At 35.0% G+C, this 288358-nt stretch overlaps 11 protein-coding genes, 3 long non-coding RNA genes and 4 pseudogenes across 17 annotated transcripts in view; 12 read left to right on the top strand and 6 right to left on the bottom strand.

Moving 5' to 3' along the window:
- LOC126698863 (G-type lectin S-receptor-like serine/threonine-protein kinase RKS1) overlaps positions 1-770 on the top strand; it is a 14231-nt gene extending 13461 nt beyond the window's left edge. The window contains exons 6-7 of the mRNA XM_050396372.1: positions 139-289; positions 367-770. Of these exons, the coding sequence (XP_050252329.1) occupies positions 139-289; positions 367-669 (454 nt within the window). The 3' untranslated portion in view covers positions 670-770. The remainder of the gene's footprint in view (positions 1-138; positions 290-366) is intronic.
- A 37770-nt stretch (positions 771-38540) lies between these two features.
- Positions 38541-43892, bottom strand: LOC126698852 (uncharacterized). The gene is made up of 2 exons (XM_050396357.1): positions 42439-43892; positions 38541-39138 (listed from the first exon to the last, which is right to left on the bottom strand). Exons 1-2 carry the CDS (start codon positions 43802-43804, stop codon positions 39119-39121), a joined length of 1386 nt encoding a protein of 461 aa, XP_050252314.1. The 5' UTR covers positions 43805-43892; the 3' UTR covers positions 38541-39118.
- A 14715-nt stretch (positions 43893-58607) lies between these two features.
- LOC126698854 (vacuolar protein sorting-associated protein 45 homolog) lies at positions 58608-63102 on the top strand (annotated as a pseudogene).
- An 8484-nt stretch (positions 63103-71586) lies between these two features.
- LOC126701146 (G-type lectin S-receptor-like serine/threonine-protein kinase RKS1) lies at positions 71587-77427 on the top strand (annotated as a pseudogene).
- A 13671-nt stretch (positions 77428-91098) lies between these two features.
- On the top strand, positions 91099-93512 carry LOC126698872 (uncharacterized). Its single transcript, XR_007646623.1, has 3 exons — positions 91099-91349; positions 91769-91832; positions 92835-93512. It is a non-coding gene; the product is annotated as an uncharacterized LOC126698872 (long non-coding RNA).
- A 431-nt stretch (positions 93513-93943) lies between these two features.
- On the bottom strand, positions 93944-94780 carry LOC126698866 (uncharacterized). Its single transcript, XR_007646616.1, has 2 exons — positions 94328-94780; positions 93944-94213 (listed from the first exon to the last, which is right to left on the bottom strand). It is a non-coding gene; the product is annotated as an uncharacterized LOC126698866 (long non-coding RNA).
- Positions 94781-98846: 4066 nt separating this feature from the next.
- LOC126698869 (uncharacterized) lies at positions 98847-99208 on the top strand. The gene is made up of 2 exons (XR_007646620.1): positions 98847-98959; positions 99083-99208. It is a non-coding gene; the product is annotated as an uncharacterized LOC126698869 (long non-coding RNA).
- Positions 99209-99289: 81 nt separating this feature from the next.
- Positions 99290-101858, top strand: LOC126701147 (serine/threonine-protein phosphatase 7 long form homolog). Its single transcript, XM_050399272.1, has 5 exons — positions 99290-99846; positions 99943-100033; positions 100205-100603; positions 100853-101656; positions 101766-101858. Exons 1-5 carry the CDS (start codon positions 99290-99292, stop codon positions 101856-101858), a joined length of 1944 nt encoding a protein of 647 aa, XP_050255229.1.
- Positions 101859-103376: 1518 nt separating this feature from the next.
- Positions 103377-104482, top strand: LOC126701148 (GPN-loop GTPase QQT2-like; annotated as a pseudogene).
- Positions 104483-105270: 788 nt separating this feature from the next.
- Positions 105271-107642, bottom strand: LOC126698850 (uncharacterized). Its single transcript, XM_050396355.1, has 2 exons — positions 105558-107642; positions 105271-105448 (listed from the first exon to the last, which is right to left on the bottom strand). Exon 1 carries the CDS (start codon positions 107538-107540, stop codon positions 105558-105560), a length of 1983 nt encoding a protein of 660 aa, XP_050252312.1. The 5' UTR covers positions 107541-107642; the 3' UTR covers positions 105271-105448.
- LOC126701149 (phosphopantothenoylcysteine decarboxylase subunit VHS3-like) lies at positions 107617-108338 on the bottom strand. The gene is made up of 2 exons (XM_050399273.1): positions 107719-108338; positions 107617-107629 (listed from the first exon to the last, which is right to left on the bottom strand). The coding sequence occupies exons 1-2, from the start codon at positions 108336-108338 to the stop codon at positions 107617-107619; spliced, it is 633 nt and encodes a 210-aa protein (XP_050255230.1).
- Positions 108339-133113: 24775 nt separating this feature from the next.
- Positions 133114-233330, top strand: LOC126698847 (G-type lectin S-receptor-like serine/threonine-protein kinase RKS1). 3 transcript variants are annotated; one of them, XM_050396346.1, is made up of 7 exons: positions 227271-228598; positions 229805-229933; positions 231309-231508; positions 231714-231924; positions 232079-232316; positions 232557-232707; positions 232785-233297. In XM_050396346.1, exons 1-7 carry the CDS (start codon positions 227323-227325, stop codon positions 233085-233087), a joined length of 2508 nt encoding a protein of 835 aa, XP_050252303.1. In that variant the 5' UTR covers positions 227271-227322; the 3' UTR covers positions 233088-233297. The 3 variants fall into 3 exon arrangements, with proteins under 3 accessions (XP_050252305.1, XP_050252303.1, XP_050252304.1); XM_050396348.1 differs by lacking the exons at positions 227271-228598; positions 229805-229933 and adding an exon at positions 133114-133139 and having other exon boundaries at positions 232785-233330; XM_050396347.1 differs by lacking the exons at positions 232557-232707; positions 232785-233297 and having other exon boundaries at positions 232079-232317.
- LOC126698857 (receptor-like serine/threonine-protein kinase SD1-7) lies at positions 135722-136273 on the top strand. Its single transcript, XM_050396366.1, has 2 exons — positions 135722-135865; positions 135943-136273. The coding sequence occupies exons 1-2, from the start codon at positions 135722-135724 to the stop codon at positions 136243-136245; spliced, it is 447 nt and encodes a 148-aa protein (XP_050252323.1). The 3' UTR covers positions 136246-136273.
- On the top strand, positions 155431-161539 carry LOC126698849 (G-type lectin S-receptor-like serine/threonine-protein kinase RKS1). Its single transcript, XM_050396354.1, has 7 exons — positions 155431-156721; positions 158030-158158; positions 159616-159815; positions 159981-160191; positions 160346-160583; positions 160821-160971; positions 161049-161539. The coding sequence occupies exons 1-7, from the start codon at positions 155458-155460 to the stop codon at positions 161349-161351; spliced, it is 2496 nt and encodes an 831-aa protein (XP_050252311.1). The 5' UTR covers positions 155431-155457; the 3' UTR covers positions 161352-161539.
- LOC126698861 (vacuolar protein sorting-associated protein 45 homolog) lies at positions 190373-190907 on the bottom strand. The gene is made up of 3 exons (XM_050396370.1): positions 190842-190907; positions 190594-190701; positions 190373-190518 (listed from the first exon to the last, which is right to left on the bottom strand). The coding sequence occupies exons 1-3, from the start codon at positions 190890-190892 to the stop codon at positions 190384-190386; spliced, it is 294 nt and encodes a 97-aa protein (XP_050252327.1). The 5' UTR covers positions 190893-190907; the 3' UTR covers positions 190373-190383.
- LOC126698864 (vacuolar protein sorting-associated protein 45 homolog) lies at positions 213231-225094 on the top strand (annotated as a pseudogene).
- A 6958-nt stretch (positions 233331-240288) lies between the features above and the next one.
- Positions 240289-243272, bottom strand: LOC126698874 (uncharacterized). Of its 2 annotated transcripts, XR_007646625.1 has the most exons (3): positions 242523-243272; positions 241108-241470; positions 240289-240683 (listed from the first exon to the last, which is right to left on the bottom strand). XR_007646625.1 is itself a non-coding variant. In XM_050396374.1 (2 exons), the coding sequence occupies exons 1-2, from the start codon at positions 243024-243026 to the stop codon at positions 241408-241410; spliced, it is 567 nt and encodes a 188-aa protein (XP_050252331.1). In that variant the 5' UTR covers positions 243027-243272; the 3' UTR covers positions 240934-241407. The 2 variants fall into 2 exon arrangements, 1 of the variants encoding a protein (XP_050252331.1); XM_050396374.1 differs by lacking the exon at positions 240289-240683 and having other exon boundaries at positions 240934-241470.
- Positions 243273-245680: 2408 nt separating this feature from the next.
- Positions 245681-247698, top strand: LOC126701150 (uncharacterized). Its single transcript, XM_050399274.1, has 2 exons — positions 245681-245784; positions 246780-247698. The coding sequence occupies exons 1-2, from the start codon at positions 245681-245683 to the stop codon at positions 247696-247698; spliced, it is 1023 nt and encodes a 340-aa protein (XP_050255231.1).
- The last annotated feature ends 40660 nt before the right edge of the window (positions 247699-288358 follow it).

The raw sequence follows: 288358 nt of genomic DNA on the forward strand, positions 1-288358 counted from the left end.
AAAAAATACTAAGGATATCTTTGTAATTTGCTTTCATATTGTGATACTTCAAATTTTACGTATGTTAGTGCCCAAAGAGCTATCTTTGATCATTTTATGTTGAGGTTCAATATCTTCCTTTTCATTGTGCTATGGCAGTGGTTATATGTCACCTGAGTATGCAATGCAAGGACTTTTTTCAATAAAGTCTGATGTATATAGCTTTGGGGTATTGCTACTGGAGATCATTACTGGGAAAAGGAATGGTACTTACCATCATGATGGCCCTTCCTCAAATTTGATTGGACATGTAAGTACATGTGCAAACAATGACTGCAAAATTAAGCCTATATTGTTGAGCCTAATATGATTAATATCTTGTCTCAGGTTTGGGACCTATGGAGAGAAGACAATTCCATGAAAATAGTCGACCCGTTACTAGATGAGACATACCTTGCTAATGAAGTTTCAAGATGCATTCAAATTGGACTTTTATGTGTGCAAGAACATGCAACAGACCGCCCAACCGTGTCAACTGTTGTTTTCATGTTGGGTAATGACACTCCTCTTCCTTCTCCAAAACAACCTGCATTTATTTTGAAGGGTACTTGCAATAGTACAGACAGATCAACTAGTGCCGCATCTAATTCTATAAATGAAATAACACTTTCTAAAATCGATGGTCGTTAAAACCCCAAACTATTTGAAGCAAGTGTATAAATATTCCATTACAACATAGGATCGAGTCACTCTAAGTCTACTCTACATTACTATTTTTTTTTTTTTTTTTTTTGGGTATGAACAATTGAACTTAATGTATACATTGTCAAATTGTTACAAAAAAGAAGATAATATATAATATTACACAAACTGCTATTGTCCAGAACTTGTGATGAAATCACTACCATCTCCTTTAGCTTTTTCTTTCAAGTGATTTCTAAAATTAATATACAAAAAGTTAACTGTGTATATATGTTCCGTGGAGATAACTTCATTGGACCTGATGTTAATGCTTTTACAATTTATTGATTTGTTCGATTGTGAGTGATCAACTAAAAATAGTGGATTCTTGTAAACAATAGTGGGCTGAAAGTGTCCACCACTTACAATTGTACATATCTACTATTATGAAATCAAGTATGTGATTGAGTGTATTCTTAGAATTATTGTTGACACAACTCTTGTACCATGACCTTTTTCATTACCCTGGTATGGTTGATTCTCTAAATAAAGGATAAAAAGTGAGCAGCTCATATAAAAGTGACAAACAAACAACCAGTCATAATTAGGCACGTCTGAATTATAATAACAGTTTGGGTTCTAGAAGAACTCTTGTGAAATATATCTTCATTAGAAAATAAAATTAACAAATACACAAATAAAATGTACATAATTTTCCTCTTCTTTTATAATTTGAAGTTATCCATATTATTCTCACAATTATTTTTTATTTTGAAAATCAACGTAATGAAAGTGCTCTTAAAGACACTAACTTGGATAGGATTCTTCTTTAAAAATCAAGGAAATGAAAGTGCCAAAATTTGTCATTTTCAATACAAAATGCATACTTTTAATTTACGTTCTTAAATTTTTAGTTCCGACTGCCAACCACTCAGGATAGTATTTTAATTTACATTTAATTTGTAGGTGACCTGTGACCATCACTTAATTTACTTGTACCTCCTCTCAAAAAAATGTTGTACCCAATAGTCATAAATCATATTCATAGCCATTAATATTTAGTTCGGTTAAGATGAACCCTTACATATTTGTAAAATAAAGGTGGAAGTTTCCCTGATTATTACTTGTATACAAAATTCAAGGATCATTAAATTGGAATAGGTCCCTTACTAACCTAACCAATTGGAATAGGATGAAATTTCTTCCCATTCACACTAAACGTTGTGTACACTCCAAATTTTTTCTACATCTCATAATTATACATTGTTGATAGGTGTCATCCAAGTCCAACATGATTAAGAGTTGTAATTGAGACTATGGCCCAGAAGCTTTACTAATCAATACTTTGCAAGAAAAATTAAACACTCATTTGATGTAATAGGAGACTATGGAATTTGACAATGTATACACCGGGGGTTTTTTTTTGATGTTGTCAAATTGCTATAGGTACTAAAAACTCTAGTTTGATTAGTTGGCAAGTCATGTTCTTTAATCGTGAAAAGTATACAATGGAAGACTTTTATATTCCGACAATAAATGTTTTGGAGACAAAATTGTTAGCCCCTTCATCCCATTGGGACCCCCCCTATTTATACAAAGGAAAAAGGGTCCAATACTCCTAAGTGTGACTTAGTTACATGGAATTTTTGTGTAATTCTGCCTTGATTTCTTTTAAAAATTTAATTATAATTTTAAACTCTAATTTGGTGATTTTTATATAAATTTTGTGGTTTGATTTTGATTGAGTAAAGACATATTAGCCAAAAGCAATGAAGGTAGAGCAATTAAAGAAATTTGTACTTTCAAATTAGCAATTACAGATGACTAATGCCGCATTGTTATTTGTGGTTGTGGTATGAATAAGCGATATATTGTTTGGGCGACTGATTGAGGCAAAGCAATTAACCATATTAAAAGGGATTAGCAACTTTTTATTTCTCCTTTACCATTTGTGGTATGTATCTGCCATTTTCACATATGCTCAAGTGAAGTACCCATTAGGATTTCCCTTAATTATGATAAACATATTTTTTTTTTAAAGTAAGTTCTATATTTATTAAATGATATATATATATATATATATATATATATATCAAGGGCCATGTAACTGAATTAGCACCTCCCCATACATAAAGTGCCTGGGGTTTAAGAGAGAAAAGGTTCAAATTGCAAGAGTCAGGGAAAAAATGTTCAAATTGTGGAATTAGCAGCATATTGTAATTATTTCTAAATAATAATAAAAAAGATATAGATATAGATATATATATTGTTTTCCTTGAGCTAAAGCAATTGCGATGGAAGTGTGGAGTGGATGGTTTTTTTTTTTTTTAGTCCTTGAGTATTTTGGTTTGTTTCAAATGAATAATGGCTCCTCTTAGGCTCTTAAAATTTTTGGTATATTGATTTTGCTATCTATAACTTTGATTCTTCTTTACCTAATAAAGTTTGGAATTTTCTGTAAGTACATTTTTTCTAAAGAAAATGAATAGAAATCTCTTTTCATGTTCATGCTCATGTCAAAGTTCATATTTGTATCTTTTTCAATACTCAATAAGTTTACTCATTTTGTGAATTATCAATTGTAGTTAAGGAAAAAAGTATAAACACAATACTATTCAATTAAACTAACATGAAAAAATAAATCTATTGATTAAAAAAATGGACATGAAAATAAAAATTGCACAAAAAATTTCTTAAATAGAATTAAAATCATTTTTAGTAAATATTTTTTATCAAGCAATCATGTCCTAACTAACAACATTCCAAACATTATGTGCAGAAAGGGGTGAAGAAATGGTTGTTCAATTTATTTAAGAAATGTGATCTAGCTAATAGAAATTAAAAAAAAAAAAAATACAATAACTTTCATGCATAGTCATGAATTACACCTTTACATATATCTTATGCATTTTATGAGTTTTATTTTATATAAATGCATTTCATAAAATTAACAAAATTTATCATAAAACCCTTCATTGTATTTTTTAAAATCACTACATAAAAATGAATGAAGTTTTTTTTTCCCAAAAAAATGTTCTCCAGTCATAATATTTACCAAAAAAGATCATACCAAAAAAAAATCGTGCAATGCATAGGCCAATAACCAATCTATATATATAATTAAAGCCAAAACTGAGAGAAAATCCAATTAGATTCTAAATTAGATTCCAATTGTTGTCTAATTTTGTGCCACGTGTCCAATTTAAGGTTTTTTTTTTTTTAAACATTGATTTCCAAATACCAATAGACTTTCCATTCCAAATATATTGCAATATACCAACTTTTTTTTTATGAGATAGTTTTTGTGATGAGATATTGGCTCCTAAAAAAGGGCCATATATGGGACTGTGATTTCATGAACAACATGTAATTTTAAATAGAGTGATGGCAGGTAGCTATACATACATACATACATATATATATAGCCAAAACTAAGAGAAAATTTAATTAAATTCTAAATTTGAGTCTAATTTTGCGCCATGTGTCTCATCTAATTTCTAAATTTTTGTGTCAAGTGAATTATTAGATGCAAAATTCAAAGAGTCTAAAATCAATTAGATTCTAAATTGAATTTTAATTGGAGTACAATTTTGCACCATGTATCTCATCTAATATTTTAATTTTTGTAGTTGGTGAATTATGTGGTACAAAAACCGAAGAGTCTAGATCCAATTAGATTCTAAATCATATATACAAACACACATACATAATTGTGATTGTTTTTAAATGTATAGTGTGCATATGCTCGGGGTTATACACTACTTTTATTAAATGAATGTATCAATTTTTAAACACAAAATAGAAAAATAATTAGGAAATTGATTTATTACCTTGTTGACATGACACTAATTATATTCATTACCATGTTAGTTTACAAGATTTTTATGATATAATTGGTAATAACTTTAACTTATTGAAAAAATGATAATGTAAAAAATTGACATTTGGCTTTATTTTTTAAAAAACAAAAAATCATTTTAAAATTAGGTAAATGGTATGTTTTTTAGATGATGTTCATGAGCACTTTAACTAAAAAGTCACTTAAACCCCATTTGGTTGCCAAGAAAGCAGAGGAAAAGAAAAGAAAAGAAATTTTCAATTTCTGCTAATAAAATGACATCTCATTTACTTATGGAGATACAATTAATATATTTTCAAGTATTTTATTTTATTTTATTTTCTAATTAAAGACACATGATAATTCAAGGGATAGCTTAAATGGCATAAAAATATTATTTTGATATTAATGTTAGATACATCAATTCTTTTCATGTACCACTTAATAATAATGATTATTTTGACACAATAACAAAAGTTTAGAAACAAAATTGACACATTTAAGATGTTAAAAACCATTTTGACACATAGTACAACTGTACTAGTGTTAAAGACTAAAACGGTAATTAAACAAGTTTTTTACATATTTTTATTAAAGATTAAATTCTATAAGGACGTGGTTTAAAACCCAAGTTTCACACCCTCCAAGCCTAACATGTCACATTATCTTATCACGTATTAAAGAATAAGAACAATCATACTCAACCAATTATAATACTCATCTAAAAATTCAACCAAATTGGGAGTTTATTAAGATGTTATTAATTGTGGTATGATGTACTGAGTTTTAAATAAAAAGCTAATGATATAAAATATAAATTTTACACCTATTCTTACCAAATTCAAACTCTTTTTATTAATATCCTCAAAACGCTTTTTTTATTAGCTGAATTTGGAAACTAATATCCTGTTTGGTTGTAAGGGAGATGAAAAGGAAAGAAGGGAGGAAAAAGTAAGGGAAGGGAAAGAGAAGAAGAGAGAGTTGTACATAGACAGATTGTATTAAAATATTTCTTCAAAAGAAAGGTCTTCTTTGAAAAAATAATAGGACCGTCTGAAGGATTGTGCTAAGAAAATTTCTAGAACACAAACTTTTCTCAAAATTATGGGTTGTGAGAAAAGTATGAAACTTCATCAAAAAAGAAAAGAAAAAAGTATGAAATATTGGCGAATCAGTCAAATTGTGTATTCTCACTTTTTAATATGAAACTAAAAAGTGAAAATGCTTGGGACCATCACAGCACATATTAATATAGAAAAACTTAATGAAAGAGGTAAAAATGGCTAAATGCAAACTTAGAGCGCCACTTGGCAAGACCTCATATACTCCCATATGAGGTCTCTGCTTTTATATATACTAGTGTTTAACCCACGCAATGCACAAGATCGTTTTACATATTAATGAACTTTGCATCCAATATAAACTTAGTTATCATACTTCTACTACATATATTCAAACTTAAATAACGTAGAAATACAACTTCACATTTTGAGATACACTTTCAAAACTACATTAGAGATTCCCGGTTGAATGGAAACTATCTACATCAATAGCTTTTTTTTTTGCTAAGATAGTTCTATAGAATTAGAATTTAGCATTAAATTAAATTAAAAACTTGATCACCCAAGCTTTTCTCCAACTCCCATCGACGCCACTTTTCATCTAGCTTATACACTTTGAAATCAACCACTTTGGGACCATCATAGTCTCTGACATACTAGTTGTTTTGTTGTTGTTGTTGTTGATTTTTTTTTTTTTTTTTTTTTTTGGGCGTTCTTTCATGGAAGCTTCACAGGTTTTAAAGTATATTTTTGGGTTTTCCAAAAAAAAAAAAAATCTATTTTTAACAAAATAAAAAATAATGATAATGATCATTTTGTAAGAATTCACAGAAAATGTCTACACGTTAAAAATAATTAGTATTTGAGAAAGTAAATATTTTCAAATAATTTAAGGTAAATATTTGAAGTGAATATCTTATATTAAAAGTATTAGTGAAATAAATTTAATTAAATATTTTATCTTTTTTTTTTTTTTGGAAGAAGGTAGTAATATGTACGTAAACAAATAAGTTAAAAAGCTTAAAGTTGAAAGTTAAAAGCTAATCCAAATGGTTATCATGGCAGTTAAAAATTTGGCTTGCCAACTGATATAATTCTTATTAAAAACTTGAACTTTTTTTATATTTTGACAGCATTATTTGCCCGTTTGACATATTGTAGGAGTCAGAAAAACTGAAAAACGTTAGTAATAGCGCTACTGTAATATTCAGCTTTAATGTTTTTTGTGTTTTTGTCAAATTACCGTCAATAGTGCGTTGGGGTTCATTTGGTTTCAATTGGTGTGACATTTATGTTCCTTATCAGTCAGATTTTATTTAAGGCTTAATCATTCAAGTGCCACATGAAGACTATAAATTCCAGAATTTTGTTGCTAATATGCCAAATTCATGACACATTAGTGTCTAGATTGGCATGGCAATCAAATTGGTTCATTTTGCAAACTTTAAAAATTACTATTACTTATGAAGCACTACTAATTAATACCATGTTTATGTCCCTTCTTTAGCCTGGATTTTTGCCCAAAATATGGAGTTTGTACCATCCATTCAACACACTATTATTTTAATTTTTTGAACCTGTGTGAGAAACTACAAAGTTGAAGTGCAGGTAGAGGCATGAATACAGTTTTCCACAAGCCATATATACACACACACACACAAAATATCATATTCTCTTTACCAATACCCACATTTACTATTCCACACCATCCAATTGATTGCTTTCACATGTTAAAAATATGGAGAAAATAGCACTAAGTTGAAAATTCCATATGATCATTGACAGATTGATTTTAAAATGGTCTTTAACCATGATTAGATGTCCATATTTAATTGGTGCAGCAAAATTTTTAGCAAATTCTTAAGCATTATTTCATTTTCATAATGACTAATAAAGTATCTATATATAAATCACTTTCTCAATAAAAAGAAGTATTTGTAAACCAATCAAATCTTTGATACCCCTTTTCAGCTTCAGCTTTGTGGTCATGCTACATTAGCTACTACACACACAATCACATTCATTGTTTTATAAATGAAAATTCACCCACTAGCAACCATAAAGTTACAACAACAAAATTTATTTTCTACAATTATCTACCATTAAAATTGAAGTTTAAAGTAGCTAACCCTGGTAATTATGCAGATAGAGTGGAATATTAACTAAAATCTAAGAGATAATCAACTTTGTATATGTTAGGTTCTAAGTACTTAGGAATTAATGTATTAGAACTCTAATTTGCATTGTTGGCAAACCATGATCAAAACAGGTTTTCAGTCTTGTTTTAGTCTTGCTCAAAGTATGTGTTTTATGTAACGTTGGAATCGAGCTGCTGCAGAATTCATTGTGCAATTCGATCTGGCTCGATCAATCAAGAATTAGACTCGACCGATCGAAAGTCAGGTAGAATGTTTTTTCTACAGAATTTCCAACTCAGCCCTAAGCCCATATGATGTGTAGGGTTTTATGTTTTTTCCCTAGGTATAAAAGGGAAACCCTAACCACATTTTTGAGGTTGCTCTTTTTGCTGTGTGTGTGAATCTCTTATGAGATGTGTGAGGTGGTTGCCTTCACACATGTTTAGGATTATCAAGAAGGAGATTTCGTTGAGGGCTTGATGATACACAAGCAGGATTGCTTGTACTTGCTGGAGAATCCAAGAAAGAAGGAGTCCGTGGTCTCAGAGCTGTCACATGGTCGTGTCAGTAAGTTTTCTATTGATAGGTAGCAATAGGATGTTAGTGGTCTAAGTCGCTATTATAAAACTTTGATTCTTTCATTGTAGATTCAAGTTTACCTTGAGGATAGTTAGGATAAATCCTCCCTAGGTTTTTACCGGTGTGGTTTCCTGGATCATCATATCTTTGTGTTCTTTATATTCCGCATTTTACATTGATATGATTATATGATTGTGTTACCTAGATCTGAAATTTGAACTAAGTAATCACTTGGCTAATTAAGTAGGTTAATCTAATTGTGTTTTAAGGGGTCTAAAAACGTACAAGTGGTATCAGAGCAGGTAGCTCTCTTGTTGTAGATCTTTAGATCTTTGAGCTGATCCTTGACCTCTGTTGTCATCGAACACGAGCACTCTCTGATTATTCCTCCTCACTTTGATACGAATAATTATGCTTATTGGAAAGTAAGGATGAAAGCATTCTTGAAATCTATTGATGAGAGAGTTTGGAACTCCGTTGAATACGGATGGGAGAAGCCCACTACTCCTGTTAGTGAATGGCAAACTTCTCAAAAAAAAGCAACTGCGTTCAATAGTAAAGCTATGAATGCTATCTTTAATGCTATTTCTATGGAGGAATTTAAGAGAATCTCTAACGTTGAGTTTGCTCATACTGCTTGGAATATCCTCTAAACTATGAATGAAGGCACAAAGGCTGTTAAAATCAATAAGTTATAGCAATTAACAACTAGATTTGAAAGCATTAGGATGTCTGATGATGAATCTTTTGATGAATTCTATGCTAGGCTTAATGATATTATTAATTCTGCATATAATCTGGGTGAAATCTATGATCAACCTAAAATTGTTAAGAAGATTCTTAGATCTTTAACTGAAAATTTTAGACCCAAAGTGACTATCATCACTGAGAGCAAGGATGTGGACTCCATCCCTATTGATAAAATTGTAGGATCTCTTCAGTCTTATGAGTTGGACCTACCCAAAACTAGCAAATCCAAATCAATGGCTCTTAAGTCAACTGATGATGTTAATATTGGTGGATTTGATGATGAGCTCTCTACTACAGAGATTGCTTACCTTGCCAAGAACTTTAAGAATTTCCTTAGAAACAACAACAAAAGGGCAAGAGGTACAAACACTGCTAAACCTAAATACTTTAGTAAGAATGATCCCACTAAGGTTAACAACACTAAAAAATCTAGAGAAAAAGTAGGTCAATCTTCTAATAATTCTTTGAGTCCTCAATGTTTTGGATGTCAAGGGTATGGTCATATGAAATCTGAATGTCCTACATAAGTATCATACACACCTTGTGGACAAAGTTGGGGATAAAAACACCTTCAAGGTGTCAATTATCATGCCACATGGATAATTTTTTCACCCTTTCAACTAAAAGCATGATGAATAGCCCAACCAATTCCTTGACATTTTAAGATTTTCTCCAGCCCCATCAGTGGGCCTGAGGAACTTTCATATTCCATAAGTACTTACCTCTAAGAAAAAAGCATTTTAACCAAGTGGGATTTCCTGTCAATGATAAATAGAAAATTGTAAACTTCAATTTTTCCTCTTATTTTCCACTGTTTCATTCTTTTATTTTAGTGTGTTTCTCAATTTTATTAAACTAGGCTTTTGCGTGAGAAGTCCTAATTGGACAAATATGGTTACTAGCATTATTAATTACTTTATTTTATGACAGAGAATAGGCATAGTACATATTCATATAGTGCTGACTCCACTTTACCATACTTCGAAGACTCTCCAAGTAGAAGGGACCTCGATGGAACTAGAAGAAATTCAAATTTGCCATTGTTTGATCTAAGAACCATTATTGCAGCTACAGATAACTTCTCTATTGCTAATAAGCTTGGCCAAGGTGGTTTTGGCCCAGTTTATAAGGTAGTCTCATTGAACGTGTCCCATAATTTGCATAATATCATCTCAAGTGTGTTTATGCATTAGAAATTCCATCATAAATGTTTACGGGTACTCGTTGAGTATGAATTTGTGGTGTGCAATTGGGCTTCCCCAAATAATTCACCAAGTTGAGTTTCTTTTAACAATTGTGCACTATGACAAAATGATATTTGGATTTTAATTGCAAGGTTTGCTACAAAATGAAATGGAAATAGCAGTGAAAAGACTATCAAAATGCTCTGGACAAGGAATAGAACAATTCAAAACAGAAGTTGCACTAATTGCTAAACTCCAACATAGAAACCTTGTGAGAATTTTAGGTTGTTGCATTCACAAAGAAGAGAAGATGTTGATCTATGAGTACTTGCCAAATAAAAGCTTGGACTCTTTCATTTTTGGTATGTCTTCTTTTTCACATTAACTTCACTCATCATCACTAGAAAATGATCTTCCCATTACAAACATATTAGTTCCAAGTAGCAAGATTTTATACCTAAGTAAAAAAGCAAGAATGCAATGCAATCTAATCCAAGTTCTCATTTCTTCATTTAGATGAAACAAAAAGGTCATGTTTAGATTAGGGAAAGCGATTTGAGATTATTTGCAAAATTGCTCGAGGGATCTTATATCTTCATCAAGATTCAAGATTAAGAATTATCCATAGAGATTTAAAGGCCAACAATGTTCTACTTGACAATGCATTGAATCCAAAAATTTCGGATTTTGGTATGGCTAGAATTGTTGGAGGGGATCAAATTGAAGCTAATACAAATTGCATTGTTGGAACATAGTAAGTATGGTAGAAAACAAAGATATACTTTTTTAACCGATTACTTGACTTCCTTTTTTACATCTAAGGAGAGTACAAACTACAGGCCTTTGTAAGAAAAAAATATTAAGGATATCTTTGCAATTCGTTTTGTTATTGTGTTACTTCATATTTCACATGTATGTTAGTGCCCAAATGCCTTTTTTTTATCATTTTATGTTAGGGCTCAATATCTTTATTTTCATTATGCTATCACAATGGTTATATGTCACCTGAGTATGCAATGCAAGGACTATTTTCAATAAAGTCTGATATATATAGCTTTGGGGTATTGCTACTAGAAATCGTTACCGGTAAAAAGAACAGTACTTACCGTCATGATGGCCCTTCCTCAAATTTGATTGGACATGTAAGTACATGTGCAAACAATGACTACAAAATTAAGCCTATATTGTTGAGCCTAATATGATTAATATCTTGTCTCAGGTTTGGGACCTATGGAAAGAAGACAATTCCAGGAAAATAGTCGACCCGTTACTAGATGAGACATACCTTGCTAATGAAGTTTCAAGATGCATTCAAATAGGACTTTTGTGTGTGCAAGAACATGCAACTGGCCGGCCAACCATGTCAACTGTTGTTTTCATGTTGGGTAATGACACTCATCTTCCTTCTCCAAAATACTTGCATTTATTTTGATGGGTACTAACAATAGTACAAACAGATAAATTAGTGTAGCATCTAATTCTATAAATGAGATAACACATTCTAAAATTGACAGTCGTTAAAACCCCAAACTATTTGTAGCAAGTGTACTAATATTCCATTACAACATAGGATTGAGTTACTCTAAGTCTACTCTACATTATATATATATATATATATTGTATGAACAATTGAATATAATGTATGCACTGTAAAATTATTACAAAAAAGAAGATAATATGTAATATTACACAAACTGTCATTGTCCAGAACTTGTGATAAAATCACAACCATCTCCTTTAGCTTTTTCTTTCAAGCGGTTTCTGAAATCAATATACAAAAAGTTAACTGCGTATATATGTTCTGTGGGGATAACTTCATTGGTTTTCAGAACAAGATGTCCAAAGTTACAAAGATCTTTTCTTTTGGTGTGAAATTTACTAAGTTTAACCATGACGATTTAATAGAGGAATGCTGAATGCATGATACTGGAATTTGATTTGGATTTCAAGGTGTTTTACTCAAAATAGAACCATTGTATTTATGAATTGTATAAAGCCTATTGATATGCTTGGGTATGGCTAATATTTTTAACTTAAAAGAAGACTTCAACCAAGACAATATGACAAAATAAGTTAGAACAACAGTTTATAACTTTGATGGCAAATCGTCTTGTATAGCAAGGAGAAGTGTGAAAAAATGGGTGACAAAAAGTTGTAATCATTTCCTCATTTTTGCTTAAATTTGGCCCAATTCTACTTTTGTGGTCACTTATATTTGTGAAGGTGCCTTATTGAGAGTGTGTGATTCTCTCCTTGAAGTTCACTTGAAAAAAAAAAGGCTCAAACTAGTTTTGACAACATCAGCATCATATGGAACAAATTAATGTTATATAGCAGGACACAAGTGATGAATATAATTTCAAAAAATCTTATTATGTTAGACATCTACAAATTTTAAATAGTTTCAATTTGTCAACCTGTTGCTCATAGGTTTGCAATTTTATTTTATTTTTTTGGTGAAATGGGGATAGGTTTGTAAAAATTTTTAAGAAAAAGAGAAGATATCCATTGAGAGAATTTTAATATTTTTTGGGATGGTTTAACAGAACTATATATAATTTCTTTGCAACATGCATAAAATCTAGATGTTCTAGATGTGCTAAACATCCTATTCAAAGCTTCATTTAGTTAAAAGGTAGAACTAAATATTATACAATGTTTTGTTTAAGACATTGTTTTAAATGATATTATTTTTAACATCTCGATAAAAATACAAGTGTATTCACAACCTTTCTTAAGACCTTGCTATGATGATTTTACTGTCTTCAAAGTTCAAACAAGAAGTGATTCAGTGATGCCAAATTTTTTTTTTTTTTAATCAATGTGAGTTACACTACGTCAGGTAATCAAAAAGAATGCAAGTAACCCAAATACATTTTTTTTTTTTTTTGTGAAGAACCCAAATACAAATGTAGCCTACTTTCCAAGCCCTTCACGGAGAATGGGCTAATATACTAAAAATGGGATCTTAAAAGATGCTACCGTACCATACACGTAATCATGTACATCACTATTTCACAGTATGCAACTAGATGTTTGGATTTTACATTTTAAAGTGCAAAATGTATCTTTAGGGATGTTTGGATTTTATAGCTTGAAGTTTAAGAATTTGGATTTTATCCCCAAAGTTATATGCCATTTTGTTTAGCAACCCCTATGTTAAGTTTATACTAATGTGTTTGTTAAGTGACACATAAGATCATGATGTGTATCTATTGATTCAATCAAATCATGACACATGGATTTCACAATTTTATGTCATATGAATAGCCAAAATAAAAATAAACTTTAATTATTAAAATAAACTAGCATTTAACCCGTGCAATGCGTGGGGTCATTTTATGAGTTAGAAAAAAATCAACTTAATATATTATACTTAATGTGATGGTAAAATATGGAAAGAGGTGGATGGTTAGTTGTTTAGATAATGACGCTAATGTGCAGGTGTTCTTGGCATTAACACATGATCTAGAGAAAATGTTAATTGAAATCTTATAAGTTATAACTAATTGGTTCAAGGTTTTTTTAAAGGTTGTGGGTACGAGAGAATATAGTTATTGAAGTATGAAATAAGTAGAAGAGAAATTTGGCTAATAAAATCAATCTGTAAAGAAAAAATTTGTTGCAAGTGTAAAAGATATGATAGTTATCAATTTGTTTGCTTATTATTTTAAAATGCAGTAATTAACCCCAAAAATTCCATAATTCCATTTACAAAAAAATTATTATTACTATACATTCTAAAGTATGCATGTTGAAATTTGGTTACGAACACAAAGATTTGCAAGATCAATAAAGATTTTTCTCTTGTATTAAAAGTTTTCCTAACAACATTTATTTGAAACTTATCACTTCCCTTGGTATCTCTATCACATAGGATTAAAAATTCTTAAGTTAGCTAGTGTTCATTATTCCTAGAACTGCTCCAATATTTTCCAATAGCTTAACTCTCAATCATCACAACCCAAACTTTGGTGGTATTTACAGAGGAGCCTAACAAATTACATTGAAATAAAATAGACATGGCTTTTCACAATTACTTGGAGCCAAACAAATTAACCTTTAATGCAATATAATCGCAATCATGTTGAAATGGTCTTTGAAGGCAAGAGTTATGACATAAAACTTGAACATAATTAAATCAATGAGTTTAGCATACATCAAGAGCGTCACATTTTTAATTTTTTATGCCATGCTAAACTCATATTCACCACCAACACCACTGCAGTTTTTTTTTGCATAGGTGCAGCATAAAATCTTGTACCTTGAAAAATTACAAAACCCAGTACTAAATCTCCATATCATATCATGTCCCTTTTTTTTTTCCTTTTTTTTTTTTTTTTTTTTTTGCATTCTATTAGAAGTAGAGAGAGACTCAGCATATCTTGTCATAATCAGAAGAATTGCTCAATAAAAAATAAGAATAATTTTTACCTTTAAGCTTACAAATAATAATAAAAAATGTGATTAATCAAATGTATTATACTATCTACAAAGGAAAAAAAAAAAAAAAAAAAAAAAAAAAAAAAAAAAAAAAAAAAAAAAGAAGAAGAAAGATGACTCATTTCACATCTCTTGTAAATTCCAAATGCCTATTAAGCCTGGATGGTTTCAATATAGAAATCCAAATGTTCAAAGGTTCTACACATTCATTTTGTCACATTTTTAACCCATGGTACTAACAAAAACAGAAAATACCAGAAATAGAATTTCATAAATTTAAAAGATCACAAAAATAATACATATAGAATTGCATAGACTTGATAGTGTGTTATCCTTCGGATTAATACATATAGGTTGAAACAAAGACACATTTTTAACCCCAACCAACATTTCTTGTGATTTGTGACAATTGTATAACTACCACCTGCCATTTGTCAATATTTATCTATAAGTTGATTTGGCTGAAAATACAAAACCATAATATTAGTTAGAATGCCACAAAGATGTAATATTAGCCCAACAAAGATGTAATGGTTTATAGGATATTAGCCCTATGATTTAAGTAATTGGTGTTTCAGATACAATCTGAAAGTAAAAACATAAAGTAAACTTAGAACAAACAATTATCAATAGAAATCTACCAAGAAAGCCACTAAATATGTATTTCTTTTTTAGTGAGTAACTAAAATATAATATAGATTCTGCTAATGATAAAATTCCTTGTAATCCTTAAAATATCATTTGCTTGAGTAATATCAAGACACATAAAATACTTCCAGGACTTATAAATGTGATTCAAACTCAAGATGATTTTTGCAATTTCTATGAAAGACATGAAATTTGTGACCTAGGAATAAAATTATATAACCAATTGCTGCACAAAAATAAATCTGGCAACGTCATCTTCATCTAACACATATATTAGGTAACTTTAATACAATGCTTTATTATGTTAATAATGAAAATCTATACAATGCTAACAAAAGAATTATAAAAAAGATAACGATAAAGATAAAGATAGAGATAATTTAGTAGAAAACAAACCCGAAAGAGAAAGAACTTAAAGCAATATCATAGTTAGAGTAAATCTTTTCCTTTCACTTGTGGCTTAATTGACCTGAAATTTCATGCAATCAAATAGCTAAACATAGTGATAAGTTACTGAATTACAAGCTCTTTCTAAGGATAATGCCATCATTTCCCAATGTTTTCATTAATCTTTGACCTATATCATAGTCAGAGTTAGTCTCTCTCTCCCACCCCCTCTAATTTCATAGTGATTATCAAGTTAAGAAAACAATTATAATATATGAAGTACATTACTAATTATATAAAAACAAAAGGAAAATATAAAACAAACTGATACAAACCCGGAGGAGAAAGAAGGCAATGATTTGAAATATTATTGACCATGGCCAATGTAGATAGTGAACTCTTTAGGTGGTCAGGTAATGTAAGTACTATTGGGAGAATTATACACATCATTTATTAAACTTAAAACTATGAACAATACAAAATGAATTTAAGAATAACATTTGAATTTTATCAAACAATTTGCATGCGTGTTTTTGTTTTAAACCATGTGGACAGCACAGTAAATGGATAAAATATAAAGCTCTCAACCCAAATACCTAAATAAAAATCAATCCAACCAAATTTCTCAAAACTAATTCATAGTTCATACCTAGATATATATATATATATATATATATATATAAAAAGAGGAAAATTTTTTTTTACTGGTGGTAGTTCTCTCCCTATCTCCGTATCTCAATTCCTGCATAGTATCTAGCCACCATCTCTGGCCAACATCCACTTTAGTACTGTAACAATCAATTTCACTATCTCTCACACTTATTAATCTCTGGCAACCATCTCAGGTAGAAATCAATATATCTCTTACCCTTTTCTCTCTAATAGTTATTGGAACCCAATCCATCACTCTTATTGATCTACATAACAAAAAAAGTAAATCGCAAGCACCTTGTGCTGTTAGCACTTCCTAAGTCCAACATCTTTTTCTTTTTTTTTTCTTTTTTTTTTTTCCAAATAGGTAGAGATGACAGCAAATCAAGTGTCAAAGGAAAAATATAATAAAATTGTACAATAGAAATACAACTTTACATATTGAGATACACTTTCAAAACTACATTAGAGATTCCCGGTTGACTGGAAACTATCGATATCAATAGTGTTTTTCTTTTTTTTCTAAGATAGTTCAATAGAATTAGAATTGACCGTTAAATTAAAATTTATTCTAGATTTTCCACCTAATCAATTTCATAATGTCTTCCTTTATTTTAACTCAATAAGAAACGTTGGAAGTGTACGGTCTTACATAATAATGTCTCCTCAACTTATTGAAATTTCACGGTATTTAAATATCAGAAGTAATCTACAATTTATGTGCAAATATGGTAATCTACACTTTCAATAACAAATTTATAAATTACACAATTTATGATAAGAAATTTTTTTGATTCATCAAACATTTTCCTTCATATTTACCCTAGAAGACCATATCAAAAGGTAATATCATAAATGTTTCTACAAAAAAAAGCAATAATCGAAGAAAATGTTCCTTCCACAGCACTTCAAAACCTTTTTGCACATAAATAATCATAAGCTAGAGGAGCTTGTAGCTGCCAATTCAGAAGAAAGGTGGAAGAGTTTCAAAATCAGACTCAACAATTTCTTTAGATCCAAAAAAATAAAAAACATATAGCTTCACTCCTAACTCCTAAGCAAGTTCACAAATAATATCACAATAAGCATGCTGCTGACAACAATAAATCTTTGATGTCTATTTTCTAATAATGAAGACTTTACAGTCATCAATCAAATACAATTAGATCATGGTGATTATGGTAAGAAGTGTTTTCGTAATAGTACTATTTGGTGTTTGGGCTAAAAGACACTACAGTTGTTTAGGCAGTGTCTATTGGTGGTTGTTTCCAACAGTTTCTTTCATACTTGAAATACGTTGATTGGAGTTTCTATTAATAACTTAATACGTTAGATATGCCATAGAAACAATGTCTTAACATCCTTGAAACATAGTGACTTTTCTCGTCTTCTGTTAAATATAATGCTTTTCTAACATAAATCATGTATGCCAATAATACCAACCTATAGATACTATTTTAGCTAAAAGAACTTGAGTTTCATTATAATACATTATGACAGAAATTTTCTACCAAGAATTTAGGAACATACCTATTCTGCAATGAATTGTCTAGGTCTTCATTTCCTTTGCCTTTGAATTCAAAAAATACCTGATAGACATCAATGTAAATGAGGCTCTAGAAACTGAGTTCCTATACACCATGACACCACAGGGGAAAAAAAATAGAAGTTTTGGGTTTCATTTACCGTATGCTAGCTAATCAAGTATAATTATCTAAAATCCATAAAACATGGCAAGTTTAAATAAATGAACTGTAAAAAATAAAAACATTAGAAAGATGAGTAAACCGAACTCAAGTATAACAATTTAATATTTCTACTTCATCTAGAATATAAGTGGACAATAAAATGGAACATGGTGGTTATAATGAAGGCCATTCACATTATTGTAGCTGATAGTTTTTAGACCCCTTAAAACAATTGATTTAACCTAGGTAATTAGCCAAGTTGTTACTTAGTCCAATTAAACAAGTCTAGGTTATCAGAATAACGAAGATCAAATCATGCAAAGCCGCAAAAAATAAATAACACAAGATATGATCACCCAGGAAACCAAACCGGTAAAAACCTGGGGAGGATTTGACCTAGCTATCCTCAAGGTAAACTTGAATCCACTATCTTGAAAGAATCGAAGTTCATACAATAAGACTTACAAGCCCCCACGCTCGACTTCTTATTGCTACCAACTAGTAGAACTTACTGACACGACCACGAGCAAGCTCCGTGTAAGGTTGAATTTATTCAACCATCTAATTGGCTTTATTCCGTGCCAAATTTGCTTGTAATTCAGCATTTAGTAACCCTGTATTTAGGTGGGTTTGTTGTAAGGGTAGTGAGTGAGATAGAGTGAAGATTGCTCAAGAGTGTGCAAGAAAACAGAGACTCGTGGGTGACTCGCGGCTGCAAGCCGCCAGAAGCAGCACACGTGCCAACCATGCTGGAAGATGAACAGTCATGCTAGCTGGAGCACTACAGGACAAAACAGGACAACTGGCCATACGGTTAACTCGCGACTGGATCTCGCGACTTAGTCAAGCCGCGAGGTCAAGCCGCGAGCCACCCCTGTTTTGTAAAACCTGACGTTTCACATTCCTCTCCCACTCCAGTATAAATACCCCTTTTACCCACGATTGAAAGAGAGGTTCCAGAGAGAATTTTGAGAGAGAAACCCTAAAGAAAAACAAGATTGTTTCACCCACAATCTATACCTTAGAGTCTCTTCAAATTCCTCTACTCTCTTCCTCTCCATTGTCAAATCCTTGAGAGGCATTATACCAAACCTGGTTCTCACCATCATCATCACTGTGAGACAGTTGTTTGGATTTCTGGGAAGCAGTTAGGAAGGAACCAATCTTCATTGGTTGATGCTACGGTCTAGTAGCGGAATCCGGGATGCTAGAAAAGAAAAAGGTTCGGCGCAACCTCGTTGGAGCAAGAAGCTTGGAGGGCTTAGGTACATCGGGTAGATTAGGCTTGGAGGGTCTATTGCTGTTCATGTATCCCAACTACATTTTCTAGTGGATTATTGACCGCTTGGAGGGCGGCGGAGAGGTTTTACGCCGAGGGCTTCGGTTTCCTCTTCGATAACACATCGTGTGTTGTCCTTGTGTTTGCATCTTTCTTCCCTTTATCTTTGCCTTTTATTTTCTGCTGTGGATGTGATTTATAATTGGCTTAGATTGTTTTCCAATTCTGTTTATAGCTCATGTTCATTTTCCGCACACTAGTTGTTTGACATAAAGCTTGAATTGGTTAATTTGTAAATTGGGGGTCTAAACGTTCAAAGGTGTTTTGTACACGTTTTTGAACTTTCACTCCGAATCCACGGACTCATTCTTTCTTGGATTCACCACCAGATACAAGCACACCCGTTTGTGTTTTCTTTAAGCTTCAATGGCAACAACTGAATTGATCATCAAGGTGTAGATAAATCTTCTCCTTAAAAACCCTAAGTTTGTGTAAAGGAAAACTCCTCTAGACCTCACAAGAGATTTACACAAACCGCAATATGAGCAACACTAAAACGTGGCTAGGGTTTGCCTTTTATACTTAGGACAAATAAGAAACCCTAAAAACGTTTTAAAACACCTAGGGCCGAGTTAGAAAATTCTGTAGAAAAAAAACATTCTACCCGAGCTTCAATCGATCGAGCCAGGCCGAAAGGTATAATGCTTTCCTGCATTAACTCGATTCCAATTTTACATAAATGCACAACTTTGAGCTAGACTAAAACACTTCTAAACACATTGTTTTGATCATAGTTTGTAAAAAATACAAATTAGAGTTCTAAATACATAAAAAAAAAAGTCTTTAGAACCTAACAGTAGTATACTGAATTCACAAAATTGAGCATATATATACTTGGACAATAAAATTGAAATTAAGCATTATATTAATGAACTAATTTATGGGTAAAAAAACATAAAACTTCATATCCAATCATTTTGATAAGGAACCAACTTATTTAGAATTAGTACCTTAAAAATCAAAACACCAAAAGTCACAAACACGGATAGGGGAAAATAATAGAGACCATAAACCATATATAAAAACTCAAAAATCAACAGTTCCAATGCATGAAATGTTTTATGAATCATAAGCTTAACCACAAACATTGAAAAACTAAAATGCTAGAGACCACAAATCTAATACACAATAATGGCTTGAAATTGAAATTAGCAATTACAGAACCCTCACTATTACAAACGAAAATCTCTCAAAACCCAACACAATGTTGTCACTAAGCTAGACTAAATTGTAAGACCACACAAACACAAATAAGCCAAATTTATTACAAAGCATAGCCTAAAATTTTTTTAAAAAAAAATAGAATAAAATAAAATAAAAAGAACTCTAACAATCTATTTGGTTACTGGGAAAAGGTGAGTAAAAGTTAATGAAATCATAATAATTTTACAGGTCAATTGAACTTAGAATAAAAAACTAATTGAATCCAACCATTTTTTTTAGAAGAAAAAAAATTGACTAAAGTATACAAAACATTCATACAACCAAAATCGGCATATGTATCTGCAAAATTAACCAAGCACGTTAATCAATACTAATCCAACTACCAATCAACCAAATTTAATTCATATTATGCAAGATATGTATTTGTTAGTGATTTCAATCATCTTTCTTATTTAATTCCAAACCAAACAAAATTAGAGTGTGAGAGTTGTTCTCCCATTAAAGCAAACGATATATATTGGAGTGAAACAATCTATTTGTTAAATTTGAGAGAAATTTCATTTAGACTCTGTTTCTTTACAATGTAAAACCAAGACTAAAATCAATCTTTTTTTTTTGTAATTTCTATAATCTATAAAAAATATAACAAAAGCAGATGTATAAAATTGAGAAGGTTTATTATTGTAGAAAGACAAACATTTTGAGAGAGAAAAAAAAACCCACAACAAAAACAAATCTAACTCAAACATGTAAATCAAAACTAATACAACTAAAATAACCAAAGAAAAGTCATATCTCATCCTCAAATTCAAGAAAAAAAAATGTCATATTCAAAAATTTGCTATTCAAATTTTAACTGTGAAGATGAAATTCTTCCAAGTAGAAGTATATTTTCTCTATTTCTTGTCCTCTTTGATTCTTAAATTTATGATATATTTTCAAATCTTTTCCTTTCACTTGTGACTCATTTAACTTGAAATTTCATGGAATCAGATAACTAAATATACAGATAAACTGCTGATTTACATCCTCTTTCTAAGAATAACTCCATTGCCTAACCTTTTCATTAATCTTCTTAGTCAAAGTTAATATAAAGAACATTAAAAATAATAATAAAAAAAGGCAAAAATCCAAAACTGTCCCCCTAACTTTCAGCTTTTGTCATTTCAGTCCTCTAACTTTCAGTTTTGTCATTTCAGTCTTTTAAGTTTCAATTTTTGTCAATATAGTCTTCCGTTAGAATTCAGTTACCTTTTTCTATTATGTGGCTCTTTCTTTTACTTTTTCTTTTTTTAATAATTTTCGTAATTAAAAAAGTTGTAAAAAAAAACAAACAAACAAAAAAAAACAAATTAAGAAATCAAAACCAAACCGATGAATGATGATGGAAATCAGAAATCAGTTAAAATGCTAATTGCAAGGTGGCAAGAACAGAATCCCATTTCAGTTCCAAACCAATATGATAATCGTCACGGGAGGTGGAGCCAGTCATGAAGTCAATAAGGCCTTCCACTTCTCCTAATAGTGTCATAAGCAAAGCCACCATTGATGGGGCCATTAGTGAGTTAAGACATGTAATTAGCAAACTTTGTATGTCAGAAGTCCTGGAGGAGTCTGAAATGGCTGTCATCCAAATTGAGCAGTTCTAGCATGAAGCATATATGGATGTGGATATCAAAACTATGCTTTCAGGAAATACAGTTATCAATGGGTTTATGGAGATCCTTTTCATTTCAGTTGATCCCTAAATGTTGAAAGCTACAATTTTTCTACTATCTGAGATGGGGTCCAAAGCCAAAGATGTGATTCAAACCGATTTCTGATTTGCAGAGACCAATTTCTAATTTCCATCATCATTCATATATTTTGGTTTTGATTTCTTTTTTTTAACAGCTTTTTAAAATTTTCTTTTAATTACGAAAATTATTTAAAAAAAAAAAAAAAAAGAGCCACTTAACGGAAAAAGGTAACTGAATTCTAATGGAAGACTACATTGACAAAAATTGAAACTTAAAATACTAAAATAACAAAACTAAAAGTTAGAGGACTGAAATGACAAAAGCTAAAAGTTAGAGGGACAGTTTTGAATTTTTGCCTAAAAAATATTATTTCTATATAGTATTTTTATAGAATTCAAAATAGGGTTTATATTATATAGTTATTGATGCTCAAGAAGCTTACATGATGGTAATGATTACATTGTCCTCATTAGCTTGAATTTAAATATCAAGATCAAAAACTCTGGTAAATAATTCCTTAATATGTAGTAACAAAGAGTTTAACAAAATCTTCACTCTAAACTTCAGATTTGGCTAATAAAATCAATTTGCAAAGAAAAAAGCTTGCCAAAACATGCAAATCAAAGCCAATTCAAACACAAATACACTAAATGGACAAAATCTAATACAAAGTATGAGATTAGTAGAAGGGAAATCAGACCATCCTAACCTATCAGTTTGTTCCAGCAACTCTTCTTGGAAATTACCCAAGTGTTGTAATTGACAAAGATCTCAACAAATCTATAATTTCAATAGAATTATAGGTGATGAGGTGGAAACTCGTCAGTCACAGTAGGCAGATGGAACTCTTTGTCAGCGCCTGGTTATCTTCAAGAAAGGGATCACCGGTGTGTTGCCTGCCACAACGCCTCCGATGCCAAAGTTAGAACAATAAAGCAATTCACAGAACTAGAAGGTAATAGGTATCTTTTGAGAGTCTTAGTATATGTGTACCTTCTACTGCCCATGTGAGGGCTTTATATATGTGAGCTTGACTGCTAGCCGTTGGGGTGTTAATGCCTCTTTCTTGTAACGCCTTCAGCCCAATTATGGGGCTTTTATTAGGCTCCAACGGTCTGCTTTGCTGGTTTCGTAACTGTCCAGGTTATCTGCTGGCGCCATTGAATGATTTTCATTTCCTCGTCGGTGATGACTCGTTTGTCATCAAGGTTTACCTCGTCACTAGTGTTGATCTCGTCAGGGTAATGTGATCTCGTCATTCCCATCAGTTGCCCCCCAGGTTCTGTGGTCGTCAGCGACGTGTCATGAAGGCCATAGAAGGTGAAGAGTTTCTTTTCCTGAATTGTTTATGACGCTTGGGGTTTCATTCCGAATTTAATGTGTGATGGCGGCGCAGTATGGGAAGTGGCCATGTGGCATAGGTTGATTGGGAGTATTGATGACATGACCCCTTGGGTTTCCCGCTACTTTTCAGTTTCCTTGGGTTATTGGTTTTAAAGACCTTTCATTTTTCTTCACTCTAGTTTTTCTTTCTTTTTCTGCTCTGAGTGTTTGTCCTTTTTTCTTTGCTTGTTTCTGCCACCATCCCAATCCTGCTCCGGCGACTCTGACCTTACTCCGGCGACGAATTTCTCCGGCCTCGACCGTTCCGTTCTCCAAGGTACGCTACTTCTTTGATTTCTCAAATTCCTTCTTCAAGGTCCCTTTATAAATCTCTGATTTTTTCTCCTTTTGTCTTTTACTTTCGTGTTTGGTATGTTGGGCATTTAGGATTAGGTATCCCTTTTCATGGTTAATTCCTCTGAGGTTTGGGTAGCTTGCCCCTCAGTTTCTTTCTTTTTTGCTCGCTTAGGGGCGACTTTGGGTGTTTCCTGGGACTTTTTTCCTTTCATTGGGGACTATCTCTTTGAAGGTAGTGGTTTGAGTGTGGTTTTAGGGGAGCTATCTCCGATTTTGGGTTGGTCATTGGCTTGGTTTGAGAGAGAGACGAAGAGGATGTCTGAGGTGAGATCCAGTGAGTTAGACACTGGGTTGTCGTCTAGCGGCGGCCCGGTCGAGGGTGATACAGCCATCTCTACCCCTCGTCAGGTTAGGGCTTTTTATGCTCTCAACGAAGAGTGTGGGCTGGACGCTGATACAGTGGTTAGGTTTAAGGACAGGTTCCAGTTCCCTGCGCGGGTCCGGGTTCGTCGGCTTGGTCCTGAGGATCGGGCCTACCATTTCTTCCCAGGTGAAGTGTGCTTCTACGAGGCTGCTTTCACCTCTGGACTTAGGCTACCTGTCCATCCTTTGGTGATCGAGCTATTGGATCATTTTGGCATTGCCCCCAAGCAACTCATGCCAAACTCCTGGAGGATAGTCATTAATTGTATGGAGATTTGGCTGGCTGCCAACGAGGATATGATCAAAGTGAATGAGCTCGTCCATATCTATCGTTTGAAAGAGTCAAAAGAGTATGGGTACTACGAATTAGTCCCTTGGACGAGGAGGACTAGAATCATTAAGGGTCTAGCCTCGTCATTCAGGTACTGGAAGTCCCGTTTCATTTTCGTGTCTGGGGAACCCCAAATTTAGGTGCTTCTATGTTCCTTCTCGTCTGTTTATTTTTTGTCTTGCATGTTTGGTCGTCATTAACCACTTATTCACTTCCTTTTGCAGTTAAAAAGCGTCCCAAGTTGAAGAGCAAATACCAGGAACGTCTTAAAAAGGCAATCAAATATTCTAAGTCGATTGAGAGTTGGGACGATCTCCTTGACCCACGGACACTTGCTTTCTACTGCTTGGGCCCAGATCCGTCTCCCTACGTTTTGCGCAGCATCAGCACCGAGGAGAAGAAGAGTAAGTGTTTACTTCGTCCATACTGACCTTTAATTGCGTACTTTGGATTTCTTAGTTTTTTTTTTTTTTTTTTTTTTTTTTTTTTTTTTTTTTTTTTTTTTTTTTAGAGATGACGACCAAGTTCAATAAGGATATGTACGCCAAGATGAGGGCCAAAAAAGACGAACCCTTGGCTAGCATCGGCAAGAAAGTGGTTCGTGTGACGGGGAAGGGTCCTTCCGTAGTCCCTTCCGTGGCTGCTACTCCAATCGTCTCGGGAGTAGAGGGTACCCGGGTGGCTTCGCCGGCTACCTCCGTTGAGGAGATCCCTACCCCGTCATCAAAGAGGCCGAGGTTGTCAGCCAAAGATAAAGAGAAGGACAGAGCCGGCTCGTCCGTCTTTGATGACGAAGGTGTGGCCGTGGAGCGGGCACACAATGTTGTGAAAGCCGAGGACCTTAAGGTCTTTTCTGGGGTGCCTGTCAACGTGGTTGCGAGTCAGCACGTCCACAAGATTGTGCAAGTAAGGCTGTTTCACACACTTTACCTTGATCTCTTCTTCAAATTTTTTTTTTTTTTTTACTGACGCTCTTATCTTGCTTCGTCAGGTGTTGGGGGAGAGCCTTCACTTGGCTTCTGAGTGTCTCACTCAAGAGGCTAAGTTGGCTTCTTTGACTTCTAGGATGGAGGCTCTGGAAAAGGAGAATTCAACTCTGAAAAAGGACCTCATACAGTCGATGGACGAGTCTGCCACCTTGAAGGAGAAAGTTAAGGCTCTAAATTCTGTCTTAAGGGTTGAGCGTCAGCTGAATCTGGAGAAGGACGACCAGCTTCAGGCGGCCAAAGAGAAGTTGAAGACAATCGCTGCCAGGTCCGTCAAGGCCTTTCAGCAGACTGAGGAGTATTCCACAGTACTCTTCAGTTGGTACTTCAAGGGATTTGAACTCCTCCGTCGGTACCTCGTCAAGTACCCTACGGGGGTTGATCTGCCAAATCTGGATTTAGAAGTGGTAGATCAAGTGATGGCTGCTGACGAGGCTGCCCAGTCTTCTGTTCCTAACGGTGATACCTCTGCTGCTGACGCTGCTTCTATTGCTGAGAACGTTCCTTCTGCTGACGATCCTGTTACTAACGCTCCAGACCCCCGAACCTGATACTTAGAAGATTTTGTCATTTATATTTGCCCGTTGTGTTTTGGGCCCTTTTTTGGAGATGTATATATATATATATATATATATAATTTTTTTTTTTTGTTTTTATTTCCATTTTCAGAACAATATCTTTTGGCCCTTCGTTTTATGGGTCCATAGGGATGACAAGGATAATTGCCCTATGTTTTTGGGCTTTTCTATGATTTAATGCTTACTTGCTTTTGTGGTTATGCTACTGTCTATGACTATGCACATATCTGTGATTTATCACAAAACTTATTAACGTACCTTATACTTAGCTGGTAATTGGAGCAAATTTTTCTACCTGAGATTTGCTCGTCACTCTTTGTCCTTCTTCTTTTTCTCCTTGCTCCTTTGCGGGTTCGTCAGTATACTTAGTTCGTTGTGTGGGACTCCGCCATTCGCGTAGACTTTAGGATTACGTCTATATTTTCAGCACGTTTTGTGTGCCTCCGTCAGTGATTTGTATGTCTTTGCGGAATTTTATCACTTAGCTATTTTTGTGTTGGTGACTTACATCCGATTGAGGAACCTTGTCACTTAAGGATTCGTCAATGATTTACATCCGTCTCAGCGGAATCTTATCACTTAGCTCTTTTTATTTTGGTGACTTACATCCAATTATGGAATATCGTCACTTAGGGCTTCGTCAGTGATTTACATCCGTCAAGGCGGAATCTTATCACTTAGCCATTTTTATTTTGGTGACTTACATCCAATTATGGAATATCGTCACTTAGGGCTTCGTCAGTGATTTACATCCGTCAAGGCGGAATCTTATCACTTAGCCATTTTTACTCGGTACCCGTTATGAGGGTCGCTAGTAACTTACATCCGTCAAGGCGAAATCTTGTTACGTTAGTTTGACATACAATTGACTGGACCCATCTGCATAAAGGCATCAAAGGATACAATTTTTATTGAATTCAAGAGTAACTGTATTTGTCTATTACATCTACTGGTGGTACTTTTTCAAATGCTCAATGTTCCATGGTCGAGGGAGCCTTTGTCCGTCCATAGTTTCCAAGTGATAACTTCCCTGTCTTGAGTAGTGAATGACTCGGTAGGGACCTTCCCACGTAGGACCCAGCTTTCCCTAGGTAGGGTCTTTAGTTGCCATGGTGGTTCTGCGTAGGACGAGGTCACCTATGTCCAGGCGTCTCAGTTTGACCCTTTTGTCATAGTATTCGGCCATCTTTCTTTGATACTTCGTCATCTTGCTGGATGCGTTGTCTCTTACTTCGTCCAGACAATCCAGGTTGAGTCGCAGTTCGTCGTCATTGATCTCTTCATTGAAAGTTCCACGCCTGATGCTCGTGACCCCTACTTCGACTGGGATTACTGCTTCTGTGCCATAGGTAAGCCTGAAGGGGGTTTCTCCTGTTGGGGTTTTGGCGGTGGTTCTGTAAGCCCACAGGACATTTGGTAGTTCTTCTGGCCAGGCACCTTTCGCATCGTCCAGTCTGGTCTTGATAATCTTGAGCAGCGTCCGGTTCGTCACTTCCGTCTGCCCGTTTGCCTGAGGATGCCCTGGGGATGAGAACTGATTCTTGATCCCAAGGTTTGAGCAAAATTCCCTGAAGCCTTGACTGTCGAACTGCCTTCCATTGTCTGATATGATCGTCGAGGGAATCCTGAACCTGCAGATTATATTCTTCCACACAAAGCTCTGGATCCGAGCCTCAGTGATCGTTGCTAGGGCCTCTGCTTCAACCCATTTTGTGAAATAGTCAATAGCAACAAGAAGGAATTTCACCTGACCTTTACCTTAGGGCAGAGGACCGACGATATCGATTCCCCATTGTGCAAATGGCCATGGGGAAGCTATAGTCGTCATTTTCTCTGCTGGAAGCCATTGCACATTCCCGTATCGCTGGCATTTATCGCACCTCCTGACGATCTCAACAGCGTCCACCTGCATGGTTGGCCAAAAATACCCTGCTCTTACCACCTTGTTTACCAGCGATCTGGAGCCGGCATGGTCGCCACAAATTCCTCCGTGTACTTCCTCCAAGATGTATTTGGCCTCTTCCTCGTCGACGCACTTCAAGTAAGGCATAGAGAAGCCTCTCTTGTACAAGACGTTATTCAGGATTGTGAACCTGGCTGCTCTCTTCTTGATCTTTCTAGCTTCTTCAATGTTTTGAGGTAGGTGCCCGTCTTGGAGGAAGGACATTATGGGCGTCATCCAGGTATTAGTGCTCTGGATGGCGAACGTTGCAACTTCCTCGATGCTAGGGTGTTTCTGGACCTCCATCGCCAGGTCCATGCTAGTCCCCCCTTCTTCTGATGACGCTAGCTTTGACACTTCGTCAGCCCCCATATTCTGACTTCTTAGGATTTGTATGAACTCCACTGTGTCGAATTCCTGAGTTAGCTGTCTCGCCAGCTTGAGGTACTTCTGCATCCTTTCTTCCTTTGCCTCGTGTTCTCCCTTGATCTGTCCGATCACTAGCTTTGAATCACTCTGGATCAACAAATTTTTGGCACCAAGAGCCTTCCCAAGCCTCAGCCCCGTCAGTATTCCTTCGTATTCAGCTTGGTTGTTGGTGGCTGGGAACTTTAGTTGGACTCCATATTTCAGCACTTCTCCGTCAGGGGTGGTTATGATGACCCCTACTCCCCCTTTCTTTTGGGCTGACGAACCATCAGTCTGTATTATTAATTTATCTACTTCGTCAGTAATCCTATCTTCGTCAGGGAGAGTGAATTCTGCTATGAAGTCCGCCAGAGCTTGTGCCTTGATCGCTGTTCTTGGATGGTACTCGATGTCAAATTGACTAAGTTCAATTGCCCACTGGACCATTCTCCCTGCTGCTTCTGGCTTGTTCATTGATTTCTTAATTGGTTGGTCCGTCATTACAAGGATGGGATTTGACTGGAAATATTGCCTGAGCTTGCGCGAGGCTACTATTAGTGCAAACGCAATCTTCTCGATCCTTGGGTATCTGGACTCAGCTCCTTGGAAGGCTTGGCTGACGTAGTAAACGGGGAGCTGCTTCTTGTCTTCTTCTCTAATCAAAGCTGCACTTACTGCCGAGACTGACACTGCCAGGTATAAGTATAGGTTTTCTCCTTCTTTGGACGGGCTTAGGAGAGGTGGACTGCTCAGGTAATGCTTTAGTTCTCGGAACGCCGCTTCGCACTCGTCGGTCCAGGCAAAAGCCTGCTTCAAGGTCTTGAAGAAGGGCAGGCATTTGTCTGTAGCCCTAGAGACGAACTTGTTTAATGCCGCTATTCTTCCTGTGAGTTTTTGGACATCCTTGACGGTCTTGGGTGAGGCCATGTCGATGATAGCTTGTACTTTCTCTGGGTTTGCTTCTATTCCTCTCTGGGACACCATGAATCCTAGGAACTTCCCCGAGGCTACCCCAAAAACACACTTACTTGGATTCAGCCGCATCTGGTGTTTTTTGAGGGTTGCAAAAGTTTCCTTCAAGTCGTCCAGATGTGTGAGCTCTTCCTTGCTCTTGACGAGCATATCGTCCACGTATACCTCCATGTTCCTGCCAATCTGTTGACTGAACATCTTGTTCACCAGCCTCTGATACGTAGCTCCAGCATTTTTCAACTCGAAGGGCATTACCTTGTAACAGTAGAGTCCTTGGCTTGTGATGAAGGCGGTCTTCTCCTGGTCTTCTTCAGCCATCTTTATCTGGTTGTACCCTGAGAAGGCGTCCATGAACGTCAGTAGCTTATGTCCGGCTGTGGAGTCCACGAGCTGGTTTATCCTTGGTAGAGGGAAGCAATCCTTTAGGCATGCCTTGTTCAGGTCGGTGAAGTCTACGCACATCCTCCATTTCCCGTTTGCTTTCTTTACCAGGATGACGTTGGCGAGCCATTCAGGATAATACACTTCCCGGATGAATCCAGCCGTCAAGAGTTTGGTAACTTCCTCTGCAACTGCCTGATCTCGTCCTGGGGCGAAGGTTCTTCGTCGTTGCTGAACAGGCTTCCGTTCTGGATCCACATTCAGCCTGTGCTGGATGACTTCTGGAGATATGCCCGGCATGTCCTCGTGACTCCATGCAAAGACATCTAGGTTCTCTTTAAGGAATCTTAGGAGTCTTGTTCTCATCTCGGGGCTCAACGTCGTCCCTATCTTGGTCGTCTTGTTTGCATTTCCTTCTACCAATTCCACTGTTTCCAGGGCCTCCATTCCGTCTTCCTCTTTTTCTTCAATCACCCATGTGTGGTTTTCTTTTCCAGTTAGGACAGCTTGATAGCATTCCCTTGCCAGGACTTGATCACCTTTGACTTCACCAACGCCATTATCTGTTGGGAATTTCACCTTCAAACAGTAGGTTGACGTCGCCGCCTTCCACTTGTTGAGGGTGGGTCTCCCAATGATGACATTGTAGGATGAGGGATAATCTACCACCAGGAAGTCTACTTGTTTGGTTAACTGTACTGGGTAGGTTCCTGCCGTGACCGTCAACGTCACTATGCCTTTGGGGTAGACCCTGTCTCCATTGAAACTGACGAGTGGAGAGTCAAAAGGACGGAGTCTTTTTGGATCTAATCTCAGCTGCTGGAAGGCCGGGAAGTAGATGATGTCCACGGAGCTTCCGTTATCAACGAGGATCCTTTTGGTATTGAACCCTTCTATGTTCAGCATTATGACCAGGGGATCGTTGTAGGGCTGCTTCACTCCCATGGCGTCCCCTTCACTGAAAGACATGTCCTGGTATGTTCGTCGGTGCATGGATGGAGGTACGGCATGGACGCTGTTCACCTGTCTCTGGTATGCCTTTTTAAGTGATCTAAACGATCCTCCTGAGAATGGTCTTCCTGTGATCGTGTTTATCTCCCCGATCACCTTGTGTGGAGGCTGGGACTGACGGTCGTCACCCCGAGAGAAGGATTCATGCTGGGTTTTATTGTCGTCCTTGAACTGGCTATATCCTCCTTTCTTTACATACTTCTGTAACTTCCCTTTCTGTATCAACTCCTCTATTTTCTCCTTTAGGTCTCTGCAATCCTCTGTGTGGTGGTCGTGGTCTCTGTGGAACCGGCAGTACTTGTTCTTGTTGCGGACATTAGGGGATGAGTGCAATGGTCTGGGCCATTTGAGATAATGCTCGTCTTTGATCTGCGTGAAAACTTTGTCAACGGGCATAACCAAAGGAGTAAACCTTACCGTCCGAGGGTTTTTATCATCTGTCCTCCTGTTCCCGTCATTGTTTCGACGGTCTGGTCGATCTCTCTTCTGTCCCCTACGTTCATCTTCCCTTTTAGCCTTGTCGCCTGGCTTCTCGGCATCCTTTATGGCAGCTAAAGCATCCTCAGCATTCATGTACTTTTGTGCCTTTAGGAGCATCTCCGCCATCGTCCTTGGTGGGTTCTTCGCGAGGGAGGCCACGAGGTCTCTAGACCTCAATCCTGCTTTGAAGGTCGTTAGCTGCACCTTGTCATCAGCTTCGTCCACCTCTAGAGTCTCCCAGGTGAATCGCTTGACATATGACCTCAGAGTTTCCTTCTCTCCCTGTCTTATGGTGAGTAAGTAGTCCACCGGCCTCTTTGGGCGTTGCCCCCCTATGAAGTGGCGCAAGAAGGCACTACTTAACTGATCGAAGTTGTCTATGGACGAGTTTGGCAGCTTAGTAAACCATTCTCTTGCAGCTCCTTTGAGAGTCATTGGGAAAGAACGACACAATATCTCGTCAGGTGGCTGTTGAAGCCCTAGAGTCGTCTTGAAGGTATTAAGGTGATCCTGTGGGTCTTTTAGTCCGTCGAATGGCTCAAGTTGAGGCAAGCGAAACTTTGACGGCACAGGGCATTCGAGTACCGCGGCGGTGAAAGGTGAATCCGTCGCCCGTACCATTTTGTCTACGCTTCGGTCCGTCTTCTCCTTAATGGCGCTCCTCAGTTCGTCCATTTCCTTCCTCATCTCTCGAAGGAGATTTGAGTTATGCTCGTCTAGAGTAGTTGGCCTTTGAGGGGTACCTCTCTGGAGGCTATCCCCCTCCCCTTCCAGGTTACCCCTGGACCGGTTCTCTTCCTGTTGAACCTGTTGAATCTGCTGGAGTCGTAACTTCATTTCCTGGTTTTGCTTGGTGAGGTCTTCAATGGTGGCTGCAAGGGCTTGGACTTACTGGGCCAAGGTTGCTGAATCTAGGTTGGATTCCATCTGAATGTAGAGGGTTGATGGAAATTACGTTTTCAAATAGGAATCTGAAAATGTCGTTCCCACAAACGGCGCCAAACTGATGAGGTGCAAACTCGTCAGTCACAGTAGGCAGATGGAACTCTTTGTCAGCGCCTGGTTATCTTCAAGAAAGGGGTCACCGGTGTGGTGCCTGCCACAACACCTCCAATGCCAAAGTTAGAACAATAAAGCAATTCACAAAACTAGAAGGTAATAAGTATCTTTTGAGAGTCTTAGTATATGTGTACCTTCTGCTGCCCATGTGAGGGCTTTATATATGTGAGCTTGACTACTAGCCGTTGGGGTGTTAATGCCTCTTTCTTGTAACGCCTTCAGCCCAATTATGGGGCTTTTATTAGGCTCCAACGGTCTGCTTTGCTAGTTTCGTAACTGTCCAAGTTATCTGCTGGCGCCATTGAATGATTATCATTTCCTCGTCGGTGATGACTCGTTTGTCGTCAAGGTTTACCTCGTCACTAGTGTTGATCTCGTCAGGGTAATGTAATCTCGTCATTCCCATCAATAGGGTCAAAATTAAGCTTTCAGATTTGACTATTAAAATCAAGGGTGACACTCCCAATATCTTCAAAACAAAAGGCAAATATGATAAATTAGGTTTACAAATTAGGTATGAAATATTAAATTATATGAAATAAAATTCTTGGTAAATTAACTTAATAACTAAATAGAATAGACTGAAAATAACATAAGAAAGGCAGAATTTTTTTAATAATAAACAGATTTTGCAAATTAACAAAACAAAACTCACAAACATATTAATAAATGATGCTAAAATACATTCATAACTGATTGTGCATGATGTGTGGAGAGCAAAACTTCATCTTTCTCTGAATTAGAAGGTGAAATCCAAAATCAAAACAACCCAAATATGCAAATTCAATTCCCATCCAAAATTCCCAAAACAAAACTATTCCTAACCAAAAAACCTAAATCACAACCAACTGAACCATAATACCCACATGTAAATCATAATTAATGCCTAAATTTCAAAAATAAAAAACATAACATAACTCTGTCTCTACCTTTCAACAGCAACCATCATATAAGGATTGAAAATAAAAGAAAGAAGGAAGAAAAGAAAAAAAAAATATGAAAAAAAATTCAGAGAATGAAATTGAAATGCTTGATGTTTTAAAGTCACAACCTTTCCGATTTTTTATTTTGTTAAGATTAGAAACAGAAGTACAAAATTACGATGAATATTTTTAGTGATTTCTGTAATCCAAAATAGGAAAAAAAAAAAAAAAAAACAAAAACAAAACAAAACAAAATATCAAAAAATTGAGAAAACAAAGAGGACCCAAAATCCCGAAACAAAAAGGAATCAAAACCAAAATCAAATCTAAACCTATCCAACAAAAAAAATACAATATGAAGTAATATTTCATATTGAAATCTAAAAAAATTGAGAAAAATGTACCGGAGCCAATTCGACGATCTGATGGTAGCAGATAGATAGCCTAACAGTGTCGATGCCCATAGATTTTTCTTTCTCTATGCATGTGCTTGCAGTTACAATGCTTTAGTCTGGCAATTGATGGCTTATGAACATAGTTTCCTCTTTGTATCTTGCATTTTTTTTTGGGGGGGGTGCATTGTTCGATTATTTTTCCTTTTATACTGAGATGTTATCAAATGGTGTGTTAACCTAACGAAACAATATAATTTATCCTTTTTTAATTGCAAGTGTGGCAAAGTTTTAAATAGCCAAACAATGCAACATGCGGCTAGTTTAACTAAAAAGCTATATACGCGGCAGGATTTTAAGGGGTCAGTTATCCTACATGGCAGCACCTCCTTGAATGTAGGTATCAACTTTCTCTCAGCTTTTGCTATTATATATACTAATCGCCAACCCGTGCTATGCATGGGAACCTACCTATTTATGTGGTAAACTAAATTGATTTTATAAAATTTTAAATTGATTAAGAAACTATATTATTGCATGAATTGCTCTTGTATAACTTCAATTTGTGTTACAATTTGATAAAGAAGTCATTGTTTGAACGTGCAATGACTTACGAAAAATATTAAAGAACAGTTCATGACTATAAACTTATAACTATTGAAAAGAATCAAAAGATTAAGAGCTTAAAAATTATAAAAATATATGTGTGTGTGACTACACAACAGAGAAATATAAGAGAAAAATTTGTTACACTCAAAATAATAATTCATGGTTATAATTATTGAAATTTTCCAGATAGTTTTGGATATTACAAAAATATAACTCAAAAAGTCAGATGTTAAAACTTCCAAAAGGCCAAAAAATATTAAGGAATCATAAGATTTACATCCTATAAATTATTGAAACAAAACTATATATATATATGATTTTATAATAGAGAAAGATAAAAGAAAAATTGATTACCTTCAAAAGAATAATACATGGTATAGTTGTTGAAATCTGCTAAACATGTTCAAATATTGCAAAAACTAAGACAAAATATATGACTATTCAAAAGAGAAAAATAAGAAGAAGAAAAGAGTACATGAACCTATAAAGTAATTAGTTTTAAATTTTAATGGGTCTAAACTTTAAACAATGAAAAAAAATCACATGTTAGGTTGTGTTCCTAGCAACCTTGAAAGTAAAAGTAAAGGGAAAAAAAAAAACCATGAAATACCATCAGCCAATAAGTTTTAATGGGTTTAAACTACAAACAATGAACAAAAATAATCATAAACAATCATAGGTGCAGGGTTTGGTTACCAAGATCAGATGGTTGTAAAACACAACATTTCAACATTGATTTAGGGTTATGCAGAAGGCAACATAAATGACAGAAAATTGTTTTTACGTTGTCTGCTATGCCAACCATCTAAATATATTAATTCCAAAAAAAAAGTAAATAAAATAATTCCTAGAATTATATGAGATAATTAAGAAGAACATCAAGCCCTTGCGTGGATGTTATTTGTGGACGGCTGTCCATCACTGCAATTCATAGACTTTGTTGTTAATAAGACAATCGAGTTCAAAACTAAAAGCAATTAGGTGGCCTTTGTACTACAGGATTTGTTCTCGTTGAAGAATCAACTTGCTTCCTGCTATGGCTTCAATTTGATATGTGTGTTTTCTTTGTGAAAATTTGAGTGAGTATGAAGGGTTTCGACCTTGGCAGAAGTTTATATTTGTGAAAAATTTTGTTATAGAATTTTAGTTGAAATAGAATTTTCAAGCTTTTGAAACATATATCTAATAGAATTTTATTTAAACTAAACTATTGTAATACTTGATAAGATATAAAACCAAAAATAAAAAGAATCTAAAATAAAAAGAAAAAGAAAATAGTGATGACGTGGAAAATTGTGGGAGCTCCAAAGGCTATTTTCAAGCTTTTGAAACATATATCTAATAGAATTTTATTTAAACTAAACTATTGTAATACTTGATAAGATATAAAACCAAAAATAAAAAGAATCCAAAATAAAAAGAAAATAGTGATGACGTGGAAAATTGAACCAAAAATAAAAAGAATCTAAAATAAAAAGAAAAAGAAAATAGTGATGACGTGGAAAATTGTGGGAGCTCCAAAGGTTTCGGTTTTATATATATATATATATATATATTAGCCACAAACATGCGCGTTGCGCATGATAATTATTTTTATGGTAGTTTTATTAAATTTTTTTTATACAATTTAAACTAATTTAATAAAGAGTAATGTATTTTGTAATTATATTTTTATTCATTATAAGAATAATCATAAATGTAATATAGAAATAATCATAAATCATAAATTTAATAATTTTTGTCGTACTAAAATGAAAAAAAATACAATTTTTCTCAAAAATTCAAAAGGCAATTTAACGAAAATATTTATTTTTTAATAAAAGTTATTTATAACATTTTGTGAATCATTAAAAAGAAAATAAAATTTAGAAATTATTCTTTTAGTTTTAAACAAACTTTCTCAAACTTATTTTTTCTGCCTACAATCCAAAAACACTGAAAAAAGTAACTAAAAAAATTAATAAAACTTAACTATGATTAATTGAACCAATTAGGAAAAAAAATTGTTATTTATAATCTACTAAGGTTATTTTCTTTGCGGAAATTGTAATCTCGTCCACCCAAAACATATTATCAAATAATAAATTATTAGCAAAATCTAAGAATTAAATTTTTATATATGCATTGTTATAAAATAATAATAATAATAATAATTAAAGTAAAATTGCGAAAGATAAAATTTGTCTCTCATCCAATAACTTTTGTTTAGCCAACCTTTGCTTTTCTCTAAATAAATTGCATTATAAAGTACTTTGTCTACCACAAAGGATTAAAAAATAAACAAAAATGATTAAAGTCTCATAGTTTAACATCTAAATTGAGCACTATAAAAATCATGCTATCAAATTACAGTAGCTACCAAATTAAATTATCCAAATCATGCTATGTATTAGAATAATATTATATTTTTATATTTAATCCTTTATAATGCAATAGGATAACATTTAACAATCAAAGAGAGAGAGAGAGAGAGAGAGAGAGAGAGAGAGAGAGAGAACTGAATTGCATTAACCTAAAGTAGATTAAAGAATATAAAAAATTATCAACCTAAAGCGAAGATGCAAGAAAAATAAAAAATAAAAATCCACTCAAAAATTGTGTGTGTGTATGTGTGAGAGAGAGAGAGAGAGAGAAAACCTTTTTTTTGTAAGGAAAAACTATGCATGGAATGAATGAGATAGTGACAAATTTATAGTAAGAAAGTGTGAATAAGAAGAGACAAAAATAGAGGAAGTTGAAGGGAAAGATGAAGAATGATATTAATGTAGAGAGTAGTGGGGAGATGAGAAGGTGAGAGAATGAGATAAGGAGAAAGGTTAGAGAAGTAGTGGGGAGATGAAAAGGTAAGGGAGGAAGAAAGGTTGGAGAAGTGTAAATATGAAATAAAAAAAAATTATAAATAATTATAAGAAAATGGAAAAAAAAAAAAAAAAAAAAAAGATGATGACGTGGACGTTGACGTGGCTCAACGTGAGCGCAGCAGCATTAAACGCTACGCTTCAGCTTTTAGTAATATATTGATATTGACTAGCCTAATACCCGTGCTATGCATTGGTTACCCTTCTATTCAAAGAAACCATCTCTAGATAGATGCTAAGATTTGAAAATATTTGACCCAATACACTAACATATTCCATAAAGTTTCAATTCCTATGAAAATCAAATGCCTTTTTTTAAAATATGAAATTCCCAAGAAGAGAGAGAGAGAGAGAGAGAGGCTAGATACAGCCGGTTTATGGTATATTAATAAAAGTCCAATTCCATACAAACCAAGAAAAGAAGACATACTGGACTTCAACCAAAAGGTTCTCTCCATTCAGCATTGCAGTTGGCGGGGCTGCTATAATATAGAAAATAAAAGTTAAAAGGTCAAAGATGAACTTCAAGTAAACTTTAGGAATGAAAATAATATCTTTGCCTTTTTCCCAAAATTTTTTGAAAATTCAATATAAACAAACAATTAGATCAAAAAGATTTCTTGAAATTTATTTCTTTTCTCTTATTAAAACCAAAAAAAAAAAAAAAAAAAAAAAAAAAAGTCGCAAACAAAAAGAATTAATAAATCATTCAGAGGGGGGGGAAAATCCAAAAATGACATATAAAGACTGAAAGTATGACATATAAAAACCCAGGATTTCATGAAACTTCATCCAACTTTCGGCATGTAACAATAAAAAATATGACTCATTAGAAGTAGGACATATAAAAACCCATGATTTCATGAAACTTCATCCAACTTTCGGCATGTAACAATAAAAAAATCTATTTTAAATTTTCATGAAATCATAAAGACTAAAAGAATCTTCAATTCTAATAATTGCAGTTAAATATTCGATTAGAATTGATTACTATACCAGTGACATTAGCTAATTAAACATTATATAAGAGGTTCACTTGGTCTTGGTGACGTAGAGATATAGAACCAAAAGAGAGTGAGTTAGACTCATTAGAATGCATGGTCTCAAATTTCCTTATTTTCCCAGTATCAATACGTAAAAGAAAAAAGGAGTTTATATTGTGTGCCAAAACATAAGTATTTTACTGATCTAGTCAATTCTTTTTTTTTTTTTTTTTTTTTTTTGATGCAAACCTTTGAATCTGTATTCAACCAAACAAAATGAAAGTGACTTACAACAGAGAGAACAGAAATACAAACATTAAACTACCCTGTACAGTCAGCTTGAATCAACTCTAACAGCGCAGGAGGAGGAACTCCCACCCACATGTGATTAGATTCACTATCTCTAGCTATATGGGCTAACTCATGGGCCACTCTGTTGTACTCCCTTTTCACATGTTTGATTCTCCAGCTTGAGAAAGAACTCAGCAAAGCAGAAATTCCTTGGAACAAATGGCCAAGATAACCATCCACGACCTTGTCATTAATATCACTAACAATGGATGCTGCATCAGATTCAATGATAACTTGAGGTATCTTCATATCACGGGCTAGTAAGATTCCACACTCCACAGCAAGATCTTCTGCTTCAGCAACTGAAAAATGGCCTTGGAAATACTTGCAGCAAGCAGCAATGACCGTACCACAAGAGTCCCGGATGACAGCCCCGGCACTAGAGTTTCTCCCATCCACTGAAGTCGCCCCATCAACATTCACCTTGAACACTCCAGGCGGCGGAGGAGACCACCCACCATTTTCAGCACCCTGTCTTTTGTTCACTGCCATCCTTGCCGCCCTGTATTCATGAAGATAGTTACTAGCAAATCTCCAAATATGGCTTGGCAATCTACATGTTGACTCAAAAACAACTAGGTTTCTATTAAACCAAATAGACCAAGCAACAGTAAAAAACATTTCTAGATCACGGACTGATTTCTTATCAAGGATTTGTAAAGCAATGTCCGGCACATCATATAACTCATGTCCATCCTCAACTAAACAGACATCCCAACAGTCCCACACCCTCTTCGCCACTTCACAGCGGATAATAGAGTGAGAAATAGCTTCCAACTCACTTCCACAGCAAGGGCAAAACCCATTCTCTCCAATACCTCTTTCTTCACATTCACCATAGTAGGAAGGGCGTCTAAACAAGCTCTCTGTAAGGTTGAATTTATTCAACCATCTAATTGGCTTTATTCCGTACCAAATTTGCTTGTAATTCAGCATTTAGTAACCCTGTATTTAGGTGGGATTATTGTAAGGGTAGTGAGTGAGATAGAGTGAAGATTGCTCAAGAGTGTGCAAGAAAACAGAGTGTCGCGGCTGGGACTCGCGGGTGGACTCGCGGCTTCAACCCGCCAGAAGATGCACACGTGCCAAGCATGCTGGAAGATGAACAGACATGCTAGCTGGAGCACTACAGGACAAAACAGGACAACTGGCCATACGGTTAACTCGCGACTGGAACTCGCGACTTGGTCAAGCCGCGAGCCACCCCTGTTTTGGAAAAACCTGACATTTCGCATTCCTCTTCACTCCAGTATAAATACCCTTTTAACCCACGATTGAAAGAGAGCTTCCAGAGAGAATTTTGAGAGAGAAACCCTAAAGAAAAACCAGATTGTTTCACCCACAATCTCTACCTTAGAGTCTCATCAAAATCCCTCACTCTCTTCCTCTCCATTGTCAAATCCTTGAGAGGCATTATACCAAACCTGGTTCTCACCATCATCATCTCTGTGAGACAGTCGTTTGGAGTTCTGGGAAGCAGTTAGGAAGGAGCCAATCTTCATTGGTTGATGCTACGGTGTAGTAGCAGAATCCGGAAAGCTAGAAAAGAAATAGGTTCGGCGCAACCTCGTTGGAGCAAGAAGCTTGGAGGGCTTAGGTGCATTGGGTAGATTAGGCTTGGAGGGTCTATTGCTGTCCTTGTATCCCAACTGTATTTTCTAGTGGATTGATTACCGCTTGGAGGGCGGCGGAGAGGTTTTTCGCCGAGGTCTTCGGTTTCCTCTTCGATAACACATCTGGTGTTATCTCTGTGTTTGCATCTTCCTTCCTCTCTATCTCTGCCTTTACATTATCTGCTGTGGTTTATTTTGTTATGGCTTAGATAGTTGTTTAACCAATTCCATATTATAGCATATGTTAAGTTTCCGCACACTACTTGTTTGACATATTGCTTGTGTTGGTTAAGTTGGTTTTTGGGGGTCTAAACGTTCAAAAGTGTTTTCGTACACGTTTTTGAACTTTCACTCTCCATGCAAATATTTTGATCTTTGATGGAATGTTGAGATGCCAAATCTTCTTCCACAGCCGCTCCAAAGGGTCCCCAAAGGAGCTTTCTCCCTCATTTGAACAATCCATCAAATTAAGAGCAACATAGTAGGCACTCTTGACTGAAAAAACACCCTTCCTATTTCCAACCCAAATGAGTTTGTCCTCCGGAAGATTGTAACTGATTGGGATATTGAGAATCGTATCAGCTTCAAAGGGCAGGAAAATGGACTTCACAATATCAGCCCTCCATCTTCTAAGGTCATGGTCAATAAGAGCCGAGACCATGGGGTAATCATCAAAACCACAGGGCGGAGAGACCACCTTGAATGTTGTGGGAGTAGGCAGCCATTTATCATTCCATATATGAATCAATCTCCCATTACCCACCCTCCATCGAGTACCTTTTCTAACAACCTCAAGACCTTGCATTATGCTCCTCCAAGCATAGGATGGTTTGCAACCTAGGCTTGCATTAAGAACATCTCCATGGGCATAGTATTTAGCTCTATAAACCCGTGCTACCAACGAGTCCGGATTCATAAGAAGCCTCCAACCTTGCTTTGCTAACATGGCAAGGTTGAAGGCCTAAAGGTTTCTAAAGCCCATCCCACCCTGAAGCTTTGATTTGCACAAGCGTTTCCAACTCACCCAAGAAATTCTTGACTCTTGACCACGTTGCCCCCACCAAAATCTCCTCATCATACCTTCTATATCATCACACAAACCTTTTGGTAATAGAAAACAACTCATAGCATACGTAGGGATAGCTTGGGCCACCGCCTTAATTAAGGTCTCTCTACCCCCTATGGACAAAAGATTCTCTTTCCACCCAGCTAACTTCCTTCCCACCCTTTCTTTAATTTCCGCAAAAACTTCATTCTTTGATTTACCAATAATAGATGGCAGGCCCAGATACTTCCCATGCCGAGAATCTTGCATAGGCCCAAGAATCATCAAAATTTCATTTCTTTTTTCCTCCGCCGTGTTAGCACTAAAGAAAATCGAGGACTTATCGGCATTAATTTTTTGGCCAGAGGCAGCCTCATACAAACAAAGAATTTCAGTTAACTGCTGACATTCATGGCTATTTGCCTTACAAAAGAGTAAGCTGTCGTCCGCAAAAAAGAGATGTGAAATTTTTGGGCCACCTCTACAAATGGACAAGCCACTCAACATCTGATTTCTAACAGCTTTGCTAATAAGGGAGGAAAAGCCATCTGCACATAGTAAAAATAAGTATGGTGATAGGGGATCTCCTTGACGAAGACCCCTCGATGGAATAATATTGCCAAAAGCTACACCATTAATAAGCACAGAATAGGACACAGAAGTTATACAACGCATAATTAGACAAATCCAGCTATCATGAAAGCCTAATTTTACCATCACCTGCTCAATGAAGCCCCATTCCACCCTATCATAAGCCTTGCTCATGTCCAATTTGATTGCCATGTAGCAATCCTTCCCATCTTTTTGTGATCCAAATAATGCATGAGCTCAAAGGCTATAAGAACATTATCCATTATAAGCCTTTCAGAAAGAAAGGCACTTTGATTTTCATATATTATTTGAGGGAGGACTAATTTGAGACGGTTAGCTAGGACTTTCGAAATAAGTTTATAAATCACATTGCACAAACTAATCGGTCTAAAGTCTGTCATTTTAGCTGGATTGTTAATTTTTGGGATAAGAGTAATGAAAGTTTTATATAAATCTGCCATAGACATATTGGAATTCAAAACATTTAAAACCATACACACTACATCACTACCCACAATATCCCAATAATTTTGATAAAATAGAGCAAGCATACCATCTGGGCCGGGAGATTTGGACGGATGCATCTGCTTCAGGGCTGCCTCAACCTCCTCTCTTGTGAATTGCTTGATCAAACTTTGGTTCATTTCGGCTGAAACTTTAGGATCAATAGCTTCAACAACTTCCGCAATCTTATCGGGATTGGAAGTCCTATATAACTTCTCAAAATAAGACACAGCCACCTCCGCTATCTCCAAGGCAGACTCTCTCCACATCCCCCTTTCATCCAAAATCTTAGAGATGGTATTTTTCTTTTTCCTCTCAGAGGCCTTTGTGTGAAAGTATCTAGTATTACGATCCCTCAGCCCCATCCATTGAACCTTAGACCTTTGTTGCCACATTATCTCCTCACAGTCCAGCAAGTCATTAATCTCTTTTCTAATCTTATTAATTTCAAAACCATTGCTGCCATCATGATCTCTCAACACTAATTCATTAAGGACTCTCCTCTTATTCTGAATCTGCCTAGGAACCCGACCAAGGACCTCCCCGTTCCACCTTGATAAATCATCAGCACACTGCTTAAGCCCTGCCACCATGCCATTCGGACTATAGAGATTTACACTATCATTCCACACTGCCCTGATGATATCCCTGCACTCATCTCTTCTCGTCCACATTGCTTCAAACTGAAATCTTCTTTTCCGGGGACTTTGCAAAACAATGGAGTCGGTGATCAAAAGCGCACAATGGTCACTCACCGATTCCACAAGATGATGAACTCTCACATCCTTATAGTGGTCAGCCCAATCCTGCGTAACTAGAGCCCGATCCAGCCGAAGATACATCCTGTGTCGACCTTCTTGCATATTGCACCAAGTGAACTCCGGACCACAAAATCCAAGATCCATAAACCTACAGCAGTCAATAGCTTCCCTAGAATCATCCATCTGCCTCTGAGATCTTCGAGCTCCTCCCATTTTCTCCGAAGTCGACACAATTTCATTAAAATACCCGAAACATAGCCAGGGGAGCTGAAACTTTCTGCTAAGAACTTTTAACAATTCCCAAGATTCCTTCCTTCTATGGACCTCAGGGTTGCCATAAAAACCAGTCATTCGCCATTTAAACCCCTTGTCTTCAGTAACTATGGCATCAATATGTCTATCTGAGAAGCTTTGAACATCAACGTTAATTTCCTTTCTCCACAACAAAGCCAGACCTCCACTTCTTCCATGGCTTGGAATAACTAAACCGTTAGTAAAACCAATACTCCTTTTCTTCCTTTCCATACTCCGCATTCTCAGCTTTGTTTCTGAAAGAAACACAAAATCGGGATCCCATTGTTGCACAATATTGCGCAACACACGAACTGACCGAGGGTTCCCAAGCCTTCGGCAGTTCCATCCTAAGGCCCTCATTTTTCTCGGTGGTGCTGCCTAGCAGTCACCGCCGTTTCATTCAGAGAGTTGGAGTCATTGTTGTTTCTTTCCCCTCCACGGACCTTTTTCTGACTTCTACATTCAGCTATTAGTAAATCCTCAATACATCCCACTCTTTTATTTCCTACTTCCGGACCATTAAGCTTTATATCTACTTCCTAGGCCTTACCCTTTTCTCTAGCAATTTTTTTCCACTTGCCTTTACTAATGGGTTCTTTTTCAGCTTCTAAATTAGGGCCCAAACCATTTAGACTAGGGTCTTTAGTGGCCTCCTTATTGACTTTTACTGGACTGGCCATTTCGGGTTCAATATTACAAGGCCCATCCTTTTTAAAATAATCTGACCTGGCCTCATCACCCGGTTTAAGTTGCTCTCCAACTAGACTCCAACAAGTTCCATTATCTTCTAACCGAGTCTTCTGCCCAACCTGCAACTCATGTATTGCCCCATCACCCTTGTCCCATCCATTCAGACCGTCACCCACACTCAAGATCGGATTCAAATCTTTTGACAGGTTCTTTGAGTTCACAGCTTTCCTCTCCGTAAGCCCACCGTTACTATCCCGGCCACAAGCCCCAAAATCCTTAGACAAAGCTGAAGGACCAGGATTTGCCACCGAACTTCCTGGGCGGAAGCAATTCCGATCAACAGCCACCCTTTCCGAGCTTCCTTCATTCACCCCTTTTCCTTTCTCATTACCGTTTCTAACCACTCCTCCAGCTCTTAACCAATCTCCATACTGCCTCTCTATCACTCCCTCTATGGAACTCACATGGCAATGTTTCTCATCATGCCCTAGAATACCACACATATAACAAAAAGTACGGAGACGTTCATACCTGAAAATGATTGAGCATCTTTCTCCCTCCGTGTTGGTGATGTTGCCTCCTCTTCTAAGAGGCTTGTCAATGGGTATCTCCACCCGGATCCTCATAAACTTCGCTTGCTCCGCTTGTAATGACCTTTTATCCACTTCAAGGACCTTACCCAGTCTGCCTCCTATGTCTTTCCCAGCATCTTCAGACATGTACTCAAAGGGTAATCCCCAAACTTGAACCCAAAACGGAGCATGGGAAAACGAGATGTTTGATGCCGTTAAACCCTTCCTCCATCGACACAGAAGAAGAAGGTTATTATCAAAATTCCATGGGCCACTTCTCTCAACCCATTCCAGCTGACACACTGAACCAAATTTAAACTGGAATACATTGTTCCCCACCTCCACAATCCTCAAATCCGAACCCATTTTCCATGCAACCTTCAAAGTATTCTTGAAAGCCCTCTAGTTTTGTTGCCGGTCAGTGAGGAGGCGCCCAAAGAGACTCAACGAACATTCTTCAAGAAGCTTTGCTCTAGTAACATTTGTTATGACTATATCATCTGCCTCCTCTTTTGTTAGCTGTAGCTTTTGAAAGTTATACAGAACCTCTTGCTCCATAGATTTGCGATACACTGGTCACAACCCAAACCGGTGAAGATGAGTGGACCAAGAAAGACCCTTACGGAGAAACCAAGGGAGAAACTGACTCTATCTAGAGAGAGAAAACACTCCTACCAAGGGAGAGAAACTTTTGTAATTGATCTAGTCAATTCTTCCACCAAAGGGAAGATGGAACAAAATTCACCTAGGTTTATGATTTGCAAAATATGAGGCCCGAGCTACATTGAAGCATAAATGCATTGCTCATTTTTCTTGCAACCAAACCATTAAAATTAGGAGAAAAAAATTTTCAATTATCTTTTGGTCACAACTTGAATTAAAACACATAAAACAACACCCAGCCTATTAAAATTAGAACCTTGAAACTCATTCAGCCACAAGGTCTCCATAAAATTTTGGACTAACAATGGGAATCAGGCAAACTGACCCCATGCTATGCAATGTTGAAATAACACAAAACTTAAAAGAGATTATGAATTTCAATTTCCATGGCATATTTGAAAATAAGAATTCAAATATTTAAAGGTTTCTCATTTTTTGTTTAGTTTACAACATTTAAACAATACATTCTGTCACATTTTAAACCACAATATTTGCAGAAACATATATACAATTTCATAAAGGCAATAGATCACAAAAGTAATAATACATACAAAATTTCATAAACTTAAAAGAGTGGAAGTCACCCTTTGCATCAACGTAGGTTGAACATTTCTTTTATGAACACTTCGTGGCAAATTTATTATTGCATCAGCCACCCTCTAGGATATAGACTTCCATCCATTTGCTCTATATGGTTTATTGTTTTGCCATTGTGCCATCCAGCATTAGCACCCCTGAATAGGTTCTGCAACTGTGAAAGTGAAACTCATCATGAACAAAAGATGACAATGGTGCTTCATTATGCAAATCACTTTTATATTAGTATCTATATTTTTGCTTAAAGGATCAGACAATGATGTTTTCTCCAAAAATTTGTTATATATGAGAGAATGACAATAAGAGATCTTGCAAAGAAAAGATGAACAACTACACTAAACTAAATTAACTACAGAGTCAGTTCCAAAATTCAAAGAGAACAACTTCAAGAAACATACAATAAAAAATGACCTTTCTAGTAATACAAATCTAATCATGAAAGAACATCACAAACATCAAATTTAATATTCAGTATTCAGTGTCTGCAAGAAAAACAAAAGTTTCATGAGGCAAAATGCTCATTAAAAGTTAAAACTATGTTTGCTAGAAAACATTAAAATATATATATATATATATATATATATATATATTCATTTCCATGTGTGCACATTTATCCTCTCAAAGTGAAAGGTTCACACGATTGTTTGAAAGAATTTATTCTTCATCAAAATATACTACCAATAATGATGCAGAAAGAGACAATAGAGAATAAAGGAGAAAAAAAGGTAAATATTTGGCATTAGTATTACTACTCAAACTAATGAGCATGGACATCTACCTATTTTAAAGCCACAATTTTCTGTTCTCTACAGAATGAAATATATAAATAAATTAGTAAACATCTTTCCTATTAGTAAAGTATTTCCTTTTACCCATAAACAAAATATAAATCAAGGACAAAATGGGCTTCTGCCCTTTTCGGGCAAATTAATTAGCCTTTTGCCCTTATTCCCAAACTAAATAGGGATATACTCCTCTTTTGAAAATCGAGTTTTTCAAAATCGATTTAAGTCCTATAGTAACGTTTTCAAGGACCTATAATGACGTTTATAAAATTGCCTATAACTCAATTTCATGGATATCAAGTCACAAAATGTCACTATAGGTTCTTAAAATGTCACTATAAGTCCTTAAAAACATCACTATAGGGCTCCGGAATTTTTTTTTTAACTCGATTTTGAGAAACTCGATTTTCAAAAGAGGGGTATTTCCCTATTTAGTTTGGGAAGAAAGGCAAAAGGCTAATTAATTTGCCCAAAAAGGGCAGAAGCCCATTTTGTCCTATAAATCAATGAGCAAACTTTTCCCTAAATTAACTACATAGATTACAAATACTTGAGTCACAATGCTCTAAGCATAGCTTCTGAAATAGACAAAACCTCAACCACAAAATTTGGGTTGTTCCCATCTTGCAGTTTCTAAATTGTTCAAAATGATCTTTCAAATATCTCATTCTATCACCAACAAAGCCCATCAACAGAATTCCTCTACCAACCCAACTAAATAAATAAAGCAGTACAAATTCTGTTTGCATGAATGTTTTGGTCGAAATTAAATATTTTTTAAAAATGGAAAACTCATTGCTTGTCTTCAAAACTTAAATCTTTCAAAACTTATAAATCGTAGAAAGAAGTTTAAGGAAAAAAAAGGAATTGAAATTTCCCAAGAAAGAAAGACTTACACAGAACATAACCCACATAGAAATCCAATCCACGCAATCATATGTAGAAAAATCTCTCAAAAATAATTAGAAAATACCCAAAAAATCAAAGAAAAACTGACCTCCTTACATGGATAAGCAGTGTTCACAACATTGTAATTGGGTCATAGCAGAACAAATACTTGAGATTATATTATAATCTCACAGATTAGAGAGGCTTTTGACTAAATAGTTACAATGTTGGAGAGGTTTGTAATCTTCAAGAATCATAAGGAATATAAGGAACAGAGGGGTTGCAAATTCAGGAATAGAAGGGAGAAAGGGTGTGATGTGGTGGTCGTGAAACCAAGAGATGAAGGTTTATTGTAAAAGAAGAGTCTGACAAAAGGGCAGCAGATTTAGGGAAGGAAAACAATTAGGCTATTTGACCTTCGAAGTTGTCGTGGACTTTTCCTGTCAAAATAAGTGAAGAGATTGCTTGCCTCCTGAGTAATTAGGTAGGAGACATCCAAATGCAATCTCCTCAAGTTTCTTGGGCATCACCAAATTGACAAAGTGAATCAAATTACAATATGAACAATTCAATGTTATAGGGAAATAAACGTTAAAGTGAATCAAATTACAATATGAACAATTCAATGTTACAGGGAAATAAACTTTACTTTGAACTTTAAAATTGAATCCAGTTTTTTCTCCTTAGCTAAACAAATATTGTATGACAATAAGATCCAAATCCAAATTTGTCTATATATTGTGGTGACAAAATTCTGCAATTCATGTTTCAAATGCTTCTTCAACCAAAAAAAAAACCATTCATGGACAATTAAATACAATGTGAGTTCCTGCATACAAATTCAGGCATAACTTCAATGTTATTTTTTGCTAATAAGTAATAACCAACAACCTCCTAATCTTCATTCTCAAAAAAAAAAAAAAAAAAAAAAAAAAAAAACCTCCTATTCTTCTTTTCTCTCTCTCTCTCTCTCGTTTAAGGTTTATGTGGTTTTGGCTCCAGGAAAAAAAGCTGAAAACAGTCCGGCTTGTTTCATTAGTTTTCTCATTAGGTTTAAAAAAAAATGTAAAATTGTGAACTAAAACTCAAAATTCCCTGGTTTGATATATATATATATATACACATACAATTGAAGAATAGGAAAGCACAATAAAAAGGGGAAGAAAACACAAAGCATTTTTAATATTTATTTTAAAATACCTAGGAAGCCAACGTTTTGCAACCTCATTGACACTTCTTTGAAGTTTCCCCAAAAACTACCCTAAAAGCTGTGGAAACTCATTTTCCACAAACCACTATCCAAATAAAACCAATCCAATGCAAGCCTAGCAAATAAAAAAATTTGGAAATCCTAGAGCACATCTGTTTATAATCTGATTTTTATCTTGTCTTCAAAAATTATCTATCAATCTTGACTAATTTTGTAACTTCAAGTTCAAACCTCAAATATGCAATTCAATCTGATTTCCAAGTGAAGATCCTCATAGGGAAAATCTAATGGTTCTAAATCAAAGCTTACCATTCTAAAAAGTATAAGACCAATTGCACAAAAAAAACTTTGCATAAAGGTGTAATGTATGCCTTTTGATTTCTCAAGAATAATGCTATAAGAAATTGTAAATGCATCCATATATCAGTAATCCACTTTCTCATATGCTTGGACACCAAATGGTCTTATTTAACTTAATTTCACATCACTAACCCAATGCAAGTTCACCAAAGACCACAAAATATGTAAATGAAAATCAGTAGTTTTAATACTTTAGACTAGTTCATCCAATCACTTGAATCTTCATTACTTATAACCACTAAAACCCTGTCAGAGTTCTTTTCTTTTAATGTGAGCTAAAAAAACCACAGGAGAAAGATTTTAGAGAAGAGGAAATTTCAAACAATAAAATAAAAAAATAAAAAATAAAAAAATAAAAAAAATTAACTACATAATTGTTAGTTGTCAGTCAGAGTTGTTGGCCTTGGGTTTTAATTTATTTATAGGTAAGTCTTACTTAGGTTATGGACTTTTATGTGTCTTTGGTCCAATTCATTCAGGATTTTGTTTGTTGGTCAAAGTAGGAGTTCTAGTTCTATTGGGCAAAACTAAGATCTAGAGTCTATAGAACTATCATTGCACTTAAAGAAAGATGGAGTTGCTTAATAGAAAAATTTAGTGTTTTGAGTATTGAGGGCACTTTGGCCTTAATGTTCTATTCTCACCTTCAATTCCCTCTTTCTTTTCTCTTTAACTTTTTTTTTTTTTTTTGATAAGTACCAAGTTTAATTGAAAATGAGAAATACCTTCTGTTCACTTTCAATTTCCTCTTTCTTCTCACAAAAAGAATGACATCCTCTTAGGAACTCTGACACTCCAAATACTCTTCGAAGGAAAGGAATGAGCAGTAATGCCACAAATAACCTGGTAGTGGGACCGCACATCAAAAGTACCACTCCCATTCAAGCTCCTGCTAACATTTATAGGAAAGGAATGAGCAGTAATGCCACAGATAACCAGGTAGTAGGACTGCTCGTCAAAAGTACCACTCCCATTCAAGTGCCATCACAAGTACCGCGCATCTGTTACCATCCGCATTACTATCCACGTTACTATTCAGGTGCACTGTTCACAACTGTAGGTAGATTTGATCTTTGTATCTTCTCATCTCTTTTGCAAACCTAAATCAAATATCTTCTCATCCTTTCCCTAGTTATTAATTGACCCTAAATCCAAAATCCTCCTAACCCTAATCCTACCAAAAGCGCATGTAGACAAATTCCCCAATATGTCCTACGTCACAGTGGTGTCGTCATGAAGGAGGGAGAGAGAGATTGTGAGGGTCATGCCTTGTTTGGAGAGAAGAGAAAGGTGGAGGGGATGTGGGTAGACCGTAGATGGCATAAATTATTTCCCACCTTTTTGCTGTAATTTCCACTCATCCATTGACTAGCAATTTTCAGTTGCACTAAACATATTATGCACTGAAACAAATGGAGCCTAAACTTTTGGGGAGTTGAATGGATGATTGATCAATCAAATAATTCTTATATGCAAGAATATAAATTGACAAGCTGTTAGGAAGTCAAACAGTTGAGGTCCTGGCATAATTTGAGAACTAATTTTAAAGAGATAGTTCATGGGATATGCTCTTTGCATTATGTTAGTGCCAGCTGATAAAGACTAGTAATGTAAATGCTTGAATTATGCATTGAATGATCAAATGTTATCTAAGCTTTTCAAACAAGTTTCATTTGATATATCACAGCATGCAATTGAAAACCCGTTATTTCTGGTGGTGATGAACATCTATGAAGCACGGGTGCGTTTCGGGACTCGGGTGCGGGTGCGGGTGCGGGTGCGAGACTCGGCAATTTTTGAAAAAGTAGGGTGCGGGTGCAGCGGGACTCGGCGATTAAAAAATTATTAAAAATATTTTTATTTATATTTTCTATATATTTTTACTATTAAAATATTCTTAAAAAACACATTAATATACTTGATTCACAAAACAAAGAAGGAATAAGGCAAGAAACGCATCTGACGTCAGAATTTCGGCCTCTCCGGCGATTTTCACGGTCGATTTCGGCCTGTTTCGACAGATTCCGGCCTGTTTCGGTTGTATCGGCCGTATCGGTCGCCGGCCGATATTGACCGATATGGCCGATACGGACCGAGTCGGCCCGATTTGGGCCGCGTCGGCGCCGATTTCAGCCACGTCGGCCCGCGTCGGCCCGATTCGGGAGCTGCCACGTGGCGGGACACGGCACGACGCGGCACGGACGCGCGGTCTGCGGCGTCCCTCCCGCGTCGCCGCGTCCCGCCGCGACGGACGCGGGTGCGCTGGGCTGGATGCCGCGTCCATGCATCCCAAATGAACATTGAGTGCTGGAATTATTATGAACATAAAGCACAGTCATGATATTAGTGAACTGAGCTTCAACCTTTTCAAGTGTTGGTTTAGCTTAATGAGTATGAGACGAAATGAATTGGGCTGTCCAGTTGGTGTTTAGCTTTATGTTACGTGAGTTGGAAGATATATCTTCATGAATGATTCTTCAATTGAGATTTAGTCTTTTTATTTTGAGTTGAGGGAATTGTCCTTTGTTATCTTTCCTTGGAAAGCAATTTGGGGGGTTCAGTCTCCCTGAAGAGTTTCCTTTTTTGCTTGGACAGTGGCATGGGGAAAGATTATCACAGCTGATAATTTAAGGAGGAGAGGATTTTATTTAGTGGATTGGTGTAGCATGTGCAGATGTGATGGGGAATCAGTGGACCATCTTTTGCTTCATTGTGGGGAGTCTCACTAGTTATGGAATATTGTTTTAAGATATTTTGGGGTTGCATGGGTGATTCCTAAGAGAGTGAAGGATCTTTTGCTCAGGTGGAGGAACAGGTGTACCTTTGAGGATATGGAATGCTTGAGGGAGTAACTTCTTTAGTCTTTTATGCGACTTTGTTTGATTGGTCACAGGTTTGGGGACTCACATTTACTGAGTCCCTCCCAATGTTTCTAGATTCCCTTTCTTCTTGTACATAGCTTTATGTCTCTTTTTTTTTTTTTTGGTGGCTACTTCATGTTTTCTTCCATGTCGTAGTCTTTTTTATCAATATCTTATCTTACCTATCAAAAAAAAAAAAATTTAGGAGGAGAAGACAATTGGCTAGTGACCACGCTTCATGAAGCAGAGGTCACTAGTTCAAATCTCCTCTTGGCTGACAGTATTGCCAAGTGCTTAACTTTGTAGGGGTTCAGAAGCACTATTGACACAATAGGACAAAAAATAGTTAGGGTGTCACAGATGTGGGATTGAAAGTCCAATTGGCAAGATCTGGGGTATGCGGAGAAGTATGACTGGCAATTTCTCCTCACTAGATAGGGCAGGGTAATTATTGTGATTGTTTTTTTTTTTTTTTTTGGATAGTGTAGGGAACCATTCTAAGGAAGATCTCTTTGGATTCTCCTCTAGCCATTAAAACCTACAAGCAACTTCTCCCGCCTGTCAAAACCAGTTGCCAGGTAATCTAGGTGCTTTCACCCCTAATGGGCTATTATAGAGTTTGTCCCCCCATTCTCTTATTTGTCTATTTTTATTTTAGGCTTGGTAATATTTGAAGCTGTGACCTACCTAACCACACTTGACCAAAGCTGAAGTAGGATGGTACATTAGTGACAGGTGCAATATTGAGGATTCTGATACCAATCAAAGCATTGGCATTAATTTTTACTTTACTAGTAATATATGACATTGAGTGTGGTTAGGCTGCAAAGAAGATTTTTGTGTAATGGATTTTAATAAATTTCAGTTGGATCAGACCCATACATTTATAGGAAGGTTCAATTGGATTGGAGTTTGGACTTCTTAAGTGGGGCAGGATTGGGCAAAATTTTTAAGTAATCCTGAGCACGTTGGGGCAAAGGATATATCCAAATGGGTGTTCTTGGGCCAAATGGATAACAAGCAAAAAGGTTTTATCCTGTATGTGTTTACTAAGTTTTTAATTTGGATGGTCAGGATTGTTTTCAAAAGAAGGTGAGAATTGATTATTTGTGGTGCATGAAGTTGGGGTGAGCAATGCATTTTTTTTTTTTTTGATGGCAGCAATGCATTTTTTGTTCTAATCATTAAAAAAATTTGATTCTTAGTATTAACATCCAAAATTTACAAATCACATGCAAGAATGTGATACATCCCTTGCTTTGGCATTTCTTTATCCTCTCAGTGGACTCTCATAAAATAATCTTTGCACACACATTAAAAGAAATTTCCTTTAGTTTCCCTTTGAGTTTAGATCAATGGATAATCCAAGGAACTAAGGTTTGGTAAGCTGCACCTTTGGTTCATTTTGCGAAAATTAAGCAGAAGATTTAAACAGCAAGTGTTATGCATTATGGGTTTCCAAAAAATACAAACAACGTTACTAGAACAATATTACCGAACGGGCCCTCAATTTGAAGTGTTTTTGGGTGTTATTGTGTCTGTGTTTCCATGTCAATTGGGAGAAAAGTCACATCCTAGTTTTAAGCTCTCCACAAGTTTTTGATCTGCCCAATGTTTGAATTTAGGGTTTAAACTTCTTTCCTTGATGAAACCAACAAAGCCTAGGTTTAGTCTCATTATTATAAATAATAAAGCCTTAGTCCTTTGGGGTTGGCTATGGATCTGTTTTTTATTTTGGGGAGGGGGTGGGGGGATAAATAGGTTCTCTAGAGGTGTTATGTAAGTTATTTGAAGTTTCATAGGCGATTAGCAGTTAATGACATCATCCAATAGGATTAACTCAAAATTTATGCCTTCTCATAAAAATGAAAGGCCTATGCAATAAATATTGCTTATGTTTGATTACCTAATTTTCCTTTCTATGTTACAAGATTATAATGCTATTTGGTCTCCTGAATTATTGTTTTATTTGCACATCATTTTTTTTTTTTATAAGTAAGAAGATAATATTATTAAAAAGGGAAAAACAGGAGAATACAAAAGTGTTCACGGTAGTGAACAAAAAAAAAAAAAAAACACAAGTAGCCACACACAGCCACTAAGAAAGACTAATAGATGAAAGGAATTCCATAAGGGTAAAACAATCAGAGAGACCCCAACACTAAGACCAATCAAAGAGGGTCCAATGGCATAAATCTAATAATTGAACCACAAATTTCCCCTTATCCTCGAAAGAACGCCGGTTCCATTCAGTCCAAATAGTCCACATTAAACAGCTTGGAACCAAATTCCAAATATCGGAGCTATGCTTCCCAAGCCAATGGTACCAACAAAATAATAATTCTGCTACTGAATTTGGCATGACCCACTCGATCCCAAATAGTCGAAGCATATACGTCCACAAAGAATGAGCTATCCCAATTCACATGATCATATGCTTTCTCAATGTCCAACTTACACACCACCCCTAGAGCACGACACTTCAGTCTACTGTCTAGACATTCGTTAGTAATAAGCACTGAGTCCAAAATCTGCCTGCCACCAACAAAAGAATTCTGTGACTCCGAAATGAGTTTATCCAACACCAGCCTCAATCTGTTAGCCAAAACTTTGGACAATAGCTTATACACACTGCCCACTAAGCTGATAGGCCGAAAGTCTTTGATATTCAAAGCATTATTCTTCTTGGGAATCAAAGAAAGGAAAGAAGCATTCAGAGATTGTTCAAACTCTAAACTTCTATGGAAATGCTCAAAAAAAGCCATAACATCTGTTTCGACTACACTCCAACATTTTTGAAAAAATGCCATAGTGAAACCATCAGGACCTGGGGCTTTATCGCCCTCCATCTCTTGGAGAACCTTAGCTACTTCCTCCTTAGAAAAATCCCTCTCTAGAGCAAGCCACTCATCCTCCTCAATTCTAGCAAACTCTAAACCATCCATAGAAGGGCTCCAAGTATCAGACTCAGTGTACAAACTCTGATAAAACTGAATCAACTTAGACCGCACCTCTTCCTCATTCTCATAGAGAACACTATCCACCTCAATACCCCGAATATGTTTAGTTCTTCTATGGGAGTTAGCAACCCGATATGGAACCTCCAATAAAATCCGGGACTTTTGTCTCCAAGAGATTTCCTCCAAAGAGGCAAGATGTGGAACCTCACTTTTAATGTAACTTCTCCTGGTTTGTTCCCCCTGAGAAAGGCCCGACAAGTCCTCCCTAGCATCCAACCCCAACAATTCAGATAAGAGACATTTCTTCCGAAAGGCTAGATCCCCAAATTCCTCCTTATTCCACTTTTTCAAATCTTCTTTAAGAGCTTTTAATTTATGAGCCAAAATAAAGCTTGGAGATCCCACAAAGCAATACCCATTCCACCATTGCCGAACCCTCTCTACAAAACCCTCTTCTTTCAACCATATATTCTCAAACTTAAAGGCACTATGACCTTTATTAACACTTCCGGCCACCACCAAGAGAGGGCAATGGTTAGAAACAACACGAGGGAGTACCCTTTGAGACATGTTGCCAAAATGATCTACCCAATCCATCGATACCAAGGTTCTATCAATTCTTGACATACAATCAATCACACCCAAGTCTCTCACTCGGATATCGAATGATATTAAAATCCCCAAACACACACCATGCCGTATTCCACCTAGAGTGCATCCTTGTAAGCTCCTCCCACAGAGCATCCCTCTGACTATCATCATTAGGACCAGACACTCCAGAACATGCCCATACAAAATCATCTACAACCCCCTTCAGTAAAACATTAACAAAAAACTGACCAATAGCATAGTCAACTTTTTCATAAACTCTCGTCCTAAACCAGTAACACCCCCCCTGTAGTGTTGATTGCATCTAGAGCAACCTAGTCTAGGAACGGACTACCCCAAAGGCTTCGAACAACAGAAGAGTTTATAGAAGCCAGCTTAGTTTCTTGATAGCAAACAATATCACACTTCCACTCCTTGAGAAGATTTTTACATACTTTCCGCTTCTGAGGATTGTTTAATCCCCTAACATTCCAAGATATAAGTCGTAAACTCATCTAACACAGGTAATCACCCTCGTGCCTACTGAGGAAACTCTATTCCTCTCCTTAGACGCTACCCCATCATAATTGATTGAAGAAATCAAGCCTTTAAGTTCCCTAAACCCCTTCTGCCTTGAGCTCACCATATCTTTAGAAGTCCCAACATTTACAACATCAATGCATTCTTGTTCAAGGAAACGAAACAAAGCCAGACATTGATCTTCATGATTAACAATAGGAAAACCCACTATTCTACAAAAACTTTTCATCAGGCTACATACCCATTTCGAGTTTTTTACCTCTGACCCTCGAACCTCTCCCTCATCAACTTCCTGGATCACTTCCAACTCCTTAAGTTCCTTAGGATCCCATTTAGATAAAGGTGAACACTCCAATAAGCCACTCTCTTCCTCCCCTTGAGAAAAAGCACTAGGATTAACTTCACTATGCTTCCACTAAAGCAAAAAGTGCTCAAACCCATCCTGTGCCAGCTCATTCCCATCCTGTGCTAGTTCAACCCTATCCAAATCTCTCGACGAATTGCTCCATTGTTCTCCCTTCTCCCCTGACACCACTGTACAATTTTCTAGCTCCCCAAAACAGAGGTTCATCTTGCTACCCAGACCCAACAGAGGAGAAAAGTGATTATGGGTTGCTCCCTGATGCTGTTGAGGCGAAGAAACACCCTTCCCAGGCCACCTCAGCTTTGTCAACCTCCCTCCACTGAACACCCCAACCATCAGAGGCTGGATCTCCGCTTCGATGAACCCAGGCATGGCAGTCTCCATCGCACCCACTGCTGTGATTGACAGTGAGGCCATTGAGGCAACATGCACAGGGCCGGTGGTGAGGCCGGAGGCACTGCGATCTAGTTTCAGCACCGTGACTAACACCGGTGACTCGGGATCTCCATCCCATCTTCCTCTTGAGCTCTCGCCTACTACCCACGATGGCTAAGCATCAGACTTCACGTGATATAACTTGGGCTTGACCAAACTGCCCTTCTTTTTAAAAAACACTTGCACCTCGGGTTGGGCTTTGCCCAGCCCACCTGTTTGTTTTGTGACTTCTAGCCCATCACTTAAAACCTTGGGCTAGCTGAGCTCCTTATCACCCAGCCAAGTCATAGAACGCCTCCCATTCTCAAACTTGCACACTCCCAGAGCCAAAGTAGTAGGAATCAACTTAAATTGAAAAGCCCGCGTGGGTCTGCCATTAAAAGCTGAAACATTGCCTTTTATAACTAAAACATTTTCTGTAGGTTTTCCATGAATCACGTTCTACCCCAAAAAAGTTCCAATTTTTTCAAAATTCCTGAACTTTTGCTAATTACCATAAACAGATAAAAACTTCCCACTCCGGCCACCATCAGCAATCTGCCCACCACCACCACCACCACCACCACTATTATTGGTGTGATACTTTGACCATAGATACTGGTTTTGCACCAGAGCCAAAAAACCTTAGCTCTTTCTGAAACGAAGACCAACTAGCACGATTAGAGCTTGCTGGTATCATTTTACAACCTCTCCTAGACCCTCCAAAATATACTGCAATAACAACAAAAAGACCAACTTTATTTGATCTCCCATAGAACTCTATCAACTTCCCATTATCCCTAAATCTCTTATGGGGCACAACATGACCAAGCACCCAATCTCATATATCTGCTAGACAAGTAAGTATCCACTCTTTGCCCCTACGTCCAACCCAAATAGAGCTCTTAATATTCCGACTTGTCTCATGAATAGCATACGAATCAGACTGCCCCCCATCAAAAGAAAAAGAAAAAAGTTTAGCATCAATGTTAATGACCTCTTGCTGCCCCCAAGGTTAGAGGATTGAGGCTTAGGAGGGATGTTTTGTGAGGTTTCAAAGGAGGGAGAATTTGGTTTGGTTAAAGGTGTAGGTACAGGCTGTTTAGGCAAAGCATGGTTAGACCTCTAAGGTGTAGGGGAGGGAGAAGGCAGTGGTGGAGGAGGGGGATAAGGATGTGGGAAAAACCTGAATTGTGGAGGGAAGCATAGGGGAGAGGGAGGAAAATGTGGGGGCGCCAAAAGAGGAAAAAAAGATGGTGATGGATGAGGGTGAGGGAGAGGGAGAGGGAGAGGGAGAGGGTGAGGGAGAGGGAGAGGGTGGGGTGGAGGAAGGTGGTGGAGAGGATGAGGATGGGGTGGGGGGGAGGAGGGAGGTCAAGCTTCATGCTGATGTATACAGAATCTTAATCATAAAACCCAAAAAACCACAAAACCAGATAAAGAGGGCAGAAATCAAGACATGTAAACTGAGATTGAAGTTGCAAAGAGTCTATCCTGAGCTGAGTTGGAGACAAGTTCATTATATTTGCACATCATGTTCATTCCCTTCAAGTTATTGTCTGAAACAAAGTGTTCGTCTACTGATATTGAGTGGTGCTACATAACACCGTTTAGAGACTTTTTCAACACACCCCACACCCCCCCCCCCCCCACCCCCCCGGCGGCGGCGGCATGTACACTTACATGGGCACACCACTAAACACTGGGGAGGGAGAGATGTGATAGTTGGTTCTTTTTTGGTGTCAATAGACTTCCCTACTGATATATGATTTGAGATTCCTGAATTTGACAGCTTGAAATTAGAGCTGGAAATATCTAATATACTGTTCAAATGTTGAGCAATGACATTCTTCCCTTTTCAAACATCAATGCAGGCAGTGACAAATCTTTTAAACAATGAAAGTGTATCTGATATTGACCGTTTACGCTTAGTGATGCTTTATGCTTTGTGCTACGAGAAGGAAAGCCCTGTTCAATTGATGCAACTTTTCAACAAACTGGCTTCTCGGTCTGCCAAGTACAAACCAGGGGTAAAATAAGCAAACCAGCATTTCTGTAATGCATGCTTTGATGCTTTAGTAGAGCAGCAAATATGTTGAAATTGTTGTGTTCCTTGCTAGTTGCTAGATGATTCACTGGTTTCAAAAAATTGGCCATCATGGTATGACAGCTTGTCCAGTTCGTCTTGAAGCAAGCAGGGGTTGATAAGCGAATTGGAGATCTTTTGAATATTGCTCGTAACATGGCTTGTGGACTGAAGGTTAGTTAGAAACACTTCACTTTCTGCTTGCGGATGTGGTTAGATGCTTATAAATCATTTTCCCACATGCTGTAGGAGGTTGAGAATGTTTACACCCAGCACCAGCCCCTTTTGTTCCAAACCATGGAAAGCATTTCCAAGGGACGGTTGAGGGATGTGGACTACCATATGTTGGCAATCACTTTCAGCAGGGCAGGTTCGTTTTCTAAAATAACTGTTTCTTCCCAGGAATGTTGCAGTTTATCTCTTGCAAATTTTGGAATGTAGCGTGGTTTCTTTCCACTGTTTTAAAAACCTGAGCAGACCAGCTAATTCAACTGGTTCAATCAAGAACTCTATACCAATCCAAATATAGCCTAAAACGGTAAAACAAGATTTTCTGAAAAAACCGGGCTTAACTGAATAACCAGTGGTCAGACTGCAAAAACTGGTAACTGGAACTTGTTGTGCATGTGTGTGTGGTACATGTTTATGTATGTGGGTAGGTTTGTATGTACATTTATGTGTGCATATTATCAGGAAGTAGTGCCAAGATAATTCTAGTTATGTTACTGATTTTACTCTTTAATAATGAGAGGAGTTTATGAGGAAAAACCCACTTCATACAAATTTCTTAGTCTAAGGTTGTGCTTGTTTCAGTGTAAAATATTTTCCGGGTGTAAAATATTTTCAGGTGAAAATATTTTCGGGAAAGGAAAATATTTTCTTGTGTTTGGTTGTATTTTAAAAATTATATTAGAAAACAATATTCAGTGTTTGGTAATATTTTGAAAATGCTATTTTCCTACAAATTTTTCACACTTTCTCAACCATTTTCTTAGCTTCCAAATAAATTTTATATCAGAAAATCCACCAGCACCCACACACTAGCACCCACAGAAAATCCACCACTATCCACACAAAACCCACCACCACACAACACAGAAACCACCAAAACGCCACCACCTACACCACCACAACAACAAAAAAATCAGAGATCAAAGAGATCAAGCAGATCGGCGAGAGTGTTCGGCGAGAGAGTGATCAGCGATGATCAGACCCGGTTCAAAAGGGAGAGGGAGATTGAGAAAGAGAGAGATCGGCGGCGCAAACTGAGAACTTAGCAGCTTGAACTCGATGGCGCGATCTCGCCGCTATGTTTGGGGTTGGGGCGCGATCTAGCTCTCTCTCCCTACTTTCTCTTCTTTCTCTCTCTCTCTCTGCCGTTTTGCGCGTCTGTGAGTCCTTCTTTCTCTCTCTCTTTCTCTCTTTGCGTGTCTGTATTTTCCAGAAGGGATTTGAAGGTAAAATAAAAACAGAAATGCTTTTACGCCCGTGAGCCCTTATTTTATGGTCAACGCAGAAAACAATTTCAGTTTGACCCAAATTTCAGTAACTACCAAACACACACGTTTACGGAAAAGCATTTCCGGAAGTGTTTTGAATCTCTCATCAGATATTTGATGCTAATGTCTAACTTTCAGCACTTGTTAAAGAACGAATGCTGGTCCGTAACAACCCCCCCCCCCCCCCCCCCCTTATCCCCAAAAAAAAAAAAGACAAACAAACAAAGAAATCAAGGTATGCTGGTCTGCTTATGGCTCATTTGAAGCAAACCACATTATATCAACATAGTTTATGGCAGGTCACACACCAAAGGTATCAATTAGGGATTTCTTATCTTTGGGAGTTTGGCCCTGTGCATATTTTGGGCAATGATGCTTCACCCTGACACTATGCTATATTTAGTCATAGGGATTGATATGAGTAAACTGAGGTGGGTGTGTCCCCTCAATTTGTTGAAGACAGTTTTTAAGCCATCTAGCCTACCCCCAGAGCTTAGATTATTGTTCATTTAATGGAAACTATTACTGTTTCTGCGTAGCTTCTTGATTACCATGCATCCAAATTAGATATATAATTTTGATAAGTAATAAATTGTATTTAGATTAAAAAAAATAAAAAGAAAAAAAGAGAAATCCTAGTGCATGGGAGGTATGCAAGGAAAACACTAAAAAAAAAAATTTATATAATAGTTTTTTTTTTTTTTTTTTTTTTTTTTTTAATTAAAAAATTGCAAAAAGGGGCACAATCCTAGTTCATGGGATGACAAAAAGAAGACCCAAAAGAAATAAAATTAACATGTACAAAAGAAAAACTAAAACCAATGAGGTCCAGCTTAAAGGGAATCTCCTCCCCTTGTAAGAAAATACTAAAAAGAGGGGGGAAAAGGACTAAGATATGAAATTAAAAATGTCTATAAATTCCAGAAACAAAAGTAATGGTAAGCTAGAAGTAGATGTTAACGTCAAAATCAGATATATATGCCCCTGATCACCTATCCTCACAAGTTTTTCTACCATTTTACTCAAGTCTCCTATCTTTCCCCTTCATTTTGCTGTTACATCCTATAGTAAAGGCTTTTCAAGCATGGACAGACTATTGTAGGATTGAACGTTAATTTATATTTGAGATAGCCATAGCCTTTGAAGTGAAAGTTATAGCCTTCAAATAAAGATTTTTAAAAGGCTTTGGATAATATAGCTTGAATGATAAACACTTCATTTTTGAGCAGGCCACAGGAAGTAGTCATATTCATTGTTGGAGGGACGACATATGAAGAGTCACGTTCTGTTGCTTTACAAAATGCCAGCAATTCTGGAATTCATTTTATACTTGGTGGTTCTGTGGTTCTGAATTCTAAGAGGTATGTATGCTTTTGAATCATCGTTGTGATTTTTGAAGCACGGTATTGCTGTGCTAGCTGTGGTTCATGCTTGGCACACACTAGCTTTAAATGCTAAATTCTATGGCCTTCATCTTTCTTGCATCAGCTGCAAATTTGAGAATGTAGTTGTGGGTTGGATTGCATCATGTTAATTTGACACTTGGTGAAACTATGTTGGGCTTGTGGATTTTGGTTTGGCATTATTCATCCCTTGTAGGTTGCAAGCATGCAATGATTTGTGGCTACTTAAAATCTACAAATCAAAATTCTTTTGAAGTTCCATTTTTAACCCAATCTCAACCCAAGCCTAGAGAATGGAAGGTTGTTATAAGCCAGACTTCTATAACTTCAGTCACACTTTACTGAACTTATATCTCAACTAATACAAATATCCATAAATTGTATTTATTTTATACTTTTGTCATATTTATAGGATACGTTTAGTTATATAGTGATAATTTGAGGCTAGTTTAGTTATTTGATGGAATGTAGTTAAAGTGGAAACTATACTTGCTTTACACGATTTCCTCTGATCCAATAATCATTTTGGCAAAAAAAAAGTAGGTTTCTGAAAGACTTGGAAGAAGCTCAAAGGATAGCTCGTTCTAGCACAGCAGTGATTTGAAGGGCCCATCATATGGGTCTTGAGAGCCAATAGATAACTTTTATGGCTTTATACGGAGCTTTTTGACTTGGTGACTGGCAGTGGTAAGATTGTTAATGAATATTGGGAAGAGGAACTTGATGTTCATCAGAATCAACCCACCTTTCTTGCATAAGACATCCAATATTCACCAATTTGCAAAGGAATAAAAACTAAATAGGTTTTTTGGAGACTAAACGCATTACATATTAGAATATGAGAGACATGACTTATTCGCAAGAAACAATTTGCAGATAGCCTTATTGCTTATTTAACAACACTACCTTGCCTTGTGAACGAAAATGTAAAATCACACTCAATTTTTTTTCTCTTTTTTGGATTGTATAGATACTTGATTTATCCTAGGTAGTTTTGTACTTGGACCATATTGTGAAAAGTTACAGCTGAGCATATGGTTGGGCCAGGGCCAGGGGTTTTGTTTATACTTTAGCAATCAATGTTCTGGTGACATGGGAAGTTTATGAATATTTGTGTGTGCATAACTGGTATTGAAAATTTTGCTATTACATATATTTTGATCATGTTTTCTGGTGAATTATATTATCAGGGAGAATCTTTTGCTTTTATTAATTGGTGTTGTGTCCAATTATGCTCCTGTGGACCTTGATCTTCTCGATTCAGTCGAGTCATCTTCCAAATTACACTATCTTTGCTTGCTTTGCCTGAACACAAACACAGACAATCTTTCATATAACCAAGCTGTTAGTAGATTGGCATCAAAATGTACTTGCTGATGCTTTATACTTGCTAATGAAGGATGGGTGTGATCAGTTTAAAATTTTAAATAGTGAGCTACAAGTTCTTAAACCCTTAAACTCTTTTGTGATATCAAACTCTCAGCATGCTCTCTCTATCTCATGAAAGCATACACACAAGAAAAAAAAAAAAAAAAAAAAAAAAAAAAAAAAAAAAAAAACCTTGATCGGGTCACTTCATTTTTTTTTTTTTTTTAATGTATAAAAATCATATCATGTATGGATTTAAACCGCCCAAAAAATTATAAAATTTAAGAAATTTTTTAAATTTTTACTTAAATTAGAGAAGTAAAGTAATTTATATCTTTTTCTTATCTGTTGGTAAAGAGTGTTACATACGTAATGACACACCTTAACAAATACTATCAATAGATTCAATACTATCAATAAAAGTAATGAAGTTGAAATATTTGCACATTAGTTGAAATATTTGTGAACAAGTATAGTATGAAAAATGTTTGATATACGTTATATACGTTTAATTATAGTTCATTGTATTTTTGTCTGATATGATAAATTGGATATTTTTTTTTAAAGGTAATTTAATAGAACACTACAAAGGATATATTATTATTTATTTATCATCGTTGGGCTATCATTTGAACCTTAATTGTTGACTGTTTGGCTAAACAATCACTTTTAGACAAACCCAATAACAATTATTTTACCACCACAACTTTTGCAATAACCAGTGAAGTAGACCACAATTTTTGTAATCTTATTATTGAGATAGATGGATGATGGGAGAGGAGGTGATATAAAAGACAACAAACGTTATATAATTATTTATTTATTATCATTGGGTTATTACTTAAATCTTGAGTGGGTGACTGTTCCATGATAAACAGTCCCTGTGGGGCCTAATAATTTATGGGCCGGGCCCACTTACTCATGGGGAGTCCAAAGGGCCAAACCAAAAAAGGCTACGGCCCAAGCTCAATAACATAAAGCCCAAAATGGCCCAGAGATGTTGCCGAGAACAGTTCAGTCCTCGGCAGACCCAAAATTCCACCGAGAAGAAGGGCAAAAACGGTATAGGAACAAGCCTGAAAGAAAATCCAAAATATCTAGGAAAAGCTGCCCTTCCCATGCAAGGCTCTGACCTAACAGAGCCGTATTCTTCAGCTTTATCAACCATCCCCAACGACTTTGGGTTTGGATTGACGGGACAAGTATCAGTCTTGGAAAGGTCGACCCTACACGTGGACGAAGGAAAGCGAACGCAGGCTAGTATACAAGAAAAGTAAATAATCTGGATAAAGGAGGGGAAAAAATGGCCAAGAAAGACGAAGGCCTCCCATCCCACCTCCAAGAAAAGACTCCAAGGGCGAAAACACCCTAACCATGCATGAACACCATAAAGAACCCACCGCCGGGTATCCAAGGCCTAGCCTTTCAAACCCACTCTCTACAAATGATATTGTCTGGGCCCTTTCACGTGCGAGCTCAACACTGTTGTGGTTCGTTGCGTATTGTGTCCTTACAATTGGCGCCGTCTGTGGGGAAGGGCTTGTGCGTTGGCTCAGGTGACAGTGGAGTTAGGCGTTTGTCGAGCAAGAGTCTATGAGTATGCCTGTATGACTGGCGACACATTGTTGTTGTTCCAACATAAGTTCCCACTAGGGGCTACGCCCCGCAGTGCCAATGGCGTGGGCAAGTCTAGGGGCTTCAAACGTCAAGCTGACTCCCTCCACCCTATTCGAGGAGCTAACCCTAAGAAAATACAAGTTTTGGACAGAACCAAGGCCTTGCATGGTCCTCGGACCCAAGCCTCTGGGGAAACCAACTACTTACAAAGAAAATACAAGTTTTGGACAGAACCAAGGCCTTGCATGGTCCTCGGACCCAAGCCTCTGGGGAAACCAACTACTTACAAAGAAAATACAAGTTTTAGACAGAACCAAGGCCTTGCATGGTCCTCGGACCCAAGCCTCTGGGGAAACCAACTACTTACAAAGAAAATACAAGTTTGGACAGAACCAAGGCCTTGCATGGTCCTCGGACCCAAGCCTTTGGGAAAACCAACTACTTACAAAGAAAATACAAGTTTTGGACAGAACCAAGGCCTTGCATGGTCCTCGGACCCAAGCCTCTGGGGAAACCAACTACTTACAAAGAAAATACAAGTTTTGGACAGAACCAAGGCCTTGCATGATCCTCGGACCCAAGCCTTTGGGGAAACCAACTACTTACAAAGAAAATACAAGTTTTGGACAGAACCAAGGCCTTGCATGGTCCTCGGACTCAAGCCTCTGGGGAAACCAACTACTTACAAAGAAAATGCAAGTTTTTGACAGAACCAAGGCCTTGCATGGTCCTCGGACTCAAGCCTCTGGGGAAACCAACTACTTACAAAAAAAATATAAGTTTTGGACAGAACCAAGGCCTTGCATGGTCCTTGGACCCAAGCCTCTGGGGAAACCAACTACTTACAAGGAAAAACTACATTACATGGACCTTAGGATCTATCCGAGGAAAACTCTCCACTAACAATTGGGTTAATTCCTAAATTGCGAGGATTCTCAAGTCTGCTTTCGGATCTTCAGCACCAAAGGGATCGATGCAATATAGAGCAATATGTTGCCTGAAACACAATCGAAGTTCCCTACTGCTCAGTCAACTCCTCGGATGGATTATTTAGAGATTATCATTCTCGGACGGTATTCTCGCACTTATCACAGAATATTCAACTGTTACCTCAGTTAGTTTCCTAAGTTTAACTTACTATGAATTATCGTCATAATGCCTGGTAGTGTTGGTAAATCAGAATTGGTTGGATTATGTTTCAAGGTTTCTTGCTCTAAGTATCATTGAAGAAACACACACATGGAGCACACGCCTTCACAAAGTAGTGTTGCAAAAAGAATAGTATTCAAACAAGTAAATAAATTTCCATTTTTACTAAAACAAAGAAATAGTACAGCGTACAATGAAAAGCTGGAATCAGCTCATGTCAAAGCTCACTACATAATCGAAAAGAAAGATACAGGAGAATAAGATAAAGCCGAGGAGGCAGTACAGACGAGAGGTTGGCTTCTAAAGCTAACCACATAATCAAAAAGAAAGATACAAGAGAATAAGATAAAGCCGAGGAGGTGGCACAGAGGAGAGGTTAGCTACTGCTTCAAGACCTTGTTCTTCCTCAATGCTTTTACATGCCCATAACTCAGGCAGCAAAAGAACCCAGCTTGGGGCCTGCATCATCGAAGAAAAGGTGCAGAGAGAGCCCAGCTTCAGGCTAGCGTAGCTGAAGAAAAGGTACATGAAACCCAACTTGAGCCTCACACCGCTGAAGGAAAGGTGCAGGGAGCCGGAAGTTGAGGAGCCTTCACCAAAAATTTGCCTGCAACAAGGCAGAGGCGTTGATGGCGGAGAATCTTTCTTCTGACACACCAAAATTCTGGCATGAACAGAACCTACTTTGGATTTTGACTAAAAGAGGGAGAAACATCCTTTCCCCTCTGTCGAAACGGAATATTCTCTTGAATTTATGCCTCCCTTGCCCGTACCTCACTACTTTGAGTCTCAGGAGGACACAGTACCTCTGTGGCGGAGAGAGTTCCTTCACCCCAACCTTCGCCTCAAACATGTTATACTAAGGGAGGATAGCACCGAATATGGGAGTTGTGATTTGGGAAGAAACTGAAGGATTTGTGCGTAGGTAAAGCAATTTTCTCTCCTATTTATTTAAAAAGATAAGGAGGTGGCATTTAATTCACGCAGCGTCCCAAGGAACACTACAGACAAAATGGCTCCGGCTCAATTTCCAACGCCACCTGCAACCATGAGATTAAAGGAGTCTCGTGAAGGCGCACCTCTAACACTGGGACGCCAAAGAGTACCACGTGACCAAAGACTACAGAAATACCTCTTAATTTGTGGGCCTAATGAATTCGCGGCCCAGGCCCGTTCTGCATGGGGGCCCAGGGACTACGGCCCACGCCGAGGAATAGCCGTGGCCGAGGACAACCTCCTGCTCGGCACCTCATGAAATACCTGAGGAAGGGGAGAAACTGAACTATGGTCCTCGGACTCAAGCCTCTGGGGAAACCAACTACTTACAAAGAAAATACAAGTTTTGGACAGAACCAAGGCCTTGCATGGTCCTCGGACCCAAACCTCTGGGGAAACCAACTACTTACAAAGAAAATACAAGTTTTGGACAGAACCAAGGCCTTGCATGGTCCTCGGACCCAAGCCTCTGGGGAAACCAACTACTTACAAAGAAAATACAAGTTTTGGACAGAACCAAGGCGTTGCGAAGTCCTCGGACTCAAGCCTATGGGGAAGCCGACTACTCGGATGGGGAAAGTCCTCGGCTCAAATACTGTAAAAGGTTAAGGCCAATAAGAGTGTTAGGATGATGGCAGGACGCCCCACTATTCAGTAGCCTAAGGGGGCTGTTCATTTTTACGGGTGATATGTCTTCGGATGATTACTTCCTACACCGCATAGAGCATCCAGTTCTCATCTCGGCATTGTTTTGAGTAAGTATCGTTCTTCACAGGTAGGCATTGTTGTGTCAAACAATTCTATTAAAGTTATGGTGACATCTTTTTATTAGCAAGTATTTTGGCCTTAGTTGTCATTGATTCAAATGCTATATTATTGTGCCGAGCAGCGCTTGCAAATTTGTAAAAACATAGAGATAGAACATGCGAAGTAAAATAACAACAATTTTTATTAATATGAAGATGTATTACGACGTACAAAGAGGGGCTTAAACAAGCCTATACAAAAGGTGAATTGCCGAAACAATACAACAAAAAAAAAAAAAAACAACAACAACAACATCAGCAATACAAATAAGTAAACGGTCAGGTGTCTTTTAAACTCGTCTCCGAAGTCCCTCCTAACTCTGCCTCAGTATTGCCCATATTGAGAGAAGGACCTTCTTTAGAAAAAGATGGAGGAGATGAATGAGGAAGATGGAGGACATGAGTAAAAAGAAGGAGGAGAAGAAGAGGGAAGAGATGAAAAGAAAGAGAAAGGAGAAAAAGAAGGAGAAGGAAAAGCACCAGGATAGATCTGGTGGTGGAAAGAAGAAGAAAGAGAGGCAAAAGGAGGCGCCAGTGAACAAAGAGAGGAAGAAGCAGGGGCACTTAGTCCCTGCCTCGTCCTGACTCCTAACACACTGGTGCCATATTAGATATGCTCATGAGAGAGCGGATGGTACTGATAATGGGTGTCCTCGGCTCAATCATGCCGAGAGTGTGGCATGACGAGTCCCTGCTTCGGATTTTGGTTGAAAGGAAATTGAGACAAATCTTGAGTCTCCGCCATCCTTGCCCTGACCGAGCCATTTCGAGCTTTATTAAAATATGGTATTTTTGGTAGGGGAATGGCTCCTTCATGGCTTATGACTATGGTGAACGTATTACAGGATGAGGTATAATCAGAGGGCAAAAATAAACTCTGGGAGGAATCTAAGGGTTTCAGACTTCCTGGGGATTAAAGGGATTCATGTATGGGAGAAACAACTCCTGTCTTCTCTCTTTATATAGGGGACGAAGAGGAGGGTACTTAATGTGTTCAAATCTCCAAGGAAATCTGCAAACAAGAATATGCCCGTTCCGCTTCCCCACACCATCAGTAACCGTTGAATCTGAGATGTCTCGTGAAGAGAAACTATTAAAGACACGCTTCGGATAACCAAACGGCATGAACGTATCGTGAACAAATCAAGAAGAACATCTCGTAGACCGGTACATCTCTTGGGCAGGTGGAGAATTGCCAACGTCAGTGAGAATATGAATTAAATGAGCCATAATAAAGGTTCGGTGTTATCAAAACCCCCCTCTCCAACCAGAAGGTCGGACAGCAGGGTTTTGAGGGGCTATTGTGGGGCCTAATAATTTATGGGCCGGGCCCACTTACTCATGGGGAGTCCAAAGGGCCAAACCAAAAAAGGCTACGGCCCAAGCTCAATAACATAAAGCCCAAAATGGCCCAGAGATGTTGCCGAGGACAGTTCAGTCCTCGGCAGACCCAAAATTCCACCGAGAAGAAGGGCAAAAATGGTATAGGAACAAGCCTAAAAGAAAATCCAAAATATCTAGGAAAAGCTGCCCTTCCCATGCAAGGCTGTGACCTAACAGAGCCGTATTCTTCAGCTTTATCAACCATCCCCAACGACTTTGGGTTTGGATTAACGGGACAAGTATCAGTCTTGGAAAGGTCGACCCTACACGTGGACGAAGGAAAGCGAACGCAGGCTAGTATAAAAGAAAAGTAAGTAATCTGGATAAAGGGGGGGGGGAAATGGCCAAGAAAGGAGAAGGCCTCCCATCCCACCTCCAAGAAAAGACTCCAGGGGCGAAAACACCCTAACCATGCATGAACACCATAAAGAACCCACCGCCGGGTATCCAAGGCCTAGCCTTTCAAACCCACTCTCTACAAATGATATTGTCTGGGCCCTTTCACGTGCGAGCTCAACACTGTTGTGGTTCGTTGCGTATTGTGTCCTTACAGTCCCTATTAAAAGAACCACCCAATAATTTTTCTTGAACTGTCACTCTGTCATTGTACATCTAAGTTCTAGGGTCAAAATTTGTTACCTAAGACTTAGGGTCCATTTGGATTGAACTTATTGTTGCTTAAACTGAAAACTGAAAACTGAAAACTGAAAACACTATAGTAAAATAATTTTTAAATGTGTGAATAGTGTCGTGGGACCCATGAACAGTACATAAACAGTGCGTGAACAATGCATGAACAGTATTTTTTGTTCCCTGCACAGTGATTTTACTGTTCACGTGCAGGAAAAAAAAAAAAAAAAAAAGCATGAAAACGCAGTTTTGGTTTCAGCAACTTTCAGCCCAAAACGCCTAAAACAAACGCTCACTTAAAGTTGCCTGAGAAGACCGGAGTTTTCGTTAAGTATCTCTCAAGGTACACGTGATTGAGTAGGTCCTTGACAAATGGACGATAGCTTGCATATGTCAAATAACTCGTTTAATTTTTTTTTTAAAAGAAGAACAATTGACTTTTTTTATATGGCTATCAAGCTCTCTATACCAACCAGTCAGCCACAAGTCCTATTACTATACTCTTCATTAGAAAAAATGATGAATCCTTCTACAGGGAATACATCATTGCTTCTTCTCTCCCTTCTTGTTTGCCCAATTTGCACTTCCCTTGATACCATAACACCAGACCAACAAATTGTTTCTATTTAGATATTTTGTATATGAAGATCTTGAACGTAACAAACTGTGATTGAGTTAAACAATTCCATGCATTTATCTCCATTCAATTTAAGAAATACTATTGAACAAATTTATTCTTTTATTTTGTGTTGTATTTAGTAGAATTTCACGGACAAAGATAGTGAATTGATATAGTATATGTAGTGTCTAATATAGTGTCTAGTAGTGATTTTCAAAATTATATATATAACAACAGTTTAATGAGAAATTTGGCATAACCAATATCATTAAAATTACAAGGAAAAATCATTTTAGTACCTTTAAATTTCCTGGTCGAACTAATGTTCTATATATTTAGTAACCCAAATTAACATCAATAATACAACAACAATTTATCATTTTTGTGCCTAAGCACAGGTTACATACTAGTGAAAGTTATGGACGCAACAGTATCACAAAAATCACAATAAAGTCTATGTACAAGTTGTTAAAAGTAATGCTATAGTCACAAAATATTTTATAATATTTTTACAAATTATTGATGTGACTAATTTCTTATTGATTTTCACCGGCCCACCCTTAATATCACTTTTTAATTTATCCTATTTTGACAGCCATGACTTAAGGGATATTTTGCTTGTTACGTAAAACAAGACGGTCAAAACAGGGTATCAAGTATCAACGTATGAATTAGGTAAAAAGCTAAATGACAAACAGAGCGGAAAAATAGAAAAATCTTTTGAGTGTTAAACACGATGGAAATTTATCATGCACCAGAACAAGTTCATCCAAATATGGAAAACCAGGAAAGTGGAAAACTGGGTAGGAAAATGTTAATATCCAGTGAAGTGTCAAACACGGTGCAAAAAAATCCCCTTCCAAACATCCAATGTGGAAGTGGAAGTGCCATCAATCACAGTCCAAGCATCCAAGTTGGAATGTGAAATTACTGATAACATTAACCAAGAGTGGACACGTGCCTGCAATTTCTGGTTTTCAAGGTAAACGTGTGGATCCTTCTCCGTGACAAGTGGACGACAGCTTGCATACATTGAATAACTCATTTAACTTTATTTATAAAAGAAGAAGAACTGATTTTTCTTTTATATGGCTATCAAGCTCTCTAAAGTCTATGCTAGCTGGTCCACCATAAGTCCTATTACTGTTCTCTTCATTCGAAAAAATGATGAATCCTGCTAAAGGGAATACATCATTGCTTCTTCTCTCCCTTCTTCTTATTTGCCCAATCTGCACTTCCCTTGACACCATAACACCAGACCAACCCCTCAAGGATGGTCAACTTCTACTCTCAAACCAGAAAACCTTTGCACTTGGGTTTTTCAGCCCCGGTAGTACCAGTCGTCGCTATGATGGAATTTGGTATAACCAAGTCACCGAACGAACCGTTGTGTGGGTTGCAAATAGAGACGCTCCTCTCAATGATTACTCCGGAGTCCTCTCCATCAACGGTAAGGGAAACCTTGTACTCCACACCCAAAACCAAACCACTCCTATTTGGTCCACCAATGTTTCTTTTTCTGTCTCATCCACAAATAATTCTATGGCTAAGCTCTTAGATATAGGAAATCGTGTTTTGGATCAACAAGACAGCCAACGTGTTACACATACATGGCAAAGTTTTGATTATCCCACCAATACTCTGCTTCCGCTTATGAAACTTGGGCTGGACCGGCGGACTGGGTTGAATCGGTTCCTAACATCTTGGAAGTCCAAAGATGACCCGAGAACTGGCAACCATTCATTTCGAATGGTTCCAACTGGGTACCCTCAGGTGATGTTATACATAGGTCAGACTTTATTATGGCGTATGGGATTTTGGAATGGCGTAACATGGAGCGGTGTACCCAAAATCGCATCACCGTACTTCAGAGTTAGCTTTGTGAATGATCAAGATGAAAGCACCTTTATTTACAATATTATTCCAAATTTACCCACCAAAGTTATTGTTAAAATGGTGGTGGATGAATCAGGAATTGTGAAACAATCCTTATGGCAGGAGACTACATGGGTCGACTATTGGTCCGCCCCACAAGGGTCGTGCGATAAGTATTTGAATTGCGGTCCAAATAGTTATTGTGACCCACACAATAATATGGTCATTTTTGAGTGCAAGTGCTTTCTTGGATTTGAACCCAAGTCATCTCGTGATTGCATGAGGGAAAAGTAAGGAGTGTCCATGTGCAACGACGGAGAAGGGTTCGTGAATTTGGCACATATGCAGGTGCCGGATACTTCAATAGCACATGTGGACATGAGTTTGAGTATGAAAGAGTGTGAGCAAAAGTGTTTGAGGAATTGTTCTTGTATGGCTTATGCAAGTGCAAATGTGAGTGAGGGAGGGATTGGTTGCTTGACATGGCATGGGGACTTGGTGGACACAAGAACATCTCTTGAAGGAGGACAAGATTTATACATACGTGTGGATGCGGTTGTATTAGGTACCCTTAATTAATTTTTTCTTTAAAAATTTGGTAAAAATTTTTATGAAAATACACAGTGACTTTTCTCCCTACATTTGATGGTTAGGCCACCGGTTCGATGAGCTAGGCAAATGACGTTGGTAGTCTGGTGGTTAGAGCCACTACTTCGATGATCAGCACCAACATTTTGGTAGCTAGAGCCATCACTCTAGCAACCGATGCTGGCAATCCGATAACTGAAGCTATTTGCTAGAGGTTTGATATCCCAAGCCACCATTCTGGTGGCTGGAGACATCGCTCTGGTAGCAGTTGTCCTCTGTCTGGTTGTAGAAGACATCGTTCAAGCTACAATTACGACAGTCTGGTCACTAGACCTCCTACACCAGCAATTCTGGTGACTCAGCTACTGATTTTGTTTGTTTGCTTGAAAATATTTATTTGTCATACTAAATAGCTGAAATTTTTATTTATTTTACTTCAAAACAAATAGAGAATTAGTCAAAGTTCATGTCTATTGTATTATATTAGTTTGAAATTAACTTAGTTCAACATCTAATTTGCCCTATGGTACTAACCTTAAAGTTGATTTAGGTCATACTATTGAAAAATGATTTTCTCTATTTAAAATAGATCTATTTCATATTACAAATCTAAGTATTACATTCCATATGGGAAAGAAATTATATATGGTTTTTTTTAAATTATCTAAAAATTATCAAATTTTTCACAATGCTGCCTTATTTATTTCATATAATTCAAAACTCAAATGATGTGTGGAGAAGTCGAAATTATTTAAGAGTTGTATACCCCTAACAACACAAGATTTCTACAATTATATTCATCACTCGTAGTAGGTCCTACTATGTAATACTTGTTTTATTTTATTTTTATATAGTTACAATAATAGGAGAGAGAGAGAATTTGAACTGTGATTCTGCTTATATTAATAAGAAATACTCTCTTGGCTGTTGACATTGTTGTTACAAAAATAGGTTTGCAATTTTTGTTTTTCGTTTCTTCTTTTAACATGTTTTCGGCCTAAAAAAAGAGAATCACATATGGACATGACATTTTTGTGAGAACATGTTTGTCTTTTTGTTTTGTTCTTTTGATATGTTGGACCTCAGAATGAGAAACACATTTTCTCCTTTTTAAAAAAAATTATAAAATCACATATTTTCCTTAAATCCATTGTTTCATCCCTACTCAACTGCATCAATAAATATTTATGTTCAATTAACTTCTGAAATTTATGATGTCATTTGAATATTTTATTTATTTTTTTTTTACTCAGCTCAATATGCGAAGAAAAATGGTCTTACTCAAAAAAAGAGAATGCTGGCAATTCTAGGAGTTTCTGTTGCTGTAATGTTCCTTTTTATAGTCCCAATTGTGTATTGTTTTGTAATGAAGAAGAAGAAAGGTAAGGAAGTTTAGAGCAATTTTTTTAAACCTATTTTTATACTTCTAAGGCTAGTGAACAAATGCTCCCAAGATTACTCCAACACTATGTTTCAAAGTTTATAAAAGAATATACAAAATGTGTAAATCATGAAATAAAATTGAATAAAATGGAATGGAACTTGATATATTTTTCAATTGTAGAAGTTGATAAAAGAAAAAATGAAAAAGAACTGGATATATTTTGTTATTATCCTCATAATCATTTCTTTGGATCCAAAGATGGTATACTGAAGTAGCCAAGGAAATTTTTCAAATGCTATTCTTAAACTTCTTGCCTTTCAGCCTACGAATAAATGCATTAGCTCATTCCACTTGCACATTCTTATGTCTACCATACCCAAATGTCAAATTCAAAAGAAAGAACACTCGATCTCGAAGACGACATGATCAAAAATCCCTTTTGACTTCTACAAAAAACATACATGAGCACCATTGTACCCCATTTTACAAGCCTTTCTTGGAAGGGAAACCTGCCCTTCACTGCCAGCCAGGATATGAAGGACTTGTTGGGAAAAGTTGTTTTAGACCATACCAGTTTCTACCATTCATTGAGACATACATGTTTTTTATTTAATTCTACTCTGAATTGCAATTTGTCCTTCACTGCTAGACAAAGACAAAGCATTAAATGCTTAGAAGCAGCTGCTTTAGACCATACCACTTTCCACCATTCAGTTGTATCCATCTTGTTTCTTATTTCACTCCAGGTTGAAATTCATGTGACTTTTCCATATTTAGATGAAGTTCGGTACATTAAGTTGTCTTAGCTATTTTAATTGATGAAAATAAGCTTGTAGGGTAGTATCTTTTGATTTGATAGGTTTCCAAGGCTACTGCATTTCTTTTAGAATACTGGATACTTTTGCAAACTCAGAAATTGCAGTATCATACTCCCCCTTTTGGACAAAGTTGGGGATCAAAACACCTTCAGGGTGTCAATTCTCATGCCACATGGATAATTTTTTCACCCTTTCAACTAAAAGCTTGATGAATGGCCCAACCAATTCCCTGACATCTTAAGATTTTCTCTTGCCCCAGTAGGCCTGAAGAACTTTCATCACCCATAAGCACTTACCTCTTAGAAAAGTGCATTTTAACCAAATGGGATTTCCTGTCAATGATAAATAGAAAATTGTAAACTTCAATTTTTCCTCATATTTTCCTCTGTTTCATTCTTTTATTTTAGTGTGTTTCTCAGTTTTATTAAATTAGGCTTTTGTGTGAGAATTCCTAATTGGACAAATATGGTTACCAGCATTATTAATAACTTGTTTTATTACAGAGAAGAGGCATAGCACATATTCATATAGTGCTGACTCCACTTTACAATACTTCGAAGACTCTCCAAGTAGAAGGGACCTCGATGGAACTAGAAGAAATTCAAATTTGCCCTTATTTGATCTAAGAACCATTATTGCAGCTACAAATAACTTCTCTATTGCTAACAAGCTTGGCCAAGGTGATTTTGGCCCAGTTTATAAGGTAGTCTCATTGAACGAGTCCCAGAATTTGCATTATCTCATTCCAAGTGTGTTTATGCATCATAAATTCCATCATTGATGTTTATAGGTACTCATTGAGTATGAATTACAATTCACCAAGTTGAGTTTCTTTCAACAATTGTGCACAATGACAAAATGATATTTGGACTTTAATTGCAGGGTTTGCTACAAAATGGAATGGAAATAGCAGTAAAAAGACTATCAAAATGCTCTAGACAAGGAATAGAACAATTCAAAATGGAATCTACACTAATTGCTAAACTCCAACATAGGAACCTTGTGAGAATTTTAGGTTGTTGCATTCACAAAGAAGAGAAGATGTTGATCTATGAGTACTTGCCAAATAAAAGTTTGGACTTTTTCATTTTTGGTATGTCTTCTTTTTCACATTAACCTCACCCATCATCATTAGAAAACAATCCTCCCATTACAAACATATCAGTTCCAAATAGCAGGATTTATACATAAGTAAGAAAGCACAAATGCAATATAATCTAATCCAAGTTCTCATGTCTTCATTTAGATGAAACAAAAAGGTCATGTTTAGATTGGGAAAAGCGATTTGAGATTATTTGCGGAATTGGTCGAGGGATCTTATATCTTCATCAAGACTCAAGATTAAGAATTATCCATAGAGATTTAAAGGCCAGCAATGTTCTACTTGACAATGCATTCAATCCAAAAATTTCAGATTTTGGCCTGGCTAGAATTGTTGGAGGGGACCAAATTGAAGCTAGTACAAATTGCATCGTTGCAACATAGTAAGTATGCTAGAAAACAAAGATATACTTTTTTAACCGATTACTTGACTACCATTTTTACATCTAAGGAGAGTACAAACTACATGCCTATGTAAGAAAAAAAAAATACTAAGGATATCTTTGTAATTTGCTTTCATATTGTGATACTTCAAATTTTACATGTATGTTCGTGCCCAGAGGGCTATCTTTGATCATTTTATGTTGAGGTTCAATATCTTCCTTTTCATTGTGCTATGACAGTGGTTATATGTCACCTGAGTATGCAATGCAAAGACTTTTTTCAATAAAGTCTGATGTATATAGCTTTGGGGTATTGCTATTGGAGATCATTACTGGGAAAAGCAATGGTACTTACCATCATGATGGCCCTTCCTCAAATTTGATTGGACATGTAAGTACATGTGAAAACAATGATTGCAAAATTAAGCATATATTGTTGAGCCTAATATGATTAATATCTGGTCTCAGGTTTGGGACCTATGGAGAGAAGAAAATTCCATGGAAATTTTCGACCCGTTACTAGATGAGACATACCCTACTAATGAAATTTCAAGATGCATTCAAATTGGACTTTTGTGTGTGCAAGAACATGCAAGAGACCGGCCAACCATGTCAACTGTTATTTTCATGTTGGGTAATGACACTCCTCTTCCTTCTCCAAAACAACCTGCATTTATTTTGAAGGGTACTTACAATAGTACAGATAGATCAACTGGTGCAGCATCTAATTCTATAAATGAAATAACACTAAATATTCCATTACAACATAGGATCGAGTTACTCTAAGTCTACTCTACATTACTATTTTTCTTTTTCTTTTTTTGTATGAACAATTGAACATAATGTATGCACTGCAAAATTATTACAAAAAAGAAGATAATATATAATATTACACAAACAGTTATTGTCCAAAACTTGTGATGAAATCACTACTATCTCCTTTAGCTTTTTTTTCAAGTGGTTTCTGAAATTAATAAATAAAAGTTAACTGTGTATATATGTTCTGTAGAGATAACTTCATTGGTTTTCAGAACAAGATGTCCAAAGTTACAAAGATCTTTTCTTTTGGTGTGAAATTTACTAAGTTTAACCGTGAAGATTTAAAAGAGGAACGCTGAATGCATAATACTGGAATTTAATTTGGATTTCAGGGTGTTTTACTCAAAATGGAACCATTGTATTTATGAATTGTGCCAAGCCTATTGATATGCTTGGGTATGGCTAATATTTTTAAGTTAAAGAACACTTCAACCAAGACAATGTTACAAAATAAGTTAGAGCAACAGTTTATAACTTTGATGGCAGATCCTCTTGTACAACAAGGAGAAGTTTGAAAAAATGGGTGACAAAATGTTGTAATCATTTCCTCATTTTTGCTTACTAGTGTGGGTTGCACGTGCATGGCACGTGCTGACCCTTTAGTGAGAAAATTAATATAGATTTTTTTTGTTGAATAATAAGTATGAAGTCATGTATTTAAATTTAAAATGGCTATTTGAATATCTATGCACTATGACAATTTCTTAGAACTTATTTACTAAATGTAATATCTACTCACCAAAAAATGATAATAAATGTTATCATCTTTCTACAATATTTAAATTTTCGCAATGAATGATAATATATGCTATAATTTTTTGAAGATCTTCATTAAATTAAATATTTGCAATCATCTACAATGAAGATTTTGTTATTCATATTTCATTCTTTATTATCTTATTTTATGAGTACAATGTTTAGCTTACTTATTTTTAATGAATACCCTTTTAAGCAGGAAAATAAATTAAAAAAAGAACAAAATAACAAAAGGCATATGTTATCAAAGTTGTTATTAGATAAAATTATAAGTGTAGAAGATTTAAACATAATAAATTAGCGTTCTCTAGGTAACAAATAGAACACCATATATCATCATTCTAACTTTCCAAGTATGACTACCAGTCTACCACATAAAATTCAAAATACACAAAGAAATTTTTTGGGACATTAAAATTTAGTAGGAGTATATTAGACATTGCACAATGGAATATTTTAGGAATTATAAGATTTTGTTAGGGTTTAACTAAGAGAGAAACAATAGGGGTATATGCTCATTTACAAAATATAAATGATGAAATTATTCAACTTTAGTTTAAGGGGGGAATGTAACTGCCTCGAACATAAAGGAGGAAAGTGTTACTTCGTCAATTTGTGTGTGTTATGTGTGTGTAAAACAATATGTGTGTGTGTTTTTGTTTTTACTTTTTAAAAAAACTTGAAACAATGTGTAAAAAAAATCAACCTAAAAAAATTATGCATTAAACAATGAATTTTAGTTCAACAATTTGAATAAACCAAAAAAGAAGTCTAGAAACACAACAAAAGTCACGATATTTTTACAATACCTTTATTTTTAGCTATGGTGGGTCATAGTCTAATATTTTATTTTTTTTATTTTAGAGTAATGTTATGTCCACAATATTTTTATAATAAATCTTAGGTGGTAAATTGCTACTAGTTTTAAATTGGGTTAACCACTTTTAACCTTGCATTTAAAAATAAAATAAAAAGCCAGCTGAAGAAAATTGTGCCTAAAACAATGAGTTTTGGCTTACTAAATTTGACTAAACAAAAAAAGAAGCCTAGGAACACAACAAAATGTCACACAAAAAAGAAGTTTAGGAATATAACAAAATGTCACAACATTTTCGTAATATTTTTTATTTCCAGTTGTGGTAGGTCCCAGTTTGATATTTTATTATTTAATTTTTACGTCCACAGCATTTTCACAAAAAATCTTAGGCAAAAATTATTACTGTTTTTAAAATTATGCATTAAAAAAAAGCAAAGAAACAAAAAAACAATACAAGAAAATTGTGCATGAAACGTATGGTGAATTTTGGCTCATCCAATTTGACTATATATACTAAAAAAGAAGTCTAAGAATACAAACAAAATATTAAAACATTTTCACAATACTTTTATTTTTAGGATCCGAATAGATATAGTTTTATTTTATTTGAGAGAAATGCTACATCCATAATATTTTTAGAATCACCTCAAAAAAATAACATTTTTAGAACAAATTATAAATGATAAGTTGTTATTAGTTTTAAATGGAACCCACTACTGATATCACTTTTTTATCCTTCAAAAATACCTTACTACATAAAATTTGTTACAAAATTATTGTGAAAACGTTGTGGATATAGCATTTCTTTTTTATTTTATTTTATTTTGATTTATAAGGAACTGAGATCTCGTGATTGTGAAAATATTGTGACGAGAAGAAGATGTTATAACATTTTCATAATATATTTATTTTTAGTTGTGATTAGTCTCAGTCTCTTATTTTATTATTTTATTTTGACCTTTAAAAAATTGACACCTCAATAATGATGAAAATATTGTAAAAATTTTTTGCGTCAGTGTAATTGTGTATGCACATATAATATTTAAAAGCACAAGAAAAACCAACGTATTGTGAAAAAAAAAAGGGCCAATGAACAGTGCAAATTGTCAATAATTGTGAAAATATTGTAAGAATTTGTTAAGTCAGTGCAACTGTACATACACATATAAATATTTAAAAGAATAGACAAAAACAGCACAACCAAAACTGGGCGAACTGTGGTTTGTGGGGGGAGGAGGGGGGGGGGGGGGGGGGAAAGCCTAATGAACAATGTTGTGAAAGTGTTGCGAAAAAATATTGTGGATGTAGCATTTTTTTTTCATAATACCTTTAGTTTTAGTCGTGGATGATTCTAGTATGATATTTTATTTTAACTTATAAGGAATTAACATATCAACAATTGCAAAAATATTGTGACAATTTATTGTGTTAACTAACAACTTTATATATATATATATATATATATATATATATAAGAGTGGACATGATGATATTGTGCCGAAAAAAAAAATAGAGTAAAAATAAAAGAAAAGAAAAGAAAGCAGCAACAATGGAGAGTTTGAAACCAAAGCACTGTAGATACAGTGCCAATTGAACAAACTAAATTGGGATTGTAGCAACTGTTCAAAACTCGAAAAAAATAAAATAAAATAAAAAGATAAAAAAAGATAAAGGGACTCAATAAACCAAATGTGTACTGTAGGGACATTGGTGCTTTTTATATAGTTAATAAATAATAGAAATAGATATAGCTAATAGAAATCTATGTACACAACAATAATATTATGGACATCCATTTTTTTACATCTAATTTTAGAGCATTAGCGTCGAGTGTTTTAAAACTCTCAAAATGCTATTTTAGCACACCAAATGCTGATGACCTCCATCTTGTGTGCTAGCTACATTTTTTAATTGAAAGCTGTAAAAGAAGTGTGTTGACTGTATTGTTAAGTAGTTTGTTAAAATAATAAAAATAATTATTTTGAGTGCTAAAATGTATATTTTTTAACACATAATAAGCTAATGGGTTTACTCTTGCCAAATTTTTTCATTTTCATTGAAAAAAAAAATGCACACTGAGCATTACCCCCATTGTTTCAATTGTCAGTTGTCAAAATTGCATAGTTTGGGGCCTTTGGAAAATCACAAAATTTGAATATTATGTTTTGTGTGCACACATACACCCAGCTTCTAAAGCATCCACAGCAGTAGTGGAGCTAATTAATTATTTGGCACTACAAAAAGTTACTTTATCTATTTTACCTATTCACATGCTGCAGCAGTGGATCTATTTTAGCTTTTAACACAATAAAATAATATAAATATCAATAAAATAATATAAATATTAATAAAATAATATATCCACTACAATAAACAACAATCACAACCACTCGCAACCGCTACCGCAGCCACTACCGCCACCACCACCGACTCCGCTAACTCTTCCACTGCCACTGCAATCGCTACCTCTGCCACTATTGCCGCCGCCACCACCGCTGCCACATGTAGCAAATAATCGTCAAGTATTAACAAGTGATTTTTTTAACCCCAAATTATACTTATACATTTTTTTTTTTTTTACTAAAACAATTTCACAATCATCATGATAGCAAATAATCATCTAGTGTAACAATAATATTTTTTTTTAACCCCAAATTATATATATACAAATTTATCTTTTGATTAAAAAAAAATTTCAATCATCATGATAGCCTATTATCGTCTAGTATAACAACATTATTTTTTTAAAAACCAAATTATATATATACAAATTATTGGTTTATTTTTCTTCTCTCTCTCGTTATTCATTTTAGTCTCTCTCTCTTCCTTCTCTCTTTTGTTATGCTCTCTCCCCTTCAAACCCAAAACCCATGGTGAAACACCATCACCAAGCCACCACGACCGAACCATTGTCACAGGCCACTGCAACCTACCACCATCACAAGCTATTGCAACCCACCACCATCACAGGCCAAACCTTCGTCTTCTCTCCGTGGGTTGATTTGTCGTTGGTCTCTCAAGTCCGGCTCTTTCCTTTAGCTCATGGGTCTCTCAAGTCCACTTAGTCCGGTTATGGTTCATGGGTTATGACTCTCTCAGTGATGGATTTTGGTCGTGGGTTTTGGTGATGTTTTGGCTGTGGGTTTTACCGATGTTTGCTTTTTTTTTTCTTTTTTTTTCCTTGGTAGTGGTGGGTTTGATGAGTGTGGGTGTGGTTGGGTTTGTGACTAATATGGGGGTTGCCGTGGTGGTGGGGGTTGCTGTGGTGGTGGAGGTGGTGGGTTTGATGAGTGTGGGTATGGTTGGATTTGTGACTGATGTGGTGGTGGTGGTGGTGGTGGTTGCCATGGTCGGAGCTGGGTCTGTGGCGATATGTGTCGGCGGCGTGGGTCAAGGGGGTGGCAGCGTGAGAGGTCTGAAAGTTAAGAGAGAGAGTTGAGAGATTGTGAGAGTTCTGAGAAGAAAAGAAAAAGAAAAAATAATATTTTAATCTGGCTGGAGGAATATTTTTTTTTTTAGCTCTCAGCTACAATGCACATCCATAGATAGATGTGCACTATAGCAATGAAGGTAAAAAAAAAACCTTTAGTTCTACTGCTGTATGGTTGATTTTTGTGTTTTGGTGGAGCTAAAATAGCTATATAGCTATTTAGCTCCATTGCTACAAGTGCTCCAACAATACATAGAACCCACAAACTTGGGAGATCAACTTTCTTCTCATTCTCATCCAGTTGTAGAATCTGAACTTTCCCATATTAATAACTTGATGCTTATTGTGGGAGGACTTTCGTCTCGGCCCCCAATCAGGCATTGTTCCCTTTGGGATGGGCAAGGATCAACCAACGTCCCACCCGCACGAATTTGCTCAGTCCCACATCGGGGAGAGACGCCTCTCATTCATACCTTATAAGCCTTTGGCCTAAGGATGAGTGTACCACTACTACACATGTGTATTGTTCAATCAAATGTTATGAATTGTAATGAAGCCAAATGAAAAGCTTCAAAAACTTATGTAATCATTTTTGTGGGAGGTCATAAATGCTCATTTCTATAATTGAGATAGACCACTTGACTTAGTACTAGTTGTGTATGACTTGATTAAATTGATCATTAAAACTTCACTTTAGACTACTGACTATTCCACATTTGATACTCACACACAACACACAAGACTTTGTTCAATGAATACTTATTTCATTTGTGTGATTGTATGTGTTCAAATGTGATGTGTATGCTCAATTACTTGTCGATCAAACCCAAAAAGATTTTTGAGTATTTTATATGTTTTTGAAAGTGTTTTTATACTTTCGTGTTTTAAGTTTTTGTGCAAATTGCATTTTCAATGTTTTCTTCAAAAACTTCTTCAGAGGCATTTTCATGAGAAGCTCACGACTAAGCTTTTCCCGCAAAAATGGGTTTAGGCAAAATTGTGAAAACACAAAATTCAAATAGAAACTTTCACGACTGTCTCGTGTCTAAAGACTTCCCGCGAAAAGTTTTGTGCTTCAGAGGTGTTTTTCGCGAGTAATTTCGAAAGATGGTTACCCGCAAAAAACGCATGTTTTCAGTTTTAAAGGGCAAATGTAGACAGTTTTTCAAACATTCACTATTCCCTTCATTTTGCCTCCCTTAAGCCTAAACAACCCAAAACTGATTTTCACTCAAAACCCCAACAAGTTTCAAGTGCAATCACTTCAAAATCATTTCTAAGGTATGTTTTTAACATCTTTTCTCTTTATTTCCTTAGATTATGCAAAAAGGTTTTAGGGTTTTACTTGAAGTGGGGGTTTTTTTGAAAAAGGGTTGGGAACACTAAATTTTGTAAAATATTTTTTTCAAATTTTTGATTGGGCTATGTCCCATTTGATCTATTTGTGTCTGTGTTGGCCCAATGTGGCATTTTTTAACATGTATTTAGGTATATTTTCACATGTTCATGCATTGCCCACATGTTAAGTATAGTGTTGCATATCAAGTGTTTGATAAAATGCTCAAGTGGCATTTTTGAGTTGTTTTGGACTCCAATGAGTTCCAAATTTTGGGACTTCCCTTGATTGAATTTGTTTCTCATGTTTTGATCATTGGGTGTGTGATTTACACACTTTGACCCAGCTGTGCCTATTCATGCCTTGCCATGCATCACCTCATGCACTCTTGATGCACACACTTGCACTTGTCATGCTTTTGCATTGCACTCATGCTAGATATATGTTGTTACATGTTTAGCATCTTTGACATGATCTTGTGTCTTTAATTATGTTCTTTTTAGGACTATGTGCTTGTTTAATGAACTAACTTGGGTTCTAATCAAGTTTGTGTTCGTGTTTTTGTGTTTTTTTTTTTTGGCACTTGTTTCTTTGTCTTGTGTCTATTTTTGCAGATGTCTCCAACTAAACACTCTACCTCCAAAAAGAAATCATCAAAGTGTCAATGCACGGATTTAGAAAATTTCTGTAGCATTGAGGTAGACATAGCCTACAATGATTTCTACAAAAGGGCAACAATCATCATGAAGAGGGTTGTGAAAATGGAGACCCTTGAAAACACTTGCATTCCATAAGTGTTCAAGGAGATGACTTGGAAAAAGTTGCTGAATCCAAGTAGAACTGTCTTTGACGAAATTATAAGGGAATTCTTTTCAAACGCCATTGTGGAAGGAGATCGCATTAACTGTTGGGTGCAGCAAAAGGAATTCTTTATCACAAGGGATTCCATTCAAGAGTTCTTGGAAATTCGTCCACCATCTCAACAAATCTCCATCCAATATAATGACAGATTGGATTCTATTGAACCAATGGTTAGTCTCCTCGGTGGTACTCTCAAGAAGAAAAATTCAATGAACACCATCCCTTTCAATCCGGAGATGAGGACATTGGCCTATATCATGATTCACAAACTCTACCCGGTGATAAATTTGACCACACTGGCAGCACCAAGAACTACATTTCTTTATGATATCTTCACACATAAGGAGATTGACATCTGCGGTCACATCTTCTACCTCTTTAGAAAAGCCATCTCCAAGAGGACTTTGAGAACTGTAATGCCATTCCCTAGTTTCATCATGGTTCTCATTGCAAAGACGAAACTAAAATTTCTGAGTGGTCTCACTGTGGTACGAAGAGACTCTCCTATTGGTGCTCCAACAATGTCCCAAAGCAAAGCTCATATCACCGAACCAAAAACCGACATGTCTCAAATCCCAAGGGACAATATTGAGGAAGAAGGTGGGGATACTGAAGAAGAAATTGACAGAGTCACCTCAGCACCAGAGAATTCTGCTCAACCATCCTCCCAAGCACAAGCACGAGGATCCGATCGTCTTGATCGCCACCTTGCAAGGGTAGAGCAAATGTATGGCATGCTTGAATCCCATGTACAGCACACCGTGGATCAGTTTGCTTACATCCAAGGCCAAAACATTGCATTATCATCGCAGATTGAAGATATGACGATGGCACAAGGATCTGATTCAGAGTCTGACTAGTTCCAGCATTTAGCTATTCGTGCCAAAAAGGGGGAGAGCAAACTCATTGTATAGTTTGGACGATAGCATATAGTAAGGGGGAGAGCATCACAAGAAGGGAAGTGTGCATAGTGAAAAGGGGGAGTTTTGTGAGCTCAAAAGGATAAGCTGACACACACACCACTTTTGGTCACATACTTTTGGATAGTCTAATCATTGTTTGGCTAGTCTAGTTAATTTATAGCTTTTATTTACTTTTTACCTTGTGGTTGTTTACATTGCTTTCTTTTAAAGCTTTAAGTACTTCAGTTTAATATTCAGTACTTTATATCACTGCTTTGTAGCATTTTTTTTTTTGGGTACTTTTAGATGTGTTGAATTATCTTGAGTACTACACACTTGTACCCTTGTTGGATCTTGTATCCTTGATGCAAATACTTCTTGTATTTTGCATTGGTTGTGTGTTGGACATGCAATTGATCTTTGTATTGATCTTAATTGCATTGCATGTCTGGATGATCATTTACTAGCTAAATGATCATTGTAGTCATTCTGTAATGACTGTTCTTGTATGATTAAGATATGCTTAATAGTTTATATTACGTTTGTTACCTTGATCGCACTTTACTTTCTTATATACGTACTATGTATTCAACTTGTCATAAGCTTAATGAAAGTTTTGTTTGTGTGCGAGTGTTTCAGGTTACAAGTATATACATGCAAGTGCTTCACAGCTTCTAGATTAGGTGTGAGTGAGTTTTTCCACTGTTCCCAAACTCACATTTAAGTCTAGAGTCTGTTTTAGGGGTTTTGTCACAGAATAGCCAAAGGGGAAGATTGAAAAGTTGTAATTTATAACTATTTTGTGTTGGCTTTAATTCCGTGCTAAATTTGATTGTAATTATATTCAATTTTATGTACCCCGTATTATGTGAGATTTCATTGTAAGGGTAATGTGTGGATATGGATAGGGTGTATTAGATATGACAAATTAGCAAAACAGACTATTTTGCTAATTAGCAAAACAGGCTTTACTCGCAAGACAGTAGCAAAAACCAGTTGTCTCCATCCTGTCATGACTCTTTGCATTCTAGTTATTTGCTGAGCACATGCTTCACTTCGCGGGAAGTATACTCGCGAACTACCAGTGAAACAGCTTTGATCTTCAATAGCCTTGAGTCGTATCAGATATGACAAATTAGCAAAACAGTCTGTTTTGCTAATTTGTCATATCTGATACACCTTGTCCATATCCACACTATATTTACCCTCATTACCCACAGATATTGAGGAGTGCTTTTTAGAGAGAAAACCCTAGCCATAAACCCTTGAGAGTGAGAGATTGTTACACCCACAATTCTCTACACAATCCATTGTGATTTTCCTGAACTCCTACCTCTCCATTTCCAAATCCATGAGAGGTTGATAGCCCAAACACTTACCACACCCATCCTGAGTGTCAAGTGAGGTTTTGGTGCTGCTAGGAAGCATTGGAAGAAGCCAAGCTTTGGTAGATGCAATCGGGCGCATTGCTGGATTCGGAAAGCTAGACAAGACACGGTTCCGAGAAGCCTTGTTGGAGTAGAAGTTTGAAGGGCTTAGATGCATTGGGTAGATTACACTTGGAGAGTCTCTTGCTATTCGTGTATCCCAACTTATTGTCTAATAGATCGATTTACCGCTTGGAGGGCGGCAGAGAGGTTTTACACTGAGTATTTCGGTTTCCTCTTCGATAACATATCAGCGTGTTATCTTGTTTTTGCATTCTTCTTCCCTACTCTTTTAGCTTTCATTTTACTGCCGTGTTTTAATGAATATGGCTTAGAGTAGTTTTATTGTTTATCCGCTCACATTTACTCTATTTCGCATTTAGATTAAGTTAGAGTAAAATCAACCAAGCCGTAATTTTGAATTTTGGGTCTAAACAGCTCTTGTGTTTTAATACATAATCGAGCTTTCATAGTTCATACTATGAAATAAAAGTATACTCAACTCTCTAACTGTCTTCCACTCATCGATAGTGCGACATTAAGACATGGTGTGAGCAAGTGTATATGCATGTGTCTTATAGATGATTTAAAATTAAACCATAGTAGAATATGACTTTACATTGCACACCAAATATTCTCTCTACTTATATACCCAAAACAAAAACTAACTAACCAAATTACCTAAACCTAAATTATATTTAAGCCCTTAATTTAAAAAGAAAAAAAGATTACCCTAGGGGTTTCGGCGTCTTGATGGTGGTGGGAGGCTAGTATAACAGAGGTGATGACCCCTCAGATTCCTCCTTCTCTCTCTTTCAAATGTTTTGTTAGTTTTAGGTCTTTTATTTTGGTAATATATAATGAAATAGTATCTTTTATTTAACAATCCACAACATTTTCTATCTCTCTCTAGAGTCTTGTTAGTTATTACTTTTTACTATTAATCCTTACTTTTTTTTTTTTGTTTTTTTTTTAAATACTAAACCAATGGGTATGCTAAAAGACATGAAGAATATTGAAAAGTGTGGTGTAAGTTTAGGGAATTAATGAGATATTAATGAGATAATAGTAAAATAAGATAATGTGAAATTTTGGGTAACAATAAAAAAAGCTTAATAAAAGAGGTAAAAAAAGGCTAAATGCAAAATTAGAGTGGCACTTGGCAGGACCTCATGCACTCTCGCATGAGGTCTTTGAGAAAGAGACATTTTGTAACAACTTTTATTCTACAATATTCCTTAATTTTTTTTTTTTTTTACTCATTCCTTGAACTGAATAATTATAATGGTTATGTGTGTACAATTTATAATTGTTGTTTTGCTGCATATTTAAAGTCTTCTCAAGGTAAGTTTTTTTTTTTTTTTTTTTTTTTTTTTTTTTTTTTTTAAATCATGAAACCAAAAATAAATGCAAAAGAGTAATGGGACCATGAAAATTAAATAATTTGCGTTGTGTTCACATATTAAATACTATGAAATAAAAGTATATCCAACTCTCTCACTGTCATCCACCCATTGATAGTGTGATATTAAAACATGGTGTGGGCAAGTGTCTTATAGATGATTTAAAACCAGGGTAGAATATGGTTTTACATTGTGTACCAAATATTCTTTCTACTTATATACCCTAAAAAAAAAATTAGCCAACCAAATTACCCAAACCTAAATCATATTTAATCCCCTAATTTAAAAAGAAAAGAAAATACCCGTAGGGGTTTCGGCATCTTGATAGTGGTGGGAGGCCAATGACGGAGGCAACGACCCCTCAGATTTCTCTTTCTCTCTCTTTCAAATATTTTGTCAGCCTCAAGACTTTTATAGTGAAACAATGCGTTTTGATTTTGTAGTGAAATAATGCGTTATATTTAATAATCCACAACATTTTTGTGTCTCTCTATCTCCCTCCATACCTTATCTGATTAGTTATTATTATTAGTTCTTAATTATTATTATTTTGTTTTTTTTTTTAAATATTAAAATAGTGGATATGCTAAAAGACATGAAAAAGAGAGAAATGTGTGATGTAAGCTTAGACAATTAATGAGAGACTAATGAGATAATAGTAAAATAAGTTAATGTAAACTTTTGAGTAATTGTAAACAAATCTTAATGAAAGAGGTAAAAAAAATGCTAAATGCAAAATTAGAGCATCACTTGGCAAGACCTCATGCACTCCCGCATGAGATCTCTGCTTATATATAATACATACATACATACATACATACATATATATATGTATATATTGATGATTATTCCTTTATAACTCCTAATCACTAATCAACATGAGTCTCAAAAAACTTTGTGATATGACTTTATCATACGTACAAAATAAGCATAGATTTTTTTTTTTTTTAAAGGATATTGCTATTGTATTCATCCCAAGGGAGTCAATCTCGTACCGAGAGTTGTACCAATTTGGCCAGCGGAATGATATATTTCGATATCGATCAATACCGGTGTATCGTTTCGAGTTTACCGCTATTTTATATATTTAATATATATATATATATATTATAAATGTGCTACGTCCACAATATTTTCTCGACACTTTTATAAAAAATCATATGTGGCTATTTTTTATTGGTTCTAATTTGAATCTACCACAAAAATAACTTTTTTGCCCCACCAATAAAAACCCAGAAGAGTATCCACATCATTGGATGCAAAAATTTTGCAAATTTACACATTTAAAACCTACTTTTTTCTATTTTACACATCCATTTATCCAAAACACTCACTTCAGTTTATCTATTATACACACTATTTTCTTTAAATAATCATTTTATATTCTTTTTTTTTTTTTTTTTCAACAACCTTACTAGTCAAACCCACTTTCTCACTTTCCTTTTCTAAACACTATTCTCTCTCTCTCTCTCTCTCTCTCTCTCTCTCTCACTGTGAGTTTTCTTTCTTTTTCTTCTTTCTCTCATCTTTCTTCACCGATCAAGTTTTCTTCTTTCGCTCATTTCTTCACTGGAAAACTCCATTAACAAACCAAAAAACTCCATAAACAAACCAAAAATCTTCACTTCAACACAAACCCATGTTAATCTAAGTCCATTTGGGTTGGATTTGGCGATGGCAGCAAGGTAGATGCAGTGGGTTTAGACTGGGTTTTTTGGTGGGTTTGTATTGTTTTTGGGTTGGGTTTCCCGGTGAGTTTTGATTGATTTTGAGTTGGGTTTTCCAATAGGTTTGTCTTGATTTTGAATTGGAATTTCTAATTGCTTTTTCGTTGATTTTGGGTTAATTTTCTGTGCTAGGTTGCAGTGTTTGGTGGTGGCGCTAGGTTTGGTGGTTATTTTCTTCTTCCTTCTTCTTATTCTGCCGTGCTGGGTTGTTGTAGAAGTTGGGGAAGAGAAGTAGGTCAATAGAGGAGAGAGAGAAAAAGAATAAAAAAAGCATTTACAAATGAACAGTAACCGTGTATATATACACGGTTGCTGTTCATTTACAAGGCCGGTGTGTATATTTAGACATTTTTACAAAGACTGATATGGATGTTTTTTGGGTTAAGATGTGCAAAATAGCACTTTTTGCATTTTACACATTCTTGCAACCACTGATGTGGTCGCTCTAACAACTTAAAACTTGTTGTGAAAGTGTTGTAAAAATATTGTGAAGATTTTTTTTTTTTTTTGGGTTTTGGTACACGTGTCTCAATTTTCGACTACCATCTGCCAATAAATTGCTTTTAATAACTCACTTTTTTTCAACTCCACTCATTCTCTTTTACTTTTACAATTTATCTTTCTTTATTTTTATCTTGATTTTATCTCCTCCACATGTTTACCTCCACTGTGTCTTATCTCATTTCAAATTTCAAAAAGCTAGTCTTATCTCCTTACCTTTGGTCAGTCATCACGTGGACACCCAAAGCAAAACTATTTGAGAAACAATAAAGGGATCCATATCTCATGCAATACCTAGGGTATTGCACGGTGTGCAATTCCTAAATTCTCAGCCATAGATTTAATCTAATGGCTTAAATCATTGACACCTCACCAAATAAGTAAAATACTACTTTAGCCTTAAAAAGCCTCACAGCCCGCCCACTGTTTCAGTTTCAGGCTGCCCACTGTTTCATAAAACATAAACTCAATTTTTTTTCTCTCTCTCTCTCCCCTGCGCAGCTGCCTCTCCTTCAATCCATTGTCACAGTAGCCCGGTACCAATCCACACAAGGCCAAGCCTCTCTCTGTGCCATCACTGTTGCTTCGATGAACCAATTCTCTAAACCTCCATAGCTTCGAGAACCCAGTAGAGTTACTATTCTTCCAAAGCTCCAGTGAAGCTTCAAGCTCGTCCGATTCCAACGCTGTCAACAAATCCCCAAAATCCCCTTTGTCCTCCTCTTTCTGGTACCTTTTTTCCCTCTTTCACTTCCTATATGTTTGTGTGTGTTTGTTATGTATAAGATTTTTTTTTTCTTTGAGAATCATTATGTATAAGATAATTTAATGGTAGTGAAGAAGAATTTCAAATAGGCAATGAAGTTTTTGGAGTCTAATTAAGTGGAATCTTTAATTTTTGAAGTGTCCCATGTGATAAAAATTACTCTATTTTCATTTTTTTTGTCCTACCTAACAAAACAGAGTATCAGTAGTGGTTGGCCATTTGGGTTTTATGCTAAAAATTCAATTTTTGCTTTAAGAAAACTAAACATAGAAAATATAGGCTTTTGCTGTAAATTTGATAAATTTTCGTAAAATGAAGCTTAATTGCTTTAAACTTGAAGGTTAATTTCTTTAATCTTAATTGCTTAATTGTTGTGATGTAGGAATGGAGGATGTTTTGGCGAGCTATGTGTTTGGGAAGAAGAAGACAACAGAAGTTGCTCACTTGTAAGTACTTAAAGATTGGAATCCTTGAAATATTGATTTTTTATAGTTGTATATTTGGTTTGCTATTTTGATTCTTTACAAAGATTTTAAACCTTGCTAATTCGGATTAAGATGTAGTTGATTAGAATGAAATAGAAAAAATCGCTTCACCACCTCTTTTGGCTGAGTGCAAAACGGCTAAATTGATAACTATATTATTAGCATTATAGTGGGAACTACAGAAGTAAACAAAGTGAAGTATATAAGTGCACTCTAAATACAACAGAGAATAAGTTCTTACAAAAATAGATTGCAATTTTGCATGAGAATCTCTTTTCTGTATGAAATTGAAGCACTTGATGCGAGTTTTAGTTTTTGGGGTTGTGTGTTCTTACATGTGCATGTGTGGATAAGTTTTTTATGAATCTTTGTTTGATATAAGCATAATTTGGAACATTAGGCAGGTTGGATCACTCTCTACAATTTTCTTATCTTTTTTATCAACCTAATAATTAACGGAAGCCACTTTTAAGGTCCTAGGATATCTTTTATTGACACTTCAATGGCATACTCAATGATGAGATGTTTGCCATACATATTCCATGCTTACTTTACTTCCTATCTTGCAAGTGATCTGCTCATCCTTAAAATGAAAATGAATTGCACTAGATCATGCTGCCGTTTATTATTAATTGCTCCTTCCTAGGTTCTAGGTGGTGAACTATAAAATGCCATTTTATACACTGGTGTAGATGATTGCAGAACTCTTTTGCGATTAACCATAAACACACACACGCCCTTTTTGATACTTAAGTTTATGAGCTGTTTGCTACTTGTACTTGGTGGGCCAACGAAATGAGCTTGTTTTATGGACCTTGTATGATGCTTTATAGGAATGCGCTTCTTATATATGATAAGCACAATATTGGTACACAAATTTTCAGCTTTTATTTTTAACGAAAAACATTCATTCTTCTATATTTATAATAGTTGATATTTTGTACATTTGTTTGTTAATTACAGGAGTATTCATTAATTCATTGCATAGTATGGCCAGAGAATACTCTCAAAACATGGATGCCAATGAAGATTTGAGTCCTAGATTTGGTATGGAATTCGATACATTAGTAGATGCATGAGAATTTTGGCTAAAATATGGAAGGCAAATGGGCTTTGATATTAGAAAACATTACATAAATATAAGTAAGAAGGATGGAAAGAAAACATCAAGGGAATTTGTATGTGCAAAGTAGGGCATTCAAGGTTCAGAAAAAGAAGATATGATTCGCACTCGTAACCAAGATGATACAAGGACTAATTGTCCTGTAAAGCTATATTTTTCATTAGTGCAAGAAACTAGAAAGTATAAAGTGACTGATTTTATTGAAGAACATAATCACACTCTTCATCTATCAGAAACAGTTTATATGATAAGATCTCAACGAAAAATCTCAGAAGTTCATGCAGGATTGATTGAGTTAGCATCCTCTTCTGGAATCAAGCCAAAAGCAGCACATGAGTTAATGAGTAGAGAAGCTAGTGGGAGAGCTAATCTTGGATTCACTGAGCTTGATCAGTATAGTTATCTTAGAACAAGACGGCAAAAAATATGATATATGGTCAAGCTGCATGCTTATTAGGATACTTTCAAGAACAATTGATTACAAATCCATCCTTTCAATATGCAGTACAATTAGATAATGTTGAGTACATTACAAACATTTTTTGGGTTGATGCTAGAATCATTGCAGAAATAGGAGCCATAATGGTAGAAAACATTGTGAGTCTTGTCATTCTGTAAAATCTCAGTAATGAGCATGTGCATGCAATGGAAACCAATCCACTTTGAAAATTATGAGAACACAATGAGCTTATCAAAATTCTTAAGTGTAACATGGTGCAGTGGTTTCTTTTCATCAAATGTTAAAAAATGCTTATATAAAAGGCACAACCAGAGCGCATAAAAACTAATAATTTCTTCTCAAAGACAAGCTAATAATTATGGTTCTCATACCATCTAGTAATAACAAAAGGAAATAACCATTTATGCTAGTAGTAGGGCCACCACATTCACTTGTTATAAATAACAAAAATTCATTGAAATTTTTATCCACAACCAAATGAACAAAACCTAAAACAAAAAGCCTTTAAAGCTTAGCTAAATTAGCTTCACAATATAAATAAGTGATTTTAGTGTTTCAAGAAAGCCAAAATAGCTACATCTTCATTATGATCCCAACTAAAATAGATATGAGTCATGTTCTTTATATCTAAAATTTCATGAACAATTTCTCCCAAAAAAAAAAAAAATTCATGAACAAAGCCAGCTTCATGGTCTTCACTAATCCCTCCAGCACCTGCCTTTTCATGAACAAAGCCAGCTTCATGGTCTTCACTAATTCCTAAAATGATTACATTAGAGTGTAAGAAACTAAGAATACACCCTTAAAATTTATTACATAACTGAGCAAGACTGAAATTTAAAGTTCCGTTAAAGTTTAAAAGCAAGACCCCACCTCCTTTAGGATATTGGAAAACAAATGTTTCTGTAGGGAGGAAGGAATAGTCCTAATTCATGTCCCTCAATCTGCATAAATTTAGCAACATGGTAATCCTCCATGGGATGATTAGCTTTCCCTTTTACTTGGCTGAAACCAAACTTGATTAACCCTTCATGGCATCTTCCTTTGCCAGAGCTAGATGAGGAACGCCCTCCTACAAGCTACATAACAAAACTATAAATAACAAAAACCTCAATATTAATCTTACATGTTTTAGAGGCAGTTATACGGTACAGATGCAAACAAAAGTACTTGCAAGTTGCAACTTTGAAAACCATTTGCATGAGGCTGCAAGAAGAAGATTAAACGAAGAAATTACTATATTTAATCAACAACTATCATTACAAACAAATGAAGCATTGAAAGTTAGCAAGATAGGAAATTTTTTTTTCTTTTTCTTTTCCTTCTTATTTTCTATTAGTCTATTTTGCTATGTTTATGATGGTTCTTTTTTGTTTTTCTTTTCTTTAGAGGGGGGAGACAGGATAAAAGAAGAGGATCACCAAAAGTTAGTTATATAAACTGCAAGTCAGAAAACATGCAGTTGGTTCAATTCCGATCATCAGTTCTTCCTAAAATATGTGGCCTAACAGTGTAAAAATGTCAAAATCTCTTATACCCAATTTCAGCAACCCTGCAAATATCAGTCCAATTCTGTGCTAAAAGTCCCCCATCAAACTCACTAAAGAAGCAAGAAGATAACTTGAACAGTTGAGCCACTCAAACTAACTAGATGTGCCATCATCACCTTCAAAGCCCCCCGATTATCCATTCTATACAATTGATTATACAAGAAGGAATGATCAATAATCTCACTAAGAACCTGCAAACGTTGAATAATTCAACTGAATAACATCACAAAATTATCATATTCACTCAAGAGTCTATACCCCTACTAAGAAAATTGGAGACACAAATCAATCACACAACACAAATAATCCTCTAACAAACAATTAAAGACTATACCTTTTCAGCTTATTGGTTAACCTTTTCACAACACAGAACATATTGATTGGTATTAGAGACAAACTGATAGACACATGAAGTTAAAAAAAAAAATCCTTTCCTTAGAGTAGGAACCACTAAAACAGCAGAGCCTATCCATAAAAGGAATTCAACAGCCACTTCAACTTCTTCAACTAAAATTTCAACATCCAACCCCTGTAGCCACTTCCAACCCAGATTTCAACCAAACCCACCTCCCCAATTTCACAAACTGCACAATCAAAAACAATAGTTGATCATTATAATATGAAATGAACAAAAACCCTTCAACTATTAAAACCCTAAAGCCTCAAAGCCTCCCAAGAAAAAGCCACAAAAGCTAAAAACAAGTAACAAGAACAAACCAAAACTGGGTTATTGAGAATTTCCTCCTACCGATCCAACTGAAAGCCAAAAATGGCTGAACTTTGTTGTTTTGGCTGTGATTTTTATGCTTGCTCCTCTTGTTGTTATTAGCTTGCACACAAGCTATTGAATAAAAGAATGATAATTTTTATTAATAAATAAAATAAGAAAAGAAAAAGGGAGAGAGCATGAACACCCTTGCTAAATAAACTCAGTACGGCAACAATTTTGTTAGTTGGCCGGATTCGGAACAATTTGTAATAATAGCATCTCGAGTTTCTGAAACTCGAGATCTAATTAGAACTCGAGTTTTAGAAACTCGAGTTCGTTGTTTTCATTCTACCTTACGTGGACAAAATTTCCACGTGGAGCCACGGGAAATCGAGTCTATAAGACTCGATTTCTTGCAACCAGAAACACAAAAACCAGAAGCACTTTCAAACGGCACATTTGAAAGTGACAGAACCTTTCAACCTCACTCACTCTAAGACTCCGCCCTCTCTCACTCTCAAACTCACTCTAAAACTCCGCCCTCTCTCACTCTCAAACTCAGTCTGAAGCCGTTCGTAGCGCCGTTCGTAGCCCGCCGCTCGTAGCCCGCCGTTCGTAGCGCCGTTCGTAGCCCGCCGCTCGTAGCCCGCCGTTCGTCTGCCGTTCGTGCTCTCTCTTTTCAGGTTCTGGGTTCTCTTCTTCTCATTTTTCTTTATGCAATTTTTTGATCTGTGTGATGGGTATTGTAAATTTGAGTTGTTTTCTGTTTTGGGTTCTTGAAATTTTGGGTTTTTGTAGCTCAGTGTTAGTGGTAGCACATCTCATGAAAGAAATAGAGATTCACTGCACCTAATAATCTTTTCTCACTTTCTCCTCTAATTTCTTCTTCTGTTTCTTTTACTTTAATGTCTTGGTATTTCAGGATTTTTTGTCCCTAAAAAATCTGGATTGGGTTATATAAAATACCAATAAAGCTATTTGATTTCCATGGACATTCAGTGTTTCCCCCTTAAGTAACTGTCCGGTGTTAGGCAGATGATTTAAAAAGCCAAGGCTTGGCATGTATATTTAGAGAAATTTATTTTTCTTTTTTGGTGAAATATACAGGTGATACCTTGAATCATATTTGTTATTGAGGGCTTATTCTGAACTAATTGTTGATGTCTTTTTGCTGGGTCCATTTGTTGTAATTGTGTTAGAAGGCTTGTCCGTTCTGTTTATGGGAACAGGTTATTGAAGAAATTCTAAATTATTTAAGTAGTTTGTTCTGAGATTCTTCAAAATTTGGTGCTTATTAACTCTTTCCGTAGTGGTATATCTAATGACTCATTAAAGCATATCTTCCCATTTTCTAATGATAGCAACATCTTTTAAAGAAATAGAAACCTGGTTATGCAGTGATTCATATATGCATTTTTTTATGCTTGTTTCTTTTTACTTTATTGGGTATGCTATTTCCAATTTTGGTTCATCTATTGTGATAGTTTATAAAGTTTTTTGTGTGTTTGTTTATGTTATTAAATATGGGGTAATTGAAAAATGTTTAATTGGAAATGCTAAAAAGTTTTGGAACATTATGGGTGAGTTATTGTAGGACTAATGTTGTATAGGTTTTTTCACCTTTTAGTTGCTCATAGCTTGTTGAGAGAATAAGAAGGGTTAAAATTTTGGGAATTGGAATGAAAAATTTTGATGTTTAGCTTAGCTGAAATCATCACCCTTAGATGGAGCAGGCCCATACATCAAAAAGAGTTGCTTACTAATAAGAAAAATGTTTTCCATTTTGACCAATGGGTTGTCTGGAATTCCTATAGTTTTTTACTGACTCTGTGCATTTGGTAATTCGTTGAGCAGGATATATGTGAATTAGGGACCATTTTTGCTCCTGCTTGTATCGGTCATAGTTGGTATTTGTTGGTCGGTTTAAATGAATGAGAAAAAGTCATTATTAGATGGTATCTGATCATATGAAAGTTCCAACACACCATTTTAGGATATAACGATCAAATCACTTAATGTGCTCATTGACCATGAGATTTCCATAGTGCAAAGTGGGTTCTTGTTAGCTTTGATTATTACTGTTGTGTTGTTGGTTTGCTTAGATTATAAGTTGTGTGATGGCTTTGCGTTGTGTACTTGTATAGTCTTGTCCGAAGGTACTCTCTCTTTCTTCTGAGTGCTTTCTCGTTTTTGCTTCTTAGACTCCTCTCTCTCTCTCTCTCCAATTTTAGATTTATGAATTTCATGATTTGACCTAGGGTTTGGATCTTTTTGGGTTTTTTTGATTTTTTTATTATTTTTTTTATTAATTGTGTTTTTTTTAAAATGATTGAATTTGATGTAATTGGTTTTGCATCATGTTTGAATTTGTTGGTTTGTTCTACAAGTTGATGATTTAGTGGTTTTGCATGATTTGCTATAGCTATTGTCTAAGTTTAGGTTTTGGGTTTCTGGGTTCTTTTCTCTCGGCCAAACTGTTGAACATATTAGAACATAATAAACTAACCAAAAGTAAAAGTAAGTTCACAAACTCAAATTCTCGGGAAATTACATGAGGTTACCCTCTGTTGGGGCGAATTGTAAGTGGTTCACATACCCTCTGTTTAAGCCTTACAGTGACATTTTAAAGCCCTATAGTGGTGTTTTCCTGCAAATTTTTTTTTATAAGTATCAGGTTTAGGGAGCCATATAGTGGCGTTTTTAAGTCCTATAGTGACGTTTTAAAGCCCTATAGCAGCGTTTTTCTGTAATTTATGGAAATTGAGTCTTTAAAACTCGATTTTTACGTCAATTTTTTCTCACTTTAAACCCATCCTCTTATAAATCGAGACTTAAAAACTCGACTTTTATATTGGAACTCGAGTGGAGGAACACTCGAGATGCTAGTTTTCAACATTGTTTTGAAACGTGACAACTAACTAAATTTTTTAATATTTATTGTTATTTAGAAAAAAAATTCTGTTCTTATCTAGTTTGTATGCACTTGTAATGTTTAACTGTCATTTGAATCTTCTATATATATATATATATATATATATAATTTTGAAGGTGATGGAATGAAAATATATGAACTCTTATCAAACATTGGCACAGAGAAATTGGGGTTTTCATAACCTTTTTAATTGTCTTTGCAATATGGAGCCTCAGATCGATGAGGAGCTACAGTGCTTGCACCCCGGTCCGCTACAGGATTCAGTGTTGACGCGACAACCATATCACCGATCAGAGGCCATTTGGAATGGCGAGGTGAAATTTCTAGTTCTAACAACCGCTTTAATTTTTACGTTGACTTTGACTTTTAGTTAGCAAGTTCTTTCAAAGTTGTATTTCTAGTTCTAACAACCGCAAAAATTTTTATTGAATTTATAGGACCCGGGCCCACTTGTGTGCCGTGGTCGCACTAAGGAGATGGCAAACGTTCAGATGGAAGATAATCGGGTGATTGACATTATCAAATTGCTAAGGTTGGAAGGATTGTTTAGAGCCCCTTCCAAAGAGATCGATAATTGCCTAATATCGGCCTTAGTTGAGCGATGGCGGCCGGAGACTCATACGTTTCATCTTCCACATGGTGAGATGACAATCACCCTACAAGATGTGGAGGTAATTTTCGGACTTCCTATAGACGGTGAGGTCTTGGTTGGACTGACTGCTGTGGAGGATGGGACTTGGAGGGATGTGTGCGGGGAGTTGCTTGGATTTACTCCGCCGAATGACAATAAAACTTTGGTGGGCCAAAGAATTCTCATCAGCCGACTTGTTGAGGCCATTGCAGCACCACTGCCTGAGGACGCAACAGAGATTCAGATACACCGGTATGCCCGGTGCTATATTTTAGCGCTAGTAGGGGATAAACTTTTCATGGACAAGTCAGGAGATAGGGTGCATCTGATGTTCTTGGAGTTTATGCGCAACCTTCGTGATCTGCGGCAGTATAGTTGGGGTAGTGGTTGCTTGGCCTGGTTGTACAGGGAGTTGTGTCGAGCAAGTGAGAAAGGCGCATCGCAGATTGGTGGGGCGTGCACCTTGGTCCAGTATTGGGCATGGGCAAGGTTGCCATTCTTGTGCCCGAGGATAGAGCCCCCACCTGGATGTGATTATGGCCCATGGCCATATGCTCCACTTGCATTTAAGTAAGTGTTTTCCTAATATTTAATTTGTTATGCAATGTACTCTTCTTAATAACTAAATTGTATTATCGTTCTTATGTTATTTGCTCATAATTGTAGGTGGGTGCGGGTGCGAAGCCCGAAGAGTAGGCCAGGTGGCACGGCCTTGATCCGCTATCGCGAGCAATTAGTGACAATGCAGCCAGACCAGGTAATAACATTCAAAAATTCGGTTTGGTTATAATAATTTCCCTTAAGAATATGATTGCTTCATCCTTTAACATATCTTTTGTTAAAATTGTGGTTTTTCCTTTTATCTATGTATTCTCCCTTCTTTCACCTTTTAAGATGCTATGATAATTGTTTTTTGTTTCTATTGTAGATTGTGTGGCAGCCATATGAGGCAGACTTCGGCCACCTTCCTGAGTTCTGCGTTGCAGGGAGGGATACGTGGACAGCCAGGGTGCCGCTTCTGTGTTTTTGCATAGTAGAGAGACACTACCCGGACCGTGTCCTTCGACAGTTTGGGTTGGCGCAGCAGCAGCCTGACGATGTTTTCTACGAAGATAGACTGCATAAAATTGACTTACGTGGGAAGGTGGAAAAGAATTGGAGGGAGGAGCATGGACCGTATATCATTTCATGGGAAATGAGACGACAACAACTTTGTCATGCACCTCCTCAGATTGGTGAGATGCCCCGCGATCATGCCTATTACGTCTGGTACCGTCCGGTCACTCGAAAGTATGTCGACCGCAACAGCGCTAAATTAGATATAATGGTAATGTGTTCTAATTAGATTTTATTGCCTATTTCGTTTTACTTGAGTACATGTATGAACGTAGAATCAGTTTCTATGAATTATAAAAACATATCTGATTAAAGAGTTTCTGTTACATATAGTACTCTAATAAAACTGTTAGTTTCTAGTTGAGTATTTGAGTAGATTAGTAAGTACTATATTGCCTATTTCATTAATTTATACATAACTGTCTCAAATATGATTGTACTGGTTCTTTCTCCGTTTCAGATTCAAAGCCATTTAGCGCTGTTGGCGATGCTTCCTGAAGGCAGCGAAGCTCACAACCATGTTCGGCGTGTCCTAAATAATGTGGTTGGCCTTGGTCGTGATCCTGTAGCAAATGAGGAGGCAGACAATGGCCATGAGACTGAACCAACAGCTACTGAAATCCCAAGCACAAGCGCAGCACCCATAAGTACACGGACCCGTGCTCAGCGTGCTATTGCAAGCCCAAGCACAAGCGCAGCTAGGGGCCGTGGTCGGCCTGCTACAGCAAGCCCAAGTACAAGTGCAACCAGGGGTCGTGGTATGCCTGCTACAGCAAGCCCAAGCACAAGTGCAGCTAGGGGCCGTGGTCGGCGTACAACAACCCCTCGGGTTGTAACTAGTCCTGAGATGCCTGCACCCATCCCGCACTCATCTCCTCAGCCTGAGGTCCCTCCACACATCCCAGATGCATCTCTTCAGCCCGAGGTCCGTTCACCCAGCCCACCTTCGCAGCCCAATTTTGATCTCGGTATTGATTACAATGTGACCCCTCCTATACTCCCCGAGACACCCTCTTACCCACCTACCAGCTCTACTGCACCCACTCCTGGCCTCTACTTAGAGCATCATTACCCACCTACCGCATCCTCATCTGACCCTCTAGGACCTCCGGTTGGGATTGACACTGTACAGCCACATACTGATGTACCAAACGAGCAACCCCCTCATCAGCCCTCACCTCCACGAGGTAGACCACAGCGCACTAGAAGAGCACCCACTTGTGGGACAGGTGGACACAAAATAGGACACCGAGGTAGCTCTATGGTATGATAACGTTAATTAGAATTCAAATGCATATATTTTGTAGTTCACTTTCTTCTAATGATAACATTAATTAGAATCTTGATTGCGGAACTTCTAATGGAATTTGCAGCATGATGATGAGCCTAAGGATGATGCCCCGCAGCCGCCTCCCTCGCCCAAACATTACACAAGGGTTAAAAAACGCAAAATTGGCGAACCTTGAGTAAGTGCTAAAGTCATAATATTTTAGCATTTTTCTTCTTCTTCTTCTATTATTCTTCTCATAGTTTCTTAATTTTTTGCCTCATAATTGTTTATTATCAATTTATCACTAGAGAGTAGAGAGCTTGGGTTGTGTTGTGTTGGAGCAGAATTTGAAAGATTGATTCATGTCAAATTTCTTATCTTAAAAAGTTAATATTTCTAATGTAGTGATTCATCAATTAGTTAAATGTCAATGTTTTGCCAAAGATCCTTGTAATAGAAACTTCATTTTTTTTTATTGAAATTATTGCTAATTTCGTGTTTGTGAGGCATGATTAGTTGTATGTTGAAGGCTTAGGCAGATTGGAAAAAAGAATGATGTAGGTCATTTTACTTATTGCATCTTTTTGTACCATTGCCTGGTTTTCTCAACTGTGCTTAAAAAAAAATATTATAAAGGACCTATATAAACAAGATGATGCATATGTATGAATGAGACTTTCCACTTGGTACTGTTTGGGAAATTTCGGTTCAAATATGAATTAGTTTCATGGACAATCACCCCCCCACCCCACCCCCAGGCTGGGTGTCCCCCCTAAATTGCACCACCTTTAAGTTTTGCTGCACGGATACCAAATTTAATGATTGAGAGATTCTTCATTTCCATGATGCAGCAAGTCAGATTTGAATGAGGAAGAATTTTCTGGGTTCCATTCAACTGTGAAGCATGGTGATATTGTTGGTGTCAAAGGGTTTCCACGTTTGTGATGTTACTACAATTGGGTAGTTACTAACACCTTTTGAATTTTATATATATATATATATATATAGCTGCTCCTTATTGTATCAACAACGCTATTTAGATTTGATGTTGAATATGGAGGTTCGACAAATTTTTGAGACAAGAACTCGGATCATTAAATATATTCTGCACGTTCTTGAAAATCTTGATTTCTTGGAGGTTAGTTGAGTAAACTTAGGAAATGAAGGAAAGTGTATGATTTTACATTTTGAGCGCGTTTATATATATATATATATATATATATATATATATTAGTTCATCTTTCATGTGTTTTATCTATGTTTGGTGGTTGAGAAAACAAAGGAAAGTAATAGGAACATACAGACAAAGAAAAGTGTAGAATTGTACATTTTGAGTGTTTTATTTCTTTACTTTAAATTAGTTCATTTTTTTGTGTTTTTCTCTGTTAGTTGTTTAGAAAATAAAGGGAAGCGTGCTTTTTGAGTGCTTTGATATTTTAGTTTTACTGTGGAAAAGATCTTTGAAAGAATGCCAGTAGTTGCACCCTAGGTATATATGAATCTAGGTTTTGCTAGCTAGGTCCCAATTTTTATAAATATATATAAACCCATGATTCGCAGATTCAGTATCTGAATTTTTGTTTTTTGGTTTTCTGTAACACTTGTAGTCCCTGATTACTGTAAGATTTAGCTTAATTTATTTTTGGATGAATAGATTTAGCTTAATTTTGTTAGTTGGATGATGCACAGTACTGATTTTTCATTGATTGAATCTATGTCAAAGGCAAAGGGTACAGAAAAAGAGGAGCTTGCTGAGACAATGGATAAGCTAAATATTGAGGGATCATCATCTGGCCAGGCTGGGACTTCGTCAACCAACTTCAAGAGAAAACCAGTTATCATCATTGTTGTAGGGATGGCAGGTGATTAAATTAACCCTAATCGGTTTTGTTTAAAAGTATTATTGGTTGTCTTTTCGTTGATTTATATGGGTTTGGATTTTTGGGAACTTTGTGGTATGTTTACTGTTTGGAGATAAAGACTGAAAGATGTTATACGGATTTTCTTATGTTGGATGTTGCCTCTTGTGCTGGCATTCAACAAGACTGATGTGGCTCAACATCAATTTGCCTTGGAGGTTTGTTTTTACTTGACCCTTCAAGTACATAATTTTCTGAAAATGCTATATTTGACTCTTCCTTTTGCCTCTTTTAAACCACGTATTTGGTATGATGGTCTAAATCTGATTCTGCAGCTGTTTTCTCACCCTTTGCTTGGGACACTAATTTTTTCTCCATTCCCTTTATCGTCTAGTTAACTTGCATATATATACTAGCAGATTTTGTTTTGTATTTATATCCTTGTCTTGAATGCTGATGTGCATGCAGTGGATGGATGACTTTGAGGCCTTTCACGCAGCAGTAAGTTCAGACAGCTCATACACATCAACTCTAACTCAGAGCCTTGCCCTTGTGCTGGATGAGTTCTACAAGAATTTACGGTCAGTTGGTGTGTCTGCTGTTTCTGGTGCTGGAATTTACGGTCAAGGCCATTGAAGCAAGTGCCGAGGCTGATCTTGACAAGAGATGGGCAGAGAAGCAACGTTTGGAGGAAGATCGCAGGAAGGAGAACTTCGATAAATTGAGGAAGGATATGGAGAAATCTGGGGGAGAAACTGTTGTCTTCAGCACTGGTCTGAAGGACAAAGGAGATAGGAGTAAAACCATGATGGATGAGGAAGATGAAGAAATAGAAGATGATGATGATGATGATTATGAGATCCCTATGATGATGAAGATGCTATAGATGAGGATGAGGATGAAGATGAAGAAGTTTCCAAATTCTCCTTTTAGTACAGCTACAATGCTAACAAAATTTTCTTGAAGCAAAACTTTGTATAGAATTTTCACTAGTGACTAATGTACTAAACACTGATTTAACGGCATATAGTTTTGCATAACGTGTGATTTTAGACTTAAATTAGTGTTTTAATAATGTGTAGAGACTTTGCCTCTAGTAATTTCCAAATGTAATCCAAAGGCTAAGATTTTAGACATTTGCAAAAATGGTGGTTGAGAGAGTGAACATTTCATTGTTGCTAATCAAAATTATGTCAATGTTGATAGTCATATGTTCTCTTACATTTATATATATATATATTTTTTTTTTCCTTCTTCATAGATGGTTTTTATTAGTTTTCTTAACAAAATATTGTGCTTTGCATTGCAAGAATGTTTTAGGAATTTTGCACCAAAATGTGTCATGCTCTGTGGATCATCTTTCTTGTATATAAATGGAATTTTTTTTCCCCAAATCCCCTATTTTTGTAGGCTCTCGGCCTAAACAGGGGATTTGGGGAAAAAAAATTTCCCCAGCTGGAACTCGAGTCTTTAAGACTCGAGTTCCACTGGGGAAATTTTTTTCCCCAAATCCCCTGTTTTTGTAGGCTCTCGGCCTAAACAGGGGATTGGGGGAAAACAAAATTTCCCCAGCTGGAACTCGAGTCTTCAAGACTCGAGTTCCACTGGGGAAATTTTTTTTCCCCCAATCCCCTGTTTTTGAAGGCTCTCGGCCTAAACAGGGGATTTGGGGGAAAAAAATTCCCCAGCTGGAACTCGAGTCTTAAAGACTCGAGTTCCAGCTGGGGAAATTCTAAACATGCCCAACCACGCTTAATTTGCAGTTCTAACCATACTACTCAAATCACAATCTTCATAAAGGTACATTGGATTAAGAATTACAAGTACATTCAACAAAAGCCAAAAAGTTCACATAGCCAATACAACGTAGTCACTTTTCCTAACATCGTCGGTCCACATGACAAAAACGTCATCCATGGAAGCATGCCTGAAAAACATAGAGTAATCACGTTAGGAGACAATATACTAAACAATAAGTAAACATGGAATGAATAACAATTATTTAACCGATGCATAACTTTTTGCCATCTACCTACCTAGTCTGGAACATGACCGCTGGTGGAAGCGCCACGGGACTGCGGACATTTTCTGCGGTTATGCCCGGAAACATGACACAGTCCACATGTCTGCTTGGGTTGACTCTCTATGAAATCTGCATCCTCCCTCCGCCATCCCGGTTCTCGATTCTTATTCCTTACCCCATCCATCTCATTCCTTATTCTCGACTTCACTGGTCGACCTTTAGCCCGCAACAATGCTGGATTAGGCAACCACTTTGGCCCTATGGGATCCCGCCACAACGACTGCGACTTTGGAATCACAAATGCATGCTCATAAGTGTTAAGGGCATTGTTCAAGCCATAACATGGGTGAATATATGTGGTCGAATCAATATGTAAATAGTCACATACTCTAATTGCATGTGAACAAGGGATCCCTATGTTTTGCCATTTCCCACAACTGCATTTTTTTTCCTGTAACCGAACTTCATAACTGTGGTTTCCCCCTCCTGCGCTACATGTGTTGAGTTGGGTAACTACTTGAAATATCAGCTCTTCATTGCTAAATGGCTTGAGATAATGTTTCTCGGATTTACACTTATTTGCATCCCACGTACGATTGGCATATTCACTCCATTTCTTACCCTCTGAGAACTCAAAATGGTATTCTTTACGCCGGTCATGGAAATATTGAACAACTTTGTTCCAAGTGAACTCAACTAATGCGGCAATAGGAAGACCTCGTGCACCTTTCAGTACACCATTGAAACACTCTGATATATTGGTTGTCATTGCCCCAAAACGTCTCCCACCATCATGTGACTGGGTCCACATATCCACAGACTCGCCCATTAGGTATGTGTATGGAAGATAATCTTGATTCTTTTCCTTGTCATCCTTCCCCGTCACCTTCTTCTTATTCCTAATGGCCTCAATTTCCACCTGCTTAATGGACTCCATTATGGCATCAAATTTCACCACCTGAGTAGCATATCCCGCTTTCAACGCCGTTGACTTTAGAGTTGAGTTCTGAAAATGGGTGTTGAAGTTGCTAACAACATGTCGAAGGCAATATCTATGAAATACTGGTGTACTTCCATCTTCCCTTCTAGGCCAGTTTGCAATGGCGTTTTTGATACCGAGATGTCGGTCAGAAATTATGCAAATTCCTTCCTTAGGTATCACGTGGCCAATCGTATCTCGGAGGCACTGTAAAAACCACCTCCAACTGGACCCTGACTCACAATCCACAACAGCAAACGCGAGAGGGAATACCTTGTTGTTAGCGTCAGTTGCCATTGCGACCAACAACTTTCCCTGATATTTACCATACAGATGGGTCCCATCAATACTGATAACCGGCTTGCAGTATTTGAATCCTGATATGCATGGACCGAAAGACCAAAACACATAATGCAACAATACGGCGTCATCTTCATCGGTGGATGTGATACGATAGAACACTTGGGTAGTCGGGTCCTGATCAATATATGCCATTAGCAATTTTTGCAATCTTTGGTAAGACTCTTCCCAATTCCCAAACATCATCGCAATCGCCTTTTGTTTCGCATCCCATACCTTGTAGTAAGAAGGCTTCTGCCCACTATATTTCGTCTCTATCATGGATCTGAGATGCTTAACTGGGGTAGTGTGATCCTCACATAACTTCTTATGGATGTCTGATGCAATAAAATTACAACTCATCATTCTACCATCATTTCGCACCCCAGTCGCTATACACGTGTGAGGACCCACATACACGGTGACCATCCATAGTTTGTGGAGATCGGGCTTCATAACTGCGCAGACATACCACTTGCATGACTCATGCACGCATTTTGCACAAAGTTTTTTCGTCGTCGACCTAATGATCGTAAAATGTTTGTTTTCCTTGAGGGCACAAATTGTTAATACGTACTTCACCTCCTCTTTATTGGCAAAAGCCAACCCTTTGCACAAATTCATCCCCTCTCTCCAAGTAGACACAAATGGCATATCAATATGTGAAGGATCAACCATATGTTCCCAAGTATTTGCAGAGAATGACAATGCAGGAGGTGCGTAGGCAGGGATTGTATTCGTAATGTTTTGGACACTAATGACATTGTCTACATAAGGTTCACTACCATCCAATGTCTGATCGTCAACAATGTCCCTCTCAAAGTCCCCAAGGTCTCTGCCAATCGTGTCTTCATACTCATCTCTATCCACAAAATCTTCACCATTAATGGCAATATTCTCATCAACATAGTCGTCATCATCATCGTCATCATCATTGTTAATGGCAGTAGTCTCATCAACATAGTCGTCATCATCATCATCATCATCATCATCACCATCAACATGAACATCACCATCGGCATGAACATAATCATCCTCTACATGTGTAGAATACTCATATTGAGCATCTGGAACCATAACCTGTAAGCTTGTAGTCGTTTGTTGGATATCCTCTTCCCAAACTGCACGCGGCTCCAATTGTATGTACAACTCAATGTTAGTTACTTCACCTATTCTTTCCAACTTGTCAAACATGATCTTTACATGTTTGTCTGTTTCTATCACCATATACTTGTAATTAATCCGATGCTTCAAGATTTCGTTTGGCATACGATAAGTAATTTGTATGTTGTGTATAGCAGGATTCTCACACAACTCTTCCATGATAATCTTCTTCAATTCGTCAAGGGTCTTCAACCTACGATCAATTTGGGTATAATAGGTCTTTATACCCGGCCCTTCAAATGGCAATCCCTTGTTCGCATTGACATTCTTAAGCGGACCACCGTGGTATAGGATTATATCAATTTCAGGCATTGTGAACCTGTTCAAGTCAAGTTACTATGTTAGTTAGTTGATAACAAGAACACAATTTAATCAACTAACACACACAGACAATTAAAACTAACGAACCATCCAGTTATTTCACCAGTACATGCCCACAGGTCCAGACAACAGCAATAACCACCCAACCTTAGTTGCAAAACATTGGAGTCGCCTATTGATACTCAACAAACTAATTAAGGTAGATCTTATGTAAACATATGGTTCTGATCCAGACTTTAGAACAGAAATATAAGTTACCACACTCAAAACCTTAGACCATCGCTTGGCAAGTAATATACCATAATACAAGTTAAAAACATGGTATGAGCATTACTCTAAACTGTTTATGATTAGTCATAAGGCAGAAAACAAATGATATCTAAACTGGATGAGCATTACTCTAAGGCAAAAAACAATTCATGATTACTCTAAACTGTTTATGAGCATTACTCTAAACTGTTTATGAGCATTACTCTAAACAAATGAGCATTACTCTAAACTGTTTATGAGCAGAAAACAAATGAGCATTACTCTAAACTGTTTATGATTACTCTAAACTGTTCATGATAACAATTCCAATGTTAAGATTTTCATCAAAGGCAGAAAACAAATGATATCACCTAATTCCTTTACCATAGTCCGTACAATTCTAAATAAAACTTATATTTCTTAGCTTTCAAACAAGCCTTAGTTTTCCACTAACCTTATCAACATAAAAAGATCAAATAATTCTCAAATGTCATTTCCAAATACCAAATCGTTTCCAAAATGACCAATTCCTTATACAGTCATGTATTGTAGGTAACCACATTTTAAGATATTATGATACCCATTCATTCCATTCAATCACTACCCATTTCATACCCAAAATAATGATGAATAAAGTCAAAAATAATTGTAACACACAAAATGGGCAAATAAATACTCAAAAAATTAACACTAACAAAACAAACTTCTATAACACACAATATAAGTAAATTAACTAAGTTATGTCAACTATGTACAAAATAATTAGTCAAACTCTTTAACCCACACCCATAGACAACTAATACCCAACTACAATGACAATCAAATTATGCAAACCCTTACCTGAGATATCAATTTGTTGAGAGGGAAGAGCAGTGAGAGAGGCAGTGTGATGAGTGAGAGTGAGAGGCAATGTGGTGTAGGAGTTATGGGTGAGTGAGAGTTAGTGAGGGTAAGAGTTAGTGAGGCTGAGAGACTCAGTGAGGATACTCTGTTTTTGGGTGAGAAGGCTGTGTAGAATGTTAGAAAGTGTGTTATACGGGCTGAGTGTTCAGAGTGTTCTGTTTTAATAATTTTCCCCAGTAGAACTCGAGTCTATAAGACTCGAGTTACTTGCATTTTTACCCCACGAACGTAAAGTGCTGTAGCTGTAGTGGGTAATTTAATTTTTAGGATCTCGAGTCTTTAAGACTCGAGATCCTTGTATTTTTATTTAATTTATTTAGTACACAAAATAAATTAAATAAATTTGGTTAAATAAAATTTGTTTAAAAACTCAAGGATCTCGAGTCTTCAAGACTCGAGATCCATGTATTTTTATTTAATAAATAAATTAAATAAAATTTGTTTAAAAATTCAAGGATCTCGAGTCTTTAAGACTCGATATCCTTGTATTTTTATTTAATTTATTTCATACACAAAATAAATTAAATAAAATTTGGTTAAATAAAAGTCGGAATAAAATTCAAGGATCTCGAGTCTCAAAGACTCGAGATCTAGGTGGCAACAGTGTCCACGTCAGTTGGAATAAAATAACGGAAAGCGAGTATTTGAAGGTCGAGTTTTTTAAGTGGATCTCGATTTTTTGAAACTCGAGATGCTATTTTCCAAAATTGTTTCAAACGTTGTCTAACTTACAAAATAGAAAGGCTGAAGGAGGTTATTTCGCTCAAAACCTCGAGAGAGCATATTTGAAACCTTTTTTCTTAAAAGAAAAAAAGTTTGTGAGACGAAGGAATTGAAGGAGAGCTATGTGTTTCTTTATGGAGGTGATTTTTTTTTAGAACCGTTCGGAGGAGACTTGGCAATGAGAAAGATAGATCACTAGTAGAAGTATAGAACAAATCGATTCGATGCATACAAAAGACAGAACTCACCTCCTTGCGAAGTCCGATGTAGGAAGCGGTGATTTTAGGTATTTCCGATGAGAAAAAGGCTAGTATGTTCGGAACCGGAGATCCGGGCTAGTAGCTGTGCCGTGAAGAGAGAGCTTCATCAACTTCTCTACACCCGATTCTCTCCAACCTCAACCTTGCTCTCTGATCTGGGTCTAAAAAGCGCTCTCCGAGGCGTGGGGGTTTGGCTTCAAATGGTGAGTTGATGTTTTGGCTTCGATTCTACTGATGGGTCTGAGTTGGGTATGCTGGCAGCGGTGACGATGAGGTTGAACAGGGTCGGCTCTAGTCATTTTCGGGTCTCAGGTGAACAATTAAAAAAGGCATTTTTTATATTTATGTATTAAAAAATTAATATTTTTATATTATAATATATTTATTTTAAATTTGTTTTCTGCAAAACGTAAAATATTTAATTAAATTTTGTTTTTAAGTTTTTCTAACATTTATTTTTGGAGATGCAAAAGGGATAATTTTTCTTTTTTTTTTTTCATTTTTTTTTTTTTTTTGATAATCCTTTAGTAGTATTATTATTATTTCCCTTTGTTTTTGTTTTTGATTTTGTTTTTTTTTTTTTTTTTTTTTTTTTTTTCTTTTAGTTACACATGTGTTCCATTCCCTTTTTGAATTGAAGTCTTTTGTTGTAGTAATACACAACTAATAAAATAAAACCAAAATGCAATTGAAGTCCATTCCATTCTAACGTTGGATTTGGAATAAAAATAAAACTTATCCCATAAAAAAAAAAATAAAACCCAAGTTTAAAAAATATATACTGTAAAGTAAAACCAAAATGCAAGCCCACAAGTTTTTTTTTTTTTTTTTTTTTTTTTTTTTTTTTGAGGAAAAGCCCACAAGTCTTATTAACAGCAATGTCAACCACAACACATATTTAAAATACTGCGTTAAAGAAAAAAGCAACGAACCTAAAATACAAGAGTCAAGACTAGCAGCAACAGAGAGTGTGTGTCAAAGAAAGAGATATCAGATCTTAGATCATAGAAGAGAGAGGAAAATAAACTCATATTAGAGAGGAGAAGACTATACCTCAATCGATATGTTGGGGAAGGGATTCAAATTAGATTAGTAGTGATTAGTGGAGAGGAAGAATGAGATTATGCAAATGGCTAAGGCAGAGCTAAGAGAGCAAGACAGAGAGAGAAACAGTACGGGTAAAAAATTTTGGGATTTGGGATTTTTGATTTGTAATTGTTTTGTGTGTAATTTTTTTAGACATAGCTTATAGTTATTGTTGGTTTGTCTAGAGGTTAAATAACTTTATTTTTGGGACAACTGATTTTGTTTAGACCAGAGGATTTTCTTCTTGTTCTTGGGTCAAAGGGATGGAGTAGATTTTATTTACTTCTTCATTTTTTTTTTCCGAGATTCATTAGGGGCCAAAAATAATTTGTTGATATGTTGGGGAAAAGTTTAATTTTTTAGGCTATATATAGGCTACTCATTTTTTTTCAAAATTTTGGGGCCTCCTTCTACTAGGGGGCCTTAGGCCATTGTCTAATTGGCCTAGTGGAAGGGCTGGCCCTGAGGTTGAGGGAAGCGTGGAAGTTGAGAGAGTGGTGGAGGCAAGAGAGACACCAGTTGAAGTGGGAGAGAAAGAGAGAGGAGAGAGTGTTATATTGAAAAGTGAAGCGAAAATGAAAAGAAAAGTGAGCACACGGATTGCGAGCGTGGATTGGTGAGGTGTCAAACGCTTAAACCATTAGATTAAATCTATGCCTGAGAATAGAGCTATTGCACACCGTGCAATACCCTAGGTATTGCACGGGATATGGATCCACAATAAACACATAAAAAAGCGAATAAGAAGAAGATTAGAACAACACAGACATTGCAGAGACCACAAAGAAAAACGGAAAGCTAAGCAGAAAAGAGACTGAGATACAAGAGAGATGCATCAGACCATGAAATTTGTTGAGAAATTATCTTAGGTAAGTGAAAAACTACAAAAAAATCTATGTTTTTGTTTCGGGCCGGTATCCATTTTCCAACCGAAATTTGGTATTTCGGTCGATACAGCCGAAACGCTCCTAGTACTGTCGGTATTTAAACCGGTACGAAATGTGGATGTTTTTGTACCGTTTTAGGCACCGGTATGGAAAATAACAGTCGTACTGGCCGATATGGTACGAAACTAACTACCTTGGTTCATCCTTATAAGAATTTAAGCATAGATTAAATTTTCATTATTTTTGACAATTTTTATTTGATTCCTTTTTAATTTATATATTGTGTTGGTTTAAATGAATTTTTTCTCAAGTTTTCAGATGATAGACTTTAGATAAGATGTTCAACTTTTAGACGCCAAGCATTGATTGTAAGTCTTGTAAATGGAACAAATAGAGATAAGAAATTAAGAATATGGTCCATTTTGGTCGGCCTTAGCTTGATTTGTCTAGACATCAATTTTCTCTCTTGCCAAAAGTCTTACTTATTTTAGGTGGAAGTTTCCTTGATTATTACTTGTATACAAAATTCCAGGATCATTAAATTGGAATAGGTCCCTTACTAACGTAACCAATTGGAATAGGATGAAATTTCTTCCCATCCACACTAAACATTGTGTACACTCCAAATTTTTTCTACATCTCATAATTATACGTTGTTGATGGGTGTCATCCAAGTCAACCATGATTAAGAGTTGTAATTGAGACTATGACCCAGAAGCTTTACTATTCAATACTTTGCGAGAAAAATTAAACACTCATTTGATGTAATAGGAGACTATGGAATTTGACAATGTATACACTGGGATTTGTTCTTGATGTTGTGAAATTACTATAGGTACTAAAAACTCTAGTTTGATTAGTTGGCAAGTCATGTTCTTTAATCGTGAAAAGTATACAATGGAAAACTTTTATATTCCTACAATAAATGTTTTGGAGAGAAAATTGTTAGCCCCTTCATCCCATTGGGACCTCCCTATTTATACAAAGGAAAAAGGGTCCAGTATTCCTAAATGTGACTTAGTTACATGGAATTTTTCTGTAATTGTGCCTAGATTTCTTTTAGAATTTTAATTATAATTTTAAACTCTAATTTGTTGATTTTTATATAATTTTTGTGGTTTGATTTTGATTTAGCAAAGACATATTAGCCAAAAGAAATGAAGGTAGAGCTATTAAAGAAATTTGTACTTTTGGATTAGCAATTATAGATGGCTAATGCTGCATTGTCATTTGCGGTTGTGGTATGAATAAGCGATATATTGTTTGGGTAACTGATTGAGGCAAAGTAATTAACCATATTAAAAGGGATTAGCATCTTTTTCTTTCTCCTTTACCATTTGTGGTATGTATCTGCCTTTTTCACATATGCTCAAGTGAAGTACCCATTAGGATTTCCCTTAATTATGATAAACATATTAATTTTCAAAGTTCTATATTTATTAAATGAGATATATATATATATATATATATATCAAGGGCCATGTAACTGAATTGGCACCTCTCCATACACAAAGTGTCTGGGGTTTAAGGGAGAAAAGGTTCAAATTGCAGGAGTCAGGGAAAAAATGTTCAAATTGCGGGATTAGCAGCACATTATAATTATTTCTAAAATATATATATATATATATATATATATATAGAGAGAGAGAGAGAGAGAGAGAGAGAGAGAGAGAGAGAGAGGGATATTGTTTTCCTTGAGCTAAAGCAGTTGCGATGGAAGTGTGGAGTGGATGGTTTTTTTTTTTTAGTCCTTAAGTATTTTGTATTGTTTCAAATGAGTAATGGCTCCTCTTAGGCTCTTACAATTTTTGGTTTATTGATTTTGCAATCTATAACTTTGATTCTTCTTTACCTAATAAAGTTTGGAATTTTCTATAAGTATATTTTTTCTTCAAGAAAATGAATAGAAATCTCCCTTCATGTTCATGCTCATGTTAAAGTTCATATTTGTATCTTTTGCAATACTCAATAAGTTGTTTACTCATTTTGTGAATTATCAATTGTAGTTAAGAAAAAAAGTATAAACACAATACTATTCAATTAAACTAACGTGAAAAAATTAAATCTATTAGATTACAAAAATGGACATGAAAATAAAAATTGCACAAAAAATTTCTTAAATAGAATTAAAATAATTTTTACTAAATATTGTTTATCAAGCAATCATGTACTAACTAACAACATTCTAAACATTACGTGCATAACGGGGTGATGAAATGGTTGTTCAATTTATTTAAGAAATGTGATCTAGCTAATAGAAATTAAAAAAAAAAAATACAATAACTTTCATGCACAGTCATGAATTACACGTTTACATATATCTTATGCATTTTATGAGTTTTATTTTATATAAATGTATTTCATAAAATTAACAAAATTTATCATAAAACCCTTCATTGTATTTTTTAAAATCACTACATAAAAATGAAAGAAGATTTTTTTCCCAAAAAAATGTTCTCCAGTCATAATATTTACCAAAAAAAATCATACCAAAAAAAATCGTGCAATGCATAGGCCAATAACCAGCCTATATATATAATTAAAGCCAAAACTGAGAGAAAATCCAATTAGATTCTAAATTAGATTCCAATTGTTGTCTAATTTTACGCCACGTGTCCAATTTTAGGTTTTTTTTTTTTAACATTGATTTCCAAATACCGATGGACTTACTATTCCAAATACATTGCAATATACTAGCTTTTCTTTTTTATGAGATAGTTTTTGTGATGAGATAGTGGCTCGTAAAAAAGGGCCATATATGGGACTGTGATTTCATGAACAACATGTAATTTAAAATAGAGTGATGGTAGGTAGCTATACATACATACATATATATATAGCTAAAACTAAAAGAAAATTTAATTAAATTCTAAATTTGAGTCTAATTTTGTGCCACATGTCTCATCTAATTTTTAAATTTGTGTGTCAAGTGAATTGTTAGGTGTGAAATTCAAAGAGTCTAAAATCAATTAGATTCCAAATTGAATTTTAATTGGAGTTCAATTTTGCGCCATGTATCCCATCCAATATTTTAATTTTTGTAGTTGGTGAATTATTTGGTACAAAAACCAAAGAGTCTAGATCCAATTAGATTCTAAATCATATACACACACACACACACATAATTGTGATTATTTTTAAATGTACATGTGCATATGCTCGGGGTTATACACTGCTTTTATTAAATGAATGTATCAATTTTTAAACACAAAATAGAAAAATAATTAGGAAATTGATTTATTACCTTTTGACATGACACTAATTATATTCATTACCATGTTTGTTTACAAGATTTTTATAATATAATTGGTAATAACTTCAACTTCTTAAAAAAATGATAATGTAAAAAATTGACATTTGGCTTTTTTTTTTTTTTAATTTCATTTTAAAATTAGGTAAATAGTATGTTTTTTAGATGATGTTCATGAGCACTTTAACTAAAAAGTCAAGACTTAAACCTCATTTGGTTGCCAAGAAAGCATAGGAAAAGAAAAGAAAAGAAATTTTCAATTTCTGCTAATAAAATGACATCTCATTTACTTATGGAGATGCAATTAATATATTTTCAAATATTTTATTTTATTTTCTAATTAAGGACACGTGATAATTCAAAGGATAGCTTAGATGTCATAAAAATGTTATTTGGTATTAATGTTAGATACATCAATTCTTTTCATGTACCGCTTAATAATAAGGATTATTTTGACACAATACCAAAAGTTTAGAAACAAAATTGACACATTTAAGATGTTAAAAACCATTTTGATACATAGTACAATTGTGCAAGTGTTAAAGACTAAAACGGTAATTAAACATGTTTTTTACATATTTTTATTAAAGATTAAATTCTATAAGGACGTGGTTTAAAGCTCAAGTTTCACACCCTCCGAGTCCAACATGTTACATCATCTTATCATGTATAAAAGAATAAGAACAACCATACTCAATCAATTATAATACTCATCTGAAAATTCAACCAAATTGAGAGTTTATTAAGATGTTATTAATTGTGGTATGATGTAATGAGTTTTAAATAAAACGTTGATGTGATATCTCTTATTGGATGATGTAAAATATGAATTTTACATCCTATTCTTACCAAATTCAAACTCTTTTTATTAATATCCTCAAAACACTTTTTTTTATTAGCTGAATTTGGAAACTAATATCCTATTTGGTTGTAAGGGAGATGAAAAGGAAAGAAGGGAGGAAAAAGTAAGGGAAGGGAAAGGGAAGAAGAGAGAGTTGTACATAGAAGGATTGCACTAAACAATTTCTTCAAAAGAAAGGTCTTTTTTGAAAAAATAATGGGACCGTTTGAAGGATTGTGCTAAGAAAATTTCTAGAACACAAACTTTTCTCAAAATTATGGGTTGTGAGAAAAGTACGAAATTTCATCAAAAAAGAAAAAAAGTATGAAATATTGGCGAATCGGTCTGAAAGTTCAAAAACGTGTACAAAAACACTTTTGAACGTTTAGACCCCCAAAAACCAATTTAATCAACACAAGCAATATGTTAAACAACTAGTGTGCGGAAACTTAACATATGCTATAACATGGAATTGATTAAACAACTATCTAAGCCACAACAAAATAAACCACAGCAGATAATGTAAAGGCAGAGATAGAAAGGAAGGAAGATGCAAACACAGCGATAACACCAGATATGTTATCGAAGAGGAAACCGAAGACCTCGGCGAAAAAACCTCTCCGCCGCCCTCCAAGCGGTAATCAATCCACTAGAAAATACAGTTGGGATACAAGGACAGCAATAGACCCTCCAAGCCTAATCTACCCAATGCACCTAAGCCCTCCAAGCTTCTTGCTCCAACGAGGTTGCGCCGAACCTTTTTCTTTTCTAGCTTTCCGGATTCCGCTACTACACCGTAGCATCAACCAATGAATATTGGCTCCTTCCTAACTGCTTCCCAGAACTCCAAACGTCTGTCTCACAGAGATGATAATGGTGAGAACCAGGTTTGGTATAAAGGCCTCTCAAGGATTTGACAATGGAGAGGAAGAGAGTGAGGGAATTTGATGAGACTCTAAGGTAGAGATTGTGGGTGAAACAATCTGGTTTTTCTTTAGGGTTTCTCTCTCAAAATTCTCTCTGGAAGCTCTCTTTCAATCGCGGGTTAAAAGGGTATTTATACTGAAGTGGAGTGGAATGCGAAACGTCAGGTTTTTCCAAAACAGGGGTGGCTCGCGGCTTGACCTCGCGGCTTGACTAAGTCGCGAGTTCCAGTCGCGAGATAACCGTATGGCCAGTTGTCCTGTTTTGTCCTGTAGTGCTCCAGCTAGCATGACTGTTCATCTTCCAGCATGCTTGGCACGTGTGCAGATTCTGGCGGGTTGAAGCCGCGAGTCCAGTCGAGAGTACCAGCCGCGACACTCTGTTTTCTTGCACACTCTTGAGCAATCTTCACACTATCTCACTCACTACCCTTACAACAATCCCACCTAAATACAGGGTTACTAAATGCTGAATTACAAGCAAATTTGGCACGGAATAAAGCCAATTAGATGGTTGAATAAATTCAACCTTACACGGTCAAATTGTGTATTCTCACTTTTTAATAGGAAACTGAAAAGTAAAAACGCTTGGAACCATCACAGCACTTATTAATATAGAAAAACTTAATGAAAGAGGTAAAATAGGCTAAATGCAAACTTAGAGCGCCACTTGGCAAGATATCATACACTCCTATATGAGGTCTCTACTTTTATATATATATATATATACTGATATTGATTTCTTAACAACATGCATAAAAATCTGGATGTTCTAGATGTGCTAAACATCCTATTCAAACCTTCATTTAGTTAAAAGGTAGAACTAAATATTATACAATGTTTTGTTTAAGACATTGTTTTGAATGATATTATTTTGAAATGATATTATTCTTAAGACCTTACTTTGATGATTTTACTTTGTCTTCAAACAAGAAGTGATTCAGTGAAGCCAATTTTTTTATTATATATATATATATATATATTTTTTTTTTTTTATCAATGTGAATTACACTATGTCAGGTAATCAAAAGGAATGCCAAATACAAATTTTTTTTTTTTTTGAAGAACCCAAAAATGTAGCCTGCTTTCCAAGCCCTTCACTGAGAATGGGCTTAGATATCAAAAATGGGCTTTTAAAAGGTACTACCATACCATACACGTAATCATGTACAACACTATTTCACAGCACACAGCTGAGGTTTGTATTTTATATCTTAAAGTGCAAAACATATCTTTAGGAATGTTTGGATTTTACACCTTAAAGTTTTGGAATTTAGATTTTACCCCTAACGTTATTTGCTGTTTTGATTCGCAACCTCTCTGTTAGGTTTTTACTAGTGTGTCCATTAAGTGACATTAAGCTTATGATATGTATCTATTGATTCAATCAAATCATGACACATGGATTTCACTATTCCATGTCATATGAATAGCCAAAATAAAAAACAAACTTTAATTATTAAAATAAATTCTTTAAAATTCAAAATTGCATAAACTAAATAAAATAAAATAAAAACTGAAATAATACATTTTTTTCTTTGATTTGTACCCTTTTTTTTAGTATCCCTTAGATTTGTACCTAAAATAAAGGAAAGAAACCAATTGGATTGATCTAGACCTTAAAACACAATCCCTCATTTATGAGTCACCTTTAGCCAACTTAAAAATAAAGAACCCTAATATCAAACATATTTGTTGGATCTAGACCTCAGATTTCACAACCCGTGTTTCTGAGTTTGTAGATTTCGAGTTGTGCAGGGTGCCCCTGCTTGTCACCACTCTTCACCACTATGTACATATTAGTTTTTTGTTTTTAATTTTTAATTTGATGAAAATAAATATTTTTTATTTTAATAATTAAAGTTTTTTTTCGCTATTTATATGACGTGGAATAGTGAAACCCACGTGTTGCGATATAATTTAATCAATCAATACACACCATAAGTTTACATGTCACTTAACAGACACATCAGCAAAAAATTAACAAAAGGGATGCTAATTAAAACTGCATATAATATTAGGGTGTAAATTCAAATTCTGAAACTTAAGGCAATGTAAAAAAAATTTGGTGATGGCAATGACAATTGACAATGGCAAAGTATGTGGCAAGTTGGTGTCTAGTAACTACATGATAGTTGAAAGGACTATCGAGTATCGATATGTACTTTTAGTCATATGAACATTTTAATGAATCCAATGACTTGTTTAAATAATACACGTGAATTATAATTCTTAATGTAATGGCTTAGAGGAGATTTCATCAAATTGGTTTGGAGTAAAATTTTGTATTTTTCGTAATCTCTTACTAATCACTTTATTTAAATTGTCAATCAATTTCAAAAAATTTCTTATTAATCATTGTCGTTGACTCATCAAAAACTATTATGTGTTGATTGATTTAGTGTGCATTTGGAAACCGCTTATTTTGCTGAAAATTGAAAACACTGTAGCAAAATAATTTTTAAATGTGTGAATAGTGTCGTGGGACCAATTTTTAAGGAAAATTTTGTTGGAAAAAGGGGTTTGTGGGTCCCGTGAATAGTGCACGGTACCCACTGGAAAAGCTGAAGAAAAAGAAAAAAAGAGAAAAAGAAGAAGGCAGATGCAGATGCGTGAACATGGTACGCAATCCAAACAAAGCCTTAGTTCAACAAGGTAGCTTTTAGTTAGTGTAATCTGTGACTTGAATAGCCCCTAAGATTTTTCAAAGCTTACTCATCTCAAGCTTACTTATAATGTTCGAGCTTAGACTAGTTAAAAATTCAAGTAAGGTCATCTTACTTCATTAGTTAAGCACAAGCTTTTTTGTTCATGTAAAATTTAAAAGAAGAAGAATATATTGCATCTTAAGAGCATACAATTGAAAACTAATAATTTAACATAAAAAAATAAGGTTGTAAATGAACCAAATTGAGTTGTATGCCTACAAATTAGGTAGGTTATTTTTTATTTTTTTTATTTTTTTTTCATGCCAAGTCCATAACAAACTTTAAACCTAGTCTAGGCTCTCAACCTTGTTCATAAACAAAATAATTTGCTAAATTCAACTTGTTTACTAGACAAACCTCAAAATTATAGTCATGCTTTCCTTATTTATAAACATACAAACAAAAATAAGTTTATTATATATTAAGCTAAGTTTGATTTGTTAAAAAACAAATTCATTCGGAGCATTAGCATTGGAGAATGCTAATGCCATATCTAAGGGAAATTTGGCATTTGTAGCCTTAAAATCATCTGCATCAGAGAATTGTAAAGGCAAGTATTGCAAATTTTTTTGCAATACTGCAACAGTGCAATTCTAAAGATAGAATTGCACTGTACAGTATTGTAAAAAAAAATTAATATTTTATCTCTGACTCTCTCTCCTTTGTCTCTCATCTCTCTCATTTTTTCTGTTCTCTTCTCTCTCTTCCTTCTCTGTTTCTCCATCTGCTCTCTTGTCTCTGAAGCTTCATCGCCATCCCCTGGGTTTTGGATTTTGGAGGTTGGATCAGCGTGGATCGGCGAGCTAGGTTTGGATTGGTGGGCTGGGATCGGTTGATGGTGGGTTTGAAATGGTGGATCTGTTAATCAGTGGGTGGATCGGTTGGGTTGATCATCAGTAGCTCCGATGGTGGCTTTGGTGATGATTTTTTTTTTTAATGAGTTTGCTCCGATGGCTCCGGTGATGATGTTTTTTGAATGGGTTTGCTCCGATGATGATGTTTTTTGAATGGGTTTGCTCCGGTGGCTCCAGTGATGATTTTTTTTGAATGGGTTTGAATGGGTTTGCTCCAGTGATGATTTTTTTTTGAATGGGTTTGCTCCAATGGCTCCAGTGATGATGTTTTTTGAATGGGTTTGCTTCGGTGATGATTTTTTTTTAATGGGTTTGCTTCAGTGATGATTTTTTTTGAATGGGTTTGAATGGGCATGCTCCGGTGATGATTTTTTTGATCGGTGGCCTGGGTTTCAAATCGGCAGTGTGGGTTTCAGATCGGTGGCTTGGGTTTGCTGATCAGTGGCTTGGGTGGTGGGTGTGGTGGCCATTGTTGGCTCCAACTGGTTTGATGGTTTGTGTTTGTGTGTGTGGCTTTGTTGCTGGTTTGATGTTTGTGTTTGTGTGTGTGGGTGTGGTGATGGGTTTGGATAGGTTGATCGGTGTATCATGGGTGTGTGTGTGTTGTGTGTTGAATCGGTGCTAGAGGTTGAGAGAGAGAGGAATAAAAATGGTTGTTGGAAAGCCCAGGAAAATGAGACTAAAAAACGGTTGGAAAGAAATAATAAAGAAAGGTTAAAAAATAATATTTTAATAAAAATAGAGTTTTGGGATGCTGGAGGTATTGTAAAATGGTATGGTATAATGATAAAGTGGTGTTTTAGAATGGTAAAATAGAATAGCATTGGAATTTTCAAATGCTAATGCTCTCATTTTTACAGTCCTATAAACTCCATCTAAATTTCAAATGGGTAAAGTATAGTATATACAAACTTTGTTGCTTTTTTTGTGTTGTGGTAGGAAGATTTCAAGGTTTTTTTCTTTTTCGGATAACTTGACATGATTATTCATGTGGGCATCACATGATACTAACTTTTTAGGTTCAATCATCCGAAAAAAGGGACAGTTTGTTGATCCTCATTTTGCACTTTCATAATTGCAGAAACTCGTTTGATTGATCATTTAAAAAAGTTCACTGCCAAGTTTAATAAGATCAAATTTTTATCTGGTATGCCTGTTTTTCCTTTCCTGGGTTATTGGTCTGGTTTTTTTTTTTTTTTTTTTTTATAATATATATAAATAACTTCATTATTGTTAATCATTCCATTAAATTTGTTTTTATGTGTTTTGTAAAGAACTTCATTATCTAAATTCATGATTAGATTTCTTCATAATACTAGCACTAAGCAGCTCTTTTTCTTCTTCTAATTTCATTTTAATAAAATTGTAAAAATTCTCTTAAACTATAGTATAACTCACACTATGATTTTACAATTTTTCGTAGTTAAATTAGATGAACTTCTCTGATAGTAAGATTTAGAGAAACGTAAGGTATGAACCTTTTTTTTGGATATATAGGTATGAAATTTCCTTTCATAATTCACACTCAGCCCCTGAAACAATTTTTAGTTTTCTTTATTTCTTTCTAATTTTCTTTGTAATCTAACAACAAAGTAAGGTATCAAATTTTGGATGAGTTTAGTTTGGCAGAAGAATACACACACAATTAATTGTTTCCCGGTTCCAAAAATATTCAAGATCCCTTGTGAGGGAAAAAAAAAATTGTAGAGACAAAAATAAAGATATCAAATTGCTACCAAGATCATTGGAAATTTCAACTAATAAAAACCCTAATGAACATTAAAAAAAAAAAAAGAGGATAAAGGCCCAACAAAAATTACTTGTTTTTCATCCTCTATTGGATCTTGATTAGAGTTAAGGGTGATGATTTGGGAATTGGGATTTCACTAAGTAGGCCTTTCTATTTTGTTTGTTTTTCCTTTGTTTTCAAATTTCAATGAAATATTTTTATTCAGCCATGAATAAATAAAATTTTCCCAATCTGATAAGTCTATCCACCACAATCATGAGGATCGAAATTTCAATAATTTATGCAAAGACGGAGTCATGGAACCACAATTTTATCATTGGGGGACCAAAACATGAACCTAAATATTTTTACCATTCAAAAATAACAAATATACTAAAACTTAAAATTAAATTAAACATGAAAAAAAATAAAGCTAACATCCATTTTGTATTTAAATTAAACATAAAATAGCTCAAAGTTATTTCAAATTATGTATAATTTATTTTATACTAAATTTGCAACAATTTCTCTTTTAATATACAAAATCAACAGTTTCTCTTTTACTGAACATAACCTTATCTGTAAAGCGGATTCAAGAAGGGTCCATGCAGTGACCAAATACAATAACAAAGATTGAGAGTATTAGAGTACAGATTACTCTTGATAGTGACCAGTAAAATAAAAATGAAAGTGTTTTTAATCTTTTGGCAGGAAGGGGTCCGCTAGAACCACACATGTCTATTCACATAAAACTAAAGTACAATATGCTTGCTGGTGAAAAGAACGTTCCCGGGATCATTACATGTGGGATGTTTTAGGATCAAACAAACCCTGCCAACTATCATTACAGACATACCTAATCTCACATTTTCTTCATTGCTTACAATGACAACATGATTGAATAATTTCATCCCAACAAGCTAGATTTAACACGTCAGCTTGGAGACATGTACAAAACCATACCAGTCATGAACTAGCAAGAGACGAGTCAAGTCAGTTCAAGCCACTTTAATTACAGCATTGAATTCCATCAGGGACAAAGTTTTCCATCAAACCAGATTGAAGGAATCTCCTCTAACTCATTACATGATAGTTCATAAGACCATCCAATCATTTAAACAAGTCAGGTGACTATGTATTTAGATTGGTAATCTCATGCCTGAACAAAGCACATACTAAAAATGAAGAGAAAATTGTTTATAGATGCAATAAACAGAGTTCTGAAATCACAGGCAACACAGCCAAACCACTGGTTAAAGGCTTAAAGCAGTTGAACAAGAACAGATACATTTGTTTGATTTACCAAATTGGGACCTCTAGGGATTGGAACTGATGAGTCCATAAAAATCATTAAGGTCGTCCATCTTAATGGACGATCATTGTGTCATAAGTAGGCTATCAAAGATAGATGAGTAACAGCCCAACACATTCAATAACAACCATCAAAGGTCTTAAACTCTCTCATCAAGACAAAGAACGTTACGATTAAGGTAATAATCACCCTCATTTATGTCCAACAGCTACCTAAGTCACCTATAAAAGGGACAATCTGTTCATTTTCTAAGGTATGTCAAAAAACCACTACAAAATGCTATTTATAGTAGAAAAGATATGGGCTGATACTTACTTAAGTATCGGAGGCTCCCCCACTGGGCATAATCCGGTGGTCTCTTCGATCAATTCTCTTTATCTTGCAAGTCCCACAAGATCATCTAAAGCTCCGGATTGGATGAGTGATCTAATTGACGATTTTGGCATCATTAGTTTGGCGCCGTTTGTGGGGGGAAATTAGCCATTAAGCTCTTCCTACAACAAAGGGTTACTCTTTTCAATTTGGAGTAATGGACGCTAAAGTGCAGTACCAAATAACCCAAAATATCACTCCAATCAAGGAATCCTCCCATTTGAATCTCTAATACACTACTGGAGCACCTTCGTCGTTTTGCTGGTGAAGGACACATGTAAAGAAAAAATCCTTCTCATAAATGAATGGTAAATGGATGCATTCCATGGGCTAACCCACTAATACGTCCATTGAGTACAATCACTCAGGTACGTCTGACGTGATTCTCCTTATAGTAATATTTTTATTTGGTAGAATTACGTATTGCCTAAGATCTTAAAGTCTTACTGTTTAGGTGACTCTAAATAAGGCATAAACTTTTCTTGGAAACAATTACATTATAGCTATCAATCGTGTATTTACAATTTGGTATTGCATAACTTAATTTTAGGTAAGTCTTCTATAAAATTTTCTTAAAAAGGAATGGTTCCAATTAAGCAAAGCACCTATCAACTATAGAGATAATAGATGCATGCATAACAATTCAAATTCTTTTAGAAACTTACCATAATCGTCGCTACACCAAAAATAGTGAATGATTTCACAAGAATGGTTTTAATCTCATATTACTTGTTTCAAATAATCACAAAATTAAAAGAGATACACTTATCCAAAAGAGGGTTTAAATATTTGTACAACTATGAAGTTTAAGAATCTACAGCCTATACACGAAACACACTATAAATATATAGTAAAAGAAAGGAATAAAAAATATCCATGGCTAAATACCGGCAAAGTATTATGATCTTGAATCCAATTTATAGCCATTAGAAAGGGTTTTATTACCTTTCCTAATATTGTAACAGATCGTTGATAACATCCTAATTGATATTCAAGCATTATGGCTATAATGGCTTTTTATATCACTTCTTTTCTTTCCTAATACATCTTGCTAAGATAGGAAAGATGGAAGCCAAGGATAATTGCTTTGCCAAAGATAATAAATCTTAACTTTCTGCATTTGAAAAAAGTAAAACCGAAATTTATTATCTTAATAGAATTATAGTGTGTCATAATTCTGAGCACTAAAAAGGTGTATTGGAATCTTATTGCCTGTCTAAATTATAAATAAATAAATAAAATAAAATAAAAAACTGCTTTAGGTATTAAACCCGAAGTTATTCAATTTCGATTTTTGAAGTTAAATAATTTCTGGATAAAGAAAGTTAGCGAATACTCCTATATGTTTTTACTTTCTACAATTAGTTTCCTAATGGAAATTAATTTTATAAATGCTCCTTAGAGCAGTCAATTAAATGTATAAAACGTTATATGTTTTTACTTCTAGAGTGGTCAATATCATTAGATATAAGATGGTTTAAAAAATATGATAATGGCATTATTTTTGGGTCAAAGGATCCAGTTATTCAAGGAATGCAAGTTTGTAAAATTTCATAATTCAAAAATCATTAGAATTTATGCCAATATACATAAAGATATTATTTAGTATCAGTATATTTCTTCTTGAAATAAATTCCATCATCATTACTAAGAAATGAAATTTTATATATCGAAATGTTCCACCATAGAATGAACAAAGTTTACTATTCAAACTTTTCCATGTATAATTACATGTTACTTTGACTTTGAGAATGGAGAATTTAAATTGTTCCATTTATACATCCCACCATATGGTGTCATGAAAACTTTAGTGGTATCTATATGTCAGTGCATCATAATTTCATAAATTGAGCCATTATTTTAGTGCTCAATACGAACTAAATTACGCTTCCTTTGTTTTATACACACATACATATTTGTCTTACATAGTCACTTGAAGCGATATTGTGCTAAAGACTATGTCATGGACGCATCAACATATACCATCCTCAAAATTAAGTAAATAATTCAAACATTTGTGGTTAATATTATTTATGCTTGACAATATAGCTCTAAATCTAACACTTTGTGCAGTAAGAGCACATTATAGTACAACAACTAGACTAGCTACTGTACATAAATTCTTTAAGTTCATAGGATTAAGAATGAGAACTCGTTAAGAGAGCCTGCCAAGAAGAAGATCAAAGTTTTGTCCCTCGATACTTTAAAGAAGCATATAGCCAGTAGCTTTAGTATTCATATATCATAGTATACTTCTCTATGATTCACATTTAGTTCACTTTGTCAAAAGATATCTATTATAGTTCAACATGCAATTTGCCTATTTGGATATTGTCATTCCTAACAAAATGCAGCAAGCATTATTGAGGTGACTCATTTTAAGTACACAATTAAAGCTAAGATTAAGTCCCAAGAAAGAAATATACGGGTTTAAACCATGACAAATCACTCCTTTGGTTATCATCAAACAAATGACTGAAACCTTCATGTTTGAACGGGGGTAGACCCTTTGGTCGTCTTCAAATACCAAGGACAACAACGATAAAAGAACTTAGGATGACCTTCATCCTTTGAGAAATGAAATATAGCCTTGGAGCGACCTCGACGAATTACAACAATGTGGCCTAGTTCTCATCCCTTCAAATGAATGAAGCAAGAGAGATCTAGGCCTTTAACATGAAATATCATGTTAAGCTTAAGAAAAAAGATCTCAAAGGAGGAGAACTCATCAAGGAGACTCCAATAGTGAAAAGATTGATGTACATGTCAAAATAATGTCATGATCTAAGGTCTCTTATTCAAAGCTCTACCAGTAAGAGTTCAATGACGAAGAGTTCATCAAGAAGACTACAACAATGAAAAGATCGAGGCATGTACAAAATAGTATCGAGATTTAAGGTCTTCTATTGAGGTAACTCATTTCATTCTCTTTTTTTAAGTATCCATGTGAGAGATTATTTCATTGAAGCCATATAAATATCAAACTTGCATGACTATTACAAATGTGTATGTAGAACATGCTAAAAATATTGCTATAAAATTGTTACAACTATCACGATCAATATGACTATATTATTAGTAGCATATGTTTCATCATCATGAATTTGAGAAGTTTTTTTAAGTTTCCTAAAATTAAAATGCTAGATGATCGTGTTCACAATATGCTCATGAATTTAAGTCTCAATAAATTCCCGCTATCTCCATCAACTCACCAAAATCTTCTTAAATTGCTTTAGAAATCATATACGGTGCAAGCACCTAACAAAGACCAGTTTAAAGAAGCACATAGTTAAATAGCTTCAATTTTTATACTTCTCTATGATTCATATAGAATGTACTTCGTCTTTTATAGCTTGCAATTGCACATTTGTACATTGTCATGCAGCTAGCACTATTGATGTGACTTAAGCATATAATTAAAGAAGAAGGAAGAGGAAATTGCTATTACAAATGGCAATTACCATAGTGATCAAAGCAAGCCAAAAAATCGTGATAGACCATTCCTCTAGTCAAAAAAAAAAAAAAAAAAAGAGAGAGAATTGCACTTTTCACGTTTGAATGGGGGCAAAAACGTGGCCTAATTTTTACACCTTCAAAAAAAAATTGAAGCAAAAGAGATCTAGGCCTTAGACATGAAGTATCATGTCGGGATTAAAAAAAAAAAATCTTGAAAAGAGAAGAGCTCGTTATCATGAAAAGGGAAGAGCTTGTCAAGAAGATCCCAGCAATAAAAAGATCGAGGTATGTGACAAAAAAATATCGTCATTTAAGGTAACACATTTATCTCTGCCTCTTTTATATTTGTCTATAAAAATTTACACCTAGAAAGGTTTCATGCAAAAATGTATGCATTACTAGACAGAACACAAAAGAGGTAAAACTCTAGGATTACAAGGTCCACCTAGGCTATTGGTAACTTATTATTCATATATGAATTATTCTAAAATTCTTGTTTAACCAAGGCTTGGCATGTGCATGTGCTACTTAATGCAGATATCAACATGGCCTCAAGAAGGTCCAAAATGACATAGCGCCAAGGAATCTTTCTAGCAACAAGTGACAAGATTCCTTAAATGGATGTAAGTCACCAAAAAATGGCTAAGTGATAAGATTCCGCCAAGACGGATGTAAATCACTAACGAAGCCTAAGTGACAAGATTCCTTAAATGGATGTAAGTCACCAAAAAAAATGGCTAAGTACTAAGATTCCGCCAAGATGGATGTAAATCACTGACGAAGCCTAAGTGACAAGATTCCTTAAATGGATATAAGTCACCAAAAAATGGCTAAGTGATAAGATTCCGCCAAGACGGATGTAAATCACTGACGAAGCCTAAGTGACAAGATTCCTTAAATGGATGTAAGTCAGCAAAAAATGGCTAAGTGATAAGATTCCGCCAATACAGATGTAAATCACTGACAAAGCCTAAGTGACAAGATTCCTTAAATGGATGTAAGTCACCAAAAAATGGCTAAGTGATAAGATTCCGCCAAGACGGATGTAAATCACTAACGAAGCCTAAGTGACAAGATTCCTTACATAGATGTAAGTCACCAAAAAAAATGGCTAAGTGATAAGATTCCGCCAAGACAGATGTAAATCACTAACGAAGGTTAAGTGACAAGATTCCTTAAATGGATGTAAGTAACAAAAAAAAAGGGGGACAAGATTCCGCTAGATCGATTTAAATCGCTGACGAAGTCTAAATGACAAAGCTTCGTAACTGAATGTAAGTCACCTAAAAGTGGCTAAGTGACTAAATACCCTTAGACGAGTGTAAGCAGACAAGGATTCTCACACAAACGCAAGTCACACATAAATCAAAAATATCAAACGTGATAACCAAAGAAAGAGTGAAAGAAGAATCATCGAAGTGATCAAAAGTGGTCGTCCAAAGAAATTAGCTTGCTCTTTAGCAGTGATAAAAAATGATCGTCCAAAGAAATTAGCTTGGTCTTTAGCAGTAATAAAAAGTGGTTGTCCAAAGAAATTAGCTTGCTCTTCAGCAGTGATAAAAAATGATCGTCCAAAGAAATTAGCTCACTCTCAAGATCAAGCTATGATATCTCAAATGTCCAAAAAGACCTTCAAAAGGCAGATACTAAGAAATCGTCACAAAAATACTACCAATCTTGAAGAAGAAAGTAGTTGAAGATAAAGAAGTCTGAATCTAAACAAGTCAAGAACATTCCCTAAGCCTGACCAGCATAAAGCAAAATCAGACTTGGGAATGTGGGGCAATTGATGAGTCCATAAAAACCATTAAGGTCGTCCATCTTAATGGACGATCATTGTGTCATAAGTAGGCTATCAAAGATAGATGAGTAACAGCCCAACACATTCAATAACGACCATCAAAGGTCTTAAACTCTCTCATCAAGACAAAGAATGTTATGATTAAGGTAATAATCACCCTCATTTATGTCCAACAGCTACCTAAGTCACCTATAAAAGGGACAATCTGTTCATTTTCTAAGGTATGTCAAAAAACCACCACAAAATGCTATTTATAGTAGAAAAGATATGGGCTGATACTTACTTAAGCATCGGAGGCTCCCCCACTAGGCACAATCCGGTGGTCTCTTCAATTAATTCTCTTTATCTTGCAAGTCCCACACGATCGTCTAAAGCTCCGGATTGGATGAGTGATCTAATTGACGATTTTGGCATCATCAGGAACTATGTCAATCATGGCAAAGGAATGGTACCTATATCGGAATATGCTATTCAGATAAATTCATGAAGTGAAGATAATGACATACAACCCAATTGATGAATTTGGGAGTGTTTATTATGGAGGTGGGATAGCTAAACTGCTAAAGAATAAATTCAAGTTCAAATATACAATAGCAAACATTATACAGAAGGAATTTCTGGGGACTTTGGGCTTGATTTATTGTGACTAAAATGCCTGATGTGACAATCCCTCCACTTTGCACTAGGCAAAGTTGTTTGTAATTCAACATTTAGTAACCCTGTATTTAGGTGGGTTTGTTGTAAGGGTAGTGAGTGAGATAGAGTGAAGATTGCTCAAGAGTGTGCAAGAAAACAGAGACTCGCGGCTGGGACTCACGGGTGACTCGCGGCTGCAAGCCATCAAAAGCAGCACACGTGCCAAGCATGCTGGAAGATGAACAGTCATGCTAGCTGGAGCGCTACAGGACAAAACAGGACAACTGGCCATACGGTTAACTCACGACTGGATCTCGCGACTTAGTCAAGCCGCGAGCCACCCCTGTTTTGTAAAACCTGACGTTTCACATTCCTCTCCCACTCCAGTATAAATACCCCTTTTACCCACGATTGAAAGAGAGTTTCCAGAGAGAATTTTGAGAGAGAAACCCTAAAGAAAAACCAGATTGCTTCACCCACAATCTCTACCTTAGAGTCTCTTCAAATTCCTCAACTCTCTTCCTCTCCATTGTCAAATCCTTGAGAGGCATTATACCAAACCTGGTTCTCACCATCATCATCACTATGAGACAGTTGTTTGGATTTCTGGGAAGCAGTTAGGAAGGAACCAATCTTCATTGGTTGACGCTATGGTCTAGTAGCGGAATCCGGGAAGCTAGAAAAGAAAAAGGTTCGGCGCAACCTCGTTGGAGCAAGAAGCTTGGAGGGCTTAGGTGCACTGGGTAGATTAGGCTTGGAGGGTCTATTGCTGTCCTTGTATCCCAACTGTATTTTCTAGTGGATTGATTACCGCTTGGAGGGCGGCGGAGAGGTTTTTCGCCGAGGACTTCGGTTTCCTCTTCGATAACACATCGCGTGTTGTCTTTGTGTTTGCATCTTCCTTCCTCTCTATCTTTTCCTTTATATTATCTGCTGTGGTTTTATTCTGTTATGGCTTAGATAGTATTTAACCAATTTCGTATTATAGCATGTGTTAAGTTTCCGCACACTAGTTGTTTGACATATTGCTTGTATTGGTTAAGTTGTATTTTGGGGGTCTAAACGTTCAAAGGTGTTTTGTACACGTTTTTGAACTTTCATTAGGTTCTAAGAAATTAGGAACTAATGTATTAGAACTTCAATTTGTATTATGTTGGCAAGCCATGATCAAAACATAGAGTCTAGGTTTAGGCTTGCTCAAAGTATGTTTATTTGTGAAATTGGAATCGAGTGATTGCAGAATTTATTGGACAAAATCTGCAAGGCTCGATCGATCGAAAATTAGACTCGATCGATCGAACCATGTGCAGATTTATTTTTCTGCGGAGTTCCAGTTCAGCCCAAACTCTACTTAAACGTATTAGGGTTCAAGTAAAACTCTCCTATATATAAGGGAAACCCTAGAACGTTTTTTGTGAGTTGTTTTTAGAGAGATTAGAGTGCCTCTTGTGCCTCTTTTTGTATTTAGGGTTTTGTACCCAAAGGCTCTCTAAAGGTTGCTCATATTGCGGTTTGTGTAAATCTATTGTGAGATCTAGATGAGCTTTCCTTTACACAAACTTAGGGTTTTCAAGGAGGAGATATTCTCTACACCTTGATGATCAAAACAGTTGCTGCCATTAAAGCTTAAAGAATACACAAGCTTGGGTGCTTGTAGCTGGTGGGAATCCAAGAAAGAAGGAGTCAGTGGATTCGGAGCTTGCACATGGTCGTGTCAGTAAGTTCTACTGGTTGGTAGCATTAGGAAGTCAAGCGGGGGTGCTTGTAAGTCCTTTTGTATGAACTTCGATTCTTTCAAGATAGTGGATTCAAGTTTACCTTGAGGATAGCTAGGTCAAATCCTCCCCAGGTTTTTACCGGTTTGGTTTCCTGGGTGATCATATCGTGTGTTATTTTTTTTCCGCTGCTTTGCATGATTTGATCTTTATTATTGTGATAACCTAGACTTGTTTAATTGGACTAAGTAACAACTTGGCTAATTACCTAGGTTTAATCAATTGTTTAAGGGGTCTAAAAACTGTCACATATTACAAATCAAAATGAGTATTACATTCCACATGGGAAAGAAATTATATATACGGTTTTGTTAAATTATCTAAAAATATCAAAATTTTCACAATGCTGCCTTATCTATTTCATATAATTCAAAACTCCAATGATGTGTCGAGAAGTCAAAATTATTTAAGAGTTGTATACCTCTAACAACACAAGATTTCTACAATTATATTCATCATTCGTAGTAGGTCCTACTATGTAATACTTGTTTTATTTTATTTTTATATAGTTACAATAATAGGAGAGAGAGAATTTGAATTGTGATTCTACTTATATTAATAAGAAATACTCTCTTGGCATTTGACATTGTTGTTTTTTGTTTTTCGTTTCGTCTTTTAACATGTTTTTGGCCTCAGAAAAGAGAATCACATATGGACATGACATTGTTGTGAGAACATGTTTGTCTTTTTGTTTTGTTCTTTTGATACGTTGGACCTCAAAATGAGAAATGCATTTTCTCCTTTTTTTTTTTTTTTTTTAAAAATCACATATTTTCCTTAAACCCATTGTTTCATCTCTACTCTCATTTTCTTGTAAAACTGCATCAATAAATATTTATGTTCAATCAACTTCTGAAATTTATGATGTCATTTGAATAATTTTTTTTTTTTTACTCAGCTCAATATGCTATGAAAAATGGTCTTACTTAGAAAAAGAGGATGCTGGCAATTCTTGGAGTTTCTGTTGTTGTAATGTTTCTTCTTATAGTCTCAATTGTGTATTGTTTTGTAATGAAGAAGAAGAAAGGTAAGGAAGTTTAGAGCAATTTTTTAAAACCTATTTTTATCTTCTAAGGCCAGTGAACAAATGCTCCCAAGATTACTCCAACACTATGTTTCAAAGTTTATAAAAGAATAGGTAGCATACGTAAATCATGAAATAAAATTGAATAAAATGGAATGGAACTTGATATATTTTTCAAGCGTAGAAGTTGATAAAAGAAAAAATGAAAAAGAACTGTATATATTTTGTTTTTATACTCATAATCATTACTTTGGATCCAAAGATGGTATACTGAAGTAGCCAAGGAAAATTTTCAAATGCTATTGTTGAACTTCTTACCTTTCAACCTACAAATAAATGCATTAGCTCATTCCATTTGCACATTCTTATGTCTACCACACCCAAATGTCAAATTCAAAAGAAAGGACACTCAATCTCGAAGATGACATGATCCAAAATCCCTTTTGACTTCTACAGAAAACATAGATGAGCACCATTGTACCCCATTTTACAAGCCTTTCTTGGGAGGGAAACCTGTCCTTCACTGCTAGCCAAGATATGAAGGACTTGTTGGGAAAAGCTACTTTAGACCATACCAGTTTCTACCATTCATTAAGACATACAAGTTTCTTATTTATTCTACTCTGAATTGCAATTCGTCCTTCACTGCCAGACAAAGACAAAGCATTAAGGAATGCTTAGAAGCAGCTGCTTTAGACCATACCACTTTCCACCATTCAGCTGTATCCATCTTGTTTCTTATTTCACTCCAAGTTGAAATTAATGTGGCTTTTCCATATTTATATGAATTTAGAACATTGAGTTGTCTTAGCTAATTTTAATTGATGAAAATAAGCTTGTAGGGTAGTATCTTTTGATTTGATAGGTTTCCAAGGCTATTGCATTTCTTTCAAAATACTGGATACTTTTGCAAACTCAAAAAATGCAGTATCATACACTCCCTTTTGGACAAAGTTAGGGATCAAAACACCTTTAGGGTGTCATTTATCATGCCACATGGATAATTTTTTCACCCTTTCAACTAAAAGCTTGATGAATGGCCCAACCAATTCCCTGATATTTTAAGATTTTCTCCAGCCCCATCAATAGGCCTGAAGAACTTTCATCACCCATAAGCACTTACCTCTCAGAAAAGTGCATTTTAACCAAATGGGATTTCCTGTTAATGATAAATAGAAAATTGTAAACTTCAATTTTTCCTCTTATTTTCCTCCGTTTCATTCTTTTATTTTAGTGTGTTTCTCAGTTTTATTAAATTAGGGTTTTGTGTGAGAATTTCTAATTGGACAAATATGGTTACTTGCATTATTAATTACTTGTTTTATTACAGAGACGACGCATAGCACTTATTCATATAGTGCTGACTCCACTTTACGATACTTCGTAGACTCTCCAAGTACAAAGGACCTCGATGGAACTAGAAGAAATTCAAATCTGCCATTATTTGATCTAAGAACCATTATTGCAGCTACAAATAACTTCTCTATTGCTAACAAGCTTGGCCAAGGTGGTTTTGGCCCAGTTTATAAGGTAGTCTCATTGAACGAGTCCCAGAATTTGCATATTCTCATTTCAAGTGTGTTTATGCATCATAAATTCCATCATGAATGTTTACAGGTACTCGTTGAGTATGAATTTGTTGTGTACAATTGGGCTTCCCCAAATAATTCACCAAGTTGAGTTTCTTTCAACAATTGTGCACAATGACAAAATGATATTTGGACTTTAATTGCAGGGTTTGCTACAAAATGGAATGGAAATAGCAATAAAAAGACTATCAAAATGCTCTGGACAAGGAATAGAACAATTCAAAATGGAATCTACACTAATTGCTAAACTCCAACATAGGAACCTTGTGAGAATTTTAGGTTGTTGCATTCACAAAGAAGAAAAGATGTTGATCTATGAGTACTTGCCAAATAAAAGTTTGGACATTTTCATTTTTGGTATGTTTTCCTTTTCACATTAACATCACCCATCATCACTAGAAAACGATCCTCCCATTACAAACATATCAGTTCCAAATGGAAGGATTTATACGTAAGTAAGAAAGCACAAATGCAATATAATCTAATCCAAGTTCTCATTTCTTCATTTAGATGAAACAAAAAGGTCATGTTCAGATTGGGAAAAGCGATTGGAGATTATTTGCGAAATTGGTCGAGGGATCTTATATCTTCATCAAGATTCAAGATTAATAATTATCCATAGAGATTTAAAGGCCAGCAATGTTCTACTTGACAATGCATTGAATCCAAAAATTTCAGATTTTGGTATGGTTAGAATTGTTGGAGGGGACCAAATTGAAGCTAATACAAATTGCATCGTTGGAACATAATAAGTATGCTAGAAAACAAAGATATACTTTTTTAACCGATTACTTGACTACCATTTTTACATCTAAGGAGAGTACAAACTACAGGCCTATGTAAGAAAAAAATACTAAGGATATCTTTGTAATTTGCTTTCATATTGTGAAACTTCAAATTTTACATGTATGTTAGTGCCCAAAGGGCTATCTTTGATCATTTTATATATATTGAGGTTCGATATCTTCCTTTTCATTGTGCTATGACAATGGTTATATGCCACCTAAGTATGCAATGCAAGGACTTTTTTCAATAAAGTCTGATGTATATACCTTTGGGGTATTGCTACTAGAGATCATTACTGGGAAAAGGAATAGTACTTACCATCATGATGGCCCTTCCTCAAATTTGATTGGACATGTAAGTACATGTGCAAACAATGACTACAAAATTAAGCCTATATTATTGAACCTAATATGATTAATATCTTGTCTCAGGTTTGGGACCAATGGAGAGAAGACAATTCCATGAAAATAGTCGACCCGTTACTAGGTGAGACATACCCTGCTAATGAAGTTTCAAGATGCATTCAAATTGGACTTTTGTGCGTGCAAGAACATGCAACAGACTGGCCAACCATGTCAACTGTTGTTTTCATGTTGGGTAATGACACTCCTCTTCCTTCTCCAAAACGACCTACATTTATTTTGAAGGGTACTTACAATAGTACAGACAGATCAACTAGGGCAGCATCTAATTCTATAAATGAAATAACACTTTCTAAAATTGACGGTCATTAAAACCCCAAACTATTTGAAGTAAGTGTGCAAATATTTCATTAAAACATAGGATTGAGTTACTCTAAGTCTACTCTACATTACTACTTTTTTTTTTTTTTGTATGAACAATTGAACATAATGTATGCACTGTAAAATTATTATGAAAAAGAAGATAATATATAATATTACACAAACTGTTATTTTCCAGAACTTGTGATGAAATCACTGCCATCTCCTTTAGCTTTTTCTTTCCAGTGGTTTCTGAAATTAATATACAAAAAGTTAACTGCGTATATATGTTCTGTGGAGATAACTTCATTGGTTTTCAAAACAAGATGTCCAAAGTTACAAAGATCTTTTCTTTTGGTGTGAAATTTACTAAGTTTAACCATGAAGATTTAAAAGAGGAACGCTGAATGTATAATACTGGAATTTAATTTGGATTTCAAAGTGTTTCACTCAAAACGGAACCATTGTATTTGTGAATTGTGCCAAGCCTATTGATATGCTTAGGTAGACATGGCAAAACGGGTAGGTCAGGTCAGGTTCGAGTTGGGTCAATCGGGTTACGGGTCAAGTCGGGTTGACTCGCATTTTTCACATGAAATTTTTTTTTTATTTTTTTTATAAAGAAAACAATATGTATTTGCCATTTGAAAAGTTATGCAACATATTACTTGATGTAAAATGCATTATTTTGAATTCACCATTTATATCAAGAATGAACTTAGTTAAACTTATTAATACTTATTCAATAATTTTAAAATTATACAAATCTTAACATTGCTATCTAAAACAAAATAACACAAAGATAAGTAAAACAAATACACAAGTTTTATTTTTACACAATATCAACATTCCCAAAAAAAAAAAAAAAAAAAATTACAAATGACTTATTGGATAACTCATTTGATAAAGAATAAAAACATATAAGAAAATTACAATTTTGAAAATTAATTTTATAATCTATTATCAATTGTGGTTGGCACTCTATTTCAATTTGAGATATACATTAAAGTTTGATTGCTTACTTATTTATACATGGTCTCTTTTATGAAGATCATATCATTGTTAAGCAACATACACTCTAGGAAATATCATGATTTATTTTGAAAAGCTGTTTATTTTGAACATAAATTGTTAAAAAATAGGTCTAAGCATTCATAATTTATGCTAATTTGATACTTTGGCTTTACTATTTTCACACTTGTGAATGTGTCTCACACATGTCTACAATTTTAAATCTGTTTTTCACTCTACTGTAACCATATTATCTTGGCATGTACTTTTCTATTTGATATCTAAAAATCTTTACTCATTACAGAATGCTCAACCATTTATCTTTCAATTAATTTGCATACAGTTATATAAATGTATCAATTGTTTCCTTAAAACTCACAATAAACAATTAAACCAATATTGTCTTAATTTCACTATTTTTTTTTCCAATTTTTTTTTTTAAATGGTTAGGGTTCAGGTCAGGTCGGGTCAATTCAGGTATTTTTTGGGTCGAGTTGGGTTGAGTTAGAAAATTCTGACCCATTTTGCCATGTCTATGCTTGGGTATGGCTAATATTTTTAGCTTAAAGAACACTTCAACCAAGACAATATTACAACATAAGTTAAAACAACAATTTATAACTTTGATGGCAGATCCTCTTGTATAGGAAGGAGAAGTGTGAAAAAATGGGTGACAAAAAGTTATAATCATTTCCTCATTTTTGCTTAAATTTGGCCCAATTCTACTTTTGTAGTCACTTATATTTGTGAAGGTGCCTTATTGAGAGTGTGTGATTCTCTCCTTTAAGTTCAACTAGGAAAAAAAAAAAAAAAAACTAGTTTTCACAACATCAGCATCATATGGACCAAATTAATGTTATATAGCACGACACAAGTGATGAATATAATTGTAGAAAATCTTATTATGTTAGACATGTTCAAATTTTAAACAATTTCAATTTGTCAACCTGCTGCTTATAGGTTTGCAATTTTATTTTATTGGTGAAATGGGGATAGGTTTGTAAAAATTTTTAGAAAAAGTGAAGATCCATTGAGAGAATTTTAATATTTTTTGGGATGGTTTAACGAAACTATATATAACTAATAAGTTGCCTATGCGATGCACAAATAATTTTGTGATATTTTATGTAAAATAGTTTTGAATAATGTTGTACATAAATTATAAAGAAAAAGTAAACTAAATTAGAGTAAAGAAACATATATATTTTGAGATATTAAAAATTGGTTTAGTAGCTTCACTACATATTTGTAGCCTTCTTAAAGTAAGATTATTATTTTTTTTAAATCACGAAACCAAAAATAAATGCAAAAGAGTAACGAGACCATGAAAATCAACTAATTTGTGTTGTATTCACATATTTCATACTATGAAATAAAAGTATACTAAACTCTCTGACTGTCTTCCACTCATCAATAGTGTGACATTAAGACATGATGTGGACAAGTGTATATGCATGTGTCTTACAGATAATTTAAAATTAAACCATAGTAAAATATGACTTTACATTGCGTACCAAATATTCTCTCTACTTATATACCCAACACAAAAACTAACTAACCAAATTACCTAAACCTAAATCATATTTAAGCCCTTAATTTAAAAAGAAAAAAGATTGCCACCCGTAGGGGTTTCGGTGTCTTAATGGTGGTGGGAGGCCAGTATAATGGAGGTGGTGAACCCTTAGATTCCTACTTCTCTCTCTTTCAAATGTTTTGTTAGTTTTAGGTCTTTTATTTTGGTAATATATAGTGAAATAGTGCCTTTTATTTAACAATCCACAACATTTTTGTGTCTTTCTATCTCTCTCTAGAGTCTTTTCTTGTTAGTTATTACTATTAGTCCTTACCTTTTTTTTTAAAAAAAAAAATACTAAAACAGCGGGTATGCTAAAAGACATGAAGAATAATGAAAGGTGTGGTGTACGCTTAGGCAATTAATGAGATAACAGTAAAATAAGATAATGTGAAATTTTGGGTAACAATAAATATAAAAAAAAAAAAAAAAAAAAAAAAAAAAAAAAAAAGAAAAAGGCTTAATGAAAGAGGTAAAAAAAGGCTAAATGCAAAATTAGAGTGCCACTTGGCAGGACCTCATGCACTCTCACATGAGGTCTCTGAGAGAGAGACATTTTGTAACAACTTTTATTCTACAATATTCCTCCAAAATTTTTTTTTTTTTACTCATTCCTTGAATAGAATAATTATAATGGTTATGTGTGTACAATTTATAATTGCTGTTTCACTACATATTTAAAGCCTTCTCAAGGTAAGTTTTTATATATATATATATATATATATATAAATTATGAAACCAAAAATAAATGCAAAAGAGTAACGGGACCATGAAAATTAAATAATTTGTGTTGTGTTCATATATTAAATACTATGAAATAAAAGTATGTCCAACTCTCTCATTGTCATCCACCCATTGATAGTGTGACATTAAAACATGGTGTGGGCAAGTGTCTTATAGATGATTTAAAACCATGGTAGAATATGGCTTTACATTGCGTACCAAATATTCTCTCTACTTATATACCCAAAACAAAAATTATCCAACCAAATTACCCAAACCTAAATCATATTTAATCTCCTAATTTAAATATATATAAAAAATTACCCGTAGGGGTTTTGGCGTCTTGATGGTGGTGGGAGGCCAATATGATGGAATCAATGACCCCTCAGTTTTCTCTTTCTCTCTCTTTCAAATATTTTGTCAGCCTTAGGTCTTTTATAGTGAAACAATGCATTTTGATTTTGTAGTGAAATAATGCATTTTATTTAACAATTCACAACATTTTTGTGTCTCTCTATCTCCCTCCAAGGCCTTATTTAGTTAGTTATTACTATTAGTCCTTAATTATTATTTTTTTTTCTTTTTTAAAAATATTAAAATGGTGGGTACACTAAAAGACATGAAAAAGAGAAATGTGTGATGTAAGCTTAGGCAATTAATGAGAGACTAATGAGATAATAGTAAAACAAGTCAATGTAAACTTTTGGGTAATAGTAAAAAAATCTTAATGAAAGAGGTAGAAAAATGATAAATGCAAAAACAGAGCGTCACTTGGCAAGATCTCATGCACTCCCGCGTGAGATCTCTACTTATATATATATATATATATATATTGATGGTTATTCGTTTATAACTCCTAATCACTAATCAACATGAGTCTCAAAAAACTTTGTGATAGGACTTTATCATATGTACAAAATAAGCATAGATTTTTTTTATCTTTATTTTTTTTTAAAGGATATTTCTATTGTGTTCATCCTTATAAAAATTTAAGTACAGATTAAATAGTCATTATTTTTGACAATTTTTCTTTGATTCCCTTATAATTTATATATTGTGTTGGTTTAAATGAAGTTTTCTCAAGATATCAGAGGATAGACTTTAGATAAGATGTTCAACTTTTATACGCCAAGCATTGATTGTAAGTCTTGTAAATGGAACAAATAGAGATAAGAAATTAAGAATATGGTCCACTTTGGTTGGCCTTAGCTTGATTTGTCTAGACATCAATTTTCTCTCTTGCCCAAAGTCCAACTTATTTTAGGTGGAAGTCTCCTTGATTATTACTGGTATACAAAATTACAGGATCATTAAATTGGAATAGGTCCCTTACTAACCTAACAAATTGGAATAGGATGAAATTTCTTCCCATCCACACTAAATGTTGTGTACACTCCAAATTTTTTCTGCATCTCATAATTATACGTTGTTAATAGGTGTCATCCAAGTCCAACATGATTGAGAGTTGTAATTGAGACTATGGCCCAAAAGCTTTACTATTCAATACTTTGCGAGAAAAATTAAACACTCATTTGATGTAACAGGAGGAGATTATAGAATTTGACAATGTATATACTGGGATTTGTTCTTGATGTTGTGAAATTGTTATAACTACTAAAAACACTAGTTTGATTAGTTGGCAAGTCATGTTCTTTAATCGTGAAAAGTATACAATGGAAAACTTTTATATTCCTACAATAAATGTTTTGGAGAGAAAATTGTTAGCCCCTTCATCCCATTGGGACCCCCCTATTTATACAGAGGAAAAAGGGTCCAATATTCCTAAGTGTGACTTAGTTACATGGAATTTTTGTGCAATTGTGCCCGAATTTCTTTTAAAAATTTAATTATAATTTTAAACTCCAATTTGGTGATTTTTATATAATTTTTGTGGTTTGATTTTGATTCAATAAAGACATATTAGCCAAAAGAAACAAAGGTGGAGCTATTAAAGAAATTTGTACTTTCAGATTAGCAATTACAAATGGCTAATGCTGCATTGTCATTTGTGGTTGTGGTATGAATAAGCGGTATGTTGTTTGGGCGACTGAATGAGGCAAAGCAATTAACCATATTAAAAGGGATTAGCAACTTTTTCTTTCTCCTTTACCATCTGTGGTATGTATATGCCTTTTCACATATTCTCAAGTGAAGTAACCATTAGGATTTCCCTTAGTTCTTGAGTATTTTGGATTGTTTCAAATGAGTAATGGTTCCTCTTAGGCACTTAAAATTTTTGGTTTATTGATTTTACTATCTATAACTTTGATTCTTCTTTACCTAATAAAGTTTGGAATTTTCTGTAAATACATTTTTTCTTCAAGAAAATAAATAGAAATCTCCCTTCATGTTCATGCTCATGTTAATGTTCATATTTGTATTTTTTGTAATACTCAATAAGTTATTTACTCATTTTGTGAATTATCAATTGTAGTTAAGAAAAAAAGTATAAACACAATACTATTCAATTAAACTAACATGAAAAATTAAATCTATTAGATTAAAAAAAATGGACATGAAAATAAAAATTGCACAAAAAATTTCTTAAATAGAATTAAAATAATTTTTACTAAATATTGTTTATCAAGCAATCATGTACTAACCAACAACATTCCAAACATTACGTGCATAACAGGGTGATGAAATGGTTGTTCAATTTATTTAAGAAATATGATTTAGCTAATAGAAATTTAAAAAAAAATACAATAACTTTCATGCATAGTCATGAATTATACCTTTACATACATCTTATACATTTTTTGAGTTTTATTTTATATAAATGTATTTCATAAAATTAACAAAATTTATCATAAAACCCTTCATTGTATTTTTTTTAAATCACTACAAAAAAATGAAAGAAGTTTTTTTCCCAAAAAAATGTTCTCCAGTCATAATTTTTACCAAAAAAGATCATACCAAAAAAAAATCGTGCAACGCATAGGCCAATAATCAGTCTATATATATAATTAAAGCCAAAATTGAGAGAAAATTCAATTAGATTCTAAATTAGATTCCAATTGTTGTTTAATTTTGCGCCACGTGTCCAATTTAAGGTTTTGTTTTTTTTTTTTTAAAAAAAAACATTGATTCCAAATACCGATGGACTCACCATTCCAAATACATTGCAATATACTATCTTTTTTTTTTTATGAGATATTTTTTGTGATGAGATAGTGGCTCCTAAAAAAGGGTCATATATGGGACTGTGATTTCATGAACAACATGTAATTTTAAATAGAGTGATGGTAGGTAGCTATACATACATACATACATACATACATATATATATATATATATATATATATCTATATAATAACTAATAGCCGAAAAGTTTGACCTTCTGTTGACCGCTTCTCATTCCGCCACGTGGTTACATAAATTAATGCCACCCCTACCATTAAAAACATAGAACAATGTATCTTTTCGGTCGTTTGTTTATTTACTTTCACTGGGTAACTACCTTTTGTTTGCTTTTTGTTTTCTTCTCTCCATTTTTCTGTTTTTTGCTTTTTTTTTCCCCGCTGTGAGAACAGACCCAGCGAAGGTTCTTCACAAATATTAGTTGCTCTTGCTGATTCTTGCATTAGTTGGTCTAACTCTTTCAAACCCACACTGTTCACTTTTCATTTTCGGTTTTCTGTTTTCTTTTTTCCCTCTGTGAGAAGAAACCCAGCAAAGTTTGTGGAGAAAAAAAACAGAGTAACCCAGCAAAATCATTATGGTAACCTTCCACTAATTTGATAGAAATATTGTTATTGTGGGATTTATATTCATATTTGCGTTAATATTACTTTCGGTTGTCATATTGATTTTGATGTTGGATTACATAGTAACATTGGGTAACTACCTTTTGTTTGCCTTTTGTTTTCTTCTCTCCATTTTTCCATTTTCTTTTTTTTTTTTCCCGCCTCGAGAGCAAACCCAGCAAAGGTTCTTCACAAACATTAGTTGCTCTAACTCTTTCAAACCCACATTGTTGACTTTTCGTTTTCTGTTTTCTGTTTTGTTTTTTCCCTCTGTTAGAAGGAACCCAGCAAAGGTTGTGGAGAAAAAAAACAGAGTAACCCAGCAAAATCATTACGTTAACTGGTTTATTCTTTTCTAATGTTATTCCTTTTTCAAATAACAACTTTAGACAACCTTACAATGCAACAGTAAAACGAATATAGTGAATAGAATATGTTTGCTTTGGCGATTTGAAAACAAATGTTAGACATGTTGATGAGAAATATAAAAGCCATGGAAGAAGGTTTTTGGCATTACAGGAACTGTTCAATTTGTCAACAAATTGTATATTTCTGTTTTAATTTTTTTTTCTTAATAATAATGAATGTTAATAGCTAAGACATTGAAATTTTGTGCATACTATTTGTTTGAAAAAATGCCTTACTTACTCTTGCATTAATTTTTTACTGTGGGCTTGTATTGCTTTAGCCCATCGTCTGTTAACCCTGCCCAAAATTTATCTTTGGGATTGAATCTGTATTCATGAATATATAGGATCAAATGGCCCATATTTAATATAGGATTCATTTATGACAGTGCCGATTTGTAATGATGATATAGGTTTCAATAGAATTTAAAAAAAAATATAAAAAAAAAAAAAAAAAAAAAACCAGAGTAACCTTAGTATTATTATTACAATAAGAAGCTACGAACATGTGGCTTCTAATATATTAAACGTAGCATAAACACGCTATGATTATTAAAAAAGAATAACCATGAATTTCTTCACAATTACCACAAAAACTTTTATTCCTCCATCTCATATATTAAACATAGCATAGCATATAGGTTCAAAAATCAAAAGAGATTTACAAAAAAAATTACATCAGAAAACTAGAACACCAAGAAATAAGTTTTTCTTTAATTCTAAAACTCAATCACATGTGTTGAGACAATGGTAGAACTTTGTTTCTAAGGTATTTAATTCAATGCTTGGTAAATGAGTTTCTTTTGGAACATGTGGCTCCTCCTGCCAATGGTTTGAAGCCATATCATATCTGTAATGCATTAAAAATAGAAAGCAAATGGCTGTTTCTAAGCAGATCAAATAAACATGAATGGATTTGGGTGAACATGGCTTATGAACCTAATTGATAGTTCAAATTTTAAAATTAAAAAGTTATAATAAAACTTATTTTGCAGGTCCTCTCATTTTTGGGTAAAGAGCTGCATACTTTTTAAGGGAAAGAGCTATGTAGTTAACTGTATCAAGTCCAGGTTTGTTAACAATTGCTCTAATTTTTTTTTAAAAGTTTATGTTGCATTTCTTTTCTACATATTCATAATAATTATTAATGTCATCTTCAACAAAAATTTACAGCATAAAAATGCTAATTAACAATAAATACATGCTTGAAAGAATATTCCCCTTTTTAACGTCTATTTGCTATCTTTTATTTATACAATAATAGTTCTGATTTGATCTTCTATAAATACTATGTTTTTTATTATATTAGTATGGAGTCCACTTTATTTTCAAGAGCGAGAAGAAAACTGATTCTATCACAGAAACAAAACAGAAATGTACCTACCAAATTTAAAAATTCTTCATTAAAGGGAAGTCCTTCAGATGTTTCAGTACCTAGAAGAATGCTATTAAATAAGAAAAGAAATGTTTCTGATGGTGTATCCAGTCCCTTATCTTGTGGTGATGCTTTACAAGGAGAAGTTTCAATAGAAAGAGACTCAATTTCTTGGAACGTATTGTCGCACACCACTATTCATGAAACGCAATCATTGCATTTTGGAAGCAATGATGAAACATTTGTAAGAAGAACTCGATGATATAATCCCGAAGCTGAAAATACAAACTCATTAGTGAATATATTAGGAAGAATTATTGTGAATGAAGATGGGAGTGTTACCACAAATATAACTGAGCAACAATTGCCTTTGCTAAAAGGTAGTATTCAATCTGCTGCAGTTGAAGGTATATTAAGAATTCTATTATATTAAATAGAAATTTTTCTTTGAAGAATTCGTTTTTGACTTTGTTTACATCTTAGACTTGGAACGGACAAATGATATTGAAAGCTCAACAATGAATATTACAGTTGCTGAACATGATTTTTGTGATGACTCTGATAGAGAATCAAATAATCTTTCAAACTCTGACCCTAGATGAAAACATTGTAAGTATTACAATTTTTAGTCCTCAATACCAACCTTAAATATTAGGTTCCCAAAAAATGATCCTTCAATTTTTTTGTAGGAAAATTTATGGACGCAATGAATTTAGGACCTCCAACACAAGTATATGAACATTGTGGAGCTCAACTTTGGTATGAGGAGAGAACAATTAAATCTAGAAAGCCGAAGAAGCCTAAATTCAGTTAATGTTGTTCAGAAGGCAGAGTTGAACTTATGTTTTTTGAAGGATCCTCCACCTTTTCTTAAAAGATTGCTCAGCATGAGCAATGATCAGAGATCAAATAAATTTCGAGTGGGGATAAGAATCTATAATTCTCTCTTCGCTTTCACTTCTTTGGGAGGTAATATAGATCGTTCAGTGAATAATGGTACTGCTCCATATGTTTTCCATCTAAATGGCCAAAATCATCATAGAATTGGATCTCTTATTCCTGTTGATGGCCAAAAGACACAATTTGCACAGCTTTATATTTATGATACTAAGAATGAGATAGCAAACAGAATTGATGCCATTACATCTGTTGATCATAGAAAAGATGTGGATATAGATATTGTCATTGGATTATTGAATATGTTAGACAATTGCAATCAATTGGTCAAGTACTTCAGGATGGCTAGGGACATATTCAATGAGTCTGATATGCATGATGTAAGGATATGGCTTATTGGAAGTCGCAATTATGATTCTAGACAATATAACTTGCCTGAAACTTCTGAAGTTGTTGCTATTATTGTTGGAGATTTAAATACCGAAAATTGTGAAAGGGATATTATTGTTGAAAACTAGAGTTCAGGATTGCAGCGTATATATGGAAGTCATCCGAGCTATATGGCTTTACAATATCCATTGCTTTTTCCTTACGGTGAAAATGGGTATACATCTGATATACCTTATAAGAATTTTGATGGAACAAGATCTAAAAAAAGAGAATCAATAACAATGAGGGAATATTATGCTTTTAGACTTCAACAAAGATCTCATGAAGGTAACACATTGTTGCTTGGTGGAAGGCTTTTTCAACAATTCATAGTCGATGCCTATACTTCCATTGAAGAGGAAAGATTACAATGGGTAAGGCAAAACCAATTGAAATTAAGATCTGAGCTATATGGTGGGCTTAAAGATGCTGTGCTTCGTGGTGATACTAATCCAAAAACAATGGGAAAGCGGATCATCTTACCTTCCTCTTTTACTGGAAGCCCAAGATACATGGTTCAGAATTATCAAGATGCAATGGCTATATGTAGAAGGGTAGGATATCCAGATCTGTTTATGACATTTACTTGCAATCCAAAATGGTCTGAAATCACACAGTGCTTGGAATTTATTGAAGGCCAAAATGTTGGGGACCGACTAGATATTGTAACAAGGGTTTTTAAAATAAAGTTGAATGAATTATTACATGATTTGAGGCATGAATCTCATTTTGGAAGAGTCATTGCAGTAGTATACACAATTGAATTTCAGAAAAGAGGACTTCCGCATGCACATATTCTCCTTTTCTTGGATCCAAAAGATAAGTGCCCAAGCCTAGCAGACATTGACAGTATTATTACAGCAGAAATACCAGATCCACATGAAGATCCAATTGCTTATGAAGATGTAAAACAGTTTATGATGCATGGGCCATGTGGATATGCAAACCCAAGATCACCTTGTATGGTTAATGATAAATGTACAAAATATTTTCCAAAAAAATTTTATGAAGAGACAACTATCGATGAAGAAGGTTTCCCCATTTATAGAAGAAGAAATGATGGGAAGACAATAGTAAAAAATGGAATTACTTTGGATAATCAGTATGTTGTGCCATATAATGTAGACTTACTGGTAAAGTACCAGTCACATTTGAATGTAGAATGGTGCAATAGATCTCGATCGATTAAATATTTATTTAAATACATAAATAAGGGACCAGATAGAGTCACAATTGTTTTACAAGAGAATCTGCCAGGTACTGATAATGACGAACAACAACCAAGCATTGTTGTTGATGAGACCAAAGCATATTTGGATTGTAGGTATATTTCAGCTTCTGAAGCATGTTGGAGAATATTTGAATTTCCGATTCAGTTTCGAAATCCACCAGTTGAAAGATTAAACTTTCATTTAGAAAATGAAAATCCCATTATATATCCAGAAAATGCAAATTTGGACAACATTTTACAAAGGCCAGGAATCAAAGACACAAAATTTATTGAATGGATGAAAACTAATGAAGCTTTTGAAGATGCTCGTGAGTTAACTTATGCTGAATTTCCTACAAAATGGGTATGGCATCAAAATGTTAAGCAATGGAAACGAAGAAAAGGTATAAAATGTATTGGAAGAGTATATAATGCTCACCCTTCAAGTGTAGATCGATTTTACTTGAGAATGTTGCTTAACATTTTCAAAGGCCCAAAAAACTTTAAAGAGATAATGACTGTAAAAAATATTACTTATCCTACTTACAAAGATGCATGTTATGCACTTCGGCTTCTAGATGATGATAAAGAGTGGCATGAATGCATAAATGAAGCTGCACATTGGGCCAATGGCAAACAATTACGCCAACTATTTGTTACCATACTCATGTTTTGTGAAGTATCTGATCCTTTAATTTTATGGGATTCTAATTGGAAAATTCTTACTGAAGATATACTTAATAGACAAAGACATATCTCCCATTTTCATGATTTGATATTATTTGATAGTCAATTGAAAAATTATGGCTTGTATGAAATTGATCAAATCCTCCAACAATATGGGAAATCTTTGAAAGACTATCCTCAAGTGCCTCAGCCAGATGTAAATATTCTTATTCATAAAGGAAATAGACTTATTGAAGAAGAAATGTCATATAATATAGGAAGTTTGCAAAGAGAACATGAGATCTTGATATCTGGCCTCAACAATGAACAAATAAATATCTATAATTCTATAATGGAAGTTGTTTTTTCTGAAAGTGGGGGCATGTTTTTTGTCTATGGTCATGGTGGAACGGGAAAAACATACCTTTATAGAACAATATTGGCTGCTGTAAGATCAAAAGGAAAAATTGCTCTTGTAGTTGCTTCTTCAGGTATTGCTGCTCTTTTACTTCCTGGTGGCCGGACAGCACATTCACGATTCCACATCCCGATTAATGTTAATGATGAGCCAACCTGTGAAATAAAGCAAAAAACACAGACAGCAGAACTTCTTTTGAAAACAAGTATAATACTTTGGGATGAGGCACCAATGGCAAAACAAAAATTGCTTTGAAGCTGTTAATCGCAGCCTTCAAGATATACTGCAAATTGAAGATCCAACGAATTTGGAAAAACCTTTTGGTGGCAAAGTTGTGGTTTTAGGTGGTGATTTTCGGCAAATACTTCCAGTTGTGAAAAAGGGAAGACGTGAAGATATTGTCCAATCTACAATTTGTCAGTCACACTTATGGAATTATTGTCATGTGTTTAAACTACAACAAAATATGAGACTTATGCAGAACAATATGAGTGAAATAGAAGAATTATTTGTACAAGACTTTAGTGAATGGATTTTAAAAATAGGTAATGGTGATTTGGGAGAAGGTGATGGTGACAATAACATTACAATTCCTCATGATCTAATCATCCAACCTACACAAAATCCACTGGAAGATATTATTAATAGCACATACCCTGATTTGGATGCTCAATACATGGATACAAGTTACATTGAAAAAAGGGCAATTCTTGGCCCTACAAATGAAGTTGTAGAGGATTTAAATGACTACATAATCTCATCAATAAATGGAGTAGAACATGAATATTTGAGTTCAGATTCTATTTGCAAGGCTTCTTTGAATGTTCCTGATCAAGACATTTTATACCCTATTGAGTTTTTAAACAGCTTAAGATTTCTAGGATTGCCAAATCATAAGTTGACATTAAAAGTAGGCTTGCCTATTATGTTGCTTAGAAACTTGAACAAGAATGAAGGGCTTTGTAATGGAACAAGGTTGATTATTACAAAGTTGGCTACATGGGTTATAGAAGCAAAAGTTATTACTAGCACTAATATAGGCACATGCGTGTTCATTCCGAGGATAACATTATCTCCAACTGATTTGAAATGGCCTTTTGTTCTAAACAGGAAACAATTCCCAATTTCTATGTGTTTTTCAATGACAATAAATAAAAGCCAAGGATAGTCATTGAAACATGTGGGAGTTTATTTGCCTAAACCAGTTTTCAGTCATGGGCAATTGTATGTTACAGTTTCTAGAGTAACAAGCAGAAATGGGTTGAAGTTCCGCATAATTAATGATGAAACTGATCAAAGTTGTGAAACAAAAAACATTGTGTACAAGGAGGTTTTCACCAAACTTATTTAAGTTGTTGGTCATATAAGGTAAAATAAATTTAAATGTTAAAAGGTCATATATACATTTGTACAACTCTTCCTTTTTAGTTCTTATTTAAATTGTTGCGGTGTCTTTACTTCCTTTAGGCATACAAAATACATTGTCTTTCAAACTTCAGCTCAAACTTACAATTGTAATGGTATAATATTTGTAGTACTTAACATGTTGAAAAATCACTTTAACTGCTATAACAATTGTATGGTCGATGATTAAATGGAAACAGACCTCATTCATTTAAAAAATTCAAACCAATATGGTTTTTGACTTAAATAGTTACTAGAATTAAAAAATAATAATTACATGTGTCTTGCAACTTTAAAAATAAGAGACTTATTAATGTGTTTGAGTTTATTTATTATTATTCTACCTGGTTACTGCTAAAGAAATGAAACTATAAATTAAATGTTTGATTACTATCGAAATGCCATCACTTTATTTCTCTAATTATCATGTTGAATGATGTATGTAGCCAAAGGTCAAAAACTTAAAGATGATGGAGTTCAGTTTTCTTAATCAGCTTTCAAACAAGAGTGGCAAGTCCAAAATCAAAATTAGAGTATCAAGGATGTGGGATGCTGTAAATAGAAACAATCAAGAAATTATTAGTTCAGATATGATTCTTATTGATGAACAGGTTTGTATAAGTTTAAAAAAAAAACACAGCAAAACATTTCTTATACATTATATATATTATTCACTTTATATACATTTAACTAACATCTTTTGCTTTCAGAATTGCTGTTCTAGCTGTGGTTCATGCTTGGCACTCACTAGCTCTAAATGCTAACTTCTATGGCCTTCATCTTTCTTGCATCAGCTGCAAATTTGAGAATGTAGTTGTGGGTTGGATTGCATCATGTTAATTTGACACTTGGTGAAACTATGTTGGGCTTGTGGATGTTGGTTTGGCATTATTCATCCCATGTAGGTTGCTAGCATGCAATGATTTGTGGCATCTTAAAATCTACAAATCAAAATTCTTTTGAAGTTCCATTTTTGACCCAATCTCGACCCAAGCCTAGAGAACGGAAGGTTGTTATAAGCCAGACTTCTATAACTTCAGTCACATTTTACTGAACTTAAATCTCAACTAATACAAATATCCATAAATTGTAATTATTTTATACTTTTGTCATATTTATAGGATACGTTTAGTTATCTAGTGATAATTTGAGGCTAGTTTAGTTATTTGATGGAATGTAGTTAAGTGGAAACTATCCTTGCTTTACATGATTTCCTCTGATCCAATAATCATTTTGGCCAAAAAAAAGCAGGTTTCTGAAAGACTTGGAAGAAGCTCAAAGGATAGCTCGATCTAGCACAGCAGTGATTTGAAGGCCCATCATATGTGTCTTGAGAGCCAATAGATAATTTTTATGGCTTTATACGGAGCTTTTGACTTGGTGACTGGCAGTGGTAAGATTGTTAATGAATATTGGGAAGAGGAACCTGATGATCATCAGAATCAATCCACCTTACTTGCATAAGACATCCAATATTCACCAATTTGCAAAGGAATAAAAAGTAAATAGGTTTTTTGGAGACTAAACCCATTACATATTGGAATATGAGATATTACTTATTCGCGGGAAACAATTTGCAAATAGCCTTATTGCTTGTTTAACAACACTACCTTGCCTTGTGAACGAAAATGTAAAATCACATACAATTTTTTTTTTCTTTCTTTTTTGGATTGTATAGATGCTTGATTTATCCTAGGTAGTTTTGTACTTGGACCATATTGTGAAAAGTTACGGCTGAGCATATGGTTGAACCAGGGCCAGGGGTTTTGTTTATACTTTAGCAATCAATGTTCTGGTGAAATGGGAATTTTGTGAATATTTGTGTGTGCATAACTGGTATTGAAACTTTTGCTATTACATATATTTTGATCATGTTTTCTGGTGAACTATATTATCAGGGAGAATATTTTGCTTTAATTAATTGGTGTTGGGTCCAATTATGAGCCTGTGGACCTTGGTCCTCTCGATTCAGCCGAGTCATCTTCCAAATTACACTATCTTTGCTTGCTTTGCCTGAACACAAACACAGACAATCTTTCATATAACCAAGCTGTTAGTAGATTGGCGTCAAAATGTACTTGCTGATGCTTTATACTTGCTAATGAAGGATGGGTGTGATCAGTTTAAAATTTTAAATAGTGAGCTACCAGTTCTTAAACACTTAGGAGCCATTTGGTATGGTAGTTTAAGCAACACTTTTTAGTTTTTAAACAATATTACTCGTATTTCCACACACTTTTTCACCCACACATATTTCCAAAAAATACAAACAACGTTACCAAACAGCCCCTTAAACTTTGTTGTGGGAATATCTAACTCTCAGCATGCTCTCTCTCTCTCTATCTTATGAAAAAAAAAAGAAAAACCTTGATCGGGTCATTTCATTTTTTTTTTTAATGTATAAAAATCATATCATGTATGGATTTTAACCGCCCAAAAAATTATAAAATTTAAGATAATTTGTAAATTTTATTATATAACTTATGCCACGTGGGTGAGTTGGGCCATAAGTTGTGCCACTTTATGTGGCACCAACACAACTCATTGTTGAAAAGTCTCACAAGGGAATTGGAGATGATGCCATGACAAAGACACACAACGTGCAACTTTAATTAACAAGTTCAACTCAACAGATGAAAGTCAAGACAAAGACACACAACGCGCATCATAATTAACACGTCCAACTCAAGAGATGAAAGCCAAGACAAAGACACATAACGCGCATTTTTATTAACACTAGCCGCGAACCCGTGTGTTGCGCGTGATAATTATTTATATGGTGGTTTAATTAAATTTTTTTTACAATTTAAACTAATTTAATAATGAGTAATGTCTTTTGTTATCATATTTTTATTTATTATAGGAACAATCATAAATGTAATATAGGAACAATCATAAATCATAAACATAAATTTTGTCATACAAAAATGAAAATAATACAATTTTTCTCAGATTCAAAAAGCAAGTTAATGAAAATATTCAGTTTTTAATAAAAGTTATTTATTGGGAAGAGGAACTTGATGATCATCAGAATCAATCCACCTTTCTTGCATAAGACATCCAATATTCACCAATTTGCAAAGGAATAAAAAGTAAATAGGTTTTTTGGAGACTAAACCTATTACGTATTGGAATATGAGATATTACTTATTCACGATAAACAATTTGCAGATAGCCTTATTGCTTGTTTAACAACACTACCTTGCCTTGTGAACGAAAATGTAAAATCACATACAATTTTTTTTTCTTTCTCTTTTGGATTGTATAGATGCTTGATTTATCCTAGGTAGTTTTGTACTTGGACCATATTGTGAAAAGTTACAGCTGAGCATATGGTTGAGCCAGGGCCAGGGGTTTTGTTTATACTTTAGCAATCAAAGTTCTGGTGACATGGGAAGTGTATGAATATTTGTGTGTGCACAACTGGTATTGGAACTTTTGCTATTACATATATTTTGATAATGTTTTCAGGTGAATTATATTATCGGGGAGAATCTTTTGCTTTTATTAATTGGTGGTGTCCAGTTATGCGCCTGTGGACCTTGGTCTTCTGGATTCAGTCGAGTCATGTTCCAAATTACACTATCTTTGCTTGCTTTGCCTGAACACAAACACAGACAATCTTTCATATAACCAAGCTATTAGTAGATTGGTGTCAAAATGTACTTGCTGATGCTTTATACTTGCTAATGAAGGATGGGTGTGAACTGTGATCAGTTTAAAATTTCAAATAGTGAGCTACAAGTTCTTAAACCCTTAAAACTCTGTTGTGGGAATATCTAACTCTCAGTACGCTCTCTGTATCTCATGAAACCGTACACAAGGAAAAAAAAAACCTTTATCGATTCATTTCATTTTTTTTTTTTTAAATGTATAAAAATCATATCATGTATGGATTTAAACCGCCCAAAAAATTATAAAATTTAAGAACATTTTTAAATTTTTACTTAAATTAGAGAAGTAAAGTAATTTATATCTTTTCCTTATTTCTTGGTAAAAAGTATTACATACGTAACAACACTCCTTAATAAATACCATCAATGGATTCAATACTATCAATAAAAGTAATGAAGTTTGAAATATTTGCACATAAGTTGAAATATTTGTGAACAAGTATAATATGAAAAATGTTTGATATACATTATATACGTTTAATTATAGTTCACAGTGATTTTGTCTGATATGATAAATTGGATATATATTTTTTTAAAGGTACTTTAATAAAACACTACAAATGATGTATTATTATTTATTTATCATCGTTGGATTATTATTATTTTTAAAGGATATATTTTCGTTAGGTATCTTTCACTAATGTGAATTGGTTTCCAAGGTACACGTCATTGAGTAGGTGTAGTAGGTCCTTGACAAGTTGACAATAGCTTGCATTTGCCTTCTTTCATATGTCGAATAACTAATTTAATTTGTTTTCAATTTTATTTTTAAAAGAAGAATGACTGATTTAAGCTATTTGAGTTAGACGTGTTAACTAAGTTGCATGTAGTGTCTTCGTCATGGCTTTCATAGTTTCGTCTCCAACTCCCTTGTCAGAATTTATTAAAAGGTTTGTGTTAAAGGGCACCTTACGGTGCCGTTAACAACAGCTTTTTGCACACTTTTTTTTTTTTTTTTTGCAGTTTTTTATTCTTTTTGAAAAAAATTTAGTAATTTTTTTATTATCTTTTTTATACATTTAATAACTTTTTGTCCTTTTTATTAACACAACCTATTAAGGGAAATCTTAATAAGCACCACACGGTGCTTTTTAACATTTTCCTTATTAAAATCCATGTGGGTGGAAAGTTTCTTTTGTTGAATTTGGATTTCAAATCTTCCCAAACTAAAAATCAATCAGTATTTAAGTACGATGATAAAAAGTAATTATCATAGAATCCAACATGTAAGTTAAAAATAAAGAAATAAATAGAAAGCTACATCCAAGACTTTCAGTATATATGACTATCAAGCTCTATACTAGCCAGTCAAGTCAGCCACAATTTTTGTGCCACAACTCGCCATGTGGCTAGTTGTGATTGGTGGATGTATGATTGTGGGTTATGTGAGGACACACTTCCACCACTCACAACTCACCACATAGCGAGTTGTAGCACAAAAATGTGCATTTTTTATGTCACATAGCATGACTCATCTTTCACTAATGTGAACAGGTTTTCAAGGTAAACGTGATTTGAGTGTGTGGGTCCTTAACAAGTGGACGACAGCTTGCATACATTGAATAACTCATTTAAATTTATTTATAAAAGAAGAACAACTGATTTTTTTTATATGGCTATATAGCTCTCTATAGTCTATACTAGCCAGTTAGCCACAAGTTTTATTACTGTACCCTTCATTAGAAAAAATTATGAATCCTGCTAAAGGGAATACATCATTGCTTCTTCTCTCCCTTCTTCTTGTTTGCCCAATTTGCACTTCCCTTGACACCATAACACCAGACCAACCCCTCAAGGATGGTCAACTTCTACTCTCAAACCCAAAAACCTTTGCACTTGGGTTTTTCAGCCCCGGCAGTTCCAGTCACCGCTACGTTGGAATTTGGTATAACCAAATCGCCGAAAAAACCGTTGTGTGGGTTGCAAACAGAGATGCTCCTCTCAATAATACCTCTGGAGTCCTCTCCATCAACGATAAGGGAAACCTTGTACTCCACACCCAAAACCGAACCACTCCTATTTGGTCCACCAATGTTTCTTTTTCTATCTCATCCACAAATAATTCTATGGCTAAGCTCTTAGATATAGGAAATCTTGTTTTGGTTCAGCAAGACAGCCTACGTGTTACATGGCAAAGTTTTGATTATCCCACCAATACTCTGCTTCCGTTAATGAAACTTGGGCTGGATCGGCGGACCGGATTGAACCGGTTCCTAACATCTTGGAAGTCCAAAGATGACCCAGGAATTGGCGACTATTCATTTCGATGGGTTCCAACTGGGTACCCTCAGTTGAACTTATACATGGGTCAGACTCTATTATTTCATTTAGGATCTCGGAATGGCCTAACATGGAGCGGTGCACCCAGAATCGGATCAGATTACTTCAAAGTTAGCATTGTGAATAATCAAGATGAAACCACTGCTATGTACAGTAAAATTCCAAATTTACCCACCAAAGTTATTGTTAAAATGGTGGTGGATGAATCAGGAATTGTGCAACGGTCCTTATGGCAGGAGACTACATGGGTCGAATATTGGTCCGGCCCACACGAGTTGTGCGATAAGTATTTGAATTGTGGTCCAAATAGTTATTGTGACCCACACAATATGGTCATTTTTGAGTGCAAGTGCTTTCCTGGATTTGAACCCAAGTCATCTCGTGATTGCTTGAGGGAAAAGCAAGGAGCGTCCATGTGCAACAACGGAGAAGGGTTCGTGAAGTTGGCACATATGAAGGTGCCAGATACTTCAATAGCACATGCAGACATGAGTTTGAGTATGAAAGAGTGTGAGCAAAAGTGTTTGAGGAATTGTTCTTGTATGGCTTACGCAAGTGCAAATGAGAGTGAGGGAGGGATTGGTTGCTTGACCTGGCAAGGGGACTTGGTGGACACAAGAACATTTCCTGATGGAGGACAAGATTTATACATACGTGTGGATGCGGTTGTATTAGGTACTCTTAAATCTTTTTTCTTTAAAAATTTGGTAAAACATTTTATGAAAATACATAGTGACTTTTCTCATTACATTTGGTGGTTGGGTCAACAGTTTGGTGAGCTAGGCAAATGACATCGGTAGTCCGATGGGTAGAGCCACCACTCTGATGATCAGCGCCAACGTTCTGGTAGCTAGAGCCATCACTCTGGCAACCGATGTTGGCAATCTGGTCACTGAAGCTATTTACTAGAGGTTTGATAACCGAAGCCACCATTTTGGTGGCCGGAGATATCGCTCTGGCAGCAGTTGCCCCCCTGTTCAGTTGTAGAAGACATCATTCAAGCTACAATTATGACAGTTTGGTCACTAGACCTCCTACACCAGCAATTCTAGTGACTCACCTACTGATTTTGTTTGTTTGCTTGAAAATATTTATTTGTTCATACTAAATACCTGAAAATTTTATTTGTTTTATTTCAAAACAAATAGAGTGTTAGTCAAAGTTCATGTCTATTTTATTATATTAGTTTGAAATTTATGCAAAATACTAGTTCAACATCTAATTTGACCTATGACCTTCTGTGGTACTAACCTTAAAGTTGATTTAGGTCATACTATAGAAAAATGATTTTCTCTATTTAAAATAGATCTGTTTCATATTACAAAGCTAAATGAGTATTACATTCCAAATGGGAAAGAAATTATATATGGTTTTGTTAAATTATCTAAAGATGTCAAAATTTTCACAATGCTGCCTTATCTATTTCATATAATTCAAAACTCAAATGATGTGTGGAGAAGTCAAAATTATTTAAGAGTTGTATACCCCTAACAACACAAGATTTCTACAATTATATTCATCACTCATAGTAGGTCCTACTATGTAATACTTGTTTTATTTTATTTTTATATAGTTACAATAATAGGAGAGAGAGAATTTGAACTATGATTCTACTTATATTAATAAGAAATACTCTCTTGGAATTTGACATTGTTGTTACAAAAATAGGTTTGCAATTTTTGTTTTTTGTTTCTTCTCTTAACACGTTTTCGGCATCAAAAAAGAGAATCACATATGGACATGACATTGTTGTGAGAACATGTTTGTCTTTTTGTTTTGTTCTTTTGATACGTTGAACCTCAAAATGAGAAACGCATTTTCTCCATTTAAAAAAAAATAATAAAATCACATATTTTCCTTAAACCCATTGTTTCATCCCTACTCTCATTTTCCTATAAAACTGCATCTATAAATATTTATGTTCAATCAAATTCTGAAATTTATGATGTCATTTGAATAAACTTTTTTTTTTCTTTTACTCAGCACAATATGATAAGAAAAATGGTCTTACTCAGAAAAAGAGGATGCTGGCAATTCTGGGAGTTTCTGTTGCTGCAATGTTTCTTCTTATAGTCTCAATTGTGTATTGTTTTGTAATGAAGAAGAAGAAAGGTAAGGAAGTTTAGCGCAATTTTTTTAAAACCTATTTCTATACTTCTAAGGCCAGAGAACAAATGCTCCCAAGATTACTCCAACACTATGTTTCAGAGTTTATAAAAGAATAAGTAAAATACGTAAATGATGAAATAAAATAGAATAAAATGGAATGGAACTTGCTATATTTTTCAAGCGTAGAAGTTGATAAAAGAAAAAATGAAAAAGAACTAGATATATTTTGTGATTATACTCATAATCATTTCTTTGGATCCAAAGATGGTATACTGAAGCAGCTAAGGAAAATTTTCAAATGCTTCTTACACAAATTTCAAATTCATAAGAAAGAACACTCAAAGACAACATGATCACAAATTCCATTTGACTTCTACAGAAAACATACATGCGCACCATTGTACCCCATTTTACAAGCCTTTCTTAGGAGGGCAACCTGTCCTTCACTGCCAGCTAAAATATGAAGGACTTGTTGGGAAAAGCTGCTTTAGACCATACCCGTTTCTACCATTCATTGAGACATTCATGTTTCTTATTTAATTATACTCTGAATTGCAATCCGTCCTTCACTGCCTGCCAAAGACAAAGTATTAAGGAATGCTTAGAAGCAGTTGCTTTAGACCATACCACTTTCCACCATTCAGCTATATCCATCTTGTTTCTTATTTCACTTCAGGTTGAAATCCATGTGACTTTTCCATATTTAGATGAAATCCAATAAATTGAGTTGTCTTAAAAACTGTTTGGGATTTGCTTATTTTGCTGAAATTGAAAACTTTTTGTTGAAAGTACTGTAGATAAAAATAAAAATTAGCTGGAATAATATAGTAGGACCTATAAATAGTACGAAAAAATGCAGTGAGACCCATGAATAGTAGCAAAAATAAGCTGAATGGTACAATAAGTTGGCAAAAATAATCTTTGCCAAATGGACACTTAGCTAACTTTAATTAATGAAAATAAGCTCGTAGGGTAGTATCTTTTGATTTGATAGGTTTCCAAGGCTACTGCATTTCTTTCAAAAAACTGGATACTTATGCAAACTCAGAAATTGCAGTATCATACACCACCTTGTGGACAAAGTTGGGGATAAAAACACCTTCAGGGTGTCAATTATCATGCCACATGGATAATTTTTTCACCCTTTTAACTAAAAGCTCGATGAATAGCCCAACCAATTCCCTGACATTTTAAGATTTTCTCCAGCCCCATCAGTGGGCCTAAGGAACTTTCATCTTCCATAAGTACTTACCTCTAAGAAAAAAGCATTTTAACCAAGTGGGATTTCCTGTCAATGATAAATAGAAAATTGCAAACTTCAATTTTTCCTCTTATTTTCCACTGTTTCATTCTTTTATTTTAGTGTGTTTCTCAATTTTATTAAACTAGGCTTTTGCGTGAGAAGTCCTAATTGGACAAATATGGTTACTAGCACTATTAATTACTTTATTTTATGACAGAGAATAGGCATAGCACATATTCATATAGTGCTGACTCCACTTTACCATACTTCGAAGACTCTCCAAGTAGAAGGGACCTCGATGGAACTAGAAGAAATTCAAATTTGCCATTGTTTGATCTAAGAACCATTATTGCAGCTACAGATAACTTCTCTATTGCGAACAAGCTTGGCCAAGGTGGTTTTGGCCCAGTTTATAAGGTAGTCTCACTGAACGAGTCCTAGAATTTACATAATCTCATTTCAAGTGTGTTTATGCATCATAAATTCCATCATGAATATTTACGGGTACTCATTGAGTATGAATTTGTTGTGTGCAATTGGGCTTCCCCAAATATGACAATGATATTTGGACTTTAATTGCAGGGTTTGCTACAAAATGGAATGATAATAGCAATAAAAAGATTATCAAAATGCTCTGGACAAGGAATGGAACAATTCAAAACAGAAGTTGCACTAATTGCTAAACTCCAACATAGAAACCTTGTGAGAATTTTAGGTTGTTGCATTCACAAAGAAGAGAAGATGTTGATCTATGAGTACTTGCCAAATAAAAGCTTGGACACTTTCATTTTTGGTATGTCTTCTTTTTCGCATTAACCTTACTCATCATCACTAGAAAACGATCTTCCCAATACAAACATATCAGTTCTAAGTAGCAAGATTTTATACGTAAGTAAAAAAGCACGAATGCAATGCAATCTAATCCAAGTTCTCATTTCTTCATTTAGATGAAACAAAAAGGTCGTGTTTAGATTGGGGAAAGCGATTTGAAATTATTTGCGGAATTGCTCGAGGGATCTTATATCTTCATCAAGACTCAAGATTAAGAATTATCCATAGAGATTTAAAGGCCAGCAATGTTCTACTTGACAATGCATTGAATCCAAAAATTTCCGATTTTGGTATGGCAAGAATTGTTGGAGGGGGCCAAATTGAAGCTAATACAAATTGCGTTGTTGGAACATAGTAAGTATGGTAGAAAACAAAGATATACTTTTTTAACCGATTACTAGACTACCATTTCTACATCTAAGCAGAGTCCAAACTACAGGCCTTTGTAAGAAAAAAAATATTAAGGATATCTCTATAATTCGTTTCCATATTGTGTTACTTCAAATTTTCATGTATGTTAGTGCCCAAAGGGCTATTTTCAATCATTTTACATTGAGGTTCAATACCTTCCTTTTCATTGTGCTATGACAGTGGTTATATGTCACCTGAATATGCAATGCAAGGACTATTTTCAATAAAGTCTGACGTATATAGCTTTGGGGTATTGCTGCTAGAGATCATTACTGGCAAAAAGAACAGTACTTATCATCATGATGGTCCTTCCTCAAATTTGATTGGACATGTAAGTACACATGCAAACAATGACTACAAAATTAAGCCTATATTGTTAAGCGTAATATGATTAATATCTTGTCTCAGGTTTGGGACCTATGGAGAGAAGACAATTCCTTGAAAATGGTCGACCCATTACTCGATGAGGCATATCCTGCTAATGAAGTTTCAAGATGTATTCAAATTGGGCTTTTGTGTGTGCAAGAGCATGCAATAGATCGGCCAACCATGTCAACTGTTGTTTTCATGTTGGGTAATGACACACATCTTCCTTCTCCAAAACAACCTGCATTTATTTTGAAGGGTACTTACACTATTATAAATAGATCAACTAGTTCAGCATCTAATTCAATAAATGAAATAACACTTTCTACAATTGACGGTCGTTAAAACCCAAAACTATTTGTAGCAAGTGTACCAATGTTCCATTACAACATAAGATTGAGTTACTCTAATTCTACTCTACATTACAATTTTTTTTTTTTTTTTTGTATGAACATTTGAACATAATGTATGCATTGTAAAATTATTACAAAAAAGAAGATATATAATATTACACAAACTGTCATTGTCCAGAACTTGTGATGAAATCACTACCATCTCCTTTAGCTTTTTCTTTCAAGTGGTTTCTGAAATCAATATACAAAAAGTTAACTACGTATATATGTTCTGTGGAGATAACTTCATTGGTTTTCAGAACAAGATGTCGAAAGTTACAGAGATCTTTTCTTTTGGTGTGAAATTTACTAAGTTTAACCATGAAGATTTAAAAGGGGAACGCTAAATGCATAATACTGGAATTTAATTTGAATTTCAGGGTGTTTTACTATTGATATGCTTGGGTATGGCTAATATGTAATTGAAGAGAACACTTCAAACCAAGGCAATATTACCAAATAAGTTTATAACTTTGATGGTAGATCCTCTTGTATAGCAAGGAGAAGTGTGAAGAAATGGGTGGCAAAAAGTTGTAACCATTTCCTCCTTTTTGCTAAAATCTAGCCCAATTCTACTTTTGTGGTCATTTATATTTGTGAAGGTGCCTTATTGAGAGTGTGTCATTCTCTCCTTGAAGTCACTTGAAAAAATAAAAAGAGCAAACTAGTTTTCACAACATCAACATCATATGGAACAAATTAATGTTATATAGTATGAAAGTTCAAAAACGTGTACAAAAACACATTTGAACATTTAGACCCCCAAAAACCAACTTAACCAACACAAGCAATATGTCAAACAACAAGTGTGCGGAAACTTAACATATGCTATAATATGAAATTGGTTAAACAACTATCTAAGCCATAACAAAATAAACCACAGCAGATAATGTAAAGGCAGAGATAGAGAGGAAGGAAGATGCAAACACAAAGATAACACCCGATGTGTTATCGAAGAGGAAACCGAAGACCTCGGCGAAAAACCTCTCCGCCGCCCTCCAAGCGGTAATCAATCCACTAGAAAATACAGTTGGGATACAAGGACAGCAATAAACCCTCCAAGCCTAATCTACCCAGTGCACCTAAGCCCTCCAAGCTTCTTGCTCCAACGAGGTTGCGCCGAACCTTTTTCTTTTCTAGCTTTCCGGATTCCACTACTAGACCGTAGCATCAACCAATGAAGATTGGCTCCTTCCTAACTGCTTCCCAGAACTCCAAACGACTGTCTCACAGAGATGATAAGGTGAGAACCAGGTTTGGTATAATGCCTCTCAAGGATTTGACAATGGAGAGGAAGAGAGTGAGGGAATTTGTTGAGACTCTAAGGTAGAGATTGTGGGTGAAACAATCTGGTTTTTCTTTAGGGTTTCTCTCTCAAAATTCTCTCTGGAAGCTCTCTTTCAATCGTGGGTTAAAAGGGTATTTATACTGGAGTGAAGAGGAATGTGAAACGTCAGGTTTTTCCAAAACAGGGGTGGCTCGCGGCTTGACCTCGCGGCTTGACCAAGTCGCGAGATCCAGTCGCGAGTTAACCGTATGGCCAGTTGTCCTGTTTTGTCCTGTAGTGCTCCAGCTAGCATGACTGTTCATCTTCCAGCATGCTTGGCACGTGTGCAGCTTCTGGCGACTTGCAGCCGCGAGTCCACCCGCGAGTCCCAGCCGCGACACTCTGTTTTCTTGCACACTCTTGAGCAATCTTCACTCTCTCTCACTCACTACCCTTACAACAATCCCACCTAAATACAGGGTTACTAAATGCTGAATTACAAGCAAATTTGGCACGGAATAAAGCCAATTAGATGGTTGAATAAATTCAACCTTACAATCTCCCCCTTTGGCTATTCCGTGACAAAACCCTAAAACAGACTCTAGACTTAACATGTGAGTTGGGAACAGTTGAACAAAACTCACTCACACCTAACTCTAGAAGCTGTGAAGCACTTGAATCATATGAACATAAACTCCTGAAACACAACAATACACCATGATCATTGTAAGCAGAAAAATTATAAATGCATATGAAACAGGCAATATGAGATCAAGCAAAGATGGAGTTAATAAACAAACCATGGCTTGATCAACCAAGTGAACACCACAAGGTAGTGATCACAGTGCTCATTCACACTTGGAATGAACACAAGGACATACAAGTTAACAAGCACAAGGCAAGACACTTGTATGCTCAACACTCAACCAATGCATAGCACACAAGGCATATGCATCTAGGAACAATCCTACAAGGGCACAAGAGTGACAGTACATAAACCAAAATGCAGAACATTTAGATTAAGGTACTGATTTCAACATAGCATAAAGGCTGCACTTAAGCAAGGTACATACCATAAAGCCTACAAACTATGCATAAAACATTAACCCTAAAAGCTTACAAAAGCACATGGGTACAAACCAACAAATACCTGAATAACAGTTTTACAAAACACAATATATCAACTTAAAGAGAAGAAAGAAACAAAAAAAATTAAAGACACTCCCCCTTAGATAAAGACGCTCCCCCTTAGGGTAATATCCTCCCCCTTGATTATGCCTATCACTCCCCCTTTTTGTCATGGAATAGGCTAGTCATCCTCTTCTAGCTTTCTCTGAATTTGATCCAACTGAGTCTGAAGAGAAGTAAACTTCATATCCCATCGGTTGCTTTGATGGTGTAGAGAAGCAGTGAGTCCAGACATCTTGGTATTCAACTCGTGGACAGAGGAGACAATGCGATCAAGTTTCTCATCGAGGGAGAGATTGCTGAACTGAGAGTCATTGTGAGATGCAGAAGTTTCTGGTTTGGCTCTCTTCCGACTATGTCCAACACTTGCATTGTATGTACGCATGTTGATTGGACTTGGTTTGGGAATAGGAGACTCATCAGCCGTTGGATAAATTCCCTTGAGCTTCAAGATCCGTGAAATGAGACTGCAGAAGGGAATGCATATCCGAGACTCACTTCGAAGAACCGTTTTGCGCAGAACATGAAAGATATGAGCACAAATGTCGATTTCTTCATCAGAGATTAGATCATGAAGAAACAAAGCACGTCCGAGATTCATATACCCAGTACTTGATAAAGGGTACAAATTGTGAAACATCACAATTGTAAGCACTCGCAGTTTCGGAGAAAGGGAGGAAACACTGATGGATTTGCCATTTGGTGAGAACTCCAAGTCTTGACCAAGACTTTGTTTGAGAAGCTCCTCATCAGGACATAGATCATCATAGACTGGTGAATGACGAAAAATGGGTCTGTTAATGTGAAGAATTTCCGCCAGGTATGTAGGAGAGACAGAAAAGCTCCTTTGCTGAACCCAGCACTTAAGTTCATCTCCTTCCACAATTGCGTTAGCATAAAATTCTTTAACCAACTCTTCATACACGATATCCGGATCAGAGAGAAGGTAATTCCAATCCTTGTGAGCAAAACATATCGGAATGTCAGTGTTATGAAGTGAGGGCAGATCCACAGCTCTCTCTAGTAATGGTGTGGCATGAAGAAAAAAATTCTCATATGACTGATAGGCTGAATAGGATCTGAACTTATTGGGATCGAATCGCTGTGATGAAGAGCGAGTCACTTTCGGGAGAGGTGTGTCTTCATCAACATCAATTACGGGTTCCTTCCCTTTGGAAGAACCTCCTTTCACAGCAGCCTTTTTGAATGGAGACATGACCAGTCTGTATTATAAACAAGGGAAATGACAGAACACAATCCAACAGACTATATCAGCAGTGGGTTAGTGAAAATTTAGGAACAATGAAGAAACCCTAACAGCTGGATGAGTATGGTCAGAAAGTAACAATGAGGGACACCAAAGTCCCAAATTAGAACTACACAGTATAGAGAGATCAAATGTAACCACATAATCAGCTGAAAAAGGACCAAAATCAACACCACATCAACAAGATACCACACAAGATCAAAGTGAAACATGATAGCAACAGCAGATCAGACAAAAATTAGCTAACCCTAGCTAAGCACATGATGAAGAACACAACCAACAAAATAAATTAGCTCAAAACCAGAAGCACAGGCTACCATAAGCTAAGAAAGGACAACGATGACATCACAAAACCCATCACAAAACCCATCACAAAACCACAAGCAAAAGTGAATAATCCAGAGGGAAAACCAAGACATTAGGAAAATTAGAGTGCAAGACAGAGAACCATACCTGTTAGTCGACGATTTTCAGCTGAGAAGAAGCAAACAATGGAGATCGACAATGGAGGCACGGTGTGAAAGGGAAAGTGCAGAAGTAAAAGACAATGAACAGTCACAAAAAGATCGAGGGAAAACAGAAAATTTTAAAAACTGCCCCTGTATGTCCAAAACACGCGATTTTCGCGACTGGATTAAGTCGCCACATAGTCGCCAGCTCAAGCCGCCAAATCACTCAAGAACAAAATTTTGAAAAAAAATTTTCTAAGTGTTTTTCGCGACTGGAAGGTCTACCCGCGAGTGAGTCGCGAGCTGAGCCGCGAAAATCTCTGAGTGAATCTCGCGACTGGACCTTCCACTCGCGAACAAGTCGCCAAAACTGACCAGCGAAGATGCGACTGAGGCTCGCGACTTGACATACCCGCGACTGAGCCGCCAAAACAGGGCAAAACTGTATTTTTGAAATTTTCAGATTTTTCCAACAAAATACTTTCCAAAAACACCTAAAACACTCAAAAATCTTTTTGTGCTTGAATTAACAAAGATTGAGCATGTGAAAACACATTTTATCAAGTACAATCACACAAATGAATATGGCATTTATCGAACATAAACTTGTGTGTTGTGTGTGGATATCAACAGTGAGATAGTCCTTTGTCTAATGTGAAGCTTCAATGATCAATTCAACCAAGGCATACACAATTAGCACTAGATCATGTGACCAATCTCAATTATAGAAATATGTATATATGACTTCCCACACAACTTGATAACATAACTTGGAGCTTTTCATTTGACTCCACTTTCAATCATAACATTTGATCTTTTTGATCTTTTTGAGGCAATCATCTCTCATTGTGAGAGGGATATATGTAACATTTCTCTTTGAAGAACAGGCCTTTGGCCTTTTTGAATGAAATTTCACTTTTAATATAAGGTCGCTTACCCTTTTTCCTAGTCAAATACTAGAATGTGCGACAGGCTTTTGCAGCTCAATATCTCTTTTCATTTGGAGATTTACATTTGGTGAGCTCTTTTTAGCAAAACAAAAATAAAAAGTGGGAAGATATATAGACACAAGTCTATGCATGTCTCAAGATCAACATAACCATTCACTAATCATTCATGACAAGGTTGAAGATCTATTTACAACAATCACATAGATTTCAAGATTTTTCCCATAGTGATATGAGTGCATGAAAACAAGCAATGCTCGAAAATGCACAAAGCCATTAGCACAAAGGTACAAGGCAAAATAAGTTTTGAAACAAAACTCAACAAAGTCAATCAAGCTTTTTGATTTTCTAATTTTTATGTGATTTTTGGATTTTTGACACAAGAAACAAAAATGATTGAACAAACACAAAAATAACCAGCAGTATACACAAAAGAACAAACAAACAAGAAACATGTTGCAAAAAAAATGTGTGCCCCAACACAGACAGATTTAACATATTATAAAAATGTGAAGCACACAACACACAAGAGAGTCAAGGAATTGTACCGACACCAATGGTCTTACGGAGTGATTCAAACCGTGGACCATCGAGAGGCTTGGTGAAGATATCCGCCTTTTGATTGTCGGTGTGTATGAACTCAAGACACACAACTCTTTCCTCTACCAAATCCCGAATGAAATGGTAACGTATCTCTATGTGTTTGGATTTTGAATGCTGAACAGGATTTTTGGAAAGATTGATGGCACTAGTGTTGTCACAGAAGACACACATCGTTTCTTGAGGAATTCCATAGTCATGAAGTAATTTCTTCATCCAAAGAAGCTGAGTGCAGCAACTTCCAGCAGCGATGTATTCTGCTTCTGCAGTAGATAGAGACACTGAATTCTGCTTCTTGCTCATCCACGAAACAAGATTGTTACCAAGATAAAAACAGCCGCCTGAAGTGCTTTTCCGATCGTCTACACTGCCAGCCCAGTCAGCATCCGAATACCCAGCAAGACACGCATTTGAGTCTTTTGAATACCACAGACCATAGTTTGCAGTACCATTCACATATCGAATGATTCGCTTAGCAGCAGTCAGATGAGATTCCTTCGGATTAGCTTGGTACCTGGCACAAACGCCCACACTGAAAGCAATGTCTGGTCTACTTGCTGTAAGGTAGAGCAAACTTCCTATGATGCTCCTATACAATGTAGGACTTACTTCAACTCCTGATGAATCCACATTCAGTTTAGTGGAAGAGCTCATGGGAGTGGAGGCATGTTTTTTGGAGTCTAGGCCAAACTTCTTGACAATATTTCTGGCATACTTCTCTTGAGATACAAATATACCCTCCTTCTGTTGTTTGACTTGAAGACCCAAAAAGAATGTGAGCTCCCCCACCATGCTCATCTCAAACTCCTTCTTCATCTCCTCAGAAAATTCAGTAGCACGATCTTCGATAGTTGCTCCAAACACTATGTCATCAACATAGACTTGTGCCACAAGGAGATAATCTTCATCATTTTTGACAAATAGAGTTCGATCGGCGTACCCTCTCTTGAAACCTCTATCTAGAAGATAATGTGTAAGACGATCGTACCAGGCTCTAGGCGCTTGTTTTAAACCATATAGTGCTTTCTTCAATCTTAATACATGATCTGGAAAATGAGGATCCTCAAATCCTTTTGGTTGCTCAACAAAAACCTCTTCATTTAGATATCCATTCAGAAAAGCACACTTAACATCCATTTGATAAAGTTTGAACTTCAAAGTGCACGCAATGGACATGAGGATTCGAATGGATTCGAGTCTTGCCACCGGAGCAAATGATTCATCAAAATCCACCCCTTCTACTTGTGTGTATCCTTGAGCCACCAACCGAGACTTGTTTCGAATTATCTCTCCATCTTCATCAGTTTTGTTTTTAAAAATCCACTTTGTGCCTATAACATGAACGTTCTCAGGCCGTGGAGCAAGTTCCCACACGTCATTCCTCACAAACTGATTCAGTTCTTCATGCATTGACTTAACCCAATCCTCATCTTGAAGAGCCTCTTCAACCCTTTTTGGTTCAAACTGTGCAAGATAACAGTGATATGTTACATGATTGGCTAGCAGAATATTTCCTTTCCTGAGGCGAAGACCGTCATCAAGTGATCCTATGATATTACTTTCCGGATGATTCTTGATAATTCTTGAGGATGGCCTTTTTGAAGTGGAAACTTCATCACTACGAGAGATAGGAGGATGAACTTCTGGAGGAGTAAGAGGGCTTGAAGTTCTAGACATCGATCTCGTTTCTCTTCTTGGGTTGATGGGAGTCGATTCTATTTCTGGTATAGGTTCTTCACCTTCTATATCCAAAGCTTCTACCTCAACATCAGGCTCTTCGGTGCTCGGCCCTTCTACATCATCAATCATTTCCACCTTAGGTAAGGCATCATCAATCTTGACATTTATGGATTCCATCACAGTCTTTGTTCTCTTGTTAAACACTCTATATGCTCGACTTGTAGTAGAGTAGCCAAGAAAAATACCCTCATCACTTCTTGCATCAAACTTCCCAAGATTCTCTCGATCATTTAAGATATAACATTTACTTCCAAATACCCAGAAATACTTCACTTTAGGCTTCTTCTCATTCCATATCTCATATGCAGTCTTCTTTGTACCAACTTGAAAGAAAATCCTATTGCCAATGTGACACGAGGTGTTGACAGCTTCTCCCCAAAATTTTTGAGGTATTTGCTTGTTAAGCAACATGACTCTTGCCATCTCCTGAATCACACGATTTTTTCTCTCTACCACTCCATTTTGTTGTGGAGTTTTGGGAGCTGAAAACTCTCTTTTAATACCATTCTTCTCACAGAAGGACTCGAATCTTGCATTCTCAAATTCTCTCCCATGATCACTTCTAACTTTGGCTATTGGAATCCCCTTTTCATTTTGTAATTTCTTGCACAGAATCTCCAGCCTCTCACAAGCTTCTGATTTTTCTCTAAGGAATTCAACCCAAGTGTATCTTGAGTAGTCGTCCACAATGACCATAATATATCTTTTTCCCCCTAGGCTTTCAGTTCTGGTGGGCCCCATCAGATCAACATGAAGTAACTCCAAACAACGAGAGGTGGCTATCACATTTACCTTGTGATGACTAGCCTTAGTTTGCTTCCCCATTTGACATGCACCACAAATGGTCTTCTTTACTTTTCCAAACTTAGGAAGTCCCTCGACTGCTTCAAGTTTGGAGACTTTTGCTACTTGTTTGAAGTTGGCATGCCCAAATCTGTGATGCCACAGCTCCAACATATCCACCCGAGCACTTCTACACGATATTGGTGCCGTCGGAACTATTCCATAACAATTATCCGTAGTCCGATTTCCTTCCAAAACCTGAATCCCCTCTTTATTGATGATCAAACATCCTTTCTTGGAGAATTGTACCAGGAAGTCGTCATCACAAATTTGAGTGATGCTCAGCAAATTCGCCTTCAGCCCTTTTATGAACAGCACATCTTTCAACAGAGGCAAACCGGGTATCTCAATGGTTCCTTTGCCTAGGACTTGAGCATGGCTTCCATCCCCAAAGGTCACATAGTCACCCACCTTTTCTTTGAGTGACTTAAACAGTGACTTATCCCCTGTCATATGGCGAGAACACCCACTATCAAGATACCACAAACATGCATTAAACACCTTTAATGAGGTATGCACAAATAGGTTCACATGTGACAGACAATCTTGACCTTCAAACACAAACTCATTATCAGGTTTCATGCTACTCTTAGATTGATTTTTCATTTTCAGATTCTCAATCATCTCACACAACATTCTATTCTTTCTTTTATATTTCTTAATCAATGATTTTGATTCAGATATGCTACTGTGTAAGACAAGATTCTGATTCTCAAGATATTTCAGCATGTGAACAAAAACTCTAGCATGTTTCTTAGTTATTAATAACTCTACAAGATCATCAGTAAGACACCTTTCAGACATATGCATAGAGACATTTTCACAAACACTTGAGCTACAATTCAGCATGGTATAAACAAAAACAACAGCCACAACACAGGGGTCTAGGATCACACTGAGGTAATAAAACCAACAGCAGTGTACCTGCTCTGATACCAATTGAAAGTTCAAAAACGTGTACAAAAACACTTTTGAACGTTTAGACCCCCAAAAACCAACTTAACCAACACAAGCAATATGTCAAACAACAAGTGTGCGGAAACTTAACATATGCTATAATATGAAATTGGTTAAACAACTATCTAAGCCATAACAAAATAAACCACAGCAGATAATGTAAAGGTAGAGATAGAGAGGAAGGAAGATGCAAACACAAAGATAACACCCGATGTGTTATCGAAGAGGAAACCGAAGACCTCGGCGAAAAACCTCTCCGCCGCCCTCCAAGCGGTAATCAATCCACTAGAAAATACAGTTGGGATACAAGGACAGCAATAGACCCTCCAAGCCTAATCTACCCAGTGCACCTAAGCCCTCCAAGCTTCTTGCTCCAACGAGGTTGTGCCGAACCTTTTTCTTTTCTAGCTTTCCGGATTCCGCTACTAGACCGTAGCATCAACCAATGTAGATTGGCTCCTTCCTAATTGCTTCCCAGAACTCCAAACGACTGTCTCACAGAGATGATAAGGTGAGAACCAGGTTTGGTATAATGCCTCTCAAGGATTTGACAATGGAGAGGAAGAGAGTGAGGGAATTTGATGAGACTCTAAGGTAGAGATTGTGGGTGAAACAATCTGGTTTTTCTTTAGGGTTTCTCTCTCAAAATTCTCTCTGGAAGCTCTCTTTCAATCATGGGTTAAAAGGGTATTTATACTGGAGTGAAGAGGAATGTGAAACGTCAGGTTTTTCCAAAACAGGGGTGGCTCGCGGCTTGACCTCGCGGCTTGACCAAGTCGCGAGATCCAGTCGCGAGTTAACCGTATGGCCAGTTGTCCTGTTTTGTCCTGTAGTGCTCCAGCTAGCATGACTGTTCATCTTCCAGCATGCTTGGCACGTGTGCAGCTTCTGGCGACTTGCAGCCGCGAGTCCACCCGCGAGTCCCAACCGCGACACTCTGTTTTCTTGCACACTCTTGAGCAATCTTCACTCTCTCTCACTCACTACCCTTACAACAATCCCACCTAAATACAGGGTTACTAAATGCTGAATTACAAGCAAATTTGGCACGGAATAAAGCCAATTAGATGGTTGAATAAATTCAACCTTACATAGTAGGACAAAAGTGATGAATATAATTGTAGAAAATCTTTTTATATTGGACATCTACAAATTTTAAACAATTTAAACTTGTCAACCTGCTGCTTATAGGTTTGCATTTATTTATTTTTTTGGTGAAGTGGGCATAGGCTTGGAAAAATTTTAAGAAAAAGAGAAGATAGCCATTGAGAACATTTTTATACTTTTTTGGATGGTATAATGGAACTATATATAATTACTTTGCACCATGCATAAAATCTGGACGTTCTAGATGTGCAAAATATTCAAAAAGTGTTAGAAAATATGAGACAGATAGTTATTATATCACGTTATAATAAGAAATTAATAAAAAAAACTTTACAAACCTAATTGGAAAATCATCCTATTCAAACCTTAATTTTCCTTTCTTTCTCATACTTTAAACAGAGTTTCCTATACTTTCAAATTTTGGTATGGCTAGAATCATTGAAGGTGACCAAATTGAAGCAAATACAAAATTGCCTCACTGGAACATAGTCAGTGTGCTAGAAAACAGAGATATATTTATAATTTCCAATTAATTACTTGCTACCAATTTTATATCTAAGAACAGTACAAGCTACAGGCCTTTGTAAGAAAAAAATATAAAGGATTTTTTTGTTGATTTTTTCATCTTATTTTACTTCAATTGCTACAAGTTCTTAAACCCTTAAATTCTGTTGTAGGCATATCAAACTCTCAGCATGCTCTCTCTCTCTCTCTCTCTCTCTCTCTCTCTCTCTCTCTCTCTCATACACACAAGGAGAAAAAAAATCCTCCTTGATAAAAATCATATCATGTAAGGATTTAAACCGCCCAAAAAATTATAGAATTGAAGAAATTTTATAAATTTTTACTTAAATTAGAGAAATAAAGTAATTTATATATTTTTCTTATTTGTTGGTAAATAGTTGTTGAGGGGAAAATTTTGATGTTCCCAAATAGAATATGAGGTAGCCAAGCCGAAACTCGACGATGGGCCCTTAAAATAAAGCCCAAAGGCTTTTGGTGTCGTGTAAGCCCACTCAAGCAAGAGATAGAGGCTACACCCTGACAAGAAGACAACAACAAAGCCTAATAAACATGTTATTGTTGTTAGTTTGTTATATTATTAGTCCTTTTACAGCATCATAGTTCAAATCAGCCCTCTAATGGTACGGTATTATCTCCAGCAGTAGGGTAATTTCAGGTTAATAAGTGTGTTTACATGGTAAAAATCTTTTTTTTTCCTTATTATTATTAAGTCAACATAAGGGAGAACCTCCATAGTTTCCAAAACATTATGGCCTTCATCATAATAATACTAAACAAGGATTAAAGGCTTTATAGTTACAAATAAAAGAGAAAAAAACGGATGGAATGAAGGGAGAGAGAGCATGCCCAGCCGTGTGCATCGATTGGTTAAGTTTGTCCCCTAAATCATGCACTTAAATGATTTTCCCCATGTAATGCCCTTTTAGTTTTTTGTCAAACATGAGTGAGTTCGTGCCTTTCATAAGTGAAAGTTCAAAAACGTGTACAAAAACACTTTTGAACGTTTAGACCCCCAAAAACCAACTTAACCAACACAAGCAATATGTCAAACAACAAGTGTGCGGAAACTTAACATATGCTATAATATGAAATTGGTTAAACAACTATCTAAGCCATAACAAAATAAACCACAGCAGATAATGTAAAGGCAGAGATAGAGAGGAAGGAAGATGCAAATACAAAGATAACACCCGATGTGTTATCGAAGAGGAAACCGAAGACCTCGGCGAAAAACCTCTCCGCCGCCCTCCAAGCGGTAATCAATCCACTAGAAAATACAGTTGGGATACAAGGACAGCAATAGACCCTCCAAGCCTAATCTACCCAGTGCACCTAAGCCCTCCAAGCTTCTTGCTCCAACGAGGTTGCGCCGAACCTTTTTCTTTTCTAGCTTCCCGGATTCCGCTACTACACCGTAGCATCAACCAATGAAGATTGGCTCCTTCCTAACTGCTTTCCAGAACTCCAAACAACTGTCTCACAGAGATGATAATGGTGAGAACCAGGTTTGGTATAATGCCTCTCAAGGTTTTGACAATGGAGAGGAAGAGAGTGAGGGATTTTGATGAGACTCTAAGGTAGGGATTGTGTGTGAAACAATCTTGTTTTTCTTTAGGGTTTCTCTCTCAAAATTCTCTCTGGAAGCTCTCTTTCAATCGTGGGTTAAAAGGGTATTTATACTGGAGTGAAGAGGAATGCGAAACGTCAGGTTTTTCCAAAACAGGGGTGGCTCGCGGCTTGACCTCGCGCCTTGACTAAGTCGCGAGATCCAGTCGCGAGTTAACCGTATGGCCAGTTGTCCTGTTTTGTCCTGTAGTGCTCCAGCTAGCATGACTTTTCATCTTCCAGCATGCTTGGCACGTGTGCATCTTCTGGCGGGTTGAAGCCGCGAGTCCACCCGCGAGTCCCAGCCGCGACACTCTGTTTTCTTGCACACTCTTGAGCAAACTTCACTCTATCTCACTCACTACCCTTACAACAATCCCACCTAAATACAGGGTTACTAAATGCTGAATTACAAGCAAATTTGGCACGGAATAAAGCCAATTAGATGGTTGAATAAATTCAACCTTACAATAAGAATATCTTTAAGTATTAGCAATGTATGTCTTCAATGAGAATGATTTTAATATGAAGTCTTTGTGCCTTTTAAGAGAAAGACCTTAGTATTGATGTTCATATGCCTTCCATGAGAAAGGGCTTTTGTAATGTGTTCTTGTAAGAGCATTTTGATATGTTTTGAGATGTGTAGAGATAGTGAGAAATATATATATATATATATATATATATATATATTGTGAGATATGGTGTTTGTAATATGTATAGGAATTATATATAGATACTTTGTTGGACATGGATCTTGTATATGTATACTTTGTGAGATATGGAGTTTAAAGATATATGAGAAGTATGTATGGGTATTTTGTGAGGAATGTGTTTGTAAAATATATGGGAGTGTGAGATAGATAATATGAAGGTTGAATATAGTAAGTACATGAGATTATTTGTGTTATGGGTTATGTTGTTTTCTAAGAAGGGAGATTTTGTATGAGAAATAAAGAATGAGATGGAGATGTGTTTTTGGACAGCAAAAATGATGAAGTTTCAGAATAATGGAGTGTGGGAAAGATGGGTAATGGATAATGGTGTGTTGTAATATGTGTGTTGTGTTGTTATATATGAAGAGGGATTTTGTAAGAGAGATGGGGGAGTATGAAAATGTGTATGTGGCAACAAAATGAGTGAGGTTTCAAAATAAGGGGGTGAGAGAGGTATGGATCCCCCTTTTGTGTGTACTTGGTCCTATTTATATAGAACCAAGCATGTAACTAGATCAGAACTTTGTTGAAGAGAAAAATAGCAGATAAGAAAAAGTCCTTGACAAAGTAAGTGATTTCATTAGAGGGATTTTGTTTTTTAGCCAAAAGAAGAAAGCTAAAGACTTTAAGGCTGATGTTATAACTGTAACATCTGTCAATCACAACTGTTACAGCTGAAAGATGTCATCCAAATGATATCTTGCTTGGAGGAAAAAAATATTTGGCATTAAAGTCATGGTTTAGCCTAAAATGGCAAGATAATCTTTATGGGATCTGTAAGGTTGAATTTTATCAACCATCTTGTTGGCTTTATTCCATGCTAAATTTGCTTGTATTTTAGCAATTAGTAACCCTGTATTTAGGTGAGAATCATGTAAGGGTAGTGAGTAAGAGAGTGTAAAGAAATGCTTAAGATTGTGCAAGGATGCAAAGACTCACGGGTGACTCGCGACTGGCAAGCTGCCAAAGTTGGCACACATGCGGAGCATGCAGGGGAGCTAAAGAGTCATGCCAGCTGTTGCACTACAGGACAAAAGTCCTAGGCTAGCCAGGCCGTTAGCTCGCAGCTTGAACTCGTGACTCAGCCCAGTCGCGAGGTCAAGTCGCCAGACCACCCTGTTTGGAAAAAACTGACTTTTCACATTCTTTCTCACCCTACTATATATATACCCTTATACCCACGATATTCTGAGAGCTTCCAGAGAGAATTTTGAGGGAAAAACCCTAGAAAAAAATAAGATTAATTCATCCACAATCTTCACATAGAAACTCTTCAAATTCCTCTACTTTCTTCCTCTCCATTGTCAAATCCTTGAGAGGTACATTACCAAAACCTCACCATACCCATATCTGTGAGAATGCCATTTGGTATTTGGGAAGCAGTTAAGAAGGGACCAATTTCATACTGGATAATGCTATGGTCAAGTAGCGGAATCCGATCAGCTAAAGAAGAAATAGGTTCGGCGTAACCTCGTTGGAGTAGGAGCTTAGAGGGTTTAGGTACATTAGGTAGATTAGGCTTGGAAGATCTTCTGTTATTCATGTATCCCAACTATATTCTTTAGTGGATTGTTTACCACTTGGAGGGCGGCGGAGAGGTTTTACGCCGAGGGTTTCGGTTTCCTCTTCGATAACACATCGAGTGTTGTCCTTGTGTTTGCATCTCTCTTCCCCTAATCTTTTCCATTTAATTTCTGCTGTGGATGTAATTTTATTTGGTTTAGATTTTTTATCAATTCTATTTTAAGCTTGTGTTCATATTCTGCACATTAATTGTTTGACATTAAGCTTGAATTGGTAATTTGTAAATTGGGGGTCTAAACATTCATAGTGTTTTATACAATAATTGGACTTTCAGAATCCTCTTGTTTCTGACAGCCAGCTGTTGGAATTGGGCATTAATGGGCAAATGACATCATTTTAGGACATATGTCAACCTGTTGGAGCTTCTACAGCTTTTGCTGGAGCTGTTACAGCTTCTATAGAAGCTGTTTGCAGCTTCTGCTAGAGCTATTGCAACTTGTGCAGAAGCTGTTATAACTTTCGCTAGAGCTATTATAGCTTGTGCAAAAGCTGTTGCAGCTTTTGCTGGAGCTGTTATTGGTAAGTAATAGACTAGTTGGTTGATGTTTGATGAAGTCTTAGAGATGTAAATATGGTCTTTTTGTATTTTAACCAAATCTTGGAGAGTAAGGAGAGCATTTAATGCTAGATATGAGATACTAATGTATATTTAGCCATATGCTTGGAATTGATTTATATGAAAATAATAATATAATTAATATGAAATGACATAATTATATTTTAAAACTCATATTATATGATGGACATTAATTTTTATGTAAAGAGCATGGGGATTTTTATCATTTTAAGTGTTATGTGATACGAGAGGCTTACCAAATGTTACCTATTGCACACTAACCCGTCAGAGTTCAGGGAATTGGGGAAGACATGTCAAGCAACATGCTTTCCTTTATCAACTTTGAACCACTGGAGTTTTATTGAACATATTTCTTGGCCCTCCAAACCATGACTCCCAAATTTCCCCTGATGAGACTCATGATCTTGGATCATGAGCCAAAAATGAGATGTTATGCCATGAGCTCGAACTATGGGCCTTGATAAGATTATATCACCATGAGTTTTGGACCATGGGCTTCGGCATCATTTTTGTGAGTATGGACTCTTTTGGGCTTTAAAATAGATTTTTCCCGAAATCCATGATAGTTTTGACGTGGTGCGGGTCGCCTATGAAATGAAGCCATGTGGTGTGGAAAATTTTTCCTCAACAATAGTATTACATACTTAACAACACAACTTAACAAATACCATCAATAAAAGTAATGAAGTTTGAAATATTTTTGTACAAGTATAATATGAAAAATGCTTGTTATACTTTTAATTATAGAAACATGTACTTTTCAATGTATTTTTGTTTGACATGATAAATTGGATATATATATTTTTTAAAGGTACTTTAATAAGACACAACAAAGGATATATTATTATTTATTTATCATCATTGGCTTATCACTTGAACGTCAGTGGTTGACTATTCAGTTTAACAATTACTTTTTAGATGAAACTAATAACAATTATTCTACCACTATAACTTTTGCAATAATCGATGAAGTAGACTACAAATTTTTTATTTATTATTGAAATAGATAGATAACAGAGGAAGTGATATAAAACACAATAAATGATATATAATTATTTATTTATTATCATTGAGTTATCTCTTGAACCTAGTTGAAGGTGATATAAAACACACCGAATGATATATAATTATTTATTTATTATCATTGAGTTATCTCTTGAACCTGGTGGATTGTTAAAAAACTTAAATTAATAAAAAATAAAAATAAAAATAAAAAAAACTCACAATTACATAAAGTTTTAAAATTTCCTTCACAAGTTTTTATATTTTGAAATCGTTGTATGATATAATAATTTCACTATCAATGTTATCAACTACATCTTTTTTCAATATACACAATTAAGCAATCATTAAACTACTAATCTCCTTTTCAATTACCAACATATTGCCTAAATAAGTAACAATATAAACAAAATGCATTACCTTTTTGAAAAAATGTATCACATAAATCCAACAAATTCGACTAAAGACTAAAGCAAGCGCTAACAAACTAGCTATTTGAAAAGTGTGCATTTTTTTAATAAAAAAATAGCAATTTTAAAATATGCCATTTGAAACACAATTTAAAAAATCACAATTAAACGTTTGATTTGGGCTTTTAGGCTAATTTGTTTGTTTGGGTAATTTTTGAAAGTGTTATGTCACAAAATTTTTGCAACACTTACACAACAAAACCTAAGTGGTAAGTTTTTACTAGTTAGTTCTAATTTGAAAATATCACTGAAATTACTTTTTTTTGTTCACTAGTAACAACCTAATAACAACCTGCTACATAGAATTTACAGCGAAAGTGTTGCGAAAATGTTGTGAACTGTAAGATTGAATTTATTCAATCATTAGTTGGCATTATTCCGTGCCAAATTTACTTATAATTCAGCATTTAGAAACCATGTATTTAGGTGGGAATCATATAAGGATAGTATGTGAGCAAGTGTGAAGAAAAACTCAAAAGTGTGCACTCAGTAGGGCCTCGTGACTGGATCTCGCGACTAGCTCGCGACTTGCAAGTCGCTAAAGGAGGCACATGTGTGAAGCATGCAGAGGAGCTGAAGAGTCACACTAGCTGGAGCACTACAAGACAAAACTTCCAATCTGGCCAGACCGATAGCTCGCGACTCAGTCAAGTCGTGAGGTCAAGTCGCCAGACCATTCTGTTTGAGAAAAACTGACCTTTCGCATTCCAAACACACACCAGTATAAATACCCCTTATACCCACGTATTGTGGAGAGCTTCCAAAGAGAATTTTGAGAGAGAAACCCTAGAGAAAAATAAGATTGACTCATCCACAATCTTCATCTTTTGATTCTCCAAATTCCTCTACTTTCACCCTCTCCATTGTTACATCCTTGAGAGGTACATTTAGCCAAATCCTTTTCTCACAATACCCATATCTGTGAGAAGGTTATTTAGTGCTTGAGAAGCAGTTAGGAAGGGAGCAATTGATATTGGTTGATGTTATAGGCTATAGCGGGATCCAGTAAGCTAAAGAAGACATAGGTTCGTGTTAGGATATATGTGTTTTACTTGTTAGGAACATATGTCATTACTTTATGTAATTGACTTATCCTTTGACAAAACACACTTTACTTGTATTTGGGTAGATTTAGGATGTGTTTAAATACTTCAAGAAACCATGTTTCAAGATCAAGTGTTAAAGCCTTCAAGTCTGTCCAAGAAAACAAGTTGATAGTGCAAATTTATTAAAGCTCGACAGCTGCATCTATAAAGCTTAAGAAAGTTGTTTCAAAGACTGGTGTGCTCAACACCTGCTCGACACCTCCTATCTGTCGAGGTTTAAGGAATTCAGAATTCTGATTTGATTTTCTTGGGATCCGTGAATATGTCTTTGGACTTTCTTTTCTCCTAACCCTAGATATATAAAAGGTCTGTTTTAAGGGCCGTCAAAGAGTTCACAAGTTACACAAGTATTGAGCAAACTCTATTCAAGCAAATTGTGACCGAAGACGAAATTCTTGCCCTAGTTCATCTCTTTGTCTTGAAGAAGTTGCTGTGTATGTGAACCGTAGGGTTTTGGGACCAAGCATCTTCTTGATCTTCATCGTGTGGATGAACTGAAGAACTTTACAACCAACAATCTTCTTAGTTGGTGATTGAAGTTGCGTACTGGGATCTGCGCAATTGGTTAGTCACGTACTTGGGAGTCATGCATCAGAAAGGGGAACTGTCACTACAAAACAAGTCCAATTGGGTATTGGGGTAAGGGTTCAATTGTAGGTTGGTAAGGTACTTGGGATTCCTTTACTTGTAACCGCTTGTTGTGATAATAGTGGAGTTTCGGGAGTGGTGACCTGAAAATCACCCGGTGGGGTTTTTGCCGTTAGGTTTTCCCCATTCGTAAACAAATCACCGTGTTATTTATTTTCCGCTGCATAATTAGTTTATTGGTGATTTGTTTGTGCTTCCACGTTTTTGCATGATAAATTGATTAATTAATAACTTGGCTAATTAATTAATTAATGTCTATCACAAGGGGTCATTCAGTTTGTAGCCTATCAGTTCGGCGTAACCTCGTTGAAGCAAAAAGCTTGGAAGGCTTAGGTACACTCGGTAGATTAGTCTTGGATGGTCTTCTACTGTTCATGTATCCCAACTTCATTCTTTAGTGGATTATTAATCGCTTGGAAGGTGGCGGAGAGGTTTTACACCAAGGACTTCGGTTTCCTCTTCGATAACACATCACTGTGTTATCTTTGAGTTTGCATCTCTCTTCCCTTAATCTTTGCCATTTAATTTCTGCTGTGGTTGTGATTTTATTTGGTTTTGATTGTTTTATCAATTCTGTTTTAGCTTTTTTCATATTCCCCACATACATTGTTTGATTATAAGCTTGAATTGGTAATTTGTAATTTGGGGGTCTAAACGTTCAAAGTGTTTTACACACTATTTGAACATTCATGAACATAGCGTTTCTTGCAATTTTTTGGTTCAACATTCAACGGACCAAAATTTTGGAGAAGTTGAAATTAATTTTTAATGGGCTCAAATTGTTATTTAAGGTGTTCAAGTTTTTTTAGGGTGGTCAAGTCTCTTTTTCTAGAGCAGTCAACAATCTATATTAATTTAAAATTCAATTTTTTAAAGGTATTTAAAATTCAATTTTTTAAAGGTATTTAAAAAAATAAATTTCAAGTCTGGTGGTCACATTTAGAGCCTCCCCTGAGTGTTCAACTATTAGCAATAAACAACTACTATTTAAAGAACCCGACAATTACCACTGTGTACCCTTGATGCAATGATTACTCCACAAGTATAAATGTTTATAGGGTGTGGAGGGGAAGAGCCAGAGTTCAAGTTTTCAGGTGCACCCTTGATGCAATGATTACTCTGCAAGTATAAATATTTGTGGGGCAATGATTACTCCATAAGACTAGGCTTAGAGGGTCTTTTGTTATTCGTGTACTCCAACTCATTCTCTAGTGGATCGATTTATTACTTGGAGGGCGGCAGAGAGGTTTTTCGCCGAGTTCTTCGGTTTCCTCTTTAATAACACATCGGCATGTTATCTTGTGTTTTCATTCTTCTTCCCTACTCTTTTAGTTTTCATTTTATTGTTGATATGTGATGAATATGGCTTAGAGTAGTTATATTGTTTGCTTGCTTGCATTTACTCTATTCCGCACTTAGTTTAAGTTAGAGTAAAATCAACCAAGCCGTAATTTTAATTTGGGGGTCTAAACAGTTCTTGAGTTTTCACACAAATTTGAGCTTTCAATTAGTATCAGAGCGGGTGCACTTGCTGTGGTTTTATTACCTAAGTGTGATCCTAGACCCTTTTTGAGATGGATCGATCTTAATCGCTTAATGCTCTTCCATACTTTGATGGGAGCAATTATGCTTTTTGGAAAGTCCATATGAGGGCATTTCTATGTTCTATTAATGATAGTGTTTAGGACGCTGTCGAGATAGGATGGACTAGGCCGGAGGCCGCCAAATCCACATGGGATAAGGCAGCTCTTGTGGCAGCTAATGCAATCCTGATGAATTTCACAAGATCTCTCATGTTAAAATTGCCAAGGAGGTGTAGCAAATCTTGGAGACGACCTATGAAGGCACCCCAAAAAGGTGAAGGACACCAAGTTGCAAATGCTTACCACATGCTTCGAGGAGCTGAAGATGAGTGAAGACGAGTCATTTGACTCATTTTATGGAAAGCTAAATGAAGTGGTGATTGGAAAATTCAACTTGGGAGAAAAGATGGAGGACTCCAAGATTGTGAGGAAGATTCTACGATCATTGCCGGAGAGTTTCCGTGCAAAGGTCACTACCATCGAAGAGAGAAAAGACTTTATGAGCTATCTCTACCATCTCAAAGGAAGAGCAAATCTCTTGCTCTCAAGACAGTCAATGAGAGATTGGAAGCTTAAGACTCCTCGGATGAGGATGAGGTTGAAAAGGATGTGGTGTACCTTGCTAAGAACTTCCATAAGTTCCTAAAGTTTAAGAGAGATGGAAAGTCTTTTGAGAATGACAAATTCTCAAATTTCAAGAAGGACAAGAAAGACTTTAAGAAGAAGGATTCAAAAGATTCCTCACCATCTCAAATGGTCACGTGCTTTGAGTGCAAAAGGCATGGGCATGTGAAGAAAGAATGCCCCACATATTTGAAAGCAAAGGGTAAAGTTTTTGCAACTACTCTTATTGACTTAGATGGTTCAAATTCTGATTTGGAAGAAAGTTATGATGGAGAAGGAAAATACTCTGCATTTATGACCATTGCACCTGTGCACTCATCAGAAGATTTGAGCCTTCTAGTGGAAGAACTCGGTGAGCACATCGAAGTAGAGTCTATGGGAATTGGGGAAGAATCCGATGACGAAGATGAAGGAACCAAGGAATTGCAAGAATCTTATAATTCCCTTCTTGAGAAAACCAGAGAGTATGCTAGAGTGGCTAAGGCAGTCATCAGAAAAATGAAGAAAGCTGAACAAGACTACAAGAGCATACTCGTGAGGTACAAGGAAACGAAGTGTAAAGTTGAGGCGCTGAATGGAGAACTAACCGAGGCCTACTCCAAGATCAAGTTTCTTGAGCTTGAAGTTATTCAAGCTAATGTCAATGTGGAGTGCGTTGCCTCCAAGAAACTTGACAAATTGCTTGCACATCAAAAGCCTTTTTCTAACAAAAGTGGCTTAGGATATTCTAGAGAGAGTAGCTCAAGTGCCAATGTGTCCAAGGAGATGAAATTTGTTAAAGCTAAGGAACCAATGGTAGCAACCCCAAGTGTTGAGAATGGAAAAGTGGAGAAGAAGCCAAATGGAATTGCTTGAAAGGTTTTAACAAAACCTCAAAATCCATTTGTGGCCAAACCCAAGGCTAAAGGGAAATCTCTCTCAAAGCCTCAAAGAGGTCCTCAAGTTTAACACTTCTGCCACCATTGTGGAGTTCGAGGACACACAAGACCTAACTGCTATAAATTTCATGCATTGAAGAAAGCGGATTCTCAAAGGCTAAGAGGACAAGGAAAGGGGAATTGGAACGCCAAGCAATCAAAAGGGCGAGATGCTGATTCCGGTTTTGGTGATGTGATAAAGATAATAGATACCATCACTTCTTGATTGGCAAGCGTCAGCCAAAGGTTTGAGAATCACAGCTCTAGTACCCAATCCTCTAGGGATATAACCCCAAACGCACGTGCCGTGTGGGTGAGGAAGGGTACACATGCACAAGCATTAGACCATGTCCATGCATCAATTCTTCCTATATGTTGTGACTTTGATTGGTTGGTTGCTTATGTTTCACATTTTAGCATGTTTCTTTTCAAGTTTGTTTTGTACTTGTTGTTTTTGTTGATCCTACTTTACATGTTCTATTTTTGAGTGTGTTGAAAAATTCAAAAACCCATAAAAATTGAAAATTTTGCAAAAAGTTTGATCACTTGTGTTGTGTATATCATATGTAAGTTTGGCCTAGTACCTTCGTACTAATGGCGTAGTGCATTTTCAAGCTAAGCTTGTTATGTATGCACATCTATCTTTGTGTGTGTTGAAAAATTCAAAAACCCATAAAAATTGAAAATTTTGCAAAAAGTTTGATCACTTGTGTTGTGTATATCATATGTAAGTTTGGCCTAGTACCTTCGTACTAATGGCGTAGTACATTTTCAAGCTAAGCTTGTTATGTACGCACATCTATCTTTGTGGGAAAAATCTTGACATCTGCGTGTGACTGTTGTAAATCGATCTTCAAGCTTGTCATGAATGATTAGTCAATAATCTTGATGGTTTTGATACATGCATAGACTTGTGCCTATATATCTTCCCACACATTTTTATGTTTTTGCTTTATAGCTCAACAAATGTCAAATCTTGAAAAGAGATAATGAGCTGCAAAAGTCGTTGCATATATTAGTATTTGACTAGGAAAAAGGGAAAGCAACTTATATTGAAATGTATGGTGCCAAAATGCCAAAGGCTTACTCACAAAATTGAAATATAAAAAATTTCAGAAATCGATCTCAAAATGAGATGTAAAGATAAAAAATGATCAAATGCTATTAATTGTAAAGAAGTCAAATAAAAAGCTTCAAAGATATGTAATCATTTTCTTGTGGGAAGTCATATATGTTCATTTCTATAATTGAGATAGACCACTTGACTTACTACTAGTTGTGTATGATTTGATTGAATTGATCATTAAAACTTCACTCTAGACTAAGGACAATTCTACATTTGATACTCACACACAACACACAAGAATTTTGTTCAATGAATGCTTATTTCATTTGTGTGATTGTACATGCTTAAATGTGATGTGTATACTCAATTGCTTGTTGATCAAACCCAAACAGATTTCTGAGTATTTTATATGTTTTTGAAAGTGTTTTTATGCTTTTGTATTTTGAGTTTTTGTTCAAATTGCATTTTTCATATTTTTCATCAAAAACTCCTTCAGAGGCATTGTCGTGAGAAGCTCGCAACTAAACTCTTCCCATGAAAATGGGTTAAGGCAAAATATGAAAACACAAAATTCAAACAGAAACTTTCGTGACTGTCTCACGACTATTTCGTGAGTAAAGTCTTCTTGCGAAAAGTTGTGTGCTTTAGAGGCATTTTTCGCGAGTAACTTCACGAGAAACTAACCCGCAAAAAAAGCATGTTTTCAGTTTTAAAGGGCTGATGTAGATAGTTTTTCAAACTCAATTGTTTTCCCTCACTTTGCCTCCCTTAAGCTTCAAACAACCCAAAACTTAATTTCACTCAAAAACCCAACCAAATTTCAAGTTCAATCGTTTCAAAATCATTTCTAAGGTATGTTTATACAATATTTTCTCTTTATTTTCTTAGATTTTGCAGAAAATTCTAGGTTTTACTTGAATTGAGTTATTTTGAAAAAGAGTTGGGAACCTTTAAATTTTGTTAAAAATTTTCAATTTCTTGATTGGGCTCTGTCCCATTTGATCTGTTTGTGTTTGTGTTGGCCAATTGTGGCATTTTAACATGTATTTAGGCAATATTCACTCATGTTCATGCATTGCTCACATGTTAGTTTTATAGGTGTATACCATGTGTTTGATAAAATGCCCAAATGGCATTTTGGTGTTGTTTTGGACTCCAATGAGTTCCAAACTTTGGAGATTACCATGATTGGACTTGTTTATCATTTTTTGATCATTGGTTATGTGTTTTATACATTTTGACCCTAATGTGCTTAGTCATGCCTTGCACATGCATCATATATGCACACCACATGCACACTTGAAGCACACACTTGCACACTTGTCATGTTTTTGCATTTCAATCATGCTAGTTACATGTTATTACTATAAGGTTGAATTTATTCAACCATCTAATTGGCTTTATTCCGTGCCAAATTTGCTTGTAATTCAGCATTTAGAAACCCTGTATTTAGGTGGGATTGTTGTAAGGGTAGTGAGTGAGATAGAGTGAAGATTGCTCAAGAGTGTGCAAGAAAACAGAGTGTCGCGGCTAGGACTCGCGGGTGGACTCGCGGCTTCAACCCGCCAGAAGATGCACACGTGCCAAGCATGCTGGAAGATGAACAGTCATGCTAGCTGGAGCACTACAGGACAAAACAGGACAACTGGCCATACGGTTAACTCGCGACTGGAACTCGCGACTTAGTCAAGCCGCGAGGTCAAGCCGCGAGCCACCCCTGTTTTGGAAAAACCTGACGTTTCGCATTCCTCTTCACTCCAGTATAAATACCCTTTTAACCCACGATTGAAAGAGAGCTTCCAGAGAGAATTTTGAGAGAGAAACCCTAAAGAAAAACCAGATTGTTTCACCCACAATCTCTACCTTAGAGTCTCATCAAATTCCCTCACTCTCTTCCTCTCCATTGTCAAATCCTTGAGAGGCATTATACCAAACCTGGTTCTCACCATTATCATCTCTGTGAGACAGACGTTTGGAGTTCTGGGAAGCAGTTAGGAAGGAGCCAATCTTCATTGGTTGATGCTACGGTGTAGTAGCGGAATCCGGAAAGCTAGAAAAGAAAAAGGTTCGGCGCAACCTCGTTGGAGCAAGAAGCTTGGAGGGCTTAGGTGCATTGGGTAGATTAGGCTTGGAGGGTCTATTGCTGTCCTTGTATCCCAACTGTATTTTCTAGTGGATTGATTACCGCTTGGAGGGCGGCGGAGAGGTTTTTCGCCGAGGTCTTCGGTTTCCTCTTCGATAACATATCTGGTGTTATCTCTGTGTTTGCATCTTCCTTCCTCTCTATCTCTGCCTTTACATTATCTGCTGTGGTTTATTTTGTTATGGCTTAGATAGTTGTTTAACCTATTCCATATTATAGCATATGTTAAGTTTCCGCACACTAGTTGTTTGACATATTGCTTGTGTTGGTTAAGTTGGTTTTTTTGGGGGTCTAAACGTTCAAAAGTGTTTTTGTACACGTTTTTGAACTTTCAATTACATGTTTAGCACATATAACATGATTTGGTGACATTGTTTATGTTCTTTTTAGGACTTTGTGCTAGTTTTATGGACTAACTTGGTACTAATCAAAGTTGTGTTCTTGTTTTGTGTTTTTGCACTTGTTCTTTTATATTTTGTGTCTGTTTTTGTAGATGTCTCCATTCAAGAAATCAGCTGTGAAAGGAAGTAATAGCAAAGGAAAAGAACTCGTGATTGATGTTGATAACTTCTCCCCAAAGTCAAAGAAGACTCGATCATCGATAGGATTTTATGATCCCGACAAGTTCAGATCATATGTTGCATTTCAAGCCTACGAAAGCTATTTCAAAGATGCTCATTTGTTAGTTGAAAGGGCTGTTAACCAAGCGTCTCTCCTTGAGACAAACATCCCCAAATGGTTTGCCTCCAAGGATTGGAAATACCTTCTTACAAACCTTGATGATACATACAAGAAAATGGTAAAAGAGTTCTATGCAAATGTCATTTCTAAAGGGGATGAGATAAAATGTTGGGTTAGAAGAAAGAGTTTCACAGTGACACCTATCTACCTTGCTGATATCTTGCATATCAACTGGTCGATATTTCCAAAGACACCGGTATATGATGACTTGAATCTGGATGAGGAAGTGCTTCGAGAAACTTTAGGAGACAACTTGGAATTTTCTTCCAATGGGAAATCAGTAAGTGTTGCATCCCTATCTCCCAAACTGAGGCTACTCATAACAATCATGTTTCACAACCTCTACCCTCTATCAAGCACTGGGTACATGAATCTCGGTCGAGCTTTGTTTCTTCACGATCTGATCAATGATGAAGAGATTGATGTTTGCTCTCATATTTTCCACATCTTGAGCAAAACAACTAAGAGGACTGCGTCAAGGAACTACCTTCCTTTTTGTTACCTTATCTCAAAAATTTTGAAGCTCAAAGGCGTGCATCCTTCGGAAGATGAGTACCCGTACCCACAGCCAAGTCCAATCAACATCCGCACTCTCAATGCTAGCATTGGTCACACTTGAAAGGGAGCCAAGCAAGAGAGTCATGCTCCTCATGGTAGTTCAAGCTCTAGCTCACATCCCTATGATGAGAAGTTAGACAACATTATGTTCTCTATCCAAGACATCAGCACTAAGCTATCTGGACTTGCAACTATCATGCACTCCCAACACATTCGCTTTGACACAAAGTTCACATCTCTCCAAACCCAACTAGACCAAATTCAACAGAAGCTAGAAGAAAATGAAGACTAGCTATTCCATGACAAAAAGGGGGAGATGTTTGGTTCATGATAACGGGAGAAAAGAGCTAGATTGAAGGGGAGCATTGGAGAAGAAGATCAAAAGAGCAAGCAAAGCCAAACATTAGATTTTTGCTTCATGTTTATATTTACATTGCTTTCTTTTAAAGCTTTAGGTACTTTGGTTTAAAACTTTCAGTTTATATTCAGTATTTTGTTTTTGTATCCTGGCTTTGTAGATTGTTTTAGTACTTTTAGATTTTGTTACATTATCTTTAGTACTACACACTTGTGTGCTTGTTAGATCTCGTATCCTTGATGCAAATACTTTTCTTGTTTTGCATTGGTTGTGTTGATAGGCCAAGAATATATTGACCCCTTGTGATAAATTAACCAATTAATTAGCCAAGTTAATTAATTAATTCAATTAACATGCACAATGCGTGGTAGCACAAAAAAATCACCAACTAAGTTAATATGTAGTGGAAAATAAAGTTAACAGGTGATTTGTTTACGAATGGAGAAAACCACTATGGTAAAACCCCACCATGTGAATTTAAGGTCACCACTCCCAAGAATCCACTATTATCAAAACAAGCGGTTACGAGTAAAGGAATCCCAATACCTTATATCAACTTACAGTTGAACCCTTACCCCAATACCCAATTGGACTTGTTTTGTAGTGACAATCTCTCCTTTTAATGCACGGCTCCTAGTACGTGACTAACCAATCTGATGTGCGGATCCCAGTATTTGGCTTACTCCTTTGCACGAATCCAAATACGTGACTAACTCCACAGCAACCCTTTAATTGTTGTAGTTGATTTGTAGCAACTTCACATAGAAACACCAATAAGATCTTCAATATTGGTGCAAGAGACTTTACTTGGTTACAGAACCCAAAGGCGTACAAGAAACGCAGCAAGAACTCTTTCTTCTATAGGAGGAGGCTAGGGTTTCAAAAAGAAAACCTTATGAAGCTCTCTAGGGTTAGGTTTTTCTTTTTCCACCTCCTTTAAATAGGAGCTTAATGGGCTCTCCTATTCCAAATAGGTTTACACAAACCTTGGGTTTCCTAGTCCAATAAGGATTATACAAACCCACAAACCTTGGGTTTTCCTAGTCCTATAAGGATTATACAAACCCATAAACAAATAGCCTTTTAGAATAAAATGTTGCTGGCTATAGTTTGAATCCCGTAAGCTCGATAGATCGAGACATGTGTCAAGTTTTAATGAATCTCAACAAATCGAGCTTCTGTCAAGGAGGTATCGAGACCTGCAAATTGCACTTTTCTTGAGTAGTTCTTGAGTAATCTTCATGTCTTCAATTTAACCACTTGTAATGATCATCTTGAACCTTCTTAGATTTACCCAAATATAAGTAAAATCATTTTGTCAAAAGATATGTCAATTACATAAAAATATGTCCTTAACATGTGTGTTGGACATGCAATTGATTTTTGCGTTGCTCTTAATTGCATTGTGTGTTCAGATGATCATTTACTAGCTAAATGATCATTGTAATCATTCTTTTATGATTGCTCTTGTTTGATCAAGATATGCTTAATTGTTTGTATATTGTTTATTACCTTGATTGCTTTTGAAAGCTTGATTATGTGTTAAAACACAAGAGCTTGTTTAGACCCCCAAATTAAAATTACGGCTAAAATGCTTTTACTCTAACTTATCTAAGTGTGAAAACAAGAGTAAATGAAGTGCAAACAACCAATACTACTCTAGTGCATAAACATGAACAACAAACAATAAAAGTTAAGCACAAGAGTAAGAGAAAAGAGATGCAAACACAAGATAACACGACAATGTGTTATCGAAGAGGAAACAAAAGAACTCAGCGAAAATATGCATAGGGCCAAACTCCCAAAGATAAGAAATCCCTAATTGATTCCTTTGGTGTGTGATCTGCCATAAACTATGTTGATATAATGTGGTTTGCTTCAAATGAGCCATTAGCGGACCAGCATACCTTCATTGCTTTTTTTTATTTTATTTGGGGGGGGGGGGGGGGGGGGGGGGGCCCATATATCAGATGAGAGATAATATGTTATTTAGACTGAGAAAGTTGTATGAAGTGGGTTTTCCTCTTAAACTCTTCTCATTATTAAAGAGTAAAATTAGTAACATAACTAGAATTATCTTGGCACTACTTCTTGATAATATGCACACATACATGTACATACAAACCTACACACATACATAAACATGTACCACACACACATGCACAACAAGTTCTAGTTACCAGTTTTTGCAATCTGACCACAACCATTCAGTTAAGCCCGGTTTTTTCAGAAAATCTTGTTTTACCGTTTCAGGCTATATTTGGATTGGTATAGAGTTCTTTATTGAACCAGTTGAATCAACTGGTCTGCTCCAGTTCTTGAAACAATGGAAAGAAACCATGCTACATTCCAAAATTTGCAACAGATAAACTGCAACCTTTCTGGGAAGAAGCAGTTATTTTAGAAAACGAACCTGCCGTGCTGAAAGTGATTGCTAACATACGGGTAGTCCACATCTCTCAACCGTCCCTTGGAAATGCTTTCCATGGTTTGGAACAAAAGGGGTTGGTGCTGGGTGTAAACATTCTCAACCCCCTACAGCATGTGGGAAAATGATGTATAAGCATCTAACCACATCCGCAAGCAGAAAGTGAAGTGTTTCTAACTAACCTTCAGTCCACGAGCCATGTTACGAGCAATATTCAAAAGATCTCGATTTCCAAAAAGATCCCCAGTTCGCTTATCAACCCCTGCTTGCTTCAAGACGAACTGGACAAGCTGTCATACCATGATGGCCAATTTTTCAAAACCAGTGAATCATCTAGAAACTGGCAAGGAACACAACAATTTCAACATATTTGCTGCTTTACTAAAGCATCAAAGCATGCAAAACAGAAATGCTGGTTTGCTTATTTTACCCCTGGTTTGTACCTGGCAGACCGAGAAGCTAGTTTGTTGAAAAGTTGCATCAATTGAACAGGGTTTTCCTTCTAGTAGCGCAAAGCATAAAGCATCACTAAGCGTAAATGGTCAATATCAGCACTTTCATCGTTTAAAAGATTTGTAACAGCCTGCATTGAAGTTTGAAATGGGAAGACGGTTATTGCTCAACATTTAAACCGTATTCTAGATATTTCCGGCTCTAATTTCAAGCTGTCAAATTTAGGAATCTCAAATCATATATCAGTAGGTAAGTCTATTGACACCAAAAAAGAACCTACTATCACATCTCTCCCTCCCCAGTGTTTACTGGTGTGCCCATGTTAGTGTACATCCCCCCGGGGGGGCTGTTGGTTGAAAAAGTCTCTAAACGGTGTGATGTAGCACAACTCAATATCAGTAGATGAGCACTTTGTTTCAGACAATAACTTGAAGGGAATAAACATGATATGCTAATATAAACAATAATTCAGGAGACCAAATAGCATTATAATCTTGTAACACAGAAAGGAAAATTAGGTAATCAAACATAAGCAATATTTCTTGCATAGGCCTTTCGTTTTTATGAGAAGGCATAAATTTTGTGTTAATCCTATTGGATGATGTCATTAACTGCTAATAGCCTATGAAAATACAAAACAGATCCATAGCCAACCCCAAAGGACCAAGGCTTTATTGTTTATAATAATGAGGCTAAACCTAGGTTTTGTTGGTTTCATCAAGGAAAGAAGTTTAAACCCTAAATTCAAACATTGGGCAGATCAAAAACTTGTGGAGAGCTTAAAACTAGGATGTGACTTTTCTCCCAATTGACATGGAAACACAAACACAATAACACCCAAAAACACTTAAAATTGAAACTCCCCAGAATACCCAGCACTTGCTGTTTAAAATCTTCCGCTTAATTTTTGCAAAATGAACCAGAGATGCAGCTTACCAAACCTCAATTCCTTGAGTTATCCATTGGTCTAAACTCAAAGGGAAATTGAAGGAAATTTCCCCTAACAGTCCTTGAGTTGGATGGGGGCATCCTATTTCACCTAACATGCTCCCTGTGGCGCAACTTCTTACGTAAATGATCAATCTCTAGCCTGAGATTCCTTGTTTCTTCATCATGAGAGATATGGCTTCCAGGCCTTGAATGACTTCTACTGGTATGATTCGTTTAGTCCGTTTCAACCCGTACACTAAGAGTTCAGTTAGCCTCTCGATCCCTTCTTCTCTCCAAGCTGACAAAATGGTCTACACGTTGCGACCCCACAGACTCCTCTCTATTCTGCCTAGAGTCTGCCATCTCTTCTCCTTGCTATCAGAAAGAAAGCATGACTAACAAAGATTGTAGGTGCCTTTTCCCACAGACAGCGCCAATTGTAAGGACTAGGATTGTGGCCCAAGCCCACTTAGAGCAGTGTGACCCAGTACAATAAGCCCAAATCAATAGATTTGCAAGAGAATAAGTTTTATGAACCAACTACAATGTAGAGTAAACACAGACTTGCGGATAATTGGGCTAGCGCTATTAATATGAGTGCAAGAGACACAAATTAAGTATAAAATCTTCCTCGGACAAGTCCGTGGAGGAGTTGTTCATTAAAAATCACTGTTGATACTTTTACAATGAGATTTAGTTTTCTCTTCCTTTCTCTGTTTCTTGTGTCAAATGTGCATCCCCTATTTCTGTGGGATTCCTTTCCTTATATAGTCCCTCATTGCATCTTAGCCCTTCATCTGTACGTTTTAGGGGAACCATTTAGATGCTTGTCCCATCCGAACCCTTCTAGAGTTGGTATAGAGGGCTGTGAGTTGTGAAATCGTTGTTCAGGTATCTTTTCCTCATAAATGCAGCCAATTCAGTTGGTGCAAGGCATTAAATGTGGAGGTGGTAGTCACCTTCCCAAATATTTTGTCATTCCGTTGCTTGCACGGCACTATTGTCTTCCCTGAAGCTTTACTTTCCAGTTTAGGCAGTTACTTAAAGTATTCCCGATGTGTCTTTGCTCCTCGGGATCCTCGGTCAGTGGACTAGTCTGCTTTTTCTCCTCAGACTCCTCATTCACAGCTTTCGTTTGTTTTTGAATGATCTTGACATCTTCCCTCCTTGGACCTAGTTCACGTGTCATATTTTGGTTAACATATATGTGGATCATTATTCATTCTCGGACATGGCCAATGGCCAAATAGTGTGCTCAAATCAATCACTCCCACAATTACTAATTAGTAATTAACATGAACCTTGTAAAAAAAAAAAAAAATTGAAAGCCTATAGATACAAAAAATTTGACAAAACTTTTCACACCTATTGATGTGGTAGATTAATAGTAGTAAGTAAAAAATAAGTTAGTAGTGGACCTAGGTGAGAACTAGTAAAAATTTGCCAACTCAACTATTGTGAAAAATGGTGTGAGCTTTTTATTTTTTGAGAATTTTTTTCACAAGAAATCTTAAGTGTTAAATTGTTACTGATTCTATTTTGAACCTACTACTAGAATTACTTTTTTGCCATCAATAACGGCCTGTAACAACTTACTATTTAGGATTTTTTGTAAAAATGTTGTGGACATAGCATTTCTCTCTTTTTTTTTCTTGTCTTTCATTTGATAAAAAAAAATTATTTTATTTGCTAGCTAATATTTAAGCTTAATTAATTAAAAAAAATAACCCTATTGGTTAAAATTTGGGGGCCTTTTTTTCTACCTAGGCCTTAGGTGACCATATCAACTGCATCTACTATAAAGCCGGCACTGAGCTTGAGATGAGCGAGCTTTGAAAAATCTTTAGGGCTATTCAAGTCACGGACTACACTAACTAACAGCTACCTTGTTGAACCAAATCAACCAACAAATAATAGTTTCTGACAAGTGAACGACAATGATTAATAAGAAATTTGTCAAAATTGATTGACAATTTAAATAAAGTGATTAGTAAGAGATTACGAAAAATACAAGTTCACGTGTCATATTTTGGTTAACATATATGTGGATCATTATTCATCCTCGGACAGGGCCAATGGCCAAATAGTGTGCTCAAATCAATCACTCCCACAATTACTAATTAGTAATTAACATGAACCTTGTAAAAAAAAAATTTGAAAGTCTATAGATACAAAAAATTTGACAAAACTTTTCACACCTATTGATGTGGTAGATTAATAATAGTGAGTAAAAAATTAAGTTAGTAGTGGACCTAGGTGAGAACTAGTAAAAAGTTGTCAACTCAACTATTGTGAAAAATGGTGTGAACTTTTTATTTTTTCAGAAGTTTTTTCACAACAAATCCTAAGTGTTAAATTGTTACTGATTCTATTTTGAACCTACTACTAGAATTACTTTTTTGCCATCAATAACGTCCTGTAACAACTTACTATTTAGGATTTTTTGTAAAAATGTTGTGAAAAATGTTGTGGACGTAGCATTTCTCTCTCTTTTTTTCTTGTCTTTCATTTGATAAAAAAAATTTATTTTATTTGCTAGCTAATATTTGAGCTTAATTAATTAAAAAAAAATAACCCTATTGGTTAAAATTTGGGGGCCTTTGTTCTACCTGGGCCTTAGGTGACCATATCAACTGCATCTACTGCAAAGTCGGCACTGAGCTTGAGATGAGTTAGCTTTGAAAAATCTTTAGGACTATTCAAGTCACGGACTACACCAACTAACAGCTACCTTGTTGAACCAAATCAACCAACAAATAATAGTTTCTGACAAGTGAACGACAATGATTAATAAGAAATTTGTCAAAATTGATTGACAATTTAAATAAAGTGATTAGTAAGAGATTACGAAAAATACAACATTTTACTCCAAACCAATTTGAAGAAATCTCCTCCAAGCCATTACATGAAGAATTATAATTCACATGTATTATTTAAACAAGTTATATGATTCATTAAAAAGTTCATAAGACTAAAAGTACATATTGATACTCGATAGTCTTTTCAACTATCATGTAGTGGGCTGTAGAAAAAAGTTTAAAAGTGTACAAACTACAAACTACCTTAAATCCTCTTTTTTTCTTTTCTCAAATCTCACTCATTCTCAAATCTCTCGAACAAAGGAGATAGGGTTTGTTGGTTATCTTGTGGTTATGAGAGAGAGAGAGGGTTTTACTCGTGGTTTTAAAAACCGGATCGGACCGGCTGGTCCGACCGGTTCAATCGAGAACCAGCCACTAATCCGATTCGGTTATGATTAAAAACCGAAAAACAACTAAAAACCGAGAATAATAAAAAACTGGCTAGTTTAACCGTGAAACCGAAAACCAGTACGGTTGAACCGGTTATTGGCCGGTTGTGTTGAGACTGAAAACTACACCGTTTTTGACATTTTTCCCAACCTAAAACTACGTTGTTTTGGGGAAACCTAACCCTTAAAACTCATATCCTCTCTTTTTCTTTCCCTTACAACCCTCTCTCACAGTCTCAGCTTCCGTTTCCTCTGAATTTTTTTTTCTCTCACTCTTTCTCATCTTCTCTGTTCGGCTTTGAAATTTGGTGGTCGCCTTTTTCCCTCACACGCCTCTGCCTCAGCCTCCTTTTTCTCTTGGCCTTGCGGTATTTTGAGCAGATGAAAGAGCTTTAAAGGACAAGAACTGAAGAACAATTAATCTTTTCTCATCTTCAGTTCTTGTAAAAGAAAAGAAATTTAGGGAAGAAGCAACGCTGACCTGTTGTAAAAGAAATGATATTTTGAGAACATGCTAGCTGTGGAGTGAGGTTGAAATTTGATTGGCAGAGAGAGAGGTAGAGGAAGATGTGTAAAATGAGGAGAAGACATGAAGACTGCAAAAATAGATTCGGATTGTAGAAGCAAGTACTGACTGAATGGGTTCCTAAAAAAAAAAAAAAAGTACCGACTGAATGGGCAAAGGAAAATAAAGTGGGGGTCGGTGGAGAATTTAATGTAAGCAAATTTTGAATTGATGAATGATGATTAAGTATTGATACACGGGAAAAGGAGTAGAACATGGGGGATAGGTAGAGAAAATTTAATGCCAATGGAGGTAGGTGGAATAGTAGGGGAGTTATTTAGTTATTTATTTTTTATTATAAGTTTGTTTTTAATTATTCTAATTAAACTTTTATGATACAAATTTTTTAAAGTAAATATTATTAATTTCTATAAAATTATTATATAATTTATTTATTATTTTTAAATTATAAAATTATTAATTATGACATCATCGGTTCGACCATCGGTTCAACCCCAATTGGAACAGAAAACCGGTAATCAGTCCCTTTTCCGGTTCTTTGTCCGTACCGGTTTTTAAAACCATGGTTTTACTAGACACCAACTCACCACATACTTTGCCATTGTCAATTTGTCATTGCCATCACCAACTTTTTTTTTTACATTGCCTTAAGTTTCAGAATTTGAATTTTACACCCTAACATTATATGCCGTTTTGATTAGCAACCCTTCTATTAATTTTTTGCTAATGTGTCCGTTAAGTGACATGTAAACTTATGGTGTGTATTGATTGATCAAATCATATCACAACACATGGGTTTCACTATTCCATGTCATATAAATAGAAAAACAAAACTTTAATTATTAAAATAAAAAAAATATTTATATTCATTAAATTAAAAATTAAAAACAAAAAACTAATATGTACACGGTGGTGAAGAGCGATGACAAGCAGGGGCACCCAGCACAACTCGAAATCTACAAACTCAGGAACACAGGTGGTGAAATCTGGGGTCTAGATCCAACAAATATGTTTTATGTTAATGGTTCTTTATTTTTAAGTTGGTGAAAGGTGACTCATAAATGAAGGATTGAATTTTTAAGGTCCAGATCAATACTTGATCCGAGAAACAAGAATTGGTTTCTTTCCTTTATTTTAGGTACAAATCTAAGAAAAAAAATTGTATTATTTTAGTTATTTATTTATTTTATTTAGTTTATGCAATTTAGAATTTGAAATAATTTATTTTAATAATTAAAGTTTGTTTTTATTTTGGCTATTTATATGACATCGAATAGTGAATCCATTTGTCATGATTTGATTGAATAAAGTTTGTTTTTATTTTGGCTATTCATATGATGTGGAATAATGAAATCCATGTGTCATGATTTGATTGAATCAATACATACACGTCATGACCTTACGTGTCACATAACAGACACATCAGTATAAACATAACGGATGGATTGCTAATCAAAACGACATATAACGTTAGAGGTAAAATCCAAATTCTTAAACTTCAAGGTATAAAATCCAAACATCCCTAAAGATATATTTTGCACTTTAAAATATAAAATCCAAACATCTATCTGCGTACTGTGAAATAGTGTTGTACATGATTACATGTATGGTATGGTAGCACCTTTTAAAAGCCCATTTTTTGGTATCTAAGCCCATTCTTGGTGAAGGGCTTGGAAAGCAAACTACATTTGTATTTGGGTTCTTCACCAAAAAAAAAGTATTTGGGTTACCAGCATTCTTTTTGATTACCTAACATTGTGTAATTCACATTGATAAATAAAAATAAATAAATAAATAAATTGGCATCACTGAATCACTTCTTGTTTGAAGACAGTAAAATCATCATAGCAAGGTCTTAAGAAAGGGTGTCAACACACCTATATTTTCATCTAGATGTTAAAAATAATATCATTTAAAACAATGTCTTAAACAAAACATTGTATTATATTTAGTTCTACCTTTTAACTAAATGAAGGTTTGAATAGGATGTTTGCACATCTAGAACATCTAGATTTTATGCATGTTGCTAAGAAATTATATATTAAAATTCTCTCAGTGGATATCTTCTCTTTTTCTTAAAATTTTTACAAACCTATCCCCATTTCACCAAAAAAAAAAAAAAATAGCAAACCTATAAGCAGCAGGTTGACAAATTGAAATTGTTTAAAATTTGTAGATGTCTAACATAATAAGATTTTCTGCAATTGTATTCATCACTTGTGTCCTGCTATATAACATTAATTTGTTCCAATGATGCTGATGTTGTGAAAACTAGTTTGAGCTTCTTCTTTCTTTTTTTTCTTTTTTTTTTAAAGTAAACTTCAAGGAGAGAATCACACACTCTCAATAAGGCAACTTCACAAATACAAGTGACCAGGAAAGTAGAATTGGGCCAAATTTAAGCAAAAATGAGGAAATGAATACAACTTTTTGTCACCCATTTGTTCACACTTCTCCTTGTTATACAAGAGGATCTGCCATCAAAGTTATAAACTGTTGTTCTAACTTATTTAGTAATATTGTCTTGGTTGAAGTGTTCTTTTAAGTTAAAAATATTAGCCATACCCAAGCATATCAATAGGCTTTGCACAATTTATAAATACAATGGTTCCGTTTTGAGTAAAACACCCTGAAATCCAAATTAAATTCTAGTATTATGCATTTAGCATTCCTCTTTTAAATCTTCATGGTTAAACTTAGTAAATTTCACACCAAAAGAAAAGATCTTTGTAATTTTGAACATCTTGTTCTGAAAACCAATGAAGTTATCTCCACAAAACATATACACGCAGTTTACTTTTTGTATATTAATTTCAGAAACCACTTGAAAGAAAAAGCTAAAGGAGATGGTAGTGATTTCATCACAAGTTCTGGACAATAACAATTTGTGTAATATTATATATTAAAGTGTTATTTCATTTATAGAGATGTTGCACTAGTTGACCTGTCTGTACTATTGTAAGTATCCTTCAAAATAAATGCAGGTCCTTTTGGAGAAGGAAGAGGAGTGTCATTACCCAACATGAAAACAACAGTTGACATGGTTGGCCAGTCTGTTGCATGTTCTTACACGCACAAAAGTCCAATTTGAATGCATCTTGAAACTTCAATAGCATGGTATGTCTCATCTAGTAATGGGTCGACTATTTTCATGGAATTGTCTTCTCTCCATAGGTCCCAAACCTGAGACAAGATATTAATCATATTAGGCTCAACAATATAGGCTTAATTTTGCAATCATTGTTTGCACATGTACTTACATGTCCAATCAAATTTGAGGAAGGGCCATCATGATGGTAAGTACTATTCCTTTTCCCAGTAATGATCTCCAGTAGCAATACCCCACAAGCTATATACATCAGACTTTATTAAAAAAAGTCGTTACATTGCATATTCAGGTGACATATAACCACTGTCATAGCACAATGAAAAGGAGATATTGAACCTCAACATAAAATGATCAAAGATAGCCCCTTGGGCACTAACATACATGTAAAATTTGAAGTATCACAATATGAAATCAAATTACAAAGATATCCTTAGTATTTTTTTCTTACATAGGCCTGTAGTTTGTACTCTCCTTAGATGTAAAAATGGTAGTCAAGTAATTGGTTAAAAAAGTATATCTTTGTTTTCTAGCATACTTACTATGTTCCAACGATGCAATTTGTATTAGCTTCAATTTGGTCCCCTCCAACAATTCTAGCCATACCGAAATCTGAAATTTTTGGATTCAATGCATTGTCAAGTAGAACATTGTTGGCCTTTAAATCTCTATGGATAATTCTTAGTCTTGAGTCTTGATGAAGATATAAGATCCCTCGACCAATTTCACAAATAATCTCAAATCGCTTTTCCCAATCTAAACATGACCTTTTTGTTTCATCTAAATGAAGAAATGAGAACTTGGATTAGATTATATTGCATTCGTGCTTTCTTACTTACGTATAAATCCTGCTATTTGTAACTGATATGTTTGTAATGGGAGGATCGTTTTCTAGTGATGATGGGTGAGGTTAATGTGAAAAAGAAGACATACCAAAAATGAAAAAGTCCAAACTTTTATTTGGCAAGTACTCATAGATCAACATCTTCTCTTCTTTGTGAATGTAACAACCTAAAATTCTCACAAGGTTCCTATGTTGGAGTTTAGAAATTAGTGCAGATTCCATTTTGAATTGTTCCATTCCTTGTCCAGAGCATTTTGATAGTCTTTTTACTGCTATTTCCATTCCATTTTGTAGCAAACCCTGCAATTAAAGTCCAAATATCATTTTGTCATTGTGCACAATTGTTGAAAGAAACTCAACTTGGTGAATTATTTGGGGAAGCCCAATTGTACACGACAAATTCATACTCAATGAGTACCTGTAAACATTCATGATGGAATTTATGATGCATAAACACACTTGAAATGAGATTATGCAAATTCTAGGACTCATTCAATGAGACTACCTTATAAACTGGGCCAAAACCACCTTGGACAAGCTTGTTAGCAATAGAGAAGTTATCTGTAGTTGCAATAATGGTTCTTAGATTAAATAACAGAAAATTTGAATTTCTTCTAGTTCCATCGAGGTCCCTTCTACTTGGAGAGTCTTCGAAGTATCGTAAAGTGGAGTCAGCACTATATGAATATGTGCTATGCCTCTTCTCTGTAATAAAACCAGTAATTAATAATGCTAGTAACCATATTTGTCCAATTAGGAATTCTCACACAAAAGCCTAATTTAATAAAACTGAGAAACACACTAAAATAAAAGAATGAAATAGAGCAAAATAAGAGGAAAAATTGAAGTTTACAATTTTCTATTTGTCATTGACAGGAAATCCCATTTGGTTAAAATGCACTTTTCTAAGAGTAAGTGCTTATGGGTGATGAAAGTTCTTCAGGCCCGCTGATGGGGCTAGAGAAAATCTTAAAATATCAAGGAATTGGTTGGGCCATTCATTAAGCTTTTAGTTGAAAGGGTGAAAAAATTATCCATGTGGCATGATAATTGACACCCTGAAGGTGTTTTGATCCCCAACTTTGTCCAAAAAGGGGTGTATGATACTGCAATTTCTGAGTTTTCAAAAGTATCTAGTATTCTGAAAGAAATGTTGTAGCCTTAGAAACCTATGAGATCTAAAGATACTACCCTGCAAGCTTATTTTCATCAATTAAAATTAGCTAAGACAACTCAATGGACTAGATTTCATCTTAATATGGAAAAGTCACATGGATTTCAACCGAAAGTGAAATAAGAAACAAGATGTATACAACTGAATGGTGGAAAGTGGTATGGTCTAAAGCATCTGCTTCTAATCATTCCTTAATAATGTCTTTGGCTGGCAGCAAAGGATGGATTGCAATTCATAGTAGAATTAAATAAGAAACAAGTATGTCTCATTGAATGGTTGAAACTGGTATGGTCCAAAGCAGCTTTTCTCAACAAGTCCTTCATATTTTGGCTAGCAGTGAAGGACAAGTTGCCCTCCCAGAAAGGCTTGTAAAATGGGGTACAATGGTGCTCACGTATGTTTTCTGTAGAAGTCAAATGTAATTTGTGATCATGTTGTCTTCAAGTGTTCTTTCTTATGAATTTGACATTTGTGTAAGAAGCATTTGAAAATTCTCCTTGGCTGCTTCAGTATACCATCTTTGGATCCAAAGAAATGATTATGATTATAATAACAAAATATATTAAGTTCTTTTTCATTTTTTCTTTTATCAACTTCTACGCTTGAAAAATATATCAAGTTCCATCACATTTTATTTAATTTTTTCATGATCTATGAATTCTGCCTATTCTTTTATAAATCCTGAAACGTAGTGTTGGAGTAATCTTGGGAGCATTTGTTCACTGGCCTTAGAAATACAAAAATATGATTTTTTTTTTTTTTTTTAATTTCTCTAAACTTACTTATCTTTCTCTTCTTCATTACAAAACAAAACACAACTGAGACTACAAGAAGAAACATTACAGCAACAAAAACTCCTAGAATTGCCAACATCCTTTTTTCCTGAGTAAGACCATTTTTCTTAGCATATTGAGCTGTGTAAAATATATATATATATATATATTCAAATGACATCATAAATTTGAGAAGTTCGTTGAACATAAATAGTAATTATTGATGCAGTTTTATAGGAAAATGATAGTAGGGATGAAACAATGGGTTTAAGGAGAACAAGTGATTTTTTTTTTTTTTTTTAAGGAGAAAATGTGATTCTCTTTTTGAGGTCCAACGTATCAAAAGAACAAAACAAAAAAAGAAAACATATTCTCACAAAAATGTCAAGTGCCATATGTGATTCTCTTTTTTTGAGGCTGAAAACGTGTTAAAAGAAGAAACAAAAGACAAAAATTGCAAACCTAATAACAATGTCAAATACAAGGAGTGTTTCTTATTAATATAAGTAGAATCATAATTCAAATCTTCCCTCCCCCATTATTGTAACAATAAAATAAAAAATAAATAATAAATAAAAGAGTCAAATAAAACAAGTATTACATAGGAGGACCAACTACGAGTGATGAATATAGTTGTAGAAATCTTGTGTTATTAGGTGTATACAACTCTTAAATAATTTTTACTTTTCCACACATTGTATGACTTTTGAATTATTATGAAATAGATAAGTTAGACATTGTGAAAATTTTGATATTTTTAGATAATTTAACAAAACCATATATAAATTCTTTCCCATATGGAACATAATACTCATTTAGATTTGTACTATATAATTTGAAATGGATCTATTTTAAATGGAGAAAACCATTTTTCAATAATTTGACCTAGGTCAACTTTAAAGTAAATGCCATAGGGAAAATTATATGTTGGATTAGTATTCTGTATAAACTTCGGACTAAAATAATACAATAGACATGAATCTTCACTAACGCTTTATTTGTTTTGAAGTAAAACAAATATGATTTTTATGTGTTTAGTATGGCAAATAATATTTTTCAAGCAAACAACCAAGATTGCAAGAAAGGTGGGTTGATTCTGATGATCATCAAGTTCCTCTTCCCAATATTCATTAACAATCTTACCACTGCCAGTCACCAAGTCAAAAGCTCCGTATAAAGCCATAAAAATTATCTATTGGCTCTCAAGACCCATATGATGGGCCTCCAAATCACTGCTGTGCTAGAACGAGCTATCCATTGAGCTTCTTCCAAGTCTTTCAGAAACCTGCTTTTTTTTGGCCAAAATGATTATTGGATCAGAGGAAATCGTATAAAGCAAGGATAGTTTCCACTTTAACTACATTCCATCAAATAACTAAACTAGCCTCAAATTATCACTATATAAATAAGCGTATCATATAAATATGACAAGAGTATAAATTGTTGGTGTAGGTGTGTGTTCCAAACACTTTTATTCTTATTTATTTTCTAGCCGTTGGAAATTTATGAGTAAAATCGCCGTTGGGCAATTATGAGAAAAATAGCCGTTAGGCAATAATTGATAATATAGCCGTTAGGCTTTTAAGGGTTATTAGTAACCAATAACTATAGACTATTAGAGCACCCACAGCAGATGTGCTAAATGTGCCAAATGCCAAATTTTTGGCACATTTAGCACACCAAACACAAAAACGGAGCTTTATCAGATGTTCCAAATGGTAAAATTTATACCACATATGAACAGTACCGTTGCAAATTTGCAACGGTACGGACGAAATGTGGTATAAATTTATTATTTTTTTATTCGGTTTTTCTCTCTCCTCTCACTTTTTTAATTGATTTTTTCTCTCCCCAACCGGTGTTGTTTCCTCTCCTCACGAACACCTCTCCTCACAATCGGTCTCTCTCTCCCAAACCGGTGTTCTTTCCTCAAATCAAACCCAGAAATCTTCTTTCTTCAAATCCAAAAATCAAACCCAAAAATCCTAAAATCCAATTCCTAGTTTAAAACAAAACCCAGAAATGGAATCCTCACAAACCCAGAAAGAACAAAGGAATCGGCGATGGAGGCGAGGTAGAGCTTGGTGCCAGGGACGGCGAAGCCATGAAGATCGGTGTGCGAGCAATAAGCGAGGTTCGTGAGGGCGAGGTCTGCCGCCAGAGTGTTCGTCACGATTATGGGATTGGAATCGACGTGGCCATCGACGTTGAGGTGAGATCGGAATCGTGGGTTGCCAGTGCTAATGGGTTTTGGTTGCCGGTGCAAGTGGATTCGGGGCTTTGGGTTGGCGGTGCTAGTAGTTTCGTGGGTTTGGGTTGCCGGTCTAGTGGGTTTTGGTTGTGTTTTCTGGGTTTGAGTTGGTTGTGTTTTCTGGGTTTGAGTTGCTGTTTTCTGGGTTTGATTCATGGATTTTCTGTGTTTTCTGGGTTTTAATGGGTTGTGGTGGGCGGTGGTTTTGTTTTCAATTTTTTGTTTTGCAATGGATTGTGGCTGCCACGATGGTGGTGGTGGCGGTGGCGGTGGTGGTGGCGGCGGCAGCAGTGTTGTGGTTGTTAATTACTGTGTTAGATATATTATTTTATTGTATTGTTTATATTATTTTAATGTGTAGTAAATATTATTTTAATGTATATGATTGAATGATAAAACATCTGATAAATGGGATGTTGTAAAATGATATGGTAAAATAATAAAGTAGGTCTTTAGTGTGGCAAAATGGCATAAATTATACCACAGCTGCTGTGGATGCTCTATCTTCATAAGTAGCCTATATAATACTCATCATAACACACTTTTTAAGGAGTCTTTTTTTACTACTCTATATTTTAGAAATACACAAGTCTACTATCCTTCTCTCCCACATATTTTTTCTACAAGAATATTTGTTATAAGGAAAGGCAATAGAGGGTTGTTCTTAAATCTTTTGTGAGTGGAAGTGCGTAAATCTTTTATGTTCTTGCTAATTATTTGGGATATTATTTTTTGTATCAAAACTTGTTTATTCACTAAAATATTTCCAATATAAATTAAATACAATTTATGGCTATTTATATTAGTTGAGATTTAAGTTCAGCAAAGTGTGACTGAAGTTATAGAAGTCTGGCTTATAACAACCTTCCATTCTCTAGGCTTGGGTCGAGATTGGGTCAAAAATGGAACTTCAAAAGAATTTTGATTTGTAAATTTTTAGAAACCACAAATCATTGCATGCTTGCAACCTACATGGGATGAGTAATGCCAAACCAAAATCCACAAGCCCAACAAAGTTTCACCAAGTGTCAAATTAACATGATGCAATCCAACCAACAACTACATTCTCAAATTTGCAGCTGATGCAAGATAGATGAAGGCCATAGAAGTTAGCATTTAAAGCTAGTGTGTGCCAAGCATGAACCACAGCTAGCACAGCAATACCGTGCTTCTAAAATCACAATGATGATTCAAAAGCATACATACCTCTTAGAATTCAGAACCACAGAACCACCAAGTATAAAACGAATTCCAGAATTGCTGGCATTTTGTAAAGCAACAGAACGTGACTCTTCATATGTCGTCCCTCCAACAATGAATATGACTACTTCCTGTGGCCTGCTCAAAGATGAAATGTTTGTCATTCAAGCTATATTATCCAAAGCCTTTTAAAAATCTTTATTTGAAGGCTATAACTTTCACTTCAAAGGCCATGGCTATCTCAAATATAAATTAAATTTTTGAAAATCATATGTGTTGTCATTGTCCCTTAAAACAAATCTTTAAAATAGTTGAGAACATATCAAACAGAACTTAAAAATATCTCTGGGTTAAATAATTAAAAAGCATAAATCCGATGAGACAAAAAAGAATGGTACTCTTTCAGCCTCATGTCCCCTTCTGATGTTGACTTTTATTTTATTATTACTTTTTTTGGTATTGCGACGCATCGTCATATGCCATTTTTATTTTTGCTAAATCATTCATATGCCTTAGTTGAAAATTTTATTGAAAGGAAAGTGAGTGTTAGTTTGGCAAAAATTATTTTTGTCAATTTATTTTTACTATTATTTATGTGTTTCATTGTACTTTTTGGTATTATTTATGGGTCTTACTGTACTATTTCAGCTAACTTTTACTTTTATCTACAATACTTCCAGCAAAAAATTTTCAGTTTTAACAAAATAAACGAATCTCACACAGACCCTGATACTAATAAATTAAAAAAATTCTGATGACTCAATCAAAAAAAAAAATAGATATAGAAAGAAAAAAAAATCTTTTTAGCTATAATCTTGACAAACTGAACTACGTGAATAAGAAATATCTATCAAAAGACAAGAAAGCAATGCAAAGTTTTTTTCTTTTTTGGGGGGGGGGGGGGGGGGGGGTGGGGGGGGTGTGTGGGGAATAAAATAACAGAAATATGATTTGCAATCATATTTCTTTAATACCCCACCCCTCCCCTCCATGTCACGGACTGAGGCTTCAACATTCCCCTCATACACTTAAGGTATGAAAAGGTACCATTCACCTCAACTCACTCAAATGGTAATCACAAAAAATTGAATCATATATGAAAAGAAATAATAAATCTAAGGGCACATGTGAAAGTAATGTTACTTTCATCAATTATCATAAGTTAACAACTTTTTTGGAGCTAAATCTATTTCTACTCTACTCTACTCCCCTCCCTCTCCCTCAATTCAAATATACTCTTAGTCATGAATAAAATTAAGTGTGTTCATAAGATTGTTAATTATATATTTATATATATATATATATATATATATCAAAACATAAGAGACAAGTTTTCAATGCAACAAGTTCTTTAAACATTATTTTTGCCCATGTCTTCTTTTATCACTTAAACAATTCAATTCTTGAATGAATAGATATTTGATTTTAATATTTCTAATCCGAAATTTTTTTTGTTAATGTATGTCCAAATATTCTAGTTCAAGGAAACTTGCAAAGTGACCATAAATATATTGAAAAAAGAAGAAAAATTTTTGAACCTAAACAGTTGATCTTCATATATATATATATATATATATATATATGTGGGGCCCAAAGTTTGAGGTCCCAGCCCACTTTACATTCAGGACCCAAAGCCCAGGCCGAGGAGCCATATTGCCGAGGACGATCTCACGCTCAACACCTCACAAAACGCCTGAAAAAAGGACAAACTCCGTACAGGGGTAGGACAAGGAAAAGGATGCCGACACCGCAGTATGGAGTCCTACATCTGACAGGCCCATACTTCAGACCATGCTATTTAACCTTTCCCAACCACTCAGACGTACGGATTGATGGGACAAGTCCATACCTCAAAGGCGAAACTGACACGTGGACACAAAAGGGGGAGGAAATACGAGTATAAAAGGAAACGAAAGCCAAGAAGGGGGGGAAAGAGAAAGATCCTACAAAAAAAGAAGAATGGGAAGAATGTGATGATCCTCGGACTAGGTCCGAGGACTCAGACCCTTCAAGCTACATCGATGTAAGGCTTAGCTATTCAGGCCAAACCTACCTTTGTATGAGTTTCCATGAAAATCACGACTAAACCACCGTCCAACGACCAAGGTCCAGCCTTCCTAGCCTACTTTCTATGAACTATATTGTTCGGGCCCCTTTTGCGTACGAGCCCAATGTCATTCTTGGGTCGTTAAAAATCGTGTCCTTACAATTGGCGCCGTCTGTGGGAAGGCTTGCGCGTTGGCACGGGTGGCGGTGGAGTCAAGCCTCTATCAAGCGGAGGTCTGCGAAGGTTCCTCCATTCCCAACGACCTGCAGTTGTTGCTCCGACATAAACTTCTGCTAGGGGCTACGCCTCGCAGCGCCGATGGCATGAGCAGCTCCAGGGGCTTCCAGCCTCAAGCTAACTCTCCCCACTTCGGTCGAGGGGCTAACCTTCGAAAAATAAATAAATAAATACAAAGAAAAACAAAAAAAAAAATACAAGTTTTGGACAGAACCAAGGCCTTGTATGGTCCTCGGACTCAAGCCTATGAGGAAACCAACTACTTAAAAGAGAAAATACAAGTTTTGGACAGAACCAAGGCCTTGTATGGTCCTCGGACTCAAGCCTATGGGAAAACCAACTACTTCAAAGAAAAACTACAAGTTTTGGACAGAACCAAGGCCTTGTATGGTCCTCGGACTCAAGCCTATGGGAAAACTAACTACTTCAAAGAAAAACTACAAGTTTTAGACAGAACCAAGGCCTTGTATGGTCCTCGGACTCAAGCCTATGGGAAAACCAACTACTTCAAAGAAAAACTACAAGTTTTGGACAGAACCAAGGCCTTGTATGGTCCTCGGACTCAAGCCTATGGGAAAACCAACTACTTAAAAGAGAAAATACAAGTTTTGGACAGAACCAAGGCCTTGTATGGTCCTCCCAACTACTTAAAAGAGAAAATACAAGTTTTGGACAGAACCAAGGCCTTGTATGGTCCTCGGACTCAAGCCTATGGGGAAACCAACTACTTCAAAGAAAAATTACAAGTTTTGGACAGAACCAAGGCCTTGTATGGTCCTCAGACTCAAGCCTATGGGGAAACCAACTACTTAAAAGAGAAAATACAAGTTTTGAACAGAACTAAGGCCTTGTATGGTCCTCGGACTCAAGCCTATGGGGAAACCAACTACTTAAAAGAGAAAATACAAGTTTTGGACAGAACCAAGGCCTTATATGGTCCTCGGACTCAAGCCTATGGGGAAACCAACTACTTAAAAGAGAAAATACAAGTTTTGGACAGAACCAAGGCCTTGTATGGTCCTCAGACTCAAGCCTACGGGGAAACCAACTACTTCAAAGAAAAACTACAAGTTTTGGACAGAACCAAGGCCTTGTATGGTCCTCGGACTCAAGCCTATGGGGAAACCAACTACTTAAAAGAGAAAATACAAGTTTTGGACAGAACCAAGGCCTTGTATGGTCCTCGGACTCAAGCCTATGGGGAAACCAACTACTTAAAAGAGAAAATACAAGTTTTGGACAGAATCAAGGCCTTGTATGGTCCTCGGACTCAAGCCTATGGGGAAACCAACTACTTCAAAGAAAAACTACAAGCTTTGGACAGAACCAAGGCCTTGTATGGTCCTCGGACTCAAGCCTATGGGGAAACCAACTACTTCAAAGAAAAACTACAAGTTTTGGACAGAACCAAGGCCTTGTATGGTCCTCGGACTCAAGCCTATGGGGAAACCAACTACTTAAAAGAGAAAATACAAGTTTTGGACAGAACCAAGGCCTTGTATGGTCCTCGGACTCAAGCCTATGGGGAAACCAACTACTTAAAAGAGAAAATACAAGTTTTGGACAGAACCAAGGCCTTGTATGGTCCTCGGACTCAAGCCTATGGGGAAACCAACTACTTAAAAGAGAAAATACAAGTTTTGGACAGAACCAAGGCCTTGTATGGTCCTCAGACTCAAGCCTATGGGGAAACCAACTACTTCAAAGAAAAACTACAAGTTTTGGACAGAACCAAGGCCTTGTATGGTCCTCGGACTCAAGCCTATGGGGAAACCAACTACTTCAAAGAAAAACTACAAGTTTTGGACAGAACCAAGGCCTTGTATGGTCCTCGGACTCAAGCCTATGGGGAAACCAACTGCTAAAATAAAAATGAAATATAAATAATACAAGTTTTGGGCACAACCCGGTACAATCGAACCTCGGTCCTTGGATCAGAGGCCAGGAATTATCGAAAACACGGCCAAAGTTCCACACTACTCGGCAGCCCTCTCGGATGGATTATTTTGGGTTCCTCATTCTCAGGCACCTACTTCACGCGCGTTACGGTACACTCAACTGTTATCTCAGTTAGTCTCATAAGTTTAATTTGCTATTGATTGGTGTTATTATATTTGATAGTTTCAATAGGTTCGAATTGGTAGTTTTTTGTCACAAGGTTTCCTGTCCTATGTATCATTAAAGGAAAATATACATATAGCATACCCATTCACAAAGTAATTGCGGCAGAGAAGAAAAGTATTTAGAGGGAAACAAATTCATCTTTTATTAGCACAAAGAAACAGTACAACGTACAATGAAAAAGCTTGAATAAGCTTATGCTAAAAGCTAACTACATAAGCGGAAAGAAAAGATACAAGAGAGTGAAGAAAAAGCCGAAGAAGAGGTGCAAAGAAGAGGGATGCTGCCGTTCCAAAATGTTGTCTAAGGAAACCATTCCTCAATACTTTTACATGCCTATGACTCAGGCAGTAAAAGAACCCAACTTGGGGCTAGCACCGTTGAAGAAAAGGTGCAGGGAGCCCAACTTGAGGCTGGCACCATTGAAGAAAAGGTGCAGGGAGCCGGAAGTTGATGAGCCTCCATGTTAGCCACGCCTGCGATAGAGCAGACAGTGCTGATGACGGAAAACCTTACTTCTGACGCACCAAGAATCTGATGCAACCAGTGCCTGCTTCGGATTTTGACTGAAAGAGGCAGAGATACCATCCCCACCTTATCTGAACGAAAGATCATCTTGAGTCTATGTCTCCCCTGTCCAGACCGCAACACCCTGAGTTTTGGAAGGATTCGGTGCCTCTGAAGCGGGTGAAGATCCCTCATCCCCCTCCCTGCCTCAAACATATTGCTCTGAGAGTGGATGGCACTGGAAATGGAGATTGTGAGTATAGCTGAAGGATTGTGAGTCTGAAGGGAGCAGAAGGGTTTATGTGCAAGGGGAGTGACCCCCTATCCTATTTATATAGAGAGCAAACCAGAGGCATTTAATCCATGCAAGTTTCCAATAAGTGCTACAGACAAGACGGTCCTGGCACAATTTCCAACACCATCTGCAACCGCAAGGTTTGAATAACCTCATGAAGGAAACGTATTAATGGCGCGCCTTGGACACTGAAACGTTAAGGACGCCGCACGAGAAAACCTAAAGGGATGTCTCACCATTTTGCGAGCCCCCCATGCAAACGAAGAAACCCCGGCATTAAAGAAATGTTGAGTTGGGCAAGTCATGGTTTGGGCCTAACATCATTAAAACCCTCCTCCCTAACCACAAGGTAGGGAAGTAGGATTTTGAGGGGCTATTGTGGGGCCCAAAGTTTGAGGTCCCAGCCCACTTTACATTCAGGGCCCAAAGCCCAGGCCGAGGAGCCCTATTGCCGAGGACGATCTCACGCTCAACACCTCACAAAACGCCTGAAGAAAAGGACAAACTCCGTACAGGGGTAGGACAAGGAAAAGGATGCCGACACCGCAGTATGGAGTCCTACATCTGACAGGCCCATACTTCAGACCATGCTATTTAACCTTTCCCAACCACTCAGACGTACGGATTGATGGGACAAGTCCATACTTCAAAGGCAAAACTGACACGTGGACACAAAAGGGGGAGGAAATACGAGTATAAAAGGAAACGAAAGCCAAGAAGGGGGGGGAAAGAGAAAGATCCTACAAAAAAAGAAGAATGGGAAGAATGTGATGCTCCTCGGACTAGGTCCGAGGACTCAGACCCTTCAAGCTACATCGATGTAAGGCTTAGCTATTCAGGCCAAACCTACCTTTGTATGAGTTTCCATGAAAATCACGACTAAACCACTGTCCAACGACCAAGGTCCAGCCTTTCTAGCTCACTCTCTATGAACTATATTGTTCGGGCCCCTTTTGCGTACGAGCCCAATGTCATTCTTGGGTCATTAAAAATTGTGTCCTTACAATATATATATATATATATATATATATATATATATATATATATATATATATACTTTCACTGATACCGTTTTCAAATGGTTCAACTGTTATGTTGGCATTAAGTGCCTAATTTAACCTAATTTACACTAGGGTTTTTTATTATTATTATTATTGTTTTTATATATAAAAAAATGATTTTTTTTTTTTTTTTGGATCAGAAAAAAAGAATGAATTAATCTTAAGAAAGAGTAGAGAATCTAGAGATAATGTTTGTAAAGTGGATTCAAGAAGGGTCTTTGCAATGACCAAATCATGATTTATTGAACGTAACCTTGTCTGTAAAGTGGATTCAAGAAGGGTATCTACAATGATCAAATACAATAACAAAGATTGGAAGCACTAGAACCACACGTCTATTCACACACAAATTAAAAAACACTAAAGTCCAACATGTTTGCTGATGAAAACAACATTCCCGGGATCATTATATGTGGGACGTTTCAGGATTAAACAATCCCTGCCAACTATAATTACAAACAAACCTAAATCTCACATTTACCTCATTGCTTACGATGACAATTACATGATCAAATAATTTCATCCCAACAAGTTAGGATCTAAACGTATATCAGCTTAGAGAGACACTTCTGCAAAAACATAATTTACACGAACCAGCCTAGAGACGAATCTAGCCAATTCAAACCACTTTTCCTAATTTTAACCTTTTTAATTACAACGTTAAATTGGATAAAGTTTTCTTTTAAATTGGGTTGGAAGAATCTCCTTCAACTCATTACGTGGCAATTCATAAGACTAGTTAGTAATTTTATGACAATATATTTAATCACATAATTCATAAAATCATTTGAACAAATCGCACGACTATATATTTAGATCTGTAATTTCATCATTTTCGTGCACAAAGCACGTACTAAAAATAGAGAGTAAATTGTTTATAAATGCAATAAATACAGTTTTGAAATCATGGGGGACGCAGTCAAGCCCACTGGTTAAAGCAGTTGAACAAGAACAAATATAATTGTTTGATTTATCGATATCATACTACTTATATAGACCATCTTAATTCTTATATCTAGAAAAAGCAGAAGCATTGGCACCTCTAGAGATTGCAATGGCACCATAATCAGTTTATTGCAACAATGGGACAGCTAAATTGCAAACTGATAAATCTAAGATCAAACATACAATAGCAACTAATAAACACTAAACAGAAGGAATTTATGGGGACTTTGGACTTGCTTTATTGTAACTAAAATGCTTGATATGACATTCCCTCCGCTTGTGTTGATCAAAGTTGGGTTTGAAGTATGAATGTATAAATTATTATTCATGTTTGATCAACTAGGTTTACAGAAACACACACACATAATTTCTTGGTGTCCAATTAGAACTCTCTCTCTCTCCTCTCATTCTCATCTCAACTCTCGCCACTTAACAGCACCGAAGGACGAAGCTATTGAAGCCCTAGCCATTGCCAATTTGCCACCACAACACTGCCATCGATCTGCCACCACTGGCACCAGGTAAGTCCATTTTCTCTCTCTCTCTCTCTCTCTCTCTCTCTCTCTCTCCCCTTGCTTATTTTTATTTTTTTTTTTTTTTTTTTTTTGGGATTTGATGAATTGATGTATAGACCTTATGTTTTGATTTGTTGTGGATTTTGATATGTGGGTTTTGACTTTGTGTTTTGAATCTTTAGTGGGTTTGTGAGTTGTAGTGGTTGTTTTAGTTTGAAAATTTTAAATCAATAGAACCGACTGTCTCGATAGAGAAAAACCGCACTGCCTAAGGCCGAAGAACCAACCACATTTATGCGATGTCAAAATTGGGGCATAAACTACACCAACCGTAGTCTCCTAATATTAGAAGTTTAAAAAAACTAGACCTGTCATTAAACTCAACCCATTACTTTAATAGTTGAACTCACCCAACCTACTAAAAAATAAATATTATATTAACGGCGGATTGTGCAAATTAAGCTGTTATTGGCTTATTCCACAAGCCCGGCACCAAAAATGTTGGAGGCAAAATTTATCATTTTTTTAAAATTAGAAGTGAAGGCCCAAAAATGTTGATTTATTTGTATTTTTATAAAAAGTTAGGGATAAATGATTTTATACGTAATTTTGATAAGCCTGCCTGGTTGATGTCTTCCCACTGAAACGGTGCGTTTGCCCCCTTCGTTCCCCTGCAACTTCTCTCTCTCACTTCAACAGTCAACACTTTCGCTCCGAATCCGAAAATCCAATACAAAGCAGAATTCAACTCCATCATCCTCATCAATAAATCAGAGCCGTAGATCGGAGTGGACCTGAAACACATGATGCTGATATCGGCCGTACGCGATTACATCAACCGGATGTTACAGGACATCTCCGGCATGAAGGTTCTCATCCTCGATTCTCACATGGTAATCCTCGTTCCCAAACACTCCTCCTCTTCATTTCTCTGTTTGGACTTTGGAATTTGATTTCCTAGAAAATTCCGAGTAGGATTTGAATTTCAATATCTTGTTTGGAAATAAAGAAGTAACTGCAATTGAATTCACAGAGTGATATAACTTTATAGAGCCTATGAATTCATTTTTTTTTCTTATTTATATGATTGACAATTTGAGTTTTTGGAATTTGGATTCCCGTTCCTATAATTATGTTCTACTTTGTTCATTAATCGTTAGTTTTATATCGTTGGATTCCATAGTTTCAATGCTGTAAAATTCAAAATGCCGAGAAGAACAACCGCTTGGGCCGTGTTTGAATTGCATGAAAATGCTTCATTGTATTGTGTGTGCGTGCTGTTGCGCGTTCTAATTCATTGTCATGAAGGGTCTATGGAACCCTGCATCATGGATGTTGTTGAAAAAAAATTACAAATTCTCGTGATTTTTTTTTTTTGTTGTGGGTTTTGTTGTGGCCATTCAGTTTTTTCATGAGTAGTAGATAAACTGCCAATGCCCCTTTGTTGTTTGTTTTGATTCTGTTTACATTTTTTTTTTTTTTTTGGCTGAATCTACTGAATCTAGTGGGTTAAGAAGGAAAAGAGAGATACTCATCAATTTAGTTAATGATTTGCAGGTTAGTATAGTTAGTGTCGGGTATTCACAGTCGGAACTTCTTCAGAAAGAAGTATTCTTGGTCGATTCCATTTACAAATCAAAAGAACCAATGTCACATCTTAAAGCGGTTTACTTCCTTCGTCCCACGTCAGAGCATATCCAGGATTTGCGGCAACAGCTAGCTAGTCCTAGATTTGGAGTACCACCTATGTAAGTTTTGTTAATAATTTGAGAGGACCAACAATGTTATCTTGCCACTGAAATTATACTTAAATGTTTCAAAATTTTCATTGGCGATTATTGGCTATTGATTTGAAGCTTCTTTGTGTGTATCTGAATTTTGTACAGTTTTCTCCAACATATTGAAGATTACTCAATTTCATAATTTAGCTGACGCAGATGAACAGGAAGTTGTCCAGCAGATTCAGGTAACTCTTTCACTGACTAAAAATTGTTTTGCATTACTAAAAAATTTTTGGTTGATATTTTACTTTACTGTTTTTTATTTTAGCTACTCTGAAAAATCATATTCAACTCAACTTAGGGAATCTATCATAATTGAAAACGGGAAGAAAAATTGGGAAAAAGGGTAAGCTTATAGTATCTTTAGCATGGCATTGTCACAGGCTTGCATTTATGGGGTTGCTTAAACATGGTCAGAAACTCCGAATTCTTGTTCTGAGGCATGAGTAGATGTTATCTTATTTGACCTTGTTTTAATGCCACCTCATATTAACTGTAAAGTGAGATATAATTATTATCTCAATCTTGCAGGAATTTTATGCAGACTTTGTAGCAATCGATCCTTACCATTTCACTTTGAATATGCCATCAAATCACATTTATATGCTCCCAGCAGTTGTAGATCCTTCAAATTCACAGCACTTCTGTGACCAAGTTGTTGATGGTATTGCATCCATTTTTTTGGCCTTAAAAAGGAGTCTTATCATTAGATATCAAAGGAATTCTGATATTGCTAAGAGGATTGCACAGGAAACAGCTGTAAGAGAAGCACTGGAGGCTATAGTGTAAATATTACTTGTTCATGATACATGTATTACTGAGTTTCATATGAATTTTGTGCATTCTGTTCTCAGAATTTAATACACCCACATTTAGATGTTACTTGATCATGATATATTTATCACTGAGTTTCATATTAATTTTAAAGCATTCTGTTATCAGGTTTTTTTTTTTTTTTTTTTGTGTGTGTGTAATTTATTTTTTATAATTTGATAGTTACAATAGCGGAGGGGGGATTTGAATGCTGGATGTTATAGACACACCAGGAGATCTGTTTTCAGAATTTCATACACACACATGTATATTTTTTTCCCTAGAAACTGATTGATGATATGTGGATTCATGATATTTCATATCATTGTTCATTTTACTGGATGCAGTTTCTCCTTCGAATTTTACTATTTTAGGTTCATAGAAATCTGACTTTAATACTTTTTGGGATGTATCAGAAGCTGATGTACCATCAGGAAAGTGGGCTTTTTGATTTCAGGCGAATGGAAGTTTCCCCATTGTTGCTGGTAATTGATAGTAGGGACGATCCTGTGACCCCTTTGCTAAACCAGTGGACCTATCAGGTATTTGGGGTTGTCAGTACAGATTTTACCATTTATATGAGAAATGCCTCTTTGTTTTGACATAACATAGATGGTTTTATTATTTATTGAACTCATTTATCACATCATGTTCCATAGGCAATGGTTCATGAATTGATAGGTATTCAAGACAACAAGGTGGATTTGAGAAACATTGGCAAACTTCCAAAGGATCAACAGGTTGCATTGCATTTCCTGTTATAGTGCGCGTATTTATTTTTATGTTTTGCGTTGCTAAGAAAATGATCTTTGTTCAATTCACACTCACAGGAGGTTGTGTTGTCATCAGAACAAGATGCCTTTTTCAAAGCTAACATGTATGAGAATTTTGGAGATATTGGGATGAATATCAAGCAATTGGTAGATGAATTTCAGCAGATTTCAAAGAGTAACCAGAGCATCCAGACAATAGGTTTGTATGAGGCTTAATAAATTCAGATTTACGAGATATTATGTTACTAAATTAGCATGGTGGGTTGAGGTATAACATTCCATCATTCCAACATTTTGAATTTCTGCAGAAGACATGGCCAAATTTGTTGACAAGTACCCTGAGTACAGAAAAATGCATGGAAATGTTTCAAAGCATGTGACATTGGTCACAGAAATGAGCAAGATAGTTGAAGAGAGAAAACTCATGTTAGTTTCAGAAACAGAGCAGGAGTTGGCTTGTAATGGTGGTCAAGTGGCAGCATTTGAGGTAGTGTAATCAATTGTATGGTGTCTTGTTTTTCTCTAAATATTGTTTATGTTACTTCATATATATCCATGAGCCTACTTAGTTATACGTTTTTCTAGATAATTTATAATAGAAATTATTATAAGATACATAAGTATGGATTTTGACATAATTTTTAGACAGCTATATGATCATGAATCAAGCGCAAGGAGTAGATTATCCTAGTAAAGGAGGCTGAAGAAAAGGATGTTGTCTTGGCTGATTTTGTTGTATGCACACATGCATGTTGATACACTCATCAGTATGAGACAGATTAAGATGGATTATGTTATTTACCCAATTCTCAAATATGGTGGGGAAATGAATTTACAAATTGTAATTTGTTAAAATATATATATAAAAAAATGATGCCAGTAAAAAAAAAATTTGTTAAAATATATATAAAAAAAATGATGGCCTGGTGAAAGTAGTCTTACGTATTGGAACTAATAATAAACTTGAGTGGCTCCACCGACAGCAACTGCATTACTAGCTCCGTTTCTTACTATGTAAAGCATTTTCCTGACGAAAATGTTTTTTACACAATATTTTCAAGGAAAATAAATTGTTTTATTTTATTTTTTATTATTATTATTTTGAGATCCTAAATTTTTTTTCTATTATTTGGTTGCACAAAATCTCTATGTTCAAACCAACAAATAGTTAGTAGGCAGTGGTGGGAGGAGCTTTTGTATATATATATATATATATTTTCACGGGGGGGGGGGGGGGGGGGGGGGGGGGGTAGCGGAGTGGGAGGGGTGGCGGTGGTGTAGTGAGAAGTGGGACAGGGAAGGTAGCAAGGTGGTGTGGTATTTGGTTTTTTTTTCTTGCGTTTAGGGTATTTTTTTTAATTTTGTAAAAAAAAAAAATTAACTATGTAATTGTTTTTTGATAAGTAACGAAAATTTTATTAAAAAACGAAAAACAGCCAACCCGAATACATTGGGAATGTACTATGGGGGCATAAATCAATAACCAAGATTACAACGATCAAGTAAAACAGGAAGGGAAGAACAAGAAAAATGACAAAAAACCACACTCCAATCAAGAAGATTGTGTAAAAAAAAAGACTTAATCTCTAACATAGAGCGTTCACAACCCTCAAAGTTTCTAGCATTCCTTTTGCACCAAAGACACCATAACAAGCAATTCATTTATAGGTAATTGTTAGTTGTCAGTCGGAGTTGTTGGCCTTGAGTTTTAATTTATTTATAGGTAAGTCTTACTTAGTTTATGGACTTTTATGTGTGGTCTTTGGTCCAATTCATTCAGGAGTTTGTTTGTTATTCAAAGTAGGAGCTCTAGTTCTATCAGGCAAAGCTAAGATATAGAGTCTATAGAACTATCATTGCACTTAAAGAAAGATGGAGTTGCTTAATAGAAAAATCGAGTGTTTTGAGTATTGAGGGCACTTTGGCCTTAATGTTCTATTCTCACATTCAATTCCCTCTTTCTTTTCTCTTTACCTTCTTTTTTATTTTGGAATAAGTACCAAGTTTATTGAAAATGAGAAATACCTTCTGTTCACTTTCAATTTCCTCTTTCTTCTCACAAAAAGAATGCCATCCTCTTAGGAACTCTAACACTCCAAATACTCTTCGAAGGAAAGGTATGAGCAGTAATGCCACAAATAGCCTGGTAGTGGGACCGCACATCAAAAGTACGACTCCCATTCAAGCTCCTGCTAACATTTTTAGGAAAGGAATGAGCAGTAATGCCACAGATAACCAGGTAGTAGGACTGCTCATCAAAAGTACCACTCCCATTCAAGTGCCATCAAAAGTACCGCGCATCTGTTACCATCCGCATTACTGTCCACGTTACCATTCAGGTGCACTGTTCACAACTGTAGGTAGATTTGATCTTAATATCTTCTCATCTCTTTTGCAAACCTAAATCAAATCTTTTCTCATCCTTTCCCCAGTTATTAATTGACCCTAAATCCAAAATCCTCCTAACCCTAATCCTACCACAAGCGCATGTAGACAAATTCCCCAATATGTCCTATGTCACAGTGGTGTCGGCATGAAGGAGGGAGAGAGAGATTGTGAGGGTCATGCCTTGTTTGGAGAGAAGAGAAAGGTGGAGGGGATATGGGTAGATGGCATAAGTTATTTCCCACCTTTTTGCTGTAATTTCCACTCACCCATTGACTAGCAATTTTCAGTTGCACTAAACATATTAGACACTGAAACAAATGGAGCCTAAACTTTTTGGGGAGTTGAATGGACGATTGATCAATCAAATAATTCTTATATGCAAGAAAATAAATTGACAAGCTCTTAGGAAGTCAAACAGTTGAGGTCATAGCATAATTTGAGAACTAATTTTAAAGAGATAGTTCATGGGATATGCTCTTTGCATTATGTTAGTGCCAGCTGATAAAGACTCTTAATGTAAATGCTTGAATTATGCAATGAATGATCAAATGTTATCTAAGCTTTTCAAACAAGTTTCATTTGATATATCACAGCATGCAATTGAAAACCCCTTATTTCTGGTGGTGATGAACATTGAGTGCTGGACTTATTATGAACATAAAGCACAGTCATGATATTAGTGAACTGAGCTTCAACCTTTTCAAGTGTTGGTTTAGCTTAATGAATATGAGACGAAATGAATTGGGCTGTCCAGTTGGTGTTTAGCTTTATATTACATGAGTTGGAAGATATATCTTCATGAATGATTCTTCAATTGAGATTCGGTCTTTTTATTGTGAGTTGAGGGAATCGTCCTTTGTTATCTTTCCTTGGAAAGCAATTTGGGGGTTAAGGCACCCTGAAGAGTTTCCTTTTTTGCTTGGACAGTGGCATGGGGAAAGATCTTTTGCTCGGGTGGAGGAACAGGTGTGCCTTTGAGGATATGGAATGCTTTAGTCTTTTATGGGACTTTGTTTGATTGGTCACAGGTTTGGGGAAGTGAGTCCCTCCCAATGTTTTTAGATTCCCTTTCTTCTTGTACATAGCTTTATGTCTCTTTCTTATTTTTGTGGCTACTTCATGTTTTCTTCCATGTCGTAGTCTTTTTTATCAATATCTTATCTTACCTATCAAAAAAAAAATTTTAGGATGAGAAGACAATTGGCTAGTGACCACACGCTTCATGAAGCAGAGGTCACTAGTTCAAATCTCCTCTTGGCTGACAGTATTGCCAAGTGCTTAACTTTGCAGGGGTTCAGAAGCACTATTGACACAATAGGACAAAAGACAGTTAGGGTGTCAAAAATGTGGGGTTGAAAGTCCGATTGGCAGGATCTGGGGTATGCAAAGAAGTATGATTGGCAATTTCTCCTCACTAGATAGGGCAGGGTAATTGTTGTGATTGTTTTTTTTTTTTTTTTTTTTGGGATAGTGTAGGGAACCATTCTAAGGAAGATCTCTTTGCACTCTCCTCTAGCCATTAAAACCTACAAGCAACTTCTCCCGCCTGTCAAAACCAGTTGCCGGGTAATCTAGTGGCTTTCACCCTTAATGGGCTATTATAGAGTTTGTCCCCCCTATTCTCTTATTTGTTTATTTTTATTTTAGGCTTGATAATATTTGGAACTGTGACCTACCTATCAAAAAATATATATTTGGAACTGTGATCAACCCTAACCCAATCTAAGGCTTATCACTTGACCAAAGCTGAAGTAGGATGATACATTAGTGACAGGTGCAATATTGAGGTTTCTGATACCAATCAAAGCATTGGCATTAATTTTTACTTTACTAGTAATATATGACATTAAGTGTGGTTAGGCTACAAAGAAGATTTTTGGTAATGGATTTTAATAAATTTCAGTTGGATCAGACCCATACATTATTTATTAGTAATTTACGCATTTATAGGAAGGTTCAATTGGATTGGAGTTTGGACTTGTTAAGTGGGGCAGGATTGGGCAAAATTTTTAAGTAATCCTGAACACGTTGGGGCAAAGGTAACCTTATATATCCAAATGGGTGTTCTTGGGCCAAATGGATAACAAGCAAAAAGGTTTTATCCTGTATGTGTTTGCAAAATTTTTAATTAGGATGGTCAGTATTGTTGTCAAAAGAAGATGAGAATTAATTATTTGTGGTGCATGAAGTTGGGGTGAAAAATGCATTTTCTGTTCTAATCATTAAAACAATTTGATTGTTAGTATTAACATCCAAAATTTACAAATCACATGCAAGAATGTGATACATCCCTTGCTTTGGCATTTCTTTATCCTCTCAGTGGATTCTCATAAAAGAATCTTTGCACACACATTAAAAGAAATTTCCTTTTGTTTCCCTTTGAGTTTAGACCAATGGATAATCCAAGGAACTAAGGTTTGGTAAGTTGCACCTCTAGTTCATTTTGCGAAAATTAAGCGGAAGATTTTAAACAGCAAGTGCTGGGCATTCTGTGTTTCCAAAAAATACAAACAACATTACCAAACGGGCTCTCAATTTCAAGTGTTTATGGGTGTTATTGTGTCTGTGTTTCCATTTCAATTTGGAGAAAAGTTACATCCTAGTTTTAAGCTCTCCAAAAGTTTTTGATCTGCCCAATGTTTGAATTTAGGGTTAAAACTTCTTTCTTTGATGAAACCAACAAAGCCTAGGTTTAGTCTCATTATTATAAATAATAAAGCCTTAGTCCTTTGGAGTTGGCTATGGATTTGTTTTTTATTTTGGGGAGGGGTGGGGGGATAAATAGGTTCTCTAGAGGTGTTATGTAAGTTATTTGAAGTTTCATAGGCGATTAGCAGTTAATGACATCATCCAATAGGATTAACTCAAAATTTATGCCTTCTCATAAAAATGAAAGCCCTATGCAATAAATATTGCTTATGTTTGATTACCTAATTTTCCTTTCTGTGTTACAAGATTATAATGCTATTTAGTCTCCTGAATTATTGTTTTATTTGCACATCATGTTCATTCCCTTCAAGTTATTGTCTGAAACAAAGTGTTCATCTACTGATATTGAGTGTTGCTACATAACATCGTTTAGAGACTTTTTCAACCCCCCGGGCATGTACACTTACATGGGCACACCACTAAACACTGGGGAGGGAGAGATGTGACGGTGCTTTTTTGGTGTCAATAGACTTCCCTACTGATATATGATTTGAGATTCCTGAATTTGACAGCTTGAAATTAGAGCCGGAAATATCTAGTATACTGTTCAAATGTTGAGCAATGACATTCTTCCCTTTTCAAACTTCAATGCAGGCAGTGACAAATCTTTTAAACAATGAAAGTGTATCTGATATTGACCGTTTACGCTTAGTGATGCTTTATGCTTTGCGCTATGAGAAGGAAAGCCCTGTTCAATTGATGCAACTTTTCAACAAACTGGCTTCTCGGTCTACCAAGTACAAACCAGGGTTAAAATAAGCAAACCAGCATTTCTGTTATGCATGCTTTGATGCTTTAGTAGAGCAGCAAATATGTTGAAATTGTTGTGTTCCTTGCTAGTTGCTAGATGATTCACTGGTTTTGAAAAATTGGCCATCATGGTATGACAGCTTGTCCAGTTCGTCTTGAAGCAAGCAGGGGTTGATAAGTGAACTGGGGATCTTTTTGGAAATCGAGATCTTTTGAATATTGCTCGTAACATGTCTCGTGGACTGAAGGTTAGTTAGAAACACTTCACTTTCTGCTTGCGGATGTGGTTAGATGCTTATACACACCAGCAGCCCCTTTTGTTCCAAACCATGGAAAGCATTTCCAAGGGACGGTTGAGAGATGTGGACTACCCATATGTTGGCAATCACTTTCAGCAGGGCAGGTTCGTTTTCTAAAATAACTGTTTCTTCCCAGGAATGTTGTAGTTTATCTCTTGCAAATTTTGGAATGTAGCGCAGTTTCTTTCCACTGTTTTAAAAACCTGAGCAGACCAGCTGATTCAACTGGTTCAATCAAGAACTCTATACCAATCCAAATATAGCCTAAAACGATAAAACAAGATTTTCTGAAAAAACCGGGCTTAACTGAATAACCAGTGGTCAGACTGCAAAAATTGGTAACTGGAACTTCTTGTGCATGTGTGTGTGGGGTACATGTTTATGTATGTGTGTAGGTTTGTATGTACATGTATGTGTGCATATTATCAGGAAGTAGTGCCAAGATAATTCTAGTTATGTTACTAATTTTACTCTTTAATAATGAGAAGAGTTTATGAGGAAAAACCCACTTCATACAAATTTCTCAGTCTAAATACCATATTATCGCTCATCAGATATATGATGCTAATGTCTAACTTTCAGCACTTGTTAAAGAACATATGCTGGTCCATAACTCCACACCCCCCCCCCCCCCCACAACCACCACCCCTCCCAAAAAAAAAAAAAAAAAACAAGAAATGAAGTAATGCTGGTCCGCTAATGGCTCATTTGAAGCAAACCAATAAACATAGTTTATGGCAGGTCACACACCAAAGGTATCAATTAGGGATTTCTTATCTTTGGGAGTTTGGCCCTGTGCATATTTTGGGCATTGATGCTTCACCCTGACACTGTGCTATATATAGTCATAGGGATTGATATGATTTAACTGAGGTGGCTGTGTCCCCTCAATTTGTTGAAGACAGTTTTTAAGCCATCTAGCCTACCCCCAGAACTTAGATTATTGTTCATTTAATGGAAACTATTACTGTTTCTGCGTAGCTTCTTGATTACCATGCATCCAAATTAGATATATAATTTTGATAAGTAATATGTTGTATTAAAAAGGGGGGGGGGGGGGGGGGGGGGGGGTTGAAAAGGAGAAATCCTAGTGCATGGGAGGTATGCAAGGAAAACACTTAAAAAAAAAAATTATATAGTAGTTTTTTTTTTCATTAAGAAAGTGCAAAAGGGGAACAATCCTAGTACATGGTATGACAAAAAGAAGACCCAAAAGAAATAAAATTAACATGTACAAAAGAAAAACTAAAACCAATGAGGTCCAGCTAAAAATGAATCTCCTCCCCTTGTAAGAAAATACTAAAAAGAGGGTGGAAAATGACTAAGATATGAAATTAAAAATGTCTATAAATTCCAGAAACAAAAGTAATGGTAAGCTAGAAGTAGATGTTTACGTCAAAATCAGATATATATGCCCCTGATCACCTATCCTCTCAAGTTTTTCTACCATTTTACTCAAGTCTCCTCTCTTTCCCCTTCATTTTGCTGTTACATGCTACAGTAAAGGCTTTTCAAGCATGGACAGACTATTGTAGGATTGAGCGTTAATTTATATTTGAGATAGCCATAGCCTTTGAAGTGAAAGTTATGGCCTTCAAATAAAGATTTTTAAAAGGCTTTGGATAATATAGCTTGAATGACAAACACTTCATCTTTGAGCAGGCCACAGGAAGTAGTCATATTCATTGTTGGAGGGACGACATATGAAGAGTCATGTTCTGTTGCTTTACAAAAAGACAGCAATTCTGGAATTCGTTTTATACTTGGTGGTTCTGTGGTTCTGAATTCTAAGAGGTATGTATGCTTTTGAATCATCATTGCGATTTTAGAAGCATGTTATTGTTGTGCTAGCTGTGGTTCATGCTTGGCACACACTAGCTTTAAATGCTAACTTCTATGGCCTTCATCTTTCTTGCATCTGCAAATTTGAGAATGTAGTTGTGGGTTGGATTGCATCATGTTCATTTGACATTTGGTGAAACTTTGTTGGGCTTGTGGATTTTGGTTTGGCATTACTCATCCCATGTAGGTTGCAAGCATGCAATGATTTGTGGTTTCTTAAAATTTACAAATCAAAATTCTTTTAAAGTTCCATTTTTGACCCAATCTCAACCCAAGCCTAGAGAATGGAAGGTTGTTATAAGCCAGACTTCTATAACTTCAGTCATACTTTACTGAACTTAAATCTCAACTAATATAAATAGCCATAAATTGTATTTAATTTATACTCTTGTCATATTTATATGATATGCTTAGTTATATAGTGATAATTTGAAGCTAGTTTAGTTATTTGATGGAATGTAGTTAAAGTGGAAACTATCCTTGCTTTACACGATTCCCTCTGATACAATAATCATTTTGGCCAAAAAAAGGCAGGTTTCTGAAAGACTTGGAAGAAGCTCAAAGGATAGCTCGTTCTAGCACAGCAGTGATTTGAAGGCCCATCATATGTGTCTTGAGAGCCAATAGATAATTTTTATGGCTTTATACGGAGCTTTTGACTTGGTGACTGCAGTGGTAAGATTGTTAATGAATATTGGGAAGAGGAACTTGATGATCATCAGAATCAACCCACCTTTCTTGCATAAGACATCCAATATTTACCAATTTGCAAAGGAATAAAAAGTAAATAGGTTTTTTGGAGACTAAACCCATTGCGTATTGGAATATGAGATATTACTGATTCGTGAGAAACAATTTGCTGATAGCCTTATTGCTTGTTTAACAACACTACCTTGCCTTGTGAACGAAAATGTAAACTCACATACAATTTTTTTTATTTCTTTTTTGGATTGTATAGATGCTTGATTTATCCTAGGTAGTTTTGTACTTGGACCATATTGTGAAAAGTTACAGCTGAGTGTATGGTTTAGCCAGGGCCAGGGGTTTTGTTTATACTTTTTTGTTTATACTTTAGCAATCATTGTTCTGGTGACATGGAAGTTTATGAATATTTGTGTGTGCATAACTGGCATTGAAACTTTTGCTATTACATATATTTTGATCATGTTTTCTGGTGAATTATATTATCAGGGAGAATCTTTTGCTTTTATTAATTGGTGTTGTATCCAATTTTGCGCCTGTGGACCTTGGTCTTCTCTATCCAGCCGAGTCATCTTCCAAATTACACCATCTTTGCCTGCCTTTGCCTGAACACAAACACAGACAATCTTCCATATATGATATAACCAAGCTGTTAGTAGATTGGCGTCAAAACGTACTTGCTGATGCTTCATACTTGCTAATGAAGGATGGGTGTGATCAGTTTAAAATTTTAAATAGTGAGCTACAAGTTCTTAAACCCTTAAACTCTGTTGTGGGAATATCTAACTCTCAGCATGTACAAGGATAAAAAATATAAAATAAAATAAATAAATAAAAGAAACCTTGATCGGGTCATTTCATTTTTTATTTTATTTTTTAATGTATGAAAATCATATCATGTATGAATTTAAACTGCCCAAAAATTATAAAATTTAAGAATATTCTTAATTTTTTTACTTAAACTATAGAAGTAAAGTAATTTATATCTTTTCCTTATCTGTTGGTAAAAAGTGTTACATACGTAACGACATTCCTTAATAAATACCATCAATAGATTCAATACTATCAACAAAAGTAATGAAGTTTGAAATATTTGCACATAAGTTGAAATATTTGTGAACAAGTATAATATGAAAAATGTTTGATATACATTATATACTTTTAATTATAGTTCACAATATTTTTGTGTAATATGATAAATTGGATATATATTTTTTAAAGGTACTCTAATAAAACACTACAAAGGATATATTTTTGTTTATTTATCGTCTTTAGTTGTTGACTATTAGGCTGTAAACAATCACTTCTAGACAAACCCAATAACAATTATCATAGAATCCGACATGTAAGTTAAAAATAAAGAAATAAATAGAAAGCTACGTCCAAGACTTTCAGTATATATGGCTATCAAGCTCTATACCAGCCAGTCAGGTCAACCACAACCTATACTCTTCATTAGAAAAAAAAATGATAAAATCCTGCTAAAGGGTCATGGAATACGTTGCTGCTTCTCTCCCTTCTTGTTTGCCCAATTTGCATTTCCCTTGACACCATAACACCAGACCAACCCCTCAAGGATGGTCAAGGTCAACATCTACTCTCAAACAAGGACTAACAAACTAGTTATTTGAAAAGTGTGCATTTTTTAAAGGCTAATTTGTTTGTTTGGGCAATTTTTGAAAGTGCTATGTCCAAAATATTTTTACAACACTTACACAACAAAACCTAAATGGTAAGTTTTATTAGCTAGTTCTAATTTGAACATATCACTGAAATTATTTTTTTGCCTATTAGTAACAACTTGCTACTTAAGATTTATTACGAAAGTGTTGCGAAAATGTTGTGAACACAACATTTTTTGTAATTTTTTGGTTCAACATTCAACGGACCAAAATTTTGGAGAAGTTGAATTTAATTTTTAATGGGCTCAAATTGTTATTTAAGGTGTTCAAGGTTTTTTAGGGTGGTCAAGTTTTTTTCTCTAGAGCGGTCAATAACTTGTATTAATTTAAAATTCAATTATTTTAAGTTATTTTAAAAACAAATTTTCAAGTTAGGGTGGTCACATTTGGCTCCTCTCCTAACCGTTCGGCTATTAGGAATAAACAACCACTATTTAAAGAACCCAATAATTATCACAGTATATTCTTGGCGTAATAGTCACTTTACAAATATAAGTGTTTGCGAATGTGAAAAGCAAGAACCAAAGTTCAAATTTTCTTTTTTTTGTTGCCAACCAAAGTTCAAATTTTCAAAAGGAAACTTTACACGTATATTACTTAGATTAAGATAAAGTAGAATTTAAATCTTATAGAAAAATAAATAAATAAATAAACCTAGTCAATGAACATCCAGTGCTAGGGTCAAAAATTACTTACGTACTTAAATTGAAGTTGCCAAAGAAGACTAGAGTTTTCGTAAGGTATCTTTCACTAACGTGAACTGGTTTTCAAGGTAAACGTGTGGGTCCTTCTCCTTGAAATGTGGACGACAGCTTGCATACATTGAATAACTCATTTAACTTTATTTATAAATGAAGAAGAACTGGATTTTTTTTTTATATATGGCTATCAAGCCAGTCCGCCACAAGTCCTACTACCATTCTCTTCATTAGAAAAAATGATGAATCCTGCTAAACGGAATACATCATTGCTTCTTCTCTCCCTTCTTCTTGTTTGCCCAATCTGCACTTCCCTTGACACCATAACACCAAACCAACCCCTCAAGGATGGTGATGGTCAACTTCTACTCTCAAACCAGAAAACCTTTGCACTTGGGTTTTTCAGTCCCGGCAGTTCCAGTCACCGCTACGTTGGAATTTGGTATGACCAAATCACTGAAAAAACCGTTGTGTGGGTTGCAAACAGAGACGCTCCTCTCAATGATACCTCCGGAGTCCTCTCCATCAACGGTAAGGGAAACCTTGTACTTCACACCCAAAACCAAACCACTCCTATTTGGTCCACCAATGTTTCTTTTTCTGTCTCATCCACAAATAATTCTATGGCTAAGCTCTTAGATATTGGAAATCTTGTGTTGGTTCAACAAGACAGCCAACGTTTTACATGGCAAAGTTTTGATTATCCCACCAATACTATGCTTCCGTTTATGAAACTTGGGCTAGACCGGCGGACCGGGTTGAACCGGTTCCTAACATCTTGGAAGTCCAAAGATGATCCGGGAACTGGCAACTACACATATCAAATGGTTCCAACTGGGTACCCTCAGTTATGCTTATACATGGGTCGGACTCTATTATGGCGTGGTGGATCTTGGACTGGCCCAAGATGGAACGGTATACCCAAAATGACATCAAATTTATTCAATGTTAGCTTTGTGAATAATCAAGATGAAACCACCATTATGTACAGTACATTTTCAGATTTAGCTGACCCCAAAGTTTTTCCTAAAGCGATGGTCGATGAATCAGGAATTATGCAACGGTCCTCATGGCAGGAGACTAGATGGGTCGAATATTGGTCTGTCCCACAGGCGTTATGTGATAAGTATATGACTTGCGGCCCAAATAGTTATTGTGACCCATACAATGAGGTCATTTTTGAGTGCAAATGCTTTCCTGGATTTGAACCCAAGTCATCTCATGAATGCGTGAGGGAAAAGCAAGGAGTGTCCATGTGCAACAATGGAGAAGGGTTCGTGAAGTTGGCACATATGAAGGTGCCAGATACTTCAATAGTACATGTGGACATGAGTTTGAGTACGAAAGAGTGTGAGCAAAAGTGTTTGAGGAATTGTTCTTGTATAGCTTACGCAAGTGCAAATGAGAGTGAGGGAGGGATTGGTTGCTTGACATGGCAAGGGGACTTGGTGGACGCAAGTACATATCCTGATCTAGGACAAGATTTATACATACGTGTGGATGCAGTTGTATTAGGTACTCTTTCATCTTTTATCTTTAAAATTTTAGAAAAACATTTTATGAAAATACACAGTGACTACTCTCATCCCATTTGGTGGCTAGTTCACCGGTCCGGTAAGCTAGTCAAATGATGTCAGTACTTTGGTGGTTGAAGCCACCGCTTCGAGGACCGGTGCCAACATTTTGGTGGCGAAGCCATCACTCCGGCAACAAATGCTAGCAGTACTAAAGTAGCATGTCAGAGGTTCGATAACCAAAGCCACCATTCCAATGACCAAAGACACTGCTCTTGGGTTGCCTAATCTTGGTTGTTTGCTTGAAAAAATTTATTTGCCATACTAAACACCTAAAACTCGTACTTGTTTTACTTCAAAACAAATAGAGTGTTAGTGGAGATTCATGTCTATTGTATTTTTTAGTCCAAAGTTTATACAGAATACTAATCCAACGTATAATTTTCCCTATGGTATTTACTTTAAAATATTGAAAAATGATTTTCTCCATTTAAAATAGATCCATTTCAAATTATATAGTACAAATCTAAACAAGTATTACGTTCCATATGGGAAAGAATTTATATATGGTTTTGTTAAATTATCTCAAAATATCAAAATTTTCACAATGTCTACCTTATCTATTTCATAATAATTCAAAACTCATATAATGTGTGGAGAAGTAAAAATTATTTAAGAGTCGATACACCTAATAACACAATATTTCTACAATTATATTCATCACTCGTAGTTGATCCTCCTACTCTGTAATACTTGTTTTATTTAACTTTTTCTTTTATTGTTACAATAATGGGGAGAGAAGATTTGAAATATGATTCTACTTGTATTAATAAGAAACACTCTTGTTGTTTGACATTGTTGTTAGTTTTGCAATTTTTGTTTTTTGTTTCTTCTATAACATATTTCCAGCCTCAAAAAAAGAGAATCACATATGGGACTTGACATTGTTGTGAGAACATGTTTGTTTTTTTTTTTTTTTTTTTTTTTTTTTTTTGTTCTTTTGATACGTTGGACCCCAAAAAGAGAATTACAATTTCTCCTTTTTTAAAAAAAATAATAAAATCACATGTTCTCCTAAAACCCATTGTTTCATCCCTACTCTCATTTTCCTATAAAATTGCATCAATAATAACTATTTATGTTCAATCAACTTCTCAAATTTATGATGTCATTTGATTTTTTTTTTTTTTTTTTTTTTTTTGCTCAGCTCAATATGCTAAGAAAAATGGTCTTACTCAGAAAAAGAGGATGCTAGTAATTCTGGGAGTTTCTGTTGCTGTAATGTTTCTTCTTGTTGTCCCAGTTGTGTATTGTTTTGTAATGAAGAAGAAGAAAGGTAAGGAAGTTCAGAGCAATTTTTTTTTAAACCTATTTCTATATTTCTAAGGCTAGTGAACAAATGCTCCCAAGATTACTCCAACACTATGTTTCAAGTTTTATAAAAGAATAGGCAAAATTCATAGATCATGAAAAAATTGAACAAAATGGGACGGAACTTGATTTATTTTTCAAGTGTAGAAGTTGATAAAAGAAAAATGAAAAAGAACTTGATATATTTTGTTATTATACTCATAATCATTTCTTTGGACCCAAAGATGGTATACTGAAGCAACCAAAGAAAATTTTCAAATGCTTCTTACACAAAAGTCAAATTCATAAGAAAGAACACTCGAAGACAACATGGTCACAAATTCCATTTGACTTCTACAAAAAACATACATGAGCACCATTGTACCCCATTTTACAAGCCTTTCTTGGGAGGGCAACCTGTCCTTCACTGCTAGCCTAAATATGAAGGACTTGTTGGGAAAAGCTGCTTTAGACCATACCAATTTCTACCATTCATTGAGACATTCATGTTTCTTATTTAATTCTACTCTGAATTGCAATCCGTCCAGTATTAGGAATGCTTAGAAGCAGCTGCTTTAAATCATACCACTTTCCACCATTCAGCTATCTTGTTTCTTATTTCACTTCAGGTTGAAATCCATGTGACTTTTCCATATTTAGATGAAATCCAGTACATTGAGTTGTCTTAAGGTTTGTTTAGAATGTGCTTATTTTGCTGAAATTAAAAACTTTTTTGTTGAAAGTACTATAGATAAACGTAAAAATTAGTTGTAATAATACAATGAGACCCATAAATAGTACCAAAAAGTGTAGTAAGACTCATGAATAGTAGCAAAAATAAGCTGAATAGTAAACTAAATTGACAAAAATAATTTTTGCCAAACGGACACTTAGCTAATTTTAATTAAAGAAAATAAGCATGTAGAGTAGTATCTTTTGATCTAATAGGTTTCCAAGCCTACTGTATTTCTTTTAGAATACTGGATACTTTTGTAAACTCAGAATTGCAATATCATACACCACCTTTTGGACAAAGTTGGGGATCAAAACACCTTCAGGGTGTCAATTATCATGCCACATGGATAATTTTTTCACCCTTTCAACTAAAAGCTTGATGAATGGCCCAACCAATTCCCTGACATTTTAAGATTTTCTCCAACGCCATCAGCAGGCCTGAGGAACTTTCATCTCCCATAAGCACTTACCTCTTAGAAAAGTGCATTATTTTTCCTCTTATTTTCCACTGTTTCATTCTTTTATTTTAGTGTGTTTCTTAGTTCTATTAAACTAGGTTTTTGTGTGAGAATTCCTAATTGGACAAATATGGTTACTAGCATTATTAATTACTTGTTTTATGACAGAGAATAGGCATAGCACATATTCATTTAGTGCTGACTCCACTTTACCATACTTCGAAGACTCTCCAAGTAGAAGGGACATTGATGGAACTAGAAGAAATTCAAATTTGCCATTGTTTGATCTAAGAACCATTATTGCAGCTACAGATAACTTCTCTATTGTAAACAAGCTTGGCCAAGGTGGTTTTGGCCCAGTTTATAAGGTAGTCTCATTGAATAAGTCTCATAATTTGCATAATCTCATTTCAAGTGTGTTTATGCATCAAAAATTCCATCATGAATGTTTACGGGTACTCTTTGAGTATGAATTTTTGGTGTGCAATTGGGCTTCCCCAAATAATTCGCCAAGTTGAGTTTCTTTTAACAATTGTGCATTATGTCAAAATGATATTTGGACTTTAATTGCAGGGTTTCCTACAAAATGGAATGGAAATAGCAGTAAAAAGATTATCAAAATGCTCTGGACAAGGAATAGAACAATTCAAAACAGAAGTTGCACTAATTGCTAAACTCCAACATAGAAACCTTGTGAGAATTTTAGGTTGTTGCGTTCACAAAGAAGAGAAGATGTTGATCTATGAGTACTTGCCAAATAAAAGCTTGGACTCTTTCATTTTTGGTATGTCTTCTTTTTCACATTAACCTCACTCATCATCACTAGAAAACGATCTTCTCATTACAAACATATTAGTTCCAAGTAGCAAGATTTTATACCTAAGTAAAAAAGCACAAATGCAATGCAATCTAATCCAAGTTCTCATTTCTTCATTTAGATGAAACAAAAAGGTCATGTTTAGATTGGGGAAAGCGATTTGAGATTATTTGCGGAATTGCTCGAGGGATCTTATATCTTCATCAAGATTCAAGATTAAGAATTATCCATAGAGATTTAAAGGCCAGTAATGTTCTACTTGACAATGCATTGAATCCAAAAATTGCCGATTTTGGTATGGCTAGAATTGTTGGAGGGGACCAAATTGAAGCTAATACAAATTGCGTTGTTGGAACATAGTAAGTATGCTAGAAAACAAAGATATACTTTTTTAACCGATTACTTGACTGCCTTTTTTACATCTAAGGAGAGTACAAACTACAGGCCTTTGTAAGAAAAAAATATTAAGGATATCTTTGCAATTCGTTTTCATATTGTATTACTTCAAATTTTACATGAATGTTAGTGCCTAAGGCCTTTTTTCTTTTTATCATTTTATGTTAGGGTTCAATATCTTCATTTTCATTGTGTTATGACAGTGGTTATATGTCACCTGAGTATGCAATGCAAGGACTATTTTCAATAAAATCTGATATATATAGCTTTGGGGTATTGCTACTGGAGATCGTTACTGGTAAAAAGAACAGTACTTACCATCATGATGGCCCTTCCTCAAATTTGATTGGACGTGTAAGTACATGTGCAAACAATGACTACAAAATTAAGCCTATATTCTTGAGCCTAATATGATTAATATCTTGTTTCAGGTTTGGGACCTATGGAGAGAAGACAATTCCATGAAAATAGTTGACCCGTTACTAGATGAGACATACCCTGCTAATGAAGTTTCAAGATGCATTCAAATTGGACTTTTGTGCGTGCAAGAACATGCAACAGATCGGCCAACCATGTCAACTGTTGTTTTCATGTTGGGTAATGACACTCAGCTTCCTTCTCCAAAACAACCTGCATTTATTTTGACGGGTACTTACAATAGTACAAACAGATCAAATAGTGCAGCAATTAATTCAATAAATGAAATAACACTTTCTAAAATTGATGGTCGTTAAAAACTCAAACTATTTGTAGCAAGTTTACTAATATTCCATTGCAACATAGGATTGAGTTACTCTAAGTCTACTCTACATTACAATTTTTTTTTTTGGTATGAACAATTGAACATAATGTATGCACTATAAAATTATTACAAAAAAGAAGATAATATATAATATTGCACAAACTGTTATTGTCCAAAACTTGTGATGAAATCACTACCATCTCCTTTAGCTTTTTCTTTCAAGTGGTTTCTAAAATCAATATACAAAAAGTTAACTGTGTATATAAGTTCTTTGGAGATAACTTCATTGGTTTTTAGAACAAGATGTCCAAAGTTTCGAAGATCTTTTCTTTTGGTGTGAAATTTACTAAGTTTAACCTTCAATATTTAAAAGAGGAATGCCAAATGCATAATACTGGAATTTAATTTGGATTTCAGGGTGTTTTACTCAAAACGGAACCATTGTATTTATGAATTGTGCAAAGCCTATTGATATGCTTGGGTATGGCTAATATTTTTAACTTAAAAGAACACTTCAACCAAGAAAATATTACTAAATTAGTTAGAACAATAGTTTATAACTTTGATGGCAGATCCTCTTGAATAGCAAGGAGATGCGTGAACAAATGGGTGACAAAAAGCTGTATTGATTTCCTCATTTTTGCTTAAATTTGGTCCAATTCTACTACTTTGTGGTCACTTATATTTGTGAAGGTGCCTTATTGAGAGTGTGTATTCTCTCCTTGAAGTTCACTTGAAAAAAAAAAAAAAAAATCATACTAGTTTTCACAACATCTGCTTTATATGGAACAAATTAATGTTATATAGTAGGATAGAAGTAATGAATATAGTTGTAGAAAATCTTATTATGTTGAACATCTACAAATTTTAAATAATTTCAATTTGTCAACCTGCTGCTTATAGGTTTGCTATTTTATATTCTTTTTTTTTTGGTGAAATGGGAATAGGTTTGTAAAAAATTGTAGAAAAAGAGAAAATATCCATTGAGAGAATTTTAATATACAATTTCTTAGCAACATGCATAAAATCTGGATGTTCTAGATGTGCTAAACATCCTAATTCAAATCTTCATTTAGTTAAAAGGTAGAACTAAATATTATACATCTCGATGAAAATACGGTGTATTGATGACCTTTCGTAAGACCTCTACTATGATGATTTTACTTTGTCTTCAAACAAGAAGTGATTCATTGATGCCAATTTATTTATTTTTATTTATCAATGTGAATTACACACAATGTCGGGTAATACAAAAAAGGGCAAAACTTAGATACAATACCTTATATACAGTTCGTTAGGTTCCCCACTTATATTTTAGCCACCTGTCATAATTAAAAACTTCAACAAACGGCATTAAAAACCTGTCTTTCTGTTTCTTTTTTGTTCTTTATTTTATCTTTCCTAGTTGTCAATAAATATCAACCTTTTATCTCTCCAACTTTCTCAATCTAGAACTGAAAAGAACCAATTTGGCTTCAGTAAAGTCAAACAAGAATACGAAAGGCTAGGGGTAAGAAGAAGAAGGTAAGGAATGAAAATTGCCACCATAAAAACCTACCACCGCAGATGTGGTCCCACAACCAGGACTTCACTCTAAACCCCAAGCCATCGGTGCAAGCTCTTCTCTGGTGGCCAAGACTAAAGCCCAAAGGCTACTAAAACCAAAAAAACAAAGAACAAAGCATGAAAACCATGGAAATCAGTTTTCATTTTGATGGGTTTAGATTGCATTTATTTCTTATTGGTTTTGATTTTGGAGATTTGGATTTCCAAGGAGGTCATGGGAGAGAGAGAAAAGAACTAGCTTTTTTTTTTTTTAATGGCTTTTGAGGATGATGATGATGATGATACAGATATAGGATATAATATTAATAAAATTTTGAAATAATAACATTTTTTTGTGAAGATATGGATCAAGATCTCTCAAGCCATTCTTAGCAAAAGAAAAATCTAGCATTCTCTATTGTCCAACTTGAAGTTTGAGAGATGCAAAGACGAAGGGATGTTTTATTGCAGGTGAGACGGAAAAAACTAATAATATTAACAGAAAGAGAAAAGATTTAACGCCGTTTATTGAAGTTTTTAACTATGATGGATGGCTAAAATATAGGTGGAGAACCTAAGGAACAGTATGTAAGGTATTGTATCTAAGTTTTGCCCCAAAAAGAATGCAAGTAACCCAAATACAATTCCTTTTTCTTTTTTTTCTTTTTTTTTTCTTTTTTTTTTTTGGACAAGAACCCAAAAATGTAGCCTGCTTTCCAAGCCCTTCACTGAGAATGGGCTTAGATACCAAAAATGGGTTTTTAAAAGGTGCTACCATATCATACACGTAATCATGTACAACAATATTTCACAATACGCAACTAGATGTTAGGATTTTACATTTTATGGTGCAAAACATATCTTTACAGATGTTTGGATTTTACACTTTAAAATTTTAGAATTTGAATTTTACCCCTAACGTCATTTGCTGTTTTGATTAGCAACCCTCCATTAAGTTTTTTCTAATGTGTCCATTAGCACGTAAACTTATGATGTGTATCTATTGATTCATTCAAATCATGACACATGGATTTCACTGTTCCATGTTGTATGAATAGCCAAAATAAAAACAAACTTTAATTATTAAAATAAATTCTTTAAAATTCAAAATTGCATAAACTAAATAAAATAAACTAAAATAATACAATTTTTTTTCTTAGATTTGTACCTAAAATAAAGGAAAGAAACCAATTCTTGTTTCTCAGATCAAGGATTGATCTGGACCTTAAAAATACAATCCTTTATTTATGAGTCACCTTTAGCCAACTTAAAAATAAAGAACCCTTAATATTAAACATATTTGTTGGATCTAGACCTCAAATTTCACAACCCGTGTTCCTGAGTTTGTAGATTTTGAGTTATGCTAGGTGCCCCTACTTGTCACCACTCTTCACCACCGTGTACATATTAGTTTTTTGTTTTTAATTTTTAATGTAATGAAAATAAATATTTTTTATTTTAATAATTAAAGTTTTGTTTTGCTATTTATATGTCGTGGAATAGTGAAACCCATGTGTCGCAATATGATTTGTTCGATCAACACACACCATAAGTTTACATGTCATTTAACGAACACATCATCAAAAATTAACAGAAGGGCTGCTAATCAAAATGGCATATAATGTTAGGGTGTAAAATTCAAATTTTGAAACATAGGCAATGTAAAATAAAGTTAATGATGGCAATGACAAATTGACAATGGCAAAGTATGTGGTGAGTTGATGTCTAGTAAAATGCACTTCTACAGCCCACTACATGATAGTTGAAAGGACTATCAAGTATCGATATGTACTTTTAGTCATATGAACGTTTTAATGAATCATATGACTTGTTTAAATAATAAACGTGAATTATAATTCTTAATGTATTGGCTTGGACGAGATTTCTTCAACTTGGTTTGGAATAAAATTTTGTATTTTTCATAATCTCTTACTAATCACTTTATTTAAATTGTCAATCAATTTTGACAAATTTCTTATTAATCATTGTCGATGACTCATCAAAAACTATTATTTGTTGGTTGATTTTGTTCAACAAGGTAGCTGTTAGTGTAATCCGTGACTTGAATAGCCCTTAAGATTTTTCAAAGCTCACTCATCTCAAGCTTACTTATAATGTTTGAGCTCAGACTAGTTAAAAATTCAAGTAAGGTCATCTTACTTCATTAGTCAAGCACAAGCTTTTTTGTTCATGTAAAATTTAAAAGAAGAAGAATATATTGCGTCTTAAGAGCATACAATTGAAAACTAATAATTTCACATAAATATAAGGTTGTAAATGAGCCAAACTGAGTTGTATGCCTACAAATTAGGTAGGTTTTTTTTTTTTTTTTTGGTTTTTCCATGCCAAGTCCATAACAAACTTTAAACTAGTCTAGGCTCAACTTAATTATTCTCGACCTTGTTCATAAACAAAATAATTTGCCTAATTCAACTCGTTTACCAGACAAACCTCAAAATTGTAGTCATGCTTACCTTATTTATAAACAAACAAACAAAAATAAGTTTATTATATATTAAGCTAAGTTTGATTTGTTAATAAACGACTTCATTCAGTTTTACAGTCCTATAAACTCCATCTAAATTTCAAATGGGTATAGTATAGTATATACAAACTTTGTTGCTTTTTTTGTGTTGTGGTAGGAAGATTTCAAGGTTTTTTTCTTTTTCTGATAACTGACATGATTATTCATGTGGGCATCACATGTTACTAACTTTTTAGGTTCAATCATCCGAAAAAAGGGACAGTTTGTTAATCCTCATTTTGCACTTGCATGATTGCAGAGACTCGTTTGATTGATCATTTAAGTTCACTGCCAAGTTTAGGAATAAGGTCAAATTTTTATCTGGTATGCCTGTTTTTCCTTTCCTGGGTCTGGTTTTTCTTTTTTCTTTTTTTTTTCTTTTTTCTTTTTGCTTTTTTCTTTTTTCTTTTTTTATATATATAAAGAACTTCATTATTGTTAATCACTCCATTAAATTTGTTTTTATGTGTTTTGTAAAGAACTTCATTATCTAAATTCTTGATTAGAACTCTTCATAATACCAGCATTAAGCAGCTCTTTTTCTTCTTCTCATTTCATTTTAATAAAATTGTAAAAATTCTCTTAAACTATAGCATAACTCGCACTATGATTTTACAATTTTTCGTAGTTAAATTAGATGAACTTCTCTAAAAGTATGATTTAGAGAAACGTAAGGTATGAACCCTTTTTTTTCTTTTCTTCTTTTTTTCTTCTTTTTTTCTTTTTTTTTTCTTTTTTTTTTTTTTTTGTGTGGATATATAGGTATGAAATTTTCTTTCATAATTCACAATCAGCCCCTGAAACAATCTTTAGTTTTCTTTATTTCTTTATAATTTTCTTTGTAATCTAACAACAAAGTAAGGTATCAAATTTTGGATGAGTTTAGTTTGGCAGAAGAATACACACACACTTGTTTCCCGGTTCCAAAAATATTCAAGATCCCCTGTGAGGAAAAAAAATTTGCATAGACAAAAATAAAGATATCAAATTGCTACAAAGAGAGAGAGAGAGGATAAAGGCCCTAATAAAAACCCTAATGAACATTAAAGAGAGAGAGAGAGAGAGGATAAGGGCCCAACAAAAATTACTTGTTTTTCATCCTCTATTGAATCTTGATTAAAGTTAAGGGTGATGGTTTGGAAATTGGGATTCCACTAAAATGGCCTTTCTATTTTGTTTGTTTTTCCTTTGTTTTCAAATTTCAATGAAATATTTTTATCCAGCCATGAATAAATAAAATTTTCCCAATCTGATAAGTCTATCCACCACAATCATGAGGATCGAAATTTCAATAATTTATGCAAAGATGGAGTCATGGAACCACAATTTATCATTGGTGGACCAAAACATGAACCTAAATATTTTTACCATTCAAAAATAACAAAATATACTAAAACTTAAAATTAAATCAAACATGAAAAAAAATAAAGCTAACATCCATTTTGTATTTAAATTAAACATAAAATAACACAAAGTTATTTCAAATTATGAAAATTATGTATAATTGATTTTATACTAAATTTGCAACAATTTCTCTTTTAATATACAAAATCAACAGTTTCTCTTTTACTGAACATAACCTTGCCTGTAAAGCGGATTCAAGAAGGGTCCATGGCCATGCAATGACCAAATACAATAACAAAGATCGAGAGTATTAGAGTACATATTACTCTTGATAGTGACCAGTAAAATAAAAATGAATGTGTTTTTAATCTTTTTGGGAGGAAGGGGTCCACTAGAACCACACATGTCTATTCACAAAAAACTAAAGTACAACATGCTTGCTGTTGAAAAGAACATTCCCGGGATCATTACATGTGGGATGTTTTAGGATCAAACAAACCCTGCCAACTATCATTACAGACATACCTAATCTCACATTTTCTTCATTGCTTACAATGACAACATAATTGAATAATTTCATCCCAACAAGCTAGATTTAACACATCAGCTTAGAGACGTGTACAAAACCATACCAGTCATGAACCAGCAAGAGACGAGTCAAGTCAGTTCAAGCCACTTTAATTACAGCATTGAATTCTATCAGGGACAAAGTTTTCCATCAAACTGGGTTGAGAGAATCCCCTCTAACTCATTACGTGATAGTTCATAAGATCATCCATGTGCATTTAATCACATAATTCATTCAATCATTTAAACATGTCGTGTGTCCATGTATTTAGATTGGTAATCTCATGCTTGAACAAAGCACATACTAAAAATGGAGAGAAAATTGTTTATAGATGCAATAAACAGAGTTCTGAAATCACAGGCAACACACCCAAACCACTGGTTAAAGGCTTAAAGCAGTTGAACAAGAACAGATATATTTGTTTGATTTACCGATATCATACTACTTATATGGACCATCTTATAGCTAGAAAAAGAATAAGAACTGGGACCTCTAGGGATTGGAACTATGTCAATCATGGCAAAGGAATGGTACCTATATCGGAATATGCTATTCAGATAAATTCTTGAAGGGAAGATAATGACATACAACCCAATCTATGAATTTGGGAGTGTTTATTATGGAAGTGGGACAGCTAAACTGCTAAAGAATAAATCTAAGTTCAAATATACAACAGCAACCATTAAACAGAAGGAATTTCTGGGGACTTTGGGCTTGATTTATTGTGACTAAAATGCCTGATGTGTCAATCCCTCCACTTTGCACTGGGCAAAGTTGAAAGTTGGGTATGAGCCTATATGGGCAAAGCATGGTTTCCACCTAGCATGTTCTAGCAAAGTTCATCTAGTCTGCATCTGGATTCAAGTCAGCTGGGATTGAAGGCCATCTTCCTAGTGCTTAGGTTATCTAGAACCCTTTTTTTTTTTTTTTGAGAGAAAGGTTATCTAGAACATAATACGTAGATTGGGTATAAATACCAATATACCATGACTGGGTATATTATACCAAAAAATTTTGACATCAATCTCTTCTCTACTAATGAAAGAAGAAACACAAACTTTTAAGGCAACATAAGCTAGTAATCATGTGAACCTTTTTGAATCCTAAGACAAAGGGGGAAAAACAGTTTATGAACAATGACATAATGTAAAATATCCTGCCTTAAGCCCAGAGGGAGGAAAAAAGAAATTGACAAGGCTCAATGATGCATAATGTAAAGTTGAAACATATCATTTTATCCATTTATAGCCAAAGAATATAAAGTTCAAAATCTAAGAACACGAAATCAGTAAATTTTAATATTCATGAAAAAACACAACTGTTTTCCACAAGTCTTTTCTTTTAGCTTATTTGCTTATGTACAACTTTTTAACTCCTCAATTTATCTAGGTACAAGTATATTTTAACCAACTTTCAACAAATAAGCAATCAGCAAAGAGCTGCTTCCAAAGGCACATTAAGAACCAAAAAGGAAAAGTCAATATTGTGAGAAAGGAAACAGAGTCCTAAAAAAAAAACCATTGTAGGCGTCTACACTCATAACCATCACTAATCAAACCTTCTTCAAAATCTGTGAAAATGGAAACAGAGTCCTTCAAGTTTTACACCTGAGCATAACAATCCAAGTATAAGTCCCTCAACAAAAGTGGTGCACACCAATTAAAAAAGAAAAAGAGAGAGAACCAAAGAAGTTTTGATTATCTTACTCCTTTGAACCCTCGATTCCGCCCACACCTAAACCCTTACTCAAAATTAATTTTATACAATAGTTTTTAAGCCAAAATGTGAAACAAATGGATAATATCAAGGATATCAAATACAAGCAAAGCAATTGACAAAATTGATAGTAGAAAGAACTGGGGCAAAAACTAATGCAGGAAGCTTTTTATTCATAATTATCTTATATCATTATCATCATGAGTTTCTAATAATTTAAAATTTATAGTACAAGAAGAAAGAATTAATACAACGCCCATGTTGGCATTCACGGTACAATAAACTTAAACATAAAACTTATTACTGATTTATCACCTGAATTTGCCTCAACTTGATGGCCTTGTCTCATTTTCTTTTTCTGTTGGAAAAGCATCTGGTGATTATGACATCCACTGCCTTGCTTATTTTCCCTCTCGATCAAATTCACCAACCATCCTCTCATAGACAGGAGCTGGCTAGTTTGTGAACTCTGCACTATCTATATGGAAGAAAAATGGAAACAAGCACACTGGATTGAAGCATAGAACCCCTAATCCAGACTCTCCAATGACATTTACAATGGGAATGGAAGAATTCATAAGCCGCACAACTTATACCACCCTCTCCCCTCACAAGCTATACAACATCCCTCGCAAAATCTTCCTGAACAAGCTCATACCATAGCTTCCCAGATTGACTCTGCCATAGAAAACCACATAACTTTCTTATTGCTTCAGAACATACAAGTCCAGCAAACTTGAAATGACAGTTGTTTAGTCACATACACATAGAGCCTATAAGCATAACAAAAATTGCAATCACAAAGTTACTTAACCATTTACCAAAACTCATTCCATTCTAAGATAGTATTCTAGGTATATAGTTCCAATGGTTAAAAACCAGAGGGGGAGGAGGGGGGCAGGTGAGAATATCACAAGCTTCAATTTGACAATTATCAAGATAACATCCATTATAAGAGCATTATAAATCATACAAACCAAAATCTTAAACTAAGTTCCCTGGAAGGCTGCAATATGATTCCAGAAATCCAATGATGTCAAATTGCTTGTGAGAATAGTTTCCAGTTAAGTTAACTCAATTATTAAATTTTTTGTTGTCCAATAAGGAATTTGACAACAAGTGACTTTATGAAGCGGTATTCAAATCCAATCACATCTATTAAAAACACTTGAATGTGATCGAACCAAATGAAATGATTCAATGACCCTTAAATTCTTTATTTAAAAAAAAAAATAAACGGCAAAATTTAATTTAGTCCATTGACTTTCACTTCAATTGTCAAATCTTTGTCAATTTAGTCTCTCATTTTGTCAAAATGAATCAATCTAATCCTTTGATCCTAATTGATTAGCTAACGACACCACTTAAACGTTTGTTTTAATAGAATTCTAACCGAAAACATTAATGAGATGCGCCAATTAATAGATATGGTTGTTTGATTACTACTATTATTTAAAAAATATACTAAGAATGTGTTTAAACAACTTCATTTGCTATCACATTTGCACATAAGGATCATATTGACTCCTTTTGATAAAGTAAAGAACTAGATTAACAAAAATTAACTTTAAAGACTAATGGATAACAATTGAAAGTATAGCAACAACAAAATCTTATAATTCTCCAATAATATCATCACATGATCCAAAATCTTAAAAGCTCCCCTAGATAAATTCACTCATCAACCAAACTTAAGATGAATGAAACAACAAAGAATCCATTCATCAAACCTTAAAAGCTTGTCCAACTTCTTGTTGGGTGGGGTTTAGCAGCAGATTAGTAGTTGCCAACTCCATACAATCCGGCGGCGTTTCGAAAAGCGACAATGAGAATTGCTTGAACACAACTCCAACATCAAAGTAAATCAAACCAGAGCTTGGTATATCCACACGAATCCCTTTAACTGGAAACCAAAGAAACAACTCCTGAGCCGAAACACCAGACAACCCAGCAATCTGACCGAAACTTAGAGTCCCAGAAACGTTTCTGTCATAATGCAATTGACTTTCAAACTTAGCATTGCAAGCTTGATCCAAGTACAACTGAAAGTGCCCATTTGTGTCTATATCAAAGTCTGTGATACCCTTTGGTAATAGTCCCATTGGGAGCCCATGAGCCTTAAGGATTTCATATATTGATGGTGAAAATGATTGAGCTTTAGCATTGGAGAGTGGGATGAGAGTGTTTGATAGTAATGACAGAAATGATAGGAACAGAAATCGGATTGGGACCATTGTAAAAGCTCTCTGTAGGTGTGTTTTTCTGTTAATAAGGCTAGTGCATAGGTATTGATAGTTACTCTGTTTGTAAGAAAGAAAAATAGTACAAACTATGTAATGAAAACTGGTGTTTGTTTTTGTTGTTAGTTGCAGAGAATGGAAGTTTTAGAGTACTGGGTTTTAGCAAACTTTGGAGTTTGAAGTGAGAGAGAGAGAGAGTCAGAGAGAAGGAGACAGTGAGTGGTGGCAGCCAGGCCAGCTTGAGTCCAGAGAAGATTACGGGAGTAATCAATTATTGGTGGGTGACCAGTGAGTGTGGGACCTTTTGCAAAATGGGTGAGATTGTGACAGGTGATGTCCTGATGTTTCAGTAATTTTCCAATGCATGTATGAGTAATGTTTTATAGTGTCACAAAATAGTGTGTTTCATTAATTAAGCATATAGTAAATCCTATCATTGGTTTAAAAAATAAATAAATAAATAAAAGTAAATCCTATCATTTATATGAGATGAAAAAACATTCCTTAGAGTGTATTAAATAACTTTCCCACAATAGAACATTATTTAAGTATACTCTATAGCAATAAATACTATTCATTTAATATGTAAATATGGCATAAAATTATAAATTAATGTGAAAAAAAAATCAATTATAATATTTAGTTAATGTGTAGTTATTGGAGTGGAGTACCACATCAACACTTTAAAAAAAAAAAAAAATTGGCATCCACTTTATATACTTCATAGACATTTTATTTTAATTTTTGGCTTTTGTTAACGATGTCTTTGTGCACCAGTTAAGAAGACGAGAAAAAGATCTCACCTGCATTAGAAAATAAAACGCTTATGAGATATGAACTTTAACTTGAAAGTGGCTTAACTTCCATTCAAGCCAATTAGTTGCATTCAAAAATTATGCCTTAATAGGTGCACGAGAACACTATCCCTTAATTTTATTTGTTATTATAAAAATATGAACAATATTTACAATAAATAGAGAGATCTAGGAGAAAGAATTTAATATTAGGAGTTACCTTGGTTTAGTGTTTAACCTTAATAGGTATATATCTACAGTGTAGCATAAAGCCTAAAATAGCAATATTTTAACTAATTCAATTTTGTCATGTATGGCATCAATTATTGAGACATTCAATGGCTTCTTCCCTATTTATGAGAGTTCAAAGAATTATTTATAACTGTAAGAGTAAAATGTTGTGATCTCACGAACAATATTTGTCAAAGGGTAAAAAAAATTGTCTTATTATTTATTATATATGAAAAGAATAAGTTAATCAAGTAATTTTTTATCGAGTTTAGGTTTATTTAATAATAAATTGAACCAAGCTTGAATAAATAATATAATTTGATGATGAATTCAAACTCAACTAGTATTAGATATAAAATTAAATGAATAATCCTTAATATATTTAGAGTCCTACTCCTAATTTTTATTTATTTGACAATTTTACCAAAATTAGGTCGAGTTCAACATATAATGATCTAAACCCAGTGGGCTTGATCTCAAAGATCCTATGATAAAAAATGTTCAAACTCAGTGCATGTTAGCACGTGTTGTAAATCCACCTAATTCTCAGCTAAAAACGAAAATACATTACAACTTCATTTTCTCCAGAACTACTTAATAATTTTTCATACCTAGAATTTCTATCCATAAAAAAACAAAAGGATAAAACAGGTCATGGCTTATTGTCATAATTATTAGTGAGCAAAGTATGAATTTCATGTATCCCAATTTCTAGCATCGCACTGACTATCTAACGGTCCATGACCTAAAAGATTACCAGGCAAAGGACCATGTATAGAGAGCCCCTTCCACAAAATAAGGTACATCTCAATATCTCATGCCTATTAGCTGCTATAATCAATTATTGAAGGAACATATATAGAAAATACAATAACATAAATAAAATACTTTTTTTTTTTTGTTGCCAAAATACGTGGTTGGTCTGCCAAGTTTATTGACTAAGTGCTCTTAGTCATTAAGGTTTTCAAATGAGCACTAATCCCTTCATCAACTTCAGTTAGTTTCTTTGCTTAAATATCCAAAGAAGCAATGATATGCTATTTTTTAAATGACGTGGCAGCCTTTTTTTTTTTTTTTTTAAATACACATAAGCATAAATAGGCTTGATCCATTTTATTGGGTTTGCCCATCCAATTCAAACCCAAATTCATGTTTAACAAGTTGAGGATAGAAATTTGAGATTTGGAATCAAAACCAGGTTAAATTTTTAGTTTTCCACAATTAATAATTGAGTAACTATAGTGATGATGGTAAGTTCTTAAAATTTAGAGAGCAAGGTGAAAAGGCCCCATAATTTAAGAAGAATTTTTACACATTTTAAAAAAAATAAAATAATATGTGTGGCTTGTGTGAGCAAATAATTGCTGGTAGCTGGGCTACAATGCACAAAAAGAATTTTTGGCATGTGAAGGAATTCATTTTGGACTTAGAGGTGGTATTATTTATAATAATGATATGTAATACGAGAAATTATATTTTTACTCATTAACTAGTAACAACTCGTTACTATTTGCTGTAAAATAATATTCCTTACATCATATAGTATTTTCACACTTTTATGGTAGTGAAAAAACAAAATTCGGATTCCTGGGAATCAGTTTAGATGAAAGATGTTTTGGGAACATGAGGAGCATGAGGGTTGTTGGGATTGGGAATGCCAGAAAGGAAAGAAAAGGAAAGGAAATGCGTGTATATCGTGTATTGGTGCTGAATCCTGTCGAGCCAGAGTTGGGATTTGGAAATCCGATTTTAGAGGAAAAACATTTTCTAACAAGGGAAATGATATGTCCACAATATTTTTACAACAAATTATAAGTAGTAAATTGTTATTGGTTGTTATTGTTGAAGCAAAAAAGTAATCTTAATGTTAGATTCGAATTTGAACTAATAACAGCTAACCATCTATAATTTGTTGTAAAAATGTTATAAAAATATTGTGGCCGTAGCATCACTCTTCTAATAATCCAAGTTTTGAAAGTAGACAAGTTGGGTGAGAATGAGATTGGAGCGTGACAATGATTATGATTTTGTCCTCACATTAATAACACACAATTATTTCAGTGACTAATTGTAAATAACTCTGTCAAGAAAATTCTTTATGAAAATTTATAATAGATCATGACAGAAAAATTCAAATAATGTATTGTCAAGTTGTCCAACCATGTTTTCGTATTGTTTCAATTATATATATCTAATAATAGATCTTGACAGAAAAATCCAAAAAGTGTATTATTTAGTTGGCCAACCATGTTTTTGTATTGTTTAACTACATAGATGAACCAGGAGTATTTCACTTTTAATGAGTCAAATCATGAAAAAAAATTACCATTCAGAAATAAGAACTATTCAAGGATTTAAAAAAAAATTAAATTAATGTATAGAAAATAGAACTAGTGTGTATTTAGTATTAAATTATTAATGAAATATAATTCAAATAAAAGACATAATTTTTTTTTCATAATACATTTCAATATATCAATCATCAAGATGAGACTCAACATTTTTTAAAATGTTTGAAAATCATCTATAGTTGATTTCCCTAAATTCTCCTATATAAATAAAATTTTGTTGTTATATCCTATATAACAGCCTAACACAATAACTCCTAATTCTTAAATCAAATTTTTTTTAAAATTAAAAACTTTGAGAAAATGTAAAGACTAAACAATTTGAGGCTCGAATGTCCAGGAAAAATTAAACATTTCCTATGGAGGGCATGCAGAAACATTCTGCCCACCAATTTCTGTCTAGCTAGAAGAAAGGTGTCAAAATGGGAAGGCTGTGCTTGGTGTGGTGAGACGGAATCATCGAGCCATGTGTTATGGGATTGTAAGGCTGCTGCAGAGGTTTGGAAGGAATCGGGTCTCAATTTGCCTAGGTGGAAGAATGATCATAGGGATTTCATTGAGGTGTTTTGGAAGCTAAAAGAGGAAGCAAAAAATATAGATTGGGTCGAGTTTGCAACGACGGCATGGAGCATATGGAGTAACAGAAATCGTTACAAGCATGAGGGGAAGTTCAAGCCGGGGAAGATGGTAGTCAAGGAGGTGACCAGATATGTAGAGGAGTTTCGACAAGGCTTCACTTCAAACTCAACCACTTCCAAGCAGCCCCCTAGGCGTGATTCCCAATGGAGACCCCCAGATGCTGGACGGTATAAGGTAAATGTTGATGCAGCAGTGTTTAAGGAGGCAGGTAGTTGTGGAGTGGGGGTGGTAGTAAGAAATGAAGAAGGTTGTTTGATGGGGGCTATGAGCAGAAAGCTTCCTTTTCCCTTGGGGCCTTTAGAAGCAGAGGCAAGGGCAGCAGAGGAGGGGATTGTGTTTGCAAGGGACCTTGGCCTTAATGAAGTGGTCATCGAAGGAGACGCAAAGACAGTCATGTCTGCACTAGCAAACTCAGATTTTCTGCATACCCCATCCTCAATTCAGAAAGTAATGGAAGGGGCGAAGTTCAGGCTGCAGGCTTTCAAGTCATGGCAGTCCAAACATGTTCACAGAAGCTGTAATGTAGCAGCTCATATGCTTGCAAAGCATGCTTGTAATGTTATAGATAGTTTAATTTGGGTGGAGGATACTCCCCCAATGATTTCAGCTCAGATCAGTATGGATGTAGCAAATTTGGGTTTATCCCTCAATTAATGAAAGTTCTCTAGTATTGACTATCAAAAAAAAAATTCAACTGTATCAAATCCACTCAAAATCATGTTAATGATTTTCAAAACATAATTTGTTTTTTGTTCTCTTAATTATATAAGCATTCAAACATAGTTAATCTCCCTTTTTAAATGTTTAATATTATAAATGACATTAGTAAACTAACCAGGGAAAAAAAAATTAAAAGAAAGGATATATTTTTCTTTTTTCAACTCCAACGTTTAAGCATTATATAGTAAAGAAAATAGAGTCACTCATAAGGAACTCTCTTGTCCCAGCTGTATAAGGAATGATAACGTGTCAGATAAGCACAAAAAAAGTCTTTATTATTTACAAACCCTCTAAATATTTCGTTTGTTTACTGAATTAGTAACAAATAAATAAATAATATGTCGATTCTAGTAGTGTTACACCCTATACAGATTTTGATAATGATAAGGACAAATTTTGGCTACAAACTTTACATTTTTAATACACATATCAAGTTTTGTGTTAATCAGATGTTATTTATCATTCGATCTATAAACTTATATATCATGAATAATTTTAAATTTACAAAAACTTGAAATTTAAATATTTGATTGATGACATAACTATGAACCTTTGAGATTCTGTAAATTTTGCAAGAAAATGGAGGATACAAGAAAAAATACAATCTAATTGTGAATTTGTCACAGTTCACATCCAATAAAAAATGTTGAGTGAAATTGTAACTTTAGGCTACAATCTAATTTGTTACCAAACTTTATCCTTTTGATAATAAAAAGATGCATACCTCTCTTAGCAACTCAGATGTATTGCTTTTGTTGAGGGGAAAATTTCTGATGTTCCCAAATAGAATATGGGGTAGCCAAGCCGAAACTCGACGATGGGCCCTTGAAATAAAGCCCAAAGGCTATCGGTATGGCGTAAGTCCGCCCAAGCAAGAGAATGAGGCTACACCCTAACAAGAAGACAACAATAAAGCATAATAAACATGTTAGTGTTGTTAGTTTGTTATATTATTAGTTTTTTTACGGCGTCATAGTTCAAATCAGTCTTCTAGTGGTACGGTATTATCTCCAGCGGTATGGGTGAAATTATACTTAGAGTCCAACAGTCAATGATCAAATGAATTTAGGAAAGTGTTCACTCCTAGGGGTCCTTGTGTGTCTTGGTCAAGGGAAATTATAGTACTTTCAACCATCATTACATCAATGTGAGGGAAAAATTCAATTGTTACAAATACATTATATCCTTCATCATAATAATAATAAACAATGTTTAAAGGCTCCATAGTTACAAATAAAAGAGGAAAAATAGGATGGAATGAAGGGAGAGAAAGATCCTCGGCTCAATGCAGCAAGCATTAGACTAAGATTTTGGTGAGTGTGTGTTCATAAGACATGAATTTAGTGTTGTTAGTTTGTTATATTATTAGTCTTTTTACGGCGTCATAGTTTAAATCAGTCCTCTAGTGGTACGGTATTATCTCCAGCGATATGGGTGAAATTATATTTAGAGTCCAACAGTCAATGATCAAATGAATTTAGGAAAGTGTTCACTCCTAGGGGTCCTTGTGTGTCTTGGTCAAGGGAAATTATAGTACTTTCAACCATCATTACATCAATGTGAGAGAAAAATTCAATTGTTACAAATACATTATATCCTTCATCATAATAATAATAAACAATGTTTAAAGGCTCCATAGTTACAAATAAAAGAGGAAAAATAGGATGGAATGAAGGGAGAGAAAGATCCTCAGCTCAGTGCAGCAAGCATTAGACTAAGATTTTGGTGAGTGTGTGTTCATAAGACATGAATTTAGTGTTGTTAGTTTGTTATATTATTAGTCTTTTTACGGCGTCATAGTTCAAATCAGTCCTCTAGTGGTACGGTATTATCTCCAGCGGTATGGGTGAAATTATACTTAGAGTCCAACAGTCAATGATCAAATGAATTTAGGAAAGTGTTCACTCCTAGGGGTCCTTGTGTGTCTTGGTCAAGGGAAATTATAGTACTTTCAACCATCATTACATCAATGTGAGAGAAAAATTCAATTGTTACAAATACATTATATCCTTCATCATAATAATAATAAACAATGTTTAAAGGCTCCATAGTTACAAATAAAAGAGGAAAAATATGATGGAATGAAGGGAGAGAAAGATCCTCAGCTCAGTGCAGCAAGCATTAAACTAAGATTTTGGTGAGTGTGTGTTCATAAGACATGAATGAGACAATATGGGCTGTTTTGAGTGAGTGGGATGAAGTTAACTCTGAGGTTAAGGCTTTTTGTGAGTAGTGGCCTGTTCGTGACTAGTTGAGAGACATTTATGGGTTGTGATTGTGTGAAAGGGGGAGAGAACATATGAGATTAGATGAGTGTGGGCTAAGGATGATGAGTGGTGAGCTTGAGGGAGGCTAAACCACAAGCAAGATAGCAAACAAACCAAGGGTTTCAGAGGGAGTGGCTGTCTTGGTCAATTATGGGACGTTTATGGAGTAGAAAGGTATAAGCAAGGTGGTGAATGCTGGTGTTATGGTGACTATAAGCTGAGAAAGATTGTGAGTGAGCTCAAGAGAGCTTGGGGAAGCTTAAAGAAAGCAAATAGGGATTGAATTTCTGCAGAGTTTAGTCAATGACAGAAAATTTTTAGAGAGGCTTCCTCCTTCCCATGGGTTGAGGTGTGCATGTTTTTATAATAGAGCTTTAGAGAAGTATTGATTGACAAGAATCCAAAAATGCATGACTCATCAAGGGTGACGAAATCAAAGTTTAAATTTCCTGAGATTTTGATCAAAAGTAGGAAAGTCCACTTTGAGGGGTTGTCTTGCTTCTTTGGGTAATGATGGGATTTTAGAGTTTTTTGCATTAAGTGCCAAGATTTTCGGGGCTGAGCTTAATTATTGTGTATCAAGAATGAATCCTAATGCTGCAAACTGAGATTTGGTCCCCCAATAAGTAAGATTTCAACACCCCAAGCCAGGTGTCAAGTTCTAGTCCACTTCAGGGGGTTCCACTGGAGATCCCTTTATGCCCTCCAAACCACATATTCCCAAATTTTCCCCTTTAGGATTCATGAGCTTGGTACATGAATCATGTCTTGATCGTTTTTAACATTTATAGCATCAATTTGTTGAAGTTTAGATAAGTTGGTTTTAGCTCCCCTTCCACTGGAGGTGCAGTTTTGAGAAAAATCATGGAGTCTCTTCATCCTTTTGACTTTAGCTGATATGACAGTCTTTGGGCACTGTTTACGTTAGGCAAAGGGTGGCAGAAAATTGATGGGACAGCCCTTAGTCCATTCTCAAAGGCTTGGTTCCCTTGTATGAGTCTCTAGTTGGCTTTTGGTTAGTTGCTTGTGTTTTTTGCTTGGGCTTGCTCACATGGGCTGGGTTGTGTGCACATGTTGCCATGGGCTTTCATTCCCCATGGATTTTATTAGTAAATATTTTTGAATTCTTCATAAATACTTGCAATGGGCCTTTGAGCAATTAGTTGTAATGTTTGAAACAATAAGACAAGTTTCAAAATACTTTTGTAAATACTATTTACTTTGATGAATTCCATGTTGCAATAATGTTCATGGTTTCTAATAATCGCATCATAACTTAAATGATGAGCTTGTGGGTTTGAATGTTTACCATGAGTGTCAGAGGCGTATATTATGGATGTCGCAATGCAAATGATGTACATGTGTTTCATGAGTTTATAACAATAAATATATGTCATGGGTCTAACAATCATAACTTTCCATGAGCTTTTACAAGATGATTGTCATGAGTTTTGAGAATAGATAATTCATAAATTCCATGAGCTTGTAATAATATGTTTAAGAATAATTATGATATAGTATTTTGCCGAGTATTTAATAACCTTAGGCTTTTGATAGAATAGTGCCAAGTAGTTAGCTTGGGCTTTTAATAGTGCCAACGCAAGTTGGGCTTTTGATATTGCCAATGAGAATTGGGTTTTAAATAGTGTCAACGTAAGTTGAGCTTTTGATATTGCCAATGAGAATTGGGCTTTGATATTGCCAATGAAAATTGGGTTTTAAATAGTGCCAACGTAAGTTGGGCTTTTAATATTGCCAATGAGAATTGGGTTTTGATGTTACCAATGAAAATTGGGCTTTGATGTTGCCAATGAGAATTGGGCTTTGGATAAATAAATTGCCATGTGTTTAAATCATGGGTTTTGATCATGAATTTGAATTCCATTGATAAAATTGTTTTGCCATGGACTTGAATCATGGGCTTCTTAAATATTGCCAAGCATAAGTATTCTTGGGTTTTAAATAGAATATGATAATAAAATTGGATAAAATATGAGCTTTAGGGGCTTTTTGTGATAGTTTATATCATAACCCAATTTAGATAATGAGATATGAAACATTTATGATTAATATAATAATAGACCAAAAAAAAATATTTGGGAAAACTCAATAACTTATTAGTGGTGTTTGAAAATAAATAAGTGGTACTCAAATAAAATTAGGTGTAAAAAAAAAAAAAAAAAAGTACCCTAACAGCTTTCAAGTGTTAACGTTTATCTCCTTTTCTTTTAGGATTTTATAGATAATTACTGCATCACAAAATAGTTCTCATGATCAATTAAATTGTGATATGTCTTATTTATAAAACCTTAGTAGAACCCTAGAGTGGGCAATTTAGGAATCTAATAAATCTTCATTCTTAGGATTAGTTAACACATTGCAAGAATATTTTATAATTTTCTCTGATGATATTAATAAAAGAGAGGTGCTACGTTTACAATATTTTTACAAAAAATCATAGATAGAAAATTGTTATTGATTATAATTTAAATGTAAGACTTAAATTAATTTTTTACCCATCCGTAACAACCAATAACAACCTGCCACTTAAGATTTGTTGTGAAAATGTTGTAGATATAGCATTTCTCTTAATAAATATTGGACTTCTATAAATGGTTATAATGTCTTATCAACACATTGCAATCGAACCTTAAAGATATGAAAATTATAAGGGAGGTCTCCTTATCTTCAATTTCACAAATTATCCTTGCAGTGGAATAACCCGCGCGCAACCAATACCAATCCTACACTCTTTATAGAGTCTTTTGGTTGAATATTGCTAAATCCGGAATTTATTTGCGTTATAGGCACTGTTCCAAGTTATTTAGGGAATTGAGGAAAGAGAGTGAATTTCAACAACGATGTTGCCGAAATTCAACAAAAGTATGAGAGAGAAAGAGAAAAAGTGGGAGAGAGAAAATTTTGAATTTCGGTAATCACATTACCGAAATTCCTACTGCCCAAATCTGCTGACCAAAAACCAATTGTGGCAATGTCATTGCCGAAATAGGGAAAAAAAATTGTGGCAATGCCATTGCCGAAAATGGGAGGAAAAAAAAATGGTTGCCGAAATCTAGGGAGGAATTAAAAAAAAAATTTGCTACGTCCACAATATTTTTACAACATTTTCACAACATATCATATGTGATTAGTTATTATTAGTTCAAATTTGAATTTAACACTGAAATTACTTTTTTAATCCAATAATAACAACCTGCTACTTAAAATTTGTTGTAAAAATATTGTAAAAATTGTGTGCACATATCATTTCTTAAAAAAAAAAAAAAAGTGGAATGGATTTGTGGCAATGGCATTGCCGAAATAGGAGGGAATTTTTACAATATTTTTACAACAAATTTTAAGTGGCAGGTTGTTATTGTTGGATTAAAAAAGTAATCTCAGTGTTAAATTCAAATTTGAACTAATAATAATTAATCACCTATGATTTGTTATGAAAATATTGTAAAAATATTGTGGACGTAGCATTTTTTTTTTTTAATTCCTCTCTAGATTTCGGCAAACATTATTTATTTATTTTTTTTCCTCCCATTTTCGGCAATGGCATTGCCACAATTGCCACAAAATTTTTTTTTTCCCTATTTTGGCAATGGCATTGTCATAATTGGTTTTCGGTCAACAGGTTTGGGCAGTAGGAATTTCAGTAATGTGGTTACCGAAATTCATAATTTTCTCTCTCCCACTTTTTCTCTTTCTCTCTCATACTTTTGTTGAATTTCAGCAACACCGTTGCAGAAATTCACTCTCTTTCCTAGTGTTGCCAAAATTCACTCTCTTTCCTTAATTCCCTGAATAACTTGGAACAGTGCCTATAACGCAAATAAACTTTGGATTTAGCAATATTCGGCCAAAAGACTCCTCTTTGTATCCAAAAAAAAAAAAAAAAAAAATCCTAAAGTCTTAGATGAAGAAAGAGGGGTCATCTGATAAGTAACAGAATGACCTGGGATTAAGGCAATACTTCGGTCTTTGATCAAGTCATTTTTGGAGCAAATTTCTTCCATATTCCACATGAGCCACCAGGAACAAATAAATATCACTATCAAGTTCCTAGCTCATGTAATCTTTAATTCCTCAACTTTCATAGTTTTGTTTGACTTTAAAATAATTTCTTAGAACTCTATATATATATATATATATATATTTGAAAATTTTCACGGGGCCCTTTTTTTTTAAGTCTAACTCTCAATTGAAAACTAATCGGATATACTATATATTTAAAGACCGGTGGATTTTTTGCTGAGCATTTCCCAGTTTACTAAAGCTTGGTCTAGTGTTTACTTCCATTTGACCCATAAAAATAATAAAACGTGTCATTATCCAATGAGTTCAGTACATCAGTCCAAGTCCCTTTTACCCACACCAAAAAAAGCAAGATTTAGATACAATACTTAGGTCTCGTTCCTTAAGTTCCTATTTTAAGATTCTGCTATGTGAATTTTTTCTCATGAAAAGAAAATGTATTTTTTAATTAAATAGCCACATAACTGAATTTTAAGAAGAAAATCTAATAAATAACACATAAAGTACTGTATCTAAATTTTTTCTCACCAAAAAAAGACTCGCTCTCAGCTGCTTTTATGTAGGTTGTCTTAAAGCCGAATTAAGCTTTTACATTGCCCTCTCTACGTTTCTATAACTTCTCATGCAAACAAAAATGGGTTTATGAATATGAATTCCTATAATAAAAAATAAAAATAACAAATAAAAAAAAAAATAAAAAGAAGAAGATTGATGAGTTGACATTGCCAGCTCATCCCCTGTCTCCTTGTAATAAATAACATGAGAAATATTAGGGATAACCTACACATCCCCTGTCTCCTTGTAATAAACAGCATGAGAGATGGTAGGGATAATTTACAACCTTAGAGCATTAACATCAATTTGTTTAAAAAAATTTATTTATTTTGGTATAAAAACTTACTTTTTTCTATTTTATACAATTACTTTGTAAAAAATATCCACACCGGATTATTTATTATACTTCCTATTTTCTTTAAATAATAAATTTTTATTATCTCTCCTACCCTAATCAGAACACTCTCTCTCTTTCTTCTCAAATAAAAAGCATTTCCTCTTAGCTCTCTCTCATTCACCACCGTTTTTTCTTCTTCTCCTACCCACATCAACCCTCTCTCTCTCTCTCTTATTCTTCTTCTTTATTTTGGGTTTGGGTTGATGGGTTTGAGCTACCGTTGGGTTTGATTTGCGTTTTTCAGCTGGTGGGTTGATCGGGTTTTGTGAAAGGATGACCTAAGTTGTGACTTGTGGTGGTGGTGGTGACTAGTTGGTGGTGGTTGAGTTTATTTGAGAGAGATAGTGAAAAGAAGAAGGAAGAAGAAAGGAAGAGAGAGATGAAATAATGGGAAACTAATAAAATATTTACACGGTTATTGTAGCAAAATGTAAATTTACAGTTTTTAGATGGACTAATGTGGGATGTTTTTGAAAAAAAATATATATATATGTAAAATTGACAACTTTTTATATTTTTCAAGGACTGGTGCGATTGCTCTAAGGTGGCATTTGTTATCCTAATCTTTTAGGATTTTTGGGAGTGTTGAATTTTGAAACATTCCCATGTTTGATTGTAAATTATATAAGGAAATTAGATGTTTGAAGAATCTGGATTCCCACTTAATTTTTATAGTAATGTGGATTCCTTTCAAAACAAATGGGTATCCACATTGTCATGTCTGGAAAAAAAATTATATTTTTCAAAATTGATATTTTTTTCAATTCCTTCCTACCCTTTAACTAATAGAAATAAAACTATTCCACTCACTAACCTTAAGGTTTGGGTTAATTTCAACTAGGTCCAAATATTACAAAATTGTCTAGCCCTAAATATTTACCCTAACAATTGTTAATGGAGTCTTCTCTTATTATAAATATTAATTAAATACTATTTTATGTTTTGATATTGTTTCATTTAAAAAAAAATTGTAAGGACACGATTTGCTCCTAAAGCCGAAATGAAGGGTCAAAGGACCAAAGAGCCCAAAACAATGAATTTATTAGAGAGTGGGTTTGAAGATGAACTTTCAATGAGTTAAGTGGATGGTAGTCACAGTAGGTTAATAATTGTTGGAAAGAATAAATCAAACAGGTTTGAACAAGAAAAATTCTTCTCGATCAAGTTCGAGGATGGTTTGTTCTTATATATTTCTCATAGACTTATACAAAATTATGGTTCTTGAGTCTACAGTGATTTTCCCTTTGATTTTTTTATGATTCCTTTGTAATGGGGTTTTTCTCCTTTATATTCTCCTTCTTTCTTTCTTCTCAGCCCTTCACATGTAGATTAGATTTTTGGCTTTGATACTTGTCCCATCAGCACCTTCCTGAAGTCTTTGGGGGTAGTTGTAAGGTTGAAGATTACTGTTCAGGTATTACCTCCACATTAATGCGACCAAGGGGTTAGATGCAGAGCATTCAATTAGGTAGTTGCAGCTTTTTTTTTTTTTTTTCAGATATTTCCTAACTCTCTTTTGTCTCATCCCTCTCTGGTGTTTATCCTTTCAAGCACAATTGACTGTTGCTCTACTCTTGATGGATGGTCGGACCATTTGACCTCTACTTTGCTTAGCTGAGGAGGTGTTTCTCCTCAGACAACGTCCCCAACTTCTTATGACTAGACTTTTTCCACAGCTCATTAATCTATATGCCTTCGTTAATATTTATCTGTCCTCGAGCTATTTGATGTCCTCAGGCACAGCCCACAGCCTAATACCTATATATAGGCCCTTCATTCCTACAAAAATTATTGCCTTTTGAGTTGCAAGATTACTACTAATTATGTTTATTTCATTTTTATTATATGTGTGTGTGTGTTTTAAGTTCCTCCAATATTTATTTTTCAATTAGTAATATCACATTCACTTAATCTTTCTTTTGAAATGGTCGATCATAGGACATTGCTTATATCCCAAGCTTTTGATCAATAATTTTGTAAATTTCATTGATAGTGACTAGATTTCAAATTCAAATCTCTGTCCACCCAAACCATATATAGAGATTAGAATTTGAAGGTTGTGCCAAATCTTTATTGGCACAACTTAACATAAATCTTTTTTTTTTTTTTTTTTTTTTGTGGACAAAATCTTGTTACAAAATTGGTTGTAGCTTAAGACTACAATCTTACTCAATATCTTTTTATTGAAGGTAAATTTTGACAAATCCACCATTGGGTTACACCTTCTTCTTATATCCTCTATGCTTGCAAAATTTCTAGAAAATTAAAGATTAATAGTTATGTCACCAATAAATTGTTTAAATTGTATGTTTTTGTAGTTTAAAATTATGCATAAAATATAAACTTATACATGTGTATTAAGAGTGTAAAAAACATGTAATTCAATAGTTAGATTTTCAAAATATGAAGTAATGTTTATTTTATTAAGTGAGGTTGTAGCCTAAGGCTATAATCAATTTTGTTGCTAAATTTTGTCCTTTATTTTTATGAACTTAACGTAAATAGTTGATTACATATTGTAAAAATGTTATTTTCATGATTTATTTTAGGAAATTCTTTATTTCCCATAACAATTTTTTTAATGGATATTCCCAAAAAAAATTTAAGCATTATGTCTCAGGATTTTAAACCATAAGAAAATTTTCATCTACATTCTCACCTCCTTTTAACTCTATTATTTAACTATTGAACAATTGTAGTATTTGTTTTACTCCATAGAAGCTTTCTATTTTTTTATTCATTTTAATTTGGGGACTTGTAAGATGTGTTTTGATTGTTGGTTCCATTCAAACATAATTTTTTCTTGTTTGTTTACTGAGAGAGTTCTGAGTTTCAATGAAAATTATGGTTTCTTTCAAGTTTTTTTTTTTTTTTTTTTTTTTGGAGTTTTTCTTTTAATAGTTTAGTACCTAAGGATTTGTTTGGTCACAAATGAAGGAAGAGAAGAGAAAAGAAATGAATAACAGAATGAGGAAGAAAAGAAAAGAAAACTAATTTTATGTTTGGAAATAGGGAGAGAAGGGGGAAGGAAAAGAAAAGAATGCATTTGAAAATCCAACTTAATTGTGAGTTTATTTAGATATTATTATGTGTGATAGGATGTGTTGAGTTTTAAATAAAAAGTTGATGTAATAATTATTTATTAGACGGTGTAAACACATGAATTTTACACCCCACCCTTACCAAATTTAGACTCTTTTTTTAAACTATTATCGCCCTTCAAATCCACCCAAATCGGGTGAATTGCAAAACTATGGGCCCAAGGGAAATAGTTTGTACCCTTTTCTTTTCTTCCATGGTAACCAAATAGAGGAATCACTATCTTTCTTCTCATTTCTTTTCTCTTCCTTTCTCCTCCAACCTTTCCAAACAGACAACAAGGATTAAAGGAGGAAGGGAGAGGTTTGAATAGTAGTAGGTGATTCTAACTAAGCTAATGGTCCATTTGATTGGATAGAAAAAAAAGGAGAGAAAATGGGGAGGTAAAGAAAAATACGAGACCATAACCAAAAAGAAAGTAAACAAAGTAATGAAGATTTCTCTGATCAAGTTGACTAAAGCTTCCTAAGAAATTGGAAGATAACAACTAATTATGCAGAGAAATAGACAGTTTAGGTGCAAATGCAAATGCATTTCCTCTATTAATTCCAGAATTCGGCCTTCAAGGCTTGAATCCAAACACATCTCACATGCCAATAAACCATCAAAATATCCAGCTGAATGAAAAAGTACATAGAAGAAGCTTTTAAGTTCAAGGCTTGAATCCAAACTCCAAAGACTTTTTTTTTTTAATATGTGGACTTGAATCTAAAGATACACAAAATGTAAATGCATCATAGATTCATCCTCCTTTAGTTTTCATTGTTCTCGGCTTCCTCTTTAAGAAATTAGCAACAAAAATTTAGCAATCATCATGCCATTAGCTATAATCAAGATGCCTCATAAGTGCTTTAAAGAATGCTGGTTCAAAACAAGGTTGTAAGACACAAGGGATGCTATTGATAGAGCCTGTTTTCATGTTAAATCCTCTATAATATACTTCAAACTGTATATCTCAGGAAAATTTTAGACAAGTTTATATTTCAAAATGCCAACTTCATACTCCAATACACACAGAACCACACTATACTCCAATACACACAATCACAGCACATCGAATCAAGGACCTTAAACCATTGTCTCCTTCGTAATAAGTTTTTTCATCTATAATAGAAAAGTACCAAACAAGATTGGGGTATTTTCAGGGTAATATTACTTCAACAAATAAAAATTCGAACACAATGTAAACAATCCAAAAAATTTGTAATAGATTCAAAGCCTCTAAATCATCTATTTTGAAAGGGTAAGCATAATAATATCATATAAACAAAAAACAAACCAAAAAAACTTCTCCTTTATTATTTTCTCACCAAGAGAGCAAGGAAATGAGAAAAGAGAAAAAAATGGTTTCATGGGTAGGCTAAAGCTTCGGTATGACCAAGTTACAGGTATGGGTCTCACAAAAATAAAAAAAGTGAGTGATGAGAAGCTTGAGTGATGAGTGCCAAACGGGTGGGATTGGAAAAATTGAGGTATTTTAAGTGATGAGTGATAAAAATTGAGGAAAGAATGATGAGTGATAAAAAAAAAAAAAACCAAATAGGGATATTATTATGGTGTATAGTGTATACTTCTATTTTCCCAATCCTAAGGTAAAGGGGAAAAAAAAAAAAAAGAGAAGGTTGTGGCTAACAATTTAGGAATTATTTGGGAAAAATATGAAATTTGAAATTCAAAAAAAAGGAGGCAAATACGTAATTTGAATTTTGATCAAGGCAGCAATTACGTAATTCACACGGGCTTCGAGTGAAGTGGGCAAAATAAACTTTTAAATAAAAATCTTCCTTTTTTTTCTTTTTCTCTTTCACATTTCAGTTACACAATGAAAAACTCTCACACTCAGAGAGAGAGAACCCCAAACGAAACAACGCACATTTCATTCAAGATTCGACACTCATGGAAGACCAAGCCCAGGTAACGGTAACTACTACCACCGCCGGTTATACAACGTTGTCGTTTTCCTTAATTTTTTAAACTTCGATTTTATTATTATTATTATTTTTTAACTTGTCTTTTCGTTTGTAAAATACAAGTAGAGATTTGAAGTTGAAAAAAAAAAAAAATTTTGTGTGTGTTTGTGTTGGGTTGCAGAAAATGGATGCGTTGAAGAAAGCTTATGCGGCGGCGCGTGTAGTGCAATCGGGGAGGAAAGCGCTTCGCTTCCAGCACGATCCTTTAGGGTTTAAGAAAACTAAAGGGAGAGAGATGAGATGGGAAAGCTTATGCGGCGGCGCGTGTATGTATGTCTCTCACTTTTTCTGATTTTGCCCTCTCTTGAAATGCCCAAATGGTCAAATCCTCAGGAGTCTCTCTGTTTTCATTTTCTGTATTCAAACTCACTTTTTTTTGGATATTGAAAATGAAAACTGGGTACAGATTTGCAAACCAAACCAAAATTTTGTGGTGGGTCTCACAAGAAACTGAAAATGAATACAGAAAACACCACTTTTTTCTTCGAACCAAACAGGCCCTTAGAAGTTCAGGGTTGGTTCAAACTTTGGACAATAGAACAATTATTGTACCAAATTTTTTTTTAATAAATTTTTGGATTTATAGATAAGCAAATAAATAAATAAAGAAATTAGAGCTACTGATTACCAAAAAAAAAAAAAAAAAACTTTATCATTCTTTCATGAAATTTAATTACATATAAAATTGATATTATTCTAAACGACCTTTCCAATGTGGTACAACTGTTCATCATTTTCCATGTTAAAGAGTATGCAGGATTGATCTATTTTTCTTTACCTGTAAGGCTGTAACCATCCAATTTCATCTGACGTTTGAAATGACGGTTGGAGCAGGGGAGTTGGTGAGAAAGATTGGTGGAAATGACGGGAGTAGAGATGCATGGCAACATATTTATACATACATATGTATAGATGTGCAATCAGAAGTTTGTTTTTTTTATTTTATTTTATATAAAGTTTTATTTTGAATGGTTTTTCCAAATTTGTTGTTGTTTGCAAATATAGGCTCAATTGACTATGGGTATTGTATTTATATGATTTTGTTTTGAGTTTTGCCATGTTTGGATTGTGGAATTAAAAAATTGAGACTCCACCTTGATTTTGGAAATCAATTCTTGAAGGTATTTGTGCTGCATGCAAAATGTTTTATGAAAGCTTCCAATGTAGAAGTATTTGAGTAGTTAAAAAAGAGGCATGGACTGATAGTCTAGTACTCCATTACGTTATTGAGGAGTTAATTGGTTAATATCACCAGTTTGTGGGGAGATGATAGTGATGATGTTCAAGCCATTTCTCAATTTAGGCTCAACAACACTGAAAACACTACTGCCTTAAAATTATGCTTTTTTAAAAATCACTGCAAGGCTTTAATATAAATTATAGGAAATTGGTTTAGACTTCCTTCTAAAGTATTGCAAGTTCTCTAGGAATATACATTTACTGTCAACAATTTAGTTTCATTGTAATGATTGTCTCTAACTTTGCCAAGAGTTTCAGTTCATTGTTCATAGACAAATATTTCGTTCTGATTTTTATTGTTCAATCTAATTTGCTAAATCCTCATTGTACGTAGTGTAAACTGGATAGTGATAGTAAGAATCCTAAAATCATGAAAATGCTGTTGTTTGTTGTAATCGCTTTGATTACTTAGGCTAGATTCTGATGGTTGCTGATTGATTTTCTAATCGTTGAAAGTGAGCAGATGTTGTCAAAGTCTAATGTAGTATGTTGTTACTCTGTAGTTGTTTGCTATTTTGGGCTCAAATTCACTAAGCAACATATGCTTTTTCATTAGCTTCTTTTGTTTGTTTTTTGGGGGCAATGTTTGCTTGTTTAAGTGTTGATATGTTTACAGGAGGAGAATTTGTGATTTGGACTTTGCAACAGATTTTGCACTGTGCTGGCTTCAACAATAAGAAAACTATTCTCTTTTCTTGATTTCGGTTCTTCCTTATATGTCTTTCAACATTCTGTTCAATCATACTTGATACTATTCCACGTTTATTTTATTTTTATAGATTTTGGTGCTAGTCCACTATTAAAGGCATTTGTTGCAGAAAAGTTGGCTTCCTTTAATCGATTTAATTAGTTCTATAGGAGCACAAGTATGTAAACTTTCCTGTTCCTTTTTGTGAGATAGCTGGTAATTAAGAGCTTTGGCTGCATTTCTTGAATTTATTAATTTCATCACTCTCAAAATGTTTTTAGCTGGCTACTTTTTTAAGGAGTTTGTTTTAGCAAACTTAGCTTCTCAGGATTTGCTTATTAATATTAAATTTACTATTCCCTTAAGCATGATACTATCCCTTGATCAATTTATTTTATGGATTTTTGGTGCTCTGCAGTTTTCAAGGTTTGTATGTTGCGGCAAAGTTGTCTTTTTCTTGATTATTTTGGTTCTTTTTTTTAGGAGCACAAGTGTATAAAGTTTACATACTTGTGCTTGTCTTGTGTTGTTGGACCACGCAGAGGGGTGTTTTGGGGTTTTGATGACTTCGTTACCCCAATTCCCATGTTTACAAAATTTAAATGCTGTGGTATATCTACTTGGGCAACGAAGTTTGATGGCATTTTTATTTTTATTTCATCAAAAAATTTAAAGGTTTAGTTATTGGATTAAGATATTTATGTGTTAAAAAAATAATTTGTTGTAGCGACATTGGGTTGAGATATTCTCTTTGTTTTTCTCAACAATCTAATATTGGTATTTTTCTATTATTATGCCTTAAAAATTATATATTATATTGAATAGAGATATTTGTCATAACCTTTTTGCAATTGTGTCTTAGATTTTAGTTACCTTCGATCTTAATTCTGCCTTAATTACTTGTATGCTTTAAACCATTGTTATTAATACCGTTTTGGACCCCGTTTCGGTTTGTCCAGTGGAATAGAATATTTCGGTACCGGCTGATTTTGGCGTACCGTTTCAGGGTGTTTCGGAGTTCTTAAAAAATAATTTATATATATTCTTGTAGAACATAAAATTGTCAATTCTAATAAATAAATAACTAAATATCAAATAATACAAATCATTTAGTCCTAACTCTTAAGTCTTAAACATCAATAACTTGAAATATAACATCAATTTAACATCACACAATAAGAAGATTACAAGACAATAACTAAATATCAAATAATACAAGATTTACTCCTCCTCCTCATCATCATCCATGAGAGAAGGATCAAATTCATCATCAAAAGAACTCCTAAAAGAACTCCCAAATATAAATTTTTTATTTAAAAAAAAAAAAAAGTTAATAATAGGCCAAATCCGGTACCGGCTGAAATTTGCATCTCGGCCGGAATTGGCCGGAATGACCGGAATGGACTGAAACGGGCCGAAATTTGACCCGAGGTGGAACGTGGGGTATTTCGGTACCAGTTTGCATACTGGTACGAAAAATTTCGGTACCAGTTTGCATACTGGTACGAAAAATTTCGGCCGTTCCGGCCGGAACGGAATGGAATTAATAACAATGCTTTAAACATTGTTGTTCTAAATGCTAGGAATGTATTGGATTAATTAGTGACGAGTTATTCTGTTCGTTGTTTCTCAACTTTTGCAACTTTGGGTGCATGATGTAACTTTGGGTGCATGATGTAACTTTGGGTGCATGTTATTTTGACAGGTGCTGTATTTTGTTTTGGGTGCTTGGCTGCGTAAGCAGCAGAGTTTGATTTGGCGATAAGCTCTGTCCGTCTCTTCCTTTTTCCTCCCTGGTTTTGTTATTTTCTCTTTTTCCAGTTTCTCATAGTGAGGGTTTGACACTTTTGTTACAATTCTTTTCCTTTGTCCCTTTATTTATTTGATTATTATTTTTAATTTCAAACTTTTAGTCAATTCTTTTTTATCAAGGTTATATCTAATTTGAATGTGGTAATCCTCTTATTGGTGTGGGGCAGTTAGATTAACAGGGATTGTGATAAACTTTTAGTCAATTATTTTTTGCCTTTTCCTGTTTTAATTGGTGTTAGGCTTGAGTTTTTGGGCATTAAATTGCTTTAACTTATTTTTTTTGGATTGGCATGATTATTCATAATCTTGGAACTTGCTTGGTTATTCGCAATTCATTTTTTGCGAGTGAATTGTCCAAGAATGACATCTTTATAAACTTGTTAGGACAATGTTTGATAATATTGATCTTGATATGTCTTCAGGAAGGAAATTTTAATTTGGACTTTCTTGTACTTGATAAACAGAATTTGTGGAGAACTGTTGAATCTGAAACAATAATAAAACTCCTGTCTTATTCTTTTGATTTAATTTTTCTTTGAAGTTTCTTTCAATATGATGTTCCTCCAAACATGATCCTATACAATTCCTTGTTTGATTTATTTTATAGATTTTGGTTGAAGGCGTCTTCTGGATCAATTTGGTTGTTTCTATTAGAGTGCAATCACTTTTTGTTGGCTGGCTGATAATTATGGGTTTAAGAATTTAAGACTCACTTTTAAACAAAAATTGTGGCTTGCTATGTCTATATTTCAGGCTCCATTTGTTTGGCAGAAATTGGTGCTTGCTATGTCTTTATTTCAGTGGTTGTGATTTATCATCTTTGGACATTTCAGTGGTTCTTCTTTCATAAATGATTTTTTTAGTGCCATTCTGAGTGTATGTACCTGGAAATTAAAATTCTTCATGGAAATTTTAAATTTTTTCACTGAAAATTTCATAATATGTTTGCCAAGAGAAGAATAAGAAAACTCCATTCTCATTCTTTTGATATAATTTTTCTTAAAAGTTTCTTGCAATATGCTGTTACTTCAAACATGATCTTATTCAATTCCTTTATTGATTTATTTTATAGATTTTGGTTGAAGGCGTATGCTAGGTCTCCTCTATTGGAGCACAATCACTTGATGTTGTCTGGCTGGTAATTTTGGGTTTAAGAATTCAAAAATCACTTTAAAAATAAAATTGGTGGTTGCTATGTCTATAATTTAGGCTCTATTTGTATGGGTTTAACATATTCCAGCACTAGTCAGCTGGTTTATACTGCTTACTCTCTCTACTGCCTTCTGTTGTACTTATAACAACTTTTAAAAGTTAATCTATTATTATTTTTTGGAGCTTTATCAGTGTTGTGATTTATGTTCTTTGGACAGTTGCATAAGATAAGAGTTGCATGTTTTAAACATGGTTGCTTTAATTCCAGGTTAGTATGGGTTCCTCTTGTAGTGAAGAGTTCTATTTTTTGTTTTGTAACTTTGAGTGCATGTTAAGAGTCCCGCTAATGACATGTTGACAGGTGCGGGAATTTTCTTTTTGGAGCTTGGATGTGCAAGTAGTGAACTTTTAATTTGTGATAAGCTCTCTCCCTTTGTCTCTCTATCACTTCTTTCTCTCTCCCATTTTTTTTTGTTAATTTCTACTGCAATCCTAACTATTGGTGTATTTTCTTTTCATTCGTTTTGATTTAGGTATTTGTGTTAGATTTTGTTTTCATTAAGGTATTGTTGTTGGAGTTGGTTCTATTTTGCATATTTGTAGATTTGGTTTTGCTTGGGTAGTTGGGTTAATTGATTTTGGGTTATTTTCTTGAAAATCCATTTACAGCCCTTATATTTCATTGGAATCCTTGAACCACATTGGAAAAAAAAATTGTTTTAAAAATCTACTTATTCATTTCAATAAGCTTGTGCGACTCCCGTGTATAGTCAGCTCTTTTTGGTTGTTTCTTTATCTTTAAGTTTAGTATGTTTACTGTTTGTTTCGTGCCTGCTTGCTGATTTAATTGCTTTTTTAGAATTTTTAAACAATTTCTCTTACATGCCATTATCTAATGTAAGTTGTAACTAATCACCCAAAACTCAAATTTAGGTCTACAGTGTGCCCATGATAAGGGCATTATATACAGGAAAAATATTAGATGGGTGATTGTCTACAATAGACATCTTGAAAACCCCTGGGTTCGTATTGAAATTTAACCTAGATGAATTGTGATAGGAGTTTATACCAAAAATGTTTGTTAAAATGGGGGGCCAGTAATGAACCGAAAATTGAGTGAGTTGATGTAATTAACTAATTATATATAAACTCACAATTTCTGTTTACATTGTTAGCAAAGTGATTTCTTTGAGAAAGTTATGATCCTTTGAACTTCCGTGCTTGGACTTCAATAAATCTATAATCTTTCAAGCTTGGACTTAACTATATATTTTTTGCTTTTTTTAAAAGAATGATATGGAACATGGTGTATTTTTTCTTTGGTTTTTCATGTTCTCTAAAGTTTTCTCAATCCTAAAATAAACCTGCTTTGTTATTATCAGTGACCAAGCATTGGATCAGTGACATCGATAAGTCTTTGTATGCTTAACTGTTTGATTACAGAGTTGTAGTTTCTGCAACTTATTAGGGTTGCCATTACTTGTTTACAGAAAAAAGCTGACTATTCATCAGCCTTAAGTATTAGTGAAAATACCTGTAATCAGGGGTAAACATAGCAAGGTAGTGGGCTGCTCTGACTGTTACAAGGTCAGCCCGACTTTACTGCCATTTGATATATTGATTTTATAAAGTTTAGTGCATTAGAGGTCTAATGGAGCGTGAGTGTGTTTAAGTGTGGGAGAATAGGTTTAGTTGATGTTAGAGAAAAATAATAATAATAGTGACACTTACTAGCCTCTATGGGTGTTATGATCTATATATGTTGATTGATCTTTTTGCTGGTATTTTTCTAGTAGGTAGACTATAATTTAGAACCTATATGTGTATTAGATTTATTAAAGTCTCAGCTTTTGATGATTTCTAATTTCTGTGCTATGATCTATGTAAAGTGTATATATATTGGTGGTTTGATTCTGCTGAACTATTTTGGTTCAATCTGACATGGTTATTGGTAGATGTGCTTGCTGTTTAGGGACAAGCTTCTGAAATTGAAGAGAGTGATGCACCACTTTTGAATCATTTTCTGCTGTTATTGAGAAGATCGAACCCCTTTACAAGATATGTATATGTACATTGTATTTATTTTCCCCCTTTTGGTTCTGTTTTGGCAAGAATGTGTAGCAGAATCATTGATTTTGTGATATATGAGGTGAGTTATTGATTCTAAGATGAATGCAGTTTGTTGTCGATAGATAGGAGACTGGTATCTTTAAAACCCTATTAAAGAAAATTGATTCCTGGATTTTCTATCAGATAGTTGAGTCAATATGTTGGTTGGTTTAGCTCCATATATGCAGTCACTAGTTGAGAATATGTCAACCAATAAAACTGTTGGAAGGATGGTGGGACCAGCTTTGGGTGACCAGTAGCAAGGAAACTTTTCTATCAACATATTGAAGATAGCTTTTGAAGATGCTCTTCAATGACTGACCCTTTCAAGAAGGAAGATAGCTTTTCAACATATGGGTTCCTCTGTCTCTGTTTGTCTTTCTATCTCTACTCTCTCTCTCTTCCCTTCTCTTGAATTTTGTTTTTGATTATGAGTCTTTCGACAATAATCTAACGTGATACTATTCCTTGTTCAATTAATTCTATAGATTTTGTTGCTTGGCTGCCTTTTAAGGTTTTGTTGCAGCAAAATTGGCTTCTCTAATTGGTTTGATTCTGTTCTATACGAGCACAAATATGTAAACTTTCCTTTCCTTTTTTTGTTAGATCACTGGTAATCAATAATCTAACGTGATACTATTCCTTGTTCAATTTATTTTTATAGATTTTGTTGCTTGGCTGCCTTTTAAGGTCTTTGTTGCAGCAAAATTGGCTTCTCTAATCAGTTTGATTCTGTTCTATACTAGCACATATATGCAAACTTTACTTTCCTTTTTTGTTAAATGAACGGTAATTATGAGTTTACAAATTGGTGCTTTCATTGTGTGTATTTCAGGCTGGATTTGTGCGGTTTCAACTAATTCCAGCACTCTCAAAATCTTTCCTGGTTCTTTTTTTTTCCTACTACCATCTACTTGCACTTATAAAAACTTTTTGTACTTTTGTTTGTCAGTGGTGAATTTTGTAATTTGCTCTACAACCTCTTTGATTTTTGGAGCTCTAGTCAGTATGGTGATTTGTTGTCAGTGGTGGTCATATAGGATGTTATGTGCATGCTTTAAACATGCCTGCTCTATTAAATGCTAAAGTGTGACATGAATATGTTTGTAGAGGCAAAACTGCACCAGTTTTACTTTCCCTTCTCCTTGCATGTATTTAGCTTTTCGATTTAACTTATTTCTCTAGATTTGCTTAATAATTTGTTAAGTTAGCTATTTTGTTTTTCTGTTTTCTTGCTTTACTATATGCATACTACCCTTGTACCTGGTTAGCTTCCTTTCTTCTTCTTTTAATGAATTATTTGCAAAAAAAAAAAAAAAAAAAAAAAAAAAATGTAAACTTGGATTCTTGCTGATTGATTTCCTAGATTTGGCAGCATAGGAGAGCTAGCCTATTTAAGAAAAATGGATTTATCTTTTATTTCTTGTTTGCTTCTCCTGCATTTGTTTAGTTTTAACTACTTCCAGCAGTATTATCATATTTGTATCTACTAGTTTTTGTGGAGTATGTTGCAGCAACTTGGCTTCTCATGATTTTCTGTTAAGTGTTTATATATTATTCCCTTAACCATGATAGTATCATTCGTTCAATTGATTTTATGGATTTTGGTGCTTGACAATGTTTTTTTAAATTATCTATGTTGTTGCAAAGTTGACAGTTCTAAATCAATTTGGTTCTCTCTTGTTGGTTATTAAGTGTTCAAGAATTTAAATTTTCACTTTGTAAGTGAAAATTGGTGCTTGCATTATGTGTATTTAAGGATGCATTGTCTAGCTAATAGTTTTCTCCTTATTTTAATTATTTAGATGAGGATTATAAGTTCAAGTTTCTCTTAGTGTGGGTTTGAAACTTTTATTCATATTCTTTTCCCTTTGTCCTGTTGTTTCTTTTTTAAAGTTTAGTTATTCTTTTTTAGCAAGTTCATGTCTCATTTGCTGTAGTTGTTCTCACTAATGTTAACGTTGGTTAACTTAATTTCTCTTCTATGCTTCTTTTCCCATGCTTAATCTCTATTTTGCATAAAAATTTAATAATTCATATATATGTTAGTTTTAATTTTTTGTCTCTAAGCTTTTGCCCATGGCCGATTTCAGTTCCTGATGTTTAAAGTAGTCACTTTTTTAGTCCTTTACAACTTTAATTGATTGCTTTTAGTTTCTTCTAACAAATTTTAAATGATTGCCTTTTGTCTTAATGTGTTTAACCAAGTGATAACAGATTGGTTTTTAGTTTGGCCGCATACTCAAATTGCTTATGAGCTAAAGTTGAGGGGCCAATGTTGTATTTTAGCTAAAATATTTATCTTTTAATGTTTATGGGATTATGTGATTTCATGGTTAGTGGTGTTTGTATCATGAATGTAGTTCTGTGTTAAAACTTTATGCCTATGTTTCGGTGGAGAGAAATCTGCAAACTTGTCATTGTGTCCTGTATCTTTAGGAATAGAGAATAGTTGGGCTTGACACCTGATAGGTACCTGTTGCTTGTTTTGATCAGGCTAATTAGCTGAGAAAATTCTGATTTTGTGACTGGAAGTTTGATATTATATCAGTGGTGATGGTGAGCGGATAAAGTTGGTAGGGAAAATCTTACAATGTTGGTCAAAGTTGAAGTTAAAATCTGCTTAAACATTAAAGTTAAAATTGTTGATTTGTTGATACTTCATTACTTCTGTTTTTTTGTTTTCATTGCACTTTCAGTTTTTACTTTTCCAAGTAAGTGCAAAATGATATTGAAACAAATTTTGTGTTATTTTGAGTGGGTTTTAAAGAATAAATTTGTATTTACCCTGAATTTACTGGATTGTGTTAATAAGGGGATGCTATTTACTATAGAAACAGAAGATTCATTAATTTTTTTTTTACATGAAATTTCAAGATTAAGAAGGTGTTTGGATAGAAATTATAATTCCTGCGTTTGTTTATTTTATTTTATTTTATAATCTAGTGCCTCCCATGAACAGTGCAATTAGGCAAATGCACAGTGATTTCATTAATGAACAATACCTGGAATTTTTTATTTATTTATTTTTTTATTGTTTTCAGTTTTTAGCAAAATAAACGGTATTTGAACACACCATAAAATATGAATTATGTCCATGTGTTGATGATTCTGGAAAATATATTTCATGCTTGTGAAGAGCCATGTGGCCCCGTAAGTAGCAATTTATTTGAGAGAAGAATTTTTGCTTTATTTTTGATGCATTATTGGAAGTAGACACTAATTTATTGTTTCTCAAAATCTCCATTTTCCAGAGTGGTGAATCAAAGGAGGCATGGATTATTCTCTCTTAGTATTTTAATTTAACTTGGCCTGTTTAGAACCAACATCTTTCTTACAATGGTTATAAACTTACTCTTAGGTTTGAGAAGCAATACATGGAGGAGCTTAAGCTCAAAGCAGCATAGGATATAAAAGATGATAAAGTGAAACAAGCTTCTGGCGAAAATGAGAAAGCAGAAGGGATGGAGAACTTGAAGGGTAAAACTTCCAACGCTTCAGCTGCGCAGGATTTGGATAAATTTCTTTTGGGAGATCTTGAAGACAGTGATGGGGGTGCAGGTATACTTCCTTGTTGACGTGTGGTCATGTTCAACAGCCTCAATTGCAATTTAGAATTTCCTTTCATCTGTTTGTGACTTATTTTAGTGTTGCATTATTTACATTCTAGTCATAGTGTAAACTGCATCATAATTTTGCATGGAATCTAGATGTGCACGCTAGCAGGTTTTGCATTTCTCCCGATTTTCCACAGCTTAGCACACTGCATTCCCTTTGAGTTTACTAATATCAAAAGATTTATGGTCTCCCATTTGATCAATTGCCCTTCTTTTTTTTATGGAAGTGATCAACTGAAAGTAGTGTTGATTGTCTAAAACGGAATTAGAACTCTGGAATATGAATGTCTTTCTGTCCTTTGTTTTGCGTTTGTCATTTAGAGAAACAATGTGGCAGCATAATAACAGGACAAATACCCTTAAATTTTCAAACACTTAATAAAATAGATGGACACATTTAAAATTTAATAAAAAATAATAAGCTTATTCAATTATTCTATTTATATGGACTCTAGGCACTTTCATATTACATATCGCTTACAATTCTAAGGTGTTTGGCTTGCCAATGAGCTCTGATTCAAATCATACTTTTTTCCCCTATTAGAATTGGGTGGAGGGTGGGGTCATGCTTCAGGACCCATTGGGTGTATGTGTAATTGATCAATAGAAAATATGTTCTACTAGTGCACAGGGCTCTTGCTTTTGTGGGGTCTAGGAGGCTAATTTGTGGACACAAACCTATGACACATTGCTTGGACGGAGGGCACTTGCCATCGCACCAATGTCTTACCTCTATGTAATTTATCAAATCAATGTGGGAAAAAAGTACTAAGGTGTTTGTCTTAAAGTATGGTTGTTTCTTTTGATCAATAGTTATATTTTCTCAGTGAAGTTATGGACAATTTGTGTACAAGATTTGCAATGTAGTGTCATTTAACTTATTAATAGTTTGGTGCATGTTGAGTAAAACATCTCTGATGAAATAAAAATGTGGTGAATATTGAGTTATGAGTCTTATGACTCTTGTTTAGTTGGTTGATTATCTTGTGTAGTCTTTCAGATGATGGTGAGGAAAGCTTTGATGATGATTTTGACAAGATTGACAATTCAGTAAGATTTACTTATCTCTCGATTCACATATCCTAATGTACAACTAAAGTTATGAACTCTTATAGTCTTGCTTTTAAGTCTGACTTAGAAGGCTCATATTATAGTTTATCCCTTGAAAATTGAATAGAAAATGTGCCTTCTTCTATCATAAACTTTTGGTGAGCTTGAACTACATTCCAATTAAGGTGAATATTGTCAACCCCATTTCTAATCATAAAACTTGATTTCTTCTTTCAGATTTGTATATTCCTTTTTGTTCTTCTTTCTTCTTATTTCAATTTCATTCTCTGAATTCAATTTGGTTTTTCTTTGTTCTTTCTTTTTTCTGCAGCCCTGCTATGGCAGTTGGTTTTGATGGAAAACAGAGATCCCTCTTTACAATTGAAGTCCCAGAGTTGTTTACTTTTCTTAGAATGTCAAGAGTAAAGGTATGATTTCTTTGGTTGGAAGTCATGTTTTTCGTTATGTTCAAAATTTTTAAATTTTTGTGTATTTTTTGGTCTTTTGATCGATTTCAAACTGTTAATTTGTCAGTTTAATTGTTTTTCTTTTCATTCTTTGTTTTAATATAGGATATATGGCTATTTTTTTGGGGGGGGGGGTGATATTGGGGATTTTGGACCTGTATTTTTGTTGTAGAAATTCGAAGGCTAAAATGTAAATTACACCCTCTAGGTTTGACTGAAATTCTTTAAGTCCTCTGGCTCTAACTTTACTTTCTTTCAATTTAGTTCTCTAGGTTTCAAAATAATTCAATTCAGGCTTTCCGTCCAATTTCATTAAAGATGTGCCATTAAGAAAATATTTTTACATTTGTCAATTGTGAATTTGCTTTTACTCTACATCCTCATAGGATTTGCGGAGCTTTAGTTAGTATAGTGATTTTTTGTCAGTGGTAGTCACATAAAATCTGCATTCTTTTCACTTGACTTTGTTCTGTAAATGCTATATGTTTAGGTTTGCGCTTCTGTACGTGCTCTCTATAGGTGAGTTGCTAGGGGTGTCAAAATTATATAGTTTTCTTTTGCATTGTTGGATTGTGCTGGGATATTGGGATTTTTTTATAATTCTGTTGCCCCAAATTGATGCTTTATACATATGTTATTCTGGAATGTCTACTTGGGTGACGGAGTTTGTTGAGGAGCAATAAGCATGTCTTCTTTATTTTTTTGGGATTCTACTAAAATTCCTACTTTAGTTTAGGGTTTCTTTCAAGAAGTTGGGATGCTTTGTTTATTAGTTTTGTTTATTAGTAAGGTTTTATGAGGAATAATAGAGTAACACTATAAGGATTTTATCTTACATTTGTTGGATTTTACTGAAGTATCCTAGTTCTTCAATTTGTTGTCCTGCAACTATTGCAATTCTATGCGCATGTTAAATAAAGGAAAAAGTTTTTGGGGGAAAATGCCTCCAACCCACTAGTGGCAAGACGATGATGAATCAGCACCACTTTATGGTTACACAAGATTCTACCAAAATACCAATCTTGATATGTTGGCTGGTGCCGTGATGTTTCTTTTTGTGGTTTAGTATGGAGTTTGATTTGATGGAAGGTAATTCAATTTGAATTTGCTAACCGTGTAAATTTACACTGGCACTATTCAATTTGCATTTAGTTTTTAATTTTTTGTTCTTTATATATCCCGAGGATGAAGGAAGGGAGTGGATAGTGATTGTCATGTGTAAAGAAAGATAAATGATAAAAACATAGAATTGATATCTTAATGAAATATGGTGTAAAATAAATAATCTAACATGGGGTGTTTTAAAAACTGTGGGTCCGTTTGGATTAAACTTATTGTTACTGAAACTGAAAACTGAAAGTACTGTAGCAAAATAATTTTTAAATGTGTAAATAGTATCGTGTGACCCATTTTTAATATTTTTTAGTGCGTGAACAGTGATGAATAGTGCTGCTACAGTGATGAACAATGCTTTATGTCCCCTGGAACGCCTGAAGTGAGGAAAAAAAAAAAAAGGAAAAACGCAGCTTTGGATTCAGCGGAAAACGCTAAATCCAAACGGCACCTATGTAAAATAGAAAAAGTAGGTTCTTATGTTAACATAGACAAGAATTCTTGCATGAGTTGATGCAAATGCTATTATATTGTTGCTGATTGATTTCTTAGTCATTGAGAGTCGGCAAATATGTCAATGTCCAATCTAGATCGTGGGTAGTATGAAGTTTGTAGCTATTTTGGACTCATTCACTAAAGATATGCTTCTTTATACGCTACTGAGTGCCAACTTTGGTTTTTTGAGGACAATTTTTGATTGTATTAGTGTTGATATGCCAACAGGAGGGGAATTTGTGCCCATTTCCTGTCAGGTGCTTCAAAGTAGTGTACACAATTGGATTCGGTGTGCCACGCAATTACCCCATTTTCTTCACAATTTTTTTTTTTACATTTTTAACTCTAAATTTTTACTTCTTTTTAATAATTTTTTATTTAGTGGCTGAGATTGAAAATTGTTTTTTCTAATTTTCAATTTCAATCTCAATCTTTCATTGTTATTGCATTAGGTGCTATTCACCTACCGAAGTATGACTATGTGAGAGTGGTGTATGCCACTTTAGGATATGACCTTTAAATCATTCCTTTTCATTTCCAAATGTGGAAGACATTGTAGTTGATGATGCCAAAAATCGTCAGTGAGTCGCACAGTCCTCACGTGCTCTTAACAGAACCTGCGAAACGAAAACACAAAAGACCTTACAGAGAGTATTGGTGTGGTATCGATCAAAAACCCTCCAAAGGTTAAGTTTAGAGAGAAAATTTCTACAACTCGAGTGCCAGAGCTGGGGAATTACGCATACCTTGATTAATAAGGGCTTTGGGGTTTTTATAGTGTTAGGACATATGTGAATCATGTTAGGAACATATGTCAATATAGAATTGGCTAATCCTTTTGACAAAATGCACTTTATTTGTAATTGAGTAAATCTAGGATGTGTTTAATGCTTTAAGGAACAAGGTTTCAAATTCAAGTGTTAAAACCATGTAAGTCTGTTCAAGAATTAAGTGAAGAAGTGCTGAATTTTAAATCTCGACAACTAGTATCTATCGAGGCTTAAAAGGCTGTTTAAGCCTGATGCTCGATAGTTGCTCGATAAATAGGATATCTATTGAGATTTAAGAAAATCAGTTTTTCAGATCTAATTTCACTCCAATCCGTGTATAGATGTTTGGGCAACACATTATTCAATCTAACATGACTATTCCTTGTTCAATTTTTTTTTGTGTGTAGATTTTTGTGCTAGGCCGCTATTTAAGGCCTTTGTTGCAGCAAAGTTGGCTTCTCTAAATCGGTTTGATTATTTTCTATAGGAGAATAAGATTTTAAACTTTCCTTTTTCTTTTTTGTCAAGTGGCTAGTGATTTTGAGTTAAAAAATTTTAAATTCACTTTGTCAATAATTCCTGTTGTCTTAGCATGTTTTTATCTACTAATTTTTATGGAGTACGTTGCAGCAACTTGGTTTCTTACGATTTTCTGTTATGTGTTTTATATATGGTTCTTTAAAAAATATATTTTCCTTTGTTCAATTTATTTTATGGAATTTGGTGCTCAACAAAGTTTTTTTTTTTTTTAAATTATCTATGTTGTTGCAAAGTTGACTGTTCTAAATTGATTTGGTTCTAGCTGGTTGGTTATTGTGTGTTCTAGAATTTAAATTTTCACTTTGTAAATGAGAATTGGTGCTTGTGTTGTGTGTATTTTTAGGCTGCATTGTCTAGCTAATAGTTTTCTCCTTATTTTAATTCTTTTCAATACCTGCACTGTGTTTGCTCATCTTTCACTTCCTTTCGATGAGGACTATATATTCCAGTTTCTCTTAGTGAGGGTTTGAAACTTTCATTCCAATTCTTTTCCCCTTGTCCCATTGTCTCTTTTTTTAAGTTTTAGTTATTTTTTAGCAAGTTGATATCTACTTTGAATGTGGTAATCCTCTTATTGGCGTGTGCCAGTTAGATTAACAGGGATTGTGATCTAAATATGGTTGCCAAGAAGAATAAGAAAACTCCACTCATTCTTTTGATTTAAATTTTCTTATAAGTTTGTGGAGAAATCTTGGATTTGAAACAATAAGAAAACTTCTGTCTTATTTTTTTGATTTAATTTTTCTTAGAAGTTTCTTTGAATATAATGTTCCTTGAAACATGATCCTATACAATTCCTTGTTTGATTTATTTTAGGACAAAATTTGGCTACAAAATTGGTTGTAACCTTAATTTTAGGACAAAGTTTAGCTATAAAATTGATTGTAGCCTAAGGTTACAACCTTACTCAATATCTTTTTATTGAAGGTGAATTTTGACAAATTCACCATTGGATTACATTTTCTTCTTATATCCTTCATGCTAGCAAAATTTCTAGAAAATGTCATCAATATATTGTTTAAATTGTAAGTTTTTGTAGTCTAAAATTATGTATAAAATATAAGTTTATAGATTATATAGTAAATAATATTTGATTGATAGAAAATTTGATATGTTTATTTAGAATGTAAAAAACATGCAATTCAACGGTTAGATTTTCAAAATATGTAGTAATGTTTATTTTATAAATTTTGGTTGAAGGCGTCTTCTGGATCAATTTGGTTCTTTCTATTGTTGTGCCATCACTTTTTGTTGGCTGGCTGGTAATTATGGGCTTAAGAATTTAAGATTCACTTTTAAGTTTAAGAAATTGGTGCTTGCTATGTCTATATTTCAGGCTTCATTTGTATGGCAAATATTGGTGCTTGCAATGTCTATATTTCAGGCTCCATTTGTATGGTTTTAACTTATTCAAGCACTAGTTAGCATGGTTTTCCTGCTTCCTCTCTACTGCCACATATTGCACTTATCATAATGTTTATGAACTTAATCATTTATGTTTTTTGGAGCTTTGTCAATGTTGTGATTTATCGTCTTTGGACAGGCACGTAGGATACAAGTTGCATGTTTTAAACACGGTTTCTCTAATAGCAGTGAAGTATGGGATTCCTCTCGTAGAGAACAGTTCTTCTATTTGTGGTTTTGTATCTTTCAAGTGCATGTTAGGAATCTCACTGATGATACGTTGACAGGAGCTGAAATTTTCTTTTGGGTGCTTGGCTTGGCTGTGCAGGTAGGGGAGTTCTATTTGATGATAAGCTCTCTCTCTCTCTCTCTCTCTCTCCTCCCTGTTTTTGTTATATTCTATTGCAATCCTAACTTTATAGGGAGGATTGCTCCTTATTTTAGCTCTGTCCATTACTTGCACTGTTTGCTCTTCAAAGGCTTCATTTCCTAGAGGATTATGAATTTCAGTTTCTCATAGTGAGGGTTTGAAACTTTCATTCCAATTCTTTTCCCTTTTGTCCTGTTTTGTCGTAGTTTTAGTCAATCTGTGTTAGCTATATCAATTCTAATTGGATTGTAATGCCTCTTCCTGATGTGGGGCAGTTAAATTAACATGGATTATGATCTAAACATGGGTTCCGAGAGAATTATAAGACTGGTTTTGCTTTGTCCTGTCATGAGTGGCATTTGGCATGAGGTCTTTTTGGGAATTAAATTACTTCAACTTATATCTTTGGATTTGCAACATAATATGTAATCATGGAATATGCCTAATAATTCGCAAGTGTGTGAATAGATGCCATCCTTATTGAAGCATGACATATTTATAAATTTGTGAGGACAGTGTTTGGTAATTTTGATCTTGATATGTCTAGAGGAGAAATTGTTGTCTTGGACCTCCTTGTACTTGAGAAATATATTTTGTGGATAACACTTGAATCTGCAACAATAAAAAGACTCTTATCTTATTTTGATTTATCTTTTTTTAATTGGTTTCTCTCAATATACTGTTTCTTCAAACATGTCTTATACAATTCTTTGTTTGATGTCGTTTTCTAGATGAATTTGGTTCTATTCTATTGGAGAGCAATCGCTTGTTCTTTGTTGGCTGGGAATTATGGTTTGAAAATTTTAAAATCATATTGTATCTATATTTGAAGCTCCATCTGTGTGGTATTAGCTAATTCCAACACTAGTAAGCATGTTTTTCTGCTCCCTCTCTCTACTGCTATCTATTGCACTTGTCACAACTTTTTAGAACTTAAAATTTTATGCTTCTTGGAGCTGTCAGTTTTGTGATTTATCATCTTTGGGGAGTCACAGTAGTTAAGAATTGCATGCTTTAAACATGGTTACTCAAATTCCAGTAACGTGTATGATTTCTCTTGTAGGGAAGAGTTCTTTTATTTGTTGTTTTGTAAGTTTTGAGTGCATGTTATGAATCTCTATTCTGACTTTTCTTGTACAGGAATTCTTTAATTCATTGTTTTATTGATAGGATAACTAAGGCCAGGTGAAAAAGATTTGTTACTTTATCGTTCATGTATAACTTACTTGGGGAAGAGTTTGCAACAACTAAAATTCTGATCAAATGTTAAAACTTCGATATTGATGTTTCTACTGGAATGCAAATTTTTCTTTGTTGTAAAGCAGGGTTCAATACATTGGTCATTGCTTTGATTTTCTAGTGCCTCTTCCACGATGTTGGTGATTGTTTTTATGAGGAATTGCAAAGAGTGACGGTAGAGATTTTATATTTATTCTTCTTTCATCTTGTAGAGAAATATCCTAGTTCTTCTGCACGTTGTTTTGCAACTATTTCAATTATGAGCGCATGTTGAATATCTTATCCTGATATATTTAGAGGAGCTAGGAAGTTTCTTATTGTTCATAGCGTCAAAGTTTGATTTGGAGATAATTTAATTTGAGTAGGGTAATAGATCTTACTGGAATGAGCTAGGCAATCTTAAATATTGATTAACAAAGATCACGTCCTGAATATGTTTGCCAAGGGAATATAATACTGTTTTGATTGGCATGAGGTGGGATTTCTGTGAATTACATATCTTTGGTTTTGCATCATAAATCGAAGTCTTAGATTGTTGCTGATTGATTTCCTAGTCATCAAAAGTGAGTAGATACTGTCAATGTCCAACCAAGTCCATTGTGAGTTTGAAGTATTTGCCAATGTTTGATTTGTGAGTTTGTGCCATGTTGACTGCAACAATAAGGAAACTCTTCCCTTCTCTTGATTTCTATATTTGATTATGAGTCTTACAACAATAATCTAACGTGATACTATTCTTTGTTCAATTTATTTTATTGATTTTGTTGCTTTGATGCCTTTTAAGGTCTTTGTTGCAGCAAAATTGGCTTCTCTAATGGGTTTTATTCTGTTCTATACAAGCACAAATATGTAAACTTTCCTTTCCTTTTCTGTTTGATGACTGGTAGTCAATAATCTAATGTGATACTATTCCTTGTTCAATTTCTTTTACAGATTTTGTTGGTTGGCTGCCTTTTAAGGTCTTTGTTGAAGCAAAATTGGCTTCTCTAATCGGTTTGATTTTGTTCTATACGAGCACAAATATGTAAACTTCCCTTCCTTTATTGTTAGATGATGGTATTTATGAGTTCAAAAATTGGTGCTTTCATTGTGTGTATTTCTGGCTGGATTTGTGTGGTTTCAACTAATTCCAGCACTCTCAAAATCTTTCCTGGTTCTTTTTTTTCTACTACCATCTACTTGCACTTATACGAACTTTTAGTACTTATGTTTTTCATTGGTGAATTTCGTAATTTGCTCTTCAACGTCTTTGATATTTGGAGCTCTAGTCAGTATGGTGATTTGTTGTCATTGTTAGTCATATAGGATATGATCTATATGCTTTAAACATGCCTGTTCTATTAAATACTAAAGTGTGACATGAACATGCTAAACATGCCCGTTCTAGTAAACTTCGCTCTTATTCTTTTGATTTAATTTTTCTTGGTAGTATCTTTCATTATGCTGTTATTTCAAACATGATTCTATACAGTTCCTTGCTTGATTTACTTTATGGATTTTGGTTGAAGGTGTGTGCTGGATCTCTTCTATTTAGCAAAATCACTTCATGTTGGCTGGCCGGTAATTATGGGTTTAAGAAATCAAAATTCACTTTTAAACTAAAATTCGTTCTTGCTCTGTCTATATTTCAGGCTGTATTTGTGTGGTTTTAACATATTCCAGAGCTTGGCAGATTGTTTATCCTCCGTCCTCTCTTTACTGCCATCTATTGCACTTTATCTATTAATTTTGTTGGTGCTTCGTCAGTGTTCTGATGTCTCTTCTCTGGACAGCTGCATAAGATAAGAGTTCCATGTTTTAAACATGGTTGTGTTAATTCCCGGGAAGTATGCGTTCCTCTTGTTGTGAATAGTTCTCTTATTTGTTTTTTTTTGCAACTTTGAGTGCATATTGAGTGTCTCACTAATAACATGTTGACAGGAGCTGAAATTTTCTTTTGGGTGCTTGGCTACGCATGTAGCGGACTTTTATTTGGTGATATGCTCTCTTCCTTTGTATCTCTATCTCTATCTCTTCTCTCTCTCCTTCTCCTCCCTGTTTTTGTTATTTTTTACTACAATCTTAACTTTATAAGGACAATTTCTCCTTATTTTATTTCTTTCCTTTACTTGTGCTGTGTTTGCTCTTCAAAGGGTTCATTTCCTTGAGAATTATGAATTCCAGTTTCTCTTAGTATTTTAAAAATATATAAGGCTCATGAAAATTCCACTGCAATTCATGCCCCTTTTTCCTGCTAATCTGTTAAGTTTTTGGTCATTTAATATGAGTCTTTACTGTTTGAAATTTGTGTGGGGTTGCCAAGAGAAGAATAAGAAAACTCCCCTCTCATTCTTTAGATATGATTTTTCTTATAAGTTTCTTACAATATGATGTTAGTTCAAATATGATCTTATTCAATTCCTTTATTGATTCATTTTATAGATTTTGGTTGAAGGCATGTGCGAGATCTCTTCTATTGGAGCACAATCACTTTATGTTGGGTGGCTGGAAATTATGGGTTTAAGAATTCATAAATCACTTTTAAAATAAAATTCATTGTTGTTATGTTTGTATTTTATGCTCTATTCGTATGGTTTTAACATGTTCCAGCACTAGTCAGCTGGTTTATACTGCTTATCTTCTCTACTGCAATGTATTACACTGATAACAACTTTTAAAAGTTAATCCATTATTATTATTATTTTTTTTTGTAGCTTTGTCAGTGTTGTGATTTATGTTCTTTGGACAGTTGCATAAGATAAGAGTTGCATCTTTTAAACATGGTTGCGTTACTTCCAGGTAAGTATGGGTTCTACTTGTTGTGAAGAGTTCTTCTATTTTTTGTTTTGTAACTTTGAGTGCATGTTAAGAGTCTCACTAATTACATGTTGACAGGGGAGGGAATTTTCTTTTTGGAGCTTGGATGCGCAAGTAGTGGACTTCTATTTTGTGATAAGCTCTCTGCCTTTGTCTCTCTATCACTTCTTTCTCTCTCCCTTTTTTTGTTATTTTCTACTGCAATCCTAACTTTCTACTACAATCCTAACCATTGGTGTATTTACGTTTCATTCGTTTTGATTTTGGTATTTGTGTTAGATTTTGTTTCCATTAGGGTATTGTGGTTGGAGTTGGTTCTATTTTGAGTATTTGTAGATTTGGGTTAATTGAATTTTGGGTTTTTTTTTTTTTTTTTTTTTTTTTTTTTTTTTGAAAATCCATTTACAGCACTTACCTATAAAAGAAAAAAAAAAAAAAAAAAATCCATTTACTGCCCTTATATTTTATGGGAATCCTTGAACCACATAGGAAATATTACCCAATTCAATAAGCTTGTGCTACTCCCGCGTATAGTTTGTTTTTTGTGGTTGTTTCTTTATCTTTAAGTTTAGTATGTCTAGTGTTTGTTTTGTGACTGCTTGCTGATTTAATTGCTGGGTTTGAATGTTTGAACAATTTCTCTTATGTGCCATTGTTTGATGTAAGTTGTAACTAATCAGCCAAAATTTTTTTCCCTCTCTCTTGTGTGTGTGTGTTTTTTCTTAAAAATCTGCCAAAATTCAAATATGGGTCTACAGTGTGCCCATAATAAGGGCATTATAATGGCATACAGGGAAAATATGGGTAATTGTTTTACAAATTAGATGGGTGATTGTCTACAATAGACATCTTGAAAACCACTAGGTTTGTATTGAAAATGAACTTGATGAATTGTAATAGGAGTTTATCCCAAAAATGTTTGTTAAAGTGGGGGGCCAGTAATGAACTGAAAATTGAGTGAGTTGATGTAATTAACTAATTATATATAAACTCATAATTTCTGTTTACATTGTTGGCTAAGAGTCTGTTTAGGATCCGCTTATTTTGTTAAAACTGAAAACTTTTTGCTGAAAGTATTGTAGATAAATGTCAAAAGTTAACTGAAATAGTACAATGGGACTTATGAATAGTACCAAAAAGTACAGTGAGACCCATGAATAGTAGTAAAAATAAACTGAATAGTAAAATAAGCTGGCTTTTAAGCGGGAGCCAAACGCACACTAAGTGATTTCTTTAAGAAAGTAACTTCCAAGCTTGGACTTCAATGAACCTATAATCTTCCAAGTTTGGACTTAACAATATATTTAGGTGCTCTTAAAAGAATGAAATGGAACATGGCGTATTTTTTCTTTGGTTTTTCAAGTTCTCTAAAACTTTCTCAATTCTAAAATAAACCTGATTTGTTAATATCAGTGATCAAGCATTGGATCAGTGACATCGATAAGTCTTTGTATGCTTAAGTGTATGATTACAGAGTTGTAGTTTCTGCAACTTGTTAAGGTAGTCATTACACGTTTACAGCAAAAGCTGACTATTCATCAACCTTAAGCTAGTAGAGAAAATACCTGTAATCAGGGTTAAACATAGCAAGGTAGTGGGCTGCTTTAACTATTACAAAATCAGCCAGACTTTACAACCATTTGATATATTGATTTTATAAAATTTAGTGCATTAGAGGTCTAATGGAGTGTGAGTGTGTTTAAGTGAGGGAGAATAGGTTTACTTGATGTTAGAGAAAAATAATAATAATAATAATAGTGGCACTTACTAGACTCTTGGCCTCCATGGGTGTTATGATCTATTTATGTTGATTGATATTTCTACTGGTATTTTTCCAATAGGTTCACTCTAACTTAGAACCTCTTAATGAGTATTTGATTTATGAGAGCCAGAGCTTTTGACTATTACTAGTTTTTATATATATAACTATTACTAGTTTTTATATATATATATATATATATATACACACACATGAGCAAATTACAACTTACCGACTTGTGGTTTAAAATTTGGCACTTTACCCACTTGTGGTATGCTTTGTTAGGGTTCCGTAATCCACCTCTTCCCTTCTCCGTTATAAACATGAAACACATAAAAAACTTAAAGAAAACTAGATCAAAATGAGGCATTTGTAAAATTTTAAAACTTTGGCTCGAGAACTTCAATAGAACACAAAAGTCACTGAAACATGAACTTTACCATAAAATCAGCCACTTGGGCAACAGCAAAAAGGTAAAAGAAGTCACTAGTCTCTCTCTCTCTCCCCCCCATCTTCTATGATCCAGAGTCCATACCCACTACTGATCTCCAACCAACATTGATTATCAAGATATAATCACCAACTTGAGCCACCATCGCACCACCAAACCCTTGGCTGAATTTTTTCCTCTATCTCACTTTCCGATCTGGCCTACCACGATTCAAACCCAGGGCTTTGATGTATTCACATATTCTTTTCTAATGGCTGACTTGGAGGTTGAATCATGGATTAAGGTATGGGTCTTGAACAAAACCCAAATTCAATTCGTTGAAAATTTCACTTTTTTTTCTTTCCAAAATGTAGATATGGATGTGTTGAATGTTTGATAGTGGGTTATTGATTGGTGATGGGTTTTCTGAATTAAGAATTTGGTTAGTGGAAGGTGTTGTATTAAGGTTGATCATGGTTTATTTTGTTGAGTGACTTGGTTGTCAGTTGCAGAGGTCAAGGTTGCCTCATGGCGGCAGCAAGGTGGTTGTCTACAAGGCAGAGGGTTTGTTTGGGCTAATGCTCACAGTACTGTGATTTTTTTGATGGATTTGTTGTTTTCCTTTGGAAACTGGGGTTTTTCAAAAACTGGGACTGTTTTGTTGTTTTGCTGCAAGCTTAAGGAATAGAGGTTGAGAGCTGTGGCAATTCTGGATTTAGTGTTTTTGGTTCAAGTAATGTTTGTGACTTTGTGGTGCTCATTGTAATGGTCACTTACGTCTATTGGTATTAAGAGATTAGGTTTGTATGAGGCCTTGCCCACTGCTGATTATCACACTCAAATTAAAACTTTGGCAAGCACGACGACTTGATTTTTTGTCTTCTTTTTAATTTTTCTTGATCTAGCTACTGGGTGGTTGTGTACACAAATGGTCTTTTTTTTTTAACCTCTAAATTGTATACAGCTCATAATTGTTTATCTGAGTTCTTTTGAAGTTCTTGAGCAAAATATTTATAAATTTTTACAAATGCCACTTTTTGATCTCATTTTCTTTGATTTTGTTATGTTTTTAATGTTTATAATGGAGAAGAGTGGAGGAGGGTTACGAAACCCGAACAGAGCATACCTCAGATGGGTAAAGTGCCAAAATTTGAACCCTAGGTAGGCAACTTAAATTTCAGCCAAACCAAAGGTGAGTAAGTTATAATTTTCCATATATATATGTGTGTGTGTGTATATATATATTGCTGGTTTTATTGTGCTTGCTGTTTAGAGACAAGCTGCTCAAATGAAGAGAATAATGCACCTCTTTTGAATCGTTTTACTGCTGTTATTGAGAAGATCGAACCCCTTTACAAGGTATGGATATGTACATTGTATTTATTTTTGAAGAAACAAAAGAAACTAGTAACTAGAGAAGAGAGGAATCAAATTATTGTATTATTACTTGCTTATTCCACTATGTACAACTCTGATTAAATAGAGAAACCCTAAACTTATAATAGGAATACAATAGCAGAAATAGGAAATCAAATAATCTCTAATTACTCAGTTTCCTTTTCTGAATATTTCCTTCTCTAAATATTTCCTTCACCTTCACGCCCAAGATTATACCATATATAACTATCCACACATACCATACATAGAATCTGTCAACAATTTTTCCCCCTTTTGGTTTTGTTTTCGCAAGAATGTGTAGTAGAACCATTGATTTTGTGATATATGTGATGAGTTATTGATTCTAAGATGAATGCAGTTTGTTGTCGATTGATAGGAGGCAGATATGTTTAACCCCATTAAGAAAATTGAATCCTGGATTTTGTCTCAGATAGTTGTGTCAATATGTTGGTAGGTTTGACTCCATATATGCAGTCACTAGGTGAGAATATGTCAACCAATGAAACAGTTGGAAGGTTGGTGGGGCCAGCTTTGGGTGACCAGTAGCAAGGAAACTTTTCTATCAACATATTGAAATAGCTTTTCAAGATGCTGTTGGATGACTGACCCGTTCGAGAAGGAAGACTTGAATGCAGCTAGTAAATGATGTGAAATGAGCTCCACTATTTGACGGTTTGGCAAGTTTTCTAATCTTTACATTGACAGAACAATCTGGTAAATGTACTGAACTCAAATATTTTTGAAGGTAATGCCACCTATGCGATTCAAACAAAAGTCATAGAATGAAAATTAATATTACCTGTGTAATATTTAGCCAAATTTTAATGCTTTATTATCTGGTCAATAGTGGAACTTACTTGCCAATGTAATTTTAAACGTAGATTAAATTGCTCTATCTCCAAACATGAATTCAAGGCTATTAAATTGATAAATTTTACTGGGCATATCTCTTGGTTGAATTCAATGATTTGTCTGACATAATTAAAGAATTTTATCATCTGAAATTTTATTAAAAATTGTTGGAAATTTCAGTTGGTTTTGCAGTTCATTTTACTTACGTGGTACTTCAAGTATCCTACAAATAACTTGCATCCAAAATTTGATGTTTGTGGATGATGTACTACTTTTGTTTTTAACTAATTTACTAGAATGTATTGGAATTTCTAATGTTGCTAATTTTCATTTTTGGTTGATCTTGTAATATAGTGTCACATAAGCTTTTCACGTCTCACATTTTTACACGTCATTATTTTAGTATTTAAATCATGTTCTATTTTCAAACGTTCCTTTGGAATACTCAGTAGTTTCTCTAAATGGTAGAATATATAGTTCTGTAGACAAATACAATCATAATAAATTCCTAATACTAGAATATATAATTTCATATACATATACAATTATAATAAATGTTCATTAGTTATCATAATTATCAAATTTCTTATTTAGAAAGAAAAAAGGTCATACTTTCCCATACATTGCTCGGGTTGCTGGCTGGTTTTGCTTATGAGTCTTTCAATAAGCTGTTCAATCTTACATGATATACGCCCTGTTCAATTCAAGGGTTTAGTCTTTAGATTTTAATTTTTTTATCAGTTTCTTTCAATATGCTGTTCCTTCAGAAATGATCCTCTACTATTCTTTGTTTGATTTATTTCATAGATTTTGGTTGAAGCCGTCTGCTGGATCTCTTCTATTGGAGCACAATCACTTTATGTTGGCTGGTCGTTAATCATGGGTTTAAGAATTCAAAATTCAGTTTTAAACAAAAATTAGTGCCTTCTATGTCTATATTTCAGGCTGTATTTGTATGGTTTATCATGTTCCAGCACAAGTCTGCTTTTTTATCCTGCTTGCGTTCTCCATTGCCATCTATTGCACTTATAACAACTTTTACAAGTTAATCTAACTTTTTTTGGGAGCTTTGTCAGTGTTGTGATTTATCTTCTTTGGACAGCTGCATAAGATAAGAGTTGCACGTTTCAAACGTGGTTGCTTTAATTCCAGGAAAGTTTGGATTCCTCTTGTAGTGAAGAGTACTTCTATTTGTTGTTTTGTAACTTTGAGTGGATGTGAAGAGTCTCACTAATGGCATGTTGACAGGAGCTCGAATTTTCTTTTGGGAGCTTGTTTGCGGAAGTAGAGGACTTTTATTTGGCGATAAGCTCTCTCCCTTTGTCTCTTTACTCTATTCTCTCTCTCTCTCCTCCCTGTTTTTGTTATTTTCTACTACAATCCTAACTTTATAAGGACAGTTTCTCCTTATTATATTTCTTTCCTTTTCTTGCGCTGTGTTTGGTCTTCAAAGGCTTCATTTCCTTGAGAATTATGAATTCCAGTTTTTCATAGTGAGTGTTTGGAACTTCCATTCCAATTCTTTTCCTTTTGTGCTGTTGTTTTGTTAGATTGATATGGATTATGATCTAAATATGTGATTGAGGAAAAAATGGTGAAACGGAAAGATGTTTTAGAAAGCTAAGTTGCTTAGAGAAAAGAATGAACTAGCTCTTCAAGAGACACACTTAGAATAATACCTCATAGGTAGAGATTTCTTGGATTCAAATTCAACTAGCTACAATGAGGGCTGCCTTGCTTATTTATAGTTACATAAGCAAGCTATTGAGTTAGTTACAAGAACCCACCATGTGATTACCATGTGATTTGCCAAAGCCTAACAAACTTCTATAGCTAACTAATAGGCTATTGCACTTATCACTAACAACCTATCAACTAACTAACTTTCTGTTACTAGTGATAAAGGCTATTAAGTGTAAAAGGAATCTACTCATTATAAAACATAAGATAGTAACAGCTAAATTTGAAAATGAACTGTGTCAGGACTGTCCCTCTTTGGAACACACTTGACCTGAAGTATGGCTTGTAAGCTGATCTGGTGCATGATAGGGCAGCAGGTGATATACATTGAAACTGTTAGAAATGCGTCGATGAGGAGGTAGCATGACTTGGTAGGCATTGTCATTGATCTTATGTAGTGTAGGACAAGGACCAATCTTTTCTTGTTGCAACTTAGTATATGGTCCAGCAGGTTCCTCTCCTTGGTCAAGATCACTCATACTAGGTAACTTTCCTTGTAAATCACTTGCCTTTTCTTCTTGTTAGCTTGTACCTTGTACTTAGCATTGCTGGCCTCTATTTATTTCTTAATGTCTGCATGTAGCTGTTGTATGAATTCAGCTAATTCAGTGGCTTTCGGATGCTCCTTCTTGGGTGATGGTAAGCTTGACAAGTCAAGAACATTGGCTGGTTGCATTTCATAATTAATCTCAAAGGGAGAGTGTTGAGTTGTTTTATTGGTAGATGAGTTGTAAGCAAACTCTGCTATAGGTAAAACATTCTCCCATTCCTTAGGATTTTCCCTTACAAAACACCTTAGGAGGTTGCCCAAGCTCCTATTGACCACCTCAGTCTATTGAAGCTAAATGGATGCACCTTAAACATATTGGATGCTACTGACGTATAGTAGTTCTACTTGTTTGTAACTCCTGCAATTTTCAGTTCAAGTTAAATATCTCAGCCTTGATTTGTCTAGGGGAATTGATCTCTTATTTTTGGTGTGCTTAGCATACAACTGTTTTTTTTAGGCTATGGTATCCGGGTGTATTATAAATTCTTGATTCAGTTGGTGAGGTTTTGAAATTTCAATTGCAATTTTTTGTCCTTGTCGTAGAAAGTTGGTGAGCTGATAATGTCAATGTCCAATCAGGTCTATATTAGTATGAAGATTTTACTTTTATGGATTTGTATATTGAGCACCCAATAACGTATGCTTTTATGTAAGTTGCGATGTTCGTTTTTTGGG

The sequence above is a fragment of the Quercus robur genome, chromosome 9, assembly GCF_932294415.1.
Source record: "Quercus robur chromosome 9, dhQueRobu3.1, whole genome shotgun sequence".
In the NCBI taxonomy this organism is placed as follows: Eukaryota; Viridiplantae; Streptophyta; class Magnoliopsida; order Fagales; family Fagaceae; genus Quercus; species Quercus robur.

Coding starts and splice junctions, on each gene's coding strand:
- LOC126698850 (XM_050396355.1), bottom strand. CDS start 107,540: ATGGTTGATCCTTCACATATTGATATGCCATTTGTGTCTACTTGGAGA.
- LOC126698852 (XM_050396357.1), bottom strand. CDS start 43,804: ATGAGGGCCTTAGGATGGAACTGCCGAAGGCTTGGGAACCCTCGGTCA. Junction 39,139..42,438: donor CAAATCTCCCGGCCCAGATG/GTATGCTTGCTC, acceptor TCATGAATACAG/GGCGGCAAGGATGGCAGTGA.
- LOC126701147 (XM_050399272.1), top strand. CDS start 99,290: ATGACAATCACCCTACAAGATGTGGAGGTAATTTTCGGACTTCCTATA. Junction 99,847..99,942: donor TATGCTCCACTTGCATTTAA/GTAAGTGTTTTC, acceptor TCATAATTGTAG/GTGGGTGCGGGTGCGAAGCC. Junction 100,604..100,852: donor GCGCTAAATTAGATATAATG/GTAATGTGTTCT, acceptor TCTCCGTTTCAG/ATTCAAAGCCATTTAGCGCT.
- LOC126701149 (XM_050399273.1), bottom strand. CDS start 108,338: ATGCCTGAAATTGATATAATCCTATACCACGGTGGTCCGCTTAAGAAT.
- LOC126698849 (XM_050396354.1), top strand. CDS start 155,458: ATGAATCCTGCTAAAGGGAATACATCATTGCTTCTTCTCTCCCTTCTT. Junction 160,192..160,345: donor CTTGGACACTTTCATTTTTG/GTATGTCTTCTT, acceptor TTCTTCATTTAG/ATGAAACAAAAAGGTCGTGT. Junction 160,584..160,820: donor AATTGCGTTGTTGGAACATA/GTAAGTATGGTA, acceptor GTGCTATGACAG/TGGTTATATGTCACCTGAAT.
- LOC126698857 (XM_050396366.1), top strand. CDS start 135,722: ATGCCACCTAAGTATGCAATGCAAGGACTTTTTTCAATAAAGTCTGAT. Junction 135,866..135,942: donor CCTCAAATTTGATTGGACAT/GTAAGTACATGT, acceptor ATCTTGTCTCAG/GTTTGGGACCAATGGAGAGA.
- LOC126701150 (XM_050399274.1), top strand. CDS start 245,681: ATGAGGAGCATGAGGGTTGTTGGGATTGGGAATGCCAGAAAGGAAAGA. Junction 245,785..246,779: donor CTGAATCCTGTCGAGCCAGA/GTTGGGATTTGG, acceptor GAGGGCATGCAG/AAACATTCTGCCCACCAATT.
- LOC126698874 (XM_050396374.1), bottom strand. CDS start 243,026: ATGGTCCCAATCCGATTTCTGTTCCTATCATTTCTGTCATTACTATCA. Junction 241,471..242,522: donor AAGTTGGACAAGCTTTTAAG/GTTTGATGAATG, acceptor TTTCTATGGCAG/AGTCAATCTGGGAAGCTATG.
- LOC126698861 (XM_050396370.1), bottom strand. CDS start 190,892: ATGCAACTTTTCAACAAACTAGCTTCTCGGTCTGCCAGGTACAAACCA. Junction 190,702..190,841: donor CTGCCAGGTACAAACCAGGG/GTAAAATAAGCA, acceptor ATGGTATGACAG/CTTGTCCAGTTCGTCTTGAA. Junction 190,519..190,593: donor ACATGGCTCGTGGACTGAAG/GTTAGTTAGAAA, acceptor CACATGCTGTAG/GGGGTTGAGAATGTTTACAC.
- LOC126698847 (XM_050396346.1), top strand. CDS start 227,323: ATGATGAATCCTGCTAAACGGAATACATCATTGCTTCTTCTCTCCCTT. Junction 231,509..231,713: donor GTTTTGGCCCAGTTTATAAG/GTAGTCTCATTG, acceptor CTTTAATTGCAG/GGTTTCCTACAAAATGGAAT. Junction 232,317..232,556: donor AATTGCGTTGTTGGAACATA/GTAAGTATGCTA, acceptor GTGTTATGACAG/TGGTTATATGTCACCTGAGT.